Source organism: Melozone crissalis, unplaced genomic scaffold (genome assembly GCF_028551555.1).
Source record: "Melozone crissalis strain CALT ecotype California unplaced genomic scaffold, PUWL_Pcris_2 ptg000081l_1, whole genome shotgun sequence".
NCBI lineage: Eukaryota > Metazoa > Chordata > Aves > Passeriformes > Passerellidae > Melozone > Melozone crissalis.
The window spans coordinates 3,686,944-3,962,500 of NW_026535858.1; the positions used below are offsets into that span (position 1 = coordinate 3,686,944).

At 44.0% G+C, this 275,557-nt stretch overlaps 2 long non-coding RNA genes across 2 annotated transcripts; both read right to left on the reverse strand.

Annotated features, from left to right (window-relative positions):
• Positions 1–105,444: 105,444 nt before the first annotated feature.
• On the reverse strand, positions 105,445–121,718 carry LOC128946604 (uncharacterized). Its single transcript, XR_008483973.1, has 2 exons — positions 121,673–121,718; positions 105,445–105,588 (listed from the first exon to the last, which is right to left on the reverse strand). It is a non-coding gene; the product is annotated as an uncharacterized LOC128946604 (long non-coding RNA).
• Positions 121,719–124,149: 2,431 nt separating this feature from the next.
• On the reverse strand, positions 124,150–242,991 carry LOC128946591 (uncharacterized). Its single transcript, XR_008483971.1, has 3 exons — positions 242,883–242,991; positions 155,171–155,234; positions 124,150–124,343 (listed from the first exon to the last, which is right to left on the reverse strand). It is a non-coding gene; the product is annotated as an uncharacterized LOC128946591 (long non-coding RNA).
• Between the last annotated feature and the right edge of the window lie 32,566 nt (positions 242,992–275,557).

A 275,557-nucleotide genomic window follows, 5' to 3' on the forward strand; every position in this document is an offset into this window, starting at 1 on the left:
ATTTCCCAGAGAAAAAAGGCATTTGAAACACAACTGCCTACAGCCAACTGTCAACAAAAATCAACTGTAATAACACACGGCCTGTCACTGATTTATGTGGTGATGTGGTAATCTTCTCAATTTAGCTGGATATTTCTTCTTCATACCAAATAGCTGAAAGTCTTGCTAGACATTTATGAATATCGGGAGGTGCTATTAGGATGATAATGGGGCAAGATTAAAGAGGTGCTCACTAGTTCAAAGTGCCAGTTAAAGAGACAGGGAATCGAGAGGTGCAGATATATATGGCCCGTTGGTATGAGTGAACTTTATATTTTCAGAGTTGCTTAAGATTTGGGAGACGGCATATTGAAATCCATCTGCCAGGAGAGCGTCTTTCTAAAGGGAGACTGGGGGAAGCAACTCTATGCTTTTTTTTTTTTTCCTCCTAAAAAACATGCTTTTGTTTAGCATGGAGGTTTGGACTGAAAATCTTAGGTATGGAAGCTGGAGCAAGTGAATGTGGATGATGTTTTAGCAAGCAGAATACTGGGAATTCTCCCCCTTTTTTCCAAAGGTCTGAGCCTCAGCCATGGTCATTTTGCAGCAGGCTGTGTCTCAGCCAGGACTGGCGAGTAACATATCACACTCTACATGTTACAGCTAAGAAAAGTAATTGGCCTCTCATAAAGAGCCAGAACTAATGCAGACAAAACGATATTGCAAGACTTGAGCTGCAAATAAAGAGACAAGTTTGTGTTTTACAAAAATGTATAATTTACCAGGCATTTCATTATGCTGTATAAAAAGGCAAAAATGATAATTGAAAATAAATGTGGCTGCCTAGCTACAGTATATGCTGCCAGCGTTACTGGAAATAGAAGTGCTTTCTTGCTGAAGAGAGTTAAAATTTTCATACAACTTCTGTCTGCAGACTTGTGTAATGTATCTTGTTAAATTTGTTTCAGTTTGGGTATTTGTTACAGAGAAGCAGGCAAAATGTGAGGCTCCGTCTGTGTATTTTTATATCTAGGGGGTTGTACAATTATATTAATTATTAACAGCCTCTTCTGCAGATGCACACATCTGTGGAGTCTGAGGCAGGATTCATCTTGCTGAGTTTATTCCAGAGTGGGAAAAGTGCATCAGTTGCCTTCAAGGTTGCCAGAGATATCCCACAGCAAACTCGTGTCTTCCAAGGAACATGGTTACAAATAGAGATAAACCAAAGTAATGCAGCTGGGCTATTTTGCCCTGAAGCAAAGGGAATTCTGAGCTGCTGTTTTTCTTCAATACATGGGGCTACTTGGGGATGCTGAGAATTAGTGGACGGGGAGAACACAGGTCTAGGAATTGTCATTGCTTCTGTCCTAAAAGCTTCTTTCTGGCCCCCTCATTCCTGGCAAGAGGAAGCTGCCACAGACATAAGGTCCCTCTGTGTGCAAATGTCTGAGTCTCCCTGTGCTCTGCACACCCAGTGTGGGAAAACCTTCCCCAAGGGAGCTTTGGGGGGAAAAAACCCTCCTCTGGATTGAGATTTTCCCTCCAAGCTCTTCAATTTCTCAACAGAGAGAACTGTAAAAGGCTCCAGGCTCAGTTCTTCCCAGGGTCTGCTCATGCCCCACAGCAACAAAATGCTGTGCAGGTTATCCAAGCTGAAACTACTGAGTTTCCATTTGCTCTGGAATTAAGCTAAAAAAGACAAGGTGAAAGGTTTTCCCTTGGCTTTAAAGGCCAGGGAGGCAGAGACAGAGAAATGGGATGAGTTCCTTGTTGGCACTCCCATTCCACAGATCCCTCACCAGGGTGGATGGAATGGCAACAGAGTGGACAGGGTACAGGGAAAAGAACTCATCAGCAGGAAGGTTAAACTTTCATGTGTGTGTTTAAAATTATCTTCTTTTTCATTCATTCTTTCCATTTGGGCTCTTCTTTTATCTACATTCTCAGCTGGGCTGCATTGTTCAGAGTCGTGGTTGTGTTTGGATGGGTCAGGCCCTATGAATTCGCTTGGCCTTGAAGCAAAAAAACTCATCATGAATAATGAAAGAAAGGAAAATAATGCCTGAGACAGAATGACTTTAAAAATGATTAATATCTATTCTTTCCCTCATAATTTGCCTCCAGACTTTTCCCTTTTCAAAATAGCTCACCATTAGCAGTTGAACTTTCAATAGTCAGTACTTTGATGGAACTGGTGTTCTGAAGCCAAAGGGAACACAATTATTATTTTTACTATTATTGTTATTATTATTATTATTATTTGGAATCAAGGTTCATTTTGATAAGTTCAAAGCCCTGGGTGAATACAGAAAGGCCCAAGTTCTTCCCTCCAGCACATCTTGCTGGCTCAAGCTGGCCACTTGGAACACAGCAGTGTTTGCCAGGCAGGTACTGAAATTGTTGTGACTGTGGATGTGTAAACAGCAGCAACAGCTCCCATCCAATAACTGCTGACAAGAAAGCTGGTCCTGTGCAGAGCAGCACCGAGGGGATTTGCAATTATGAAGGAATGGGATATATCAGGGATGCAACTGGCTGTCACTAAGTAGCTCAGCAACTCTCAGGGGCCTCCACTCGGGCTCCCCACGCCTCCTCTCAGGCAGGAGATTTTCCTGCTTCAGAGGCTTTTATTAAAAACCAGTTCAGGTAAATGCTGACAATAAGCAAGCAAACCTGTTGAGCCTCGAGTCCACAACGTGCCAGGCAACAGGATGCTTCTCTGTGACATTTAAGAGTGCTAACACCTGAAGAAAATATTGCATGTTTTACCCTTTCTGCTTAAAATAACACCAAAACGTGCTGCTCTTGCAATTGCATTTAGGGGCATTTTCAGCAGGCTGTCCCCACCTCTGTCCCCAGGATCTAAGGGCTCCCAGCTGCCTCTGATTAAAGGAAACCTTCTCCATTAGTGCCCTGGTTGGGACTCTGAAATAACCCAAAGCAGCTTTATGTACCCCAAAAGCAGCTCCACAGCAGAATTTGGGGTGTGCTGAGGCAGGGCTGCTGGCAGGGTGTGGAGCAGAGCACTCACAGCCAATGAGCTCCAGGAGTTAATTAGTGTCTTATCCCAAACACCTGTGGAGCACGCTTATAGCCTCAGCTTGCTCTGGCTGCAGTTTTAGTCTGTGCTGCTCCACGTTCCCTCACAGCCGCTCCCTCCAGCTCCCTGGGCTACCCTGAGCTTTGGGTACGGTAAGTTTGCCTGTTATTCCTAAAGTTGTACAGATTTGTAGCACAACAATGCTCCATGTTTCTTTGAGGTGATGAGCAGAGAAAGCTTGATGGCTGTGGAACCTGAAGTTGCTCCTTGCTATGGCTGTTGTAAGGTGGAGTAGCTGCTTGGGATGTGAAAGGTGATGATTTTCTGTGGTGAAATTCTTTTTTTTTTTCTCTTTTAACCCCTCTGCCCATCTACATTTACTCTTAGTTCTGTGATTCTGCTTTGTTGGCATATTTATGCACCTGTACACGTGTATTGTTTCTCTTGTGAGCCCTCCCTGAGCTGGTCATCTGTGGAGAGGATGAGGATTTAATGGGAATTCAGTGGGATTTTTATGAGAATTAGTACTTTTTAAGTCATAGTTCTTTGATTTTTATGTCAAATTAGCAGATGATTATTTTGTTGTTAATGGTCAGATGTGCCAGCTCTGTGAGCATTGTGGTCCTGGCAGTTTGTGGAGTCAGAATTGTTATGGCCTTTAGGCAATGCTCCCACTGAGTGTGAGGATTTTTACCCCTGGTAAATATAAGGGTTACCCCAAGTTTCCACTTCACCCCTTTCCTGGTGCTGGAGGAGGGTTGGGGGAACAAAAGGTGAATCTTTTTCCTCAGCTGCTGGAGCTTCAGACAGAGGGCCTGGGCAGTGTTAACGAGGCACAGCTGGGCCTCGTTTAAATACTTGAGGCTAAAGGGTGAAGCCACCAGGAGCTTCCAGAACCTTCTGGGCTTTTCCAATCAGGCTGTGGATTAATTAATTATCTCTGCCTTCTGCTGGAGGTGGAAGGAAGGCTTTTAATGTCTGCCAGGGGATAAAGCTTCTTGTGTTTCCCACTGAAAGCATAGCAGGCTCAGCTCAGATGGGTGAGCCTGTGTCATGCACCCATTTTGGGGACTTTAATGGTTTGGGGGGAGGAGATCCTGCATGGAAACCCTCCCTGATTTTAGGGAGTTCACCTGCAGCATGTGCCAGGCTGAGTTTGAAGCCATCCAAATGCACTTGTGTGTTACCTGCAGAGATAATTGAATGTGTGTGCACATCCCCAGCAGAACACCTGTGCTGCCTCCCTGGCATGCATAAGTATTCCCTGCATGCCTGTGTGTTCCCTGCAAGCTGCACTACACATTAATAAGACAATCCATGTATTGCATTAGGACAGACCCTATGCAGACAATTCTCCAGGTACTGATTTTTCTTTCTTTTCTTTTTTTTTTTTTTTTTGAGTGTAAATCCTGAAATATGGCTGATATGGTCCACTGCAAAATGAACCTATATTGGAAATGGCAAAATTGTAATGTAAAATATACTGGGGTCAGTGGGGTGTGATGTTTTTTGCATACATTTTTTCTCCCTTGACCCATGCCATTCTCCTGCATATCGGGGGAAAAAAGCTTCATCTCACACGGAAATGTGATGTCCTTTACTGCCAGAGGCTGTTGCTGTTTTAAATGAGGAAAAAGCACAATGCATGAAGAAGGAAAATTAAAGCATATTCATTTTGGAAATTAGATACGGTGTCAGGAGACTCTCTGGAAATAGCATGGTTTGAATGGAGCACCAGACTACAAGACAGTTCACTGAACTTTTGACCACTATTTATACTATGGGAGCTTTTGAAATGGGAAGACAGCGGAGTATTTTATAGCTGTTTAACAGTGGATTGTGGTTTTTACTAGACATTTATCTTCCCTCTGAGTGTATATAAGATAAGTAAACATTATGGAGTGTAATTGCCTTGTGTTGGAAGCGCTTTAATTTAGGGCTGCTTTATGCTCCCTGTTTGTGGCACATCTCATCCCCAGGCACTGTGAGGGGGTGCAGGTGCCACCCGAGTGCCTGACTCCATCCCAGCATCCAACACCTAGCTGAGCCTGCTCCTGGCATCTCAGTGATGCTTTTGCTGCTTGTGTTGGGCAAAAAACTTAAGCCTAAAGCAGAGGTGCTTGTGGCCCTGGACTCAGGTGACTTCTAGCTCCAGGCCTGACTTAATTCCCTTATCATTGCTATATAGTGAAACTCACTTTAACCTGCTCTGTGGCTTCAGTCCCTCTTTAGCATTCCAAGTGCAGGGAGCAATCCACCCTTCCAGGGCTGGCAGCTCTCTCATTACAATTGTGACGCTGCATCACCAGGCAGACATGCATGAATGAAACTCTGTTTGTAAAACCAAAAATGTGTTTGGGGTATTTTTAGGTCCTATTAACTTGGGCTGTTGTTCAGGGAAATAATACGGAAAGATCAGAATTTTGGCGTAATCTAAAAAACGCGGTCTCGGCGTAGTCAAGACTTTTTTTCCCTTCTCCCTTTACTTCCCAGCTATGTAAATGTTTAGCTTCAGCTGGCATGGGGAGAGTTGCACTGTGGCTGTGGGTCTCGAGGAGCATTGAGAGGGAGGTGCTCTGGAGAAGGAGCTGCCACTGCCAAACCAGCCACCTTCTCCTGGAGCTGAGGGCTCAAATGGAGTCATGCTGCACTGGGATTGGTGCAGGTAGTGCTGTTTTCCTTCTGCTTTTTCCCTCTTGGAGACAATTATAAAACAGATCTCTAACTGCTTAATACTGAGAGGCAAGCCACAAAGCCTTTTTTTCCTTTTTGTTTTTTAGTGTGCTATTAGGGGAAGTTTAGGCTGATGGACATCCATTGTGTGGTCCCTTTGTCTTTTGTCATAGTATAGCTTAGCCTATGGGGGAAGGAAAAAAAAATTTTTTTTTTTTCCTTCTGCCATGGAAGATGCTTTTCTTCCTTGGACCAGAAGCTCCTCTCCTCTCAGTAGCCAGTAACAACCCTTCTGTTCATCCTTATGTCAGAGCCCCAGTGTGGAGCTAATAGAGATGGCTGACAATTAGGGATGGGCTGAGATGCTTTGGCAGGCTCCGGGTGCCGCGGCCCCCGGGGTGCTCTGGGATCCCTGGGAGCAGCGGGTGCAGTGCCAGCCGTGCTTCCCATGTGCCCTGTGCTCCAGCTGGGGCTGGGGGCTGCAGCACAGTGTGAGGGGGAGTCTCTCAGAGTCATCTCTTCCCTCCTGGGAGGTGCAGCTCTTCCCTGCTTCCCTTCCTGGCTGCTCTCTGTCGCTTCTTTTTGCCAAGATGTCCCAGGCACTGTCAGGTCTCTTCTCCTGTGGGAGATGGATGTGACAATATCCCAGGATGACTCTATTTTGTCCTCAGGAGTAGCTTGATGGGTCACAGCTGGAGAGACAGTGTCCCTGGAACACACAACAGACACCATGCGTGGGATAATGTTTTTAAAGGAATGCAAATTCCCCCTCAGTGCGCACCTCCTCAGGTGTTGGGTTTGTTACTTCCTTTTGTAATGATTATGAATTTTACTTTATTTTTCTCTAGACTTGGAGTATTTCTATCCTGTGCTTTCTTGTTGCCCAAGACAATATAATGAAATACCTTGAGATCCTATTTATGCCAAAGCTGTATGGGACAAGTGGTAATTTTGGATGTTTTCCTTACTCTTTATTTAGTGTGGGACTACTCAGACATAACTTGAAACAATACCCCAAGTAACCATTGGTGAAAAAGCAAATACCCCAAACAAATGTCTCAAAATTAGAGTTTTGCCATGGGATGGTTTAGCTGAGCCGTGACCAGCAGCTTGTCATCTCTAGCATGGTTTCCACCCTGAAAGACTGAGTTTACCTTTTCTGCTCATCCTGACTAGCTATTTGTGGGAGTGTGGAGAAAAGCTGCTTCCCCAGCCTCATTAGGGAGCTGTGCTGCAGGAAAATTGCTCAGGGAATTTTTGTACATCATTTGAATCCCGTGAAACTGAAATGAAGAGGTGTGTTTTCATTATTTTATTTCACTTTTCTTAAGGCTCCAGGGTCTCTTTCACCACGGTGTGGAAATTTGTACCTCAGTGTTCCTGTCTGCCAAGTGTGTCTGATATTTGTGGAGGACTTTGGAAGTGTCTCAGCCTCCAGCCCAGTAAAACTTTTAATCTGCACCATGTGTCTATTAAAGAGGAGTGGTAAAGTGCAACAGGTGGCCAAAACCTAGAAATTAGCAAATTTCAATTTGCATTTTGGAGGCGTATGAAATACATCTGTGTCGTCTCTAGAAACACAGAGAGGGACCATGCTGACAGATCTTTATCCTACATGTCTGCACATGCTTTTCTGAGGAAAAAACCCACAAAAACAGACCAGAGTCAAGGCACAGGGGTAGTGAAACAGAAAAACGAGTGGCTTGTCCCCATGGTTCGCACTGTGGTCCGTGTGAGCACATCAGACACGGGTTCTTTGTGTGTGTGAGGAGATAACAGATCCACATTAATTTCAGAGCTGATTGCCGTTCTTTATTAATAGAAATGTGATGTGGTGCCAACGCCAAGCCCTGCCAGCCTTTCCTTTTTATCTCCTCTTTCAAACATAGACAGCGTGGAAAGCCTGATCAGGAGGATCCCCCCATCCCTGTTTATTTCACAGCTTGTTAAGCTGAGGGACAGTAATGGCACCTTCCCATGGCTGAGGTGACGGGGAATTGTCAGCTAATGCTGTAAATATCACCTGGAAATTTTTTTGGAGGCTGGAAATAGTTTCTGTGGAATAATGCTAATTTAATACGGCTTCATAAATGGAACAGAATTGAATGAGTGACAGTAGATTTGTGAATAATTTGCAAATTGAAGCAGTGATAAAATTTGTCAAATAATGTGTTTTCTATTAATAGTTTGCCCTGCTCCATGTAGCTGCTGAGCAGTCTTGGTTCTCTTGGGTTTTTTTGAGGAAAAGCTGGAATAAAAATTCTTTTTATTATTTTTGGTTTTTTTTTTTTTTCCTTCCCTGTTCCAAGAGCCATTGTTTACTTCTGAAGTGGATGAAAGATGAATTCAGGTTACGTTCTGACATTACAATGAAATTGTCAATAGAAATCAATGCCTTGTCAGATGATGAGTTAGGGGCTATAAGGCAGCCTAACAGTGTCCCTATATCTTCAGGCTCCCTCATTGTGCTGCCCTCCTCGGGAGCCAGGCAGCTGTGCTGTTATGGAGAGGTGTTGTCACCGCTAAGGGGACAGAAATGGAGTTTAATAAACCTGGCAGCCAAGGCATGGAGCCCTCATCCCAGTGCCAGGGTTATAAAGCACCGCCTTGTCTGTCGAGCCTGGTGCTCCCATCTGCATTGATTATTGACCCTGCAGAGGTAATACAAGCACAAGAGATGGAGGTCAAAGAGCTCACCTTCAGCTGCTGCCTGTGGCCACCTTGAAATAGCACCGTGTCACCTCTGTCCTTCCGAGGACCTTGGCACACTGAGCCACGGCTGCTTCCTGATGTGCACCCAGGAACGGCCATGGAGCTGACCAGGGATGGGGAATGCTGTGTTGGAAAGGTGCTGTCCCCGCCCAGAGAGGCTCTGGTGTCACCCAGAGCCCTGCTGGAGGGGTTTGAGCTCTGCAGGCTGGGTGCTCTGGGGCATTCCTGCCTGATGGAGCAAGGATGCAGCCAGGCTCCTGCCCTGGGCTATCGCTGCCGTTTGCAGCCCATTCATTTGGGGAGCTGGCTGTGCTCTCCAGGTGTGCCTTTGAGCTTCTGCTGGAATGGCCTGAGAGTCATTCCCCTCTCCCCTCAAATCTGTCCAGATCCTGAATTCCAGATCCTCTCTGCAACAGAAGCTCCTTCAGCCTAAACGGGTTCAGCCCCAGAAAGCAAAACCCCCAAACAGAAGTGATAATTATTATATAAACCTCCCAAAACACACCCAAAGACCCTGATTCAGAACAAGACACAGGAACAATTTATTCTCTCTCTCCGTGGATTAGAGGGGTGGTACTTGGAGCAGCTTGTTAAACAGAAGTGCTTGGCCCCTGGCCTTGCACTGCTGTTTAATGATCCACTCTTCATGTGCCACCTCTCTAATCCACGGAGAGATAGGTACAAATTGTATCTATAATGTTATATTATTTAACAGTATAATGTATTATAAATCATAGAATTGCATCCCTGCCTTGTAATTGGTGAGATGTGTTGCATGAGAAATCCCCTAATTCAATATAAAGTGGTTGCTCTTATGCATAACTACCTCTCTGGATCAAACCAATTCAGCCCAGAAGTGGTGAGGGGAAAGTTAAAGCTTTCTTAATTAAAAAAAAAAAGGCAAAAATATAACTTAGCATGGCTTTTTAGGCCCCTCATTGGGTTTATAGGCTCCTGCCCTCCAAGAGCTGCTCAAGAGAGGAGCAGCAGGAGCTGGTGTGCAGCGTGTCCTGCCACTTCCCAGAGGATCCTGCCTGCACACTGCTCTGCTTGCACCAGGACTGATCCTCACTTCTGGTGCTGCATCTGCCAGAGGCAAGGAAAAATGTCCAGCCCCTTTTGCAGCGCCTGTCTCAGTGATGTGGGAGCACTCCTGCAGCACAGTCCAAACCAAGCCCCCTGTTTTATTTCCCCCCTCCCCTTAAACCCAATGTCTCGTCCTTGAATAGTGACCAGGAACAGCCACAGCTTCAAGGGAGACTTGAAAGTATCAAAAACATGCTCATTATGTAACACATGAGGAAAATAAGTATTTTTTCCTGACCCTGATAGTGATCCACTCATATCCTACAGCAGTTTGAGTGATGGGCTGTCTGGTTCATTCTGTGGAGTTGCAGCTAACAGATGTGTCTTCCCCCTCCCCAATAAATAACTAACCTTTCTTTAATAAATAATAAATAAACCCTGGAGCTGTTCTAGACAAACTATGCTTAATTAAAGCCTCTGACACTAAAACAAGTTGCATTTTCTAATTGAAAAGAGAGGTATTTTTGGCCCGAGAAAAGAAAATTTAGCAGTAAGAATTTGTCTAAATTCATGATAGGAATGGACCTTAATGAAAGCAAGAAAAAAAAGCTTTATTTCAGTCTTAGCTAAGCCTGGCTCTGGGTTTAAGGGTGCTGTGATGGGTCCTAACCAAGTGTGGTGCTGACCTCACTGGACAAGATCCTATTGGTCTTGTGTGGTTTCCAAAAGTAATGGAGACCAGCACTCGGACAGGTACCCAAACTCTTCAGGTTTCTTGAGGGCAAGAACTCTGGAAACCTTTTGTGAGTACTAATTTTTGATTTTTTTTCCTCTCTGCTGAATTTGGGCAAATCTGTAAATATTTAGAAAGCCTTATCTTGCTTTTCCTGTGGTATTTCACCTGTGAGAAGAAATCTGGCAGGCTTAAAACAAAGAGAAGGAAATAAACGTTTTAGACCTTTGTATGACTTGAGCCAGTGCAAATTTGCATTGGGGCTGGGGGGAAGGTGTCTGTCTCATTTGAGGAGGAAGTGATGAGGGGTTTATTTCTGAATCAAAGCACAGATCAGCCATCCCCATCTCCTCCAGCACTCACAGGACACCCTGAATTACTGACTCAGAAGAGTTCCTTCATGTCCTGTGCTGCTTATTTAAGAAGGCAAATATTCCCCTGAAACCAGGGGAGCTGTAGGGTTGTTTCCCCCTGGTTTTACACACACCATATACAAGGTGATAGCCTTTATTAGGTTTTTTGGAAAAGGGAAAGAGCTGAACTGTTTGTGTTCCAAGTTCTGTTTTGCTTGGCAAATAGGAGGTAGTGAGAACCTGGGAGATGATGCTTTTATCTGCAAACAAGGCAAGTGCTTCATTCTGAATCTGAAACTTGCATGAAGTGAGGCCTGTACAGAACCAATGCTCATCCCTGCATGAGGCCTAAAATCTGGATGCGCTGATTCCTTCTGCTCTTGCTTTTTGTCTTTGAATTTATTTTTCTGAGGTGCAAAGATGCTGCCAAAACTGAGAGTGAAGTTTTCCAACTTTTTTTATTTTAAAACTGGTGAAGCCATCAGAATAATGACAGTACTTCTCAGGGCAATTAGACAAGACTGTTTTTCACCCAGGTTGTTATATTTATATTTGTTGTACCTGGGTTTCCTTCCTGCTAGAGTTGTTTTGCTTTTGCTGAGTGCAAATTGTGTACAAAAGGAATGCTTTTATACATTCATCTCCTCTTTCTAGTCAGTTTTACCTGCTCTTACAAGTGAGAGCCTGGGGGTGGGAAACGAGGAAAAAAAAATAATTTCTTAGTGTTTTCCCTCTGAAAGCCCCAAATAATGATGTGGAGTGGGGCAGAGCATTTTTCCCTGCTGTGAGTGGCTGCAGTGCCCCCTCCCCTCCTGATGCCCTGGGGCTCAGGGTTCTGGTCCCCAAGGTGGGCAGGGATTCCTGTCCTCGCCCCTGAACGGATCAGGGTCTGCCTGGCAGGGTGGGCATGGGGAGAGAAGGGTGGGAGGAGCTGAAAAACAGAGGGACAGGAACAAAATGCTTCTCTCTTGGCGAGATTTAATCCATGCTCCCCTCACACATTTGTAAAAATGACTGCCTAAGAGGTGAAAAAATCTATTTCTCCAGCAGCACGCACTTACTCTTAAATCAATCCAATGCAGCAGGGCACTTATTTTTTTTCCTCCCGACTTTTCTATTTATTTGTTTTATATGACAACAAAGTTGCCTTTTTCTGGACTGAAGTAAGCAGTGGAGTGCTGTGCCTCTCTCCTTTCCCCACTCTGTGATATTATTTGGAGTAGGGTGTGAACACCCATTCAATTTGTGGAGTGTTTTTATGTGCCTGTCTGCATAAAAAATAGGATGTGATGATGTTGAGGATTAAAGGTATGGTCAGAAACTTTTTTAGTATGGTATGAAATAGTTGCACTGAGAGCAGCTCTTTCTGACCCTCCAGGACCTCCATACTGAGCATACAATGGCAATAAATCCTGCAGCAGATTAAACAATTTCCCCACAGTAACGTGTCTATTGGAGTTTCAAATAACCCAGAGTAGCTGGAAACATTTGGATATTCCAGTCTGTATCCCATCTGTATGTAGAAAGTTGATGGCAGGGCAGCATCCTGAACTTTGACTCCTTGTAAAAGTTTAAATTGCTGCCCTGCTGGGCTGAGTGAATGCTAATTACTTTGTCTCTTACAATACGTCCAGACTACTTATTTAAAAAAAAAAAAGTAAAAAAAAAAATCCCTGAAGACACAGCTTTTGCATGCCAAATATATTGCACTCAACAAAACACAGGGAGCAGTGGGCCTGTTTGCATACAGGCAGTGCCATTGTGAATTTGCTGGGTTTAGTGGCCTTGAAGAGTAATTTCAGTTTTTCACTGCTCGTGTGAAAATCCTCAAGGCTGAGCAGCTCCTGGTGGCAGCTGGGATGCACAAAATCCATGCAGGTTTCTCTGAGGACCGTGGAGCATGTCCCCAAAACAAAGATTATAGTCTTGAGTGTGAATTTATCGATGAATCAAGCAGGATTTCTTGCAAGCAAAAAAGGTACAGTCAAAATAAGGCCACAGCTGTAACCCAAGGAAGCAGAGTCCAGCAGGCTCTGTCTTCTTGGAGATGCTCAAAATCTTTGATGCTGCATTGCCAGTGTCTAATAATTATTAACAAATCTGTAATAACAATATTAATTGCCAGGGAAGCCGAAGTTCACTGATGAACTTTTAGTTCCTTTTAGCAATTGTTAAGCACAATTAGAAGATCAGCCCTGATGAGCTCCTGGCAGTGATGATGTTTGTGAGGGCCACTCCCTGTGTCACTGCTGTGGGCAGGAGGGGCTGTCTGTGGGGTTCAGGCTGCAGAGGTGGCATCAGGGTACCCTGAAGGGAAAGAAAAAACATCCCAAAAAGAGAAAAACTTAAAGGTAGTGGAGCTTGTGAATAGGGATGGACAAATCCCACTGGAAAGTGAGAACCTAAACAAAGGTGAGACCCTCTGCTGTGCCCATTCCAGAGCTGTCAGTGTGCAAGCTCACACAAAAAGCTGCTTGTTGGCTGCTTGGGCATTGCACAGGACCAAACACAATGCCCTGGAACTTGCCTGAGATGTGGGAGAGAGCACAGGGCTTGTTGTCCAATTTATTCTCTCCCGGATTAGAAAGTGGTGTCATATTGTGGGGTTTCTTTTTTCCTCATATGCAAAGAGAACTCTTTTATTTTCAGCTAAGGATAAGCTTGTCCTGCACAATGACTGAACTGTCACCCAAGAGTGCTGGGGATATTAACATTTGAGGAGGAAGTGTGGGTTTCAGGCTGTGATAAATAATTTTAATACAAGATGGTCTCCCAGACCCTGGGCTGTGAGAGCTGCATGGCTCACACTAATCTGAAATGTTGCACCCCAATGTTGCAGGGACATTCCTGGAAATAAGTGCTGATGTGTACCAGCTGCAGGGAGTTAAGGCACATGTAGGGAACCAACATTGGGATGTCCTGGGCTGGAGGGTCTTTGTGCACTGAGTGATGCTGTGACTCCCCTCAAAGACCCTTGGAATCCTCCTTGCCCTGATTTTGGAGCAACTGAGTCTTTGTGGTGCCCTGTGTCCCTCATGGCCGTGTGAGGGGATGGGGAAATGTGCTGCTACCACTGCACACCCAGGGCTAGGGGAGTATTTTGGAAATAGGTTAAATGAAAGGCATTCCTGATGTGCTGCCCACCAAATGTCCCAGTGAAAAGGAATGTCTTTTGTGGAGGGAAACAGTCTGCAAATAATTAATTGAAAACGGGGGGAAGGGGGCAGAATTAAAGAATTTCATAATATTTCAGACTCAGAAAACGTGTCACCAAATCAACAAACAGAGTATTCATCAGGAGAAATTTGCTTAATTTCAGACCAGGGATGTGGAAGTGCCGTGAGAGTTGTTCTGAGGGAATTTTTAGCCCAATCAGAAATGAGAGAGGACCACAATTATTATGGGAGTCTGTTCTTCTGAGAATGCCAACCCAGTTTTGCAGACCCAGGAGGTCTGAACAATCTCAAATCAGGTCTGGCTGTGGAGCTCTTCCTCTCAATGCTGTCTGTGACGTGAGGCCGCTCGTTTCTGTTTTCACAACCAGTGTCATGTTTAACCTCTGAGGCTCTCCTGAGCTCAGAGTGGAGGAGTTTATTCAGCAGGGCTACCTGTCCAAATCTTCCCTGCAGGCAGAGCCTGACCCAGGGAAGCTGGCTGGGTTTGCTGGGCTGGGTCCCACAGGGCAGGGCTGTGTGGTTTGGGAGTGTCAGACCACGCTGAGAGCCTTGATGAACATCGCCAGACCACAGCCCTGATGGTCCCCTCTCCCCTGGAGGCACCTGTGGAAGGTCACCCTGTAGCTTTTGGTGAGCAGTCCCAAATTTCCCAGCTGGGAAAGGCTTTTTTGGATGCAGCCACGGCAGGAGGATGTGCAGGCCCTGGCTGCTTGTCACCAGGGCTGGTTCACTGAGGTACCCACAGAGCAGGCAGTGGCGTGGTGGTACTGGAATTAACAACTCAGTGCTTTAGATTACTCCCTGGATTTATTACCTTCTGGGAAAAGAAGTTATTTCTAGACCCTCTGCCAACCCTCAATTTCTAGTAAATGAGAATATACTAGTTCTGGGACTTTGGATGTTTTATGAAAGGAGGGGAGGGGGGAAAAAATGAAGAAGGGAAAATGATTTTGATCTGAGACAGAAATTCAGACAAAGGATTACCAGTGTTGTTTGAACAGACAGTGCATAAACATTACCTTATATTAGAAGGAACAGAGACTCGCAACATCCAGGAAACTACTTTATTCACAAAATAAAACTAGGCCCTTTTCTGCTTATTCAAATACCACCCACAACTTTCTGGGGAAAGATCATATGCAGAGCATATTTGGAAACATTATTAGGAATGCATAAAGTACAGTATTAGTCAATTTTATATGCTCAGTTGCATGAAATCTGTGTGTTTAAAAAATATAATAATTTGCATTTCATGGCTTTTGATAACCTCAGGAGTGCACTTGAAATTCAGCACATGCCCACAGCACCTCCCAGCTCACCCCATTTTTAACTGAAGACCAATGGTTTCTATTAAGGGATCAGGCAGGGACTCTGACAAGCCAGTCAATAACTATGTGAGGTTACTTCATTAATGCTATAATGGCTGATAGAGTGAGAGGCAAAAAACAGGTTCCTGACAGCAGCAAATGAAAATGATAGAGATTCCTGAAGCAACGCGCCTTTCCTTTGTCATTGTCTTTTGCTTGGCTTATTCAAAATGTGGCATTTATGTATTCAGCCTTGATGAATGTTGCAGGCTTTAAGTACTTTTTCCATCTCTAATGCAGCGCCGATTGCACATTGTTCTTTCTTTCTCTCCTTCTCTTTTTTATTTTTTTTTCCCCCCTTTTTTCCCCCCCCCCCTCCTATAACCTCTGCTGTCAAGGCACCGTGGGCTGAAGGGTTGCAGGCTCTGGCTAAATGGCTTTTCTGCTTTCCTGCTGTAAACGGGGAGCTGATGGCACCATGGATCATGAGCGCCGCCGAGGTCACGCTGCCGTGGGTGGCAGCGCCTGGAGGTGTCCCAGCCCCGCGGGGAGCAGGGCTTGAGCCGTGGGGAGGCAGCAGCCCACCTCTCCAGGGTCACTGGGGTGCTCTAGGGTGCTGGTTTGGGAGGTTTGTTGCTCACAATTTGCCTTTTGAGGGATGGCTCGTCCCCAGGACAAACAAAAACTCCATCCCCGGCATTCCAAATCTGGGTGTCCCCTCTGCTGGCTGTCCCAGGGTGGTCACATTTCTGCCATTCCCCCAGAGCAGAGTCGTGTGTGGAATTTGAACATCAGGATAATGGGCCTGGATAATTTGGCTTCTTTAAATGTTTGTAAGTATTGCACATAAATGCCCAAATTGCAGTCGGAAACATGGTAGAGATTCTTACAGTTTGCTTTCACTTTTATTTCCTTTCCTTTAACTACTTACAATATTGCACATTTGATTTTTGGTGGCAAGTCCTTCTTGGGAATTGTTTTTCCTCAGGCCACACAGACCAGAGGGTTGAGGCAAGGCTGGCCCCTTGCAGAAGCTGACACCTTCATGTTTGTGCTGTGGAAAAAAGCTTCTAATTTATCATTGACCAGTCTTAAAAAACAGTGCTAAAGGTAAAATAAGTCTCCTCAAACTGCCATTTGATGAGTTACAAAAATAATTATTTTTTAAAATTGTTCCCTTCTCCTAATCGTTGCAGCTATGTCAGCCATGTGTTGAGTATTTTTGTCCAAAACAATCTATTCCTTTCATAGGGTGTTTGTGCACACCTGCTAAATACCTTCCCATCCTCTGGTTTTCTATTCCAAGGCAATTCTTTGCGTGCCTAAACCCCAGTTTGTTTCAAGCCAGCTTCTGAAGATGCTGAGGCTTAATTCAGAGCAGTGTTTAGCCATGTGCTTATCTTTAAATAGTCCCCCAGCAGTCACGTTGCAGAGGCAATATTAGACACATGCCCAACTCTCCGCTGACTCGAGCCTAAAAGGTCTAAATATCCAAATAATTAGATTAATTTGTGGCTTGATAGTGGAAGACTTTTGGCCTAGGAAATGAGAATGCAAAAAGTATGTAAAGCAGTTGCAGATGTGCATTTCCCAGCGAACTTGGAAGAGACCGCGAGGCAAAATGTTGATACTGGGCGTGCAAGAATGCCTGAACATTAAAGGGCTTTAAGCTCCTTTAAGAAGCAGCTTGGGTGCAAACCAAAGCTTGGGTTTAAATTGTTTCCGCAGCAGAAGCAGAGAGGCTCAGAGCTTGCATTATTTATTTTTTTTTAAGGCACTGGTAACTTCAGGGATTTTCCCATGTTTATGGTTTAACAAGAAGGGAGCCAAGTGTGCTGTGGTTAATGACATAAGCATTAAAATAGAAGGATGAGGGAGATCCGGACTCACAAATCTCTTTGGGGGTTTTGGGCCAGCCAAATGGCCCCCTCAGCAAAGAGGGTGGGCTGCTGCTCTCTCCAGCTTCTTCTCCATGAGCTTCTGGCAAGCATTGCTGCCCAGCACAGGAAGGGTCTCCAAGAGACCAATGCCCAGTCTGGGCATGGCTGGGATAACAAGTTAAGATCACCCAGATACAGAGGAAGGGCCCAAGCTGCTCGTTTGCAGTTGCACAGGAAGATCTGTCAGACCTGGGGCGTGGAGAAGGTGTTTGTGGCAGGGGTGGTCATGCCAAGTATCTGCCTGTCTCTCTGTAGGCTGGAATGGGAAGCCTAGTTTGGAAACATAACTTCTTTCAAAGTGTCTGGTTTAGCAAGTCTTGAAACCTCTCTTGAGGTTTTTTGAAAAGCCTGTATTTATTAATATATTGTGAAGTGATCCTAACTGGCCATGCTAGGAGTATTTTCCACTTATTCACAGAAACAAAACTCTGGAAACCAATAGCTTCTTCCAAGGAGGAGCAACTTTCTCTTGGAACTCCTGGAGTTACCTGCAAAGTGTTTGAAGTGGTCCCAGTTTCCAGCCAAATATTCATTCAGCTGCTGAGCACACTCTGTTTTTGTGTAAACTGATGTCATTCTGTGCCCTGTGGGACTTTAGGCCACTTGCCAACAGGGTGATCCCACACCATGTCCTCTGTCTGTGGTTGGTTCAGTACCTCCCTGTTGGTCTGCACACAACTCATTTCGCAGTCTTCCTTCAGCCTTGAATTATTCCAACATCTTCCAAGCACTCGGCACTTTTCCTTCAGGCTGTGATCCCTCTTGGTGCAGCCAGAACAGGCTTGGCACGTCCCCATAACTGCAAACACTGGAGCTGTGGCAATTCCTTCAGAGCCAGGGGTCCGTGCTGTGGCGCTGAGGGTGAGGAGTGTCCCTGGATGGAAGCTGCCTTCCAGGAGAGGGTTTGCTCGAGGGGTGGCTGTGCAGCACAGCTTGCCCTCCCTTAGGATAAACCCTCCTGGAGAGGCGGCTCTGGGAGGTGCAATTTGCACCTCTCTGCACAGGCTGAGGTGTGAATTGAGTGAGGAGGCTGCCAGGCTTTGCTTCCTGCTTGGGAAACCACCAGGAGTGTTTCCCACCGGGCAGCAAGGAGAAAGGGACATTGATTTTGCCAACACAAATTTGCTGTCCTTGCCCAAGTTGTTTTTCTGGGAAGTGGGTTTGTGGGGGATCCAGCACCTCCTGCCCTGCTCCTGCAGGATGGGGCTGCATCCCTGGGCTGGACTCAGGGTGGGAGAAGTGATGGGCCTGGTGACAAACCTCACTCCTCTGCCTTCACTCCTTGAAATTACTGATAGTCCTTCACTGTTTTGGCTGATATTTGTGTGCAAAATCCTGCTTTTTAAAAGGTAGCAGAGATTCACAAGCTAACACAAACCCAGTGTGGTTTTATGTGCAGAGCTGGGTGGTGGCTGAGTCGTCTTTTTTTTTTTCCTTAAGTTGTGCAATTGCTCAGGAGTAACTGGGAAATGCATTTTCTGACAGGAAACATTACACCTGTCTTACCTGTTCACATTCACAGAATGCTCTGAGCACAAAGGAGGGCATTTAATGAACCTAATGAATCCATCAATTAAAGAAAATTCATGTGCTTTCCATGATCAGATTTTATTTCAAGGCCAAACTCTATTCAACCCAGCACAGAATCCCCTAGCAGATACAACTTTAAAATATAAAATCAATTGTTGCATGTGGATATTTTTTAAAAGAGGTATTAGGTAAAAGTATCAATGCCTATATTACACAAAGGTAAAGATGTAATGAATGTTTTCACAGAAATAAGATTTTTTTTAAAGAATCCCCTGCTAATTTGTCTGTGTTCATCATTTGCTCTTTTAAACAAAAGTTAGAGACATTATTGCTAGCAAACAAAAATCTATTTTAGACAAACACAGTATGTCCTCAAAGATCCAGTTTGTCATGCTGGTAGTCTCATTGGCTGTGATTTGTATATTAAAAAGATTTTAATTGCCCAGGTAAGTGCCTGCACCTGCTAAGACATTGAATATTAGAGCACTTTATTCTAATCTCTTATAATATAGGGCACACTTCACCCATAAAATTATTCTCTACACAATTACAGCTCGGTTTTGCTGAGGTAGAAAGTGCAAGTTAACTGTTTGGTTTTGCTCATTATTATTAAAATCATGCAAATGAGGACCATTAGGTACCAGTTGTGCAGTTAACCACTCGATAGCCTGGTGCCTGCTTTTGCTCCCCACTGCAGAAATTACAGGGGTGGGGATGTGCCTGGGCTGGGTGGGCAGCGAGCTCTGGGAGTGTGAGGAGCAGTATCAGATGTGATATTGCCACCAGTTTTGTGCAAACTGCTGGGTTTTCTCATGCATCCTCTCTCCATTTAACTGGGAAATCTGTGGTTTCAGAATGCAGAGATCTGTTCTCAATGAGAACAACCGGCACAAAGTTTGAAATTGCCTGTAAAAAAACCACATTTCTGGGACATGCTCTTTTGAATTAGTCAAAATGTTCTGGTTCAATAAATCAAAAGGTTTCATTCCAATTCAGTATTTCTTTTATAATTAGGGATATAATGCAAAGCAACAGTTCAGAACAGCTTTTTCCTTGGCAATGAATAATTGACTTGCTCTGTTCCAATGAAATTTAATTTTAGGGTTTATTCTCACCAAAACACCATGGTTCAATTTTTGTTCTAAAGAAAATTCTATCAGAATGTGCTGGCTCCTGCAAAAAGTTCCTATCCAACAAAATGGTGTTTCCTGTTGGAGAATGTTTTATCCCAGCTGCTTTGACCAGCTCTTGCCTGGGTCCCCAAATCTCTCAACAAAGCAAGGTTGTTCATTACTCTCCCTATTATACCTTTATGGAAAGAATCCCATGCAGCTGAAAAGGGAAAATCCCTTGCTCTGAAGTCCAGAACTCCATGGCCTTCAGCAGAGTTGCTTCAGGAATAAATCTGACTCCCCAGTTTTCATCCAGGTGGGTTTATTTGGATATCACAAGGTAACTGTGTGGCTGTAAATCCATAAGGGGATTTATGGTTCTTGCAGGCAGCTCCTGCAGGTCCTGAGGTGAGATGCTGGAATCATCAGGGTGATTTGTTTTATTTTGTCACATGTGAAGGAGGAATAAAATAAATAGTCATCATTTTATTTAGGTGTGCAACCCAGAGATGTTGGTGCTGGATGCACACACAAAGGTGTTGGGGAGAGGAACCAGAACCTCCTGGGTTCAGGGTGAGTTTCCACCCAAAGCTGGGCTTAGACTAAAGCTCCTCTGCAATGTGAGAGGCTCACACAGCCATAAATGTAGGATCTGACATTGGAGGTAAATATCTTCAGACAGCTCCTTGCCAAAGTGGTGAAATCCATCCTCAGCACATGTGGCTGCCTGGCTTCTTTAGGAGCAAAAAAATTCAAGGTGTCTCCTGTAAGGAGTTTGGGTAGACAGGAAAGCTGCCGGTGCATGCATAAGGAGAATTATCTGGGATGTTTTAAGTGGAAAGAGTAATGGCATGAAACTGAGCTAAGGAAAACTTCAAGCCATAGAAAAAAATAACACAGGCTAGTGGTCTGTGGACTGGTCTCCTGAGAGAGCTAGGAAAGCCATGCCATCCTGGCCAGTGAAAACCACAGTGGGAATAGACTGAAGAAAAATATTGCAGTTGTCAGCAGGATGGACAAGGTGCCCTGTGGGATTTTCAGAGTGATTCAAGGAGTATTTGTTTTCATGTTGTGTTTCCTAATTAGCCAAAACATATACAGCAGACTCTCACAGGACTGTGCTGAGCCAAAACTCTTGCTGAAGTCAGATGAAGAACTTGTGAGCCTGTCCTGTTGGAAAATGTCCATGGGTGGAATTGTGGGAGGTACAAAGTGTGAGAATTTCCCACCAAAATGCTCATTTTGCTCTACATCCTCCCTCCAGGGGACATGTGTGTAATTAGCAATTGCTTCCAGTAAATGGCTCTCTGATCATAATGAAAATCCAATTTGGAGGAAATTGTTGCAAAAAACACAGTTTCTGGCTGGGCCTTCATGACAACAAGTGCCTGGCTGGTGGAGCACCTCTGCTGTATAAAGGGTTGGCTTTGGGGTTTATCTGCCCCAAACCAGCGTGGGGGGGGCAAGGAAGTGCCCTCTTGAACGTGGCTCATCTTCCACTCTGTGACATTTCACAGCTTTTGTGCACCATGGCCACATGCTGGTTGAAGGATACAGCCCCTGAAGATGCCTTTCTAAAGCAGATCTCATTCTGTTTTTCTTTTTCCTCTGAGTGAATTTTCCTCATGATGCGCTGCTGATGTAAAGTCCTTATTGTGAGGTGTCCCATGGGGATCATCCCTCTTCCCTCTCACCAGCTGGACTGTCTGGGCTTGGCACAATGGAGGATGGAAGTCTTTCCACCATTTACTCCATTCTTTGTGAGACTTTACTGCTGCTTCAGACCAGCACTGTCTCTGCAGTGTCCCTGTGCTGCAGAGGATGAGCCTTGTCTCTTGTCCCATGTGTCACCAAGGGTGCCTTGTCTTGTCCTGCTCTGTCCAGGTGGTTCCACTCACACATAGGAACAACTCAACACTCCTATAGTGCTGGCAAAGAGGGGTTCTGGCCACCTTGGTGTTGAATTTTAGCCCCTCAGGGCTAAAATTGCTGTGTTACTGAGTCTCCCAAAGTGAGGGGAATACAATGAAAGTTCATACTGTTTTACTACTACTTTTATTATTATTATTATTTTCAGCAAGATCGTTATTCTGTGAACACATCCCTACCTGGTGAATCAAGTCTGCAGGCACAATAGCTCCTTGCAGGCCGTTTCCCCCTTGGTTCCTTTTCTAAATCATAAATATTGTAGATTGTGGAGAAATTCTATAAACAAAAAGGTTCATATCTGAGCTCATCAGGACAATGCTATGTTTATATAAAATGCTACTCTGGTGAGGGGGTATATGACAATTTTTTATTAGTGGCAAAGGACATATTATTCAAATATATGAAGGGAAAATAAAATGAGCTCGATAAAACTGGGATGCCCCTAGCAATCAGAGTTTCACTTTAAAATAACAACAATAATTGAAGTGCCATTCTGCTCACCTGCACCACAATCAGTGCTGTACTTCTTTTGGAAGTGCCAAAAGTTTATTTTGTGCAGGTGGTGTGTCTGTGGTGGGTGAGGAGTTATCCCAGCTCGGGGTGAGGTGCTTGGGGATGGGCTGGAGCATCCCACCCTGCTGATGGATGGGAGCCCTGTGCTGGGATCTGGCTCTGTGGGGCTGCTGCTTCCCAGCTCTGCCTGCTGACCTCGCTGCTTTTGCCCAGAGTAACCACATGTGCATTTATCACACAACTTTATGAACAGTGAAGGTTTATTACGTTGCACTTAAACCTCGTTTAACCTTTCCTCAGGAAGCAATGCTCTAAAGTGGGATTGCAGGAGTTTGCAAAATTCTGCGAGCGCTTCCCAGGCAGGGTGTGTACAAGCTCCCCCCCAAAGAGAAAATGCAGGCACAAACCCCACATCTGTTGTCTTCATAGTTCTGCTGTGAGGAGAAATATTGCAGCCTAGGAAAGATTTATGGGAAGACATAACTTTGGATTTTTTCTAATTTTTTTTTTTAAATTTCCAAATGAATCATTGGCTCAAAAATATGCATCTCTCCCTCTTGTATGGTGGCACTTGCAGCCCTGATATCTCTGTGTGCAGGTGGCCTTGGGGCAGTCCTCAGGCCCAAAGACCTCCTGTGAGCTGTCACACTGCTCAAAGAGCTCCAGTCCTGCAGGGAAAAGGGAGAAATAGAAAGCTGGAGCTGAGCAGTACTGAGAGCTCCCTGGCAGGAGCAGTGCCCCAGGGGAGCAAATGCAAATCCTGTCACTTGGGATGGTAAAAACTGGAGTGAATGAAGTTCTGGCCTAAAGATAGGGAAGCATCCTTCACAGGTGAGGAAGGGGCTTGGGAGACTCCCAAGCTGGGTAGTCTTTTTCCAAGTGTACTTCCAGTGATTTACATTTCTATTCTGGATCAGCCCTTAGCTTGTAAAATATTTGTGTCATTCGGAAGTGGAAAAACACAATGGAAAAAATGTGGGGGGTGATCAACGGCATATAGTGAAATTGCAAAAATCCTGGTTCTGGCAGAGAAAAAAACCCGTCACTTCACTTTTGGGTTTCTACAGAGCCAAAAAACTTTATAAAATTAGCTTTGATCACCTCATACCTGATGTCCCCCTCCACCTCCTTGGGCATCTTCTCTCGTAGGAGCTGTAAACACAAAAGTTCCTGACCATTGTCAATGAAGACATTTCTTAGAAAGCCAGAGCCCTTGCAAGAAGCAGCCAAAAATAAACACATCTTCCAAGTGGGTGGCAAATGTTGCCAGGGATTGATAGGAATTTTCTGTAGGTCTGGGAGTGAATAGGAATGGCTCTATGGAAGGCGCTTGAGCCAGAGAGTGCAGGCTGCAAGGCAACCTGACAACGACATCCATAATTTACCTCGTGGTATGACTGAGATGGGTTGAGTCTTCCCAAATCAACCTGGAGGTAAGCAAGAATGTGCCATAACAGTGTGTTTTGAACCACAGGATAGAGGCTTAATTGATTTGCTCTTTATTCTTTGCAAAAGACAGCTGAATGTCAAAGGTCCTTCTTTTGTGAAGTAGTGGAAAACCCGTTGTCAAACAACCTCCACTCATTTAATAATTTATCCCATTTTGTAAAAGAAAGGCAGCTGACACGCACTAAATCTAGTCCATGTTTAAATTACTGCATTGAACAATAATAAGAGGAATGAATAATCTAGTACATCTATTTAAAATTAAACATATATGAAACTGTTTTTCCAAATGATCACCAAGGGCTATAGTTTAAAGGCAGGACAGAAGCCACGAACAGAATGAAAATACTGAGCAGTAGTTTGCAAGTGGCAGCAGAATTATTTATTCTATTTTTTCTATACATAAGGAATAGAGCTAAATGAACAATGTTTAAGCATGTCAGAATTTCATCAATTTTGCATGAGCATTCACAAATATCCTGGTGGGGGTAATTGCTTGCAAATACATTTAAACTAATGATATGTTATGTCCTTACTTGATATAAAACTATTAAAAGATACGTTATTGCATTTGACAATGCCATGAAGCTGGGTCAAAGCTTAATGACAGATTTCTGCATTCGTAAATTAAGATATACTCTGCTGGAAGCAAATATTTTGTAAAAATAAAAGCCATCTACTATGAAAGTTTGATCATTGATCTAAGGTTGCTTTTTGGTTTCTCCAACCACTGGGCTTGCAGAAGGAGAGGAAAGGGAGATTGCATTGCAGGGACAACTCTGGAGGTCCCAGCATGGCTCTTGCACATGCAACAGGAGTAAGGAGGCTTGTCTGAGACACCCAGTGGTTTTAACAGTCCCATTGGAGACTTGGAGTGAAGCTTGTGCACCAAATGGTGAAAGTGCTTGGTTTTCCTGTGGGAAGAGCAAAAGTTTATTCTACCTGAAGTTGAAAGTGCTGGGGAGGCTTTTTAGCCTGAGAAGAAAATCAGAAAACAGGTACTGATGGCTTCTGAGGAAACCTGGTAGGCTGAGGTTGGTGTGATGACTTTAAGGTCTGGCCATTGCTCAGATCTGTCTGGTTCAGTGTGGCAGGAGTGTGCCATGGAGCAACTCTGTGGGCATCAGCTCCTAGTTTGTGACACTGTGCTAGTGAGCAATTTCAGTTATTTTCTGAAGGTTATATTAAATATGAAACATTTAGAAAATTAGGAGTCCCCAGGATGCAGCCAGGCAGCTTTCACCAGGCAATAGAGAGGTCTTGGGGCAGTGCAGATGCCTGGGAAATACGGTGTGTATCCCAGGAGAAGCCACGGGATGTTATGATTGTGAGAGAGGGACACCAATCAACTTTTACTGATGGTTTCTGGGTGGTGTGAGTTTTGTGGTGATGTGAGGCTCTGTATCCATAAAAGCAAAGGAAGCATTCCTTGGGGAGGGCAGTGCATCCCCCAGAGATGCAGCCACCCTCTGCCTGGCAGAAAGTGGAGAGGCACCAGGAGTGATGTGAACCCTCATTTGCCCCATCCAAAGGCCACCTCAGACTGCTGTGATGGCCATGGGATGGAGCCTGGATGGATCCTGGCCCAGGCTGGGCATCTGGAGGGGGTCTGAGCATCTGCTTGGGGATGTTTTATGGCTTCTGCCACAGCCGGCGGTCTCCGCTGTGTGGCAATCTGAAATATCCCTTCCCATCACCTCTGACGCTCCCTTCCACTCTGAATTGCTCTGATTCCCAACGTCATTGAGGATTATTATAACCTCCCCTCACAAGGTACTATAAATTTTATTATAAAGCAGGAATTCTTGGGCTCCCCAGCCCCATCTTGCAGGCAGACAGTGCGCTGTAGTTCTTCCGCTCGCAGTAATGTGAGCAGAGAGCTAATGAAGATCTTTATGTAAATTTTCCAGTTATCAGGTGAGATCTTCACATCGAAATCTGTCACATGTTATAAAAATTCTTTATGTTATCAAATGCTAATGATAACTCAGAACACAGAGCCCACGGAGGAGCTTTGAAATCCTTCATAAAAACTGCATTCGGCCCCAGCAACCGGAGCCTTGGATTTCTACTCTGACTACTCCAGTTTGTAATTAGCATAGTGCAGGCTTCTCTGCCCTCTGAAACCATAATGTTAATTACAAAAATTACACTGTGTTTAAAAGTGCAATTAAGAGACTGTGCTGCACAAAGGGAGCCGTGGAACCTCTTTGCACACTTTGAAGCCAGGTCACAACGCAGCCCATGAAAGGGAGTCCGAGGCTCGCTCCCTGCTAAAGGCTTGGGAAGATCATAGGGAGAGCTCCGCTAAAACGAGCTCCGGTGGGCTCTGCTCAGCCCTTAATGAATAATGCTCTTCCTTGGGAGGGAAAGTGCTGAGAGGCAGAGGGTGGGGGGGGGTGAATATTGAACTAATTAAGGACCTGATCCTGCCATGGTTCTTGCATCTGCTTGGGATGGCTGCTGCAGTGGGGAATAATGCAGGATCAGGCCTTGGGAGGTCACGGTGCAATCACAGCTGCAAGCAGCCCGTGATTGCCTTGGTATTTACGCAGCACCTGAAAGTGGAAAAGGCCTGTTTCCTTGTGTCTTTGCTGTGTTGAGTAACTTGGAAAAAATGTAATTTTTCTGCCCTGGTCTGCAGCTGGAGGATTTGTTCTGCCCTGGGGAGCTGAGGTGTCCCCTGTGCTTTGAGTGGTGCTGGGTCTGAGCATGGTGGGTGCCCTTCTCAGCTCACAAAGGGAGGAGAAGCAGCTCCAAAGTATTTGTGGAGGGGCACAAAAAAGCTGGAAAGCTGAATTGTGCAGTGCCAAATGTTGCATGAAAGACTTGCAAAAAAACAGATTAAAAATTTTTTTGGCCTCTTAAGTCACTTGATAATATGAACTTTGGTAGTCCCCTCCCCCAAAGACCTTCCAAGTGCCTTGCAGAAGGTGTTAATTAATTAATTAAGACCCAGAGCACCCCTCTGTGGTCAGTATCTGCACACCAGCTTGTACGTAGAGAAATCGAGGCATGGCCAGTGGCAGGAGGGGATGTGAGCTGCTGCACCCAGGGCAGGAGAGCACCTGGAGCTTCATCCCTTCCTTCTGCAGCACCAGAGGGTTGTTCTTGTGCGTGTGCCTGGCTGAAAGAAACCAGGCATCCCTGTGGCATCGGCTGCCCTGGGTGCTTGGGAGGAGCATGGTGTGGGGAGCAAACACCCGACCCCACCGTGTCAGCCCTCTGCTCCAGCAGAATTCCAGAGCCACCTGCCAGCTCCATGGGCACAAGGGGAGCTGGCAGTGCCTCTCCTGGGGCAAGATTAGCCCACGCTGCCCTGGGAAGGTTATGGTTATGGGACTGGTTCTGATAAGAACCATGAGCCAGTTCCTTGAATTTTCCAGTAACTCTTCCATACAGCCTCATGTAAAAAAGCTTCAATAACTGTTCAATAAATCATCCAGCTGACCTTTTCCAGTAAAAATGAGCACTGCCATGGGTGATGCCGAGAGTGTGTGTGTGTGGTGGGGGCGTGGGGGGAGGCAAGGGGGAGCCCAACCTTGCCAAGAAACTTCAGTGCAGCCAGCAGCCTTGGGTTTATTTTGCTTTGGTGTTTAAAAAAAAAAAGAAAATCCTCTTTCCTTCTCTTTGCCTTCTACCTGCCCAACTGGTTATAGACCCAGACAGTTTACATATGTGATCCTTCCTATTTAGAAAATTAATGGTGTTTTCTGGCTCCAAATCACAGCTTGTGGTGCTCTGCAGGCGATGAAAAACTTGGCCAGCTTCAGCAGCAAAGCAGCCATTAGAAAATTAACCCTTGGTGGCAAAAGAGCAAAGGTACCCCAGCGAGGTCCACAAGAAGTGGCAGGCTGCAGCTTTCAGGTGTACCTACATATGTTAGCAATGTAAAACCAGCGCAGGCAGTGCCCCTGGAGAGCGCCCATCAAGCGTGTTTGGAGCTGGATACTGTGGAGAGGGCATGGCCATATCACTTGGCAGCGAGAGCGACCAATATGCCACGGTTTTCATTAGAGCACAGGAGCAGTGCTGAGCGGAGATTATGAATCAGAGATTTCTCTCTCAGCTCTACCTGGCTGCACGGCGCTCGGGCGGCCGCTCGCCGGCGTTCCAGCAATTCCCCGGCCTCGGCTCTTCCCCCTTCCTTCTGCTTGTCCTTGGCAGCAGGGCTCAGGAGCACGGGGGTTGCAGAAAAACTTGAAATAATTTTTAAAAAAATGGGTGTGAGGGGCCTTGTGCATTGCTGCATGCTCTGTTTTGGCTTTGAGGGGTGAGCTCTTCTGCGTTGCAAAGCGTGGTTTTAGCCAGTGCTGTCACTGCCCCTGTCCCAAGGAGGGGTCCGGGGATGTGTGAGCAGCTCGTGGGTTTTACAAAGATTTTGGATTACCATGATGTGAAAGCTGTCACTTTGTGCCAGGGGAATCAGTGGTGCTTCCCCAGCTGTCCCAAAGCAGAGATAAAATAATGTGGAGCATCCAGAGGAGTAACAGTGCAAGATTCTGGGTAGGCAGAGCCAGGGCACCATCCACGCCCAGCACCCTTCCCTGTACCAGGGCACCATCCACGCCCAGCACCCTTCCCTGTGCCAGGGCACCATCCATACCCAGCACCCTTCCCTGTGCTGTGGCGATGCCCAGGGTGCCCAGAGCCCTGCAGGGTGGCCATAGCACAGGTCAGGGCTCTGCTGCCACTAATTTACAAGGAAATGGGGCAACGTAATTTTGAGGTGGCCTTGGGGCAAGTGGGGAGATGCTGCAATGACAGTGGTGGCACTTTTCCTCCCATTGAGCTGAGGGATCTCTTCCATGGAGCCTTCCAGTGGCCATTTGGGCTCTGTGTGGCTGGGGGATTGTGCTGGCACCATCCCTTTGGGAGAGGCTTCACAGTGCTTGCTATACCATGTCTGGAGGTGCAAAAGCTGCTCTTTGGGTTTTGCTGTCGCTTGCTGGAGAGTGAAACATCTTTGCTCCCCACGTGCCTTTCCCATGTGCCTGCTTGTCCCTTGTCCTACAACAGTATTTTTGTGATTAAAATTGTTGGTTTGGCCTGGTTTTGGAATGGAAAAGCATCAGGACAGGCAATGCCTGTTACTGGTACCTGAGGTACCAGAGGTCCCTGCCAGGACCAGGGTCCTGTGTTGGCTGCAACAGAAAGGGGGCAAGCATTGCCTCTGTCACCCCCTGGCCCCATGCACACTCATCTAAAGCTGGTTTTATCTCTGGGCTCACAGTGCAGGAAACCACAGCCGTTAATTTCACTGCCTCTGACTCGGGGCTGTGTGGAGCTGAGTGAAGTCAGCCTGTCCTCCTTCCTGCCTCCCCAAAACTAGGGGCAAACAGCAGCAGAGTGTGAATTACTTCTCTACGGTTTACTTTGACAAAAATGCCCTAAACCGAAGGCTGACATGATTACAGATGATGCATTTTCAATTAGCCTTTGTTAACGCTATTAATAAGATTAATAACGTACAGTAAAAATGTCAATAAGCTTATCTCCATGATTTTTGGATCAGGCTTTTGGCTGGCTAGCAGCGAGCCCTTGCCTGCGCAGGCTCTGCGGGCTCGGGAGCGAAGTTGCTGCAGCAGGATTTGATTTCCAGGGAGCAGATAGGGCACGGCTGTGTTCTCCCTTTGGCAGCCGCTGCCTGGAGACCCAGGGCCCGTGCTCGGAGCGCCGGCAAGCTCGGTGCAGCTCGGGACTTTGCAAAGTTGCTGCGCAGCAAAATCTCCTCTAAAAAAAGCTCATTTTGTATTACCTGGGCTGGCGTCGGTGACCCCGTTCTGAACTGGGTGATAAATCGCGCGGGGAGCTCGCGTTCCTCCTCCGGTTTAAAACGTGCGGCACGGCAGCCACCGGTGTTAATGCACAGAATTAATTGCCCCGGTGAGACACTTCTTCCCAAAAAGTAATAATAGTTAGGACTTAGCCTGGCGAATGTGAAAACCCTCTGGTATACTAATAAAATGAAAAGGTTTCGCGAAATAATATCCCAAATAATTGGGTTCCCTCTACCAGAGGACCCCATGTTGTTTCTCTTAAGCAATATATAAAAAAAATCGTGATTATTCCTTTGGACTTAATAAAACGTAATTGGAAAAAATCTTGAAAGAAAGCGTAAGGTAATCGCTTTCACTTTTCCCAATCAAGTTGATGTTGCTTTCCCTCTTCCATCCTCCTTGTAAGGTGAAGAAGTCTTTAATGTATTTGGATCATTCAAGAGGCAAAATAAGAAAGAGGGGGGAAAAAAGAAGCAAAACAGCTTTTTTCTTCTTTTATTTACAAATGGACTCACAGTGTTTATTTGTGGTGGTAGCACACTCGCTGCAGCTCTCTGTGGTTTGAACGACTGGCTGCTTTGGCATTGGGGATTTTTAAAAAACATTTTTGGGGGGTTCATGACCGTTGGAGGGAGATTTGGGTCTTGATAAATTTTAAATTTTTTTTTTTTTTTAAGGCGCATTTGACCGTTCAAACTTTTGAACAGCCCCGGCTTGTAAATCCAGTGCCCGTCGCCCCCTCCTCCCGCTCCCCAGAAACTGCATGCTCCTACTGTGCTGCATTCATAATCAAATTAGTGCGCTGTGAATAGGTTAAAAAAACTGTTATCCAGCCGCTGCCACGAAAGATATTTTAGCCCACTCCCCCCAAACCCTCCCCTCCCCGCTCCCCCTGCCTTTTTTTCCTCCCTCCGTGAGACATAAAGACATCCACGCGGACGGGGAGATCTTTACCTTACTTCTCCTCTGCAATCTTAGCCCTCTTTTATTTATTCCCCCCCCCACACCCACCCAACGTAAGAAAACAAAAGTAAATTCTCCAGAAATGAGCTGCTGGTGAGAGAAAAAGGGGCGCTGGGGGGAGGTGGGAAGGCGGAGGGGCTGCTGCGCCAGAGATGCTATAGGGAGACAGCGCTGGAGATAGTTGTCCCAGCTACGAGATAAAAGCTACATTACATGAAATTAATGGAGGCTGTCTGAGACATACATGAATCACTGTTTCAACACTAAGAAACCAGCACAAAAGAATAAAGAAATCTGAGTACTAACTATATCTTCAAAGGTCTCCTATTTACCCAGCTATACCGGGTACTGACACAAGTGGGGGGAAAATATAAGAAAAAAGCACTGCTGTGATCGAATGAATGAGACCATATGAGCTATATTGGTGCCGTATGCATTCTATTTAGCTGATATCAAACACAGTTTAATGAAAGTTAAATAGTTTCTGAGGAGTGCATGAGCTGGAACAGATTAGATTCCACTGAGGGGTCTGTCAGCATATTGTTGCTCACATGTATTCCCTGCTCAGAGCTGCCACAATTCCAGCACTCCATTAGCAATACACAAAAGACTTATGCAGATAGCGGGCATAAGCACGTACCGCCATGTTGGGAAATAAAAAAAAAAAAAAAAAAAAGGAAAGGAAAAAAAAGAGGGGGAAAAAAAAGAGAGAGGAGAGGGAAAAAAAATACCCAGATGAAGGTTTTGTTCAGTGCGTTCATCTGAAAATAGATCTCTGTAATTCGAAAGTGATAAGAATAGATGGAGAAAAGGAGAAGTGGTGGGGGCTCTCAGAAAAATAAAATAAGAAAAAAAAAGAGGAGAAATATGTAAACTCCTTTAAAAGAACAGATATTCCACCAAGTATATAATGAGGTTTTGATCTTTCAGGGGACAATGACATGGGTGAATGCTGTGGCCTTTTGATTTGCAGGTTACATCTGGTCTTAAAGGCACAGCGGTTCCCGTGGCCTCTCTGCCCAGAAGTTGCAGTGGAAGATGATTTTTTGGAGGGGGGTGGCGGGGGGAATTCTTCTACAAAACAGCATCTCTCAGGCTCCTCTGTCTTATTTTAAGATGCAGAATTCATCCCAGAAATACCACCGGACAGCCTGTGTGCCTGGTACAATCGCTGTCATTGAAACTAACATGAATTGAGATTAATTTTTATCACTTCAGAGGATTTTTATTCCTCTCCCTGGGAAAAAAAAAAAATCCTCCTTCTCTGAGGTGTCTGTTTTAAAATTAATAGTAGGATAAGGCTGGTGGGGGTATTTAGATATCAGATGGCAATTGCTCAGTGATTATTGCATTTTGATTTAATCTGACAGAACTGATCTTGCACCATGAAATCTGTATTTTCACAGGAAAATAGGAGTTGCCATACTGGAACACACCATTTGTCCACCCAGGCCAGTGCCTGGACCCGTCCATGGGGGTAGCAAATCCCTCCTGTACTTGCACCCTCCACAAATACTTCTTGTTTCTCACTGGGTGGGGGTACAGTGTTCTTCCTTGCTCCTGACTGTCAGTCCCTCCACACCCTGCAGGCATTTCTTTGCCCTGAAACTTTTTTTTTTAACCCAGCTAAGTGCAGCCACCAATATTATTTCTGCCCACGGAAACGCTGCAAACTCCTTCAGGAGCGTGCCTGGAGGTGACAGGGATGTTGTCATCTGCTCAGGTGTGGGAGGGCAGGCACTCCCCCCATCCTCTCCCCACCCTCCTCTCCTGTAATTCGGTCAAAGAAAAGGGGGCACAAGTGAAAACAGGATGATTTGTTCAGGTTTCTTTCTCTGCAGCTGGGAGCCTGCCTTATTAATATTATCTGGGCTGGGAGCGTGCAGTGTTTCCTCAGGCATCTCTTCTGAGTCATTTTATCATTATTCATAGGGATAAAAATGGCCCAAACCAAGGATCCATTTAGGGTTGCCTGTCAGATCCACTAAGGTAATTGGCTCCATTTCTTCATTCCCATTCTAAATTAAAATAATTTTATTAAGTGGTACAGTAGGTGTTTCACCTGTGTCACCAGCTGCCTATTAGAGCCAGAAAGGGCTTTTCCACATTATTTCTGTCTGTTCTTATAACATTATGTCATCGTATTCCACGTTACTTCGTGTCAGAGGTGGCGCAGTCTCCCGTACTTAAGTCCAATGGTTACAAAATGTAGGTCCAAGATGCCCTTTTCGGGGCGAGGGCAGAGTCAAACACACTTGACTGTTCCAGCTCTGCTCGCTGCTTCCCAGATAGAATTCACACAGCAGGAAAAAGTACTGTGAGGCTGAGAGCAGGGTCCGTGACGCGACTGAGAGCGTACCACTGATGACAACGATGAGCTGGTGGTGGTGGTGATGCTCCCAGGAGCAGCTTTTGGAGGGGAAGAGCTGGTGTGAGAGCTGTGCTGTGCCTGGGCCTGGGAGGAGAGCACCTGGATGGGTCCCTAAGGAGGGAGAAATGTGTGGCATCGCTGGTCTTGACAGAGAGCAGCCACAGGTGATCCTGCTGGTAGCACTAAGGTGAAGCTAAATAACAGAGCCTGGCCTGGTGTGCTTAGGGTTAGTTTCTTCGACACAACAAGGTGGTTCTTCCTCATCTGCCTGGGGTAACTAATCCCACTTTAAAGAATTGAGATTAGGCTTGAAAGCAGCATGGTAAAGGCATTCTGTGCCAAAATAGTTTGCAGCTCCCAGGTTTGCCTTTGGAGCACCCAGCCATGTCAGTCAGGGAGGGGGGCTGTGCATCCAATGGCAGTGTTTGCATTTAGTGTTCAAATACAGCATGAAGCATGTCCAGAGGATTTTCGGCAGGTGGATAAATGCATTTTTGAGTGTCCATGTGAATTTAGACTTCTTGGGGATGGGTCATTGGCAACTGAGATCCCTACATCCCATTGGGGCAGGGGAGCTGGGAGCAGTAACAGAAGCAACATGAGAGAAAATTGCTGATTTAATTTTAGGCTCCCCACAAACCACCAGCGACCAGCCAGGTGGAAGTTTCCACCAGCAGATAAGACAAGCTGTGTTATCTGAGAGTGAGAAAAGGTCACTTTTCCAACGGACAAAGTCATTTCCTTTCAGAAAAAAGGTGCAGTTGCACAGGAACATTCCTCGTGGTTAGATAGGGAAGGAGGGGGGGACAAAAAGCATGTTTGTTCAGTTTTCAGGGATCTTGCAACTGTTTTTCTTCAACCTGCAGGTGGCATTAGCACTAAAAATGGATTTTTCTTTCTTTCTTGAAAAGTGTTTAGCAATGAAAGGAAGAAAGCTGCGAGGAGATCTGTAGTAGGACTGCGTGCTTGGAGTTAGTCATGCTAACTGCAGATGGCATTTTTGCATGTTTTATAAGGCAGGGATACACAAATGCTTTAGCACCCTGAAATACAATATCTCCAGTTTCCGGAAGCAGGCGGGCTGGGAGGACCAGGGGAGCTGAGCTTGGGCTGAATCTGTGAACTGAGAAGGAGCAGGGCTGGCAGTGCCAGGCTGGCACCTGGCCATCGCCAGCAGCAGGTGACACTGCCCGTGTCACAGGCAGCACCTCGAGCTGCCATCGCAGCCCCAGCCCTCAGGTGTGGCTGTCCCACATTGTGAGGGGCAAAGCTGGAGCTCCCTGGGGGCTGAGTGGGGCAGGGGCAAACCCTCCTGTCAGTGCGGAGTGCTGGGACACAGCTGCTGCCTGCGGCTGTTGGGTGGCTTGGGTGGCTCGGCTGTGTCATGGGGAAAAGGAATCATCCCTGTTTGCCTTCTCTACCTGGCATGGGGAGGTGGAAGTACTAATAATACTAATTAGTGCTGAAACAAGGCTGAGACAAAACCAAACTTTTTTATTCTTTCTTGGGGGTTTGTTTTGTTTGTTGGATTTTGTTTGTTTGTTTGCGCGTATGAGGAATGGGAATGAGCTCCCATTTTAAACTATAAGACCCATCCCAAATGCCATCAGTAATGCCTCCACCCTCCCAACACACCAAAGTGCCCCTCAGGGCAGAGTCCCAGTGCTGTTGTTTCACCTTGTCCTGGTGGACTGAAAATGAGACTTTTATGGCCGTAGTCATTCAGATTTGAATTCCTGTCCAGGGAAAGTCCACTCGGGGTGCACGTGAAGAGGAAACCTGGAAGAATGAAGCCTTGCAAAGGCATTCCCCAAATTAAAAATGTGGAATGATCATCATGAGAAAACACAGTGGCTACTGGCTTCACTGATATTGAAATCCTCAGAAGAAAGCCAGGAGAGCTAAAGAGAAGTGTAGAAGCAAAAGGTTGCCAGAGAAGGAAACCATCAGCTGAGGCCACAGAGCTCTCACCAGAGGCTGTGTGGAGATATTTTTTTCCTTTTTTTATTTTTCTTTTTAGGCAAACCATTTTGTTACTGGAAAGTGCTAATTTGTGAAAGCAAAACAACTCCAGGCAAAGGGTGTGCTTTGACAAATTTCCCATATTGAGGAGGGGCGGGGAGAAGCATAGAAAAGAGGAGAAAATAAATGTAGAACGATTGCAATGTCATGGGGGGTAAGTGGTACGTTTGAGACAGGGGCTAAATCACTGTTAAATCACTGCAGGCAGAATTGATGTGAGACTGGAGCACACTGAGAACTGGGCAGGGGCATAAACCTAATTGATTTGAGGCTGGAGCAGGGAGTTAATTGGGGGCCAGGGTGGAACAGTAACTAACAGAGTGCTGTGATAGCCAAAAGCATATCTCACTTTCTGCCATCCTGCCCGTGCTGGGTGTGAGTGCTGTCAGCTGGGAATCACCCCAGAGCCTAAACCACAACTTCCCCTGGTGGCTGGAGGCTGGCTCCATGCCTTTGGAGAGGGCTTGAGCATCTTTGGGAGCTCAGCATTGCTCCCTGTCGTGCTGGACCTCAGGAGAGAGCAGCACTTGTCACCCACAGCCTTGTTTTGGCTGGGGAAGGGAAGGTGTGATTGCTGCCTGAACAATTACTGTGGAGAAGCGTTCACTCTCTGAGAGAACTTCATTCCTCTTGGAGGAGCACCACACGTCCCCAAGGAAACCACCTAGACCAGGTCCACTGTTACTCCGTACAAATGTTCCCTTTTTTTATTTTTTTCCTCCTAAAGACTGTTGAATTGAGCACTCAAAATTTGAAAATGCAAAGATGAAGGTTGCCTGGGCAACTGCTTTGCACTGAATGAGGAAATGATCTTGTGAAACAAACATTAAGTGATCGTGTAATTAAAGACTGAATCAAAATTCCATTGTACCAGGAAGGAGCCTAAATTAAAGTTGACCAGGCAACTTTCAGTTTGGCATTTCCTAAGTTTTAAAAACTTGATTTGAATTGACTTTTATTATTTCTCCTTTTGCATGCAGTCTTAGGGTATTTTTGTCCTAAAAAAATTATGGCATATTGGCCATGCTCACCTCTAGCCACAATCCAAGTTTCAGCAGAGGAGCTGTAGACTCCCAGATTCCCAAACGCCCACCACTGGGACAGAGGGTGCAGCTTTCATCTGCTGCCCTTTGGGGAGCGACAGCTGAAGGAACAATGTGACTTTTGGGTTTGTTATTGTGTACAGTTTGCCACGCTGCGTCAGATGGGCACTGAATTTAGTCTGCACCAGATGCACCAAAGAGGGATGCAAGAGTAAGTGTGGAGATGTAGAACAGTCTGTCCACAGGAAGAATTCACCCAAGCCATTTGTAGTTAGAGGTTGTTTTAAACCCTCAGGAATAACTTTTATTTCCCTTCCAAACCCTACTTTTTTTTTTTTTTTTTCCTTTGGTGGTGGTTTATTTAGATTCCAGCCTTTCACCATTTCTGTGACCAGAGGAATGTGGTGACTCAGTGCTCCTGAGGTCTGTGTCAAGCTCCGGGGCACAACTGTGGTCCAGAGGAATTGTCACAGCAGGAGAAGCAGAACCTCAGACCTGCAGCATTATTCGTGCACTTGGTGAAGGGAAACTTTAGGGTGATGTCCAGTTCTCTACAATGCATGGATCCTTCCAAATAACACCTTCCCTTTTGCTCCTTTTGCAAACCACTGTGGCACCTTCCAATGCATTACAGGAGTGAATTTGCCATTTCAAACCTGCATTTAAGACTTTGCATCAGCAAACTCTTCAATTTATCAGGAAACACAGTTGCTTTTAGCTCAGGCATTTTTTAGCTTACTTAAGTGATGGCTACACAGAGCTCCACCGTTCCCTTGCTATTTTCAAGGGCAAGAGATGTCCGTGCACGCAGCATGTGCTGGGGCCTGGCTTTTATTATTATAATTGTTATTGTACTTAGCTATCTGTCAATGCAGAGCTTCAATTTGACACAAATTATCTCCGCAGCGCCGCGTTCCTACTGCGAGATGCTCTCGCGCCTCCCAGCTCCGAGCACGGAGGCAAAGAGTGGTTTTAACCTTCTCCCATCTGCACCCAGTCTAATTTTACCTCATGATCTCACCTAATTTTTTTTTTTTTTTTTTTTTGTGAATCCCTGGATATGCAAATAGTTCCTAAGAATTATGTCAGGAAATGTAGCGATAGGGAAGATGTAACTTGTATTTACAGAACTCGCTAGGGGTTTGGGGCGCCTCAGTTCTCATCTTTCCAGGGTCACAGGGAGACTCAAAGGGAGCGCTTGCCCATGGATGCTTGGCTGGCTTGCCTCTGTAGCTCTTTCCTCTCACCACTCAGGTAGTCTTTGTCAGTGGGGTTTTTTTAAATCTTAGTGATCATTTTGTGATTTTTTCCCCTTGTACCCAGTGTTTATGCTGGAAGCAGTGGCAGAAGTTGATGCTGTTTTGGGGTAAGGGGGCTGAAATGCCTCTCTTTGCCCTTGCTGATGAGCACGAGTAGTGCCTGTTCCTAAGCAAAGGAGACTCCGTGTCTGTTGAACTCAGCTTTGTGCTGCTTTCATTTTTCCAGGATAGGTTGGGAAGTTCATTCAAAGTTCTTCCTTTACTGTGGGACATCCCTGACATTTTCCCATTGACACAGACCAACTGGTGTGATTCTGTGACCTTCTGCACCGACCCTTCAGTTGGATTCTGTTCCTGCTTCCTCACCCAGCCTGCCCCACCATCGTGGCCTTGTCCAGCTCCACTGTTTTGCTGCCATCAGCTGACGCCCAGTCTCACTGCTTGCCCAGGCACAGGGTCTATTTAAAAAAAAAATTATTATTTTTATTCCTACCAGTGTTTTTATCTCATGACTTAGCCCAAACAGCCTTACTCTTCCCCTCATCATTTAGCACCAGCTCCTCTCTGCAGAGCCTGTGTCCACCCAAGCAAGGCCAGCTGTAACCCATCTTTCCCATCCCATATTTCAATTTTGCTTGACCTATCATCCCATGGATTTCTTTCCACCCTCACAGTCTTCCTCACATGTCCTCTTCTCCCCCCATTAAATGAAGTTTTTAACTTTTCTGTGTCTCCGAGACTTGGAGATACCCAGGGAAAAATGATTCCTGTTGTTCTCTCCAAGGCCCCTCTTCCAGCAGCTGGAAGCTGCAATTACAGAAAAAGTCTGGTTTGAGTTTGGCAAAAGTTATAAGCAAATGAAACAGTCCCTTATAATGGTAAGTGTCATACAACCTTAGTAACAGACAGTGCCATCAGCCCCACCTAGAATATGTGCGTGTGTGTAAAAATGAAACCTGAAAACTGAATGAACATGAAAAGGCCTCGACCTACTTTCAAACTGATAGGAATGCTCCCCATCCCTAATGGAAGCAGACAGGACAGGCCTTGTACATCTCTGGCTTCATTTTGCAGGAGTGTTTTACAAGTGCAGAATTAGTGTGGAAAGGAGCCTTGCAGACAATAAAAGCAGGGAAGGGTTTTTTGCAGGGCTCATTTGCACAGGGGTGAAAAGCACAGGCCCCTCTGAATCCTGACGCAGCGAGCCAGGCAGATGCTGAAACATGAGGGAACCAAAAGTCAGGTCCAGGCCTGGGCCCTCCAAGTAGACAGATCTGCCTTCTGACAGGCCCAGGGTCTGCTCTCCAGCTGCAACCCAGAGGGAATTCAGAGGGAGACTGGGATTCAGAGCATCCTCTGTGAGCCCACCATTGGCTTATGAGGAAAGGGAGAGCTCTTATTCCTGGAAGCAACGTTTTGTGAACTGTCATACTCATTTCCTTCACACGCTGGCACAGATTGCCTGCTTGACCCCAGGGCTGAAGCCATTTACATTTTTGATCTGCTCATCTCTCAGAAACCTCCACAAATTAGAAATACCACAAGCCATGTTTGTTGTTGCGAGGGCAGAGAAGTCTGAAGCGAGGTCTGGGTGCCGTGTTTGACCTCGGCTGAAATCCTGGTTCAAAATAGACCTTCTTTGAAGAATCTCAGAGCCTCTAAACTTCAAAGCACCGGCTAATGTCTAATTGACTGTAGGTGGGTATTGCTTTACAGGAGAGCTCTTCTGCACCAGAACTCTCAGACCAAGCTTCTCTTGTGCCTTAGATGTGAATGGGAGAATTCAAAACGGTCTCCAAAAAGATTTTGAGTTGAATCTCCATAATTGCAGCACTTTTTCCTTCTGTGTTAAGATTCCTAATGAGCTTTTTACAGAAAGCTCTGGGTCTCCCAGCTGAGGAATGCTGTAGGACAGCAAACACTTTATTTCCTTAATCTTTATTCTTCCTCACAGTGTCTGTTTGCCACGGGTGTGCTCTGGCTTTTGCAAAGAGGACATGTCCATCCTCTCTGCCTCCCTTTGGTCCCAGCACCCTCAGATGGGTGGCAGAGGTGGCTCTCTGGAAGGGACCCTCAGAGCTGGCCCATCCCTTCTGGCCTAGGAGAGGGTTCAGAGTGAAACCCTAGGAGCAAGCTGGTAATGCTGCAAGATTGAGTGTTCAAAACCTCAGTACTTTTCTGTGATGAGGCCATTTATAATTTACCACCATTCCCTCCTGCTGAAAAATTCCTCTGAATTTTCCCATGTGAATGGAGAGCATGAAAGGAGCACCGAAAGTTTCCTCTCTTGTTCCCCCGTTCATTTTCTTATGCTAAAGCCCTGTGGGTGAAACCCATTCCAGGTGCCAGAGAGCTTTTCCTGTAATTTACCCATGGTATTCTTATCAAAAGTGTTACCTCCAAAAATATTTCCTTTTAAAGTTAATTATCCCGTGAGCCAGCTCACTTGCAGCAGACAAAAGGGTACAGAGGCTTGGCAGGATTGGGGTTTTTTCCTTTTTTTTTCTCCTTTTTCATTAAGTACCACGTGTGCCTCTCTTTGCATATATGGAGGGGCTTCCCACTGCCTTGAAGACATCCCATCATGTTCTCTAGGAATAACAGGTATTATGAAATGGGTTGTTATTGTTTAGTGATGTGCTGTGATCCTTCCCATATGAACTAGTGAGGAGGCTTGTGGTGCCAGAGGTGTAAGAATTAAACTGGAAGTCTAAAAAAACAGTAATAATTAAAGGAAAGGACATGAGCTGTTGCTGGGATAACATTTTTGGGGGATGAGTCCTCCCTGGAAGGTTTGGTGTGCCTGGGTGTGCCAGCAAGGGGAGATGAGGATGTGATCAGCCCCATGGGAGTGGAGGTGCCTACCTGAAGGCAGCCCCAGAGGAGCTGGGGGAGAGAGAGGGGTTAATCTCCTGTCCTTATTGCCTAGCAGGGAAGGTCTCCTTTCCTTACATGAGTTAAGTCAGCCTCTGCTTTGTTTGATGCTGCCCATTTGAGGGAAGCTTCTCCCTGACCTTCTGCCAGAGAGACTGATGACAAGGACGGTTTGAACTAACCTTGACATTCACCAGGGTAAATGGCTTTTTCCACAAGTAGTCAGCAAGCCAGGAGAGCCAGTCAAGAGCTAATGAATCTGTACCTGAGGAAAACAGAACAACAGTTGTACTTTTAAAGAAGGAAAGTCTTCCCTGGCTCCATCTGTGCTTAAATGCTGGAGGATTAACTCTTCCAGCTCACACCTGGGCTATGCCATGTCATCTTTTGCTGGTGGCAGGGAGGCCACCAGTGGAGCTGTGGGTAGGGAAAGCCTCTGTGGGAAAGGACAGGTGCTCAGCTTCCTCATCTGTGTGCAGATGGATAAATCACTCCCTCCATGGTGGGTGATAACCCCACCAGAGGCCTGCAGTGCCCTCCTCGGAACAGAGCACCAGCCAGAGGGATGCCAGCAAGGATGGAAGGGTGGTTGGGTCAGTGCTGCCTGCAGGTGCTGTGCCCCCAAGTGCACCTTTAGAGGGGTTCAAGGCTGAGTTTCAGTCCTGGGCTTTAACTCTGGGCTGTGGAGTGACCGCTGTGGCCATCACCAGAGCTGGGTTGGGTCCTGGTGGATGAGGATATCACACCTGGGCTGGTTTGGAACACCACAGAAAAAGGGAAAAGGGCCCATCTGCTGCTCCTCAGCCTGGGGTTTTCACTGGGGTGTCCTCAGATTGCACAAGCAGAGGTATGTGGAGCCTGCTGTGCCCTTTTCCTGCTCAAGGAAGGTGGTTTCCTTGGCTGCTCAGCTGATACTGGAAACAATAGAAAGAGCGTTGGCAATTGCAACATATTTCATTTTTCTCAGTACTGTCCAGATGATGTATTCCTAGTCCTAATTAGGTTGTTCAAAGCCCAGTTTTTGTGAATAAGCCATCATTGTGAGAAGATTGGCCTGACAGTCCTCTGGCCTGTTCATTCACAAATCTTGCCTGTTGCTACGTTTAGCTTTAACTCATAAGGGATCCCTCCTGTGGCTGGAGGGAAGGACTGGAGGTGCTGCACTGGAAAGGGCTTCCTGGAGGGGTGGATGGAAATTAGGCTAGGACTGCTTTCAGCCCACTTTGGTGAACCTGGCTATTTCATGGGGTCTCAGGCTCTTGAAAGAGGTTTGCAAGGGGACTGGCTGGTGGAGTGAGAGTCTCTTTTTCTGGGATGCACGGGAAGTGACTGCAGCCAGCTTTTGTCTGGCAGCACTTGGACTGCAGGCACAGGGACTTCTGAGTCTGCTGCTAATTCGTGTGTGCATAACTCCTACTGGCTGGACTAAATCAGCCTCTGTAAAATGTATTTATTAATACTTACTTCCTAGGGCTGTTTATTTAAATGTTTGCAAAAGGCTTTGGAAGGCTAAGCAAGGGGAAGGCACGAGCTCCAGCGCTGAATCTTAAGCACTGGCAGCGGAGGTGGTTGGCAAAAACACAGCAATACATTTTCCTGGGGATAACAAAGGCAGCGCCGGTGCCATCTCTGGTGCAGGATCATCTTCCAAGGGATGATTTAAAAGAAACCACTCCAGCGTTCTAAGGAGGGAATGAGGCAACTCTGGGGAAACAAAGTGCAGCTGGGATGGGAGCTGGGTGTGTTTGCTTGTGAGATTTCCCCCGTGGGGCTTTGCCCAGGTTTTGCCACTGTGTGCGAGCGGCAGGAGCGGAGGGGAGCGGGGACGAAGCGGGGCTGGAGTGAGGTTCTGCAGGTTTAGTGTCTGCTGATCAGGCAGAGGAGAGTGAGGAGCCCAGGCACACACCAGAGCGGGGTGCTGGCACACGGGGTGCCCTGCAGCCCCCCAGCCCCGGGAGAGGCTGGAGATAAAGGGCTGGCGCTGCTGAGGCTCCCGGGGTAGAAGTTGTATACAGAGCAGGAGATAATATTTCATCCCCCCCGCGGGTCACTTGGTGCTCGGCAGTGTTCTCTGTTTGAGATTTGAGGATTTGCAGACAGACAAACTCCACAACCCAGCAAAGGTCAGTCTAAATATCAGACAGATAAACAGCACCTTCTCTGTAAGCACAACTCCGATTTATGGTGCTCCGTTTTCTCTTTCCTTCGCATGATAAAGTGGAACGTGTGCTTCTTCTGAGGGCGGCAGCTGAAGAATTTAAAGTAACATAACTTCCTGAGGTGTTTTTAAAGAAATATGCTTTCCTGTAGCCACAGCCTGCTTCCTCTTACAGCTTTTTTTCCCTCTCTTTTTTCTCTCTATATGGCTTCAGAGAATTTCTCCTTGCTGTAGTCCCAGTCCTATAGAAAAATGCAACACCTGCTTTGTAGTCGCTTTTCCAAAACAAGACCTGTGTGAAAGCGTGTCTGTAGGAGCATTGCTTTGGCCAAGGGCCACCCAGGAGGCTTTGGGCCCTCTCCTTTGACCAAAGCTGTGCTTTGGTGTTTCAACCTGCCCTGAAAAAGCCAGCAAGGTACAGGGCAGCATTCCAGATCTGATCTCAGCTGATAACACAGCTCCTTTATCCCAGGCTAAATCCTTGTAGTCGGAATGGGCTCGTGTCATCCTCAGCAGAGCCCATGTCTCCCCGTGCCCCATGAAGAATCTTCAAAGTGAATATAAATTATGTTACAATGGAAAAGCACCTCTAACAGTATGGGAGTGGGGATAGGGAGTCACAGTAAATCAGGATCAGACTCCCTTTAGTTTTCTTCTTCCTGACCTTGTGGACAAGACCTTTGTAATTAAACCCTCTCTGTAGGTAGTAAAAGTTCTGAGTGCAGAGCCTGTACCAGATCCTTTTTTTTAAGCTAAACTATTTTTCATTAGTCACATAATTGAGGAAATATTGCACTGCAACATAAAAACATTAGAAAACCCCAATATTTCCACTCTTTAAAAATATTAATATTGGGGTTTAGCGTTTCTTTGGGGGGTATGTATTATTTTTGTTTGCAGAAATCCAATGTGTGCTCTCATCAAGATTGAACTCTAACCAACTTTAGGAATTGTTGCTGTCTGTACTGTGGATTCCTGGATTCTGGGTATAATTTGCTTCTAGGCTGACTTTTAGAGCAGTTATTTAGTAAATGTGTGGAAGGTTATTTTTTTACATCACTGTAAACACAATGTAGTTTATTTTGGTTTGTTTGCTTTGTTTTGGTGGGGTTTTTTGTTTTGTTTTTTTGTATTTTTTTAAATTTGGTTGAATTTTTTTGTTTTGTTTTGTTTAACCTGCTTCTGGATCCCTGCAAGGTGATGTCTTTTCAGGAATGTGAATGGCTGTGGATTGTTTGTCCAGCTGATCCACTGGTGCCCATGCAGCACCATGGCTCAGCCAGCCAGCTCAGCACTTGTAGCTGCAGCCTTGAAATCACACAAATTATCTGCCTAGTCTCTAATAGTAAGGCCAAAAAAAAGCCCTTTTAAATAATTTGTAAGGCTTTATAACACAATACAATCATTGCAACATTATGAAAAATGCTAATATTAGCTCCCAATGCTTTGAAGTTTGTTCCGGGAATTTGGATTTCGCAAGGATGTCCCTACAGGTTTTGCAGTCAGTAGGAGACATTTGGGTGGAGAAAGGGAAGAAAACTGAACTTCCTTCCCTCTTCCAAGCCTTCTGTAGGCTTTGGGGGGCTCAGGGCAGGGAGTGTGAGATGTTATTTTTCAGGCAAAGACAATGTTTGAACTCTTTAAATAGAAAGCAAAGTTTTAGTGCCTTAAATTCAGCATTTTATCCTCTGCTGTGGGGAAACAGCTTTCCTTGAAAGCACATCAGGTTAGGGAAGAGGAGGCAGCTGGGAAGGACTGGGACAGTGCTGGTGGACACCAGGGGTGGGTGTGTGGATGCTGATGATTGAACCCCTCACGGGGCAGGCCCTGGCAGGGGCAGGTCCCCCCAGTGCACCTCTTAGAGCCCATTCACTGCTGCTTCATGAGACACAGCAGTGACACACTATTAAAATTGGTTATTCTAGAGGGTTCACCTGGGGATTTGCAGTAATTGCTGGAATATTCCCCTGCTCCCCATGGTCAGGGCAGTGGAGATGCAATGCCATTCTGTGCTGCTGACACAGCCCAGCTCACAGGCAGCTTCTTGGGGCTGCAGTGCAAGTAGCATTCAGAAATTATTTTCTTTTTGGTAATTTTTGACTCGCTCTTCCATGACCCAAGGGGACACAGGGCTGGTGACTGAGGCTGGGTGCACATCCTATAAAACAGAAAATAAATCCATCAGTGCACAGGCATGTCCATATCCTAACATGAATTCTGGGTCATTCTGGCATGGTAGAAATGAGCACTTTTTCTGTGCAAAACATTGTGGGTGAGAGAAGCAGTGACAGCAATTAAAATTCCATCTCCTTTGGAGAAAGTCAGTTTTTAAGCTTTTTGTTTACCCAGACCTGAGGGCTGCGTTCATCTTGCAAGGCCTGTGCTGGTTGTGAGCTGGAGCCAGCCAGTGCAGCTGGGACAAAGTTCCATAGCACCACCTCACATGTCATGAAAGGCCATACTCTTCTTCTTTTCTCTTCTTGCGGTTTCTTTGGAAATGTTACCAGTCTTGCTGGAAGCCCACGTTGCCCAGGAGGAAGGATGAAGAGCTGTGTGGTGTTTCTGCATCTCTGCTGCCATGCTTTTTTGGGTTTTGTTGGTTTTCCCACAGCTGGCCTTGTGCTCTCACCCCTGTGGGGTCAGCGTGGGACAGTCCCCTTGCCACCTCCCCAGTGCTTGAGCATCACCTGAGCACTGCTGGGTGTTTCCATGGTGACCACAGCAGGGCCAGTCTCCATGGATACGGTGGTACCCTGGCTGTGGGATGGGGAGCTGGTGCCTGGGGTACCTGTCCATGGCCTGGGGGGCAGCAGGGCTGGCAGGCTGGGGACAGCAGGTCACCATCAGCAGCTGGAGGACAGTTTGTCACTGCTGCCAGCCTCAGGGCACAGAGCTCTCCTCCTGGCACTCTCTGAGGCCTGCACTTCCCCTGTGGGAGCAGGGACCAGACCCCTGCCCCATTAATCACCTGGCTCCAGAGATCTCCTGCGGTGTCACCGCGAGGGTGGCGGGAGCAGCGTCCCAGCTCCGTGCAGGTGTCCCTGTCCCCCCTGTCCCCAGGAGAGCAGGGCCCCCCACAGCAGTCACAGCCAGGTGCTTTGTTTAGGCTGGGCTCACACGATGTGCACCTGCACCAGAGCCACGAGCCCTGCGAGGAGAGCAGCTGCTCTGAGGCTGAGCAGAACATGCTTAAGTGAGCAAATCCTGGTGGGCAGGGATGGCTTTCTGTGTCAAGGAAGGCTCAAGTGGCTAAGGTCAGACATGAAAATAATCTATGCACCTGCTGAAGGGTTTTTTTAAAATCTGTGCATTAGGCGCTGAAGGTGAACTTTGTATTTCTTGATCACTGGGCAGTGAAAGGAGCTTTGTTGGCTGCTTTTATCCCTCCATTAGTTTGGTTGAGTGCTGCCTGCATCCCCAGGCCTGATGGTAGCTGTTAAATAACTACCAGTTCTTACAGAAACCATGGGCTGTGAGTGAAGCCACAGACTGGTGTTGTTTCCAAAGTATTGGTGAAGGAATGGCAATTTATTATTTCAAATGATCTAATCCTGGTAACGGCAAAGAGTGACATGAGCACAATAGCAAACAGCGTTAGTGTCACCAAGGGCTCTGGGATGTGTTGCATCCTCTCCATGTGATGTGGCTGGAGGCTTCTTCTTTTTAACTCTTCTTGAAACACTATCAATGATCCAATTATTTATCTCTGTCTCCTGGGAGACACAGAGTCGGGCATGCCTGCTCTGCCATGGAGCAGGGGGAAGGACACAGAGAGGATTAACCTGGGAGTGATTCACTTGTGTAAAAATGACTGTGCCAAGTGAAAGACACAGAGGATGAGGGAAGTGGATTGGAAGGGCCGAGTTCAGCCCAGATGTTCCTGTTGAGAAGAAAACCTGTCCACTTTAAAGCACTTCCAGTTAAACACGTGCAAAAATGAAGCTCTTCCTTTTCTGCCCAAATTAGCCAAGTCACTGTTGAAAACAACTTTCAAAACTGCTTTCCAGACATCATCTGCACATGCTGGTGTGTCCTGGTCCCACCCATGACAAGGTAAAGCTTTGGCCTGGCTGAACACAGCAGGACCAAGCCCTGCCACAGCCTCTGGGCACAAGCACTTTGCTGGGTGCCCATGTACCTGCTGCTCTATGGGTGGCCCCAGGTGTTACTGGCACTGCAGAAGGGGACAGAAAAGGAAAATATTTCTCCCCATGTGCCCAACTCCCTTGCCCTGTGCAGTTTTCACCTGGCAGTCTCTGCAGGCTTTTTCCAGAGCCAGAGGGAGAGAATTGCATAGTGAAAAAAGTAAAAATTTGCCAAAATTAGCAACAAGATTGAAAACCAAAGAAACTCCACTGTAGACCATCCCAAAGTTTCTTTTTCCTATTGCTGCAGTTGAGATGAGCCCTTGTGTTGGTCCCAGAGGCCCTGTGACCTCTGGGCTGCACAGGGTGCAGGAATGAGCCCTGGAGCTGCTGCCCCTCTTGGCCACTATGGCCAGAGAGGGCCTGGAGCTGAACTCGTGAAGTTTATCTGCACTTTAAAATGCATAAAAGAGTTTAAGTGTGTGTTCCATTGGCTTTGCCCAGTGCTTGAGGATCAGAGAGGTGCTTAGCAGCTTTCTGGATCTGGATGGAGTTAAAAACAGAAATCAGGGGTGATCCTCACTGATATCCAAACCACTGCAGGGAGAGTGAGGGGCAGGGATGGCCTTGCCATGCAGCTGCACCCCTTCCCCTTCTCTCAAACCTGTTGTAGAAAATAATTCAGCAATCATCACTGCCCTTATCTCCCGTCATTCCTGTGCAGCAGCAGGGCCAGGGCCTCACCAGAGGCATGGGTGCCCCGTGGCACCTGGCTGGGGGAAGGTCAGAGCCAGGACAGGCCTTGGCTGTCCCTCCTGCTCAGGGTCTGGTTGCTGGAGCACCCAGAGCCCTGGAGATTGGTAAGCACTGGATTTCTTTTCTTCCCTCTTTTATACCAGTGTGTTTCACTGGAGGAGGAGAAGCAGGGCCTGGTTGGTCACCACATGAGCATCCCTTGTGCATCCATTCCAGGCCTGTGCCTCTCAGGAGCTGCTGCTTTAGGGGAAGGAGCCCCAGTGTTTGGGGTTGGGAATGCAGCCAGGGCTCCTCTGCAGGAGTGGGGAAATATCGCCTTGCCTTCACCAGGGATTTTATTTTCCCTCATGAAAAGAGAGTGGCCTCTGAATGTCAGCCCAGCCTGCCTGTCAGTTCTCAGCTGCACCATGGGATAAAGCTGCTGATCCCTTTTATCCCCTTCTGGGAGTAGTATTAATAGTATATTCATTTTTGTTCCATTTATAATTCATTACTGCCCAGTTATTTGGATTTACTTGTGCTAAAAGGCATAACGAGACAAAAACTTAGCTGGTTATGAGCCCGGGGAGAAGGGGAAGGCTCTTCCCCTCCCTCCTTCCCTGCCTCGCCTCCAGGGCAGGGGGAGCAGCCGGCCAGGGCCGAGTTTGCCAGAGAAGGGAGGTAATTTTGTCCCTGGGATGTTGAGCTTTGGAGGTCAGCACTGATTCTGTGGCTCCAAACCCACAGGAAGAGTGTTAGTTCTGTTAGTTCTGTCCAGACCAGCACACTCCCAGATTGATGCACCTAAATCTCACTGAATTTAACAGCAAATCAAGCTCCCATGGGTGTTTAAAATCCCTCCACACAACTAAAATATTTATACTAAACAGATAGGAGCATGCATTTTTAAATAAAAATTTCTCCTTATTGTTTTAACCTCCCACTTCCCCCTGCTCCATTGCTTTTATCTGTCACATAAGCCCTGGCTGTCCTCTGGGCATTGCAGGCTCGGGGCCAGAGGCTCTGCTCTGCCCACAGCACACGCTCCAGGAGAGGCCCAGATGTTCCAGAAGGGGCAACCTCCACAGCCCAACAACAACAACAACAGAAAGCTGTGGTTTTTTAAACCACCTTTATGCTTTCCTGCTCCTGGGATAAAACAGCACAAGATGAAACAGCCTGGAGCCTGCTTTGTGTCACCCCCAGCTGCCCACCCTCCCAGGGGACACTGTGGCACAGGGGCTCAGCTCCTGCCCAGCTGTGGTGGCACCAGCCCCACGGGGACCCTGTGGCCAGGGCTGGCCCCATGGCCACTGCTGGGGGCTTTTCCTGTCTGTTTGCTTTGCCTGACACAGCTGGGGCTGCTGCTGAATTGTTTTTTCCCCTAAGCTGTCAGGCTGCCTTCCCAGCAAACCGTGGCTCTGGGAGCTCTGCTTTCACCAGGACAGAATTTAGTAGGGACAGAATGTAGTCCCTTCTTAGAGCTTGGCCCAAGTAGGACAGACTTGCTCTTGAGGCTGCTCTTGCAGATGGTGCTGGTGCCCCTCACCCTGCTGTGACCACCCACGGGTTTTTTAGCTGGCTTAAATTAGCTGCTGATATAGGTCTGGGCAGGTCAGCCTGGACGTTCACATCCCAAATATGCTGTTGGGAAATGATCTAAAATGTGGGCAGGAAGTTTTATTTTGCACATAGACCCATGCAGAGCTCTGCAGACAGAGAAACATAGATGGACACATCAGTCAGATGGGGCAGCTTTGATCCTGAAAGCTCCCAGTCTTTGAAGGATTTTTTTTTTGTGTTTTACTAAGATTCACAGTCTCAGCCTTGACCCAATTGCTCCTGTCCCAAAGGGCATTTGCAGATGTAGAGCTAGAGTTACTGGTGGGCTCCCAAGAGGAGAAATCCCAAATTCCTGAGGAGTGTACTGTGGGTTTCCCAACTGGAGCTCCCCAGCTTTTGAGTCAACACCCAGAATTGCCTTTATGAGGCTTATGGAGACTCTTGGGAAGAGATTTTCATATGGCACTTGCTGTTTCATATGGCAAAAACCCATAATTTCCTTTTATTTCTTTTTGCAAGACTGTGGACTAGAGGGTAAGGCAGGCTTATTCTGTAGACATAATGGTCACTTGTGATCAGCATTGGTAATAAGTACTAGAAGTAGAAAATATATTTAATTTTAATTCAAATTTTCCAACTTAATTGGAAGTAATCTTAAGTATTTTCAATGAAACTTTGTATGTTCTCAGGGTAAAAATTAAAATATTTAGGTCCAAGTACTTTCCAAACTCCTCCTGTGCTTTGGGCTGCATACTGGCCTTCACCAGTAAAATTTGGATACTCTGTCCTGGTTTTGGAAAGGTTACTCAGGATTTGGTTAAGCATAAGTGAGACGAGTTTAAGTGTATCCTATAAAACCTTTAATGCGTTCTGCTTTTATCTCATGTTCTCTGTGAAGCCATTTTTGCTATAAACTAGATGGGAGAAGAATCACAGTGTGGGTAAATGGTTTCTTTTTTGCTTTGTGTTTATCCAAAACACAAAACTTAAATCAAATTAAAATCAAACCAGGTCTGAACCCCACCCCTCAGTAGTGGTGCCAGAACTGGAGGCCAGTGGCCCATCCCAGAGTGTAACACTGGTGCTTTTGCACTCAAAGGTTTGGGTTTGTCCTTGCCACCAGTTTTAGTGGCGCACGGGGCAGGTGGCACATGGAGAAACAGAGCACCCAGTGACTTTGTGCACCCCTTTGGTGTGTCCTTGGGCGTGATGTGTCACTGAAAGGGGAGCAGAGCAGGAGGAGAGGGGGCAGGGAGGCTGCTGGCAGCCCCTCTAACAGGAGCACGGTTTGCAACCCCATTCACAGACATTGTCTGGCATTGTTGTACCAGACACGCTCCATTCACGGCCCCTCTCTTGTCCCTTTTCAGCGAGTGCCCACTGGTCCTGCTCTGTTTGTCGGCAAGAATGAGCCGGCGGGAGCGGGAATGTTTCCCAGACGGGGTGAGGAGGTCAGTCTGGACCTCTGGACAGCGGCATGTGAAAGCAGGGGACCCTCTGGGGGCCTTGTTTGGGTATGTGCGGCTCAGATCACGAGATTAGCTGCCAGGTCATCTGCTGTGAAATCCATTATGAGAAACGCTCGGACACTGGCGCTGCACTGGAAATCCTTCCTTAGTTAAACTGCAGGAATCACCTTCCGAAGCTTTTGTGGGCTCCGTGTGCACGTGTAAAATATTTGTGCACGTGTGAAATATTTGTGCATGTGTAAAATATTTGTACGCGTGCGGTTATAAACTAATGTTTGCAGTAATGCCTCATGCAAAACGCTCCTAGAGTAAATCTGTCACTGCAGCTTCAATTCCAGATTACTGCACTCCAAGATCTGCTATTATCAGTGAAAACACATCTTTAGAAAGTTCACAACAGTCTGAAGTAGATGAGCTATTGAAATGCAATAGAAAATCTACCCCTCGCGGATTAGTCAAACAATGAATGTAGCCCTGCACGTAAACATTGTCTAACTGTATTGGCAGGGTAAATGGTTCCTGATTTACTGCTGCAGGAATAGGTGGCATTTCCTCACACTGTGAATACAAATATCAATTATCTCGAGGAGAAATACATTTCTAATCCGTAAGCGTGGTCAAGCGATGCAAATAGTGGCAACAAATCAGTCAATTATCAAATTATTAAACATTTCCAATATTGTTATTAATTATCTCTGGTACCAACAGTGTACAATTTGCCAGGAAATAAATTGTTAGTAGATCTTGGAGTACTTGAAAAAGTGGTTTTAATCTGTGGACATCCTGAAAAACCACAACCCCTGAGTCAGGGAGATCAAAGAGGAATGAGGAGTCTGGGGTTTTGGATTTCAGAGATAGCCTTTCATGGTGGTGGTTGTTGCTGCCACGCTCAGTGTTTTCATAGTGTGCATTAGGGATTTCTGCAGTAATAGCCACACTTACCTTTGCAGCCATTTGGATGTAGCAGCAAAGTATGAACTCATGAAGGAGAAAAGATAAAAGAGGGGAGCAGAGTGATGCAGGTATTGCTCTCTCTGTCGGTGGCCAGCAGTTTCTGCTCTGTCTGCAAAACATTTCCACGTCTTCCACATGATTTTCCTAAGGAGCACTCTCAGCCCAGTGTGTTTTGATAGAAATAACTGAGGTACAAGGACATGGAGAAAGGAAGAACTTAGATTTGTGGCAGGTAGAAAGTTTTAGATCATTTTATTCCAACCCATTGGAATCTTTGTCGAGTTGTTTTTTAATACCCTCCCAAAAGACCCTTGGTACCAACTCAAAATTTTTATTGAGGGCTCATGCCCTGGGTGGAAAGGGTTTCATCCGCCCTTCTACAAATGGGTAATTTTGATGAGGGGCATGGATTTGGCAGGTTTTCTTCAATGCTCTTAAGTGGCACACTTGCACTCAAGGCAGATTTTTGCAGTGCCTCATCTCAAAGCAGCTCCAGGCCTGACCAAAGGAAACTGGTATCCAAAAAGACCAACAGACCAGTGACGATGTGGCAGAAAATGCCCTTTCTGGGCAGGTGGTGATGGTCCAGCCCCATGACAGGCAGATTGTGCAAGTCATGGATGAGAGTGTCACCACTGTACTTTTCTATTTGCATAAAACAATTATCCCCTGGACAGTGGCTCTGGAGTTGTCTAGACAACATGCTTCTGATGGTATCACTGACCTCAGACACACTGGGCTGGCTCTAAATTAGCAATGAGCAGGGCTGGAGGGATGTATTATGGCAGTTATAAACCATAAGAAGGTATTTAAATAGATAGATAAGACACATGCAAATCTTTCCATTGCCATGACAACCATCTTGATATAGGTTTTCCATACGTAGCAAGAACGGCAGAGCAAAAGGTACTGGAAAAATAGCAAGAACCTGTAATGATAATGAACCCTGACAGTGTATTAGTCTAGATTTTGGTCACTTATTAACTCTTAATAGAATACAAACTTCTATGGTAATACAGTGTTCAGTGGGTCAGGGAGCAATTACTTCTAAACCTTTGCTATAAGGATCTCTGCTATATGGCTATACCTAATGTACCAATTCTTCACAAATTGATCTGACTGATTAAAAAACACTTTGCTATTAGATGTAAATTGCTTAGCTGCTCAAAAGCGCTTCGCCGGGACGTGTTGCACAAAGCATGAAAATATGTCATTTATGGACATCTCTATATTTCCCTCCCGCTTTTATTGGCTGGGTGAGGAATCTCATAAATCCGGATACGTGGATAATTGTAGTGTAAGAGCTGGGGCCACCAGTTTCAAAAGGGAAACACAGGGCAGCCCTCAACACGAGTGTGACCCCTCCCCACGTTACCTGTCTGAGCAGGGCAGAGCTGTGTGTTTATTCTTTTTTGTTGTTCCTTCTTACACTTCCTCATTTCTTCTGAGTGCAAGCTGGTTTGAAGGCCAGCTCATGGCTCTAATGATGCCTCCTGTGGCCAGCGAGGGTCCCCTCCAGCAGTGCCTTTCTCAGATAGATGCACAGGATGAAAGCAGCTGCCAGAGCATCTTGTCCAGCCTGTCTGAGTGCTCTGAGCTTGTTCTCACACAGTCCAGGGATGCTGGGGTGTGGGTGGCCAGGTGGGAAGGACACGGATATGCTGCCCCACTTCAAACAGCTTCCTCCACAAGGCAGGGGCATCAGCAGTGACTGGGGCCTTGGGAAATGAATTAGGGTTAACCTTGCAGGGCTTTGTTGTTGTTGTTGTTTGTTCCTTGGTGTTACTGAAGAGGCTGAGCCTTAGAGGTGACCTAATTGCTGCCTTCCAGTACCTGAAGGGAAGAGAGGAGGAGAAGGAATTTTTACGAGAGCATGTAGTGACAGGACAAGGGGGAATGGCTTTAAACTGGGAGAGAGTAGATTTAGACTGGATATTAGGAAAAACTTATTTATTGTGAGGGTGCTGAGGCCCTGGCACAGGTTGCCCAGAGAAGCTGTGGATGCCCCAGCTGTGGAAGTGTTTAGGGCCAGGCTGGATGGGGCTCTGAGCAACCTGGGACAGTGGAAGGTGTCCCTGCCCATGGCAGGGGGTGGAATTGGAAGAGCTTTAAGGTCCCCTCCAATCTAAACAATCCTGTGATTCTGTGCAGTTGTAGGGATCCACCCTGTTGCAGTTCCTCGTTACCATTGCCTGCTGTTCCTGGGATGGATGGTTTTGCTGTGGAAGGATGTTGGGAGGGGGATGGCCCACACTCTGCTTCCACACTGCCCTGTTCCCTTCCACCCTGGCAGGCAGTGGGACCCCTGCCTCCCCAGCCTGGCTCTGGATCCAGAGCCACTGAATCTGTCACAGCCTCTGTGCCACCTCCTGTCACCTGCCCCCGCTGCCTCTGTGCTGTCACACCCCACATTAAACCCTCACTGTCCTTGTCAGAGCCTTTCCATCCTTTTATTTATGCTTTCAAGTAATAATTTTGGCCAGCACCATCAGGCTTTGACCGTGCACAGCGCTCACACCAATCTTCCTCCTTTAAACTCCCTTGGGGCTCCTCTGAGCCCTTGAGGAGAGCAGGCAAGGCAGGGTGCTACAGCTGCTCATTGTTTGAGCTGCAGCCATCTCTGCAGCCTTGTGTCACCTCCCTGCCCAGCTTCCAAGGTGGGGAGAAGCAGTTTGGGAGGGCCCCATCCCGTCCCCCTGCAACGTGCAGCCCCAAGCACGGCAGCCCTGACCAGAAGCCAGCGGGTGATACCGTGGTGCAGAGAATAATTAAAAAGCTGCACTCGTTTCCCAGATGAGATGCACTCCTGTAGTGTGTAAATCAGTCACAGTCCTGGAGGAATAATCCAGGCGGGATAATTGTGCAGGGGAAAGGCCCCAGACGTGATAGGGGTTTGCATTAGCAATGCCTTTTCATCCATCTGTCTTTTGACCAGAGCTAGAGAGGGCCAGAATTTTACTTATAAGGATGTTTTGATCAACTGATTATTTCAGTGACAGAGCTCCTGAAGTACAAGCTCCTGAAAATACCTTATTTGTGTACAGGAGCAGCTAGGAGCCAGAGACTGAAAGGTTTCTTTCTTCAAAGATTAATCTGTTTAGGGTCTACCAGTTCCCTTATGATCCTGGACAATTCAACCATCAGCTTGACTGGGGGAAATATTTCACCTTGAGTGTTCATCTGCTGAGCATGGTGGAAGCAGAAGCAGGACAAAGAAGAACCTGGCTCAGGGCAGGTTTATATAATTAAATTATACAGCTTATTGGTAAGATGCTGTTATTTATTAATTAGACTAAAGAGCTGGAGAGCCCTGCTCGTGGTGTGAGCTTGGTTGTGGAGTTCAGGGGTGTTGGGAGCCCTCTCTGCCAGCTGCAAAATGCTTTTAGGTGTCACTGGGGGAAGGTTAAATGTCTTGAAGCTGGCTGGCACCAAAAAGTATCCCAAGGATGAATGTGAAAGCAATGCAAGGGCAAATCTCTTTGTCCTGGAGTCAAATGCTTTTACAAGTCCTACGTAACAAATGTGTTGCTAAAAGCTGTTGAAAAGTGTATCCCACAGTTTAGAAAAGGCACTTTGGTGCCGTGGAGGAGAAAGCATTCCCTGACAGACTCCACCTATGTGTTTTCTATTTAAGATCATCTGCACTTTTTCGAAGACTAACCACAGAACTGAAAATTGTTGGTATTAACACTCTAGGGCATCCTGTGTACTGAAGACTCAATTTCTTATCCTGAATACGTGTTCTGGCTGACAAATTTTGGGGTGTTATTTTGCCTTCTAGTTATTCAGATGTTCTTTGGACATCTGGGAATTTAATTAACAGCTTTTGCATGTATTTAAAGCAAAGTAAACTTTCCTGGAGCCTCCTGATGGTGAGGAGCCATCTTATTTATGAACACTGGCACCTGTCATGTTAATTTGTACAAAGTTTTTGATTTATCCTAAAAGAACACATTACACAGTGGATTTGGAGGAGTTAAAGGGAACCTGCAGGGTGACTTTAATCTTTATGTCTTTATATACTTGAGGGCATTTTACTGCACCTCTGCACTGCTTTCACCACACAATCATTTTCTGCTTTAGAAATGTAGCCATTTGGATCAATAGCTGCAGTGCAATATATGGTACTTCTGATGGGAGCCTCACAGGACACCTAAGAAGCACCGTGGTAATTTTGCAAAACGCTTGGCTGCACTCTGAAATATATCTTAAAAGTAAAAGTTGCCAAAACAGACACTGTGCAAAATTACAAGAGCCCTGGTGAAATTGTGCTTACTGTATTTATGTGTGTTAATAGTAAATTAGGAAAAATGGTGTGTAAAGGGATATTCCTTGCCTGAAACATGGATGTTTTATTAAGAAAATCTTAAGGGCTGGGCTGTCTGCATTTCTTGTAGCAGCAGTTTTAAACTCCTGTGGAACGTGTTGGCTGCTCTGGAGGGATTTTTGAAGGGAAAGATTTCCAGCTAATGTGATATGTGTGTGTTTCCTGGGCTTGATTTAAAAGAAAGCATAAGTAAAAAGGTATGTTTGGTGACATTTACTCAGTGCACAGAACAAGAAATGAAAGAGGATCTAAAAGCATACGTCCCTTAAAGCGTTAACAAACGTATCCTGCGCGTTGCAGATTTTACAGTAAATTCTTTATCTATAAACAAACCGGGTTATCACAGCTGTTTATTGTACTGCTAGCCCTGATCCTAACCTTTATGTCTCTATTGCTTACATACCATTCCCTTGTTTATATGTCTGTACCAGCCTGTGCCCTTGAACTTGGCCCCGGCGAGCCCCGACCCGGCGCTCGCCCGCCCGCTCGCGGGGTCACGGCGGCATCGGAGACGGGACATGGACACCCCAGCCAGGGCACAGACCACGGGGACACGAGGAAAGAGCAGGGAAAAGGATGAAAGGGTGGGCAGGAGTCCCTCTGAGGAGTGTTTGTGGGGCTGCCCTGCTCTCCAGGGCCTGTCAAACCCGCCTGGGAAGCTGCACTGGGAGGGGGCAATGCTGGTACAGCAGAACCATCAGCCCCCTGCCCTTTCCAGCTGCCCAGCTGGGGCCTGGGTGCTGCTTAAGAGAGGCTTTTCCTCTCTTCCCCCCCTCCTCTGATAAGCTGACAGCCAGGCATGCCTTGTTCTGATAAGTCAGCAAAGTTTGGTTTTCCTAGGGACAAACAGCCCGTGCCCTCCAGCATCTTCAGCAGCAAGGCCTGAAGGGCAGGATGGAGCGGGCAGCACGGGGACAAGCAGGGACAGGGATGTGGCTGGGAAGATCTGCCTCCAGATCACTGACAAACTTCATCCATAACCCAAAAAGGGTTTTGCAATCCTCACAATGTCCCACATGGTGGGTTAACCCTCGCAATGTCCCACATGGTGGGTTAACACAATGTCCCACATGGTGGGTTTCAGGGAATAAAGGATTTGGGCTTAGTTCATAGGGCAATGTTAAAGTCTTCCACCACGACCACAGTCAGGGCATGCTATGGGAGAGCCCAAAAGAGCTCTCTGAAAAGTGGGCAGCACCAAACACACCGAGGCAAAACAGTTCCAGTCTGAGCCTTCCTCACTATCCCTGAAACTATTGCCCTGGGTTTGGTTTCAGTTAGTTGAACAGGCTCTTCACTAAAAACAAACCTCCTGGTGCAAACATCTGCAGGTCGGAATCACATCCTTCATTTGCTGCTAAAAATAATGGCAATGAATGGAAGAATTCGCAAATTCTCCCAGGGAAAAGAAATTATGATCCCATTAACCTACATTACAGCCATCGCCATTAAGAGATACCATTAACCTGCAGTTCCCACACTGCCTTGTCAGAGGAACTACAGTCATCCTGTAATTCTGGAGATGCTGCAGCCATCCCATAATTGTGTGGTAGCTCTGGCAAACTCTGACTTTTTAACACTGTTGCAGCCAAGTACTTTGTTGGATTAGAAACCCCAATCCACACAGTCTTTCATGAGGGTTTTGGCTGCTCTGTCTCAAGCCACAGCAGGATTGGGCCCCCCATGCCATCTGAAATTACAGGATTTTTACTGCCTGGCTAGGTCATGAGCAGCTATAATTGATCAATACAGAAGGTGATGTGAGTATCAGGAGTTTTAATGACACAACAGCGTGGGGTAGGAGTTGTTGTTTCACTTTCCAAAGGGACACGTGTGTTTTCAGTGGCTTTTCTTCACACATTTGCTGATATTCAGCCTCCAAAGTGAAAGTGCACATCCTGGTGAATGAGTTTAACAGAGTCCTGCTAGCTGGAGAATTGGAATGTTACTGCTTAATATAAAGTACCTACATATATACATTTATTTATATATACAGGTTCAGTATTCTTAATCTGTTCTACTTACTTGACACATTTAGGCTCTGATTACAAATATTCTGTTAAGTCTAGGAATCAAATTTTCACATATTCAGAAGCTTGAATTTTCCTGTCTACCAGCCTTAAATTTTGTGGTTTTTTGGGGGTTTTTTTGGGTTTTTTTTTGTTTTTTTTTTTTTTTTTGTTTTGTTTTTTTTTGGTTTTTTTTGTTTGGTTTTGGTTTTTTTTTTTCCTTTTTTTTTCTTTTTTTGGTGGGCTTCTGGAGATTTGTTTTTTAACTCAGAGGAAGCAACTGCAAGGAACTCAGTGTGAATTTTCAGTAAAGGAGCTGGAGTGGTCCTCAGGATTCATAACTTGACTTATTTCAGGTTTTTTAGCGCTCAACAACTTCTCAAATCCAAAAATAAGCAAATCTGTACGTTGAAGGCTACAGTAAAGCAGAAACTTTTTCTCATAGGTTAAAAAAACCCCAACAAGCCCATGTAATAAGATGTATATTTATGTAACAAGAAGTCGGATTTATGAAAAATGCTGCTGTGGATTGCAATTCCACATGAAATGGTCCAGTCTGGAATAGAATTCGTTGGATGCTGACACGTAGTGATGTGCACACTCTCCTGTCTGAGCTGAGTATATTTCTAACTTTGCTCTAATTATCAATCACTTGATTCATGTCAGACCACTCGCATTTAAATCAAGTTTTTGTGATATTTAGACAGGTGCTCTGTAAACACAGGCAGAAGAGATGGTTTCTGGAATGAATAGGAAAGGCTGCCTGAGTGGCTGTCGGAGTCCATGTTCTGTATGAACAAATTAAAAGCAGGAGTCTTTCATGCTAAATTTGTATGGCCCTCTGCACAAATTGCCCAATTTATTTAAGTATTTTCTGGTGGCGAGATGTTGTGGGACGTGAGGGCTGATAAGAAGCATTAAATAAAACACTGCAAGTCGAATTTAAGGATAAAATGAAATTCTTTCTGTGTTGGGTTTGATGTTCTTAATTTAATCCCTGGTGGACAGTAGTCTGCATTACAAAACCTTCACACATAATTTGGCAGAGTCGGGGTGATTTGCAGGCTGTGTCTGCAGAGGATGCCCCAGCAGGTCCTGTGTTGAGGCTGGGTGACCTCTCCTCTCTCAGGAGGGTGGTCTCCTCAGGTCACCCTCGGGGTCATTGCTGCAGCGGAGCAAGGCAGCTCTGACTGTTCCTTTGCTCCTGGGGGTAAACAGAGGGCTTCAATTTCCAGCACTACCGGTCCTTAACCTTCAGAAGCTTCGGAGGGGGGCGGGGAGGAGATGCCAAAGGAAAGTGCAGAGCAAAGAATGTGAGGAATTTTGCTTATCTGTGACAAGTTTCTAAGTGTGTTTGATTATGGTAATAAGGATACCTCATCAACAAAGGATTTTAAAGGCATGTATGCCATTGATAATCACTCAAAGTACACCGTACTTTTTAAACTTTTTTTTTCCTCCCCCCCCCCCCCCCAAATGGGATAACGTTTGAAATACAGCAGCACCTTAGTTAAAATGTGGAATTTCACTTGGTGCAGGAGGGTGGGGCTGTGGCAGCTAAGGAAGGAGCTCTATCTCCTTTAGATAAAGTCCCCATCACCAAGAGATGACTGTAAAACATGCACAATTCCCAGTCCTTCAAACTCTCCCTAATTGCAAATCTCCTCTTTGTTTTAACTTATCTCTGCCCGTGCTGTGCTGAATTAGTCCTTTGGAGTCCCTGAATGGGATCAAGGGAAGAGAAGAGGAAAGGAAGGATGGGAATGAGAGCCAATGAGGAACAGAAAGCAAGATAGCCAGAGAAAAGGAAAGGGGATGGGTGTTAAGTGTAATTGCCCTTTGCCTTCCCGTGAAACTGCAAAACCTTTTGAACACCCAGGGATGAACCAGCTCCAGGGATGTTTTCTGCACCCCTGCTGCATGGGAGGCATCTGGCCTGGTGCTGGGTGGGGGTAAAAAGGGAAGAAATGGTACAGCAGTTCTCCTCCTCTGCTCAGATAATTTCCAGTGTGTGTCTTGCTGGAAGGTGGCCCAATGAATGTCCCCCCACCAGCCTCTGTGCTGGTCTCTGTGTCAGGTCCCTCAGCCATCTCCCCTGCCCCAGGTCTCCACTTAAGGGTACAGAGAGAGCCACCCCCCGCGCTCACCCTCTGTCTTGGCCAGCCTGGCCCTGTAGGAGGCAGCTGTTCCTGCCAGCCCTCCATCCGTGGGAATTTACTCCAGCTCCACCTGATACCTGGAGTATTCCTATTTTTGCATCCTTATCTCCTAATGAGTTTATAATCTAGAACAGAGCAGTACCCCTGCAGGTCTCCAGGCTCCTTATCAAATGATTTTGCTATCAGGCACATTCAGATGCCGGAGAGCTGCTTCTGACCCCACACAGGCTCCTCTGTGGGGGCTTTTTTCAGGAGGAATAGACTCAAGCAGAAATTCTGTGTCATGTCAAACAGGAGAAAAATGAAACCCACCTATGCATGGGGCTCTCCCAGCTTCTTCCAGGTAGGATATTTGAGTGCTGTCTGCCCAACCCTAAAAGTGGTGGATATAACCCAGTATTTTTTCTTCTATTGCCTTTGGGTTGAAGAAAGCATTTTAATATCCACACACCTCTAATAAACTAAAGCTGTAACGAGGCTTTCTCTATTTGTATTGCTCTTTTGTTGTCTCCTATGTGCATTTACCATTGATTTTTGCCAAACTCCCCTATACTGTAACTATGCAGTTATAAACTGGTGTTATTGAGGGGAGCTGAGGAGGGAAGGGATAGCCATGAAATTACTGGTTGCAAACAAACACTGCGGCTCTGTTTGGGCATTTCTCAGAAACACCTGGAGATTACTGCATGCAACCTTCCTAATCAGTAAATCAGCCAGCCACCAATTGTTTCCTTAGCCACATCAGGCACAAATGGAACAGCTGTTTAATTTACTTTTTTATGGTAGGAAATTCATATCCTGAATCATCGATATCTTTATTTTGCAACTTGCTGCCATTGATTATTTTATTTTCTTTCCTCTCAGTGTTGCCTGCCATAAAAGATAGGAGTGTCGCTGTGTGTGGACGAGGTGACCTGATGTCATCTTGCAGGATGATTCACGAAAACCAAGTGAAACTCTCTGGAGCTTCACTTGGACACCCTCTGAAATCCAGGGGTTTGGAGGGGGGGAACCTGGGACACTTGCTAACATGAGCAGGAACTGAGGGACCCAAAGCTTTGCAGGCTCTAGAAACTCCAAAGTAAATGGCTTTGGTTGGCTTGAGACTGAGCAACAGCCAGCCACAACTGAATGCTTTATTGCCGTCTGGAAGTGTTTATTTTCTGAACATAAATTCAAGGGACAGATTCAAGGCATGTCTAGAAATAAAGCATATCATCATGTGAGCTAAGCTGACAAGGACAATTTACTGTACCCTGCATTCGTTCTGGGCCAATCGGAAGAGAAGAGGCTATTAACATCCTGAAATTCCCGCTGTTGGGCCCGGCCTGTCCCTTCACTGAACTCGGGAATGGCATGTATTAACCCCTTGGGGGCCTCCCGTGCATCCCAGCGAGGGACGGGACGCTGTGAGTGCCCCGGGCCGCGCCCGGCTGCGCTGACAGCGAGCGGAGCGCTCCGAGAGGCCCAGCACAGGGTTAACATCTCCCTCCTCTCCGGGGCTGCACACCGCCCCGCTAAACCCCGGAGTTCACTGGTCAGCCCGACCTTGGATTCTCCGGCAGAGGCAGGAACAAGCTGACACAGAGCCCGCGTTCCCAGCGCCTGCGGAGCTCAGGGAATACAATGCGGCCGCAGCCCTCGGGCCGAGAGCGTCGCTCACAGAAGGGAAGGGAAAGTTCATTTCCTACTTTTTAAACGCTGCCAGCACGAAAAGTAACAAAACCAGAAGTCGGGAGGTAAAACACAAAGGGCACGGCAGCAGATATTGCGGAGGAAAGGTGCCATTCACAGTCAGGAATGTGTTATAATAAAACCCACTAGCAAAAGTCCACAGAGGACTGTTTGCATAGCAGCACTACAATATCCACATGTGTAAATAGAGGGAACAGCCTTTAAATCTGCGTGGCAGCAGCAACTGTTGGGTCTTTTACCTGCTGCTTGAAGTGTTCCCCCAGCTTGGTGGGTGTCCTTGTGTAGGACAGCTCCAGCAGCCCCATTCCAGCATTGCAGCTGAGGGAAATGTGTTATTGTGGCTTGGAACAGGAATTTTCTGCATGCAGCACTGCAGAAGGCCAGAGCAGTTAACTTAACTGGTGTTCAGCTTCTTCTTTTTCTCTGTTAGGGATATGGATTCAGGAGAGCTGATGCTTTCACAGTAAAAGTCTTGGGTTGGTCCTTCTGATTAATTATTAATGTTTGTCATCTTGTTCCTTTTTTTTTTTTTTTTTTTTTTTTTTGGTGAGTTTAGAGCTGAGGAGCCTGTCTCACTCATTCCCTGGCACTGCACAGGGCTTAAGTATCACAGCCTTCAGTACCAGACCAGAATAATATAAGAACCACAAAGAATCATTTATCTGGCATGACATATTTTATGCTCTTGTGTAAGTTTTCCTAGGGGACTTCTGAATGTCCTAGTGGGTGACTGTAAAGACACCAAGGACTCAAAGTCATGGGCATCATTTTTATTGCACGCCCTAAAACACTCAGCACAAAGACAAAGCTGAGTGATTCTAACTTTTCTGAAATTAAGAGGCTGTATTGTCTCACCAAAGTCCTTCCACAGATCTCTCTAAGAGCAGAGTGGTTTGGGGCTAAAATTGATCCTTATAGGAATGTTTCTGTGTTTCTGTGCTTTAAAAATTCAGTCCCCATTTCTTTCTTGCAGACTACCCTAATCTCAAATTAGCCTCCTGGGCAAAGGTCAGGAGTGCAGGAGTGCAGGTCTTATTGGTTCAATTAAAGGAAATAACACGAAATCAGACAGGCTATTGCAGGAGTCTTTGTCAACAATTTCCTGAATGCTGAGAGGCTGCTCAGGCATGAGCTGTCTACCCAGCCAGATAGTGCTGCTATTAGAAACACGTTAGTGTGAGAAATTAAAAAAAAAATACATACATGGCTAATAGCTACATTCATCTGATGGCTTTCACAGCAAAAGTCTTGGACTCGTGCTTCTGATTAATTAATAATTAATAATTTGTTGCTTTGCTCCTTTTTTTTGGTGTGTTTACAACTTAGCCTTGCCTCTCTTTTTTTTTTTTTTTTTCCCCAAAACACACATAACAAAGCTCAGATAACTATGCTGGTATCTGTTGTACTATTACTTGCCTTAATAATGTCCCTAATAATGATGAAATGTTATGTTTCCAATAATGTACCAATAAATATTTTGGAGTTAGGGAACTGGCAGGTATGTGGGGAGGGCACTTCATGTTAACAGCTGATATACTGTTGTTACACTGCTGAAAACTGGGGCTAATGCACTTGTGTAAAGATCTTCTTTATAAAAGTGATTTTCCTTTATTTCTTTCCTTTTTTTTTTTTGTTTGCGTCCTTGTGCCTGAACATTTGACCCTGGAGGAGTAGGATGGAAAGATTGTTTAAAGAGCAGAGAACTGTTTATTTCAATTTTCTCCTCTTTTTTCCCCCCCCTTTGCAGTTCTTTTTACAGGTAAATCACTCGTGATATGGGAGAATCTCAGAGAGTTCAGAGGTTTGGGGCAGGAAACGCCTCCCCTCCCCCTGAAGTTTGGATTCAGAGCTAAATTTATCTGAATGCTGTCATTTCCCTGCTTTTCCCTCTCTACCTCCTTCATTACATTCCTCTTTCTCCCTCCCCATTCCCAGCCACCCAGATCTTATCCTTTCCTTGACCTGCAGCTCCCCCTCCCTAGCCTGCCACGGCTCTAAAATGTCCGGAGGCCTCGGCTGAAGGTGGCAGCTTCTCCTGCTGGGGTTTTTGGGTTTTATTTTTCATTTCTGAGCTGAAGCATAGCAAGAAGTGCTCTGCAATCCCCTGCCTCAGAGGCTGTGCCCATCAGAGATGCTAAAGGCAAGTTTGGTGGCTGCAAGAGGGGAAGGCAGCAGTGGTCCCAGCAGAGCAGCCCGGGCTGGCTGGTGCCTTGCTGGGCGTGAGCATCTTCCTGTGATGCAGCAAAGGGCCCCTGCAGGTACAAGCAACTCGATTTAGGCAAAAGAATTCATAAATAGGTGTTGAAGTTTAGCCAAATTTCCATGCTGTTCCTGCTTTTCCCTGACACATTCTGCACATTTGCATCACTTATCACAATCTTGAACAGGTCTGTCCTGGTAGGAAATACACAGAGTTCAGCAAGAATCCCTCTCTTTTTGTTTTTCCCTTTTCCTTTTTATTTTTTTTTCCTTAATATTATAGTCTTGCACTGTGGCTATTCTAGTTTTTCACAGAAGTGGCAGGCAGCCAAAGACTGGAGTCATTATTTGCAAACTCTAAAAATAGAGTCAAGATTTATAGGAAGAAAACAGATATGTCTTGTTATAAAACCATGAATAAGGATTGGCACGAACATAACGGTTTATTCTTTTTTGATATTGCTTATTGTAAATTGCACTCTATCTTTGTGGGAGATACACCAGATAGTTACAGTGCAGAAATGCTTCCTTACTTGAAAGTGCTGCAAAACTGCAGTTTATTTGTTGTAAGGACTTGATTATTCAAAGGAAGCGATAAGAGATGAGGTAGCCCCTGGGAATTTTGTGCATTGTTAGGGTGGACAGTTTGTTTTAAAAAAAAAGTATTAGTGATCTTCTTCTGCAGGTCACTGCTGATAAAAATTACATTCTGTGCCCAGCGAAAAGGTGCCTCGCGAGCTGTACTTCTGGTTAATACTGCTTGTTATTGTACACCATGAACATCACATCCCTGATCTGACTGTGGGTAATAACACTCCCTGCTCTATCTCCTGCCTCATAGGCTCTGGCAGGGCAGCCACAAAGGAAAAAAAAAAAGGAGGGAAAAAAAAAAGAAAAAAAAGAGGGAGGAAGTAAGCAGAGAGAAAGAGAAGGAAAGACTTTCACAAAGAGTTAAAAAGGCCTGATGAAATCCTTACAATGTACACCATATGGCTTGACATTTACCAGATTAGTTAAACATTTCTACTGGGGATAAATATTCCTGCACATCGATGTAAAGAAATTGCAGGAGACAAGGGCACATACAGCATATTTATGCCATGGAGTAATCTTTTTTTTTTTCTTTTTTTCCCTCCTCCCTTCCCCTTGGCTAGCAGAATTCAGGTTACAGAGCATGTGAGGGACAAGTGTACTCACCCAAAATAAACCCCAGTTCTGTGCACTCCTGAGCTGCTGGTGGAGTGGCTTCCAGCATTGCCCCAAACACACTTCAAAAGCCTCCCCCCAAAAAAAAGTTTTGAATGAGCAATCTTGCTATAAAAAAATACCAAAACCCCGACTGTGTGGAGAAGCTGAAGCATTAAAGTTTGTCAGAATCTATCTGAGCACTCGGATTGCCCGTGGAAGATGCCTGTGATGGCTGCCAAAGTGATTTGAGCGGGTTGATGCAGAGGAGGTGACTGCTGGTGCCCGTGTCTGGTGCATCCTGCCCCGCTCCTTGGTGAGCAGCCCTAAAGCCATAGATTTCATCTGATCTTTGCAAAGGCTAACATTTGTCTGCTGTCATTGTAGTGAGATTGATGACAGGCTGGATGGGGAGGAGGAGGGGGAGTGCAGCGGGAGGAAGGCTGATCCCCACAGCCCCGATAGTCGGGGCCAAGCCCATCCAGAGTCGCTGTCCTGGACCCTCTGGTGGCTCTGGCAGTGTCAGGGAGTCCTTCCTGCACCACTCCAGCGGGAATTGCATGGAATTGTTACAGGAGATTGCAGGAACTCGGAGACAGGAAGGCAGCACTTCGCACCTTGTGTATCTTAATAGATTATTCACGTCACAAGCAACACAGGGCAAAATGTTATGACAACCATAAGAATGTAGTTTACTGTGGCTTAATGTGGCTGGGCAGTGCAGGGTAAAGCTATCAAAAAATATTTTACATTTTTTAAAGTTTCCAAGAGAAACTAAACAATGTGGACATGCAGCTATTTTTATTCAAACCCCTGAATTTTGGCAAACTCTTTCCAGGCTATAGCAGAAAAGGCTTTCTCTTTTTATTATTAGTAGTACTATCCCAGTGCCAAACTAAAAATCAGACACCTTCCCACTTGGAGGCTTTCTTGCAGGCTGATGTAATAGAGGAATCTTCTGCAAAGGACACATATGTCCCAAGCTGGGCAGCCAGTTGCTGGCTGCAGCATGTAAAGTGCTTTGGAAAAAGAATTTAGCTTTCACACTCATGGAGGATAAAGTCCATGTATCTTTTTCCATGAATGAATGAGTGACTATCAATGCTGACATTTGATCTTACTACAAAATCCCAGAGATTTGCATTTCACCAGGCACATGTATGTATGCATGGAGGGATCTCAGCACTTCTGGGAAAGAAATGCAGAGTGAATGGGTTACTGCCCTTGTGGAGAAACGTACCTGCAAGTCTTAATCCCAATATTAGATAGGAAACCATTGAGGCAAGGGCTGGAAGCAGCCCTAGATCCTCTCTGGGAGCTGAAGGGGAGACGGGTGCACGAGCCAGTAACTCTAACAAGCTGGAATTCAAAATATGCCTGACCTAAAACCTTGGGCTGGGACATGTACAGGCTTGGGGAAAGCTCAGCTCCAGCCCCTCGGGTTGAGATTTACAGTGCTGAGACTGATGTCGTGTGGATTTTAACCACCCAGTGTCCTATCACACCAAAACGACATTGTGTGAGGACAGGGTTCCAGCTATAGACAGGGAGAGAAGTGGTGGAGGATGTGAAAACAAAGTGTCCCTTTATTCTGGCTGGTCAGAGAGGAGCAGAGACTCCCACTCAAGTGGGAGGGTGGCTTGGGCGATCACGGGTGGCTGCGTTGATAAAGAGTGAGCCAGAGAGATAAATACCTGTGCTGAGGAAAATAAGAACAGATAATGGATTGGTGCGAGTCGCAGTATATTTCCTCCTGGTGATGAAGGGCTAAGAGTGAGTTATAGATCTTTCCTCGTGATAAGAACATATTTCTTTCCGAATCATTTATCTATAAGTTACTGAGATATTATTTTGGGCTGTATTGGTATTAATTGAGCTCTTTGCATTCCCACCCTGGTCTTTAGCAGGTGACAACATGGTAGGGACCCCAAAGGTTCCGTCTGCACCTCCCATGGGTGAGGTGTTACTTTCCGTGGCTGGGAACTGGGAAGAAAGCAGGAATGTTTTTCCAGGTGTCTCAGGTGATGGTGATATGGTTATTTATGCATGACCAGGGTTTAAATCTTGCTTTGTTCAGGTCCTTAATGTACAAGAAGCATTGCTGAGAGTGTTTTAAGATCTGTTACTGCTTTGGGACAGAATTAACTTAAACCCGTAAACATTTACACATTCAGGTGATACAACAGGTGTGTGTGTGAGGGCAGGAGACTGTGTGGGGAGAAAAAGCAGCGTGGTTTTGTCAGCTGGGAAAGATCAGAGCACCAGGTTTGATAGTGAGGGGAAACAGCTTAACAGCTTTTAAAATTTCAATTATGTTGTTAATAGTGTTATTATTGGGTAGATATTTTGTATAATTTAGTAAATGGCTGTTTCTCGGCCCCCTTTCCCCAAGGCGGCACGGGCCTGCCCTCACAGAGGGGCCGCCATCTTGAGGCGAGGGCGGAAAACCTCGGGGCAGGGGAGAATGGCTGAAACAAGAGGGAAACACAAATAAACTGGGGCCAGACAGCCTTTGGGGCTGTGGGATGAGGCAGGTGGCATGTCAGGGCTGTGGGATGAGGGGTTTAGGAACGGGCAGGTGCCATGTTCCAGCGTGAGGGCTGTCCGTGGGCAGAGCAGCTCACGGGACAAGGGGCCCCCGATGTGTTTTCACCTGCTGTAACCTCAGCCTTTGCTGTCTTGCTTAAACCTCTGCTTTTGGATCTTCAGAGGAACCTTTGCTGTGGTCAGTAAATCCTAATGTTGCGCTTGCCCTGGTTTATGAGATTTCCAGGAGATTTGTCACTTGGTGGATCAGGCAGCTCTGAGGGCACAGGTTTGGGCTGACGGGGAGGACTCCACTGTCTCCATCTTGTTAAGATGAGCTTCAGGTTCAGAACATTAATGTGTTAATAAGGGAGCCCTGTGTTCCCACACTGCTGTTAAAGGAGTTCTCACACTGCTGACCTGACCCCCTTAATCCTGGCTTTCCTGGAGGAATAGCTGATCTGTCAGGCCTCCTGTACCTAAAATGAGATGAAAGGGAGTGATGGGCCTATTTCAGTGCTGGTGTTTCTCAGGTACCTCAAGCAACCTTGTTCTTTTTGTATTCATCGCTTATTTCCCTGGAAAGGAAAAAAAAAGGAAAAAAACCCCCTCTAGATGTGAGGGCTCAAATCACTGAAGATGAGAAGCAGCAAAAGGAAATAAAGAGGTCAAACACCTAAGTTAGCTTATGATTAAAAAGAAATTAGTGGGGCTATTTTTAATTTGTTTAAATATATTACTTTCTATTAAAGAAGTCTTTATATTTCACTAAGTATGAGATGAAGTGTGTCACCAGAGGAAGATTTTTTTTCAGTTTTAGTACCTTTTTTCTTCAGAACTTAGAAGCCCGATGCCGCTGAAGCCACAAATGCGGAGACAGCAGGGATGGCAGCAATGTGGGACTTTACAGTGCACCTCAGTCGCCTTCCAGTTGGGCTGGTTTGCAGGAAATCAGGAAAGAGAGACATTCACTATGCATAACAGGTATGTTGTGGGGAGGTCTGTGGTACCACAGAGCCCCCAAATACTCAGCCTCAGGGTGTTGTGCAGCCTGGAGAGCCAAAACTCTGTGTCTCTACCCTCAGAGCCACCCCAAGGTGTTGAGTCCCAGCCCAAGTCACTGCTGGGAGCCCCCTCAGAGGCTGGAATGCATCTCATATCTGAGTTTAGCTGCCAGATCTTACGTCTTTTTTTGTTAAATCTGCTAGACTATGGATATTTTCGGGCTGCAGCTGACAGAAATTAGAAAGGATAGTTGTAAATGAAGTTTTGTAATGCCAGAAGTCTATGACGGAGCTTTTATAATCAGTGCACAAGCTGAACGTTGATCTAAGTGTTCCAAGGCTTTCCATGAGCTTGCTGGTTTTTCCATTTCTCTTTTCTTTCTTTTGCTAAATGAAGTTCCTTGCAAACAAACACAGCAACTGGGTGAGACTGCAAACCTGTGAGGAAAACACACCATAAGGTTTGAATAAAAATAATAAAATGTTTGGTTAGGAATTTGTCACAAAGCTCCAAAACAATGCAAACACTCTCAGTCTCTTGTTTTGTTCCCAGCTGGGAAGCCAGGCCAGAGTCACTGAACATTTCACCAAGACTTGCTAACCTTCTGAGCTGAGTTGTGAGAAATTGTTCTTGACATCACATGAGCTGGGCCACAAGGCAGGACTAATGTGATATTTGCTGTCGAAGGTTTCCTAGGAAACATGCTACTTAGAGCACTCAGCCCTCCCTGCCACCCTTCCTGCATCCTCCAGCTTCCCCTGCTCCCACAGGTTTGGCAGGGGGCAGGGATGTCCCCTCTGACCTCCGGACACCCTCAGCACACACCTTCCCTCTTCCCATCTGAGCAGAGAGGAGCTGTGGAGATCCTGAAGCTCGCCCACCTAATTGCCCTTTTTCCTCTGATTCATCTATTTTTTTGTTTTTCCCCAGCACTCTGCAGTGGGAGAAGTGAGAGAAGCTAAGCTGCATCCTGCAAGACTGGAGATGGAGAGGAGGAAGTTGGAGCCTCCTCAGTGAGCTTCAGCTTTTCTGCCACGGGGGAACTGGTGGGAAAAGGTTAGGAAAATCAGCAGGTAACTTACAACTTGACTTGCCACGTAGTTTGCAATACAGTAGCTGCATACATAACCCATAAGTGTTTTTCAGCAGAATGGAGTTCCCCAATTTCTTCCCACAATTTCACCTGGTAGGTGCAGTCCTTGACATCAGCCCCACAGAATGATTCCTGCTGTCCAGGCCCAACTCTTCATTTTGGCCCTTTGGAGCAGCAGGAGAGTTCCCATTGAGGATGGGATGAATGGAGTCGGTTCACACATGTTAACCAAATGCAAATCCTTACATGGAAACTCATGGTCAGCTTTTTCCACTGCTATTTTCAGAGCTCCCACAAAAGACCGTGCTGTGATTATATGTATTCATGATATGTATATCATGTATTCAGCTCAAACAATATTTGAATGATGCATTTAGAATTCTTCCTAAAAAAAGGACCATGCTTCTGTAAACTGCATCATATTTGTAAAAAGAGGGGGGGAAAAATCTAGCTTGCTTTTCCTTTCTTCCTCTCTTTCTTTTTAATATATCATTTTATAAGGGTGTAAGAATTGTTGTTAATGCTGCCTTACACACAGACACACTTCCACATAATGGTCTGCATTTGCCTGTATTCCATACATAAACAACCCTATGGAATCCCGACTCCTCATTGTTAAGTTTGTCTCCATATTTTTCAAAGCAAAGCAGCTCTGGGTGTCAAACAGTTTATTTCTTCACTCTCGTTCACTGGGCTTTGTGGAAGATGCAGCCAAACAAATAAAGCGTTGGGAGTTTTGAGTGTTGGCTGGGTGTTTTGGTTTGTTTTCAATTTTTTTTGTTTGTTTGGCCATTATTGGCGTTTTTTGGTGGTTTTGTCTTTATTTTTTGATTTTGGTAGTGGTTGATTGAATTTTTTGGTACGTTTTTTATAGCTGGCCATTTACAGCTGCCTCTTTTCCCTCTTGTCTTCTCCACTGATAAAACACCATTTTTATGACTCTGTCATCAAGTGTCTTTCACATTGCCAATATTGATTTCCCCAACCCCTGGGAGGCCCAGAATGTCACCTCTGTGACACTCCCTGAAGCCACTGGCTTGGAAAACAGGAGCACTGAGGTTGCTGCTGCAAGACACTGGTTTCCCACGTGGTGGAAAGGAGACAAGTAGCCCCAAGTCACTGGGCTGATTCATCTCTCTCCACGGTGCTGTTCCCTTCACCTCCCTGCCTGTCTGTGTGGCCAACATGCCCCATGTGCATTGTCTGAGTAATCAAAGTGCAGGAGGTGGAAAAGAAATTCCATTTGGAATTGTTTAGCTCGACCTTCAGTTTCTGGTGGCATCTCAAGGATTGAGGTGGCTTTTGGGCTGGCTTTTCAGAGTGCTTGCAGCAAAGCCAGTGGTGCCCCACCTGTAAATCTGGGCAGAATTGGGGTCTTTGTGGCCAGAGAAGGAAAATCAGTAACACACTTCTCTTTCTGTTTCAGTTCAGAAAAGAATCCTCCAGGTGTGAAGTCTGATGTCAGTCAGCCTCAGAAAACCAGCACCAGCTGAGCTGAGGACCTCCAAGCAAGTGTCAGGTCTGTACCAATCTCTCAGATCAGCATTTTTCTCTGCAGAGTCACTTTTCCCTTGCATGGAATCATGATTTGCAACCCCCCTCTGTCTGTGAGATACCATCATGAGACCACATTGCTCACAGAAGGCAGAACCTTTCTATGTTATGCCAGGCTGCCCAACATGTGAGATACTGGTGGGCACCCAGACCATTTATTGTTTTCAGAGCACTCTCAGAATTTCAGTCCTTGTGGCACCACGTGTGATGTGTGTTGGGAGTTGTTGTTAAACTCCCCTGCCAGCTGAGGGAGGCAGGAAAGGAGATACAAAACCACAGCTTGAGTTATTGCTGGAGACAGGACTGGAACTCAGCATTTCCTGGGCAGATTACCACCCTTCACTTCTCCCTCAGCTGGTATAATTAGCTGTGTCCTGGATCTCTCTTATTCCCATGCAAGCACACATCTGAATGCATTTTTCTTTGAAATTGTCTGTCTTGGGGTCATTTGTGTTGTGCACTTCAGGCTGTTGATGATCTGTTGTCTGCAGTGAAGTGCTCACTGGTACACTGTAAATCATGAAGAGATGCAAAGGCATCCATTTGTTACTACTGATTCAATCTCTGTGGAGTTCTGGAATGGGCTACCTGTAAAACTTTGGGAGCCAAGTCTTGAAAAAACCCCAATCCTTTGTGGCTCTTTAATTTTTTTGTTCTTGGCTGCTAGCCATGCAGAGGGATGTCTTACATCCTTGAGATGAACTTAGTGCAGTCCTCATTGACCTAGCAAGCCATTTTTTCCCTGATGACAAGCTGGGATCACATTTTGTAATGACTGCTGCAAGATTGTCTTGTTAGGGAAAGGGCTAAGGTGGGATAGTCTTTAATGACAATGAAAGCACCTCATAAAACCTGATTCTTCAGTTTTACAGGCATGGCTGTAAGAATTTTAGCCAATGCAGACTTAGTAAATCAGTCAGTCAAAAATTATATCGGTTGAAGTATAATGTTCATGGCAGTCCAAAAACCTGAACATGTAGGTGATTTGGAGGGCATTTTGTTAACTCTTTAATTGGTCGTTTGAGTGCTGGAGGCAGTAGCTAATTGCCTGTAGGTCACAGTAGTCCTAGAGCTTAGGTAAATGTGTATTGTCATATGTCACATTTTCATATGGCTCCTTTGCACAGGTTGGTAAAAATGATTGCTGCATAATTAAAATTAAGACAAGGTGGGAAAAGTGATTCAATTAAACCCCTGAAGCCATTGCACAAATTATCTGAAGTACCAAAAACTAATGAATAGTTAAAACTAGTTTTATCTTTTTACTCTTCATTCCTGAATCCTGAGGGTATCAAAATGGCTGAAGTCTCTCTCAAAGTTCTCAGAGGTGAGTTTTTGGGTGGGCAGTGCAAGTATGAGTCAGCACAGAGGAATCCAGGCCTTTTAAAATACCAGCACACAGAAACTTTGTTACCTACTTGTTTGGAATTGAAAATAACCAGACCTTACGCACAAGAGACCCTTTGGTTTCTCCACCAGCCCAGAATTATTTTGAAAACATCTGCAATATTTCACTCTGCATGCAGCAGGTATTATATACCAGGGAGGGTGATGACAGTAAAAATAAATGAGATATGTTGTAACCAAAACATCCCAAGTTTTACATCATACATTTCACAAGCCTAGCAAGCATCCTGTGCTCTGACTTGAAGGCTGTGAGGGCATGTGGTAGTTTTACAAATGTCTATTAGTATTAACAAATATGTTCCATTATTAGACAGTGTGCCACTGCCCCAACCTCCCAGTGCAAGAGGTGAGTTAATATGGCTTATAAAATATAAGAGTGCTGCAGGCACAAATTGTGGAAATCAGAGCCCTGGCTAAGCAGGAGGTCTCATTACATTTTGTGGGACAACTTACTAGAGGCCTGAACATGAGCATTAAAGCTGCCTCCCAGCTCAGGCTTTTTATGGTTCCTGTCCTTTCCCAGAGCCACACAGCTATAGGAGCTTTAGAACAGCAAGGTCTGCACCTTTGGATACTGGCAGTGTGCTAATTCTGACCACATTTAAAATGAGAGGATTGAGATGGGTATGCTTGCACTTTGCTTTTTAACAGAACTGTTGGAGCCTGAAAGTAGCAGGGCACTGAGGGGCTGTGCTCTTGCTGCTTTTGGGGTTTGTCTTCAGGGTTTTTTTTTTTTCTTTTTCTTGCATGGCTCTGTGCTGGTAGCTGTAAACTCCCATTTCTTGGAAACAAGAGTGTTTCTTGGCCAGGTTTGCCAGCGCTGTGTGTGCTGCACAGAGAAGACCCAGTGTGTTGAAGCGGTGTAACACAGTGCATCTTTCAGGGAAGTGAAGAAGTCTGGTTGCTCTTCATTAGAGCAGACACTGCCCTGCAAGGTTCCTAAAACATGCCCTGGTAGGGACTGTCTGCAGCCATCCAAGGGGAGGTGTCTGTAGACATTTCCCCCAGAGGGATGGTGTGGATGCACAGATGAGGAACACGGTGCCTTTTTGTGCTTCCACCTCTTTGGAAGTGATTCTCACCCTGCATTTGAAACAGTTAAAAACCCTCTTCTGATGCTTATCCAAACTTAATCACAAACCTTAAATAGGAACTAATTTACTGTCACAGGGTAGCATGTTCATCTTAGTACTGGCTTCATCAAACCAAAAAATTCCCTGCTGAGGACTAGGGTGATTCAGGGAATAGTAGGTTATGAAAACATGATGATGTCAACTCACTAGATAAGTCTTTCATTAATGGGTAAAGCTTCTTTAGGTAAAAAAATAAACCTTCCTAAAGATCTCTGTGGATCAAACCCCCAAGAGACGAGGAGAGCAAAGAAAAAGGAGAAAACTGAAGCACAAGAGGTGCTCAAATCGTGTGAGCTCTCTGCTTTCCCATGCTTCCTGGTGGAAAAGCAAACAGCCAGACATCGTCAGGACTGTCCTAAAAAGTCAGAATGTGAGTGGAAAAGTTGCAGTCTCCCCCCCAAAACATTTTCTCAGTCCTTTTTGATGTGTGTTCAGCCTAGACTGCTGGTAGTCAGAGATGAAATTTCCACTGCCTGTGATTCAAGAAAAACACTGCTTATGTCATTAAACAGAGTGTTTTTCTGTAGCCTTTTCTGTATGGCCTTGGCTTGAGACCACCCAAACTCCAGGTGAAGTAGTGCTTGGGGCAAGCTGAGCTTTTCCTTCCACTCTAAGGCATAAGCAGCAGGCTGCAGCTGATTTCATAAATGCAGACTGATATTTTTAGGAGGCTACCAACAAAAACCAGGTTATGGGATGGGCTGTTGTGGATTGCACCAAGAGAGTGCTGAAATTCCTGCCCTGCATATAGGAATGTGGAAATGACCCAAGAGTGTTTGGGCTGCCTTTGTGAATTTCATGTGTGTGTACAGTATAGTATTATGTTTGTAGAGATGTATATGGCAATACCATGCAGGACTATATGAGACATAAAAGTTGTTAAAAGACATTATGTGACACATTCACAATTATTCCTCTGGGTACACAGAGAGAGTCAAGGTCATGGCACCAAATTCATCTTTCAAAAGTGTCTCATTTCACTGACTATGGAAGGCTTGGACCACTGCCCTGTATTTACTATAAAAATATATATTTTAAGCTATTAAGAAAATAGTATTTTGATCTGTTAATATGGACCTTTTCAAAGAAAAAATGCAAGCTTTTGCCACCAGCCAGGTCCATTCCCATGTCATACCCTGCAAATAACAAGTGTATTAAAAAAGTTTAAAACTTGAATTGAAGAATACAGCTAGGGTTGCTGGTTCAGGAGCCAGGAGCACAATCCTTGTCTGGAGGATGTGGAGAAGACCTACACTATCAAAGCTGTGGGAGGTAAAGGAATGCATTAGGGCTTTGAAGAAATTCTCTTAAAAGCCTGTGGTATTACAAATACGGTGAGAAAGGATTTCCACAGACTTTCTGGAAATGCCCTGTGACTCACTGGTGGACTCCCCTGGGAACTGAAGGAGGCAGCAGGAAGCTGGTAATGGCCTATTAAATTCAGTAGGTGGTGGGTGGTGGGACCATGGCACTAGTGAGCAGCAGGGTGTGCACATTGTGCTTCCTTTGGGGTGCATTCTTCCATGTTTTTAATACATGAGACAAACTTAAATCTCATTTCCAGTGAGTCTGGGGTCCCACCATCCTTGTGTTATCTCAGGGAGCTCACAATAATTCCATGTGCAAGGACCAAAAGAACTGCTTGAGGCAAGAGCTCTTGGGTCAGCCCAAACAAAGGGCCGGGATATGAGAGACTCCTTTGGCAGTGGGGCTGCCCAGGGATACATCTGGGAGGCAAGGTCTGCTCTGCCATGGGTGCAGCTATTACAGTGATAACATCACTCAGCTCACAGCCTTTCCAAGAGGATAATGGTCTTTGCATGTTCCCACCTTCTCCTGGCTCATACATAAGGTGACAGCAAGGCTGAAAAATCCCTGCTGGGTGCCCAGAAAGGGACATGGTTAATAATGACCAGTGTGCAAAGAAGGACTAGACATGAATAGAATTGGATTGATTGCCTTAGACAACTTTATGGCTTTGTTTTCCTTCCTAAAGTCTTTTTGTGTTTTGGTTTTTTTAATAAAATAAATCACAGCTCACGAGATAGCACTATGCAAATATGTCAGGGTATTTTTGGTGGTTTGCAATTAGCCTTGATAACCCAAAAGATGGAGGCTGGCATATGCCATGGGTGGAGTCAGGGGTATTGTGCATCTTTGTGTCTGTGGACGTGTGACAGATTTCTTCAGTCAGGTGCAGGACAGGCTGAATTTAGCCACCTTGGCCTGGATATTCTCCATGTGGCTAAAATTGCCAGATCATTTACCCTGGAAATTATTGCAGTGGTGCACTGCCAAATGCACGGTTGTATTGTTCCTTTGCTTCGTGCTGTTGGGTGTTAAATGTACCTCTGAGCCTTAAGCAAGTCTTGATTGAGTGTTTTTTGTTTTCAAGAAATTATAGAGGGGGAGAGGAATATTTCAATGCTCTTCCAGGATCTACCAAAACCTTTGTCATTTACTTGTAGCTTAGGTAGTTAGGGCTTAGAGGGTGAGAAGGAAGTAAAAGAGCTTGTGTAAGAGCTCAGATGATGGATCACTTGAATTTATAGTGGGAAATCTGTGTTAGTGAAGGCTGGAGCGGGAGCCAGAAAATTTTAGGATTTTCTACACACGACGAGAGATCAATGACTAACCCAAGTTTGTGAGCCATAAAACAGGCAGGCTGTTTAGGCCTTAGGTAGGTGGTGACAATAAATCTCCTGGTGATGTGGAGATGAAGGCTCTCCTGTCCCTATCTACAACAACAGCTGTTTGCTTGGAAATATGCACAGAGAGACTCTGCTGTGTTAAAAACCCTCTCTTGTGCCATTGGAATGGCAGAGACCGTCCAGGCTGGGAATTGTGGGAGTCCCTTTTTAAGATGTGAACATGTTCAGGTGTCCCTGAAGAGCAGCCATTGGGACACCACATCTTCTGGAGAGGTCTCAGGATCCGCATGCTTGAGAAGTGGCATCCCAAGCTAGGGAGGAGATGTTTGTTTTCCAATCAGCTCTTGTCTAAGGAATAGAACTACAAGAATGAGCCCTCCATTAGGAAAATGACTGTAAATGACAATTTCTCCACTGTTCCCAAAGCAGAGAGATTTATTCTGTTAGGGTCACCCATTCTGCAACAGAACTTCTCTTACAATTTCATGAGGAGATGGTTGTATGTCTCTGTGGGGAAAGGTTCATCTCTCCATGCAGTCCTCCTTTTGGATAGGATGAGGAAAGCAATTGCCAGGGTGGAAGGGCAGCAGCTCTCCTGGAGCTGGCAGCTCTCTCTGGGACCAGCACTGCCTGCCAGGGAGAAGCTCTGTTCTCCTGCAAACCACACATTTCCCTGTGACCTTGCAAGGCAAAGGGGGCCATGATACAAACCTGCATTTCAGTCAATAAAACCTCAACACAGACAAGAAACATTGCGTCCTTTCTTGTTTGTTTTACAGAAGAGAACAGAGGCTTCCTGGCACCAAAAGACACCTTTTTTTTTCTCTTTTTTTGGCTTTCACTTCCATTTTGCTCTGTGGAAAGAGGGAGACATTGTGGCTCTAGTTGCATCTGTTTTCACTATTGCCAAGAAGAAAACTTCCATTTTCCAACTGAACTTAAGGTCCAAGGACCAGCTCAGTTTCCTTCAATAATTTCTGAATCTTTCTCACATGATCCCGTCTTGTCATGATGAGCATCAGGAAGGGCATTCCAGCTCTCCAAAGCAAAATCTTGAGGCTCTTTTCTGAAATTCTCACAAATGTGGGTCAAGGTTTATTGCTAATTTGAATTACATGGCTCTAGTGGCCAGCTCTGTTCTGTGCTGCCTGCTTCTGAACCTTGAATGTCTCTCTGTTAAGAGCTTGCAGCCAGAGTAATCCCACTGTTGTCTTGCATGGATTCAGCCTTGGCTCATGGGAACAGTCAGGGTGCACATCCCAGGTTTGTCTGAAGGTTCCTGAAATGCAGTGTTCCTTTTTACCCCATTTTCTTCCATTTCCCAGCACAACAGCACTTTTTAGCCTCCTTTCCCCCTCCATCTGGCACTTGCCTCCTTCCTCTTTCCCTGCAGCCACAAATGTTTGCTGTTGGATGAGCAGGGGCTAATGTGGGAGGTGAGGGAAGCAGTGGTTTCCCTCAGAGCTCTGTGGTGAGCTCCCCTCTGGCAGCGAGGCCCCACTGCCCACCTTCCCCTTTCTGGCTGCATCCCTGCACCCAGGGCGAGCCCTGGGAGCCACAGATCATCAGGTTCAGAAATGAAAAATGGCATGGATCAGATGTATTAGACAGAAGATGGATTGATGGTTCTTTTTTACTTGAGTAACTTGAATTTTTAATAGCTACTTGAATTTTTAATAATTGTAAGAATTTTAGATTTTCTTTTTATTTCATCTTAACTGACTGTAGGTAAATATCTGCAATTTTAGCAATACTGCTTTATTCTGGCTGGACAGTTGGTGCTCTTTATTTATGGAATGAAATACTGTGCACACCCTTCCAGCCCAAATATGAGTGTTCTTTTAAAAATTTTCTTTCTAGGAATGAACACCCCCACAACAGTCATTGCTGAACTGTTTGCAGCAGACAAACACAAAAGGGCTGTAAATGGAGTCAGAGATCAAAATCAAAAGAAAGATTCTCAAACATGTTTGTCATGGTTTGCTCACCTTTGGAATATACGTCCTGTTCCTCTTCTTAAAATATTTTATTTTATTTTTTTTTAGTATAGCTGGGTGAGCTGGTATTTCTTTTGCTCAAGCTGTCTCTAAACTTATATTTCCAACAGTGGCAGCAGATTATGAGAAGATACTTATAGAAATGACATTATATCATTCTTTAAAATACTCATCCTGAAAGGCAAAATCTGGAGAAATTATAGGACTAAGAGGCCTCCTTTGAGAGGCAGAAACTATTTTAACTTGTTATTTTTAGAGCTCTGCAAATCACATATTTTTCTCTTCACTGGCAATTCAGAAAAAAAAATTGGAAATTGTAATAAGTTTAAAAAAAAGGACTCCTTCACAACTTTTTCCCATAAAATGGAAAGTTGAAATATGTCATTTGTGGGCAAATGAGATGCTTCACTTTAATTTCACCATTTTTATTTTAGTTCCTTTTCTCAGATGATAAAAATTAGACACAGAATGGTCTGACTGCTCATGTGGATGGGATGGGGGTTGGTTCTTGGCCAGGACACCTGTCCTGGAGCGTGAGCAGTGACATGGACACAGGGACACACCGTGTCCTTAGCTGGCTGATCCATGGAAATGTTCCTGGGGCTCTGTGGGCCTTGTGTCCACCTCCACCACACACCACAAAGATTAAACAGAGATTTGACAAGGAATGTTTCAGAGGAAGAATGCTGATACTCCAGTGATTGTGGCCATTATCCTTGAGTCAGCCTTGTACATCGCTTTCCAGAAGTGCTGTGTGGGGAGCCCCACCGTGCCCTGGGAGGTGCTGCATCCCCCAGCCATGGAGCATCCACACCTGTGGAGCACCCTTGCCTATGGAGTGTCCCTAGGCATGAGGGAGGCATGCTGCCCTCCCATCCCTGTTTCCAGTGAGGACATGGGGCTGGAATCAGAGCAAACCTCTCTGAGACCTTCTGGCATGAAGGAAGGTTGAGCGCTGAATTTGTTTAATGGGAGGGCCCTGACTGGGAACAATCAGCCACTAAAATCTGATGAGGTAGGAAGAGGTGGGTGCAAAAAAAGGGGAGTAGGAACAAAATACCATCAGCAACAGCGAGCTTGGGGCAATAAATGAAGATATTTCCATTTGGAAGCAGAGGTTCAGGAGATCTGGGGAGGGTTGGATGGTGGATGTGATATTCTGTGAGATGAATTACGGGGTTTGAGTGTCCTAGGAGCAGCCAGGTGACTGCATCCCCACAGGATCTCACACAGGGAGATCACACTCGTGATCTCACACTCATGGGGCAGTGTCAGAGAGCACCTTCACTTGCCAGACACTCTGCTCACAAGCACACGTCCCAGAATATCCAGTCTGGAGCCCTGTCCAACTTGGGAAGGGACCACTTCAGTATTCATTGTGGATAAAGAATGGTAATGCTTCTGTTTCCTTTCTCAGTTCTTTTTTAATGAGAAAAGATCTTAGTAGACAAAACTTGTTTTTCAGACATCTCACTTCCAAAACTTTTTCCTCAGAGTGATTTAGCCTGCAATTTTAGAGTTTGTTTAATTACATTTTTAAACTTCCCTCCTTTAATTACTCCTTTTTTTTTTTTTATTAGCACCTAAATATGCTACTATTTGGGGCACAAACAGACAGAGATTACAATTAACAGAATAATTACACTCTTTTTGTCAGTGTAACCTCATGGTACAGAAAGTATTACAAATCCATTTTAAAACATATTAAATGTTCATATTAATGAGGATAATAGAGAACAAGTACCAGCAAACTAAATATTGTTAATGATTTTGAGCTATTAAATTCATTACCATTTCCTTTCATAATAAAGTGGTTAGTTGCTAATTAGACCTTTTTTAACTCATCATTATTGAATTCATTACATTGTGTGCAGTTAACCCTTAAAGATCTGCCTGGGTTTACAGATGCAATTAAAAAATAATTTCAGCAGCATGTGAAGCCGAGATGCCATTCTCAAACCCGCTTGTGTTTTTGACAGTAGCTCCATGTACTTTTCTCCTGGTACATTTTCTTGACACATCATGCCTAGCAGCTTCTCAGCTGTCACAGCAGCTCCAGCAACACATTCGATGGAAACATGCTGTATTCATTTCATTTAATAGCGTTTAATGTTAGAGCTAAAGTAGAACCCACTTGTTTGGCCAGGGAAAAAAATACCCATCAGCGCTAAAGGGCTGACGTCAAGGAGCTGCTCTTCTCCAAGAGAAACTGCTGGGAGCTGGGATGAGGTGCCTCTTCCTCCTACAAGGACGGATATGCTTGTGCCTATCTGGGTGTCTGGTCTTTTTCTGCAGCCCTCGATGGAAATCCCATCCCTGCCAGGGTTCATGTCAAAAATTCTCCTTATTGCAAGGCATCCTGAACTCATCTTTCAGCAGCTCTGAGGGTTTGCTCCACTCTTGGGGATGGGATGAGTGCCACCATGCCTGTGTCTCGTCCCACAGATCTGATTCCTGGAGAGGGCACTCCTGGGGACTGAATCAAAGGGCTGCTTTGCTTCTCCTTCTTCCTCCTGTCCTCACTCCTTCAAGCGAGGGAGACAACAGAGCTTCCATCTCTTAACTTCTTTCTTTTCGTAGTTCATGCACACTTTTTTCTTTTCAAAAAACCCAAAACACAAACACCCTCCTTCCCTCCCAATAACTTTAGAGTTCCAGGTATTTAAATAACACTGGGACTAAAGGACAGCACTCCCTGCTCTGTCTGGCTGTGGCACAGCAGTGTGGCAGGAGAGGGGCAGTGGTGCCTGGCTGGAAAATGCCATTTCTGGAGCGGCTCTGCCATGGTAGCAGGGCTGTCGCAGTGCCCGCTCACGCTACTTGCTGCAAGCAGCCCCCACCAAGGAACAATTTTACTTGGGTAGGAAAGGCTTGGTGACACTTATTGCTGCTGTGCTAGATGGCTGGGAGCTGGGCTGATGGATACCCTGCAAGTCCAGGAGATAACAGATGAGCTGTGCACGCCCTGCACGGCTCTGGAGAGGCTCTGGTAGCGCTCCTGTCTAGGTGTGGTGTGATGTGGGGGTGCAGCTGTGGGCCCCACGCCTGCTCCCCCCTAAATACCACAGCAACAGCACGGATCTGTAACCTCTGTTTTATTTAAAGCCTGCTCCCTTTCACCTGTGAACAGCAAAGGTATAAATGTGCCTCACCAATCACATTGGACTATTGTATTATACAGTCTATTGAATGTTTTTGGCAGGCACGAGCCCCTGTGCTACTGTGTCCTTATTTTATTATTGTTTTGAGGGTAGAGCTGTGTGATTATCCATTCTTGCTTCAGGCATAGCAAGCCATCTGGAATGCTTATTAAACCCACAGGCAGATCAGAAGGATATAACTCTGATGATGTACATGTACATGGGCTGTACTACATCATCAGAGCATTGCTTCTCTGATGATGTAGTACACATTAGTGGGCCTAGATAATGGATTAGGACTAGCAGAGTGAAAGTTAGACTTTTTGAAGGATGGATATGGTGAGGTTTTTTTTTCTCCCTCTGGGTAACTGCTGGCATAAGATGTGGAAAGGAAAATTTAAAAGTGAGCCAAGGAGGCTTCAAAACTTGTAAGTGCTTAGCTTGTCAATGGGGAGGGACAAGTGGTGATCAAGAGGCTTAAGGAGACAGCTTTGAAACCCTGAATCATTGCAAAGAGGTCATATGTACTTGTCTGCTCGAGTGAAAAGGGACATGGAATGTGTCCAGGAAAATGCCACTTCCCCGATCCTCCCCTGGTCACCACGGGGTGGGTTTGGGCAGGACTTTGGCTTTTCCTCATCCTCCAGTCCCGCAGCAAAAAACCCAACACCCTGTGTTATGACACACAGAACTAGTTTTTCAGCAGTTTCCAAATTTATGCTCATCACATATTTGCAAGTACTATTTAGAAATAAGCTTTTCAAATGAACGAGGGATCTGATCAGCTTTCAAACTAGCCATGTGTCTTCTTTTCTGAGTATGAAAAGAAAATCAACATCAGTAAAAAAGAAAAACAATCTGGGCACTACGTATGGGCTGTAGGTGAAGGAGGGAATAACTATTTGCATCTCTGTGGAGTTCTAAATATAATTTCTATTTCTCTTTGTTCATAACCCTTTTTTGCAATGCTTTTCCGAGGTAGCTGATATTTGTCTAATCATGGAAAGGTGTTTCGTGTCTAAACAAAACCTTTTCCTGTGAAAGCTGGGAAGGTTTATAAAAGCTAGGTCATTCAGTCGGGAAGCTGAATGTGTGCTATGCAATTTAGATAACAAATTGCACACTTTAAATATCAAACTGTAAATATCAAGTACTCAAAAGAATATTGACATTTTTGAGCAATTCCAAAGAGTAACAGAACTTTCAAAAAGGAGCCGTGCATAGTGAACATATGCTCTAAAAATCATAGCTGTAAAGTAAGGCAAATGCCTGTTTTAACAATGGCAAATAGCAAGTGGGGAAAGGGATGGGTCACGTTTTATTAATGCTCAGTGAGTCTCAGGTTTGTCAACACCCTCACCTGTGGGGCTGAGGAAGGGTGTAGCATGAGCAGGGAGATGCACATTAATTTATGATTTTGGGTGCAGAATAGCAGCACTTGAGTAATTGCTTTGCCAAAATCTTCATTTTAGGTGACTGTGTGGCTTTGCAGTTTGATGGTGACCAGGTTATCATTAAGGTGTAAAGGAGGATTAGTAAAAATTCCCAGTTAGAACTGGAGTTCATAATTTCATGGCTGTCAACTGATTGACAACCATTTGACAGATTTTGAGGTTTTCTTGGTGAGGAACCACAGTGAACTCCAGCTTGTGACCATTATGTGCTTTTCTTTAGTTGGGCTTGATGGACAGAAGGAGAGTTTGTTTTCACTTTCTGAGCAAGATTCCAGAGAAGTTTCTGTTTCGTTCCTGTGAAAAATAGAAGGAAACTTGGAAAACTCTTCCCTCTGACTGCAAATCAAATGGACCCTTTTTGGATAGTCCATGCTAGCACAGCTCTTGGGTAGCAATTTTGGCAGAAGGAGGGTGTGTGGGTGTCCGTGTGTGTGTGTGTTGAGAGAGGTGCAAATCTGGAAATCAAGTGTAGCATCCAGCTTTTGCCCTTTTTCAAGCCTTCCTTCTGTTCTCTCCCTGGGTGCCTTACCCTGTGTTTGCTCACAGGAACACCTTCCTTCTCTCCCCCAGGAGTTGCCCTCTGGATTCTCCATTCCTGCATCCCACTGCAGGGCTGCTGCAAAGCCAGCCATGTCCCCCACTCACCTCCCCGTGCCAGTTTGCTTCTTTCCCTGCCACCACTTTGTCCCCAGCTCCTGCTCGCTGGGGAAGGAGATGACAAACTGTCACTTTCTCAAACACCCTCTCCTCCACCGACTACTCTTAAAGAGGCAGTGGGATAAATGAAATTCAGCATTCGAAAGGCTCAACTCCTCCAGAAAATATTCCACCCACAAGTGGGGAGTTTCAAAATCCATTCCTAGCAGTTAATGCTCCATCCTAAATGACACAGCTTTTCAGTAGTGACATGTGCATTGATCTGCATTACAAAAATAAGAGAAATAGCACTTCTTTTCAGCAGCAGATAATTACCAGCATACATCAGGTTCCCTCCTGCTGATACCCACAGGGTGGAGGGGATGGGAGTGGGCATTAGGTGGAGGGGATGTGGCTGGCTCACAGATCAGCCAGATAAATAATATTGATTGGGATTTGTGTGGAGCCTCGGCACACCCTCCTGGCTGCTGCCACGAGCCACGGGGGCACATTTCACTCCCACTCCAGGGACAGGATTCACCCCAGCCATGTCTGCCTCACAAAGGCGCTGGTTAGGATGAGCAAGGCAAGAGCTGGGAGCTTCTCCAGCCCTTGTCAGGAAAGATCAGAGCCAGGTGGCCCAGTGGAAGAGTGGAAGAGGGGACAGATGTGTAAGAAACCCTCCCAGCTCCATCAGTGGGGCACAGCCACCCCGGCAAAAGCACAGAGCTCCCCTCTCTGCCTCGCTGCCACCCCTCTGCACACAGGCATTCGGAGCTGTGGGAGGTAATTCCCAGAGGCTGACTGCTGATTCCTGCAGGCTACATGATGAAACATTGAGCTCCACTGGGACCAGGCTCTGCCTGAGGTGCTTGAAGTCCCCCTCGCTGGGGTTTGGCTCTGGGCTCCGATGAGCAGCCTCTGCTCTATTCAGGTGAATTCAGCAGTGCAGGGGCTCCTCTGCAATGAGCTGCCCTTGGGCAGGAGACGCCCCAAGTATCTGTGAGGGAAGGGGTGCCACCCACCAGCCACCAAACGCCTGCACTGCCCTCAGGCAGGACAAGGGCCTTTACCTGACTCTCCTCTCTTTGGGGCAGATGCCTGAAAAATCACTGCTGTCATTTTCTGTCTGAACCACCAGTACACAAAAACTCCTTCATTTTCACAGGAGTGCTGGAAAAGCTGCAGCCAGCAGGGAAAGGGGCTGCTGCTGCCTGTGTGGGACTTTCCCATTTCTCACTTCATAGTCTGTGGTACTTTAGAGGCGAATAAAGCCCATTGCCAACAGGACTGAAAGTGCTCTCTGGGTCTAAGCACGCTCCAGTGTTTTAGCTCCACTGAATTTCCTCTCATCAGTGAATGCAATCTGCCGTGAGAAAGTTTTACTGTCTCTGAGTCCTTATGAAAACATTCTTAGATAATTGAGACATTCCCAAACAATTAAGATAACCAGATGTGTCTGTTATTTGTAATTACCTGAACATGAATTCTTTCTTCAAGAACAGTTCCATTTTTTTGTGCTTTTTGAATTACTCCAGATAATGGATAGGAAGATTAACTCCTCTGAAAAGTAATCTGTGGTTTGTACCCAGCATGTCTCATTCTGATGCAAAATCACCTCCTCCCAGAATTAAGTACTGGGGCTGAAACAATATGTGAAATGAACTTTCCAGTTCTGCTGTACTTGTGATCCCCAGCCTGCAGTGCCCTTGCAGGTGACACCATGGGGTGAACCTGGAGGCTTGAAGTCTATGAACAGCCCATGAAGAAGATGCTAAAATGATTTCTTCAAGCAGGGAAATTGCTGAAGGCTCGAAAGTGGTTTCACAAACCACTTTGTTAAGTAGCACAGTTTGAATAAAAGGGCTTTTGCACATGCTGCATTTGCACCTAGAGCTTCTGCAGCATTTTCATTTTACGAAGCACCTGGCTTTCACTGCATTGCAGCGCCCAAGGAGAGGGAAGTTGAGGCAGCCTGGCAAATCCACGGTGTAGGAAAGACACCTCTGCGTTTGGTCACTCCTTCTGGGCTTCAGTATCAAAATTGGTTCTTCCAGTCATGAGTTTCTGTTGCAAAAGGAGTCTTCTGAGTTTTCCCCCTTCCTCATGTCATCAAACAGAGCTTGATTGAGAAGGGGCTGCTCACACCCAGCTCTGGGGTTGACATTTGTCCCTTTTCTGAGGAGCATCTTTCTTTCTGCTGGCTCCTGGTGGGTTTCCCTCCTGCTGTGCCTGCAGCTGTGCTGCTGTTTCACCAGGACATGGGCTCCATTCCTGTGGTAATGCAGGCTTTTTGGAGGCAGCTCCCTAAATTCAGCTTCCCCCCAGGAGCTATGTGTCTGTGCTCCTTTCTGCACCAGGGTCTGTAGCTCTGTGCTGGTTATTCCTGACTTGGAGTCATTACCTTCAAATCCCTTCTTCTGGTCCTTTCCTGGCAGTGCCTCTGCGGAGAGACAGGCAAAGGGCAGCGCTGCTGCTGCAGGATCAGGGCAGTTAAGCTGTTTAATCACAGATTTTATCCTCACATCTCACTGCTCATCTGGTACCTGGGCACTGGAAGGAGGAAGGGACAAGTATCCAAGTCCCAAGGTTCTGGTCTGCTTTTCCTCTCCTGGCTCAATGGCCTCATCTTTGTCTTCTCCCCAGACAACTTCGTCCCATTCTGTATGTGCTTATAATTGACAATGGTGAGTCCAGTGGTGGTGATGTCGCCTTCACTTGTTCCAAGACAAGTTTATTTTTCAGAAAAAAAGGAAGAAAAGGAATTCTTGCATGAGTACTTGGTGACTGGGGAGTTCAATATTAAGTTTATTTTTTCCCTTGAAGCTCTTTCCCTCTTTCTTTTGACAGTTTTGCTCTGGGCGCTGTTATCTTTGTTGTCCCAGAGGAACATCCTTGAGTGTGTTAGTCATGTACATATCAACTGAGACTTGTGTCACCACATTTCAGCCTGCTGAGGACTCACAGATCACAGTATTGTCGGGGTGCTGAACATAGATGGGGCTTGGAGATGGTTGGGAGGCTGGTGAGAAATGCCTGTTTGCACTCCTGCTCATGGTGAGGAGGTTTGTTCAGGATGAGATAAAATCCATCCTCTCTGCTGCACACAGGGAGCTGGGACACCTTTCCCAAGTAGAAGAGCACATGGTGGAGGACCTGGTGGTTTAAATTCCCTCTCCTTCAAAAGTGGAAGGCATCATTGATTTGTTACCTGGGAGAGCCTACTGATGTTTTCAGGCATTTTTCATCCCTGGAAATGCAAGGCAGGATTTCTGGTGCAGGAAGACAGCACTGATTTCTTCACTGGGTTCCTTCAGGGCTGATTCTCCTCAATCAGACCAGTTCTTTTATGTTATTTTATATTTTATATTGTGCATGTTTTTGTGTTGCAAGAAAGGAACATGCACATTTCTTTTGTGGGGTCATTTTGTGTGCAGCAAAACGTGGCAATCTTTGGAGGTGAACTCCCTTCTGGTGGGGAGAAGGAGCCTTATCTGAAGCAAACCATGTGCTGAAGTTTGCCTTCAGGTGAACTAAGACTTTACAAAGACTGGCTTGGGATTTCAGGAATGGCTTGAAGACCTATAATAAAGTAGAGAGTTGCACAAAAGGATTTAATTTTAATAGCATTGTGTGTGAGAGCAAGAGGGAGAAGGCTGGAGTTTAGTCACATGGGAAGGGAGGCAGAGGGAGAAGAAAACTGGGCTAGGTTAAAAAGATTGCAGAAAATTCCAATAAAAGATGAACCGAGGCACAAGGCATGAGGCAGGCTGGTAGAAAAGTGTTTGTTCAGTTTGAGTGTATTTGGTACCGGGACAAGAGCAAGGTGAGAAGGGAAGGGAAATTGAGCCTACAACTACTTCTGTATCTACTACTGAAAAGTGTAACCACTACTGAAATGTGGTTTTTCTTCCCTTGGAGAATGTGTGAATGCTGTTTTTTTCCCCCAGGAGTTTCTAAGTGTCTTTTTGTACTAACAGTAGAGCAGACATCGAGGTCCTACAGTGAGCAACATAGGCGTGGTGTGGCTGGAGGTGCCCAGGAAAACAAATCCATGGAATATGTCTCTGCCAGCACCCAAACATTCTGTCAGATGCAAGTTGGTCTCAGGAGCACTTCTGGTGGAGCACTGGGGGGTTTGGCAAGGCCAGGAAAAGTGCTTGGAGCTTCCCATGTCTCCATTCCTGCAAACTGCTCATGCTGCTCCTTCTCTGTCTCTGTCCCCATGGATATAAGAGGGTGCTTTACAGCCCCTGCCCCATAAATGCCATAAATGTGCCATTCATGCTCCTTTCCAGCATGTGCAGGGACCAGGAGGGGAACCTTTCCCGGGCTGAGCCAAGGACAGCCCTGCCCTTGGGGGTCCCACTGAGCCCCCTGCACAAGCAGCATTCAGACCTGCTTTCCCAGCCTGCCCTCACCACAAATCCTGCATTTCCAAATAAATATTTTAATAAAAGGGAATTGTGTAGATTGTTAGTGTAGCTTATTAGGTTTTAAAAATTCATGTTTCTAAATTCCCAGTATTATTTTCCCCTTGCTTTAAAGGGGAAAAAAAAAAGAAAAGAAGGGGGGATGGCAGAATCTCTTTTCAATAAGGGTTTAATTGTCTGTTTCATCTGGAAAGCTCTCTGAATTGAAACTCCCTTCTCCACAGTGCTACCTGAGCACTTCACAATTTTATTCTCTTGAAGTGTCTATTTTACCATTTGTCTCACTTTCAAGCTTTTAGCTAGAACTGGACATTTGTGGCCAGACAAAGGAATTTAAACTAAGTAGTGTGTTATGGACTACTTCAGGTGACTCTGCTTGGATTATATCACTCTGACACTGCAGCAGCTAAAGCAAAGGGCATTAACACGAGCCCATTGAATGTAGACCTGCAACTGAGATGAGAGAATTTCACTGAATTTCCCATTGCATCTTTCTACTGACCTTACCCCTGTGTTTGGGAGATGCCTGAACTAAGGGAAATATTTTATCTTTGGGGTTTTTTAAGTTCCTAGAGAAAGATGCTTATGGATCAGGAAATGATACGCTTTACCTGCGGTAGTTCAGGATATAGGAATTTGGTTTTCTGTCTCATTTGATTCCCAGCTTGGAGTTTAGGTTTGAAAATGGAGTAGACTTAGTGGCATTAATGGTGTGGCAGATGGGGCTGCTTTGTAATGGGTGGTGAGGCCAGACACCTGAGGCTGGCAGAGTTTTGCAGTAGGGGACAATAATGAATATGAGTGGTAAATCAGTCAAATGACAGATGATTCCTCCTGGAAAACTCAAAGAGCCGCTGGAGTGGAGCTGTTGGAGGTCTGGGAAGCAGTAGGTGCTCAGGAGCACCTTGTGCTGGCAGTCAGAGGTACCAGCACTAGGAGGTGATTTGGGACATAAAACCCCTCTGCTGTTACTGTCTGTACTTGGGTACATTGCAGGAATGCCCCTTCCAGTACTGCTCAGAAAGCATAAAATATGCTAAGCACCTGTTAAAGGGAAAGAAATAATGTGTGGCAGAGAGAGATGAAGGATGTGCATAAAAATATATAGGAGACCCCTCTGATGGAAATGTGAAATGTGACATTTTTGTGCCTGTGATGCTGCAGAGTGTGGTGGCTGTGCTGGTGGCAGGGCTGCAAAAGGGTTGCTTTTATATTAAGGGCAAACAAAATGAGGGCAAAATTTTTTAAGTTGAGGAATTTTGTGGTACTGGGAGGCAAATGACTGCAGGCCCTGGTACAAAGGAGCAGGGGTAAACAGCACAGTGTGCTGGGAGTGCAGCTGCGTGTGCAGCAGTGCCGTGCATACATTAAGTGCCCGCGTTGTCAGGGCGAGTGACAGCGGTGACTGAAAGCCAGGCAGGAGCTCCTGTCAGCACTGGGCAGAGTCACAGCACTCCTAATAACCAAGTCTATTCTGGTTACATCTGACATGGGCATCCAGAGCCTCTGCTTTGGGGAATTTTATTTATTCTGACCCAGGGAAGGCTGCTGAGCTGCTCTGTTGGGTGCAAGCCTCCTGCCCTTGCAATTAGACAAACCCATCCATGCTGGTTCATCAGGAGGATGGAATTTTCTGCACCCTCTTTCCTTTCTGCATCTTTTTTCTCCTCCTGTGGGACTTTACTGTAGGAAGGACAAATAGAAAAGCATGGGGATAACTAAAGAAAGCTTTTCTGGAGATGTGCCTTGGATGCTCTGACCATTTGTGAAGTTATTCCATGAGGGGCAGTGAATCATGGAAGTCTGAGGTCTTGTGCCTACAACTGGGCACCAATTTGTGCAGAAAAGGGACTGCACAGCCCCAGATTTCTCCTTTTTCCCCAGGAAAACCCTCCAAAGGCCAAATCAGGAGATTTAGGCCATGTCCCAGTTTGATTAAGGTAGGTCTGTGTGTGTGACTTACCCTGGGCTGAGCATATCCAAGGCAGGAAGATAAACATCCCATTGTGCTGGATTTGATGAAAGAAAATCCTGGAAAACCTTGCGCTTTTCTAAGAAAACTGCCAGAGGCAGATTATTAGGTCTGAATTAAAATGCAGACGAGATTCATTAAATTGTTGACCCTGCCCCCTCCAAAAAAAAGTCAGGTTGCCATCTTAAATTGACAGCATTAGAGACAAATTATGTGCACTGATTAATAAGTGTGGGCTAAATTACGGCTCGGAGAGCGGCTGGAGCGCGGTGGGAGCACCAGCGAGGGAGGGAGCGCGGGAGGCAAACGCCACCCTGCCCGTGGGCACAGAGCAGGGCCAGGGGCTCCTGTGCCACCGGGCATGGTGGAGGAACCAGCAGCAGGATGAGCTTCCTCCAAGGAACCCATTCCCTCTGAGATGCTGCTGGGACACCCTGGTGCCAGCCTGCTCCCCTGGGACATTGGTGCTGCGGGTCTGTGCTGAGCTCAGGGACTGCATTGCCCCTTTGCTTTGGGGTTTGGGAGCTTTGTATTCAAAAAAGGAAAAAAACCACCCAAACCTTGGATGGGTTGGATTTGAGAAGTTAAATAAGAAAGGCAGGGCAAATTAAAGACTTGGGAAGCTAATTTCTATCGCACTGGGGGAAAAATATACTGACCATTTCAGCATTTCAGATGCAAAAGGGAAAAAAACAGGCATAAAAACACGTGGATTACTCACAAGACAGTTCTCTGCAGATACTATGACCGGTACATAAATAGCAAAATGAATGTTATTAACATGTTAATTTTACTAACCCTTTAACCTATTGATTAGCCAAACAGAAGGAAACAGCATCTTTTCATGCTTCAGCCCCCCCTTGCTTTTTCATGTAATTGGATTCAAATTCACATCTGTAGCTACTAAACCAATGTTTTCAACCTTTCTTCTACACCTCCCCACCCCCAACTGTTTAACCTCCCATCTCCAGCGCTGGCATAAATGGAAGCCTTTATTTGTGAATATTCCGATAAGCACTTTGCCTCCAACTATATTGTTCAAGTACCAGCATCATTGTTACAGCTGTAATTGTTACTATCAAGACACAGTTCTTTGTAATTAGAAAGTCAAGATGGTATTCAGCAGTATGGCAGCACAGATTCTCATTTGTTAGGCTATTAGAAAAAAAATGTTTACAGAGAAAACAGTGTCATTGTTTAGTGCTCTTAATTGACCATCTGCCTGGTAAAGAAATGTCCAAAGAAGGATAAATAAGACTATAGTGCACTTATTTATTTATTTTCTTTGTGCAATGAGTAAATTAGGAAAAGCAACAGCAGATCCAAACTAGACAAGACATTGCTAAATCAGGCTGCAAGTGAAATCATGTCATGAATACATTAACTTTTATTTCTCTCAGTGTCAAGACTCGTGTCTGCATCTTCCTCAAAGTTTGTTGGGAAGAAAAAGGAGGCCAGATCTTGGTGGGCACTGTGGAGTTGACAGCATTCATCTTTTAACAAAGTCAAGCATATGCTGCTTTGAGTGCAGCATCTTTGCATGCTCAATGACGTGTTTAATGTCACCTTTCCCACTGTAAATCATCCCTGAGTAAATCCACAAGGGAGAGTGGTACTAGGAATTAAGCAGGAGAGAAATAAAATTCATGACCATGTGGTTCTATCTCAGGGAATTTGGTACGTATTGACAAGAGAGATTCACACCTGACGGGGCCGAGAGCTAATTTGTAGTAGGGTTGTTTATCTTCTGCCTGAAAGGAATACTTTTTCATATTTAATGTGCATTTTCCTCATCTCCATGTGTGTATGTGTTTGTGATTTAGCGTGGCTAAGGGTGCATCTGCTTTTGCTGCTTGGCAAAAATGTAGTTTCAAATTTCAGGCTGATTCAAAATTCTGAGTTTTCCCCATGAAAAAGTAAAGGAGGCGCAGTTTGGCCTTCAAAAACCAGGTTTGATGTTTCCATTGCACAAGGCACTGTCTTAGGTAGGGACTATTTGATCTGTTCTTGCAGCATTTGTTTACAGTCTTGAAATGAGAAATGAAAAAACCCCAACAGTATTACCATGCTAAACCAATATGGTAAATGACCAAACTGATCTTTTGTACTATTTGTCTTCCAACATTCCAGGTGGAAATAAACCAGTGCATTTATATGTTGATTTATTACAGTGTGGAGTTTAAAAAAAAAAAAAAGAAAAAAGAGAAGCAATAGAAAAAAAATGGAAAAAGGAGAAACGAACTAAAAAAAATTGCATTTATAAATAATAATAATTTCTCAAAACACTACCAGCAAGAGGAGCCCCAGTTCTGCCTCCTCTCTGGTGATTGCAGGGTCCATGCAGAGCTGCCACCACTCAGACAGTCACAGGGGACAGAGCCAGTGACAATAGTCATGGTGCAGATAGGGAAAATTTCCCAATACTTCAAAAGCCAACAGTGTTTTAGCCATGAGTTCTTCAAAGGGGATTTCTCTCCATAAAACCTCTCCTTTGATGCCTTCACCTGATTCCTCAGGTGCATCATCCCCCATCCATCTGTTCCTGTTGAAACTTTCCCTTTTTCCATCTCCCCCTGGTTGCTGTACTAAATACTGACCCTAATGTTTTTTGTTTCTTCTTCTTCCCTGGGTATTCACTCTTGTGCACAGATTTATTTTTTCTTTGAGTTTTGAGGGAGGACCTCAAAATCTTGCTCTCCTGCCTGATGGCTTTTGAGAAGGGGTAGCTTGTGGAACCGACCCATCATTTGTCTTAGAAAACACCAAACAAAACCCAATGCTTCTAAATTTAGAATTTTCTTATTCTCTCATTTTTGTGGATTTTTCACTGGTACCAACTGCATTTTTTCAGAAAGCAGTTACCCACCTTTTCAGTAGGGAATATAACTAATATAATGACCTCCATTCAGCAGGTGCAGGAAGGTGAGAACTGGGCAGAGCTTCCAGGATGCTGAACCTTTTTTCTGTCCTAGAGACACACAAAATTCTGAGTTCCAAGACCTTTCTTTGGTGTCTCCTGACCTGTAACCAATGGAAGTAGTGAGACTGGAAGCCGGCTCAGATATGCTGTGTGGATGAGGTCCCCATTCTCACCACCCCTTTCCTTAGTGCTGGATCAGTTTAGAAGCATTCCATAGTGACTCCTTGCAGTGGCTTCACAGAGTGTCCCTGTGCCTGCCTGCCCAGCACTCGGGCCATGCTGGCACCCTCGTGTCACCTTGTCCCTGTGTCCCCTCCGTGTGTGCTCTGGAGAAGTGAGCAGAGTGAGCAGCTCTGGAAAATCTGATTGACACCGTTAGTTTTAAGCTCATGCATGTCTAGCTACTTGTTCAATTTGTTTAGTCCAGTGGTCTCCTTTATTAGGAGCCTTAGGGTTTTTCTTTTGATTTGGCAGGATGATTATAATGAGAGCTCCTTAGTGCTACTCCACCAGGGTATCTGCCCACTTGCTCTCAGCCTCTGCTGTATAGCTTGTGATTAATGTAAAACAGTCAGATGCCCTTCAGATCAGTCGAATTTGGGGATTCTATTATAAACATGAAAAGCGTGCTGACCGCACAAAGCCCTTGGTGGTACCAATTAAAGACAGCGCCATTCAGTTGGCACTTCTCATGCCGCTGCTTTTTTCCCTTTTTCCCTTTTTCCCTTTTTCCCTTTCACGGCAAATCTTTTCCATGGCAGTGGTGGCCCCGCTGCTGCCACGCACCTGTGCCATGCTCCAGCCCCGGGGCACGGCTGCCTGGGCCGGCGGGGAAGGGAAGCGCCTTGCCCTGGCCTCTGGCTGCCCGGTTCTGTGCCCCTCTGCTCCTGCTCCATCTGGCCAGCCTGAGCAGTGGGAGTTGAGTCCAGTCTCTCTCCGTGTCCCCGTGCAGGGACCGAGCTGCCTGCGCTGCCCCCAGCACAAAGCCCTGTGCTGTCCCCTCCCCGCCGCGGCAGAGCTCCGGGCTGCCACCGCAGATCATTTGATAAATTTCACGGTTAGACCCGAGCTTATCTTCATTATCTTTTTATTTCAGTCAGTATTCCAAGTATTCCTTTAATGTCATGAGTGAAGAGCTGGATTACACACAAAGTGTCCAGTGTTAAATCGCATTTACATGCAAAAGTTGTGCCAGTTTACCCTGAGGTTAAATCAGTGCAAACCCCTTCTGTGAGGACTCTTCTAAACTAATGAGAATGACCTCCCATAATTTCTTTAATTAAAGAACAACAACCACCTAAATCAAGATAAAACATGCTTCATATTAAATAAGGTTGGCCAAGCAAATGGGTTTGCATTGCTTGAAGTGCTGACTCCTCGTTTTACAGGGACTGAATCCCACAAATGCCTTGGACAGAGGCAGTGCCAGCCCTGCTTCCTGACTCTGACAGGATGTCACACCTGCCCCTCTGCAGGCAGCACAGGCTCTGCCTCTGCCCGTGGGGTGGCCGAGGTCTCTCTCCAACATTCACCCTTTGTGCTTAACCCCATGCATCACTTCTGGTGTTCCACAAATCCACACAAACTGTCTAGATCAAGGCAAAAAAAGTGTTTTTTCATGCAAGTTACTCCCCCCACCACCATTCTGTGTTTGTCAGAAAGGAATAAAACTGCACCACATAAAGGCAGAGAGAAAAATCCTTTATTTCTGAAATTTTATCTTCCAGAGGCAGGTTTTTCCTTGCATAAGACTCTCCATAAATCCAGGTCTTGTAACTTTGATCTATTCACCCCCTGCCTACAACATAGACTCCAATCCCACCTCTTCCTTAATGGACTGTAAGGAATTGAGGAACACTTGTGTAAGAAAAAAACTCTCAGTAGTGGTTCCTTATTTCTCTGCTCATTTCTTAAATTAAACAATGACTTTTAGAAGCTACTCTGAGGACACTTTCAGTTGTGAAGGCAAGAGCCACCCTCCTTGCTTTCACTGCAGAGTCCTGTTTTTGCAGGGACTATGCCACTGTCCCCATCAGTGCTCGGGGGCTGCTGGAAGGGGCTCAGAGCCCAGCAAAGCCAACCAGCAAAGTGACCCCGTCAGGGTGTGCCTGAGTCTGTATCTTGCTGCAGCAAAACCTTGGAAACAAAATCACTGTGATTAATCCCAGCAGAAAATGTGGGCAAAACCAGAATGTGATTTTCTTCTCAATCAATATTATGGAGCTCCCACTGATCTTTTAATATTGTTTTGCTTATGGATGAAAAGATACTGAGGTGCCAATATATTACAGTCATTCATGTTTAGACCTGTAAATGAACCCCAAAATAATCGTAATATTTTGTTGCCTGCTCCACATACACACTCAGCTCACTTGTATATAAATTAAAGATAAACTGCATTTAATCCTGTTAAGCATTAAAATGTGAGTAAACAAATTGACTAACAAAATACAGGGGGATGGCAGAAAAAGAAAATAAGCTCAGAAAATAATTGGTTCTAAGGAAGTTAATGAAAGTTTGTAGCATGCTTTTTATATGAATAGAGTTCAGAAGAGATTATTTTTTTGAAGTGTTACTCACAAATCTCCCATATCCACAATAGATCTTTTGTTAACTGTACCTGCACATTTATTGTGTACGACAGCCTAATAAAATGAAGTCATTTTAATAAACATTGTATCAGAATATCCTATCTTCTATGTGGCACTGTGAATTTCCACTACTGAAGGAAACATTTAACATTCTCACCATTTTAATACTTTTAATAAATATTTGCAATTCCTGTGATAATGCATAATGGCAGAAAAATGCATTGCCTCCAAAATTTATGTGACTGCTGGCAGGTGGCCATTTTCCAATTTTCTGTCTCGCTAATATACATTTATTATGTATTTCTAAGGGCTTTTCTTTTCAGTATTTGGCTTGCCATAAAATTGCTATTTCTTTTACAAGAGAAAGTGCTCGTGACAAAGAAATCTCAATTGAACCCAAACCTGACAAATGGACATCTGCTGGCCAAGCCAGAGAAGAAAAACATTTGCCCAACACAGCTCTCAGTTTGATGCCTTCCCATCAGCCACAGCCACAATATGTTTGGATCAGAGGCTCGCATTCTGAACTGCTAACAAGAATCAGCCCTTGCTCAGTCATATTTCCTGAAGTGTGACATTGTGTTGCATCATGTTACCCATGACACGACACGGAATAACATCACATTACATGATGGGTTATGACATAGGCAAGAAGAAGATGCAAGTTAATACCATGCATTACATTTTATTTTGTCTAAATTGCAGGAGCAGAGTGTAGGATGAGCTGTGAGTGGTCTCTTCTGTGCTGGCTTTGTGCAATTTATACAACAGCCATCGTTGTAGTACCTGAGCATCCACCAGCACATAATTAAACCTCTATTGATGGCTGAAATCCTTGAATCTCTCACTAAGCACATATCGCTCTCTGTGTTTAAGCAGCAGCATTCATTTGAAGAGCCAGGGAGCAGGGACTAAGCATGAAGCCTAAACAGGCAATAAGAAGTGGTAAAACTACTGAGATGATGCATTTTACCCTCTCAATGCAAGGAGGCTGATTTTGTGAAACTCTTTATGGCATTCACAGCAAAGCAGGGAATATCCTGTGTCACGGAGCATGTGCTTCTTGAGGATCCTTTCTGGCAGCAAATGATGCTCAGAGAGTGTGATTTGTTATCAGAGAGCTATTTGTGATGGCCAAGATAGAAGGGCACTGAATAAATATCTACAGCTCTCAGGAACTGAAACATGATGGTGCAGGAGATGGAAAGAAATATCTCAAACAGGCAGAGAACAGAACCTTGCTACCAAAGGTGACTGCAAATTCAGGAGTCTCTGTTTTGTTTTTTTCAAAGCTGTGAAGCAACAGCATAATCCAAATTAATAACATACTGTATATTAAGTTTTGCAGTAATAAGCCTTGGTTAGACTAATTCCTGGAATGATGAATGCAGTCCCCCTAGAAGAGGCTACTGTACAAGAAGTTTAATCTCTGATTTGATGGAAATTATGGGCAGGTTGCTTCACAGCCTGCATTTTTGGTTTTCCCTTTACTTGCCCTATTTTGGCCCCAGCTCAGGAAAGAATCACTATTTGGGAAAGTGCTTACTGGACTTACTGTGAATGTTTCAGAGCTTTCCTGAGTCACCCCTGGAGATCCTGCAGCACTGGATTATGGAGAAGATGAAGGCACATTTTTCACTGATGATCATGGGCTTATGCCAGGACTAAAACTGCAGTTTAGAACTGGCCAGATAGAAAATCGTATTTTTTTAACTGAAAATTTAATATGTCTAATTCTTCTTTATCAAATCATCTATTTCTCTATTTTGAAGCTAATTCAACTGAATTAGGTGCAAACTTTGCAAATTCTCACCAGAATTTCCCAGCTGTCCAAAAAATTACAGCTAACCTTGAATATCTGCCCAAAAATAAAATAATTGGTAAAATTATTTCAAACACATAGTAGTATATGGCTGTTTAAGCTAACTAACTATATTCTTATACATGTTTATATTATTAATAATTTAATATATAGTTATAAAATATTTATCATAGTGTGATTTATTATAGGGATTATACATTATATTATATGGTATAATACAAATAGTATTATATTGAAATATATAATTAGTATTAGGGATTCAAGAGGAAAAAACCCCATGATTTTTTACAAAGGATGATATTTAGATATTGGGGGGAACAGATCAAGGGCCCCTTTTACCCTCCTGATACTTAGGTCAGTGGCAAAGTGTAGATTTTTCTGCATAACTTGTTTCTTGGTCTAATTGATTTCTTCTTCCTGAATGTGCAGCCAGAGCTGCCTTTTCAGGAGTGCTCTGCAGGCTTGCTGCCATGCAATACTTTGTTGTGCTCAATCCTTCTCACACTGGAGACGTGTCTGTGCTTTGTTTGCATTTGTTTTATGGAGTGCAGGACATGAGGGTTTTGTGTCACTCATGTTTGATGCGGGTTGATAACCAGATATCTGAAGAAATAGAGAAAAGCAGATTAAAGATTTCCTGTCCCCTCATGGCCAGTTTTCTCTTAGATGAAATGAAGGATTTGTGAGTGGGCACAAGTGAGTGATACAATCATGTTTCTACCAGAAAGTTTAACTGTATCAGTGGGCTGCATCTTAGCATTTTTGATAAAGATTGCCTTCTGAGAAGAATTAGTGCATTTCTTACTCTTGCTACTGATTTCATCCACATCAGTGAGTTTAATTTGCTTGCAAAATATTTCTCAGAAGTAACTTTTCCTTACAAAGGGTGGCCTTTAAAGGAAAAGAAACAAACCCTCACAAAAACAAGCAAAGAAAAACACCTGACAACAGGGAAAACTGTGGCAGTTCTCCATGAATCTTCTTGAGCTCATACATTTTATAAGTATTTAATGTGATACCTTGTAGGAATAGACAGCAGCAGGTGACTGCAGTAACTTTGAAGAACAGCTTTTTTCTGTCACTTCTTTTCCAGCGTGGCCCAACAGCATTCCTAACAGAAACTACTTGCACAGCATCCCCGTTTCTCTCAGGAAAATCAGTATAGACTGGTAATAATGCAGAGCAACATACAATTAAAAATTAATAGCAAAATGATTACATTATTCTCATCTAGCAGAAACACCCCTGTACCCTACAACAAAGGCCTCTAAAGCACTTTGGCTGTTTTCCAGAAGAGCTGATGAATGCTGCACCTCGCCCTGCTGCCTGCTGTGCCAGGCAGGAGCCGCTGAGTGTCCACGCAGGAACAACGGGGCAGGGGTTGGGCAGGCTCTGCTGCAGCGCCCGCCAGGAGAGGCGGCTCCATGGCAGCAGCAGGGCAGGGTTTGGGTTATTTTGGATTATTCCACTAATCTGTGACAGTCCAACTGACAGACAATGAGTGGGGAAGCTGGGAGAGAGAGGAGTTGCTTTGCCTGACTCCAAAACAAAGGCTTTGCAGTGTTACACAGATCATTCCGATCACAGAAGTAGCCTGCATTAGGGCTTTCAGCCTGAGATAATTGACCTTGACTTTACTCTCAGCTGTGGGCACAGAACTCTTGGTGCAGTGACTTACCTTGAAGAACAGCGTGCAACTGCACAGAATATTTACTTTCTTTTTTTTAATTCTTGAAAACTGTGCACTGCAAGGACAAGTAGGCAGAAGTGTAGTGAGGGATGGAAGGTATTTTATGTGGATGAACACATGAAGAGGTGATTATGTATTGCTAAAAGTCTAATCCCTGGATAAACTACAGTTTGCTATTAATTCTTTGGACTTGCTTAGCTGCTACTTAACATTTCCACGACTTAACAATTATATTCTTGAGCTAAGAGTAACTTTTCAACAAAATGTGTAGGGATTAGAAACATTGATAATTATATTAATTAATATTAATGGGAGTGACAATATTTGTAGTCATATGACAAACATAAGGAAAGCAGGGCTTTAATTTTATCAATTAATTCTGTTTCTAATTGTTTTCACTCTTCAGTTGTCAGAACGTGTTCTCCTTGCAACAAGGAATGTGTTAAGCAGGAAAAGCACAGACCAGAATTAAGGGGAGGGAGGGCTCTGTGTTTGTGTATGGTGCTGTCTGTTACCCAGAAGCATATTGAGCCTTCTCTGTGGGCTCTGGATTTTCCCTCTGTTTATTCTAAGTGCCCATCATCTGGAGTAATGGGTTCAGTCTCAGTGAGCTGGGTTAGCAGGCAGAGAGGCCGGTCAGGAGCAGGGAATGCCACTGAGTGAAGAGCTTTCCAAATTATCAACTCTTCCTTCTTCCCACACCTTCCCAGAGGTGCCACATGAGCTCTGGACAGCAAGGCAAGCAGGCCTTGGAAAAGAGAGTTCAGCTTGTGTGTCTACAGTGGCTCCTCAGATTTAATACCTTTGATGGGCTCCAAGCTGTCTCTGGAGGCAGGCAGGGAGCTGCAGTCCATTGGCCTTAATCCTTCCCTGTGCTCCCGTATCTTTATACTGCTCCACCAGCTCCACGCCGCCGTAAACCAACACAATCCACCCTGGGCTCCCTGGTGGGAGGGAAATCCCTGCCCAGGCCCCTTGCTGAGCGCTGCAGCTGCCACAGAGGCTTCCTGGCACCGGGAACAGGATAAATACCCCCTGCAGATGGGCCCAGAGCCCTGAGAGGCTGCTCCTGCTCAGTGTCCCCACAGGCTGGGGCTGTGCAAACCCTGGCCCCAGGGTGGAGGCCTGAGAGTCCCCATGTCCTGAGACTGCTCTTAAGGCAGTGAAGTTCCCCTGCACAGAGCCCTCACCCACAGCCATCCGAGAGGCTGATAAAACAAATAATGATGATCTCCTGGGGCAGCTGCAATAAACAATGCTGCCAGCCAAGAATGGTGCCTTTGATGGCTCTGCAGGCGAGAGCTCAGCCATCTCTCAGCTGCTGAACCCCAGCTCGCTGCCCTCACAGGCTGTGCCAGCTGCTCCTGCAACGCTTCAGGGGCTGCTCTTCCTCTCAGCTCATCCCTCCTCGCTCCTCCTCAGCACTGCAGCCCTGCAAGGCTGGGAGGATCTCAGCAAGCCCTGTGCAGGTAAGGGATGCTGTCACCCAGCACATGCTGCTCTAGTGCCTCTGGCTTCTCCCAGATTACCTGGGGAAGGTGCTGCTGCCTGCTCAGCTGGGCAGATGTCGGTATCTACTGGCCTGGGGAGTTCCTCCCCAACAGCCCAGTAAATCTGGGGGACTTGCTGATGAGCATGAGGGAATATCCCCAGTTCATTTGCTTCTTGTGGGCTGGAGACCTTGCCCCTGCCATTCCCCTCCTCGTGGACATGTGACGCCGATCCCCAGCATATCTGCATCTATGCATGTTTTTAGAACAATATCAGGAAGCAAAATCCATCTTGTTGTGCAAGCCACATCATTGTCAGAAGGCACTGTCAGGGCAGAGTCACATCTTCTGTGCTGGTACAAACATCACTTCTTCCCTATCTCCTCTTCAGGGCACAGAGTTCAGAATGAGGCCTTTTGTGTTTGTTTCCAGTGCTCTGGGGTGGACCGGGGAGCCTTTGCTTTTCCCTGTCAGGAAGCACAGGTTTAATGGATGGAACACACCAGAATTGCTTAATGAGTGCTCAGTGAATATTAATAAAAGTTTGGACGTGACTCAGGCTACAATGGCTGAGAAGTTTGAAAGCTTTGGTTCAAGATTACAGGAGGCTGTGAGAAAATATGGTATCCAGCAGCTAGCATATAGTGTGGATATTTCACTATCCAGGGATCTGTAATTACTAATAATGTACAGGAACAGTATGATATGTCCTTACAATTGCAGAATCCTTTTCAAAGATAATCTTTAATAGTTTATTTGACAACCTGTAAAATTATAGAAAATTATTAGTCTTGGGAATTACAAAATTCCCCATAGTACAGTCAAACAATAAAATTATAATTACCTGTGGGTAATTGAAATTTAACTGTTTTTTTATTGTATATTACACATCAATAGCAACATAAGTTCAAGAGTGTCCCCCTCCCCTCCTTTTTCTTTTCCCTACAGAAGTGGGGAAAATGGACAACCCTGCTGGTATCTTGTGAGCCCTTGTCACAGAACAGAACTTGAACAATTTCGATTAAAGCAGCATGTTCGAGACTGTCATTAGACCTGCGTTAAATTACATATCTGGAATGTTAAAAATAAAGAGTACTGAAGCTTATTCACAGCTGCCTGTGGTAAAGTATGTAGTCAAGGTTTTTATTATCTTTGAAGTTCTTATTTTTCTCTTTTCTAAAACTTATTGTTTCATCAAACAAATACCTAGCACATTTAAGAACAGTGTGAGCACAGGAGCAGAATTGCTGGAGCTGGATAAAGCATTAGCGTGTTTCCATTCTGTGCTCAGTTGTATTGTTTAGTGCTAACAATGGTAATTTATCAATTATACAGGAGGGAACAAAGCCCCTCACTGTCTCACAGCTCCAGAAGTACCTGGTACAGGGCCCAAAGCTGGAGACCCTCTCAGACCTCAGAAGGCACCATTTACCATGAGCATTTGCCTTGTCCCCTTGCAGTGACCCCATGGAGGCTGCTCACTACTCAGCTCCAAGACTTCCATGGCTTTTCTCCTAAACCTGGAAAATTATAACTTTTTTTCTTTTTCCTTTTAGACCCAAGGACCTTGATAATGAGACACCACAGCTTGTCCTTGTCTAGTTGGTGAGACCATACATTCCCTCTTGTTGTGCAATTTGTGGTGGCTTTACAGACTTTGATGCCAACCTGAAGGACAAACCCCGAGCTTTTGGTGCTGCTCAGCCAGGACAAACCCCAAAACATGGTATGTTTGACAGTTACTTGTCTCTACAGCAGCTTTGTTACACACTGCTGAGATGCACAAAATTCTCTATATAAGGATCAGACTGGCTACTTCCATTTGATTCTGTAAAGTGCTTTGTGATCACAATGTGAATATAACAGCACAAGTAAAAATATCTCTGTTTTATTAAGAGTTTCAGTTAAAGTGTTTAATACCCAGATTTTATCATGAGAGAGCATCACAAAGGCTGAGTACAACGTAATGGCAAGCCAGGTATTGTTATGATTATCATTACTATTATTTATATATGATCACTGAAGTACTAAGTGAAAACTGGGAAATGGAGTTCCTGAGTCCCACAGAGCTCATAGTAACAGCTGTTTTTGGAGGATGCAACAATAGCAGACCAGCTCTGCTTCATGGAACAATTAATGGTGCATACAGCCCAGTCTGGAAATCCCTGATCCCGAATGGGTTTTCCCATTTTCAAAAATCAAAGAGGGTAAAATTTCAGTTGGAACTCCTGCCTTTTTTTATTGTGGTGCCTCTTACTCTTCCCATTACCTCTTTTCTCTGCCTGTTGGTATGAAGGGCACCCCTGCACATTAGAACTGTGCTGTGTCTGTTTATCCAGCAAAGCAGCTGGAAACTCCTCATCCAAGTGGTGTCTGAATGCCTTTGCAAGGGAGAGACATTCTGCCTTCCTCACTTGCCCTTCCCATCGGAGATTTTTAAGTGTCTTGGCCTCCTAAAAGCTAAAGTGGAGCTTTTGATTGAGATTTAAAGTGAGTGTAAACCTTTGAAAAGCAGAAACCCCAGGAGGGGCTGTATCACCAGAGCAGTAAATAGGCTGAGCTGAGCAGGGCAGGGGCAGGACTGGCCCAAACCCCAAACTAAAGAGCTGTGACCTTGTGTGACACACAGAGCTCTGTTTGGCTTTGGCTGTTCCCTAATCCTGACCCTTGACCAACACCTGAAGGCCACAGAAAGTTTTTCTCCATCCTTATCTTGGCTATCATTCCCTGGCAGATTCCAGCTGCTAAGCTCAACACCCTAAAAAAAAGAAGCTGGGGAGTTGTTTTCCACTAGGATTTATATAGATGGGATGCTTGGAAGTTAAATCTTCCAACCACCACAGTGCACCATAGAGTAAGACAAAGAGCAGGAGATAAATTTTCCTGCCTTTGAAATTCCTGCTCATGTCACTCTCTGAGCAAATTTTTACCATTTTGACACTGGTGAGAAGAGCTATTCCAATGTGAGCCTCTTTCTCTGCACTGCAGTGCAGGGATGAAGCTAAGGATGAGCAATTGGAGCACTGTCAGGATTACACCCAGGTCAGATTTTTCATTCTGCTAAAAGATGCTTTTTTTGACATGGGAATCAGGAAAATACATTGATGCAATGTGTTGAAAAGGACCAAAAGGTTGTTATTTGCTCCCACCAATACACAGAGACACAACCCTCCTGTAAAGTGAAAATATTTTCTAGTGAAAACACAAAATTTGACACTGAGTGCAACATAATGGGAGGGCCCAATGGGGGCTTTGGGGAGCTCCTCAGGGAGAGGGGGCTTTCCAAGGGCTCTTTTTGCTCCTGTCTGTAGGGTGAGCTCACAAATGTTTGGGTAGAGAAAGCAGCATGCATCCAGATTTTAAAAGAAATAAAATAAAAGGGATTGGCTGTTTTTTTTTCTCATGGATGAGGTTATAAGGTTAATAAAAGAGTTAATCCCAGCCTGCTCTGCAAAAGGGAACAGCTCACATTTGTGAGACTTCAAAAGGCTTCAGAGTGTCTGTGTATGGATGTTGTTATTTCCTGTCAGGGCCATCCCAAGAAGATGGGGGCTGGGAGCTGATTTTTGGAAGAAGAGTTTGGCCTTTAACTAAATCAGTTGGAGTGAAAATAAAAAGGTTAGTATAAAATTCTTTTGAGAGTAAACTCCAATTCAATAAAATTCTGGGTATTTTTTTCTTTCTTTTTTTTTTTTTCCCTGTAAAAATCTAAAATTAAAACTTAGTACAGAGCAGTGGAGGCTGACCAGAGCATTTCAACCAGATGGCCCAGAGAATCTGGTTGGGTTTTTCTTGTTTTTTTAAAAATCATCACATGATTTTAATTTTTAAATATGTTAATGGTTAAAAAAAAAAGCCAATTTAGGAAACATTCAGAAAATTAAAACAAAAACAAAAAAAAGGGAAGTATAGTAGGGAGAAGAATATTATCATTTTACTGAATGGTTTGGTGGAAACATAGAAGACCTGGAGAGCATTCTGCCTGACAAACAATCTTGTATTCAGACAGGGGAAATGTAGCCCAAGCTCTCTTGCTGAGTCTTTACTCAGTAGACAAACACGTTACCAGGGGTGCTGCTGCCCTTTTTTAGAAGTGCAGTTTTGGCACTCACAGTTTTCAGGGATTCACTCCCCTGCTCCGTGGTGCAGCAGGGGTGGCAGCAGGCCAGGCCAGGGCCATGGCACAGAGTGCTGAGTTACAGAGCTCAGCTCTTCTCCTTGTGGGGTGTTGTCAGAGGTGCAGGACACACCTGAGCTCCAGCCCTGTGCCTCCAGCTCCTCTCCTGCTCCCCAGGCAGCTCTGCCTCTGCCCAGCCAGTACAGCACCAGGCAGTGATTTACAAGGAGAGCTGGGTGTCCATTTGCTCCCCAGCATTGAGGGAATGATTATTGCACAGCACAGAAAATTACCTCAGGCCTTGTCAGGCTTTTCTGCAGAAATAAATAAGCCTGAGTTCCTTATACCCTTCCCTGGCTTGGTGTCCCCCTGCACAGCTGAGAGTCCGTGCTCAGACACAGAGTAAATGTTACAGTCGATATCCCTCAGCAGAGAAACTGCACTGCAATTTCTTTTTTCTACCTTTTTTTCCTCTTGCACGAGGCTCCTGCGCTACCAGCTAACCGTTTCCTATAAGAAAATGGCATTGTGTTAAAGTTATATAGTGTATCATATTAAATTTTATAACAGTGCTTTGTGTTTTGAAAAGACTTTGGGGGGAAACAGCATCAATCAGGGAACCACATTTGATAGACTTGGAAGGGGCCTCCTGAGTCATTTTGTCCAAGACCTCTATGAAGCAGGAAAGCTTCTGCAAAATACCTTTCCCATAAATGTATCTAACCTTTCCTTAAAGACACTGAGTGATGGTGCCATAAATACCTCAAGCAGCTAAACCAGTCTGATTGACCTTACGATCAGAAAGTGTCTTCTAATACTGTAGAGAAGGTACAATTTTCCATTCTTCCAGCTGCAGCTAAGCAAGAAAAAAGGGCAAATACACAGTAATGGCCAACAATACAGACTGTGCAAACAGTTTCACTTTACTGCCATCACCTACCATAAATCTGGATGTAGCCACTGATACTTGGTTTCCCAGTGTAGTGTCTGTGATCCTTGTAGTATCCATCTCACTTTGACTTTGGAGAGCCACCATTACAGAGTGTGGAAATAAGGAAGATGGACTAGCAGCACTTTCTGATTCAGGAAGCCATTTGAAACCCGATGCTGTGTAGTTAAAGTATTTATTTCTATTCTCTATTTATTAGAATTTGTGAGGTGTTTCTTGCCACGACCATGGGAGTAGGGGAAGCACAGGGCTTTTTATGGCTCTCTCAGAGTGTCAAAGAATAATTTTTATTCTCCCCCAATAATTGTGTACATTGAAAAATAAATACCTGGTAGTTTGGCTGCTTGTTGCTGCAACAGCAGTGCCTTGTGTGCAGCTCTGCCTTCTTTTTCTCAGTGAGTAGTAGAGGAGGTGTCATTTTGGGTAGGTGTGTTATTAAATCACAGACACACTCATTGCTGAGAGCTTCCTGAGCTGTACATAAACTATCTTTGGCTTGGATTTTTTTGTCTTTTTTTGTGTGTGTGGTTGGTTTTGCTTTGTTTTGTTTTGGTTTTTTTTGCAACCACCAAAAAAGGTGACAGAGCTGAAGGCCAGTTGTTCAAGCACCTCTGTTCATCAGGCGTCCCACAGCTGTATTTCTCCCACACACACGACTGCTGCAAAATGGGACAGGAAGACAAGGCCTAGGAACAAAAGACACAGAGAAGATAATTTAGAAAGAATGTGGTTGTGATGCTGGGTTAAAAAAAAAGCCAGTGGCTCTGCAAGTCCCTGTCCACACGGTTTTGCTGTGTCTCCTTCATGCCTTGTACCCTTGTGCCAGCTCAGACTGGCACTCACCTGTGGGTTGCAGCTCAGTGCTCATCATTTCATCAATGCCTTAAATAAGCCTCAAAAAATACAGATTTTTTTTAAGGCCTTTTCTATAGAGTTAACTAAATGACATCCTTTCCGTGATGTGCAAAGTTATAAAATATTTGTCTAGTATTTAGTCACGTAGAAATATGTGAAAATACACTAGAAATACTTCTCATCCAATTGTTAAGGCTGCTGAGATTGTGACCATTCAATGTGATAGTATAAAACTGTAAAATACCAATGCCAAGAAAAATACAAATACTGACAGAGCTTTTGTTTATTGTTTATATTCTTTCAGACACTTCTTCCCGTGGCATCACCAAATCAGGCTTCCCTGATCCCTACAGAGTCGAGGCAGTCCCAGCTCACCTCTCCCTCTGCTCCTGTTTGAAATTCCAGCTGGAAGAGCAGCCCTTCCCTGCTTGAGTGAGTTGAACCCCCTTAGCATTTATTTATTTTTGTGGGATCCTGGTACTCCAACCCACATGACAAAATCAGATCCTCCTGCTCCTGCTCCTGCTGACCTGCTCCAGCCCCTCGTATTCCCCATTTTCCTCTCAGTGCCCTCCGTTCCCTACATTGTAAATACTTGTTGGAGGGAAAGAGAAGCATAATTTATTCTTTTATGTTGGAAAGGAAATGAAGGCAAAGAGGGCTTTTTTTTTTTGTTTTTTTATCGTTGTTGTTATTATTAAGAGAGGGCTTGTTTAGGGTTTTTTTTTCAGGACAGACAAGTTCTAACCTGTACATGTGTGTGCTCTTAGGTACTCCTGAAAATAAAAACCACATTTGCATCACATATGCTTAAAATAAAAAGAAATTACATATCATAGAGGTTTTCTGCTCCTATTCAGTGCACAAATGCCAATATGGGGTTCTATCTTGCAATCCATTTCGATATTTACAACAGAACATGGCATATCATTTAATTTAAATTTGCAGCATGCTCAGTGTAATTAATGCTGTGCAGTGCCTAGAAAATCCTGATTTCTTAATGTGATACAATGCCTGCATGCTGAGAGCTTTTTTTTTTCAAACTACTGTATCATTTTGGAGCATTAATGGGGAGGCACTGCCATTAAACAGGTAAAAAAGAGTCAAGGCCACTTGGTCTTTATGAAACTTCCATGCAGCTCCCCAAAATATGATGCAAAGTACAGGTTTGTTTTAGAAGAGGGGGAGAGTCAGAGATTTAATTTTCCCTTGACACAGCATGATGCCTGAATAGCCAGACAGCTATTCCTAAATTATGTGCATTTCATTCCTAGGAGCTGTGAGGATTTTGAATGGGCTGTTGTTAAATACAGTACACAAGCATAAATACTCCAGGGAACAGCTAGCTGAAATTTTGGCATGAGCAGAAATCTGATGTAGTATCTGAGCATGTAATAATAATGCATATTGATTTGTTGGGAATGCTAGGAGAGGGGTTTGGTATTCTGGGATGAGAACTGTTAAACTTGGGAACATCTTGTGTGATTATAATGTACTGTGATATTTGTATGCTGTGGGCTTGGCAGGGACAGAGAGGTTCACATAAGATTTAGACTTGGAGACTGGCAGGGTTCTCAGTTTTGGAACCAAACACAAAAAACTGAGTGCATGGCAAAGATATTTATATATTATATATAAATGAAGCCTGGAGAGATGAGGACCAGAAAGGGGATGTGTTCAGCAAGAAGGGTTGTGACCAAATGCCCTTCAAGGTCAGGAACTTTACTGCCATGGCTGCCTTGAGATGGGGTGCTTTGGGGGGCAGTTCTGTGTTTGACTGGTACCAAAAGAAGAGAAAAGGGGGAAAAAAAAGACCCAAACAACATCCCCTTAGCATTTTGCAAGGTTATCAGTTTCTATTAGACTCTACTATACAAGCACTTCTTATAGACCTGTTGATAGCAAAACAAATTCTTCAAGTCCTCTAAATAAATCTGTTTCTATACATAATGCTTCAACTTCTCTGTTCTCATCTGACACCTGACAAGTCCACCTTAAGAGTAATTGGTGCTGCTTTGAACCTCTGCAAGCACAGTGGGAGGAGGGTGGGCACTTTATTGACTTGGATTGATTTTGGTAGGAAGCACATGAGACGGACTCGGTAGGCGATGTCGCACCTGGGACACATCACACTCCTCAGGAACATCTGCAGGCCACCAGCAGGGCTCAAGAGGATGTGGAGGAGGCCCTCAAACAACCCCATCCCACCAAGTGGGACCTCTCTGCGTGGTCACCCTGGAGAGAGGCACCAACCAGGACTAAGTTCATCAGCCAGGTGGGAATTTCAGGGGGTGGTGCCGTGGCTCTTGTGGTGGAAGCCATGGGCTGTCTCCACAGGCAGGAACCAAAGGGTTATCCCAATGCAGGTTGGCCAGCATGTTGATCTCTTCCCACTGTGGTGTCAGGCCTCAAGAAGGGCTGTTGGGATGAGGGGTTGGACATTTCCATGCCTGGAACTCTGTTTTCCAGTGCTCTGGTTATTTGAGAGCATTATGGGGCAGTGAAAGGATTTGTGAACCGGCTGCTTGGTTTGTGACAAAAAAAGTGTCATTGATATTAATAGCTCTGAGCTCCAGTACAGACCTAAAAAACCCAGGGAAATGGCAGAACAAAAGGAGTCAGAGACAAGATGGCACTGAAGGTCTCCTCAGCAGGGATGCTGATTAGGATGTGAGGTGGGGGCTGTCCCGCCCGCGTACGGGTCGGGCTGGGGAAATCTCCCTCCTCCCCCTGTCTCGCCTCCCTCATCCATAATGAGGGAAGGAATAACTTTGCAGCACACTTTGCATTGGCATTGCATGCTAACTTCATTACTGTTTGCAACAGCCTGTGCAATCCTCAGAGGAAAGGAATAATAACAAAGAAAAAAAATGATAATTACCAAGCACATAGTTTTCATCTATAATCTTCATTTCAGGATTCACTCTTCCTGATGTCAATATTTTATAATGGAAGAATGAGATATGCTAAGTTTCTGTTTGATGGAAGTAAATTCAGATTTAATATTGCCGAGGAGCTGAATTTTTAATAGAGCAGAGCAGTTTGCAGCCATTGCAGCCCCTGTTTGCAGCTCCTGCCGCTCCTTTGTACCGGCTCAGCGACATTCCCATGACCAGGCAGAAAAATGGGAAGAAGCTGCTCTGGATCTGCAGTGGGGTGACAGTACTTTGTCACTGAGCTCTGTCACGATAATTGGGAGTGTCACACAATGAGGCAATATGACACACCCCCAGTAAATGAAGAGTTTTCAAAGTGATGTACAGCCCCTGTCAGCTGCCAAAGCTTTTGTTTGCTCACGGAGCTGGGCGGCATTTGCAGGAGGAAAACTGCACTGGAAAGGCACCCTTGGAAAGTTTGTTGGGAACTGATTTCCTCTGTGGTTTTGTAAAATGGAATAGATCCCATGAACAGGAGAATATCCCCTTTTATCACACACTCCCAGCTTCCAACCTGCTGAGGACTTTCCACAAACTCTTTAGGAATTTACCTCTTTTTGTTAAATTGGGTTGGATCTCATTAATAAAAGAATGGTATAATGGAAAAGAGTTTCTAAAATTATACTGTAACCTAGAATTGCAGGATTCAGCTTTCTCTGCCTGAAGAAAAAAATTCTGAAGCATTAAACTTACTTTATCAAGCATTGCACCTGACATGCTCTCATAAATTTTACATACATTTTAACTTATTTTAATATTATGCAGGCTTGGTTTAAAATATTCCCATGAAGTACCTAAAATGAAGCTGCTCAGCCATAAATTACAGCTAAAAAAATACTTGTCCATCCCCCCCCCCAATCAATATTTCTTTTCTTAAAATCATGTGTTGTATGTAAGTTAAATTTTCCCTTGCTGAGATACTTTGTATATCTTAATAGGAACTACCACAGGCCCTGGGAGCTGTATTTCCGTAGGGTTACATTTACCATTTTTTTTGCTTTTTTAGAGGTGTCTTACCTGAAAGCAGCCAGCAGTAACCCTTTGCATGCCACACTGCAGTTAGGGCCAAGGCCCACAATTAAACATGAGGCCAAATATATATAATATATGTGTGTGTGCATGTGTGTGTATATATTTGTATGTATATCTCTCTGTGTGTGCATATGTAGATATAAATATACATTTATATCACAGAATCAGAGAATGGTTTGTGTTGGAAGGGACCTTAAAGCTCATCTCAAGCCTGGGCAGGGACACCTTCCACTGTCCCAGGCTGCTCCAAGCCCTGTCCAACCTGGCCGTGGACACTTCAGGGATGGGGCAGCCACAGCTTCTAAACTGTGCCAGGCCCTGCTCACCCTCACAGAGATTTTTTTTCTTAATAGTCAGTTTAAACCTCCTCTCCATTTGGAGCCATTCCCCCTTGTCCTGTCACACCAGGCCCTTGGAAATTGTCTCTGTCCATGTTCCATTGCAGGCGCCCTTCAGGTGCTGGAAGGCCACAATTAGGTGACTCCAGAGCCTTCTCTTTTCCAGGGTGGACAACCCCAGTTCTCTCAGCCTTTCCTCATAGGGGTGCTCCACCCCTCTAACCATCTTGCTGGCCTTCACATGTGTATATAAATATATATATATAAAGTTTTTCTCCAGGAGCAGCCCTGTAGCAGCCCCGCTGGTTGTATGGAGACCGACGGAAGCTTCCCAGTGTGCCAGCCTCAGGCTGCAGCAGGTACATCCCTGACAGCTCCTCACAAAGCTCCATTTGTGCCCCAATTTCTGAGGCTATTTCAAAGCCCAGGCTAAATTACACAAACATTTGGCTATAGACATAACAGGCCTGCTCTGCAGCGCTGTCAGCTCCCTGCCTCCCAGCCCCAGCACTCCCTGTGTGTGTCTGTCAGGCCATACTTGGGCAGCGCCGCAGCGTGCGGCGTGTCCCAGACACTGGAGTGATTATGTCTGGATGCTCCTTATCTGATGGAAAAGCCGGCAGTGCTGCACATCTGTGCTCCGAGGCTCCGCTGCTGCAGTGCCACGCCAGTATTTATTTTGCTTCTGCAAGTTAGTTTTCCTTGAGAAGCAGCAGGGGCCTTCTTCAATGAACTGAAAAATGTGTATTGTATGAAGGTCTGTGGAGGGTGTGCACCATAGTTCAGTGGGCAAATGTGAACCCAGGGGATGACATTTCATTTAAACATTTGGTTTACATCTTTACATGCCAAAAATATTAATGTCTTGACTTTAGCAAACCGAATCCGGCACTTTTTTCTTTTTCCCCTTAAATGAAGTAATTATAGCCAAAACACTCTGTGGGCGTTTGTTCTTCCTTCTCAAAGGTGGAGTTTCACACAGGAACATTTGGTTTCGGGGCTGGAATTGTCAGTAGCGGCTCGCTTGACACTTCCCTGTTAGTTTGTGTTGGAAAGCACCAGGAGTTTCTTTCCTTGTGTTTATTGTGTTACCCTCAGCCCTTTGATGGAACATCTTGGATAGCAGCAAAGTCTAGCTCAGCGCCTGTTTGCTATTTAAAAAAAGTGAAGAATATGGTTTCTATCAAAGGATCTACAAAGACAGTTAATGTAATTGAGAAGCAGAAGGGCATTTATGGAAGTGCATCTGAATGTCCTCTTCACATGTAATTGCATCAGGAATTCTACATTAACATGCAAGTGATGTCCAAAGGGAGGAAAAAAAAAAAGCTTATTTTTAGGTAGAAGCCCTCAGTGGGCAGTAAATTACCCATAATCTCCCCCAAACTAGCAATTAGCCCTGTTTGCTGACTACCTGAATTGTTTCACAGTAGTTCAGCACAGTCTTACCAGTTATCACCATACTTATAATCAGAGATTCCGTGAATGATTCCCGCAGCTCCACATACTGCCTGCCTAAGGTCAGCCATAATAACAAATACATTTTATTTGCTTCTTTTGGCCCTTTGGAGCTGTTTTCTCAGGCTGCAATATGTGAGGAGAGCTGGTGCTGCCCTGCTGCTCAAATGGCAAGAATGTGAACAGAGAAAGCAATTCAGAGGGGTAGGTGTGCTTTGGTATTAGTTAATATTCATCTGCTTGTGTTATTTGTTATTTATTCCCTTACAGCAGCCAGTGCTGCTCAGGGAGGGTGAACTTGCTCCCCACCACTGGGCTTTGCTCTTCAGAAGTTCTGACACTGAAACACATTTTTCAACACGAGCCTGCAACTGATGAGTGGAAAACTGGAAAGTATGGAAACAAAAACCTATGGAATTTTTTTCCTTAAGGCGGCTGAGCAGTTTTCATATCCCCAAATACCCATGGTTTGCCAAAATAGTAACTGAGCTTGGAAAACAGTAGCTACGTTGCCAGCTTTAGCAGTAGAAACAATCATGGGCCTACACATGCACACAAATACAAGCACACATGTCCTAGGAGCAGCATCAGGCTTAAAGAAAGAAAACCAAGGGGAAATGGAGATGATGAAGTATTTGAAACACAAAACAGGAATGTTTGGACCCTGAGCACTAAAGGTATATTTTTTAAGTATGGTGCACACCTTTGTAAGTAATGCTTTAACTTGCATATTATTTCTCAGGCAAAATCCAATTAAATCAACATAGTGGCACCATTTAAAGCCCATTTTCAGTGCTGGTTCTGTGTCACATTACAGAGACACGGAGCTGTATTCCTGCCTCTGATCTGAGGACTAGATCTGAGGAATGAAGGAGATGGAACAGGAATTCATGCTGAAGAGGAACAACTAAGGAGTGATTCTCCTTCGTAAGTGAACTCTAGGAAGCAGAAAATGGAAAGATTGCCTTTGCCTGGCTCTATTTAAAATGTTTCAGCTTCTTGTTTCACAATCAGGAACATCAGCTCTGTGAGCAAACTGCCTACAAAGCTACCACTTCAAACTTCAGACCAGTTCTTCAAAAGAACAACTTGTTTTCCAGAAAAAAACCCAAAACCTTGGGGTTGAACACTTTCCACCCTTACCACTCAGGCCATGACTAAGGAAAGTACAAATAAACTGATCCTGAATTAAAGTCATCCTCGTTGTGAGCACATACCTGGCCAAGGCAGGCAAAAGCAGATTGATGACCCAACAAAGTTCACCTTGTTTTCTGAGTTGAAAGCTCACGCTGTTCCCTGGCAGAGCAGGCATGTCAGGCCTGCAATAACCACTGGCTACCTTGCTTCAGCCAGCATTAAACCCAGCACAATATTAACATCTTGGGGAAAATCCAGCTGGAAATGGCTTTCTGGGGGGAAAAGAAGGAAAGGGAGGTGACTGAATAGCACAACCTGTCTTGGTTTACTTGCTGATTTCACTGTAATTTTAAAGAACTTGAAATTTCTCCCCTCACCTGAAAATGTTTTATTTCTAATGTTTTCTTTTAGAATGCAGAGCTGAATTCCTGTCCAGAAAGAAGTGGCAAAGAGCAGGTGGGCTTCACCTGAAGGTAAATAAATCACCTGGTCTGGCAGAGGTTGGTCTTTCTGCTTGGTTTTACTTTGCAGGAGCTGTTTGTGGGCACATCTTCCTGTGCCCAGCGCAGTGAGTGGCACTGCTGGGACAGAGCCCTCACTCCTGTGGCACATAAATGGTCAGAGCATCCCCAAACTGGGACTCAGAGCAGCCCCACTGACTTGGATGTCGGGCAGTTGTGTGTGTGCCTCAGGGGGGTGAGGTTGGTGCACAAGAGCTGAACTTCAAAAATTTGCTTTAAAAATTTATAATTTGCTCTGATCCTTTTTCTTATTTTTCCTTTCTGAAGCACTGGTAAAGTTTGAAGATGATCCCCAATGATGCACTGCACAAGTGCTCTGAAATGCATCTCCTCTGGATGAGGGTGCCTTTACTGATGATTCATTCTGGAAGCTCACTGGGCACTGAGCACCTCAGAGTATTCCTGGAAAGAAAGCAAACGATCCAGCGTCTGGACACTGGGCTCTTAAATTACCAAAATATTTATAACTTAATCTGAAAAGCACTTTGCCAAAATCCTGGGCTATGGTGAGGGCATTTGGCACTGGATTAATTTCTGATGAAGTTCTAGGAGCAGGCTGTAGGCTTGTGTTCAGTGATGCTTCAATGTATTGCCCTGGCCAGTTCCCTCCTGGCCTGCAGCTGCTGGGATCGGGCTCTGCCAAATTCCCGTCACCTTGGGCTTCATTAGCATGTGAAAACAGAGCCCTCTTGGCTTTGTGTCTCCCTGAAAAACCAACCACCCAGCCTCCCTTCGGCCAGGGGACTGGGGGCACTCCACTTTAAAAGTACAGCGGTTCTTTATGTTCATTTTTTTTACTGCGGCTCTTAAAAAGTTACCAGAGTGAAGGTTCCTGTTTACAGTGCTGGGGAGGAGCTCAGGAACTGCTCATAAAGGGCCCACGAGCAGAGGCAGATGAGGGACTCAGCAGAGTGAGTAAATATTTTATGGTTGAGCCCTTAACGAAGGATTCTGCATTTTGGGAGAATGAACTCCTGCACTGCCATATGAAATATATCCTGTGCATTTCAGTGAGCCAGGGGCTGCATTTGCTACTTCCAGCATTCTAACAGTGAGTGAACCAGAACACTTAAAATATTTGCAGAGAGAAGTTCTGAACAAACAACACAACTTAAATGGAGAAACTTCCCTAAGTCACATCCATGCAACCAGGGCAAAGAACCAGCCCCATGTAAACAGTCTGTGAGCACAGCCCCTCTTGTCTGCCTCACAAGTACCATGTCCCAGAGGCAGGAAAAGTTATCCTCCCTCCACAAAACACTTTGGGAATAATTATGTCTAATGAAAAAAAAAAAAAGAAAAATCACAGTCTGTTCATGGACAACATGAATGGAAGGGGATGGGAAATTTGTGAAGGTCCTAATTAGTTAGAAATTATTCCACTTTTGGAAACACTTTTTGGTTGGCAACAGTCATTGAACAACTGCCATTTGATAAGGCTAAAAGCACCTTGGATGTTCTTCAAGCCACACACCATGATTATTACATGTAATTTTTAAATTTCTGACTCACCCATCAATGAAAATCCATGTCAATCCACATTAAACTCCAAATACAGTGGAGTAACACCAGGAGCAGAGTGGCTTCAGCCAGGATCAGACACTGCATTTAAAGTTGAGGCTCCATGATGGATTTTGAGACTCACCCCAGTTTTATTTACCCCAAGCAGCTTCCCTCTTTGGAGAGCATGAGGAAGATTTCACCTCCTTTGGAATTCTGGGGTAAACTGTCCTTGTAGAAAATTTGTTCAGGGTCAGGTTTTAGGCAATATTTTGTATTGCAATAACCACATCATGACAGACAACCTTTTCATCAGATAAGAAAAAAAAAATTCTCTTCTCCAGGTCAGTACAAGGAAGAAACATGACAGAGCTATAAATACAGAGCCCAGAGGTGCCAAAGCTCCTGAATTAAATGCAGTCATTGGCCATGTTTAAGTTTTTTCCCAAACATTTCAGGTGTTAAGACAGAGAAGCAAATACATATATGGGGGAATGGCAGCAGTGAAGGCAGCTGGTAATGATCCTCACAATTTCTGTCCATTTTTTCAGACAATTATTTAAAAATATGTAACTGATTAGAGGGATTGAGTTGGGAAATGAGGTACATGAGTGACCTCAGGTTTAGAGTTGGGAGAAGCTGGGAAATGAGGGAAAAGCTTGTCTGACCATGTTGCCTTTTCCCAAGATGGGCTGAGGAAGATTTTCATGTGACAACTGGAACATTTTAATCCATGGTACTAAAACAAAAGCTCTGGCCATCAAGTAACTGAAGTCAGAGATGTAAATTATACAGCTGATTTCCAGAGGTGGGCAGAGACCCCACAGTGCAGAGCAAAGTCCCAGAGAGATGAGTGGTGAGAGGAGGAAAGGATAAACCCCCACATGGTGGTCTCAGCAGTGTAAGGTAAGTTGAATCACTTAAGCAGTGATATTTTAAATCCTGTCTCCAGTGGACAAGCCTTGCTGGGAGGATGCTGAGGTCTATGTGCACATGATGGTTGGGTGAAAAAACTCTAAATGGCTGTCAGAAATTGCCATCTGCATTTTTAGAAAAAAATCTGTACCCACACTTGGAAATTATATGGATTTGCCAAAGGTTACCATTGGTTAGAAAGATTTTTTAAAACTCTGTCTTTAAAGCTGGGCTTAAACTCAGAGATTTTCATGGGATGGAGCTGGATGTTTGTGTTAATGTAAGTGGCAAGAACCTGGAGGCTCATCCAACTGGCATGGATGAAGTCATGGCCAGGTCAGTGCAGCCCAAGGATGGTCCTGATAAGGCAAGAAAGGAGAGGAGATGAAATAAGAAATGCTAATCTGAGGAGTTTTGCTTACTCACCTTGTCAGAAAACAACACCGAGTATATGCAGCACAAAATTTTATCCAAAAGAATAACTAAAAGATACTTTTCTCCTAAATAAAATGAACTCATTAAAATTAACTCAGTGGTTCTACTTTTCAACCCAAGAAACAAAATTCCTTAGATTTTTTTCTCCTGAGTTGTGCCTTTTTTGGAATTGGACAATTGTCAAGGTTTCCATCTATCCCAAAGCATTCTGTGATTGTATGAAAACAAGTTTTCAGCTTGTTGGTTCCCCTTCGCTCTGAGGGCTCTGGAGGTGCCAGGGATCCTCCTGAGCTCTGAGCAGTTTTACAAACACTCCACAATGGTCACTCACTCCAAATCCCACACTTAAGGAGCTTCCAGGTTGGCCTGTTCCAGTGAAATAATGGCACCACCCCAATTTTATGACTTCAACACTACAGCAAAGCTTGAGTTACCAGCCCAAGTGGTAAATTTAAAGTATTATGAAAATATATATGCCTTTTGAAGTGCTGTGTATTATACCAAATAATCCTGACTATGTCTTTTGCTCTGCTAATGAATCAAAGCAGAGCTTTCCACATTATCTGCAATCACCATGGAGAAAATGGGTCTGGGTGTGCATGGTTTCTGTATAAAGAGTGCATCTCCAGCACCTTCTGAAGGTAAGTAGTGTCTGATTGCATAATAATAACAATAATAAAGAGAGAGCTGTCCAGCCTGCACACGGGCCAATTGAAGGATCAACTGCACGAGGCTGCAGCACTCCTGGCAGGGGAGGAGTTGCCAGGGAGGTGCCAAGCCCACCAGTGCAAAGCTTCCACCACACCAACCTGTGGCATTCAGAGAGCTTTGTCCCTGAATCCCTGCATGGAAGCAGGGGGGTAGCACAGTACCCACTATTTTAACAAAATAAGGGAAGTTGTGACTGCAGCAGAGGCAAAACTCACCAGTGAAGCTCCAGTGCCTGTTTCACACTGTGCCTTAGAGCTGTGCTGGGCAGGATTGCTCCAGCTGCAGGGACCAGACTCAAACCCTGCTGCATGCCACAGCTATGCCTGAGAATTCATGGAGAGCTGGAGGAATGTACTTTATGGGGTGGCTGGATCATATGTTTATGGCCTGAAAGAGGAGATCCCAACCCAAACCACTTTGTTGGTCTCTGATGGTGAGAGGCTGAATATGAACATGATATAATTCATGCTGGAGCATGGGTATGAAAAGAGAACATGCAGGCTTTGCCTGGGACAGCCCCAGCCTCAGTAGCTGCCTTGCCATTAATTATGGGTAATGGGCTAATAAACACCTTCACATGCAGAGCACTGCACCTTCAGCCTGTAGGAGCCCCCCTGGAGAGATGAGCCAGAAGGACTAAATGTGAAACCCTGGATGCTGGAATTCTGCATTGCTGACAGCATTAGCATTAGAGTTGTAGGGGACCAAGTGTTCTGGATGCCTGCAGACAATAATTCACCCCAAATGGAACTTCTGAGAGTTGACAGCAATTGATGGGATATTTTCTGCACCTTCTGCACAGATGTGAGTAGTTGTAGCCCTACTGGTGTGGTGGGAAGGGTTTTTCTGCTGGAGCCAGGTGGCTGGAAACAACACCTGCCCTGGGGTTCCATGGGCACATCCCAGCCTGGCCACAGGCATCACTAATGCACTGTCCAGTGGCCTTTCCTGGGGCATAATGGCACTGGCACTTCAGGAACTGAAGCTGCTCCTCAAGGAACAGAAACTTCCTCTCCTCTCAGCTCTGCAGAAGAGCAAAAGTTCCTGGTTCAGGCCTTGGAAATAATGAGGTGAAAGGGACCCCATTAAAACTTCCCCAAAACAGGATGAGATATTCTCATATGTGACTGGAAAATGGGCAAACACAGCCTGCCTGGACAGGCCCCTCCTCTCAAAGAGCCATGGAAAGGCTCCTGGGTCACAGGAGAGCTGGGAATTCAACATGAACTAGGCCTGCTGGAGTGCTAGGAAAAACCCTAATCAGCCAAAATGCAGCTAAAGACACTGAGCACACTGGAAAGGCTTTCTGCAGGTGCTTCTGCAGGGTTTTCCTTGTCCCCCCAACAGAACCAGGCCCACAGCAGGACAAGCTGCTTCAGAGAGCAGGAGGAGAGCAGCAGCTCCAGGCTCAGGGGCAGTGTGGGCTGCCTTAGGCTCAAACCCAAACTGTTTGTGCTGGAAGGAGCTCAGGTTCAGTCCATCAGTGCCTCACCTTGCTGGGCACACAGCTCTTTATTTAGAAACCTAAACACAGAACCAGGGCCCAGCTTCAGATAATCAGATTTTTACCCTCTCTACAAATACCTTCCAAAACACAAGTTGCCACCCTGGAACCAATAGTTGGTTTTTGTTTGTTTGGTTTTGGTTTTGGTTTTGTTTTGTTTTGTTTTGTGGTTTTTTGTTGTTTTTTGTTTAACCCCAACTTTAATGAATTGACTGAAAAGTTTCTCAGTACCTTTGCCATTAATTAAAAAATAAACATCTTGTGACCCTCTCCTAAGGAAAAATGCAGCGGATGTAGCTCCCCTGCCCTGGACACACTTAGATTTAGCTTGGTTGACTCCCAAAGGCCATGATCCAACCGGATATTCAGGCACCTGTATAACTTCAACACACTTCTAAGGACCGCTCTGAACTCTGGCAAAAGGAGGGAAAATAAATTTTGCTAAAGCACAACTTTATTTCTTTCAAATCTAATTTTTCTAGAGTCTTGACTGCAATGCATCACTTCAAATATTTCCTATTTACTTCCTCATGCAGAATATTTGAATATTAAGCCAGATATTTTTATATTTCCACAAATTAAATGCACCATGGCTGAAGGTTTGACAGAAGCTCTAATTTGCACATAAAAAGGTGGAACGATTTCAGTTTTGACAGCACAAGCTTTTGATTTGTTAATAAAGGCAATTCTTTCTCAATTGTGAACATACTCCCCAAATAAGACAATGCAGTTTGTAGCAAATAAAAAAAAAAAAAAACAAAACATCTTCCTAGTGTAGAGAATAAACTTTTGATCCAAAGTAAGTGTAGGAATTCAGATTTTATAAAAATAAAAGAATGAAACTCACATTCAGGCTTTAGCTCTACCAGAGCAGGGATCAGAGGAAGATCCATGTTCCTGCCACTTTCTCTGTGCCTGTTGTTGGAAATATAACCTACCTCCAGTATCTTTGGATGAATTCCTTTACTAGAAAGTACCTGTGAACAGGGGAAGTACTTTTGGGGTTGGGGAGGTGAGACAGAAAATGGTTTGGGTGAAAATCACCACAGATTTTCCTGGCGGTGTTCTAATTAAATGCAGCTAAAGAACACCAGGATTTCAGACTCTGGTGACAAAACCCAAGCATCACCAAGTTTGTAAACCAAGATACAACCAAGGCTAAGAGACAAGAGGCCACACCTTGAGAGTGGCCCCTCTGTGCCCATGTCAAAGCCTCCTCTTCCCTTGAGACACCACAGAGCAGGAGAGAGGGTAGAACTCCAAAGCAGTCTGGGCAGAGCCAGCCATGCTTAAGCATGGAAAAAAAATAAATTTTGGATTTGTGATCTGAGATCTAAACTTTTCCCTGTGTGACAGCCAAAAGTGTCAGCATGGAAGCAAAGTTGAAAGTGCCCAGGCTCTGTTTCAGGATATAAAAGGGTAACAAAGCCCCTGCCCACGGGCCTGCCAAGGGCTCGGCTTTTACAAGCTTGGCACGGACCTTGGCCTGGCAGCAGAGGTTGAGTGAAGCTCCTGCAGGAGGTGGGGAACGAGTCCAAACAGCCGGAGGCACAGAGCAGCCCGTGCTGGTGTCACAAGCGCCCACTGTGGGGTGCACATAACCCAGAGCCCTGCCCCGAGGGCTCCCGGGTGCCACCCGGGCACGGGTGGGCACGGGCAGAGGGAGGAGCCAGCACAGCCCCACATCCCTGGGAAACCCTTCCCGGGCTCTGGGCAGCGCTGCAGCCCCCGGGCACGGCGGGCACTGGGCAGCAGCACCTCCTGCTCCAGTGCACCCTGGGCCTGACACACCCTGGTGCCATCCCTGCTTCACTCTGCCACGGGTGGCACTGGGCACACTGCTCCGAGGCACTGGCCCATTTAATGCAAAACCTCCTGATTTCTGCTAATTCAAAGCTTTTGTGAAAGACATTTTTGTTTTCCAAACAGTGTCCCCTTCTGCTTTTCTTTGCTTGCATCTCACCACAGTTGCCTCCTAATCCAGTGTTGGTGAAACAAGGCTGAAGGTATTTTGGTCATGTTTTCACACTCCTGATGTACACTTGCCTTGTCTCCTTCCACTTTCCTTCTGACTACACTCTGCTTCACAAATGCAGCCATCTGGCACAACATCGCAGTTTTTTTCTGTCGACACCTGAGTAATCAGAGCCCTTTTTTCTTCCTTTTTGTTTTCATTTTTAAATAAAGCAAGTGCTTCCAACTCCAGTGCCCAGGCTTATAACAGGAAGCCACATCCCATTAATAAAAAGCAGCAGAAGTGGGAGGTCACTGGTATTAATGCTAGAAAACATTTAGGGTGAGATGTGAGAAAAAATCTGCACTCGGTATTTCCAGCTTTAAGATCACTCCTTAGGAAACAGACTGCTTCTATACATTGTCTGTGTGAAACACCTATAAAACATTGATGGCAAAGTTGTGGCCCCAAAAATTCAGAAGAGTCTCACCACACATTGCTGCAGGGCCAAAGCTGCATCCCAAGAGGTTCTTTTCTCAAAGGACCCCTCTCAGACTCACCCTCTCATGCCACACTCATCTTTCCCATGGCAGAAATAAATTTGATAACATTAACTTGATCCACCTAGCTGCCATCTCCTCCACACATCTGATCCTACCCCTGAGCTCTGTCCCCGCTGGAGCAAAGGATGGCCACCACCCCACAAGCCCCAGTGATCTGGACACCCTGCACAGACGGGCAATGGAACAGCTGTGCACAGGGAGCTCCCAAATCTCACCCTTGGGCACTGGGACAAAGCACAGGGGCCTCTGCACCTTCCCCAGACTGACAGCTCTGGCTGCAGCTCCTCTCACTGCCCTCCTTCCATGCAGCAGAAATTGGGTCCTGCCAGCTCCACAGGGGAGGATGGGGACAAGGGGCAGGGCTGCAGTGGCTGCCCTGTGTCACCACCTGGCCAGTCCAGCACAAAGCAGCCATGGCAGCACCTGGAACACAGACACAGCTCCATAGACCCCATCATCCCCCTTGTCCCAAAGCACAGGCATCAACAGTGGCATTTCTGCTGTCAATACCCATTGGGAAGTGCCATTGATAATGTGCCAGTACAAGTCAGTAATGTGTGACTCTATAGACTGAGCCTGCTGTGAAATCCCTGCTTTTCTTCCCGTTTGTTCAAACAGAGTTTCCCAACAGACTCTCAGCAGGCACAGCCACACTGGGCATTAGTGCCACAGCAGCCCAGGACTCTGCTTTGCTGGGTGAGCAAAGAAGATTTGCTGATGGTAGGAGCAGCCTCTTCCCTCCACGAGCAGCCAGCAGGGGCCACAGCATCCTTCTGGGATGGATTCACACCATACGGAGATGCCAAATGGGAGGGAAGAAGTTTGACATAAAAAGCTCAATCTAGACCCCATCAGGATCTGAATGCAGGCTCAGAACCAGGCTAGGACAATCTGGATTTTGTGAGAAATACCTGTTTTTCAAGATGCAGCCACCTGGTAGATCCTTTCTTCTCTTTCAACCTGGAAAGAGAGATGGAGCAGTTGATGGGGGAACAGAAAGGCTGTGCAAATTACAAGCTCTGTGGAAAGTTTCTGTGCAAATAACAGTTTAACACTGAGAAGTTAGGTTAAAATGGTTTCAAAGTCTAAAATTAGTTACATTTAAAACTAACAGCATATGCTTTTATTGTCTCTGATCTAAAATATAATCCCAGGAGGCTGTGAAAAGCATGCAAATTACAGAAAGCTAATTTGCTCCAACAGCGACACCTCCCATGTAGTTGGGAGGTCTATTAGACCCAGTGTACTCTCCATTATTTGCATATTAATAGCACCTGCTGAAATACTTTGGGATTTACTTTTCCTGCCAGCAGAGGGACGAAACAAACAAAAAATTTATATAAAATTCCTTTCATACAGATTTGATTAACAATAAACTATTCAGACAGTGCAAAGAATGCCAAATTATTGAGAGGCAATGGGGTAGGATTGCAATGCCATCTGTGATTTTCAGAGAAACTGGACTGCAAGTCTGCTTCAGAAAAAAAAAGAAATATCCCAAACCAAAAAAACCCCAAACAACAACCAAAAAAAACATCTCTAGAAAGTGCTGGGTAATTTGAAATCGCTCACTTGGCTCAAGTCTGAAGAATGGAAAAGTTGAACTAAAGAAATCCAGACACTGCAGCAAGAAAAAATGAAAAATATGACAAAAAAAATCCTACACGTCCGCAAGCCCCGAAAGCAGAACCCCCCAAAGTGGACCTTGATTAAAAGTCTACAAAACCTCAGGCTTTGATATTAGCCAGGCCTGCAAGGCCCAGTCTCCTGCACATAAAACAAAAAATAAATTAAAACCAGCTACAGCCTGAGATTTACTTAACAAGCCAAGTTCCAGCCTCTGCTCATGACCACTGCTTCCCCTCCTGGGCCCCGAGCTATAAAAAAAGCCCCTTGCATATTCCTAGAGCTCATCTTCCTCAGGGTGAGGGTGAGAGCAGCTTCCTCTGCACAGTAGCACATGGAAAAATCTCCTTTTGCAGCTCCTTTTGCAGCCAGGCCGGGCGGGATGTGCCGCGCGTGCCTCTCCCTGCAGAGTGTGTTGGGGAAAGGGACCAGGGACACAGCGACATTCCCCCAACCTCTGCTTCCAAACAGGCAGTGGGTGTTCCTAAAGAAGCACCAGCCACGTGCTCATGCACCCCACAAGGGTTACAAGGGGCCTGTATTTCTCTGTGTTCCCTGTGCTTTAATTCTGATTATGCACCCTCTTTTAAATAGGCATGGAAGGGCCCACCAGAGTTACTCACTGCTGGTTGTAGTGGTGTGTCAAGTTCCTGAAGCATTTTAACTACCATCATATTCCCAAACCAAGGAGGCAATTGACTTAAAGTTAAAATGGTTAAATTGTTCTCTACACATTAAAAAAGTTGTGAGAGAGCATTTCATGCAGGACAACAAAGCAGGGAAAAGTGCAGTAGCACAGCCACTGACTCCATCCCTTGGCGCTCTGTTACCTGTGCCAGGGGAGGGGAGAGAAGCAGGGAAATACATTATTATTGGGGAATACATTATTATTGGGGATACATCATTATTGGGGATTACATTATTATTGGGGATACATCATTATTGGGGAATGCATTATTATTGGCCTCTGCTCACCAGAGACAGAGCCCAGTGTGTCTTTGATCTCTGCACAGCCAAGTGAGACCTCTGAAAAACTTGCTCAGTGTCAGTGCTAATTACTGGAGGAGGCAATCAAACATTCCAGCAACAGGGACCCCTGAAATGCTGCAGACAGGCAGCTCCCACCACGGCCCTCAACAAATGCTAATTCTTGTTAATGCCCATGGACTCCAGAGCGCTGCAGCACTGGCAGGGATCACCATTAGCTGGGAGCTAATTAGCAGTAAGTTGTAGCACTGGTTAAAGTTGCAGGATGGCAACCAGATGCAAACCAGAGATGCACTGCTGGTGGTAATTTCCAGCACATTTTTGTGTAGAAGGAACCTCTAAATAGCTGGAAGGGAAAGGAGTGACCAAAAGGTTCCTGGGAATCCTCAGCGGTTCAGGGCACAGAGAACCAGCTCAAAACTGTTACAAACTGAGCCCACAAACAGCACTTGGGAACCCCCTGCAGATTCCTGTGTTTGGAGAGGTGAAGCATTGAGAGGGATCTGTCCCCTCATAGCCAGGAACAGATCCTGCCCTGGGACACAGCAGGGCCTGGAGATCTGTGCTGGTACTGCCTGGCATGTGCACAGCTAAAAATGCCCTGTGCTGCCCCACAGCCCCTCTGTGAACTGTGCTCCCAGCCAGAGAGAGCTGGGCACTTGTAATGATAGCAATAAAAATAAAAATAATAATGATGGAAAAAAGCCACCCTGGAAAGCAAAACCCAGGCCACTCCCTATTATAACAAATCATATTGGATGTTCCTTACCTGAAATTCCATGAGCAATTAGCAAACAGAATGCTCCACAAATGCCTCCATGCCCCACACTCCTTGTGGTGGTTTGGGCAGCCACATTCCTAGCCTGCAGTTTGCCATCCAGCTGCTTCCAAACCACAGCTTTTTCCTCTTTTTTTTTTTTTTGTTCTCCTGATGAAGTTCATGGCAGTCAGTGTTTTACCACCTGCACGCTGGGAAAGAAAAAAAGCAAGAGGGAGAGGATCAATATATACAGTGTGTTTATATTCAGTGAGAGCATGTTGCAGAGTGGGGAGCTGTGATGTGTGTGTTTGCATTGTCTGGGAAAGGATCCTTAGTGGCACTGCAGCTGGAAAAATTAATGTAAGAGCAGGAGACTGTCTTCAGTGACAAACTTTCACTTGGTGAGTTACAGTTCTGTTGTAAGGAAATGATACCTTGAACTGCAACTAATTTGTGAATCCCAGGAAAGGCAGAGCACTGATTCTTCATCAGGACTGCATGACCTGATCTATAAAAATTTGGGCCTCAGCAGGATGTTGTGGGAAAGTGTGATTTGCATTTCAATTTTTAGTCCACCACAACCTTTAAATCTTCTGGCAGCACTATCACAATGCAAGTTTTTGGTCTCAGTGTGCTCAAAACACATACCAAAAATAAAAAAATCCTGGTACAATGGCAGTCATTTGCTAATGGGACAGAAAGTAGCATTTATGTTCAAATTGTTTCACAGAGCACCATTACATCAGAGTCTTTCATCATTTTATGAGGATCGAGTCCCCCGACAGCATCCTTGGGGACCCCATGTGGTGCTTGTCACTATCATTCCACTCGCACAAACACCCTGGCCCTTTCAATTTTTATCTGCCCAGAGCCCAGAATATGTTACATTATTTAGGTTTTGTTCTCTATGAAGAACTCACAACAAATAAAAGACGCTTCCCTGGCAAAATGAGCCTGTGAGTGCCAGTGAAGGGAATTTCAGGGAATTTTCCCTTTGCAGGAGGGGCAGCAGCTCTGCCATCCCTCCTGCTGACTGATGGCACCGCTCCAGCCCATCCTCCATGGAGCAGCCACTAGCACTGGCACTGATGGCAGGATGCTCACTTATTTCCCTAAAAAACTGTCTGGGTCAGGCTCTGAACCCCTGCACACGCTGGAGATGAATTATTCATGGACCAGGAGGGCTTCCCTGTGCCACTGCTGAATCAGGGAGGAGGCTTTGCAGAGAGGGGGAAATCCACTCCAGAGTCCTTTAGCCAAGGAAATGCTCCCTGAAACACTCACAGCCTTTCCCCCAGTGCCAGAGGTGGGGTCTCCATGGCCATCCTGGGGGCTTGGGAAGCCAGCTCAGCTGAGTGCCCAGAGCCATGGAACAGGGTTGCCAATGTCCTGGCACAGCTCAGCTGCCTTTCCTTGCTCCACACCGAGCCAGGGTTTGTCCTGAAGAGCTGCACATGGCCACAAATTGAGATTTACATTTATTTTGGTGACTGGATACCTGCTTTCCTTTTTATAGAATATTACTGCCACTTCCTCAGGCGTGGTGAGACTAAGCAACCCTTTCTGGGAACATATTGTCCAGCTAACTGAATTTCCAGGCTCCAGAGCTCAAAGGCCAAGGCAAAGGTGCAGGAGTGTGGGCATCATATCAACATCCCAGGTTTTTCCAAGTTTTCTTCTGCTTTTGCTGTTTCTGGGGTTGGTAGCTTTCCAGTGGCTTGAGCAGAGAGAGGCTTAATGAGGGCCATTTTTTGTACCTGTTTCTTAAAGGCACTTCCAATCCCTCTCCTCGTTGGGGCCCAGTGATTTGTTTCCTTGCGTTGGCAAGATTGTAGCCCTTGGGTTGAACTTCCACCCCAGCTGCTCCCCTGTAATGAATGGAAACCAGATCTCCACTGAAGGTTACAGCCCTTCCTGAAATGCAGGGTGAGGGTGCTGCTCCAGAAGGAAAAGTCACTCCTGTACCTGAGCACCTCTCTGCAGAGACATTTCCAGGGGTGATTCTACAGGACACTGAGACACTGAGCCAGGACATCCCCAACAGTCACTTTTTCAAAAGCTGCTTTTGCTCCACTGAGTGTCTGAGAGCCCAAGTTGGAATATGTAGGACTGAAAAAGCAGTCTGGTCCTGAACTTCCTGCTAAAAATAAATGAATAACAACCTTCACACAAAAGCAGGATAAATAATTTTTCTTTTCTTTCAGGACACGTGTTGAGAGCACAGAAAGCAGTCAGAAGTACAGCTTTTACCAACTGCTCTGCTGCTTAACATCTCTGGCATTCAAAACATACAACTTCTGTGTTTGTACTACATTTCCCTAACAGCTTACATCGAGGCCAAACACACAGTGTTCTGCAGAGGTCTTCTAAAATAAGCTTATTTAAAAGAGCAAGGTCAATGCCCAACACATGTCAGATTCTGTGAGCAGAAATCAAAGAGTTTGGGGCAAATGGGATATGTCAGGACTCGGTGGATTCCCATGCCAGGCTCTTTTACCAAGCTCACATTGCTGCTGCCAAAACCAGTAACAATCTCATCCTGTGGACTTCAGCTCTGGAAAAATGTCTGCAAAAACCCCAGTCTCTGCACACGGGCTACTCAGCTCAATAAAGAAAACTAACACACAGATATAAGTGTTTATCTGGACATGCTATTTATTGTAACTGTGTTTTTCTTTTAATATGCTGATTCCATACTTCAGCCCTAGGCTCTATTAAAATAAAATTTAAAGCATTAGTAATGTAGTTAATTCCATTTATAATATGACCATCAAGTCAAGAGAAAAGAGAACGTTAGAAATATATATATGTGTATAGATGGCTTTAAGAACTTTTTGGAAAAAAAAAAAAACATAGTTCCATTTTGATCTTTGCTTTGTGTTTTTTTTTTTTTTTTTTAATTAAAAAAGGAAAAGTTTTTCCTGTGTTCAGACAGAGTAACTCTGCCTGGTCTTTTAAGCCAGAATGATATTTGTGATTTCAATTAAAATATGCTATTGTCACTTTAGCCTCCCTCTTTGGTATTTTAAATTGATCCTAATGGCTTTGCCTTAAGTGATTTGCGTCCCGTAGTGAATCCCTGTCACTTAGAGCACCTCCCACTATTGCCCTCCCGAACAATCACTCCCGATAATCGCTGCTTCCCCTTCTCCCGGCGCTCCTGCTCTGCCCGCGGCTCCTGCCGCTGCTTTAGGCTGCGAACTGTTGGCTCTTCACCATCCCTAACTCCGGGCTCGGCCAGGCACGGAAAAGAGGGACCGGAGCTCCTTGGAGAAGGCCAAGCTGGTGGCTCCGGAGCGGGGGCTGTGTCTGTCCCGAGGGCAGGAAGGGAAGGGTGGGTTGGGGTTGTGACCTCCCCGTCCTCAGTGTGGGGCCGGAGAGGGGCTCACCCTGCCCCAGAGCTCTGGGAGAGGGAGAGCATTCCAGGGAAAGCTGCCCAGGAATGCCCAACTTCCCCTGGAGGCTCCCCCGGACAGATGCCACCAGCAGAGCCCCTCCACGTCTGTCTGGGAGCTGCCCCTGCCCCTCTCCTGTCCCTCCACGCCGTGAGAAGGAGCTTTCTCCTTCTCACAGGAGCATCCTGTCTCCTTTGCCTTTCATGGATCTCATTATTAATTGAAGAATCATTTAGTTTGCATAATTGTCCTCTGCCATACGTAATTCCAACCTTTCTCTTTAAATTGGCTTATTAAACTAAATACAGTCTTCTGGTTTTGTGGCTCCTGCTATCAAAACTTCCTAGATGGACAGCCAGGGTGATGGGAAGAAAAAAACCAAACTAATAATATTAGGGAGCATCCTTTTATGTACATTTATGAGATCTACCAGCAGGTGACTCCATTCTAAAATATCTGTATTTTCATAAAACAAAATGCTTTCTTTCCTACACCCTGAACATCGTCACGATGCCCCCCTCCATAAGATTTAGCACTCTGAAAAAAACAGTGTTAAATAAATAGCACTTTTGCTTAAGCTATGAACTATTTCTTTTTGAATAACACATGAAATTGAATTAGAGAGATTCAGGGATTTCCAGAACAGCCTGATGTGTTCCTGTCTAATCAGACCTGATTAATTCAAATCAAACTGCAAACCTCAGTTTTATTTTGCTTTTAAAACTCCAGCTCAACAACAAATCAGCAGTATGTAGATATCACAGACGCAGTTAACAGGAAAGCCTACATATACCGAGCCTCGTGGAGTCAAACGGATATGATTAAACATTTGGCATCATTTATTAATATTTTATATTCAAATATATACAGAGGGGCTGGGACCAGTCAGGGAGATGCTCTTCACCAGGGACAATTATATTTATGCCTAAGAAAAGCAGATCCAGCTCAGGTGTCAAAGGATGTTTCTTCAAAATAGAAAAATTACGAACAAATAGCAGGGTTATGTGGGAGGGTTTGTAACACAGAACTGCACTAAACCATGCAATGATCTACACAGATAATCAAAGTGCTCCCGCCACACCGAGCGCAGCAGAATAAATTAAGATAAAACAAAATAAAACAATCCCACAAATGCAAGATTGCAAATGCAAAAGAGGCAGCCGTGCAAGAGGTACTCAGAGATTTACTGAGCCATTATTGCAGCACAAGGCACGCTCAGAGAGGCTCCCAGACCTGACCAGTTTAATCCACATCAGAGCAGGGCACGCGGGGTCGGGAGGCTGACTGGGTTTGGGCACTGGGCACAGCTGTTGTCCTTAGGTGCAATCCACTTGTCACTGGTGGTGGCACTTTGCATTTGCTGTGTGGCAGCATATGTGCTTGCCACATTGGGGACCCATTACATCCCTTCAGCCTCCAGCCACTTCCCTTCCCTTCTCGTTAGCTGGGTGTCCATATATCCTTCCACACTCCTGCTGCATGGCAGGGCCTGCTCTGTGCCCCCTCTGCCTGCTCCCAGATTAAAGCCATCTGTAAGTGGGGCAGAATTATTCTATGCATTGCCAAATTTACATACATATATCCACATCTGTAAATATATATATAAATATATTTATATACACACACACATACACAGACATGCTCTGCATGGAGTCATGTCTATTCCATCACTGACCTGCTTAGAAATATTTTTGCTACCAGGGAGAGTTGACAGAGATGAAGTAAACCTGAAGAATATCCAAAGAAATCTTTCAAACTAAAAGTGAAGGTGTAAAAAGGGGAGGGGTTTGACTCTATGTGCACATGTCAGGCTCTGCAATGAAACCCATAGTTCTGCAAAGCACAGACTCATCAATCCATGTGGAATTGTTGGCTTGCAGGTGAATCAGTACCTGCCCAGGCTTTGTACTCACAGTGGCACAGCCAGGACCGACTGCAGGCCCAGCCTGGCTCAGTGTGGGGTCACTGCACATGACAACAGTTCAGAAGAAATTTGGCTGATGTCTCATTTCGTGTGGCACTGCCACACTCCTAACTCCAGACACACAGGCATGTGTCATGTGACACAGCAGGATGCTGGGACAGAGGGAAACCTCTGCAGCCTGGGCAGATGAGCTTGCCCAGCAAAGTTCCCAGCTGAGCAGTGCCCAAGCCTGGTGGAGGCTCTTCCTTGGGCTTCCTGCAGCCAGGACAGGAACAGTTCCAGACAAAAGAGCTCTGCACTCCTGAAGAACATTACAAATGTGAGAACCTCTGATGCACATTTTCATAGCTATCACAATGTCCTCGATGACCATGATTCAGGTAAAGGCAGCTCTACTCCTCGTCCCCCTCCAAGCAGAGCATCCCATGCTTTGGGAGCTTCTCACCTGGATTCATGGATATGAGCCAGTCTGGCAGAGAGGCCCCTGGGACATGCAGATCCACATTCAGCTTTTTATTTCCACATCTATGAGCAAGTTTGAAATCAAAATTTCCACTCATAATAAACCTCCAAACTCTAATTAAACTGGTTCTTTCAAACAAACAAACACCGAACAACAAAAGAGGAAAAACTATTCGGCTTTGATCTGCTTCCTTTTCATTAAATACATCTTTTAGCATTTTCTAAAAGTCTCCTCCCAAGGAAGCAATCACAAAAACCCATTAAGGCTATTTTTGTACCATGGTGAGAACACTGAATTACCTTCCTGATGTAGCTCCTGTGTGGGTAAGTGACACAGCCAAGCCTAGGTCTGCATGTCCCAAACACCTGCTGGGTTTTGCTGCTTCTCCAAGGCAGCAGTTGGGAAAATGCTGTTCAGCCATGGCTGGGGTGGGTTTCATCCCAGGGAACACCGTTCCTCTCAGCAGCCCAATCCCTCAGCAGAGGATTGCCTTGTTCAGCAACAGGTCAGGCCAGAAAAATCCCTCACTTCCAGGCTCCCTGAGTACCAGTGATGGGGGACAAACCACCCCTGGCTTTCTCTGCACCCCATTACATTAATGAACGGCACTGCATAAAAAAATACTGTGACAACTAAATTCTTTCATAAGTCAGAATGCTTTTAGACATGTCCCTCCAGTCTCCCACCCTCTGTTACACACAAACAGGAAAAAGACTAAGGAAGACCCAAAATTCAGGGTAAATTTGGTCTTTTCTCTGAGTTAACTTTGTGAATCAGCACAGAACAGTCTGCTCACTTTTGGACAGAGACACAGAACATCTGCAGGTCAGCCAGAGGCAGGTTTTCCACTGGTACCTGTTGCTGCAGGAAAATTCCCAGCTGGGTCAGGAGAGGTGAAAGGATGGAAAATGCCTGTCCAGTTAATGTAAATAGTTACACTATGCACATACATTACGTGCCATCCCACTGCCCTCGGCACTGCCAGGAATGTTAAGGAGGCGGGAGGCCCCTCTGAGCAGGGCGGTGTCCACAGCTCATGGCAACGCCTCCAAGGAACAGCCTGGGGGAAGATTTTGACTTTTTAACCGTCCCTGGCAGAGTGGCTGATCCTGAGCGCTGCAGTGGTGACAGCATCTGGAGGATGCGAGAGTCCTGCTCGGGGGGATGAGCTGAGGATGCTGAGCTCTCCTCTCTATGAAACATTCTGTGCTCCTTCCTACCAACAGAAAGGTTCTGCCTCTTGAGTGAGGCAGCCCCCAGCCACGCCAAGCAACAAAAACTTTGCAAACTCCTTGGTACTGAAGCCACAACCTGTAACCCGGGCCGAGGTTTTATCAGCGTGAGATCAGAAGGGGGGCAGCACTTGTAGTACACGAATGGCCAGCTCAACTGCTCGGAGAAAGGAGCTGATTCACGCTGCCAACGCCAGCTCTTACACAGATAATAAACTAGACTGGCCTTTCTCCTGACATCACACTTCAATCAAAAACTTTCTCGCAAAATGTCACTTTCAAAGTTGCAGCTTTAAAAAAAAAAAGAAAAAAAAAGGAAAAAAAAAAGTCTTTATAAAAAATTCATGGCCACAATGATCTGATAATGCAGCTTTCTGATACCAGCAGATGTTTTGTCTAACATGTTCCCTGAAGCTGTACTCTGTGCCTTCATATCTTTCATTTCCAGTTGCTATCTGCTGACTGTGGGATGTCATGTACGTACCCTATAGCGATGCGCAGCCATCGCAGCTCACACCGCCGCACGTAATGAGCTGCACAAGATGCTTGTCGCAATAACTCCGCACTTCCCCGACCATATGGAACACAACACTCCAAAGCCCACAGACACTTTTTTTTATTACAGTTCAGATCCTTAAAACATAATCTGTGTGATGTCTAGTGAATGTACGTGAAGAGCTGCTGAAAACAAAGTTAACACTTGTTCACATCATCTGTTACAAATGTCCAATTTGGGACAATAAATTTCTTCGGAACCTGTTCTTTTGCTGACTCGTTGCTTTATCTTTTTTCTCTTTCTCTCACGTCGTTTTTTTTATGAACTATGCATATGTATTAAATGGGATTTGTTGTCCCTAGATACCAATTTGCATAAAGTGCAAGCCATCATTGGTTGGAGAGAAGCAAATTACTTCTCCAGCAAGATCACACTTCTTTTTTTTCTTCTTTTTCTTTTTTTTTTTTTTAATTTTAACAAACCGCAGGCAGAGGCTGTTAACAGCACTTAGCCAGATATGCAAAGTATCACTTTTCTCAAAAGCAGCTTGATCAATGAGCCAAAAAAAAAAAAAATAGAAAGGAATTATTCAGTTAAGTACAATGCAGAAATGTCCCAAGACTGAAGCCGCTCACCTGTATCTGGAGCTGTCTGATTCTCAGTAAAGCACAACCCTGGCATAGCTTAGCACACAGGACACAAAGCAGAACAGCCTGACTGACCAGAGCCTCTCAGGATCACTGTTCCATCTTGCCAGTGTCCCAGTGTGCTCCTACAAGTCCCAAGAGTGCTGGGTCTTTACATGTTGCAGAAGCCCCTCCTGCTCCTCCACATCCACACATTTACCCATGTTGGGCTCTCCTGCAGGGCTGTGCAAACACAGGCTTGAAATGCCTGTCCAATGCCCTCCCCTCATTGCAGTGCCTCCCTGGCCCAGGGATGTCAGCTGCCATCCCAGCAGGCCCTGGACAAGGACAATCTCCTTGTTTCCCTTCTGCTCTTCCTTGCACACACCTGGGACACACTGGCAGGAGCCTGGGCTTGTAGAGTGTGACAGATTCCCAGGTTGAGAGCAGCCCTGCAGAAGCCCTCTGCTCCTGGAGAGGAGGAGGGACAGAGGAGGGGATTTCACAAATTCTTCAGGAATCAGATTACCTGAGCAAAGCTGTGGTGCACAGGATGATGCACAAGAGCACCAGCCCACCACTAAAAGGATTTGCAAGCCAGGAGCCAGGCTCAGTTAAAAAGTGTGAGAGAGTAAAATCACCAAAGGGAACAAATCAGCAAAGGATGCTGAGCTGCAAAGTTTCCAGCTAGGTCTGAACTTCTCAAGAATTTAGTGCTGGGAAATTGCTGGGAGTGCTGGGGAGGAGGAGTCCTCTCTAAAGAGAAAAATTCTTCTACTGAGCTCTCTAAAAATGACTGCAGGGTCTCTCTCCCTAAACATTCACTCAGAATTCAATCCCAAATCCATCAATGGGATGTGTTTGGATTATGTTACTTCTGCATTTAATGGACAGATGATACTCTCTCAAGAGTGGTTCCTGGGATCACACAGAACATTGGTAATTAATTACAGACACAGGACAGGTGATCTGGGCACTGGTGGTGACTTGAGGTGTCTCTGAGGGAGCTGTGGGTGCCAAAAGAACAAATGAGGACCCAGGGTGTGGAAATTCTCAAGAGAGAGTCTGTATTTCCTCACTACCTTTAGTATCTATTCAAAGACACACAAATATCCACAGATTTTATGCTGTGTGATGATTTGAAGGTGAAAAGAATAGTTTCTGTCTGCAAAAAATATTGGCAACTTCCTGCAGCTCTTGCAAAAAGGCTAAAATGCCGTGATTTCACACATCTCTGCTATTAACGTGAGCTGCTTTGCTTCCATGTTTATATTTGTCACATTTAAAAGGAATAAAACAGAGTTTAAAAGAAGATCCTGACTCCCAAACGAGCACAAAAGCACAAAGAAGTCATGCAAAGATTATTGAGAAAAACTCACAAGAGGGAATTAAGTGGAGGCTTTGAAAATGGGGCTTTTTTTCACAACCAAGGGCACTGTTAACCACTGCAATCGCCGTGGGACCAGGAGAAATCCTGCTTGGGCCACTCCCTCAGATGGAGAGAAGCACACGGACCTTGTCTCTCTAAAGCTGCAGCAGGACAGGCAGGAAGCTTTCCCAGGCTTTCCCCACTGGAAAGCCCCAGAACACTCACCTGGCAGCACAAAGGCTGCTGTGGTGCCTCAGTGCAGGAGCATCCACAGCCCAGCCCAGCCCATCCCACCCCTCTGGATTCAGATGCAGCCAAAGGAATCCATTGCTAAGCTGAGCTGAGCCCTGCCCGTGAGACCAGAGCTTGGTAACAAGATCATGGGCTCCTGCTGCAGCAATTCCACATAAATCCAGCCTTGGAAAGAGCAGTAGCAAAAAAAAAAGTGTTTTTTTCCTTCCTTATCTGTACCCACTCCATTTTACCTAAGGCTCCCTGTTAGCTCAGCTGGTGATGTCACTTACTCCACTGGAACCTGTTATCATGGCAGATTCCTCACAGGATTTTCTGTTTTGCCAGTGTTGCTCTTTGTGCAATGCTGTATTTCATTCCATTAGATAAAGGGTTAAGGAATTCACATTTTACCCATATAGACTAAGTTATACTCCCTGTGGGTTGCTGGCTTCCCATTGGCTGGAACAATGACCTTGGAAACAGACAAAAATGATGCATTGTTGCAATAAATATTATAGCTTGCACCTGTTTCTAATTAAGTCTGCCAAACAATTTCAGAGATACCGAAAAGAGAAATGTGTTGGCTTCTAATCGGGTGTTCTTTGCTGTTTGATCTGGATTTTTCAGCCCCCCATATGACCTCACCTTCTTGGTTCTTGTTTTTCTTTTTCTTTTCAGACTTGTAGAAAAGCATGAGATTGAAAGAAATCTTCTGAAAGAAGAATGTCTCTGCCTAAAATCAATTGAAACTAAAAACCTGAAAATTGATGGATTTGCACCAGGGCTGAAAACAGTTTATGGCAGGATACCTCAGAAATCTCTAGTATGGATTCTTGGTTTCATAGGTCTATTCTGGCCTTCTCCTTTTCCTTCACCTCCTCCTTCTCCTCTCAACCTCTTTTAAACTTCAAAACTCAAAACAATCCTACTAGCAATTGGGATCAGGATCACTGGGAAGCTGGAGGTTTTTGCAGCTGGACTTGAAGATGTTGGAGAAAAAGATGAGGAAGAATTTTCCTGCTAACACTCCCCAAGGAAACGCAAAGGGAGCAGTGGTGCCTTTGCCTTCCAGAGTGAAGGACACCTCAGGAAAACCTTAAGGACACCTCTGGCAGTCATTGCTGTTTGATGCCTGCTCTAAGATTCAGCTCCATGGTCAAATGCAAACATGTGGCAAATGCTTAACAGAAGAAGTAAGAAATAAGGAATTACTATTATCTCCCTTTGGCAAAGGGGGACTGGAAGGCAGAGCTCAGCCAACACTTCTGGCTGTCAGTGACAGAAGCTGCCCAGTCCCTTTGGTCCCTGTGGGGTCCCTTTCCTCACGCTGGGATAAGCATTTGTGCATCTGTATTTTGGAACTGACTGAGGAACTTATCCATCTGAAAACTAATCCAGGAAGAAAAAAAATCCCAAACAGCAGAGTTTTTATTTCAGCCACATCAAGTTCCTGATTTTGGTTTGCAAGCAGCCTGGAGGGGTGGGACTGAGCAGCCAGGGCAGAGGGATTCCAGTGCAGGAATTTTGGATGGAATTACACATTGTGACCTCCAAAAGACAATGTAGGTCTCCAGAACCCACAGATGCCTCTGTCTGATGTAAATGCCACCAACCTCCCAACCCAGCAGAGGTTTGCTGCCCCGGCACCCTGGCTGTGAGCCACGCAAGGGCTCTTGTGCGTGGGCAATGGATCTCAGAGGTCTGGTGGAATTAAATGAGCCTCTGCCCAGCCAAAAATGAATTATTTGGGGGTGGAGGCTGTAAGGGGATTATTTCAGCAACCATACTAATGAAGGTGGGATCAGAAAAGTTTAAAATGGGAAGGGAAGGGAAGGGAAGGGAAGGGAAGGGAAGGGAAGGGAAGGGAAGGGAAGGGCTCAGCCTGTGTGGTGGGATGACGCACTGCATCAGGATTATGGCAAGAGTTTTTTTTCAGGAGGAGAGACGGATCTACAGAGATACTTTGCAGGGTTAGCACGTCTTCCTCTGTCTGATACACTCTCTCTTCTCCACTTTTCCCTCGGTGGCAGGTAATAAATGCCTGCTGGTACCCCCCATGACTGGAGGTACCCAGAGTGGTTCAGCCCATCGTGAGTGCTGTGCCAATCATTTAACAATTCCCACAGCTGCCTTTGTGAGAAGCCTCTCTCTTAAGCCTCTGGTTTAAGAATTTAGAGTAATCATGTAAAAATGATACCCCTGTGCTCTATGATCCGCTGAATCTCACTAATGCCGGATCCCAGAAGAGGGCTTATTAATGAAAAGATGCAATGCCTCTCTCTCTGCTCATGTTTCACATGAATATCTCTCATGGATTCGGCAGTAAAGCGCACTGCTGATAAAGTGAGTATAATGAACCTCGGTGCTCCACGAGAATGGAATCTCAGACTGATGAAGTGGTTACCTGCTCCACTTCCCAGCACAATGGCAGGCTCCAGAGGCACAGGGAGAAGCACCCGTGCTGCGGGAACAACGGCGCAGCACCGGCAGCTCCCAAATCCGGGGTCTGTTCCACCACCGATGCCTTCGGCTGTGTCAAGAGATCAGGAGTTTGGAAAGGAGGAGTTTGTAATTAGCTGAGAGAAATGAAATTATGTTTTACTGCAAATCACTGAGTCAACAGACAAAAGGAGGGTTTTAAAGGGACAGCAGCACCTTGAGGCTACTCTGTGTCCTTCCAGCATCACACAGGAGTCAAAAACCCCGCCGGCTCTCGCCACTCCAACAGCTTCCCAGCAAGGACGAGCACCAAGTGTTCTGCAAACAGCAGGATCCTGTTTCCAGCCCCTGACATCCCCTGACATAATTTTCAAGAAGTCACTGAAAATACTTTCAAGTAGTGCATCTGTCCTGAAGCTCCTCCGCTAACAGCAGTGGATTCTGCCATTGAGAATTTGCAATTGTTATAAATCCTTTTGCTGTAGCTGCCTGAAAACAAACAAACAAAGCAACCCCCCACACTAACAAGAAGAAAGGTGGATTCCATGTCTATCATGGGAAAAGAAAGTATGTGACTATCCTGAAAGCACTGTGAAGCAAAGAAAAGGACCAGGTAAAACATAACAGGGCAATCAGGCTCTATATTTCTCTAAAGGCCCTCTGTGATTTATGATTTCCATTAAAGGGAACACATGCCTTACAAATTACCCCTAATCCTAGCATCAGTAGGAGGGTATAGGACAAGCAGCAAGAGTCTGGAAGGTGTCACTGGAGTATCCCAAAACAACCACAGAGAACAGAGCCAAGCCCAACAACCAGACTGTAGCTGCTCAGTGCATCTCTGGTACCCAGCTCACCTTTGCAAAGCCAGCCCCATGCAGTAAATCCAAACTTCCCAAACCTTCTGAACATGGAAAACTATCACAGAGATTGCAGCACTGAAGAGTGAACACAATCCCATCTCAAACCCTAGCTGTCATCCTCTGCATGTCACCAATCCATGGAAAAGGGAGCAGTGTCCCTGCTTTGAGGGGATTCTCTGGTTACAGAGAGCTCAAACACCCTAAAACTCGGCAGAGCCTTAAAGCAGGAGCTGCATTTTGCTCGAGTACCTTGGGCACAACACGCTGTATTATTCATTCCTAAATACCCCATGTGTTGTCTTTACAGAGGGAGGCAGCCACACCACCTTTCTGTGTGTGCTTTCCTCCCTTGGCTTTTACATTTCTTCCACACACAGAATGTACTTAGCTCGCTGCTTATTGAATGAAGGATTAGTATTATTTTCCTTCCTCCAGTGAACTTTGTTTCACTTCATCCTGCATACATTTGGCTGGGCTGTGTTTTCCTGCCAGCACACCACTGTTCAGCAAACTACCGTGCTTAAGGCCAGCCAGCTAACACAGTGATTCCTTTTTACTCCCGAGGAGTGTTTCCGTAATCACGGCTGTGCTGGGGGATGAATGACAGCTTACACCAAGAAGCACAAAATGCACTTCCAGGAGCTTTGCTGGGCTGGGACAGAGCTAAAGCAGCTTCAAGCTGCCAAGATATTTGAGACATCCAGAGGAAGACACATTTGGAAATAGAGCCTGCTCCTTAGCTCCTCTGCGAGCACAGCCGCTGACCAAGGACTGGGAAAGGAGCAACTTCCCCATCCTCTCTTTTCTGTGCTGTCACATTTCACCTTGGGCCAGACTGTGAGAAAAAATTAGCATAAAACTAATAGTAACAAATAGCTATATTTACACTATTAGTATAAAACTAATAGTAATAAATTGCAATGGTTCTATATTTACAGTCTCTATTTGTCGTTGTTGTTGTTATGGTTAAAACTGGTTATGTTGCAAGGAGGAAAGGGTTTCTTTCCAACTCTTGGAAAACCAAGTTGGAAGTTCCTGTTCACATCACTGCAGCAATGCAGACTTCTCTGGTGGAAGTGTATTCTTTTTCTTGTGGAATTATACCTCAAGTCCTGCTAGGTAGTTCCTGTCTTTGTTCCTGTGAGCCAAGATCATGCTATGCCATGCTTATAATATAACCTCGCACTAGAAAGAAGATTACAAAGGGGGCAAAATGCCCTCGAGGGTTCCCCTTTATCAGAACCTTCCCTGTCAGTTTGCCTTCTCATTTCCTGAGCTCTTGTCTGATTATTAGTGTACTGACAGAATAAAAATAACCTCATATTCCTACATGAATCATAAATAAAACCCTTTTATTTCATCAAAGAGGCTGGCAGGTTTATAGTCCTTTGCAATGCATGCACGATGTGAATGACATACCTTTAATTTTGCTGACAAGCTTGTCGGGGTCCTAATGAAAAAGAGTGAAAAGTGGGTGACTTCTCTAAAGGTTTAGCAGTTGCTTTTTGGTGAGGATATATATTTCACCTTGCCACTGTAATCAAGGAGCCAACTGATCTTGGTAATGAACTCTTCAATTACAGTCCACTCCTAACTCTTCAGGAATGCCTCGGCAACAATACCACAGTGATTATTGCTGATATTACACATTAAAGCAACCTGGGGGGAATACAGAGGGGTAAAAGGGGAAAGAAAACCTGAGCAGCATCTGTGGCAGAGCTACAGGTATCAGGGTGTCTCAGCAATGATCACATTCCAGTTTTATATCCCTGCTGTACACCAGCCAAGAATAAAATCACCATTCCCACCTGGATGTTGACAGTACATATTCCTCCCCATTTGTTCAAGCAGACACTTTGCTTTTAGAAACCAATATCAAGAATGGTAGAGGATACCTTGGGACAGCCCTACTAAAAAGGAGGGAATAGTGCAGAGTATTCCTTTTGGTGTCTCTGACAAACAGGTTTCCTGATAAAGGTGCACAAAGAAAGGCCCAGGCACACAAAAAACAAGCACAGCACAAACAATCAGAAAATCTTTCCTATTCGGATTCTTGCACAGGGTTAAAAGGTTAATTGCTCTCAAAAGAGGGAAGCAAACAGTTAAAAATATATGTTTTTAGTAGTATTGAGAGTTCTTTCCCCTTCTTTAACGCATCCTTTCTTATTTCTCCTTTCTTTTTTCTGTCTCTTATTTTGCTCATGTAAAAGTCAGGAGGAACACAGAGCCCCACATTTGCTTTCTGACCACAGACAAACCGTCAAAGCCACAAGCATTTTTCCCTTCATAAAAAGATTCCTGCTTTTTTTGGAAAAAGGTCTTCACTCAATAATTCTGAAAGAAATTAAGGGAATATGACAGCTTTATTTGATCTCTTGGAGCTTATCCTTCTTTTTTGGTGGCGATTCCTGTCTTTAGCAACACCTCATGAGAGAAAGTTTGGGACTTGGTGAGTTATACTGGCCTGATGGATTCTCTTTTTTGATTCTTTTTTTTTTTTTGGTTTTGGTGGGGATTCAGAGGTGGGGATGCTGAGAGAGAAAATGAGGGGCACATAACAAAGGTCATCTGAGCAGAGAGACAGGATTGTGCATACACAGGGGGGTGGGACAGAAAAGGGGAAAATAATATGGACACTGATTTCCAGATTGCTGTCTTGACAGTATTTTACAAGATTCCAGAGATGCACTTTTAATTTTCATTACTTTCCATCTTCCTTTGATAAGCTCAGGAGCAGTATCTAATTTTATTAGGAGCTTTTCATCAAACGTGGATATCTTCCTTCCTCCCGGGATTCCCTAGCCACAAAAATATCAGGTTCTGTGAAACATTAGTTAATCCCAGTTAGAGTTACTTGACCCTATCAAGCTAAGAAATAAATTTTACTCTTCATGAGAGTCCTACTGTTTACACTCGAGACAAAATTCTTAGATCTCAAAGTTTTCAGAGGAAAAACATATTTCATAATGCCAGAAAACTGGCCTTAAAGACCTGGGCCATAGAGGCCTGAAACTGTTTCTTGTTTCAAATTAAATACACTGACAGACTTCCTCCTGCCTGTGCCTGACACCAGGGCCTGGTTTTCTTGGCATAAAACCCAAAAGGGTGAGGGCAGGAGCCACATCCAGTCCCACATTGCTACCTCTGGCCCTCAGCCTTCCCCATGCAGCTGCTCACAGATGGAACTGGTGAGAATCAAAGCCCTTCTCCCTGCCCAGGGCAGAGCAAACTCCTCAGCAGGAGCTCAGGGTTTGGTGAACCTTTCAGAGGATTTTGGTTGGGAGGGTGCAGGAAGGTGCTGCTGGCAACCAGCACGACCCCAAAACTTTGGAGAACAGGACCAGCCACTCTGTCTGCAGTGCTGTCATTTGTTCAGCTGTTTGCAGTGTAAGGTCTTGCTAGAAAAGATTATGAAAAGACTCATATACTCCAAAATTATCAGTTTGCTATCACTATTAATAATACTTTATAGTACTTAACATGCTACTTTTCATCTTCAAAGCACTTTGCAAATATTAATTAATCCTCACAGTCTGCCTGTGGGGTAGGCAAGTGCTGCTGCTCCCAGAGCTGAGGCACAGGGTTTGCTGATGTTCTCAAGTCCAGAGGGTCAGGATCAGCCTCTGCACACCCTGCTCTGATGCCCAAAATATTTAAAGATGGTGTTTCCCCTGCTCTTACATGGGGTGGTGAATGTGCACCACTTTTGCTGTACAGGAGATACTTTCTTAAAGTGCTGGTTTGACCTGACAACTGCAACTCCAGCAGCTTGGATGAGGCTGCAGCTGCAGCTTTCTCCCTTCCCACGTATTTCTGCATTGATGGGAGAGGTGGGCAATTACTGCCAGCTGATTAAAGGATAGGATCATGAAGGAGTTCTAAAACTACTCCTCAAGCCCTGCTTTGTAGCAGAGAATTGTGTGTATGTACACAAAAGTGATCAGAGTCACAGCTTAAAGAAGAAGCAGATTCCTTTTAAGATTTACCAGGCCACCATCACTGACACATAAGCAAAGGAAGAGTTTCACTGAAAACAGCCCGTGTTTGTGAGGACTATTAGCATAATGTTTGAGTTTTCTTCACTTGTGGGTTTGGGTTTGTTTGTTTCATTTCTAAACAACTTCCAACACTTTCAGTGCTAACAGCCAAAGGAAGGTTTAGAGGGAAGGACAGGGCCATGATGTGCTTTTATTTGTCCATGCTTCTTTGAGTTGGTAAATCACACTGCATTGCTTTATTGAGTATCCCTTTAGGAGTATATTGGAAAAAATTCTATCTGCCACAATTAATAGAGTGCCTAGTGCATCACAGGCACAGCCCCGGCGTCGGGACTCGGCATTCTCCCGGAGCCCTTTGGTCCCACACTGGATGCCAGAAAGGATAGTGGCTGTGACATGTGATACAACTGCTGATAAATGATGGTGATAATGCAGAACAAAAAGGCTAATGAGTTCTCCCCAACACCACGCTATTTTCATGAAATGAATGTGATGATGGCCCTATTTGCTACTTTTTTCCCTTTTTTTTTTTTTTGGCTAGTGAGTTACTTATCCCTCTACCTGCATGTTGGTTTTTATCTTGTCCATACAATGCTATGGAGAGACAGCCAAAATTAATGTCAGCATCTGCCTTCACTTTTAAACTATAAAAGAGCCTTTGAAGGTAGAGTAAACCAAAGAGGCCAGTAACTAATTATAACCCATTGTACTGGACTTTGGGAATAATGAATAGAAGCTATTCCCCGAGCGCTCAGCAGAGACAGTGGTGCCTTTGTGGTGAGGGAGATCCCTTCACTGGACCAGAGAGAGGAGAAATGGGATTGTTAATGTATGTAAGAGGCAGGAGGATTTCTATGGTGCTATTTCACTGCAGAGGCAGAAGGGAGCAGAGCCAATCATGGGAAGCGTAAAGGTGTGAAGGCACAAAGATGGAGAGTTGATTAAAAGCACCGTGGGGAGCGCGGGCGAACAAATCAATGGTAATGATGGAATTATGCCCGAGCGGAACCCAACAGTCTGTGGTGTCCTGGTGACTCGGAGCTGGGGATTAAATGCTGCAGGAACAGAGCCGGCCCTTGTCCTGCCTGTCAGCACTCAGAGATGGGCTGATCGATGGCATGGGCTCTGCTGCACAGCGGGGTGAGCCCAGCACAGGCACCTCTGCGAGGTGTGAGGGTGGGATCCTGCCCAGGGGGCAGCAGCAGTGGGGGCGGGATGCCCACATGGTTGTCACACCTGGAGTGGGACAGGGCTCAGTTGGGGGAGCAGAAGGATGAAGAAAGAAAAGGTAAAAGATGAGGGAAGGGGCCCTGAGGGTGCTCAGTGAAGTCGGGAAGCAGGGCAGCAAAGCCACAGAGGATCCCGTGGAGCAGAGACACGAGCGGCAGTGGGGACACAAGGAGCACTGGGCGGGCACATGAATGGCACTGGGCACATGAGCGGCACTGGGCATGCAAGCGGTGTAGCCAGGCAGGGCTCGGAGGCACTGGCAGAAGCTGAGGGAGCAGAGATCAGAGCTGGCTGCAAAGGCACCAAGAGAAAGGCCTGGAGCAGCCTGCAGGGAGGGAAGAGAGGACTGGAGAATTGCCAAGATAAATGCAGGCCTGGCTTAGCTGGGGCAGCACAGGCTGAGGGCTGCCTGCCCTCCCTGAGCTTGTCCTGCTGGCTCTGACACCTCTACAAGCAGAATTACAAAAACACAGCCTTGGTTCCCTTCTCCTTTACTCCTTTAAGGATTCCTCTGCTGGTTTGAGGCACACATCTTTATGCACATAAATATCCCAGAAGCCCCTACTCCTATGGCAGAGTCACCATTCCCACCTGGCTCTGTGGTTGGTGACCTCAGGAGAGAGGATATGGGGACCATCTCTGGTCACACAGCATTGCCAGAGCAGAATTAAATGGGTGAAGAACAAGCCCAGGAACAGAACCTGTCAGGATAGAGCTCTGTCCATAAAGGACTGTGCCAGAAAAAAGCAAACCAGAAATTTTCCCTCTGATGGCATCAGTGCACCAGCCCGTGTGAGGGAGAGCAAGAGGACAGTCTGACCTCAGGTTCTGCATGACAGGAGATCCTCCCACACCACACAGCCAAAGCCAGACCTTTAGCAAATGTAAGAGCCATCATGCCTGGCCCTTTGGCACAAACTCACCATGAAATAAGTGAAAGCTAAACATTTTCAAAGTCAAATATTTGCCCAGTGGTGAAAAAGGCCACTGCAGCCAGAGAGAAGCTGTTCCTAGGTGGCCTCAGCCTGAGCAGATCCTGCAGGACTGCTCTGGTGGTCTCAGTTAAGAGACCTTCAGATTGCTGGAGTCTACTTGTGCTCAGGCCAGCTGGGGAGGAGAGAGCCAATTTTAGTCATCCAGAGTCTCCAGAAATAAAATTCTCCAAAGGAAAAGACAAAGACTTGCAAGTAGAAAATGCACAGATTCTTTCCAAATGGTCTTAATGAAGATTATTTAAATATGGAGAGTTAAAATATCCCACATGTTAGCTCCCTTATGGATCTCTTACACAGACTCAAGCCTGAGCAGAAACTAATAAACCCCTTATCGAGAGAGGAGCTCAATACCAAAAAGCAGCAATCTGGTGTTTAGCTGCTTCTTTGCTTTTTCCTAATAATAGTGTGTGAAAAGTCTAAAAGGAAAGTATAAGGCTCAGAGCTGGGCTTGGGCATGTGCAGAGGTTTCCTCCACTCCTGAAAGCAGCAAGCACCAGAAAGTGGAGATGGAGACCTAGACACGGCACAAATATGAAATGTAAACGCAACACATTCCAGCACAGACCCTCACTGAAACAAGCCCTAGAGCAAAGCTCTCTCTTCCTGTTGGTGACAACTGCAAAGGACTCCAGCATAATGGTATTTACTCAGTTAAATGAGAGCTGTGATGCACTTCAGCCTTAGTAACAAAACTTGAGTTATTTAAGTGTCCTGGTTTCAGACCTGAGGCTTTATTTGCACGTGGCTGCTGACTTCAGCAGGAGTCACCACCGCCACCAAAGGCTCTGCTCTGGGAGCCCCCTCTGCAGGAGATATGGAATGGAAAAAGCCCTTTTGCTTCAGCTTAGCAGAACCCAGAGCAAGGAAGCAAAGGCTTAGTTTAGATACAAACAGAAGTCACTTCACCATCCTTTACTTCCCTTTCCCTCAGTAAATTGGGAAAAACCACATTCATCCTCTTGAAGATCTCTGACTGAGAATTAAACATTATTATTGTTAAAGGGTGATGCTAACATAGTCAGTAACATGTCTAGTACAGAGCATTTTTTTGCACATGAGGGTGCTGGGAAGTTTTAATAAGCACCTTTTCTTTTGCCTATGTATCAGTCAGAGTCACCTACTTGTTTAGAATGGATTTTGCTATTTATTTTTTAAAAAATTTCTTCTTAAGCTTTCAACCCAGAGTACAGAGTTTTAGTTAAGCTCTCGTGGTTGTGTTCATTCTAAACTCAACTCCAAACCTGACCTCTCTCGGGATGAAATTTTCTTTAAAAATATGATGGTAATTTCATTTCTAATAAAGACTACACAACTGTCTTCATATATGGAAGGCACTTGGAAAAAAACCCCACTTTGTTTTTGTAGATCCAGCAACCTGAGAAGGCAGGAGTGGGTGAAGAGCAGCCTAATCATTTTGTCGCCACTGACAAGCAGGGAAGGAGTTAATTATCTGCTTCTTTTCACTAATTCTCTTGCACAGCTCGGTTGTGCATATTAAATGTCTAAGTTACCAGATTTAAAGAAAAACTTGATCTCAATTTGGCTACATATTAGAAGTGCCATTCCCTGTTGTCCTACCTAGCACTGTTAATTGCATACATTTAGCCCTCTATTGGAGAATAATTTAGCTTCAGATTGAAAAGAAACAGCCCTGGCCTTGGTTATTTTGGCATACAAGACTCCAGTATGACTCTGTTTTCTAAGCAGACATTAATGATTCTAAAACTAATATTCATTGTTTGAAGAGGCATAGCAGCCTTGGCATTTACTTAACCTTTTGTCTCATGTATGAGACTGAGTCAGCCTAAATCCTTTTCTTAATTAATATCTATTCTTTTTTTTTTCCTGTCCAACATTATTTATTAAACAATTTGCATGCAACAATTAAGAGTTGAGAGATTAGAAAAAATCCCTCAGTGTAGGAGCAAGCTCACTTGGTACAACAACAACCATCAAACTGGTTCTCCAGCTCAGACAAAGCTCTGAGCAGGGATGAGAGGGGAATAGGGAGGAAGGAAGATCAGGTAAAAAAAAAAAAAAAAATCTGAAACCAAAAGTCCTACCATTCACCTCTTAGCCCTAACATTAAGCTATTCCCTACTAAAAAAGTAATAATTCTAGAGGGAAAGAGATAAAATACTACTGCAAAAGCATAAAACCCTGGGATTTGACACCTCCAGTGAATGTCAGTGATGACAGTTATGGTTGTGAATAAAGTGCAATCACTGAAACTGTTTGCTTATTGCTGTGGTAGAAAGAAATTATCATTTCAGCTTCTTGTCGTGCCTCACAGGACAGCAGTGCCTGCTCCACAGGAGCTGCCCCAACTGAGCTCTCTGCTCCTCCAGCCTCTTTGTTTCTGTGTGCTTCCTTGCACTCCTGTGGTCATAACTTCAGCGAGTAACTTGGTGAGTGTGCCACAAAAGACTCTTAGGAATGCTGGGATCTATGAGGAAGTTGGCAAGGACACCTTTGGCAATGGCAATGAACAATTCTGGGGTGGCATTATGAGCTGTATGACATTAACACAGAGCAGGATGGCAGCTGCAAACACAAAGAATTCACCTGGAATAGAGGCTGCAGCATCTCTGCTCACCTTTTCTCCCAGGCAGTAGCTCTGTGGAGTCACAGACACTTTGCCCAGGGGACTGTCTGTCTGCAAGGCCAGAGCTGAATCACCTTTCATATCCTACCAGTGCTGGAGGACAAACCAGACCTACAGGAAAAACTCAACACTATCCCAAAAAGCACAAGTGAGATAATATAAGCTGTGTTCTGCACCCATCAGGATACCCATCCTGATAGCAGGAAACTGATACAGTTCAGTTTCATACTTCATTGGTATCAAAGTCATCCTACATCCTCTATCAGCCAACCCCTAATGCTCTTGGGATCTCCTTTCTAAAAGGCTTTAGGAGATCCCTGGGCACCACACCAGGCCCTTGACCCACACCTTTCACATGAGCCAACAGAGAGTGAAACCTCCTACCCTGTGATGAGGTCAACACTTGCTTGGAGGGAAGACACAGTGAAGGGAAAAAATGGGACCAACGCTCAGAAACTGTTCTGAGAGCTGAACTGGACCCCTGCCACTGTCTTGGTGCTCCCATGAGAAACACTCCAGGGATCCAGATGTGTCATTTTCTCCACAATTACCTCACCAATGTGACACTACTTTAAATATTATTTCAGACATGGAGTGCAGCAGGTAATTTCAGGGCATGAACTACGGCAGCAGGTTTGAAAATCCAAATGCAAGTCTATAAACCCAACATATTAATAACTTAACAGTTTTCAATAAGACATCAACATTTGCATGCATCTTCCTACTTGTTATGTGCAGTACTACATTTTTTAATGTTTCTTGGATGCTGGCCAGAGAGTCTGAGTCCCTAGTTAGTTCAGCTATTACTTTCTTGCCACAATAGATCTGGGTCTTGGCCAAGTACTGGACTCATACTGCATACAAAAACACAAAATTCTCTCCCTTATCTGTTGATAGTCTTCACTTCCCAGGGAAGGGAGAAAAAAATGGCATAAATTAAGATAAATAAGTAAATACATAAAAATTCAACACTAGCTGTAGTAGAAGTATTTTTAGCATTTTTTAACACTACATGTAATCAAAAGATTTCCTTATGTATTTATACTGCTTTAGTCTCCCAAGAGTCTAATTCATGACTATTCACCTGAACAGGAGAGGAAGATCTCTTCTTTAAATCCCTCCTGGAGCTCCTCAGGCTTTCTACAAGAGTGAGCAAGGTTACCTGACCTGAAATAAAACAGGGGAGGAAGAGGCTTCAGTACCATCCTTCCTTTTTCAGTGTTTCTCAGCCTATGGACTATGGAGGGGTTTAAAGAGGCCATGAAGGGTTAGAGACGGCCTCTGTTTTACATTTGACCTTTTTATCCCTTACTCAGAGCCTCTGGTGCCTTCAGAGGAAGACGGATGAACACAGAGGAGATGCCCTTTGAATGAGGTTTGAAAACATTGTCCAGCACAGCTCTGGTGGCAAGACAGAGAATGTTGCCTTTTATTGTGGGTTTAAGGTGGCAAACTCAGATTAACAAAGAACAAGGAGAAAGGAGCAGGAGATGCAACAATCGCACCTGTGGCTTCCCAGCCACGTTAATCCCCAGCAGCCTGAGCTGCCCCTGAAAGGGCTGGGCCTGCCCACCCGCCCGGCCCTGCTGGGAAGGTTTTTGCCCATGTGAAGATCTGCATTTTATCAGAGAATGTGGAGGCTACAACGTTCCCCGAGCCTAAAATCGCCCCCGGGTGCTGCTGAGCACACGGGATCACTGCGCTCCTCAGAGCGGGACAACGGCAACGGGGTTCCTGCCCTTGGTGACCATGGAACCACCATGGAACCCGAGCCAAGGACATGGGGGCAAGGCCAGGAGCAGCTGGGAAGGCATCTCACCTTCCCCATCGCTGCTGCCAAAATCCCATCCCAGTCCACTTCACTGTCAGTGTAACACTGATCCCAGCAGCCCACCGGGCTTACTTGGAAAATATTCCTAATAATATCAAGGTAGCTGACAAGGTAATAGAACACATGGTTTCTGTACCTTCTGCTAGAGCTGTGTGAGTGTTTTTTTCTGTTCATTTGCCCAAATAAAGCATCAGTGCCTTAATTTCCGTTGTTTCAGAAATGAGATCCTCTTGAAGAATAAAAGGATGCTGTGTTCGAGAGGGGTAGCGTTTTTATGAAGACACGTAATTAAAGGAAGCCATTAAAGATACTTGTAAAAATGATTCAGATTTTTATATATGATGACTAACTAACTTATTATTGCTCTTCTTGGTCACAGATTAATGGGAATTTCTAAAGGATAGAGAATTATTTAACAAGCTTCAGGATATACAGGGCTTGGAATACACTATATAATGTGAATAATAGGAAATATGGCTGCTTATTCCCTAAACTAATGAACCAATGCTAAATCCAGAGATAGCAAGATGTCAAAAAACCCAAACCCCAAACTAAAAATAATCTAACCAATACCTTACAAGCAAGTGGAAGTTTTTTACATGAATCTAAACATAAACTTTAGTAAGAAATTCCTCCCTTTAAGAGAATCAGGTTCCCATGTGCTCTAACTCAAAGTGGTAGAGGAACACACCAGCATGATCTCAGAAATGACTGAGAAGCACCAAAGACTATAAAGAGAGAGTTTAAAATCAGGGAATGCTGAATATTCAACCACTCCTTGTGAGGGGAAGGAGACAGCAAGGCAGAGAGAACAAACCTCTATTGCCTGAAACAGCTTCCCATGAAGAAATTGTCTTTACAGGGGGATGACAACAATGTGCGTGGGCAAAGATTTCTGTGCAAGCAAACCTGACTTCTAAGGTCACAAGTAGCAGAGTCACTTGATGGTTCCCTTGATGATGGCCTACATGGACAGCTTTCATTTTTCCAACTGTTCCAGGTTTTAAGTGACCTCAGCATTAGTGAATATCACATCCCCTCTGGGCTGAAAGCCCATGCCAAGAGGGAGTGGTGCATCTCTAGGCTGACATTGGCACTAAGGGAGGGGAGCAGGTAACACTTCACGAGAGAAGGGAGTGGAAGGCAAACCAGTTTCTCAGGCAGCTCAAAAGAGTGTTTGGCTTTTTTCACAACAGATTTGACAAGTGTTTTCTGCAGTAACTGCTCAGAGCAACAAACTCCAGTGATTCCTGTGCCCAGGTGAAGCAGCAATAGTTCCCTCTCTCTGGCTGAAACAAATAAACACCAACCAGCTATTTTCCAAAGCAGATCCCAACCAAGCCAGGTAGTAGCAGTGAGACTTCTGCAGCCTGACACCCAATTATTTTAATATCCACTACATCTTCCCCCCCTCAGGGCTCATTGGGTTTTTTCCCTTTAACTTTCTGAAGGCACACAAAGAATTGAATAACCTTTTCTCTGCGTACCTGGCTACAGCCACAGCACTGAGGGGGGTCCTTTCGACATTTTAAAGGACCTGAAGTGTGTGACAACATGGCACTGCAGTCAAGAATCTTGCCGGGAAACAGAATAAGAAGATTTATTTTATTTTTAATATTTGAAAGATTTCAAAAAGCATTCAACTGGATTTCTCACTAAGAGGATGAGTGAAGAGAATCCTTTGTAACTAAGCTGGGAGGCCCAAGTCTTTTATCCATTGTTACACAGTTTTTCCCCAGGGCAGAGTTAGGAAGGCCTGCAAGCCCCAGCAGCTTAACAAGGCGAGTACACTGGGTGGGCTTTTCTGCCATTGCCTAAGCTTCTCCTGAGGAAGGAGCCGAGCGGGTCCTGCGCTCATCCCAGGCCCCGCCAGGCGCTATTTGGGAAGATCCCGGTGGCAGCGGTGATCTGCCAGCGGTGACTGTGCCCGGCCTGCCTGAGATGCACACACACACCCTTAGTGCCCAGACACCTCTGCCTCCTCAATAAAACAGGAGTAAAACCATTCCACACAAGATTAGCAGTGAGCTGGCACTTGAAACAGTCGTGCATTGGACTTGGCAAGCCACCTCTTCCTGTTGGCCTTTTAAACCCTCACACACAAATGGTTGGTCAGAGACACCTTATCTTTTCTAAGATAGGCTGTGCAACAGGAGGAAACCAGTGTAACTGTGCTGCTGACACCTTTCTTCTCTTCCCTTTTGTACTTTTAACATCTATATGTGAAAATCCTTCAGGCCTGATGCAAATAGGCTGGTGGGTTTTGATCACATGGACCAGGATATTCCCTGAGCTTGGTTTACAGCAGGGATGAACCCACCCACCTTTCCCAGGGATGTTTGGGTTTGGCTGAAAGTGAGAACTTCCCTGAGAGCTTCCCAACAATGTCAAAAGGAGCTCAGGGCCTGAAGCAGGACACCCAGGACACGTTCTTACCCCCAACCCCACAAACTCTTGTTCTGAGACTTGTCCAGCTGATTACAAAGCCCTAAATATGCAAGATCCATGTCGGCTGTATTTTGCTTGGCAGTGTTTCACAGCCCTGCCAGTCTCTGAGAGAGGCACAGGAATGAGGAACAGCAGAAGGCTGAGGATTGCCCTTTCCATTTGTGCCTCAATTGAAGCCTCAGAGTTCACCATTCAAAGGTGCTCTCAAATTAAAGGTGAAATAAAAGATGATTTCTAAGTAATGAAGCCCCTCTTTTCCTGACTTGCTATGGAATTTGTGGGACACTAACATGGCAGAAATTTTGAGGGCAAATGTCTTATGTACAAGTCCAGAAGCAGAAAAATACGGAGTTTGTAAATAATGGCAATATTTGCTTCCTTGATCCCACTGAAATTAATGGTCTGTGGTTTTGGTATGTCAGTGCCATAAAGTAGATTTCTGGGAACTGGGTGCTCCATATGTCAGTGATGGAGTTATGGAGTGGCAGTGGCCATTGCATGGTCAAAGTTACAGAAGGGGTTTTTCTTTACGTTCAACTCTCCTGTTTATACTCCAAAAAAAAGCTGAAGAAATTCCTAAGTCAGAGCTGGTGCCATGGTTGAAATTTTTCTATAAAATTGGAAAGGGATTCAGCCAGAGACTTTCAAATGATGACACCCCTGAAAAAACACAACTCACAAGCACTGAGCCCTGTCTGATTTTCTCACACAGGGTTGAATCTGGGTATGAGCAAAACCTGACACAATTATTGCCCCTCCCAAGTCCCTTCTGCACTAAAGTCCAGCTCTCCTTCTCCAGCCCCACCATTCCCACGGAGATGCTGGAACAACCCAGGAAAAAAGCATCTTACTTATGTGCTATATTTTAATGTTTATGGTATGGCTTTTTGTATAATAGGAATAATCGCTATTGCTTTGTAGTACACTTACAACAAATAGCTTCTGAGATTGCTCAAACACTTTAGCTCCACTTCAGCTCTTAATCAAACTCAGCAGCTGTTTATTGCAATTACACCATAAAGCAACAGACATTATCCCTTAACTAACTGTCTTATTAATATAGGTAGTTACACAGCTACTTCATAGTTAGTCTTAAATAACTGCTTTTAATTATTTTATTAACATAAATAACCATCTCAATAAATTTAAATTAAATGCATATGTGAGAAAACGCAATTTAAAGCATTGCACAGAATTGCATCTGTTTACTAATGTTTAGATTGATGTCATTGTGTAATTCAATTAAAGTGGAACTTTAATTTATTTCAATTTTTGATGGCCATGAAACACCTAAGATACCAGAACTTCCTAACATTGAAATGGGCACTCTCTCCTCTTCTTATGCTGCTGTATTTTCTTGGCAATATTAGTTTGCTGCCAGGCAAATGAGATTTCTCTTTAACCACAAAACTTACAATTTAATATCCCCATTTAATTTTGTTTTCTTCCCATTCCCAAAGCAACAGATGACTGGACTGCATTTTGCCTTTTGGTTCAGTTGTGCAACTCTGCTTTCAGTGGAGAACAGGATTTCACTTTCCTGTGCAATGCTGGATCCTCCATGTCTTATGCCATTTGTTCTGCTGGGATCAAGCTCTTTGCCTTCAGCTAAAGGGAAGGCAGACATTGCCTGACCTGGCCTGAAATCCCCTTTTTCTTCCTCAGGGGGCCTGGTTTATTGTTCAGGGGGCTCATCCTACCCCAAAATCCTGCACTGCAGAGGAGGCAGCACTTGCACAGCAGCTTTCATCCCCCAGTGCCACCATGGAATGTATCTCTGGAAAGGGACCCCAGCCCAGATGGGTGCATTCCTTCCCTCATTCCCCAGAAGGCTCTGCCCAGCACACTGGCCTATTCAAATTCTCTTTGGGGGATGAGACAAAAATCTCCTCTCCTTACTCTGGTTTAGATGCCTCCTCTGAAGGATAAAGAGGAAAATGCTTGCTGGGGAGCAAGGAGAAAAGGAAAGGGACTCCCTCCACCCCTCAGAGAGAACAGATGATGTTAGGGAGCACTGGGAGAAACTAAAAGTGGAAAGTGTAAGGCAAGAACGGGGTGAAAATGAGGCTGAAAAACATAAAGATGCAAAAGGAGGGGAGGAGGTCTCACATACTTTACTGCCAGCTCAAAATTTTTAATTCTGTAGCTGGTGTAGGGACCTGCCAATGTGAACTGCTACCTCTCAAATCACAGCAAAACCCTCAAAAGTAACTAGGATGTATTGAGAAAAAGTGTTGAAGTCAGGAAAATGTAAAGCAAAATCTCTCAGAGGGTCTTGATTGGGATCTCAGCAGCTTTATAACCTTCTAAACTGTGGAAATCAAGGCATATTTGGCCCTTGGATGTCAGTCAATGCCAAAGATTTTACAGGAGAGCAATGAAAGGAAGAATTTGGTGCAATAATGGTGACTATTGCTAAGTAGCAAAGTCCATGCCCTGCTCATCAGAGGATACAATCTCCCTTCAGGGAATCATTAAAGAATTTCAAATCAGGTTTCAATGCATTTCCATGCAGGTACACTCTATGTCAGGAGGAAGGTGCCTCAGTGACACCCAGCCTATGGAAAAGGGGAATGTGGCTGGGACAGCAAAGCTGAAAACAGTAATTTATTGATTTTAATACTTCTATCCAAATGCACCAGGTGACATGAAGGAATAATTACAGGCTCCATCAGAGAGGGGTTGTGATCTGGCAGACACACCAAGCTCCCCAGGAGATGAGCTCTTAAAACTTTACAGACTCCACTGGGCAAAGACAGGTGACTCAGTACAAAGGGTTTTTACAGAAAAATGTAGAAACTAGAGTGAAAGCAGACATGTTTAAACTTCAGGTAACTGAGAGTGATCAGGGGTTGGATAATTGAAGTTCCAATGTATATTTGCCTACATTGTCGCTCACCTTTGAGCCCTACCTAGGCATCTTGACATTTATGTAGTCTGAAATCCTGAAAGCTCTGAGTTTAGACAACTAAATTGTTGCTTGTCAATTTAGCCTTGACTGAAAGACAGGTGTTTTGTTTCAGAGTAACACTCCTTTCAGACTCCTCTATTCCCAAGCTCACATTACTGAGCTAAGGAACTATCAAAAATGAAATAACTTACAAGCAGGCAAAGACATTTACATACCTTGAACAAAGGAATTCTTTGGGCAAAATAGGGATTTTTAATTATTGCTTGTTTTTTGTCATATGGGATTCTCATCTCTGGCTCTCTGGTGGGAGCCAGAGGAGCTTGGAGACTTTGAAGGTTCCTACATTTTTGGTACTGCTATGCAGTTTTACAAGCCGAATGCAAAATACTGTCTGAACACAAATCCAGGTGAGAATCTGAACCAGAATTCTCCAAAAATGCAATTCTGGAAGCAGGCAGAATAATATACAACACACACAGCAGTTCAAGGGCAACAGGGTGAGCAAGGGGTACTTCTTAGGCTCATCCTAACTTTAACTCAAAGTGGGTCATTATAGCCAGGCCTTCATTGTCATCTCTGATACTTCAGGCTTCTTGGCATTGTGGAAGGGCTTGGACCTCAATCCCTTTATTTATGCCATTAAGTGTGCTGAAGGCAACAGAAGACAGGCTTAATCACAGTGACCTGCCAATAACCTCAGCTGTGACCTGGAGGGATCCCCAGTTTTGGCATAGGTTAAGGGTCTCATCTCATTTAGAACTTAAGCTGGATTTGAACTGTAGCCCCAGAAGTAAAAAAGCCAGCATTTTATCTGGGAAGCCACATGGCTCTGGCTTGGGACTTGTGACATTCCAGTATTGGCAAACCAGGGACATATTAACCGTGTGCTCTGTTTTCTGCCCTTAATTATGGCCAGCCAGTCTGAGTTTTCTTTCCTTTCCTTTTTTTTTTTTTTTTTTTAAGGATTTGAGTGACAAAGTGACTATGCATATCATTCCACATTTGAACTGTAAGACTTCAGTATTTCTACCTCTAGTGTGTAATTGGATCAGCTGCCAGTTACAGAAAGGAGCTGGGTGAGTATTAAGTGTGTGGAAAATGAAGAAGAGTCCAAGTGTGAAGGGGAGGAATAATTTGACAAAGCCTGCAGCGAGCTGTACGTGGTTTTCCCATTCCAAAATGGAGTAGGTTGTGAAGCGCATGAGGAAAAACTGGCTTCGATTTATTAGCTCTGGTTCACAGAATGCCAGCCACAATCTTGGGGCAACTCAAGACATATGGAAAACCACAGTCCCTGCCCCAAGGAACTCACAACACCCACATTATCATAGTGAGGATGGACCAGTGCCAGCCTGAAAAACACTCTGCTTTTCTCTGGGTCTTGAACAACCTTGTCAGGCAGGGCACAAAGCTGCTGCTGCCAGGGCTGGGCTTGGTGTGCCCATGGTGTGGTGGCCCTCAAACCATCACACCCAGTGCTCTTTTGTAGGTCCCCACTGTAACCCTACCTCACTTGAATCTGGAGTCTCTTAAAGGAATTAGGATGATGTAAATATGAAACAGACTAGAACCAACCACAGAAATCCATGGTAAATCTCAGCTCTTTAAAAAGGTGGCAAATAGGTGAAAACTGTGCAGTCAGAAAGCGACAGTTTTTCTGTCAGGACAAGAAAGGTAAGTTCCAACACTAAGCACAGGTATAGGCAGGATCACATAGACAGAAACACTTCTTTATCCAGCAAATATTCAATCATTTGTATCTCTAGGAAGTGCAAGCAAAATCGATTCCTGGTCAAACTCTCCTGGCTGGACCCAGAACATCCTTCACTTTGCATTCAAAGATGCAACTCAGGACAACAATCTAATAATGAGGTTGCCAGTTGGGAGGATTAGGAGAGAGACCTGCAGCCTGAGATCAAGGAGAAGGTCACAACATCCAGAGCAGCTCATGAAAGAAGCAGAAGAAATGGCAATTACCTGGAAATTCCCAGACAGTTGTCCCTCAGCTCCAGAAATGCTCCATAAAATCCAGCATGCTGATCTGTAAGGAATAAAGAAGAATAATTTATTAGTGATGGAAACAAGAATTATAGACATGCCAGGTGACTGCCCTCTCCAGGTGACTGATCTCTCCAGAAGGTGGAGAGATCAAAAACCAATTGAGATTTGCTACTTCCCAACTCTAGGGGGCTGCACCTGGTGGTTTGCTGCCCATAGGGCCAAATTGATATCCTGGGATTTGGAAATTCCTTTGCTCTGCCTTCAGCAGCAGTCTCTGATTGAGAGGAGCAGGGTCCTAAAGGGCCCCAGGGTTATGGCCATAGAGTCCTGTCCTTTCTGGTATAAAAGCCCTGCAGACAACTTGATCAGGCAAAAACACAACAAAAAACCATCTCAAAATCATTTCTCTCTGACTCTCCAAGGGGGTTAGGGCATTAAGACAGAATGCCCTACCTCAAAGGAAGTCAAGATTGGATCAGAACATCTCAGAGAGATAGAGAAGGAGAGATGGCAAGAGGCAGCAGTGTAAAGGTTTTATCAGCATGAGTTGGGGATGACCACATTACTCATAGGTCACTGTGCTTTCCAGCTGACTAGCAACAGATGAAATAAGGAAAACAACGGCCTCAGGATCTCCAGGTAGCAGCTGCAGCCAAGGCTGCCTTTTCAGCTGCCCTTTTAGCATGGAATATGCAGGCACTGCTCAGAAACTGCCTGCCTTCCCGTGCAAAAGGGAACCTGAGGGCCCACAGTCCAGGAGAACACCAAGGTAACACTTGTGTTATTAGAGGGAGGAAGCCTTCAGATGCAAGGCACCTGGTTTTCCCTACAGGTTGCACACTTCCAGGATTTCCTAAGACTGAACTAGAAGTACAGCAGAGGTCCTTGTGGATCTCCAGCAGGAGGGCACCAGGGAAGGGTGCATTTATTATCCTGATGTCAATTCACAACTGCTAGACCAGAAAACAGGTGCAGTTCTTCAGGTCCCACAGCAGCAGCCATAACACAGACTTTGTTCCCTAACAAAGATGTTAGGTATCAAGTAAATCAAATAAAGATCCTTTATTTCTAGCAAAGTGATGCCATTCTGCCAGGCTCTGCACAGAGACTGTCACAGACCGCTTGTGCTCCTGGAAGGTGCCATCTAATCAGATACACACCCGAGATCCCGACAGCTGAGGGGAAAATCCCACTGCCATTCCTGACACTTCTCAAATTAGCAGGAGCTTATAACCACAAGGATCTGTGGGATCCCTCTCCTGCCAGGGCTGGATACACACAGGGTAAGGTAATGCCCTCCTGCTCTCTGCTGAATTCTCACCCTGGACTGTGTTGTTGTTTCCTGTGCTCAGAGATCTCCTGCTTGTGTTTAAACTCTGAATACTCTCTTCAGGTCCACACAAGGAGCCAGAGGCCTTGGTAACCTTCTACCCCAGCAGTTCTTTTCCTGCAGTCAAGAAATTACCTCTCTTTTTTTTTATTTGCCTTTTTTTTTTTCTTTTAATTGAAAAGAACTAGGGTAATTCCCCCTTCCTGTGCCTGGTTTCATGCAGGGCTCTGATGGCAGTGGTTGGTGACTGCAGCAGAAAAACCCAAGCCACACCACTCACAAATAACAGTGCCACACTTTGGGTTTTATGTCAATATTTTGATAATTTCAGCTATTCCACATTCTCACTGGTATTGAGATATCTAGAAAACAATGTGTGCTTCAAGTAATTCAGAAAGCATCACGATAGGCCTGTGTGAACTCTTCTTCCCATAAAAACTCAAATCAGGTTAAATTCTGAGACTTGATTTTCAGCTGATATAAACCCTTGAAGACAATGTAATTACTGGTATGACAGTTTTCACTCTGAAATATCCTGGCCCCTCTGTTTCCTCCATGTGAGCAGAGGGAACAGGTACCAGCAGGGAAGGTTTCACATCTCTGCCTCCCTGGTGTTCGCACCAGGAGCTGATTTTACCCCAGCAGGATTTCTTTTTCCTTCATTCAAGAAATTGTCTTTTTTTTTTTTTAAATGTAATCAACAAGAGAACTTCCCTTTCTGTTGTCCAGCTTTGGAAAAGGAGACTGATTTATATTTTCAGTTAAAAATCCTCCCAAAGTCATAAGAGAATGTGGTGGGAAAGGGATTAGAGAGAAAAGTAAGTGGCACCTCTAATATGTTTTACCAGGATATAGGAAGAAGATAAATATGAGACAGACAAACAAGAAAATTTAGGAAAGAAGGGGGAAAACACATGAAAGGTGTAGTAATAAAGGAATCCCATCAGTAGCAACAACTCGAGGCAAAAAGAGGCCTGATGGATAGCTGGACTAGCATGAGTGAGGAAGGGTAAAACAAACCTTTCCAAAGCATGGAAAAAGAAAACCAAATTGTATTTATAAAAAACTAGTGAGAGAGAAAAAAAAGTCAGAAGACAAATAAAACAGACAGGGAGGACTTCTAAGAGCACAAAAGCAGAGGTCAGTGCCCCATGGTCATTTCCTAAGAAAGGAGGAAGCAGAAGTGAAGCAAAATACCTAAATATAAGAGACTCCCTATAAACAAAGGGCACATTGACTGCTAGCCCATGATTTTTTTGAAGGTTTGCTATCAGCATATCTCCAATGATAAATGCCTTCACATGATGCCAGCTCTCTGCAGGCACAACTGCAGCAAATCAGTTCTGCCAGGCCACAGCTGAAGTGACAAGGAATCACTTCCCCCATTCCATGTGGCACAGCCCTGGTCCATGCACAGGCTGAGGATAAATCCTCAGGAAAGGAGCACAGGGCAGCAGTGTCCAGTAGCACAGAGGAGGAGAACACAAGTGGGGAACTAAACTGGCAGCCTGGTGCTTCATTCCAACAATGATTACACAGGTCCATCTCTGACCAAGGCTCCTCATTCCATGTCCGGCTCCCATTGCTCCATTTTGTGTCTTGGGCACTGGTTTGTCTAGGCAGAAAAAATACTTCTAGATTGTTCTTGCCACACCCACCAAAACTGAAAATTGCCACCATCATCCTCTGAATGGCAACGGCATCCACAAAAAGACTGGAATGACACAAACATGTTCAGGAGCTGTTTGGTGACTGCTGAGCCCAGGCTGGTGCTCTGTCACAACAGTAACTTAGTGTCATTCATTAAACCCCCTAAGCTCAAACTAGTGTCCCAAACTGCCTTCTGAGTGCCCTGGAGCACAGCCCCAAGCTCAGTTTTCCATGGAGAGAGGAGCACCTGAGCCATCCCACTGACCTGAAGCGCCGTGGTAGGGATGTGCTGGCCCAGTGCTGGGCAGGGATGGGGCTCCATGGAAGAATGGTGGATGGAAAGGCTCCATTTTAAAAGTAAAGAAGTATGGGTGACCCTCAGAATTTGTGCAGAAGCTTGATGGGGTTAAAAGCTGTGCCCACTGACGTGTTTCCAAGCCACCCCCAGGCATTATCCTGCACATGGGCAAATGCTGCTCTCCCTCCCATCTCATCTGTGGGGTTCTGTGATTAACACCAATAATTTCAAAGGCAATATTCTGCCTATTGATCAGAGCCCCATTCTGGGAGGGAGAGATTCAGACTGACACTGAAAGCTGAATCTGCAATGTGTATGTGCACATTGACTTGCAACAAAAGAACCACAGATAGCCCTCTGTTTATCACCAAAATCCAGTTAGATCCTGTGGTATCACCAAAAGACAACAGTCTGGCCCCAAAGCCTCCATCCCACAAACTCCCACTTTGTGCTGCCACAAAGAGGAGGATGAGCTGATCTTGTCCAGATCCTGCAGCCTTTACTCAGACCTCAACTGCCATGGAAGCATTGACTTAACTCACCACAGCATCTTCACTATGAGCACTTCTGCCCTTAGCACCTTTGCCAAAATAAACACTGCTTTGGTTTGGAGGTGTTTGGTTCATTTGTTTTGTGGCTGGGATGGGGAAAAAAAATGCAGGTTAATTTTTCTAATAGCAAAAATGTGTATAGAAATCCACTTTTTTTTTTTTCTGGAACAGACAGCTGAGAAACACAGAACAGCCTTTTTCTGTCCCCCCACACCCTTGTCTGTACACCACCCCTGCTTTAAGATTAACTGTCAGTCTGTGCTACCCTTGAGGCCAGACATTCTTTGAATTTGGTTATTATATCAAGGTGCATTTGTGCTTCTAAATGGGCAACTGTACTGTAAATGGAGCACAAAAGAGCAAAATTCAGCCTGCTCCAGCGTGGGTCCAAAGCCCAGCGTGTCTGTGATGCTGTAGCCTTTTGTTTCAAATGCAGATAGATAAATACAGCCTTTTTTCCATGACGGTTATAATGCAGAATATGAAAAACTCTTGGGATGGTTTAAGCTGCAGGGTATTCTCCCAGAGTTCTGTCCAAAAATAATCTAGTAAAAATGTGGACAGAGAACCATCGACCTCTGCTTTCCCCCGAACATATGCAGCTCTGATCAGTCTGGTATTTCAAGAAAAACAAGGTCCTGAACCCTAATCCTCAGACACATAACAAAGCGCACTTCACAGCTGTGATGCACAGCTACTATCAGCTCCGAGGCCTGAGTGGGTCCCAAGACAATGCCTCCTTTATCACCCAGAGGACAAATATCTAGACAGCAATATTTTCTGCTTGAATGCTTCAAGCATCTCTCGCAACTCCTGACTGAAAGAGAAAACTGAGCTGAGAGTGTTTGCTGAGTGATTATTTTAATTTACTACTTGATGTAAATCTAAATGAACTGACATCCAGCTTGAGATGGACAGAAAACAATCATTGTGAAAAAAGAAAGAAGGCTAATATTACAATATCATTTGAGTAGCACAGGTTTAGGCAACTTTAGCAGTGGCAATGTAATAGATAGCGAGGCACGGTTTGCATTTCCTTTTCTTCACTCAATTACCATAATAAGTTCTGTAATTTTAGGGCTGTTTATTTATCAGGCGACGATAACAAAGACGCTCAGAACACGGTGTCTGAATGCAATAGTACAAAGCAGCCCAGTGATGGCCCCTGCATGCAGAGGGATTGCTGATTCCCACACACCTGATCTTCCCTCCGTACCTGTGCTCAGAACCAGCAATATCCCCCTTTTTGCTAATTGCCAAAACGGCACACGCTCAGCCCCTGCCTTCTGGCAAAGCGAGGGAAAGGCACAGGAAAGGAAGAAAACTTCCTGGTGAAGTTCTCCAGTGCTTTAAAAACCTGTCAAGTCACTCTGCTGAGCTTTCTGGTATGAACAATAGATTTGGGACCCGGCCTGCCTGCACCAGGGAATCTGTCACTGCTGCTCTCTGATCCGGGCTTCCAGCGTTTGATGGCTGCGCGGTGTCACAGAACAGCTGGAGGAGAGGCGCCCCGGCTGCGCCGGAGACGGAGGGAAAAAACAACAAACAAAAAGCAAAAGCAGAGGCTTCTTTGTGAGGCAGACACGGCTCTGGGCTCTGCCAGAGCCAGACGTGGCACCTGAGGCGTGGGTTGTGATGCCCTGCGCTGAGAGGAACAAGCACCTCTGCCCAAAGGAGTGCCAGGGAGAAGCCCCACAGGGAAGTCCAGCAACAGCTCCCTCCCAGGGGGTTCACCATCTCCTGCAGCTCCTCACATCATTTTCCAAGCGGAGACTACCTTCACGGGCCCCTCCAGTGGCACCACCAGTGTGGATGAGTGGGTGAGAGGCACCACAAGCCCATCACTCTGTGCCTCTCTCAGCACATCAAAGCCCGTGTTGCATCCCCAAGAATGACTGAATGGCAACTCTTCATTACACTCTGAGATGCTTGTGTCAGTTTTTGGAGGATTTGTGGTTGGAAAGACAGATCTACATGCTTAGTTTCTTGCCCATTGCTTTAGAAATATGAACCTAATTTGCAACAAAACTCACAGAGTAATGTCCATTTTGCATATACCAAGGAGTGATGGAAAATCCCATGATTGAATAAGAATAAAGGGAGTTGAATGAAAATGGAACTCAGTGGGTTTCTGTTGAGAATGCCACTCAACAGCCTGGAGGTTTTGGAAGAATACCAGGCCTTCCTATTCAAGGCCTTGAACCACTACCTTAAAGAAATCTCTGCAGTTCCTTCTTAAATTCTACAGGAGGCTCAAAAGCACGTCGGAAATATTTTTACTCCGTACCATAAGATGTTTTTCATCAGAGTAACATGCCTCTTAACCCATAGCCATATATTCAATTAAATTGCATGGGCATATGTGTGTTTATTTACATAATGTGTAAATGTATAGCTGGGTATATATAAACAAAAGGCTTTGCTAACAGGGAGGAACACACATGGCAGTGTAATTTGTGTATACGCACACTGTGCGACTGCAGCCGCTCACGTCAACACCATCCATCACCTGTATTCACCAAAACCCCGGCAGCTCTGCTCCACACGCTGCCTACAAGTCCACCACCATGATAATCTCCTTCCTCAATTAATTAAGGACAATTTAAATATTTTAAGTGAATTACATTAACATGACAAAACAGTAACATTTAAATTGTGGAGCTGTGAGGAGGAGAAAACCTGTGACAAAGTCCCTCTTTCAGCACAGTTGTGGAGAAGGATCTCACAAATTGACAGTGTACATTATGCACAGCCTAACTGTGGACATTTTCTGTCAAGCACTTAAACAGAAAGACACAACAGCAGCTCCAGTGTGAAAAAGGAATTATCTGTGGGGGACTGGTCCTCACTAAGGGCAAGCCTGACAAGTCCAAGCAGGCACCTGGAGCAGCATTTAAAATAACCCTGCCACACCAAAGAGGTCCATCAGGAAGCCCTGTCTAAATTACTGTGGGTTTGCACAGAACCTCCATTAACTGCCCTTATGGAAAAACACAGCCTACTGGAAAGAGTCTTTTTTAAGTGCCCCTGTCAAATATTCTTCAGTAACAGGGCTGCAAATACATGGTATGAAACGTCACAGATGGAAATTAATTTTTTTTTTTGTTAGCTCTGTGGGGCTTCTTACAATGGATCTGAAATTTTACATTCAGGACTCAGCAGCAAAATAACGTTTTCCCTTCTAGGGACAAAATTCTGCAAGGAAAGTTTTTGAGAAACGCAGCTTGTATTTATATCCTCCCCGTGCAGCCACTACGGATCTCGCACTCCTTCCACCGATGGAGTGACTGATTAACACATCCCGTTCCTGGGATCTGCAAAGTGAAGGCTGGATCCTGCCACACGTCCCTGAGTCAGCCTCAGTCACATGAGCAGCCCCCAGCAGGAGCAGCAATCGGGCCCTTCCAAAGGAGCAGAGCTGCATGAGCCTCTCCATGTGCCATGGAGAGCGATGATGCAGGGACATCCAAACTCAGGTTACTCATGCCACGCATCTCGGAGGGATCTGGGACTTCCAGGAATACAAGCAGGTTATGGTGAGGGCCAAGCTCCTGCTGCTCTTTATCCACCAACCTCAATCATGCCCAGCGTGTGATGTCATGTTGCAGAAATTATGGTGACGTCACAAAGCACGAGCTGAAATTTCCTGAAAGCCCAAATTCTGGCTGAAACCCCCCAAGGCAGTTTTCCTGCCAATGAGAAGTGGAGGACCAAGCGCCCCACCCCTGAGAGAAGAGGGATTGCTTACCCAGGAGAAAAACATCCAGGGTGCCAACATTTCACTGTGAAGACCACACTGCATTTCCTGTTGGCAATTCTTAGCTGTAATTATGGAAACTATTGCAATTAGGTTATTCTAATTATGAAAATCTATTTCCTTTTAAAGATTTCAGAGCAACCTTTTTTTTAAATGAAAAAGAACACATAAAAAACACTGAAATCCTTTGAATTCCTTCTTATGCCACACAATCTGAGCACAATTTATCTAGATAAGTTTTAATTATAGCCTTTCCAGAAAGACAGTACTCTGTATAAATAAAAAGAAATATAATTGATAAATGTAGTCAGATGGTACCAGGTTGTTTAAATAGACCATTAAGCTCAAAATGTCTAAAGTTAAATTAGATTGTATTCTCTTTCACCTAGGGCTTTTGTAAGGCACAACTGGCATGTATAGTCTTGTCCACATTAATTTTTACTGCCACGGTCAAAAAGCAGCATAAGTCTGCAGCTTGTGTAGAATTTTCTGTCTTTATTTGACGTGATCATAGTGGATGAATTAGCTCCCTTGGTGCAGAGAGTGAAAGAAGGTTAGTTGAGGGAAATAAGGAATTTTCAGAGGAAAGAAAAAGTTTGAGGGAAACATATGGTTTAAAGGCTCTAGCCTATTTCAGATCAAGCTGAGAGAGTTGAGATCTGTTGGTTCAGAGATCCAGTTCACTGCACATTCCTACTGTGCCTGCCTACTAATTGCATCCCATGTTTGTCAATCAAATATTTGCAATTAACAAAAATATTCCCTTAAGAGACATATAACAGAGGCTGCTAAGGATCCATTGCTTTGCTATTAGACTTGGCTCCAAAAAAATGAAAAAAAAGGTCTTTAAAAATATTCTGCTGATGATGACACTGCCAGACACTTCCAGTCAAAACATTAACAAGCAGAATAGGTGGCATGGGGGCTTTTCAAAGAGATTTTTTTCAAAGAAGAAAAACTTTGATCTTAGTGTTTCTGACCCATCCTCCACCTCTGATTCTTCAATCTACAAGTACATATAGTGGTTTAATTTCACTCAGTGCATAACTTGCCTAAGGAGAAACGTTGATCTAGATTTTTTTTTATTTAACTCCAATTTAACTGATGCTCTAAAGCTGCCCTATCAGTGCATAATGCACACTCACACGAGGTTTCTAAGCAGAAACTGAAGAAAGCAGACTGGAATAATAAGAAATGCACAAGGTTCAGAGGAAACATTAATTTGTAAATAGGTAGAAACGCCGGTAATTTGTTGGGAATTGAAGACCTTCTGTATGAAACAGTGAAGCTTAGCAGCTGTGCACTGCTGTTTTATAAATCAATACTACATCTGAAGGAGGTGTTTGAATGCTTGTATCATTGTGGTTTGAGTCAAACGAAGTTCTGTGATAAGAAATGATCAAACAAAACAAACAAAATCCCTTCCCCTGTCTCGCCGGATAAATTCCAAACATAATTCCACAAGAGGGATAGAACATTGAAATCATCCACTTTTTTATAATTGCCTAAACCCCTCAGTCACAGAAAGATGATTGGATTGGTGATGGACTATTGTATTCTCAAAGACATGGCTGATGCCAACGGAGAGCTCCTGCGGAACGATAACGGCGCCAGCATTCTCCCTGTGACCTGTGCTGGGCTTCAAAGCCCATCCCAGCCAAAATGCCGTGCTCCAGAGTGAGCATCCCTGGGACTGGGGGCTCCAGCCTCCCCTTCCACCTCCACAACTAATTCCTCCAGTGCCATGAGCAACCTCTTATCCTCACTGCTGCTAAATACAGGCTATAATGCACAGCCAGTGAATGAGAGGAGCTCACGCTTCGGCCAAGCCTAGCCAAGGAAAAATGTGCCAATGCAGCCCTGCAGGTACAGCTTGATTTGCAGATTTGCCTCGTGTCAACACAGCCTGCACCTGCAAACAGAACCTTCTTCTTGCCATTTTCCAATTCTCCCACAGAAAATGAAGCAGAATCCCAGCAATGTTAATGATTTTCCCAATCAGACGTGATCTAAAATGCTGTGTGCCCCCATGACTGACATTGCTTCCTTTCCTCAAAGGCTGTAAGTAATCATGAAATGTTCTGAAGGCACAAAGGAGCTGCCTTCCCTTGCCTTTTTTTATCTTTATAAACCATTTCCTTAATTTAGGCTGTGGCTTAAAAAAACCCCTCAGCATCACAAAGCTATGTCTTTGGGGCTGTAATACTTGCAGAGAATGGGCAAAGAGACAGCATTTCTCAAAACCCACCAAGCCCAGTTTCGGGAGCCTCGGGAAAGAGAGGGAGTTGGGAGAGCGGTGTCTGCAAAGCAATATCCTGGGAGACATCTGCTGGCCACGCCGAGCTCCGGTCCCCACTGCAGGCACCGAGACTGGGGCTCGGGACTTGGGGAGTCAAGGGGCAACTTGGGGGCCACACAAATCATAAGTGCACAGGAAACAAGGATCAACCAACAGCCCTGCCTTTGGGCTCCACAAAGGATTTAGCAACATCCTTATTGTCTGACTGATTGCGAAAGGAAGCAAATCCATCCCTGGGACTGCAGGGAAGCGGCGAGCAGGGACAGCTGAGCCGCAGCCCACTCCAAGCCCGCGGGCACCACTCCAGCCCAGGGACCAGGGACACTTCCCTGCCACTGCTGGATAAACACACTCCAAAGCTGGCACTGGCATCCCCCAGCTGCCTCTGTGCCCCTCGGGAGGCTCCAGGCAGATAAAGCAGGACACAGGGAGCAATGGGGACAAGGCAGAGCCTGGCCAGCCTGCTGCTGGGGGATTTTAAATCACGGGCTTGCATGGAAGAGCCCCGTTTGTAAACACCCAGCCATCATTTTGCAGGGGGTTGTCAGATTACAGAATCTTATCATCAAGTCTGAGGTGGGAAAAGAAGAGGAGGAGATGGAGGAGGAGGGTATTTTTGTTCCTGTCCTTCATTTCCTGATAAGGAGACACTTTTGATCCAAGAGATTTTTTTTTCTCTTCCTTTTTTTTTTTTTTTTGTTCAGGTTTTTGTTGTTGTTGTTTTGTTTTTAATTTGGTAGCATAAATTCATTTCACAAGATGCAGGTGTTTGAAAAATTTCAGAAGTTCTGTGGTTTTGTATTCCTGGGCTCATTGATGAGAAAGCTTACTCGTGATGACATGGTGAGCTGAAGCAATGATTAAAGGGCTATTGCATATGCTCTTCCCAGCTGAGTTGTTCTCCTTGTTGTTTTTAGAGCACACAGAAAGTGTCTGCACCAGCTGCTAATAAGCTCTTTTGCGACTCTAACATCATGATCTGATCACCCCAGAAGTGCAGAGTGGGAGCTGAAGAACTTGGTCTCAGCAATTTGCCAAAAACATCCCTGACATATTTCAGCTACCACGGAAAGTTTGTGACACTGCAAGGAAATGAAAATGCCTCCGGAAGGTTGAACAGGAATGTGGGACTGGTGTTTGTGTGCACATGAGATTTAAAGGCATGGGCAGAGCAGGGCCATGTGTGCTTTCAAAGGCACAAATGGGAATTAGGCACACAACTTCCGTCGGCTTCCAGTGACAGAACTATCCCTCGTGCCTTTGAAATTCTCCCCCTTTATTTACTGTTCCTTGGTAAAACCAGGGCTGAAAACCCAGTTTAAAAAGGATTGGAGCTGGAGTGAGGCTGCTTTGGGATTCTAATTGAGAGGCACAAGACGAAACCACCCCAAGACACGTTTCATAACGTCCCAAAAATCAGCTTTTAACACCAAGTGCTCAGAAATTCAAATACAGGGTGCACTAAAAGAATCACTTGACCTGACAGGGGGCCAGTTGAGGAATTCCCACTGGAGGGCAGAACTCACTGTTATCCCTTGCTGGGCAGGAAGAGCAGGGCAGTCACACCTGCAGGTCTAACCTGTGGAATTCTCCCAGCTAAAGCCAGGCTGTGCTGTGTCAGAGGAGGAGAGGGCTCTGTGCATTGAGGGCAGGTGTTCTGAGGTGGATTTGGCTCTGGTTTCGGTGGAGGTGGCAGGAGCTGCTCAGTTCGTGTGCTCACAGCGTCGTGCTGTCTCTGCAGGACGGCTGTGAGCAAACAGTCTGAGGATGTTTTAGCAGTGCATAGAGCTGCATATATTTGCCATAAATAGGAGTTTATTCTTTGGCAGACAAGCCAGCATTAGAGCTGCAAAAACACACAGAATATAGTAAGTGCCGGGGAAAAGAAAACCAAGCAGAGAGACAATCTGTGAAGCAAAGGAAATAAATAGAGACTGAACAGAAAGAAAACTAGAAGGATGAGGGGAAAAACTAAAAAGTTAAGGAAAGAAAAGGAAAGAAAAAGGAAAAAAGGAAGTCAGGAAAGTTTGGGATTTCTCACTTGTGGGAATGGCACAAATTCATCAGTGATGCTTTGTGTAGCTCTGGACACCCCAATTGCTTCTTTACCCAACTTCTTAAAAAAGCAACTGATTCCCAAGGCAATGGGACTGAGTACATTAATTTTTATTAATCCTCAGCCATAATAACCACCAGATTTAGGGTTTTTTGCTCTTTTTTCAATGAAGAAGAAACAAAGAAAAAATGCAAACCAAAAGTTTTAAGATGACAGCCAAGTCATGATGAGCAGCACCCATGAAGTGCAAATGTCCACCTATGCTTAATCAAGAAGGAAACTTGACCAGTACAACATGTGGGCATCAGTTGTCCCTACCCATTCCAACAGATATAACAATAAATTTAAAAAACAATTTAAAAAAATAAAAATAAATAGGTCATATAATTCCTAATTTTTCCTGGTGTTTTTTCTGATTTTCACAATCCTGTTTACATGAGCAAAGATGACAACAGCAATTTCTGCTTGAAGACAAAAATCGGAGCTCAACAACCAAAGGCCAGCAAAGCCCCATTCTTTTCCTAGGCAGAGCTGAACTCAGCATTAATTAATTTAGGACACAACTTTCTGGAGCTCAGTTATTCCCTTGGGCAACAACTTTACCTCACATTAATTTACAGTTCAATGGCAATTTTATGGATACTTGAACTTTTATTACTGTCTAACCTATACAACCAGAGTTGAACAGATTTTGCTAGTAGGATAAATGATCACTTGGTTGTAAAATGAGTTATTGGAATTGCCTTTTCCATACATTACAGACAGTCAGAGGTGGCTTTCTCTGTCCCTGAGACCAGGGAGGGGACACTGCCCCACTGCCCCAACACCAGCAGGACAAAGCTCCCTGTGACCCTGACAGAGCCTCAGTGCCCAAACACAACACTCCCTCACTCCAGAACTATATAAAAGTTACATAAAAGACCGAAACAACCTCCCTGTTTTATAAACCAGGCAGCTTTGGGAAGCAGGTGGCCCCAGAGCCACACCTGAGGGCACTGGCCTGTGCTGGGTGGTGCAGATGAAGAGCTGGGGTAGAAAAGCCTCTCCCAGAGCTCCTGTGACTGTCAAAAACAATGACTATGGGTAAAATTACCACTAGCTTACTATTCTTAGCTCAGAGTATTTATCCTATGATATTGATTTTATTACAGAAAACTCCTTTAGTATGTAATAAATACAATTAAAGCTGCTTTGTGTTGCTGGCTTAAAAATAGCCCTAGAATATGTAAAATAAATGCTGGGCAAATTATTTTAAGATTTTGGAAAGGACAAAATCCAGTGCAGGGAAAAACACCACCAGTACAAAATATTAATATCACCTCAGTCAATATTTCAGTTTTAGACAAATTCACCTTGAAATCTAGCCATCAATTTCTTATAACACCAGAATTGATTTTTTTTTTAATCTAGTATTAACTTCATTTAAATCCAGTCTTTCTAAGTCTGTTGCACTTCAGAACATGTAGCTGAATGGAAGAAGGAATTTTTTCAGCTTTAAATCTCATTTGGTGAGTAACAAAAATAATGGAATCTGCATCTCAGCTGAAAGAATCCGTGGTGCACATGATCTCCTTGTGGGATCCTCCAAAGGCTCCAAGCATCCCCTTGGTGCAGGATCTCTCCTGGATGGAAGGGACTGAGATCTTCAGTTTTAAGAACTTGGGAGATCCAGATGCAACAGAGAAAAGTGGGAGGGAGTTTGCACTTGAGGAGAATGGCTTTATGAAACCCTTCAAGTATTTAAGAATTAGAGCTATTAAATGCATGATCTATGACTTTTAAAGCTCTGATCTGCCTAATCTTTCTTGCATCCCTCTCCCCCAAAGGCATTAATAAAGCCCAAATTAAGCCATGCCAAATCCTCATTTTCCATCTGAGTTTGATGTTTCAAAGGCTCTGCTGTTCTACCTTTGTTTTAACATACAAAAATGTCACCTCTGCTAGGAAATGTGCATATTTGGCAAGAAAAGAGGAAATAAAGGCTGCCCCTGCATTGTAAGCTGTGTGTTACAGTCTGTCAGCAATCAACAGGGGCAGATGTTAAACTCACCATCCTCTCCTAGAAACTGGTGTTTAATTAATCAAATGCCTTTCTCTCCCCTAAGGTGTCTCTAAACCAGGAGGTCCTGCATATCCATTAGCCACTTTTATCAGAGGTCTGATAAAAAATTATCCCAGACTTAGATAGACCCAAAAATCACAAAAATGAGTCCATGTCTAATCTAGACTTCACCTGAGCTGTGCAGACACATCAGCACATCATCAAAGGCATCCTGGGCTTTCTCTGACTTGGGAACTAAGTGGAACCAAGTCCCACTTTTGCTTCCTTTCAGACCCAAAAAACAACTTCTTCTTTCCCAAAGGGGAAAGAAGATTTCCCCTTCCACAATTGTTATTGGTCTGATAAAACATTTTATTTCCCTTCACAGCATGATTATAGTCGAGGAGTATAAAGGCCAGTGCAGCATTTGACTAATCCAAATAAGATTAGCAGAGAAGCACCTTAATATTTTGCAAACCCAAGTTTTTTACCTTCCACACACAGGTAATGCCACTTCCCCACCATCACTTTTAACTATTTCAGTGGAAATAAAAGAACATGAAATGGAGAATAGAAAGAGTTATTTCCACCTGTGCCACCTCTGGACAGGAACCATTCAGCAGCAGGCTCTGGATTCCAGGAGTTGGTCCTTCCAAAGGCCTCCCAGCTGCAGCTGGACACCTGCACCCTTTATTTCCTCCTTTCCAAGCACGTTGTGTTCCCCACCCACCCCATCAGGTCCAGGACTAGCCCTAAAGCCCCACCTGAGCTCTGAGGAGCTGCACTGGGGAATGCTCACCTGCCTCTGTCCAGTCCCTAAATCATCAATTTCTCCTCTCCCCATCAATTTATCCACTGGAGGAAGGCATTTCATACACTGAGCTGTAGTGTCTGTTATTTGATGGTAATCGATTAATTTTAAACTATCTTTCACCCTTTGATGTTCTATAAATAGCCTAAGCTAATAGAGACTTCCTCATACTCAGAATGCAGATCCACTGTGAGGTTATTTGAAAGAAAAGAAGGAGTCTGGTGTAGTATGTTTGTTCAATGTGTTATTAACTCAGAAAGGAAATTGAGCTATAGTGAACTATGTAGATCTGATTCTGACAGCTGCAAACAATTCATAGTGAAAATGACTCAGCCTAATTCACATTTTTTAATTATTTTCTCCCCCACTTTCTTCTGCAGACAGATAAAGGGTTCAAAATGACCTTGAATTGAAAACCCTGGATTTATCTTAGTGTTTTCTTATTTCTTAGTGCTGTATCCAAAACTTCCTCACTGGGAAGTCAGCAAAATAGGGAAAAAAACCCAAACGACAAAACGCCTCCTGTCTGATGCACCTCCTCATTTTGCTTCCCATACTTCCCAGACAGTGCTGTGGGCAATGTAAGTTGCTCTTCAGAAATTCAGTTTGGAGGGCTGGGATAGACACAAACCCTCAGTTGTGGTGGGGAACTCAGAAACATTAGTGGCCTTTTTTTTTTCTTAATTTACATTTTCCCTGTTAGTTCACCCTGAGATCCCAACGGCACAATTTACTAATTAATTACTATTATTAGCTAATGGCAGTGAAAACTGAAATTACTGCCTGCCTTAAGCATAACAAAACTGACAATAAATCTGTGGTGTGTGAATCACTTCCTTAACCAAGTGCCAGCAACGGTGGCTTGGTGCTTTCCACAAAAACACCTGGCACACATGGAGGCACAGCCTTCATGTTCCAGAGCATTCCTGGGCACTGCCAATACAGGGCACCACCAGCTTTGAGAGGGTTTCATCCTCTTTTTCTGACAAAAAAACCTGGGTGCTGCTTCTTCAGAAACATGGGCCGGACTTGGCCTTGTGAGCAACAATAATTTACCTCCTGTTTGTCACAGCAAGTGACAATCACTGAGGTGGCTGCAGCTACTGCCACAAGCTACTTGCTAAATGTATGCAAACATTTTAGGGTTTACATTTTGGGCAGTTTTAAATGTCCAGATCCTTAAATCCCCTCCAGATGCCCAAATGAGCGCCCTGGTTCACAGAAGCCCCTCTGTGACAGGCTCCAGGAGCATTGCTGTGCAGGAGGAGGTGTCTACTCTGAGAGCAGGTGTGTGGCTTTGTGCCTGCACGCTTGGGGATGTCTGTGGAACAATTATTTTCCCTCCCAATCCCGAACAGTGGGTGGTCACTGATGTTAGACCGAAATCAATAGGTAGAAAAGAGATTGTTTACAGAAGCATGACAATGACTGGGTCACTCCAGAAGGAAGTTTGCATCGTTCTGAGAAGAAAACACTCAGAAATGGCTGTAATTTAGTGCCTGGATACCAGAGTGACTGGGAAGTGCATAGACAGATTAGGCAAAAATTAAATTTGTTTAGACAGATAAGATGCGAGAGTCAGATCAAAGAAATCAGCTTCAATGTAGTGCAGGGAATACTTTCCCACCCTCAAAAAGTGTACAAAAGAAAGCAAAACCAAGAAGCTGCCAGCCAAAATTACCAATGCAGTTCCATTTAACAAAAAATCAATATTACAATAAGATGCCAGTAATGAAAGAAAAACCGCAGCAGTATCTCAATAAAGATTACAAATTACAAGATTATAAATGGAGAGCCACAGTCATTTTGGACAGACAAATATGACCACAGGACAACTGGAGGCCAAATGATGGTTTAGGAAAAACGCCTGCAGCTTTCAAGAAGGCCAATGGGAGAAGCAAACATGCATCTCAGGGCAGGATTTGGCTCTAGGACTCACTCATGAGTAATTGTGGCAGGGAGATACAGAATAGCACAGAAATAAAAGACCTGCTCATTAGAAACCCATCCAGCCAAACCCACAGGGACATCCTGATGTAAAATCTCCATCATTTGTCATTTTCAAGAACCCGGTGCCAGTCTTGAGATATTTGTAAGGTACCAAAACAGGGGGGTTTTAATTGTAATTTCCCTTTCATCCGTAGAGCTCTTAAGTAATTGACAGGTCTTTGACAAATGCTCCAAAACCTGCCCCTACAAAGCCAGGGGTGAGGATGGATCCATTTCTCCAAAGAGAATAAAACAGGTAAGAGCACACAGCTTGTTCTGGAAACCAGAGGTACCACAGCTAAGGAACATTCCAGTTCACAGTCTTGCAATGAGGCAGAAATAAAGGATGGACCATAGGACTCTTGGCTTGCAATCAACTCCCTTTGCCCTGAGCCCATCTCAGCTCTTGTGCAAAAGCTGATTTAAGCAAGACAAATGATGGAAACAATAAAAATCCCCACCTCACTTTGATTCTGGCACATCCCTTTCATCCAATCACTGTGTAAATAAAAGGCAAAATCTGCCTTGTAGAACTACGACTCCTTTCTGTTCCTGCAGTGTCACCCAAGCCCACACTTAAGAGATGTTTGTTCATTCTTGTCCTCTTTATTCTATTTAACACACTGCAATAGTTTCACAGCACAGAATATTGTCAACACGTTTATTTCTCAACAGGCAAGTTGAAGAAAACCCAAACCAAACCAGATTAGAGGGTCAGGACAGACACAGAATGGAATCATGAGAGGGAATGGTGGAAATAACTGAATTAAATATGTAGATAACAGCTCCAGAGCGAGGCAGAAAGTGCAGGTGGTGCCATCAGGGCAGCACACACTACAATGGAGTGGGAGATACGTACTAGAGCTGGGAAGAGAACAGATCACAAAGAAAATACGGATTGAAGCCAATAAACTGCAGGAAAACTAAAATCAAAATGATAGGTGAAAGAAATGCATGTATCTGCATTGTGAGGAGTCCATTGAATTGAGCAAATGATACTCCTCCTGGGGGAATGATTCATTACCATATGGAAAAGACCTAGCCCATGATAAAGGATGGGGGGAAACCACTGAATAGCAGAATCTACCTACAGAAATTGAAAAAGAACGTTCTTGTTGAATTGTGGCAGAAGTACTTCAAAATTCCGACGGGCCTGACTAACGCAGATAGGGAGGGGAGGGGAAAAAAGCATGTTAAAATATGGAATATCATGCCTACAAGCAAGGGTGAAGGTCGAATCAGAGAAAATTTAAAATGCGCCGAGAAACAAGCAGCATCAGCAAGAGCGGTGCCAGAATGAACAGATTTTATTCATCCCTACTTCAGGACCTAAAAAGGGGGGTGGGGGGGAGAAATATTGGAAGTCCTCCTTACTTGGGGGGCTGTGTCTCCATGCCACTGACCTACTTCTACTTGAAGCACTCTGCTTGGAGAGACTCGCTAAGGCTCGGGAAAAAGGTCTTATACCACAACAATATTGTGCTACAACAGTGCCCACAGTCTGGCTGCTCGGGGATTTATAAGCCAAGCTCACAAATAGACAGTAATGAGTTACTCACCAGAGGCTGTCAGCAAAGTTGCTAATTAGTACAAATGGTAGTAGATCTTGTAATGCTGTCCCCTGCTTTAGTGGGAACAGTTCCAAGACCACCTAACCTGTATCTCACCGGATTAAAGACAGATTGGCTCCCTTTAGTCCAGCCTGCCATTTCTGGGGGTTTTAAAGCGCGAGACAGAATTGGAGTTAGAAGGAAAACTCAGGAGCAAACTTAACCACACAAACAAAGTGAGTCAGTTCCTGGGAAGACACCCCACGTGCAGAAAATAATTACTCCTCCCTCTCCTCACGGAAGAGCCGATGCACCCATGTCAACAGAAGCCCTTCAATTGAATTTTGCAAGAACTGGGCCAAGTCCCAGGGCTGTGAGTGCCAGCGCTGCCATGGGGAGCAGCACACCTTGAGCTCCCCAGCCTGCACAGCTGACAAAAACCTTCTGCTAACCAGCAGCCCTCAGGCTTCCAGTACAGATAAAACCACCAGAAAAGGCAATTAAATGGGGCACAGTTTTAACGTGCAGCCTTCAAACAGGGAAACACTTCATCTCCTCAGAATTTCACAGGACCACGGTAACAAACTGTTGACATGTTAAAGCCACTATTAAGAAATATGATGCTAAAAGGGAAATAAGAAGAATTATTGACTGGTTATTGCAGTTTAAATATCTTTATTATTTAAGAAATGCACAAAAGTTGCATTCCTGTTCCCTCTGCCAATGAATGTACAGAAAAACCAGCACACCAAATTATAGAGTTTTTGTGGTACTACTTCCTACAAAAAGAACCCAGTTTTAAAAACCACTGACCTGTCTGGCCATTGAAAATGTAAAACATTTTCTATTAAAATACGTCATTCTATCAGCAGAAATATTTTCTCTAATATTTTCTGCTGTAAAAAATCCTAGGAAATTAAAGCGGATCAAAACCATTTAATATGTATTAAAATAACAATTTAGACAAGAGGGGTCAGTAATAGAAAGGTGAGATATCTACAACTGGAGCCAAGTTACAGAAAGGGTGAGCCATTTGTAGCCAAGTTAAACAAGACACAATTAAGGTTAGCTTGGCTCTGCTGGTTTGTGTAAACCCACACATGAGGGCTGTGGGGGGCTGTGACAGTTTCAGTGTGACTTATTCACCTTGGCCTTTTCCTGGGCTGTGTTGTAGGCCGGGTTCTGCTTGGAGACATCACACCTTCCCACCCATTCCTCACACCTGGCCTCTTATCACACCCTAAATGCTTGCCCCAAATGGTGCATTTTGTTGACAAAAACAAAGGCTGATGAGGATGGCAATCAAATGTCTACCAAAATATTTTTCAGCGGCGCAGACGTTTCACTAGATGAAAAAAAAATCCCCAAAATGGTTTATTTCTACTAGAAATCTATCTATATTGTAAAAAATTAATATATTTCAGTTCCATTCCCCTCCCAAAGCAAACAGGTGTATTTTGTACAGTTATTTTGTACAGTTATTTTATACAGTTCTGTCCCGTGCTATCTACGGACACATCCCGTGGCAATTCCCTTTTACAGCTTTGCAGCCCTGGCACAGCACACATGGAACCACAGAATGTCATCTTGGAAGGTCCATGATCCAAGGACCTGCAAGAACCTCATTTCAGGAGTGCTGGGCAGCTGCCTCCCCTCAGCAGCCTGGAGACACAAAGCCTGGCTGGGGACTCAGAGCCTGTGGTGTGCCCAGAGAAAAGAGCAATGTGCTACAGTTCCTTGTAGTAACCAGGAATAACACACTTTTTTTTCCCCCCTCTGTTCAGTGATTTCATTGCAACTCAGGCTCCTAAACGCTTTTATGGATCCAGGCCAAGACATAGTCAGTAATAGATACTGAAACAGATTATTTCATGAGCCAGTTCTGTAGGTTAATTCACATAAGTGAGAAAACAGTTCTGATTGAAGGGCGGAGTGATTTTTAAAAATTTGATTCATACAGAAGTGTTAACAGCCTTTTGCTTATACCCACAATTGCTGAACAGAATAGAATCAGTGGAAATGTTATTTCCAAGTACTGTGGTGTAAATAAAACCTCCTCTCTCTGACTCACATCGTGAGTCATTTTTGTCTGTACGTTTTTATGCCGAGGAGGGACATAACTCCGAGCATTCTCCTCATGGAGAGCTTCTCGTGTCTCAGATTCTCTGTTGCTCTTGGGCTTTGTGGACTCTTAAAACCTCTAGCTCTAGTAATTTCCCTTTTGTTTACTGTAACCTCATCCCACTTGTTCAGCTCACTGGCACAAGTGAAAAAAAGACCTGAAGTTATATCAGTTACAGAGCTGGCACTTGTTAGGGAATGATACAGAAAATGATAAAATAAGCAGGAAAGGCTGCATTAGAGCAACAACACCTAGGCAAATTTACACCTTGTGTGTGCAATAACTGTAGGGCATTGCCAATTACTTCAGCTGAAACTGTCTCAGCATCTCTTTTCTAAGGACGTTGCTGCTCACGCTTTTCACCAAACCATCCTCATTTGTGCTCCAAAGGCTGGCCCAGCCCGTGTGTGAAGGCGAAAGAGGAAGAGGAAGGAATGGGAACTAAATCCAGTCACGTGCCCAGCACACATCTGTGAGTGCTGTCTCTATTTCTAGCTATGAGAGCCCTGTGGGACAGAGTGAGAAGTGACACACCTCACAGCAAGGATGGAGAGTAGGTGAGGCTGTCCCTGTCCCCGTTGCTGTGGCTTTGTGCTGGCCACCCCTCACAACCAGCCAGGCTCAGAGCTGGGCTCAGGATGTACCTGCCCAACACAGGTACCACAGGTGAACAGGTTTGGGACAATTGTTCATCCCTCAAATACCCAGAATGCCAAATGAGACAAGAACCTAATGGGGGGAAATTCGTTGTTGTCAGGTGCATAGGAACAAACATGTTACAGAGCTACATTCAGGAGAGGGTCTCGATTAACAGGTTTAAAATACAATATTATATATATGTATATATCCAAAACCCTCTACCCAAATACACACCAGAGACTTGGTTTGTGGAGAGGGTGCTTCCAAATCCTGTTACCCAACACAAGGAAGAGTGATGCTAATTTCTTAATTCTGGCAGATTATGATGACCTAATTTTTTTGCCTTCTGTAAAATAAATGGGAGCCAGGGCAGGTTTTGAACAAGTCAACCTTGTTTGCCAAACAAATCAGTTGTTCAAAAAGATTATGGACATTAGCAGGAGATTACTTTCTTGGTTACTGATTCCTGGTGAGAAATAAAGTTAAATAGTGGGTATTAGAGGAATACCACGTGTAGCAACTCACACATAACATGAGAATACTTTTAGTTTACTCCCCTGAGTAGATCCAGCTTTCCCCATGGCTTCCATGACCAAAGCAGTGTGTTCCAGTGGGCACAGCTCTCCACAATTCCAGCCAGTGGATCGGCTAACAGTCGAATACGTGAGATATGCACCAATAAAGCAGCTAGCAGGTGTCGTCTTGGAATTCCTTACGTGTTCTTAGCAAGCCAGGTGCCCACAGGAAAGAGGCAATTTAGGTATCAGTTATATCTTTACACCTGTTTGCAAATGCTGATCCAGGCCCTCACACCGAGCACTTAGCCAATAGGAAGCTAATGTACAGCAGTGACTAATTGATAATTAAAGAAACCTTTAGGAATACCATAAAATATCTGGCACAGGATTCTCTCATCCACTTAGCAGAGGCTGCTCTGCCATGCACTTATCATCCCGCTCTGCTAGTTTTCATAACAATTAAGATGGTGAATCTGTGTGAATCAGGGGTTCAGTTGCAATTTACAGAGCACTGCCTGTGTTTTATTGTTGTCTGATGGCTCCTTCTTTAGTCTGCGGAGGGGATCACTCTATTACTGTGCTTTCGACGGCTCACAGGTTGGCCCTTGCCCCTCTCTTTCATAAAGTAAGTATAATTAGATGATAATGCCCTTCTTGTCAAAACTTACTGCTTATTTAAGCCTGCAGTAATAATTTCGATTTATTAAAGATTTATTCAGATAACATTATTATCACTGTTTATTCAAACAGACATTCTTTTTTCTTTTTCCTTCCATTTTTTTTTATTCTTCCAGGGGAACAAAAGAGATAATTCCCACAAACAGATGTAACAAACCTGTCAAGTTCTCAAATGGTTAAGTTGAGCATTTTACTTGGAAAGGCTGACAAATTTTCTTCACTTCAAAATATCATTAACACCAATAACACATTTGCCCAAGCCTATTTCTAAGTTGTAAAAAAAGATTGCTACAGATTAAGACCCTTGATATAATGCTATAAGCTCCTAACAATGGTATCTTTTATAGTGAAGAGCAACTGCAGACACAAATTGCCCCCTTTCCTGCACCTTTTTCACAAAAATCAATATTAAAGTAGTAGCTGCCTTAACTCTCCCATAGACTATATGAGAAAAAACCACAGCCACGCTTAGGACAGTTTAGGTCAATAAAGAATCAATACTGTGGTTGAATCTGTAGAAAGATAAAAGACTTGGAACTCACTACACTGTGCCCTATTGTTTCTCTCTATTTTGAAAAGAAACTCAAGTGCTCACTTTTTTCCCCCTTAAACCAGCAATGAATTTTGTGTTTGTGGGAAGCGAGGGAGGTCACTGGAGGCTGCATGTGGCTTCAGTGCCTGCAGACGAGGGGTCTGATCTTGTTCACCCACACCTCCCAGCCAGTTCCAGGGGAGCCCAGGGGGCGGCAAGAATGCGGCGCTGGGCCCCTGGAAACCAAAACACTGCTCCAGCTCCCATCAAGCCCAACTCATTTATTAACCATGGAGAGACTGCCCAGAGAAACTGTGCACTGCAAGGGTTCTTATCATGATTTCCAGCTCCCTGGCTATTAGGAAGAGGAGAGCTGATTTTGAGCAGAGAAAGCTCTCAGATGTACGGGGCAATTGCCAGGCACGTAGATCCTGCTCTAGGGCTGAAGGCAAGCTCACCCTCCACATCTCTCCTGGTGATTAGACCAAATTTCAATTCCCCTATGAAAAAAACACAGCTTCAGAGGCAAATAAATATCTCACCAGGCACACAGGCACACACACATCTCCCTACACGTGGTTTGGATTTGTTTCCCTCTGCTTTATCCCTTTCAGTGCACTGAGCCTCCTTTATAAGCCTGAGAACTGCAACCATATACCTGTCTGGAGAGTAACTGAACATGAAAAAATATTGGTTTGTGTGGACTGGAGAGTTCAGATAAAAACAATTTATGAGCCCAAATCTTCCAAATTCTTTACTTGAAGATGCACTTTGTTATCCTACAAGGGGCAGCTTCCAGCACTTCTCAGCTTACAGCCATAGCTCCTACTTGCAAAAGCTCAGGGAAAACCTAGATAAAGCTGGAACTGCAGCTCCTCACAAAGATTGGTGAGGATGTGGGTAGCAACAGAAAGGACAGGCACAGTTTTAAATGCACTTGGCTGTTGAAAGAAATGGCAGCACTCTTGGAATGCTGGGGCTCTCAAATTCACAGGGAACACTCCCACCCTGATCCATAGTTTAGTTAGGATTAGAAAAAGCAAACGGGTGTTTCTAACATTACAGACTGAAATGTTCCTGCCTCAAAGAGGCACTGAAGAACAGTTAACAACAGTGTCTTGAGACTTTACATGAAGAGCAAATGCAATTCTTCTATTCAGCATTAACAGGATTTTTTTGCTAAATAATTAGTTGTTATTAATAATAATTAATGCTAGTATTAATATCATCAGGATAAAATTCTCTTTCATTATATTGTCTGGCTCTTTTTCTACAGCACAAGATTATCCTGACCTCCTCCTTTCCCACTGCAAACACTGGAGACATGGAAAAGGGTGGCAGTAAATGCATAAGCACAGCCAGCTAATAAAGGAGCGTCTGAGGTGCTCCCAGTACATCACACCATGGGGAAGTCTGAGCACATCCACTCTCCTCTAGCCCTGGCATTATGGGAAAGAGACAGGTGAATACACAAATAAGCAGAGTTTTAGGGTTAGAACCTCCATGGTTTTAGCAGGACATTGTGGAGATCCTGTGGAGCCTTCAGCTAAAGTTGCCTTGAACATCCACCACCAGAGAACAAAAGAGCAACATTTATAAATCCAACCATTTTACCTCCAAGCCTTTTTTTCTATCCAAATACACTCTTCCTAAGCCTTTGTGCCTAAACAACGTTTTCTTTCATTATTTTGCATTCTCCTTCCCACCAGTTGTGGCTCATCTCTCTCCCTAGTCCTGGCTATGGTTTTCATCCTCACTGACCATTTTCTCAGCTCCTTCTTCAGGGTCTACACTAATCTTAGACCTCTTCCAAACCTGAGGGGAGACTCTGCCACATCATTCCCTTTGGATGGCTCTGGTGACATCTGTCTGCCTGCTGGTGTCCCACAAAGGGCTGGAAAGGGAGATGAACCAGGAGGTTTAACACAGCTTGTCAGATGGATTGGGCTCCAAAGAAATCAGACTTTGTGATGGGAGCTGGGGAAGAGCAGCAGAGTGCAGTGACCTCTTTCAGTGTAATGACACAGAGATGCAGTTGCTCTGCAAAGAGCTGATGTGAATTCAGATTTTAGGGCTCTCCAGTTGATTGTTACCCCTGCTCTGCTGGTACCTTAAACAGCCAGGGAAAGCAGCTCGTTCCTTTTGTGCTGAGGCAGCTCAGGGAGTTCTCAGACACCCACCCAGCTGGTGACTGCTCCAGTTTGCTCCCAACAAGGCATGAGCCCCAATTATGGCTGAGATTTTTTTGGGTCAGACCATGGCTTTGGTCCCAAAAAAGGTCTTCCTTTCCTCAACTTGCTACTAGCCCATTTCATCAAATCCATACCAGCCAAATTCAGTATTTCAGCCTTGCAGCAAGGATCAAACTGCAGGCTCAACGAGAGAGTAGGCTCTGAGCAATTCCCCCTCAGTTACTCTGTCCCCAGCTGAACAATGCCAGGACTAATCCTGCTCTCCTGACTTCAGCAGCACAAGGTCAAGTGCAATATCATTATCTCCTGGTTTGACTTACACTAAATTATAAAATCAGGGCTTTGAATTAAATAGTGTGCAAACATCAAGAACTTAACAGTTAATTTTCCCCATATCTCCAACAAGATCTCTTACACTTCCCCTTTTCAATTAACACCACCTTTCTGAGTCAGTTCCTGAGATGCATCTCTGTGCTTGTGTGCTGGTGTACAGGGCATGCTAAAAGTCTGATCCCTATTATAGCCTGGAAGACAAAAATAATTGTAGCCTTCCTTGATTTTTGTTAAAGGCAGAAACAACAAAAATTAATCTTTACACAAACAACCCAAGGGAGTATTCAGTGGGACTTTTCAATCTATTCATGATCTGCAATTCCCAGCCCCCAAAGTTTCCATGTTACAGCTTAATATCTAGGGACTCCATATGTTGAGGGAACACAGCAGAACCAAAATGAGCTGAAAAAAGAATGCATTAGATTCAAACATGGGATAAAACAGTACCCAAGGAGCCCTTGTTTCATTTTCTCTACCTGGAACCATGGGACAGTGTAGCCATCTCAGTCTCATTCAAGTGTAACATTTCCTTTGAATATGACAGTGGTGGTGACCTTGTCATTAACTGATGCTGGTAGCAACACTTCAGCTTTCATAATTCAGTTAATTTTCCAGCCAGTGGTTACTGAACCCCCAATATAACTTCAGTATAATTAAACTGTATTAAAAATAATAATAATAAAAAATCAGCCCACTCTCTACTCAATGCTTGACTTGAACTCACTAAAACAAGGAAGTTTTTGCAGTTATGGTGTAAGGAGAATTTGTCCAGAATTTTTATGGACACTGAGATGGTAGACAGTGCTGCCCTAGTGTGGCCAACATTCCCCATGCTTTGAGCAGAGAAGTGAGGCAGGGAAGGCATTTCCTACACCTTTGAAAACCTGACCCTAATCTCTTTTTTCATACAAATCCTGTGCTAAGCATACTTAAGATCCTTTATTTCTTTTTCTCTCCCTCCACGGTTTGCAATGACCACCAGAAGCCTGAGAATGTTGCTTATTTCCTGGTGGATTTGTGCTCTCTTGCTTGGCCAGACAAGTCATTCTTCCCTTCCATTTTGCCACTCTGCTCCCCAAACCACCACTTGTGTACATGTGCACTCAGTGAACTTTGCAAGGCAGAGGCTGATCTTGCTGCCTTTCCTTCGTGGCCTCCTCCAGCCCCATCCCATCCCTGTGCTCATCTCCCTGTTTCCCTGCACCCTGGGAACATTGTGGGTTCTGTAGGGGTCCTTCACAGGTGCTCAGCAGCAGCACAGTGACATGAGAATTAATCCCAGAGAGGAAGGAGGGACAAACAGCTGTTTTAGAGGTGCCAACAAAGCTCTGCCCCGTCCTTCTCCTCTCAGCTTAAAGTCATTCAATCAAAACCAGGTTTCAGTCATTCTACCTCTTCCTCTTTCTTGAGAAAAAAACAAACAAACAAACAAAACCAAAAAAGAAGCTTGCCTGAGGAAAATCCAAGGGCCTACAAATTCAGCCCTCTGAAAGCTTCAGAGTAATATAAATATTAACCCATCCCCTTCCCATCCACTGCCTGTAGTCCTGAAGCAGTCACAGGGACACCTCCTGAGGTATATTCAACTGGTACAACCAAAATCTTATTTTTGCAGCAGCTCTGCACACCATGTTCCAGCTCAAAGACAGCATTTTGGGGCCAGGCTGACCCCTGTAACAAAGATGTGAAAGGTGACAGAGCCGTGCCTTTAATTACACTGCTGGCAGCAGATGCACTTCAGCAACACAGACAGAAACTGGAGAACATGGAGCTGGGCTCAAACTAGAAGATGTGAGACTTTCAATTAACATGATCCTGCATGATTTAAGAAAAATATTCAGGAGCAGTATTTATTTAGCCTGCAGCCAAAGTCCATTACTGAGAATTACTCTTAATTAGAGTTGTGCGAGGTGGGGAATATCCACTCCTATCATGATTCTTTCACCCACCACATGAGCTACCAAGTTTTCTGAGCCTCTGGCAATTCTAGTCTGGTTAGAAAAACAGCCAGATGATAAAAGGATTACTTTAAACATGATAATCTAACCAGTAACACACAGAAAAAAATATTTGCTTTCCTTGTCCTTATAATCTGACAGCCAGTATCATCAAAGAGTCTCTGTCTAAAATATTGCCCCAAAACCACATGTGAGAACAAGGTTTGCCAAACACTGAAAAACTCCTAAAGAAACACTTTGTCTCAGGTTTTCCTGTCATTAATTGATAATTTCTCTTCCTTGGATAAACACAACCCAGAATGTTCCTTTCTTAGTGGCTGCCCTAAATCGGGACTGGATTCAACACCCAGTGAAATTTTGGGCAGGGTAACAGGGATATGTCCTCACCAGCAATTTGAAACAGGTATGGAGTGTGGAACTATGGAGGAATATCCAGTTGGGAAGAACAACAATGTAGGAGAAGTCAGCTTTCATCACTGACAAAATCCAAGAGGCTCCAGAGAGGGTGGAAGGACTGCCCAAAGAAACTGTTCCACAGACAGCAAGGATGGAGTCACCAAGGAATTGACATTCTTCCATTTTCTGCATAAGCAAGGGAACATAATTAGCAAAGAACTGGACCAAAAGGGTTTGAGTTTGGTTCAGATGAGCTCAGAAAATACCAGTATTGATTTGGGACTCTCAGACACACAAAACATGGCTTGTCTGTTTCTTACAGGTTTAAATATCCCTGCTCCAGTGGCAGAACCTCATAAGAGAGAGCTAGACAGAAAGGAAAAAACCATGGACAGGGAAGAAAGGAAAAGATTGAGTTTCCACAAACTTAAACTCCTTAGAACAGGCTGGGTTTAAGCCTAAGGGGAGCTTGTGTCATTTCATCTACTCCTAATTGCTTTGCTCACTCCTGGTGAGAGCTGAGAGCCATTGTCATGTTAAAGGATGGAAAGAGGCCAAAAATTCAGAGCTGGTGACTCCATCATTACCAAGAGAGGAGGAAGCAGTTGAAAGCCAAACCACAATTTACCCTTTTGCACCTCCCCACCCAAATCAAACCCACAGAGGCACAGTCACAGTCCAGATCTATCACTGCTGGTATTGATGCAAACTTTCTTTTCATTTCCCAGGCCTTTGGACAAGTGATCTATGAAGAGGGCATTTCAGTCACCTGAGGTATCACCACAAAACCCTGCAGAGTTTCACATCCAAAAGGTACAAGCACCCTGCAGCATGAGGCAAAATGATCTTCATGTGAATGATTGTTTCAAACCATAGACTCAAAACCCTGGAGAAAATTTAAGGGGCAATAAGACTTTAAAGTCAGGTAGAGCCAGGAGTCTTGAGTCTTATTAAACAAAAACAATCAGAGTATCCACATTTTTGTAGTCCTACTGTGAAGTTCCAATAAACTACCCAAAAAAACTCCATAACACTCCTTACCCAGCTTCATGGAAAATGAGAAGTGATTCCAGAGGTTGGCTGACTCTTTAATACCTCTTGTAGTAGTTAAAAAGGCCACTTTCTTCTTCTCTCTCACACTCTTTTTTTCACTTTTACTGCAAAACCATTAAAGAAAGAACTAGTTCTAGTAATAAAAGGTAGCTATATTCGCACTGGGAGAAGGGGAATGGTGGTTCCTGTGTACCCTTAGCACTCTTGGCAGGGGTACTTATAAAGAAGGTGAAGGTCGCAGGAAAGAGAACAGAGTATTTTCTGTTCAATGGAAACTTCCAAATGTGAAAAGGAATTTTAGCAAGTTTTTATTTCCTTCTTTTACAGCCCTGACATCATATGTCCCCACAGTGACATCATGGCTTTGAAGTAACAGTTTCCAATGCTACCAGTGCATCAGAAGCTTTACAAAGCAAATGCATTTGGTGTTCCTGATTTTCCAAGACATTGATGAGGTCTAGGCCTGAGCAGGTTTTCCTGCTCAGCCCATTTCTTGTGTGTTTACACACTCCTATTCAAATCTTGTGAATAACACCTTGCTCAAGTGCCCAGGACCAGGAGAGAACCTTTTAAAAATGCACAGTTGGGTTCACCCAGCAAGACTTTATTTTTCCTCTACTCGCTGCTTCCTCAATCAGTGATACCTAGAAGGAATTCCTGCTGGGACTGCTCCCCCAGGGAAGTTCCATCCAAACCTTCTCTTTCAGAAGGAGGTTTGGATGGAACTGCACTTTCAGAAGAGCATAGCTTCTGAACTGTGTTGTCAAACTGCAAGGCAGCTATTTGGTGTGGGCCCTGACTTTGAGTAGATTTCCCCTGCTGAAATGGAGATCAGGATTTGGTGGCCTCCTGTTCTGAAAAGATCTTAGAGCTGGGAGTTTGCTGGTCTCTGATGCTTGCTGATAAACAGATGCAATTGCCGTTCCCAGTTTAACAGGGAAGGAGTCAGAGCCAGGCAAGAGCTCCAAAGAGGCTGAGTGCCTCTCTCACCTGTGGGGATGTGATTTTGTGTGGCAGAGAGCTCTGGGGGAGCAGCTCTCACCACAGTGCAGAGCCACGAGCCATCTTTGCCCTAAACTGCTGTGCCCTTCCTGAGCTGGGGCAGTCACTGGACAGCAAGAGGCAAAGCTGAGCATTTTCCAGCATGGACAGCACAAACCTTCCAGAGGCTGAACTGCTTTCTGCAGCCACACACCCCAAAAGTGCATGGAATGAAAATAATGCACTGTAATTAGCCTGCATCAAGCTAATGAGGACTGGTGGTCTTAGTGGCAGTTGGCATCACCATTTTCTGGAGAGTTCTTTTGTCATTGGGATTCACAGAGAAAGGGAAAATACAGAGCTTCCCTTCAAAAAGTCTCTGTGTCTCCAGCAGGTAACAGCTGTTGCTGTTTTAATGTGATCTCAGGGCTCATATAGATGTGACATCACACAGAACTGAGCCTTGGCCATCGATTTTACTGCCAATATACCTTAAACTGTGGGGATTTTGTTACAAATTTGTATGTTGCATGTGTGACAGAACAAAATCCACAATTGGAAACCTCCATGCAGTTTCATCTCTTTGTAGTAACTGTAAGCTATAAATTGGTTTCATTTCAGAATTAAAACCTGCATTAATTTAAAGATGAATAGAAGTGAGCAAGTCTATCACTGTCAGAATTTATTATACATCCAAAGAAAAAAAGTTTCGAAATTTGACTGGTAAGCTGGCCAAGCAAGAGGAGGTGGGGATGGTTTGTATTCTAATTTCAAGCTGCAGGGCTCCCAGGTGTATTGTATAGGATTTCCTGTAATTTACAGGCAAAATAAGCAGTCTACAGGAAAATGTTTGCCACACCGTACATGTGTATTAATTACACAGCAGGACACAATGATTTCTTTGTGATAGAAGGGATGGGATCTACAGGCAAACTATTAAAGGGAGGTGGAAATGCAGACATTCTTCTGCCTTTAAAAAGGGCTGTTGGATTCAGGGAAATAAAATTACCAAGTGTCTTGTCACACTTTGTATTCCCAGATCACTGCCAGGCTCCATGGGCGCCGGGGAAGGGAAATGTCTCCTTCCAAAGAGGTTCTGGGAATCTCTGTCTTGGCCACCCTACTTCTGCACCATGAGAAAAGCTTCCCCCCCTTCAGACAGAAAGGAGATTTTAAGACTTCAGGTGCTCATTGTTCAGCATTTTACAATGACTGAATCTCCTCAGGTTCATGGGATGGCTACAACCCTTCACCCGCCACTGAGCTCTGGGAAAGCAGTGCTTTCATCACCTCAGGTTAGTGCAAGGTGAAACTTGGAGAGAGAGCACAAGGCACATCACTACCCCCTTAAAAAAGATGGGAACTTCCTTTTAGATATGTAATCAAGACTTGAGACATAAAGAGATATGAGAAGAATAAGTAAAATATTCAGGCTGCTTTTCTCAAGACCAAATCTGGGGTAAGTGCACGGGCGTGTTCTCACTGTGAGATGAGCAATTCTCGTTACACTTGTGTTCAGATGTAATTTCAGAAGCAGAACTTGACTTTTTTTGTTGGTTTTTTTTTTCTTTTTGCCTGGTATGAAGCAGAAATCTCACCCTCCACACGCCTTTCCCCAGAGAGCTGTGTTTGCCTACATATGGTTGGCATTCAGGAGGGAGAAGCTCAGAAACAGCACGGTTTTGTTTGACTGAGGCATTCCTTAAAACCTTCCTGGGATGGGGCAGGAGAATGAGATTACACCAAGGCTCACCTGCAGATGCATGTGGACATTTAACAATGCCCATTATCACTCACAGGCCAAATATTGCCCAGAGAATCTGCATTTTAAAAAGCTGTGAAGTCATCAGCCACGGGAGAAACCTGTTACAGAAAACTATCAGGATAAAACCTACCCAACTCCAGAAGAAATCGTGTTCCTGACAAGCACAAGGTTCTGAGTTCAATACTGCAGCCACTGGCTGGAATTTTATAACCTGCCCTGGTCCCTGTGGCAGGAGGGTCTTGTGAAGACCCTGCAGCCCAGGGGTCCCTGGGTGGCACTGGAGAGGCCATGAGGGGAGCAGCACCCACAAGGGCCCCTGGATCCCCCTTCCTCTTCAAGACAGGAGGGGGTGGGGAAATATTGCTGAGAATTTCTAGACAAAATAGAGTTTAATTTGTTGGAGGTGTTTTGTTGACAAGAAAATAGAAAGCATGTGTCTGTGCTTCTCTTATTGTAGTTCCAAGTAATGAAAGTATTTAAGGAGGTACAATTATGGACTTGGCAAGCACCTGGGGCTCTTGGAACTGCTTTTTCACACTGAATAAACACTGCAGTTAATCTGTTTATGTTACACTGCACTGGGAAACTATCTCCAAGAAAAGGTTGCAAGTCTGTATTTTCCACTCCTTTCCTCTGTTTTTAATGTTAAATTAATAACTTGTTTAAAGGAGCTGATTTTCTCTCAGAACATGACAGAGGTGTAGTCCAAAACCACTGTGAGTGTGAACAATGTAATTCATCAGAACAGACTAAAATTAAAACATTTTGTACATTCTACAGCAGAGCGGAGCCATAACTGCCCCCAAGTGCAATGTGGCCTTAATATTCATGTTAAAAAATATGCAAACATGTCCTTTATTCCTGACCTGAACTACAACCACAAGCAAATCTGGAGAACATTACACAAACAGTGCAAGTTAGCCAGGGGATGATGAGCCTGAAAGAGAATCACTGTGTCCTGCCCTGCTGCTCTTAGACCCGAGAAAAGAATGGCCAAGATTTGAAACCACAACTAGAAGATTTTCTTTTGAACTCCATAAAGTTGTACACTTCATCTTTTTCTCCCATTTTAGGCTCCAATCCTAGAGTTTAATTTGAGTATAAAGTACCAAAGCAGAAGTCAGCAAGAGCCCTTTTATTGACTTCAGTTGGCTCTGCATTTGGGACTGGTGTTTTTAAAATCAGAGCAGCACAAGGAGGTAAAACCTGCGCGTCCATAAGGTTAAAGAAAAGTGTGTGTGTTTAAAACATTGAAGAAATTCTTCTGAGAACAATTCATCTTTCTGAAAATATGAACCCTATGATGCTGCCAAGGTCAGGGAGAGCTGTGATAATTTAGTGTGTAAGTGCTAGTCATCCAGCACAATGCCACATTATTTAATTTGGGAACACATTCATACAGCTGCCTGACAATAGCCATGGACGGGAACACTACCTGTGGGCTGGGGTCAAGGCAACGCGGTTTAACGTTAAAACAAAGGAGCTAATGGGATTCCTGTTCAACTTCCAGCTTATTATGGGATCCCAGTATCTTCTTTCTGCCTCAGTCAGCTCCTCTAGAAAGGACCACACTCTGATTCATAGCTGAAAGGAAAAGGCAGTGCATATGCCAGGCTTATTTGGCCATACTTCCTAATTTTTCTGTCCCTTTTAAATTTATTTTTTTTTAATTCAACTCTGGTTTATGAATTCCAGGCCATTTTCCTCAGGGAGCAGGAATGCAGCTCACCTTGTGAAAAGGGAAGGACTAATATTAAAAAGGAGAAGCCATCTTCAGCTGTAAAAATTAGATGCCATGCTAATGCCAAAATTAATAATATAGAGATATTTGGGGCTTACACTTCATTCTTACAGCTGGCAGTGCACAGAATATTTTATAAATAAGACTACATCCCATACCCAAACCCTTGTAGAGACAAATAAATGCCATACCCTTTCCTGAGAAGTATAAACACAGAGCAGGGAAAAGAGCAGTATAAGGAAAATAAACAAATTCAAGACTGAAAAAAATCAAAACTTCTGAATTTTCGCCTCCTTGTTACTAAACGCATGAAACAGACTTTTCCCTCAAAAAAAAAAGAGATTAAATAATTTAATTAAAGACATAACCTTGTTTTATATTAAATCAGGTGCAAAGCTCTGCTCTGTTTGCAGAAGAGCTGAGAGTCACCCTCTGCAATGGCTGTTGTAGAGAGTGACTTTGAAAATAATATCCTTTCAGTGCACAAAAGGAGAGAGCAGAAGACGGATGTCCTGGGCTCCATGTGGATGGCTGTCTCCAAGGAGCTCACAGATCACCACACTGTCAGATGCTCAGCAGTGGGCACGGCAGGAGGGAGAGCAGGCCTGGCTCAGAACCCGGACAGGCTCCATCAGCACAGAACTTCCAGAGGAAGGCACAGGGAGCCCCTCACCTCACACCCCTTCCCTTTGGAAGTCCTGCCCTCCTTCATCCCCTCACACATGGAGCTGCCCACAATTCCCAGAGCAGCAAATGGCAGTGGTTTATTTTGGGGCAGGACCACTGCCGGGTTCATCCCTGTATGCACAAACTAGTAAACAGGCGGCTCCAGTCCCCACAGGCTCGGCTGCAGTTCCCTCTGCAGATGGATTTTTGTTATAAGCTGTGGCGTGCTGCTGTGGCGTGTAAAAAATGGAGTTATTCAAAGAAGTGGTTTTAAATTCAAAGATAACGTCATGTTCATTTGGAATATAAGCATGAGCAACGCACTCCCAGATACACTCTCTGTCTCCCTACATCCCTATCTCAGCTGTAGGCAGGGTGGTAATATATAAAGAGAGAGCAGGTGGGATTTTTTTTAGGTGGGGAAGAAAAAAAGCTTATAGCTCCAAAGCCGAGTTCCCTTCCTATCCCACATTTTGGAAATGAAACAAAAATGTCTTATGAATTGAGCAGGCATGCTGCAAAATAAAAAGAAACAATAGCATGCAGAGAAATGCAGGAAATTCACTGATTAAAGCGTAGGATTTTATTTCAAAAGATTTTGGGCAGTCTCCATTTTTTCCACCTGTTTCTGTCACCTGTGTGAAGAGGCCACTGGACTTACATATGCAAAAGCCATTTATCTGCTTATATTTGGTATCCTGCAAGGTCTGAGTCCTGAAGGGGCTCAGAAATAAGGAGCTTTCAGGTTGGCACCTGCCTAAAGAGCCTCGCTCACTCGATGTAAATGGTCTCCGTGCCACAGAGATTTTGCTGAAGGCTTTCGCTCTGTGCACGAAACTGACACCATTCCAAGGAGCAGGGCTTGGACTCTGATCTCCCTGTGCAGCCAGAGGAGAGGGATAAGCCCCCTAAGTGGGATGAGAGAGGACTAAAGCAGTGATTTAACACACTTTCTGTGAGCAGGCAGCCCCAGCTCGGAACTCCAGCCTCAGAGCCCGCTCCCTGCCTGCCGCGTTCCAGAAAATGCTTGGGGAAAACACTTTGCACGTCATCTGCTGCACATCCGCAGTGCAAGACAATTAATCAGGGATTCCAGGGCCACGTCATAAATTATGGCACCTTCTGTCACTGACACTTGAAAGACAAGATGTGAGAATGTGTCTGTACCGACATCCTTCAGCTCAGGCAGAAGCACTTCGGTGTGCTTGGGGCTGGCTCCCCGCTCCGGGACTGATCCCGATCCCAATCCCACTGCTTTGGCCGAGCACACTACTGGGATATTTGTCACCTCTGTCACATCACAATGGAGCCTTCAGCACACTTTGTACAATAACACAGGAAAATCATCTCCCCACTATTTTTTCCATTATCACTGACTAATGGGAAGACCTGGACAAGAGGTCTCTTGTCCCCCAGACCAGAGAGCTGCAGCACACCAAATCCTCAGCACAACAGCAGGACCTGCAGTCCAGGCTGCACCTTCCCCATTCCACTGCCCGAGAGATGCACAGCGGGGAAACATCCCCAAATTAAGCAATTTTGTTTAGACACACAAACACACAGAGACCTCCCACTAACTCAGCAGATTCTTTTGAAAGTTGGCACTGTCAAAACAAACACAGTCGCCTGTAGCACCCTTCCCCGGCTCCTGCTGACAGCGCTAGTGAGGAGGAGGAGGTGCTGAGTACTTTGTTATAATGAGGAGGAGGATAGTGTTGGGAAAGGTGTTGAGTTTGACACAGAAGTATCAAGAGCAGGAAAGCGAAAGTCAAGGAAATCAGCCTTGTGCCACCTAAAATTGCTCTGGCACTAAACCTACAAAAATCAATGACTCTGCTTTCACAGGAGGTTTCACATAAACCTGAGGGAGCGTACAGCACGAGCTGCACCAGATGGAAAGTCTCTGGAAGTGGGGAGTGAGACAGGAGCAGTGCTGCTATCTCTGAGCTACATCAAACACAGAATTCACAAACAGCAATTAGGGCTACTCACAGCTATCCCTGCCTTCACTTGTGCTGTACCAGGGAGGAGGGAGAGACAGCACCAAGAGAAAACCAAAGTGTTATAAATGTTTCTGCAGGTAGTAAAAGCATTGTTTGTACTTACGTATTTGTGTCTGTTACCTGAGTAAAAATCTGGTAATACAGCAGTCTGAATTTTAGGTCTAAGTTATTTTTCCTTGGTTGCACCTTTTCAAACTCATTTAATCACAGCAGCTTGTCTTGCTTTGCCCTTCCTCACAAAACCACCCCTCCTCATGCCACATTTTAAACCTTCTCACAAAGAAAACTGAGGGAAAATAATTTTTTGTGCAACTTATCCATCTTTCAAAGCAGCTTCTGGCAGAAGGGAGCTGAGAGTGATGAGTCCATAGAATAATAAATAATAACAATATTGAGCAGTTTTGCAGAGCAAATGTACATTGAAAAACTTTTCCTCTTGAGTGCCTGACATTATTAATTTGTTCTCCAAACACACTGGTGAGGGGAGTCAGCCCATTTTTACACACAGGGAAAGTAAGCATATAGATTTCAATAATTGCTTAAGACACAGAGGAGTCAGTTCCAGAAACTGGGCAGAACAACTCCTGGAGATCACAGCCCATATCCATGGCAACATTTGGACAGAGCCTTGTCACCACAATAATTGCTATCGGCAAGTGACACATCTTGGGGTTTGTGACACCTGGGAATAATATCCTCCCAGAGCTGCCCTTCCCTGTGCTCCAGAAGGAGCACATCCCAGGCCTCAAGGAGCAGCAAAGGCTGGACAGAAGTTCCTGTAATTATTGATGACAGAAGTATCTCTAACCCCTTCCCAGCTTCTGCTTTAAAGGGTTCAAACTGATAGTAATCTACAGCTTAAGTAAAATGTGACACCCAAAGATCCCATTTTGAGTTGCACAGATGCTCATCTGGGACATCCTTTCCTGTGGAACAGCAGCATTTTGATTTTGTGCCACAGGACTGTGTTCTCAGCCCATTACCACAGAGATTTCAGATGAATTGAGGGGAGGGGGAGAAGACCTGAACTGATCCTTGCTGTCTCCACATGAAATGGCTTGTGAGTGACCTTGTGTCCAACCTTCTAACATCTAAGACAAAAGCATGGAGAAGCTGAACAAAGGAAAGCAGGAAAACTCCCTGAACAGGGTGTGTGTGGTTTTTGCTTGTTTGCATAGAGATTCATTTTGAGGCTGAGAAACAGATACCACATTTTTAAGTCTTTTCATGTTTCATAATACTCATAGCAGAATCACAAAAATATTAAAAATTTCTAGGACCAGCACAACACCAAAGCCACGTGAAAATCTTGCCTGTCACACCCACACTAACGAGCTCTCAGAATTCAATGGATTTAGGGATTCCTGTGTGGACAAACATAACTTGCCCCAGTTTCCCCTGATCCCCTTGGTGACAAACCCAGCCTTCATGTTCCCTTTTCCTTACAGGATTCCTTATGAGCCAGGTTACAATGCAGAAGTGAGGCAGGCAGGGGACAGCTCTTGTGTCACCCCCTGGTCACCCTGGGCAGTGGCTGGTGCTGGCACACCAGTGTGATCTGCACAAGCTGATGCACTGGGGCTGCTGCTTTGCTTTTTAGAGCTATTGATTTCCTGCCCTTTCTTGTAAAGCATTCTGTGAACTGGAAGCAGTTAAAGGTTAACGGCAAAGATTTTGTAAAAAGAATATTTTAGAGCTGTTTAAGATCCTAAATCATTAGTAGTTAAATGCCCACACATAAAAACTGTTCTGACTTTGTGTCTTCAGGCAATGAAGCTCTAAGAGTTACCTGCCAATATAAGCACCCTGACTCTGCTCCAGCTTGGCACAGGCAATTCCCAGCTCCCTGCCAGGATCCCAGCAGTAGTGAGGCAAAAAAAGAAAAGTTAAAGAGACAACAGGCACTGGACACTCCTGTCAGAGGGTAGGAGAAGTGAGGTAAAGTGTGTCTCTGGTGAGACCCCACCTCGAGTCTGCATCCAGCTCTGGGGTTCTCAAAACATGATGGACCTGTTGGAGCAAGTCCAGAGGAGACCACCAGGATGATCAGAGGGATGGAGCAGCTCTGCTGTGAGGAAAGGCTGAGAGCATTGGGATTCTAGAAAAGAGAAGCTTCAGGGTGACCTAATTATGGCCTTCCAGTACCTTACAGAAAAGATGGGGCAAGGGCCTGGAGTGACAGGATGGGGGAGTGGGCTTAATTGAGAGAGTAGGTTTTGATAAGCTATTAGATAAGGACTCTCCTCTGTGAGGGTGGTGAGGTTCTGGCACAGGTTACCCAGGGAAGCTGTGGCTGCCCCATCCCTGGAAGTGTCTGAGGCTGGGTTGGATGGAGCTTTGAGCAACTTCTAGTGGAAGGTGACCCTGTCTACAGCAGGGGGTGGAGCTGGATGATCTTCAAGGTCCCTCCCAACCCAAGTCATTCCTATGATTCTTTGAAAGGAACTGCTGCCTAAAAAACACTGCACACCCACGTGTGTGCGCATTGAGGGGGATTTCACACACATCTTGTTTACAAGCTGTACACAACAAATCTTTCTGTTACTGTGCCTGTGTTTCCCCATTTTATGCTCCTTTTTAAATGCACAAACCTAGGAAAAAGAGGGAAGCTTGCTGTCACCTGGGGACCTGCACAATCAGTGTGTGTTAATTTTAGGAGGAACATCCTGAGCAGCATCCACTGCTGCTGACAGCACCTGGCAGAAGGGCTACATCCTGCACATCCTTTGGCAGGTTTTCTGGGAAGCAGCTCCAGCAGAGCTGCAGTACAGATGGTCCTGCATTTGGGGGTGTTTGGATCCAGACCCTTCAGCTGGGTCTGTCTGAAGGGAAACTGCATTCAATACACCCAAATATTTTGGGTTTAAAGCTACATGGACGTGGCTCAACTTATTTCCCTTCCAGTTCCACCTCTCATTTGGGCAGTGTAAAATCTTCCAAAGCCAAAAATCCTCTGCTTTCAGCTGTACACCTCCACCCAAACCCTAATGCTGGCACATCCAGGCTCCAAAGGTAGGACACCCCAGCAGCCTTGGGGGGGATGAATCTCCCTTGGGAACACTCAGATGAAATGTGCTCTACACTGGGCTCATCCACTGGAGGGGGAGCAGAAAAGAGGGGGAGGGTTATTTAAAATATCCTGGTAGGATCCATCCCCAGCAAAGGATTCAGCCACAATAGGTTCATTCAGACTTCTAAGTCATTAGACTATTTCCAGCATTATTTTTTAAAGATTTGTTCTGTCTCCTAAAGAATTGCTTCTCAATGCAAAAGCAGAATGATGAATACATCTCCCCTTTCCCTGCTGAATACAACTTAGGAAAACATAATGCTTCTCATCTGATTTCCTCCTCAAGTCAAAATAAGCCAACCAAATCCTGCTGTATACACCTATCAATACAAACAAAAGATGCAGAGATGGGGTTGTTTTGTAGCAGAAATAAACACAGTTTAAGGAATGATTTTCCTTTCATGACAGCTTAAGGTCCTTCAAACTTGACAGAATTGATTACCGAGTCAAAGCAAAGGAGGGCAGGAATGGAGTTTTTGTTGCATACACACCTGTAATGTTACACGCTCTGTGGGCTACGGGGAAGGAAGTGGAAGGCTCGAGCTGTTAGAAGGAAAACCCAGAGAGGAAAAAGAACAAGGGATATCTTGGGATTAGCTTTAGCATAACATCCCACAGTATGTTTACTTTGCTTCTCCATCTCATATTTCTTCCTGGGATCAGTCCCCAGCCCTGCAGACCCTCCCAGGAGTACAATGCCCCTTTCGTGTATTGTACGAGTGGCACTGAGAGTACAGCAGCTTCAAAACATAAAAGGAAAAAAAGAGTCTCCCTCAACGCCATCATCATTTTTAAAAAAGGCAATTGATGTCGCCTGAAGCAGCAGCTATGAAGCCCAATTATACCACATTTCATTCAAGTGTCAAAAATTGGAATAATAATAACCAACAACGAGGAGCACATATAGGAAATGATGCTGCCATCTTCTTTTGTTTTGGCCACGCGTTTTCATAAATTCAGGCTTTGAGCAGACCCAGTGCCACATTCCTTCAAGGACTTTCTTGTTCGCTATTGTTTTCAGTTCTTAACAATTGGCTTCCCTGACTACTTTCCTCGTGTTGACAGTCGCTCACAGAGCCTCCATATGCTCTCACTACTTGGGTAGTCAATCATTTGTGAATTAGCTACCCAATCAAAGATCTACAAGAGGCTGGTAGTGTTTATTCCTTGCTGGTGTTTTGAGTGAGTGTATTGCTCGCTAAAGGTGTCAGATTAAACACGCAGAATTGAATTTATTCACAGGATGTGGATGGCGCAGTCGGAAGCAGAGACACAAGCACTGGCCAGAGCTCACACGGAGTTCTTTGGGGCTTTTTTCCCCTTTGTTTTGTTGTGGTTCAAACCACACCTGAGGTAAGATGGCACTGGACTCAGAAGACAGCAGCCACCTGCTTACTTACAATGGAATTTTTGGGAAGAGGCTGCAATCCTGGCTGGAAGCAAAGGCTCCAGAGGCTGCCTGGGTGTGGAGGACAGAAAGATTAAAGCAACCAAAGGCACCCTGATGGAATGTTTGCCTCATCTTACATCATGGAGGTGCACTCTGCAGCCATGCCACACACGTTCCTCTCTGCACCAGCAATATTCCTGCATTTCCAGCTGCATGGATGGGGCCCTCAGGAGCCCCTGGAAGCACTTGTGCCTGATGCTGGGAATGATCTCGGACAAAAGCTGTCCTCCTTTTAAGATCTGCCTCAAAACACCAACACAATACTCCCCTTAGCTGTCATTTTGGGGGAATTTAGAGGCATTTTAACACTGGCCAACACAGCCTAAACCAAGCAATGCCAACTTGCAGAACAGCCAGCTTTCATCCAGCAGAGTTGTTCCAAATCAGGATTATCACTTGCCATCAGAGACACTGCCTAATTCAGAGCTGGATGCAAACCTTGACAGGATTTAAACATACAGCTCACATGAACTTGCCTCCTCTATAGGAAAAGGGGAAAAAAGTTGACATAACAAGGTTGTGTTTGGAGATCTCTCTTTACAGTCCAAGTTTATGCTAAAAGATGAGTAGCACACATATCTATGTATCCACAGGGGCTCCACATTGTCACCTTTACCTGACTTAAGAGATCTATTTATAAGCAAAAAAAAAAAAGTTTAACAGCCAGTCCAAAGAAAATGTCACTGGTGATGAGAGAATCAAGCTGATTTCTTTTCTTCTCATGAATCAGTGTCACAATAAAGGGTCTGCGTGACAACCCTGCCCTTAGCAATCACTGAAAATCCCAGTTCCTTTGAAATTATGAGCAGGCTGGTCCTTATATTGCCAGCACTTGGTGACGACGACAATGATGCACAGGGAGAGATGTAACTTAGCTGCTTGTCATAGTTTTCACTTCAGCTGACTTCCAGCAGCATTTACTATTCTGTATTAATAGAAATTAAAATATTAAACACTTACTCATTAAGGTATGCAGATATGATTCACAGGGAACTGGTAAGAAAATGCCATTTTTAAGTGGAGATATTACAGAAGAATACTTCAAGTTAGAGCTTCCCAAAATAAATATAAAGCACTTGTTTATTCAATGTCAGTTGGAATAACAAAAATTCGTTCTACTGGTAATAGTGCATCAATACATATTAAGCCAATGGCAATTTTCCTGAAGCTTTCCCTTCTTCAGAATTCATGAAAGAAATTTAAAACACTCAAGGCAAATGTCAGTGTGAGGGACAGTAATGTAAAGAATCAAAGTGGAACTACCTGGAATGTACATTAAACAAGAGGCAGAGAATGAGCACTGAGTGAATTTTTATATGTTCACATTACAACAAACTAGTCAAAGATTTTGACCCCTGGCACTGGAGAAGTCTTCCCAGTAAGATCATTCCCAAGAGGGCTGGGAAAAAACCCTTTTCCTCTCCCTCTCTTTCAATAAAATGAGACCTCATCTGTATTATGAGGAAGAATACGAATAATTTGGTAGTGTTCTGAAGTAGCGTTTATAAAGCTTTTGCTTGGGGTTTAATATTGCCTGGGAAGTCCGGCAGATTTTCCTGGCTTTGCTGGAGGGAGAAGCCCTGGATGGAGCAGTCAGCTCCCAACCTCTGCCAGGAGAACACAGAGGGGATGTGCTCACCCCTTGTGCAGCCAGCCCAGGGGGAAGAATCCAGAGATTCCCATAATGGGGCATGGGTGGGTCACATCTGCCACAGGAAATCTCCTGCTAAGCCCAAAATGTGCTCCCTACACCAGAACAACTCCAGAGCCTCTCTGCCTTTATGGCAGCTCCTCACTGACTACCTCTGGGCTGATCCCACACAAACATTTGGGTGAAGTGCAAGAATATCACTCTAAGAAAGGAAAAAAAAACCAAAACAAAACAAGGCAAGAGAGTTGGCAGCGGTGTGTAATAACAAATAGGTGCACACCGTCAAAACAATTAATGTCACTTTGCAAGGTCTTTTGGAAATATATCAACAGAGGGAACCCACAGATGGCTCCTTTCCAGTGCATTTTGGAAGGGGGTAGGATGGGCCATGCTACTGCAAATCCCAAGCTGAAAGATGAGAAGGACAAAGAAAAAAAAAGGAAAAAGAGGAAAAAATGTGTCTATTTTTTTTTTCCCCTCCTGAAATTCCTCTTCAGAAATAAAAGGAAATAAATTGTGCGTATATAGCCAGGGCAAAGATTGACTCAGAGGTTGGATGGTCTAATGCAACAGATACACCAAGCTGACCCATAATGCCATAAATGCTGGAGAGAGGACCAGAATTTTCCAGTGCTCAGCACCAATTAAGGCCAGGTTTGCAGAAAACGTCCTTCCCAGGAGGGCCAGCGTAGCAGAAAGCATTTGGCTCCCTCTTGATGTTTGCAGAAATGTTTTCAGAAGACCTTCTTTTCCTGGCACGCTGCCCTCTTTCTATACCCAGGTATTTAAACAGGCCTTTAAAAGGCCGAATTATCACCTCCCTGAGTCTCAGTTTCCTACCATTAAATGGGGAATAAAAATAAACTTCTTTCACAGCCAAGGAGCAAAGAGGATAAAAGCAGAGATGCTTGGTGCTCACACATCTCAGTGCTGGGGGTCAGATAAGGATATGATTTTTGCACCAGCAGCTCTTACTTTGCTCGTGTGGTGGTGTTGCCCTCCTTCATTAAGTACCCAAACTTAATTCAGAATAAAATCAGATCCTAAAGCAACAATGCTTTCTGCTCCCAGAAATCGTCCATTTCCAAAGAAACTGTGGAAGCCAAGCCAAGAGGAGGAAAGATTGTCCTTTTGCTCTGATATTTCCAAGCACAGTCTTGCATTTCCTTATTTATCACTAGTTAGGCACGGAAGGGACAGAAGAGGTGAATTTACCAGGTACAGCTTTAGCTCCCTCCTTGCCTTTTCTGATAAACATCCACAAAGCTCCTTTAAAAAGGGGCCAGTTCCCAGTCCCAGAGGGGACAGGAGGCTGTCAGCGAAGTTCTGAGGTAACTCCCAGCTCTGCAAGGCGCCACTTGAGCTCTGAGTAAACCCCACACATAAAAAAACCAAACTGCACGTGGATTCAGCCACCAGTCAATGTGTGGTGGCCCTCAGAGAGCCCAGGGAGGACAGCAAAGGTGACAAGTTCTGGGGAAGATCTGAAGAGCTGAGGAGACACCCCACAGGGGTCTCCAGTAGGTTTGGGCTTCAACACCCTCAATGCTACCCTGGGCAAAAGCTGCTAAGGAAGAGTGGAGATAAACAGTATCATTTCCATCATTTAGGCCTGAGAATAATTGGAATTATTTCATCACGTAAGTCATAACCACAAAGAGCTTTCCACCATACTGATTCCCTATAAAAATATTTGAAGACCTGTGCACATCTGAAGGACTTAGAACTAAAGAGGGATCCTCCTCTCTGTTTTAGCAATGACTTCTGAAGAGCATTTAACATGTTTTACTTCACAAGTACATTTCTGAACATGTACTGGTGTAAGAAGTTTCATCAAGTTTGGAGAGAAAAAAAGGTAAAAGCTTTTAACATTAGTCAAGGACACAGAGTGGTTAAAGTGATATTTTCTTCCCCATTTTTTAACCAATTACTCCTGCACTCCTGTACATGATTTCAGACTACTCTGTTTCGGGAAAACCCTGGGAAGAACCCTTTGTTGAGAAAGAAATAAATATTTTCAGCATTTGTGAATCTATTTCCTTGTAGTTTATTAAGTAAACTGCGCTCCTTAACTCGATCCTGGTAAATGCAATGCAAAAGAAGTTTTCTGCTCCCACACTGACCATCATGGTCTATGGTGCAACCTTTGGGATGAGCAGCGATCTCTCCAGGAAGTTTTGCTTTCTTTAGGACACCTCATCCAGCATCCTCTTGCCAGGGTAAACTTTTAGCATTTTCCAGCACCTGAGAGTGCTGCCTGGATGTGTGTTTAGAACAAGCAAATAACCCCGTGGCTTTTATGGTGTCCAGCACACAGCAGTCCCCAGCTGCTGCTCTGGCCTTAGACAAGCGCCACAATCCTCTTCCCTTCTCCCACCTGGTTTATGTGAGGTTTTGGAGGAGGTTTGTGTCCCTATCCAGTGAACTGTGAGCTCCTTCAGCTGCTCCTGTTCCCCTTCAATCCTCTCCATACCCATCCTAGAGCAGCCCACATGCCCACCCAGGACAGTTTGCTCCATGCCTGTACTCTGGCTCCACAGCCCTTGGGAGGTTTTCCTTCAGGATGTCAGGGCACCACAAAGTGCTCCTCTCTCCTGGACTGAATTCTCAGTGGTTTCCTTAACTAACACCAGTTTTACAGAGAACTTAATGAGCAGCTAACCCAGATAACAGAGTGGGGGCAGAGGGTCACGGGGAAGAGAAAAGATGGTCAGGAAGCAACAAACATGGAGAGAGGGAGGGCAGGCACAGAATGAAGGGAAATGCTCAGCAGCCTTACAGACAGAATGGTGACAGGGAATGCAGTGGGAGCTGGAAGTGCTCCTGTGTTACCTCATCTGGGTCAAGTGAGCCAATATCTCCCTCAACTGACATATTTTCTCAAGACTAAGGAAAGGAAGGTTTTGGTGTTTCTTTTTCATTCTGTGATGCCTTTTTTTCTATTCAGGAGCTTCAGTGGCTTAATATTTGTTTTTATTTTCTTTTTTTTTTTCTTTAATTACCTTGATCCTGCTTTCCCATTCCCCATTTGGTCACTGCCTGAACAGGAATGAATTCCCAGTCTCCAAAGCCCATATTTGATTTCTATGGAGTGATCCCAAATTACCTAATCTCAGCTCATATGCCAGTGCACATTCACAGTTTAACATCTTTTTTTTCCTTGGAATTGGGCACAGGAACTGCTAGTTGGCTCAGATGTAAAAATAATACTCAAAACACCGAGGCCAAACCCTGCACAATAAGTCTACATATGTGATTGGGCACTAACAAGCAAGTAAGAAAATGATCTATTTAAAGACTCACTTCTGATTTAGACATTGCTTTGAAGCAGTGAGAGTAGCCAGCAGAGTCTGGTCTCCATCACAATTTTTCAAATATAAAAATTAAAAAATGATTATAATTATGTATTCTGAAAGCTGGATGGGGCCATGCTACACTGAAGCATATTTTCCAATGTAATTAAGGCTTTCAGCTGATTCCTTCTGACTGCAATTGTTATTTCAAATGTGAATTAATAAATCATGTCCATCTAGTTAAGAATTAAAATCAGTCTCAAGTATTCCTGCTTAGACCAGCAAACTTAAAGAGAGGGAGGGATGAACACTCCCAAGAAATTCTCAGTGGAAAAAAAAAAAGAAAAAATAGGGAAAGTAAAAGAAAGGGCCTCATCTTATTTAGGGTTTTCCAGGCATCTAAGAAACACACAGGATGAAGTTACATGACTCACACATATGGAAGCATTTTTCTAGCTTTATACCAAGACAATATGCAAATAGTCTACCCCTACTTTCACTCATGACTGGCTGCAAATACAAAATTCAAGCTGAATAATGTTAACTGCCCACATGCTCTGCTCTAAAGGATCCTCAAGGGCTTCTGGTCTCCTGTGGTATCCACAGAGCACTTTAGCTATCACTGTGAATTAGTGTAAGGCCTGGTAATGCACCTTTAAGTATGTGAGCCCTTTTAAGGCACTTAGAGGTCAAGTCTGTGGCTATATAAAGTACAACCTTTGGAACATTTATTTTCACTTGCCCATCCAGAGGCTCGGATGGCACGCAAAGGCGGTGTTTAATTTCATAAGAGCCCTTCAGATTCTAAATTGTCAGAGGCATCAACTGGCTCTGATAGCCAACCAAAGTTTACAGTAATGTAATAAAGCAAGGTAAATATTGGCAATCAGGCAGTGGCTGTGCAGGGCAGGAGGAATCGCCATTGTGAGACAAAGTTGTCATTTTGCAAAGGGACCTCTAAAGAGCAAGGCACAAGGCAGAGCAAGTCCAGATGGGCTTCTTGCCTGGAACATAAACACAGACACTCTGCTCAGCCTCTTCCACATTTCTCAGCTATCCCAGACCATGAACAGTAGCTCCCGATGTGCCATCGATCAAAAATTCCCTGTGACTAAAGAATTCCCATGCAAACATTGAGTGTTTCTACAGACATTATGACCAAGAGATGCCCAAGCAGAAGTTACTGAAAATAAAAAGGGCCCATAAGAAAGGAACTGTAGATATCAAAGCTAAAGTTATTTTACACTATTCCCTCAATGAGATGGTGCAGCACATAAACAAAGCATTATTTGATCACAGACTCACTTTATAAGAGAGCAGAGTTTCACTCTGAATATTGAAGCAGGGTTTTTCTTCTGAGAGTTAAAATGAAGTGTGAAAGGCACAGGATGTCCCTGCTATGAGATAACAGGAGCTGCCATGTGTGCCTGGAGACACCTGAGCTTCCAGAGCTGGACAGCTCTGAGCACTGCCAGGCCAGCCCCACTCCTGGCAGTGGAACTCTGTCTTTTCCTGTTCTGCTGGGAGGGCCCTGGGCCCTTTGGAGAACAATCCAGCTTTGCTCCAAACCCAGCCACTCCCCTCTAGCACTGGCTTCCTGTGCAGTTTATTCCGTACCTGATTTTGGTGAGTCCTAGTGGGCCAATGTATAAAATAAAAACATATATAAAAAGCAAATGAAAGGAGGGGCTCTCTGTACTTGTGGCTGTGTGGGACATCAGCAGAAACACTCAGATAAGCCCCTGTCAAACAGAGGGCAGTGCCCTGTGTCAGCTGTTTCATTACCTTTTGAGGAGCAATTCACTGGGCAGTGAGAGTTTACTGAGAAGATCAGTGGGCATGTGCCAGAGGTACCAGAGCAAAGCTGCCTTCTTGTGTATTTTTTAGTGCATCTCAGTCTCTTCTCTTTATTTAGTTCACGTTATTTATTTATTTACAAATATGAAACAGGACTTTATCTGTTGATACTCGAAAGGAAGATGAAGAGTTTGGAATCTGGTGTTATTGATCAGGATATCTGTAATGCAAATGAACAAATAACACCCAGAGAGGATGTTTGTTGGTTAATGCCATGTACTCAGTTATTGTGTGCTGATCCCAATCAATGCACTACAGAGTTTGTACCGACTCCTCAGCTGCTCCATCACACAGGAGGTGGCTGGCTGGGAGATGGTGCCATTTTGAAGTTTTGTTCATTACTGAGTGCTTGTCCTTGCCCTGAAAGCTCCCTGTGTCAGGCATGATTTCTGTGACTTGCTGATTCTCAGGATGAGGCTTGCTGTGAAAGCCACACACTGTTCTTTCACCACTTCAGAAGAGAAGCTTGGAAGCTTTTCTACCTACCTACAAACAAAACCATTCTCCCAAAGTTACTCCAAAGGCTGATGTGAGGATGCTCAGTACCCTTGCATAGTCAAACTGTTATTCAGTTTGCTGAGTGCCACTGCTGTCAAGGACAAGAAATACATTCATGACTCCATTCACTGGCTTTAACACTATGAAATGACATGAAACAAACTGTTTTGTGTCAAGAAGCCCTAAAAAAAAAAAAAAGGTTGAAAGGAAAGGAAGGACAGTGGAAGAAAGGCATTTAAATCAAGAGGGGAGAAAAACTGCTGCACCCTCACCCTTCTTGTTCAAGATAATGCCCAGTGGAAATTGGAAATTGTCACACCACCACATGGAACAACAGTGGCCAAATCAGTCCCTGGTTAGCACAGAGCCCAGGGGCCACTGCAAGACAGCGCTGCAAACACACAAAAGCTCTCACTACTACACATGTGCAAAATTCATGAGGACAAATACCCCCATCAGCTGTGGGCAGTGCCTGTGCCTTGCAGCAGAGCCAGGATATTCACTTCCCACCGCGGCTCCCTCTCCGAGGCAGGGAAACAGCCGTGCCAAGCCTCGAGCGACAGCGTAATGACATTAATTTTCCAGGCACACTGATGACAGCTCTGTGAAGGCTGGAATTTGAGTAATGCAGGTTGCACTGCCATTGTCCTGTCTCAGTGCAGAGGGGTCAGACTCTGGAGGCTGCTTTATGTGCAAGGAGCAGAGCTCAGCCCAAAGCACTCCCTGGAAAAACCTGGCGGAAAGGAACGAGACGCTGCAGAAAACACAGCGGCTTTGTGGGACTGATGAAAGGTGTCACAGCTGACTAGTAGTGACATGTCCCTAACACAGGGACAGGATAGTCCTTGTCCCTGCTGCAGCTCACAGCTGATAGTTGTGAGATTGTCCAGCTTACACAGGAATGAATGTTTTGGTTCAGCCCAGGCATGTTTTGCAGCATTGCTCACTGAGCTCCTGACCTTTCCAGGCAACCCCTGCAACAAACTGACCAATAGGTATCTGGCTGATGGACAAAAATAGTCACATATTCTTGCCTATCTCCACTTTTCCCTTATCCCATTCCAAGCTCCATGGAAGCTTTCTCCCTAATATAGCCTCCTGGTAACTCCCTGTAGTCTGTCATCGCTCACAAAAAGCACACGAGACACTTTGTTGATCTTTCCCACTCTGAGTTCAAACCCCCCTGGTAACAGCAACACTGTCCAGAGCAATTGTTAATCCTCCCAGTTAAACCTGCAAAGCTCAAGGATGGCCAGTTAAGCTGCCTGCCCAGCAGGAATGAGAGATTCAGTTCAAAAGTCACCCATGATGCAGAACCAGTGAGCCAGGACAACTCTAAAAAACTGCAACTTTATTCCTCTTTTTGCTTTAAGAACCCACCACTGCACAATATTAGCAACACCTTCAGCTTCCTCCCACAGCCATAAGTATCAGAGGGGTTAAACCCCACAGCATCTCCCCTAAACAGCACCAGAGCAGGACAGGTTCAGCTGGTAGAGAACAGCATAAGTTCCCTCAGCTCAGGACTACCTGGAGTGACCTGGAAATCAGGGTTGCAGCAGGACAGAGATGCCTTGACCATGGCAACATGGAATTTGCTTGGTCATTACAGCTCCTATGGATTCTGGCAGCACAGAGCTACAGCCCAGGAGAGAGATGTGCAAGGGTTTGCCGATTGCCATCTGCTGCAGAGGGAGACACTAAAGACTGCTCAGCTACTGCTTCAGATCCTGAGCAGATGCTCTACAAAAGAGAAAATGTCTCCAGCTTGCAGAGAAATGTGCCTGACACTCTCTCCAAACCTGGCCCACAGTAGTTACTGACCACATGGCACAGGATTGGAAGGTTTGAAGTTTAGCCAAATGAGGACATTCTTGGCTTTACACTGAGCCTTTAAGAGCTACCAGGTGAATCTTCCTGGGCAAGGTAAGGAGTGATCCAGGAGCTGTATTTACAGCAAGTGAAAGCAAGTTCCACAGGAAAGATTTTCACAGTTCTCAATGTATGTTACAAATTATCCTGCATTGCTGGTAGGTACATATGTTATATTTGATCATTCAATTGGTTCTTCCTTGCCTATCTCTTCCACTGCTGTATAAGCCAGCAAGGTGAGACATGTCCCAGTGTCCCTTTCAAAGTGACAATTACCTTCAATTAACATAAAAGCTATGAAACAAGCTTCAAGTGTAGCAGTACACTGGTTGTCTCCACAGTCCTTTCACAGGGATCAGAATCAAAGATTAAGCAGTTTCTCAGGGTCTCTCTGGTGATGTTTTAAGGAGGTGAGAATGAATATGGGACCTGAGATCCATCCAGGAAGCAGCTGTGGAAGACAAGCAATGCTAGGCTGGAGAAGAACAAGGAGATGAAAGACTATGTTTTTGAAAAGGAAATATATCTCATGAAACCCAGCATTTGTTGGGAGAGCCAGTGAAGCCAAAAGCATTTTCTCCTTTCTGTGCTCCCATTCACCACAATCCCCCCTCAGATCTGCCTGCCTTATCTCAGGAAGGTTAGCTCAGGGAAAATGCAAGTGAGCAAGTGCAGATGAAGCTCCTATCCCCACATCACACAAACTCCCTCAAACAAATCTATGAGGTTTGGGCAGTTTCCAGCCCCTGCAAATCAAGAAACATGGATTAGTTTGCAAACCTTGTCATGAATGGAACCCCACAGGGCTCACACAGCTCTAATTTTAACCTGCGCCCCCATACTCTGCACAAGCACGCATCCATGAGACAGAGCACCATCCATATCCCACACTGCCTGTTTGTTCATTGCCAACAAGTGGATTAGAGTTCAATTCACTCTGATTAAAGGATTGCACTGATCAGCGAGCCAACCTTGATTTTTGCCCAACACCACTCAATCATTGTTCACTCACTGGCCCAAGCTGATCCTGGCTTTTGTGTGGGCACAAAAACACTCTCTCCTGTTTTCAGTGCTTGTTGGGATGGGAACATCCACAGCACTCAGCCATCAGCACAGACACATCCTTTATGGCATGGACCACAGGGAAAAGGGCCCTGCAAAGGGAACTGGGAACACAGCAGCACACTTTGTATCTGGGGAGAAAGGAACCTGCTGTGTGAGGGCGCTCCCTACACACCCACTGCCCATCCCAGCAATCCCCACAGCTGATCCTGCTGGAGCAACTGGCTCTCCCCACCCTTCCTGCCTCCACACAGGCCCCAACACTCGCAGCACCCAGGGGAAACTCACAGAAAACAAAGCTGTCACAGCCATACCCCATCTGCTTCCATGCCAAAATAACAGAGTCCTCCTCTGCCATCCGTGTTAGAGGAAAGGATGTGAACCTGTGAGCTCCTTTCACTCGCAGTGCCAACCAAAATACTCCAGAGGTAATTTAAAAATATCTCCTCAGTGTGTGCAACAGGAGCAGGCTGTGCCTGAGCTGCTGTGTTTCTCTCCTCTCTGCAGTGGCCACCTGGGATGCAACCAGCATGCACTTCCTAAGCTCCAGGGGTGGCATTTGCAGCCTGCCACAAAGATGCCTGTGACAGCTCACATCTGAGGAGCTCCCTCCTGCGTTTGTTCAATGGGACAGGCAGGACACAGCCCCACAGCCCCAGCCCTCTCCTGCTGCCCAGGCACACTGCGTGGGCAGGGCGGGGAGGTGAAACAAATTCAGCTGGATGGGAGAAAATGGCAGCTCAGGATTGACAGAAAGGCCATTGCTTGGAGCTGTGGGAAATCCTGAGCCCCCAAGGAGAGCAGAAAATGGGAAACTCAGGCTCGGTTTCCAGAAATTCATATCCATAGAAATAAACCACAGAGTGACTCAGAAGAGCGTGTTTTCATACACAGGAACACTGTGCATTACCCTGCTGCCAGTAATGGCAGTGACAGAAAGGCACGAACACCAGGTCTGTATTCCAGGGACAATTGTGCAATCCTACCTGGCACAGCCCTGGCCACGTCCCTCCTACCCTGAAGGAGCAGGTACCCCCTTGAAAGTGCATTAAATTCCATGTTTATTGTCAGTAATCACCCTTATTTAATACTCCCATATCGCTATTTTATCCACTTGTTCTCTTGTCTTTGTTCACATAATTATATTTTGCTTTTCTTTTTCCCCACTAACTCTTAAACCCCCTCACATGTCCCCCCAAGGAACAAGGTGCTAACATGATGTTGCCAAGCGTGTTCTTAATCAGAACAGCCAGATTTCAAAGGTGTGGGTGCCACATCTCCCTCTCTCTACAGCACCAGAAGCCAGCTGGGAACACCACAGCCTTTACTTTGAACAGACCCATTGATACTTCTTGCAATGTATAAAAATCACTCAATGTGAGATAGATGTTTTAGTCTAGAGATGATACAGACATGCACACCTGTGCCCAGGCCACATTTGGAAAAGAAAACTGTTTCACCATGCTGAGCACTGCATCCCATGGCCTTTAGAGCAGCTTTCTAAAGCCAAATCATTCCTCAACTAATGTTTGTTCTAAGTCCAAGGAAGCAGGAAACAGCCTGTGAAGTTTGCCACAGGTCCCTAACATTTATGTGCACTGCTGCTCTTTCTCCCTGTGTGTGTTGTTAGTTTTGGAGAGCAGAAATTGGGGGCGGGGGGGGGGGGGGGGGGGGGTTGGCTGAATCTGTTTAGGATTCCTTGGACAGTATTAGCACAGAGTTTCTGGGAACAATGGCAGAAGAAGGGAAGTTTCATCAGGGTGGGTAAAACAATCAGCCTGTAACAGCGCTACCCTCAAGCATTTCCAACAATGGGCTCGAAGGTCTGAGGAGAGAGGGATGTTTCCAGAAGCTGTCATTTTGGCTTTTGTTCCTTTTCCCTGACCCCGTGAATCCTCTGCAATACCTGTTCTCACACAGCCATGTCCAGTGAGTGCTGCATTAGCACATCCTTCTCGGAGAGGACAGAGAGGGTAGAGATGAAAAGGCCGTTTTGGACCCATTCGTTATAACTGTGTTTTCTAAGGCAGTACATGAAACCTGTCACTGTCTCTCCTGTCATTTCCCTCCCCCTTTCCTGGTGGGTTTTTTTTTCCTTTTTATTTTTTCTGGTTGCATATCATGGCCAAGAGGCTGGATCATGATGCACTAAGGAAATATTAATTCCTTTGCTGTTGCATCTAAAAGCTAAGATGACGAATTTCTGTGCCATGCTACATTATACGGGGATAAAGGAACAAAAGGGTGAAGGACAGTGGCTGCATGGTGTCTTAATCAGATGCAGATCAGCCTAAGAGCATCAGACCATCAAATCCCTGCTCTGCAGCAATCGTGCACCTTTAGTCAGGCTCTGAATGGGCTGAGATAGATTCGGGGCTTTATTGAAAGATCATACAGGATGACTGCAAAATCCCATTACTTGTTGATTAAGTATTGATTGCCTCGGTATTAACAAGCCAGCTAATATGAAGTGACCTCTGAGGCCACTGGTTGGAGGAAAAAAAAGACAATTTACTAAAACAGGCAGGCAGATGAATAAGAGGGCTAGATCTGCTCTTGGCTTTTAGCTTCGGTTAAAATGTCACACTCGATAGTGCAGATCAATGCCCACTTTATTTCCTTGCAGCCGTCTTATTACCATCATGAGGCTGCCTCCTTTGATGCTTTTTAATGACCCTCTGAACCGCGTGCTCTGCTTACCCACTGCCTTTGACTAAAAGGAAAGGAAAAGCTTTTTTTTTCCCCTTGCTGGTGATGGAGTGGCTGAGAACATGACATTGTGCCAGTATAAGTGGAGCAATGAGGTTTCTCGGGTCACCGGTGCTGCGACTCTGCTCTTTCACTCGGTTTCTAGCTTTTCTTTCTTTCTTTTCTAGATTTCAAAAAGTCTTGCTCCTTTTCATAACTTCAAAACTGGTGAGATATTAAGAGACCACCTACTGGCAACTTCTGTCCAACACTCTTATTTGTGTTTTTAAGTGCAATAAGTTTAGCAGCTCTCGTTACATTAATTCTCCTGAAAAGCACCTCACCCAATTATTTTGAACCTAATTTTTTTTTTCTTGTTGCCACTTGCAAATCGAAGAATTAATTTTTATGGTGAATAAAGAGCACTGAGGGGATACAGTTTGAGTCTCCTGAATCAAAATTGGACCACATTAAGAATTGTGGAAGATCCGAGACTTTCCTCTTCAGCACATGCACAGTCTTTAAATCTAAGCTTATGTATTGAGTCAAACACAAGCTATACATTAAAGAGAAGACAACAATTCTATATTCAAGATGCTCAAGTTCTGTAAAGCATTCACATAAGCATATTTAGTTCTCATTTAAGAGATGAACCTGCAAATAATTTGATGTTTTGAAGAAGTAGACAAATGATATGGAGAATAGGGATGATTCAATACCTAATGAAAGGCATAAAGGCTGTTTGAAACTCCTGGATAAATTAAGGACATGAGGAAGAGAAGGCAAATTAGGGAAACAGCAATTCCAACAGCAAAGATTTTCTTCTCCTTGTGGAAGCCTGTAAAGCTAATGAGCCAAAGTTGAACGGATGTTAATGGAGAAATCTCAGGCAGACATTTGAAGGCTGGAGACTTGGGGAGGGGAAGAGCTGAAAAATGCAAAAAAAAAAAAACCAAAAAGGATGACTGCAAATACCACCAGGGTGGGCCTCAGTTTTAGACCAATAACAACAACAACAGGGGCAACTTCTGCTTTGGAAGTAGCCGGAGGGAAGCAACGTAGTCGTGGCGTGGCATTGCCTGACGACATCCCCTGACCCAAAATCACTGAGGAGCTGCCCACCGGTCCCAGCAGAGCAGCCTGGGGTACTGAGAACACAAAAACATCTCTTGGTTTTTTGCAGTAACAAAATAACTCAATTCCTTTTGTGTCCTTTGCTTTAATTTCTCTCTCTCCTCCCTGCCACTCTTCCTTTCCTGTGGTTTTGTGGTAGAAACATGTACAAGAAAAATAATAAGCACCATCAGGAGGCTCTCTGGGGAGCCTGCAGAAGTTTTGGTGCTCTGAAAAGCCACGCTCACCCTCAGCTGCTGAATCAGCCACAAATACAGGATCTGGCTTCTTATTCCCTCCTCTCCTCTTCAATGTGACAGTCTTAAAAATCAGAATAATGCAGGTAATCCTTGGAGTGTGAGACACCTTGATGGGATGACGTTGATTATTGCTGTGTGATTATTATTTATCTAGTGCCATAAACGTGCACGATGCTTAGCAGAACACAAGACATCCCTCCTGCACCAAACTGTGCAGAGCCCTGCATAATGCAGATGGATCATTTCAAACACACACACACACAGGCACACTCCTCTCCTGGCTCCTGTGCCAAGGGCTCCAGAGCTTTGGGAGATTGCTCTTTTTGGTTGGTTTTTGTTTTTTCAAATTACTCACAAAAAGTTCCTCTTTAAACTGCAAGCCCAGCTTGAAGGCTGTTGGCCAAATGGAGGCGTGTAGGGGCTCAGATCTGGAGCAGAGCCTAACAGGCTTGTCCATAAACGTATGCCTCTCCAGCATCCTGCCTGCTGCAGCTCTAATTATAAATTACCTCTGTAGACACACAGGGGTTCTAGTGAATTAAGCAAAAAATTTAGACTGGCTGATAGGAAAACAAGTTTTTGCACAGCATTCCCAATAAGAAATTATACACTTGTTATGCATTACAGTCTGTGCTCAAAATGCTATTTCAGCATTCTGGGTATTAAAAAAGGAAGCTTATGTGGTCTTGTGGTGAAAGACTGTGAAGGATTATTTAAAGTAAACTGTAGGGAAATATAAAACAAACCCAGTTAATTTATCACAACAGCGAAGATGCATAAATAAGATGTTTATGAACAACAAGGACAGTGTACCTATTATTCCAAAGAATTCATGTTTTCAGGAGCAAAATATTTTCTTTAAAGGAAAACGATGCCAGTTTTTCTCAGGTCAACAATATAAAAGTCTGTATGGAAAGCAGCCTGGAAATCTTAGTTCAGTGTACTTTTCACTATTTCTAATTATAATCAAGATCTCTTGGGCCGAGTGACAGGAGAGCACAGCTTTGAAAACACTTGCCTTAGATCAAAGACAGAACCTGGTGCCCAGAGAGCTTTGGGAAGATGCAGTGGAAACACATCAGGACAGGAACCTCAGCAACAAGAATCAGCAACATTCACTGTCTCTAACAGAGTTTGTGCAGCTCAGGGCAGATGAAGTCCTGGCTAATTGCACACAATCTGTACGGATCTTTAAAACAATTTTAACAAGTGACAAACTAATACACCCTGTGCTCTAGGCTAAACTTCCTCAATGCCAAAATCACAAATTATGTCAAACCCAATAATCAGGGCCTCAATACCACCCTGATAATACATCACTTGGCTGAATCATGGTCAGCCAGAAGTACAAATCCTGAGAGCCCTTAAAGAAGTTTGAACCAATAGCCAACTGTGGACACTGACCCACATTGTTATGAGCACAATTTATATCAGAAGCGCTCAATTCCACCTCTGGCTTATTTGGATTTATGCCAGATTGGTGCTGTTCCTGGTTTCCCAATGGTGTCTACAGCCTGGTATTTTTCTTTCGACATCAGCTGCCCCAGAGTTCGCCCCTCTGTCCAGCAGGTGTGGCCCTGGTCAAGGTGAGCTGTGCACTCACCCCTTGTGAGAGCATTTGCCAAACCCAGGACAAGAGATGAGCTTCAATAAACTCCTGAGGGTCAGTGGGCAGCACCCTGGCCTTCTCCAGGCAAAGAGCATGAGCAGCACATCAAGGTTGTTCTTTTACCTGCCTGCCATTCACCTCCCTGCCTTTAAACCAGCTATTGCCCATTTAATAACACAAGATGTGCTCCTGCCTTGAGAACTTAAACTTGTTCACAATCTGTGAGTTCTGCAGGGTCAGACTTTTATATTGCATTTGTGATATTGAACAGCACAGCATCCTGAGCTGTTTAGAGTCCACACATATTTTTCTCCATCCCTGGAAGTGTCCAAAGCCAGGTCCCTGCCCAGGCAGAAGGTGGAACTGGGTGAGTTTTAAAGTCCCTTCCAACCAAGACTGTTCTATGATGATACCACAACACAAGTAAAAAAGCAGGAGCTAGGAAGCAGAAGATTTGTCTTTAAAGCTTTATGGCTCCAAGTCAGCAGGCCATTGAGACAAATTGGGACACCTGATTGTCCCCAAGTTGCCATCTCAGGCCATATTCACAGTCACACAAAATACCACTGTGTTGGTTTGCCATCTCTTTCCAACTGAAAATCTGCATTCTTACCCACACAGCCTGGGGAGCCACTGGATTTAACTGAAGGGGACATTCAGAAACAGGAAAGCCCAGTCAGGAGAAATGCCCTGCACACCAAACTGCTCCTCAGCCAGCCCAAATCCACACTAGAACAGCTGTGGTCCCTCCTAGTGGAAACCTGGGCTTCCATCCATGTTCTGTGCCACCCTCCATGGAGTGGGAACATCCTCTTTGGGTGGTGACAGTTTTTGTAACTCAGGTGGCACTTCCTGACTGGGTGTGTGCAGACATCCCCACCCACAGCAGCTGGCCAGCAAAGAGACAGAGAGAATAGACAGATCACATTTCAGTACAATGGCTGCTTCCTCAGGAATGCCAATTGCAATTTAAAAAACGGTGACAAGTGCTTCTTAGCCTGTGAACTTTCCTATTGCTGGGCTGAGTGAAATGGGGACAGTTTTCCTTTAAATTTTGCCAGTAATGATATGGTACACAAAGTGACAGACTACAGGGTTTGGGTAGAATGCTAACATTGTTCTTTTTCCCTTTTAAAGGTCATGTGCAAGAAAACCTCTCTAGTTAAATATATCCATTTAAAATCACCATTAGGTCACAGAAAGCAGCCTCAAAATGCTAAGACTCTTCAGTGGAAAACACATGCCAGGGCCCAGCTCGTACAGAGCTGCTGCAGGAGGTGATGCTTGGCAAGGTGTGCTCCAGTTCTGCTACAAAATCCTGCATTTGCTTCTCATACCTGTTTTTAGCCTCTCAGATGTGACCAGATTTCAGTGCATATCCATTTTTAATAAGAAAGGAAACGAGCAGGTGTTGATGTGTGGAACAGAACTGCAACAATTCCAACTGCATTTGTCTAACGGGGATGGTAACACGTTTCAACGAGACATGCACTGAGGTATGATGAAAACAGGGCTGAAATCCCCTCCTGAATTGGGATCTTTGGAAGTATAAATTTAAGTTGCACTTTAATTTGTTACAGCACGCTGTTGAAAAGTAACAGCATTTAGAGATTACTGAGCAGACGCTAATGTGGTTCCAACAGACAATATTAATAATCTTGATATTCCTTAATAACACGTGTTTTCCCTTCAAAGGCTGACTGCAGAGCAAGAAGCACACAGAAATACTGACAGGGAATTCCCTTGCAATGCAGATGGCACATCCACCCGGAGTGCAGAGGGCAGGGAGCTCTCCCAGGGAATATCTGCTCCATGAGTCACACTGGATGCACGGCTGTTGTGTCTGAGTGAAACACAGAGCTCTGACACTGCCGCTGATTAGGAAATCATTTGGTTTTTACTTTCCTGTGCAAAACATTTTAGCAACAGTAGCTGTTTCACAGAAGAAATGCTGGAAAACCCCCATTACTTCCAAGGAGGTTGCAAGTGTTCTGTCACCAGTGGAAACCAGATCACATTTGATCAATCACTGTGTTCTCAGTCTCAGCTTACTTCAACCTCGGTACAATATGCAAGAACTCATGAGAGAAGAGTTGGGTTAAAAGCAGATCCTCTAATCTAAGGAGTTAAAAAACCCCATAGCATTCATTGGATTCTTGGGAACAGAAATTCCAAGCTGGAACAACTGCTTTGCATTTTCAAATGAAATAACATTAAATACTGTGGTGTGGCATTGTTGGGTTAGCTGGTACTGATTTTATTTATGCTCAGCAGTCATTTACTTTGGAAGTAGCCAAATTTTTTCCAAGAGCTCTGCTGATGTGTGGATGTCCCATAATAAAAAGCACATTTTTTAGAAAGGATCAAAATTCACAACACTTTATACTTAATAGTTTTTAATTAAGTGCCACATTAATGCTGCTTGCATTGCTTTTTCATCACAGACTCAACTTCCAAATGAGCTCACAGACACATTTTCAAGTATTCTCTAGGTTTTAGAAAATGCTCAGCTCCATCTCAGCGCCCAAAAAAAGTGTGAGTGTTTCAGAGTTGAGATCTGCTAATAAACCTGTCCCATGCATCTGAAATAACAACAAGCACACACATCACTCTATAGATTGCAAACATCTTTTAACACAGCCTCCTGGGAGTAGTGTGCTGGGATGACTGTGCTTTTCACCACTACAATATTCAAAAAGCTCAACTATCTCCTTGGACTTGCAGGCTTGCAAAAACAATCCTGTCAAAAAAAAGCTCTTCGGCTTCAATTGCTGATTATTACAACTTTAAAAGAAACACATCCCACAGAAAACAATTAACAACATCTGAAGATTCCTCTGCCTGCCTAGATGTCTTAATCTGGAAATTAATTATAAATTAAATTTATCACATACATGCAAAAAATACACATGTAGCTTCCTACCAATTTGAGATAATGCAAACATGAAGGGAAAGACTTCTGTAAAGACAACTGTGTGAAAAGCAAAAGGATTAGCTTCAAATGATTATCCCTGGAATCTGACAAACCCTACACACACCTCACTTTAGCTCAAATTTGCCCTGCCAATCAGGCTGTTAAATTATGTAACAATTTGATGCCTCTCAACAAAAGATGGCATCCTGGGTGTTAGCTTCCATTGTGGCAGTCACAAGAAATTGATGTCTATTTCCTGCCTACAGCTATTTTTTATTTTTTCCTTAATTTTACATTTTTTTTCTCAGAGATATATTACTTCTCTTTCTCTTCTTTTTTTTTTTTTTTTTTTTTTTGGTTTGGTTTGGTTTTTGGTTTTTTGGGGTTTTTTTGTGAGACACTCCATATTCCTCATGCGGTGTTACTCATTTTGTTGTGACCACACATGCAGGGAAAAAAAAATAAATAATTCTTTTCAGGGATCCAGACAAACATAATCTGTGTTGTGTTCACTTTGTTATACTTTATGTAAGAGGTGACACAAAAGCAGCAGAGCCAATGCAGGATCTCAAGATACATATGCTGCCTTTCTGCCTTACACACACACCCAAATTTGTGACACTTTATAAGCGGCAGCCATGTACCATGAGCATCTCATACATTTCATCTTTGTGCATTTATGCTGATTATTAAATACAAGATGTTAAAGAGTTTTGTGAGCAAGGCAGAGGGGAATGGCTTTACTTTGGTTTGCGTGGTGAAAACACAGATGAGCCAACACTCCATGAAGAGCAGCATTCCCGTGGCAGGAACAAAGGGAGCTGCCAGGCTGGAGAGAGGGACAGCAGCACCGTGTGCTCCTGCCTGCCAGGTCCTGTGGGGGCAGAGCACAGACCCCAGTGCAGCACTGCTGTGCTTTCCTTCCTTGCGTCACCCAGAGACCACAATAATCAGAGGGGTTGTGGCTATCAGTTTATGTGTTAAAAATGATGATTGCACTTATCTATTTTCCTTGGTGGCTTTTGGCAATTATGAATATATCTGCTTTTTCTCCTGCCTGCTCCAAGAGACCGTGAGTAGGAAGAGAACTCACTGCAGTGTGCCTGGAGGCTGTTGGGCATCGATTTGAGTGACTACATGTGAGGGGTAGCCAGCCTGAGTGCCAGATAGGCAGACTGCTCATGGACAGTGCACCCACAGGCAGGGAACATGGTCAGTGCATGGCTCAGGATGCCAGACCCCCCTCCCCCATGGCAGGCTACTCAAAGGGAAGACATTCCTCACTGGCTTCTGCCTCTGCACGTGACTCAATTTTGGTTCCTAGCACCACTAAATATATTGGAGAGTGGAAAAAGGCATTCCAGCCTTCATCCTCACATGGTCAGAGCGGAGCAGCCTCAACCTCCACCAAACCATCCACAAAAATAAGTTTGCACTTGCCTAGACTATTCCTGTGTGTGTGTGTGGTTCTGATTCTCCTCCTTTCTTCATGTTAAGGACCTTCCAATGAGAAAACAACCTTCCACTTTGACCTCTGCCAGGTTCCCCTTCCCAACCCTGCTGCTGCCCTAGGAACAGCCCCCACATGGCACATTTGTGTGGGGAAGGGCTGCCCCCTTGAGTATGCTCTCCAGTGCACCCAGTGGGGCACCAGCATGAACGTGGAGGGTCTGCAGACACCTCAGAGAGTCACAGAGTATCCTGAGCTGGGAGGGACCCACAAGGATCATCAAAGTCCAGCTCTCAATTAAATAGCCCAGACTGGGACTAAACGTGCAACCTTGGCATTACGAGAACCTGCTCTAACCAACTGAGCTAATCAGAAAAAAGAAACATCAAAGCCAGAGATTCCCTCCCTCTGATTCGCAATAGGAGGAGTGGATTTCATTGCCTGGTCAAATCCCTGGAGGTCCAGTACCACCAGGTGTACAGGGAATATGCCCCAGAGGACAATAGGCCCACACTGCCTTTGGTGATTTTTCTCCCTATTAAGAGTAGGAAATAAGAGTTGTGTTGATTTTTTACAGATCCTCATTCTGCATTGAGCTTGTGGCTGACTCTAAGGCCAGATCTCTCTGGTTTATGTGCTTGGCAGTCAAAATTCTCAGGATTGAGGCCACTGAATGCATGTTTAACAGCAACACACCTAAACCAAATTCACTTCACTTACAGACTTCCAAACAAATTGCACACCAGGGAAAACACTCTCGTCATAAGGGACACTGAGAGATTAATATCTCTCACTGCTCAACCTAACTTTACTCCACAACTGTGCAGAAAACAATAAGATGATCTTGTTTTGTTATCCTTGAAGCTGGAGGGATTGTTCAATTCATTCTGAGGGACACCTGCACCAGCAGGAGCCTTACAGGATTGGGTCTGAGATTTTGCCATTAGCAAAGCACTTGTGCAATAGCAGGTGAGCTACTGAGTGATCCAAACTGTGTATTAAGTCCAAGCAAAGCCACTAAATCCTCACTATCAACACTGCCTTCCTCACACTTGGAGACTCCAGTGCCCAGGAGTTTGATGTTGAAGGGGAAATGTCCAAACATGAGCCACCTGCAGGCTCTGAGAGGTTCAGATTTAGAAGGAGGAAGGGAGTTTTCTGTATGGGTGATTCCTCAATTTCTGCTGCTTTACAATAAGCAGGCCCATCCCTTTAGTTTAGTCATCAATCTAAATGCATAATCTTGGAAAAATGAAGGATCTCATGTTTCCCTGCCTGAGCTGTCTCTCCCAGAGCGAGGTTCAGCCAGACTTGACTCTGTCAGCCAACAACAACCTGGTTACTGCTCCAGTCCTCAGCCTCCCTCCAGGTGCTCTGGCCATTTCTCTTCACTTGTACAACTTCATATTGGCAGAAGACAGCAAGGGTTGGAGGAGACTGTTTTGGGAAGGAGAAGATAAATAGCCTAAAAAGAAGATGAGATTTTCCATTCGCCCTGAGGTAGAAGGAGGGCAGGGGAGGGTTGAAATAAGAGGAAAAAGACAGGTAGAGCTGGAGGAGAAAAATGAGATTCTGCCTGGTGTTTCATTAAACAAAACAAAAAAAAAGCAATTGGTTTGGAAAAAAAGAGAACAATTTAATTTTGTAGGCAAAAGGCTCCTGGCTTCACTTCCTAGTGGAACAATTTGGTTTTACGAGAGGAGACTTTCCAAGCCAACCGTGACTGTACATATGGCACAGCTTGATACCTGCTCTCTGTATCCTGATGGCTCAGCTACTGAATTTGTCACATTCTTTTGCTACTCTGACTTTTTCAAGAACTGCTGTAGTGCTTTCTGCTCTTAGGAGTTATTTACAGCAAATTTATGAGTCTGCAGAACTGTCTGCCAAAAAGTAAAAGAGGAAAAAAATAAAGTAAGCTATTACTTCAAATTATTTGTCAAGCTCCTCTTTCCAACTCTTCCAGACACAGATCAACATTTTACCACACCAAAACATATTGTCCAGGAGTGCCCTTTCAAATGCCTGTGAATGCTGCAAGATCAATCTGAGGTGCAGGAGTATGGAAAAAAACCATGGGAAAACAGGACAGCAGCAGTTGCACCGAGGACAGAGCTTCACCAGTAACATCCCAATGAAGCAACTCCTCAGAACCTCCAGCTGCCACCAGTTTCCCACTGGGATGCTGTGCTTTAGCACTAGAAAATCAACCAGAGTGGAGAGTACCTCCAGATACACTCTCAGCACTCATTTCATCCCTCCACAGGTCTTTTCCTCGGGTTCTTCCTTCCACAGGCCCTGTCCCTGCACGTTGTGGCACACAGAGCTGTGTTTATCTGCAGTTCTTCCCACCCCAGCAGACCCTGGAGAGCCATCGTCCTGCCAGGGGCTCACAGGGCACCAATATTTGTGCCTTTGTGCACTTGCCCTACAAAAACATCCCAGACAATATATTTTTCTTGCCTTTCTGCATGATGAACAGCCACACCAGAAAGGACTTTTCCTGGGATGAGCCAAAGAAACCTTTTTTTTATTATTAATTTACATTTCCAGTGTCCATGTGATTGGAATAAACTGTAAATTAGGTGTTAGAGCACTGTAGTTTGGGTAGATGTGATGTTTTAGAAATGTAGCTTTAGTTTGTTATAATAGCAGCATTGCTTTGTTGTGACAATGGCAATAAATAAAGTTCCCGCAATGTATAATGCTGTAACCAACCCAAACTAGTCTAACAAACAACAAATCAAGGGGAGCAATACCCACCCAGAACTTTACGTACAGAAATATTGATGATCTGTGCCTAAACTTCCCAGGTTAGAAAGTATCCATTTTTCAAGAGACCAGATGATGGTGATCTGCTCCCTCTGCTCCCTGAGGTGAATGCCAAAACAGGACTCTTGCCATTTTCATGCACTGATAATAATTGCAAACTAGAGATATTTTCTTTTTCTCACTCTAAGTAAGTAAAGATTTCTGGCAGCTCCAGCAGCCTCGTTACTATTGCACGTTAGTCACAGTTTATTCACATCAGAAGACCAGTGGAAGGTTGAGACAGGCAGGGGACTAAAGATGGATCTCTTCTACAGTTATAAAAGGATTTCCATTTGTTAACAGCTCTGCCTATGAAGTATGCAATGACATTTTCCTACTGTGCTATTTTCATGCCTCCTGAGATGCCAGGTTATAATGCAAAACATCTGAATCATTAAATTTATACAGTTATTTAATAACCCATGTAAAATACATGGCAATGTTGCTTCTTTTAAAACATATGCACCTCATAAGAAAACAATTTCCTGCACTATGTGGTGTAGTCAGATTTCAGTATTTTCTGTCGGACAGAAAGGGTTCAAACTTGCATCTTGTGTGCACCCAGTAGCCATGACACCCAATATCACCAAGCTGCTGCTGGCAGACCCTTTTGGAGGAAATCTACTCCCCTTTAGAGATGATTAGCCCAAAATAGAATATGCATTATATATAAACATGTAGTGGTACAGATGTATAGCCAAAATAATCATAGCTAGCAGGTAGTAATAGTGCAAAAGTGAAACACAAGCCTTGTCTAACAAAACATCAAACACATCCTTCACCTCAACCAGGAGTGATTTTTCATAGCCATAGCAGAACACGTTCCCATGAACTTCTTAAGACTCACTTGGGGTCTAAAATGGAATTTGGCTGAAATTCTGGTTTTGATAGTTCCTTCCTAGCTCCCATACTTGGAGATCAGTTCATTCAGTTTCAGGAGAGATGTTTCTTTAATAAGAGTGTTCAAAAGACCCCATGACAGACAACTGCTAATATGGAACATAATGAGAGGAAAATATTGCTGGCACAGCCAGGATTCAGCAGAGAGAGGGTCAATCCTGTTTATAGACTTGCTGGAGTTTTTTGGTTGGTTAAAAAGCTGACAGACTGCATTACAGCTAACATTCCCATATTGATTATACCATTTCTGAGCCTGCCCTCATTGTGACAGGAGCCACATAATTAGTTCTTTCCTTGTTAAATATTTGTAAATCATTCGTACTTTTATGGGTTACGTAACCTGGCTGAGAGCTTCCAATAATCTCCCTGTAACTTGTTTAAAAGTGGGAAAAGCTGTAAGGCCTGGTTTGTGCCCTCCCCTGAGAGAGGGACAGCAGGAGGGAGGAACCCCTCCAGGTTCTGCAGGAGGCAGAGAGTGAGTGACAAAGTTGGTGAGAGCTGCCAGTGCTCAGCCCCAGTGAGGGCGATGGATTTATGGTGTTAATCAGGGCCCCAGTTCAGCAGGCACTTATGCACATGTTTGAGTCTCATTGACTTTGTGGAATCAAGTGAGTGTTTAAATGCTTTCTGAACACTGATAACTGTCCAAGGGAACAAAGAGGGGAAGGGGAAAAGGATAACATAATGAAATTATAGCTTTTAGGATGGAATGGTGGAAGCTGGTTTAGAGTTATTCTAGTGAAGATAAATTGTAGAGAAGCTAAATACAAAAAAATGAGAGCTTCCCAGTACAGCTAAAGAGATTGGGTTATATGAAAGTATTGTTTGAGAAAGCTTTTCATCTCTTTTGAGTAAACAAATTGAATTAGAATCACAGCAAATAAAGGCAGAAGAGCTACACGTGATCTTTCCTTGCTTTTTAAGATTCCTGCTCCTTTTGCATTGTATAGATACAACGATAAGCGCTTAGTTTCTTCTATGCACCATTATTAGCATTAATCAGATTGAAATGATGATGCAAGTTGGATGAAGCCCAAAAAAGGCTGAGTTCCTTTCAGGTAACCTTTCAGCAGTGAGTTCTTCAGGACTTTCTTACTGTGGCAGGGTCACAAATACCACATTACTTGAGTGGTCCTCTCCCTAAAGCAGGAGGTGCTGAGGCATGTGAAGATACAGTGAGGAAAACCCTCCCAAACTACAAAAAGAATGAGTTTAGCAGAGGTTTTCCTGATGGGAAATTCTCACTATTCCCAGAATAACTTCTCCCTCTCAAGTATCAATGGGGAAACAAATCTTCCAGTCCACAAAGAACACCCAGATGTTGTTATTCCATACTTCCTTTTCCCTTTGTTTTTCCTTTCACATACTTTTATTTCTCATCTTTTTTTTCCCCCCTATGAAAGACAATATAAACAAACCTATAGCATCAAGAGCAATTTCCTGATGAATCTGAAGCAGATATAAGAACCTGTGGAATTCTACAGTGGCCAGGATCCAAAATTAATTCTGGATCCATTTTACTGTGGCAATTATTTCTGTGATTGGCAACATCAGTGTTTTAAATCAGAGCTTGAATTTGGGGTTAAAAATCCAATTTTAGGAAAATCCCAAATGCAAACAGGCAATGGCTCCTGCCTTGGGGGAAAAAAAAAATCAAAGCAAAATCTCACATCCAAACACCCTCAAAGCTCCAGAATAACAGACTAACACCAAAAAACAGACCAGGCTGCTGCTAAGGTCTTTATTGCTGTCATCCATGCCCAATCCCTCCAGCTCTAGCACCTTTAAGCACCACTTGCTCCAGCAGTCTCCAGGAGTGGCTTTCCAAACATTGTCTCCTGCTCCACACAGGAGGGTATTTAGATACTTGTTTCCATCAGGAAACAAAGGATACCCGTGCAGTTTTCACAATTGAAAAGATCATCACGTTGCCAATGGTATAGATTTGCGCATGGTTTTCCTCCAATATTGACCTGATGTTCAGTGCAGGAAGTGATTGATACAGTTTGGAAGAACCAAAATAATTTTTTCCTATGTCTGCCATTCATTCTATAGGAGATACTGGAGCCTGTTCAATAAGTGTAATAAGCATAAACTCTGGCACTTACAATATTATTCACTAGATTAATATAGAGCTATAGTTATTTTAAATGCCACTTAGAAATAAATGGCTGAATCTCTTTCAAACTCAATGTATTTAGACTGAATCAATCCAAACCTTGAAATCAAATTCAGAGACTAAAATCGATATTCCTCCCGCTAATTTTGTTTGCATACACCCCCCTTGGAAAGCGCTTCAGAAGAACAAGAAAGCAAAACCACATCTCTGGGATGCCCAATCCCTTCTTGAAGGGATTTTTCTTTTCCTTTCTCTTTCCTTTTTAAACCATTTCTCCAGACTTGTGGCACAGGCAATTCTCTCAGACAGTATTTTTCAGGTTTATTCTCTTCAGGTGATTTGACATCTGTACTGTTTGGTACTGACTAATTTCCAAGTCCTGGGAGACAATTTCTTAGCAGTTGCAATTCATCAAAACCCTAATGAATCCTGATGGAATTCTTGGGGACTGGTTTTCTGTCCTCTCTGTGGAAGGACCTGCACAACACACCCTATGTATTTAAGCCACATTAAGAGACTAAATGTATTTAATCAATATTGCTCAAAAGAAACCTGAAGAGCCACATGCTAAGCCCCAACAAAACCACCCTCAGTGCTGTCACCAAAGCAGTGATCCTACAACAGAACTGAGGGAGGCTGACTCCACGTGCCAAGGGATAACCAAAAGGGATGGAGAGCTGAGTGTGAACAAGGAGTCAGGAAAAAGTCCAAGAGAACGATGATCTACAAACACAGAAGGGCTCAGTGTGGAATGAGATGTGAAGGATGGAGGCAGAGAAGGCTTTAGTGAGTGTTCCAGGAAAAGTACTGGTTCAGGTACCTTGTCACGTTCAAAATAACTTGAATATCTTTAGATATTTTGGAAGGAAAATGGAAAAACTAGGCACTGTACCAGCTGCTTCTTGGTTCAAAAACAACGATCAGGTTTTATTTAGATTCTCAGTCTACTTAAGCTGGTTCTCGGGGGAGTTGGGGACTTGAGCTCCGTGATTTGGGAAAACTTATGGGGAAAGAAGGAATAAAAAGGTAGTTCATAGAAGCCAGATGGGGAGGCCAAGAATCTGGCAAATATCCCTTTCCCACATTTCTCCTAGAACTCAAAATAAATCTGAATCTCTCTGACATTTGAAAAGAAGTCTGGCTATTTCTTCCCACATTATGTTTTCTTTTTGCTCGCTTTTGCACAAGGTCTTACGGGAAGCAGAGCCTGGTGCCAAAGCAATGTAAGGAAGCAAGCTGTGCTGATAATCTCAGACTGGCCCCCTTTCCTCAGGAGACATCCAGCCCAATTCCATGTACACAGGCAAGGCTCGCTGGTGTGCTCTGGCAATGTGAGGCACCACAAGCCTGGCTGAGCCGGGCAGCACAAGGGGATTTGCAGCTGCTTTGTATCACCAGAGCAAGGAAAAGCTGCCAGAGCAAACCAGGGAATCTGGCTCCTGCAGTTTGGAGAGACTCAGCATCAGTTTGTGAACTTTCCAAATCAGGCCTCCAAATCTTCTGAGATTCACTTATCGCTGTGAAACAACCCAAATCTCTGTAGAAGAGATTTGCCATAGGACACAGGACTGTGCCCAGCTTCAGAAGCCATAGGAAATTTGATCCCATGGTGGTTTCACTCTACCAAAGCACCTTGCCTTAAAAGAAGTAGTTGGTCAAAGTGCCAATGTATTTTGGACCACACAAGTGTGACAAAATAAACATAAGTAGTAACTTCTGGTACTGAACAGACAGATTTATCCTGTGTCTGGGAGAACTAACAAAATTCAGGGCATTTCACTATGAGTGAATCTCTAATGAGGGGGTAGTAGAAATGCGTGCCTCACTGACTGTCAGGGGATATCAAATTTGCTCACTTCTGACTCAGTAATTACCCACCAAAAATGTAGATCAAGTGGTCATCACCCAAATTAGTACCTGCCAAAGATTACTTTTGGAATGGCTGTCAGCTAAGAAACAGGAAATGAGCTGCAAAATGTTATTAAAACTGGAAAATAACAGCTTTAAGGTATGAGCCTCCACTCAAGCACACAATGGAGCCAGGGTAGAAAGCAGAGCCCACATGGGGAAGGGAGCAGGGAGAGGGGCTGATGGCCAGGGGCTCGGGAACAACTACAGCGATAAAAACTGACACGTGCTGGCCCAGCATGGCAATCTTGGAATTCCTGCTGAGAAAACCAAAGCTAAAGAGCAGGTCCTACCTAGGACTTGGGAGTGAGGGATTCCAGCCACTGCTCTGCCTGCCACAAGTATTTTCAGAGAGCAGCCAAAGCCTCTCCCTGCCCCAGTATCCCATCCACAAACTGAAAATGTCTCTGTTTGGCAGAGGAGCTGTAAGAGAATTAATTTCAATAACTGGAACAAACTACAGCCCATTACAGTTATGGTAAGTGCTGTATAATGACAAAACCAAACCCAGGCCATTACCACGCTGTGAGAAGAACAAAGCAGGGCCTGGACCATTTTCCATGTTCCAGCAACACTCAGATCTGAGCCCGAGGTGGTGGTGATGATGATGATGATGACAGCAATCACCCTGTGATGCACCTTGCAGCACCAAACACTTTGCAATTAGCTGCAGGCAGCACCATGGGCTTGTCACCTGCCTCTTGTGACGGGTGGGGACCAAGTGGCTGAAAGAGGGAACTCCAATAACACTTCTGTGAGCAGGATTGGCTTTTCCTTTTGCTCCTGGAACCTCAGTGCAAATCATCAGTCTTACTGCAAGGAGCCTCATGCAATATATCCACTCACCCAGACTGGCTGGCAGCTCTGCTTTGAAGGCTTTAAATTGGGGAAGGCAAGGGAAAAAGTCTCTTTTCAGTGAGCTGCATAAATCCACCTCTCTCTCTTCTCTTTTTATTTTGGAGGGGAATATGAATAAGGTTGCCAAACCTACCAGTACCTGCACCTCTAGCTCCTAATCCAGTCCACTCCCCTGCACCACAACTGACATGTGTGCAGCCTTAACAGACTGTGAACTGTGTTAGAACTCCAGTGCTGGGTATCACTGGACAGCCGAGGTCAGAATTAGGCATTTGTTCCCACACCCTGTGGGAGGGCTCTCAGCAGAACACTTGGAAATAGCAAGGCTTTGAAAATAAATCTGTATGTTAAACAAAGAGAGCCAAAGACGGAAACAAAAGGGTAGAAATAAATTGTTGATTGCTAGCTTGCTAAAAGGCTCACCATGAAGTGCTTCAGCAGTCAGTATTAGGACTGGGGATGTTTAATATATTCATTAGCGTTCTGGAAAAGAGAGGGGAAGGTGACAAAATTTGCACAGGGCGCAAAAATATTTAGGTTACTTGTGATTACAAAAGATTAGAAAAGCTAGACAGATGCGCAGCATGAAGACAGATAAAATCCACTGTTCATAAATGCAAGGTAATACATATTTGAATGAATAATTTTCAAAACTCATGGACAAGGATAGGTTGTAAATTAACCAACCACTTGGGAAAAAGAGAGGAAGGAGAAAACACGTGCCACTCTGGACAACTCAACAAGAAAGCTGAAGAATTGGGAGCAGCTGTCAAAAAAAGTAAATATGTTGTTGGGCTGCATAAAGAACAGGATAGGAATTAATACTAAATTACCACATCACTGAGTAACTGGACAGCGTATCTGAAATGCTGTACCAAGCTGCAATCACCTCACCCAGAAAAACCATAAACCTGAAATAGGAAGGAGCAACAAAAATGATTAGTGGCAGAAGAAAGGACTGTGAAGATTGGGGCTGCTTAGTTTATTGAAGACAAATAAAAAGGGGACATGAGAGAGTTAATGAAAGTTACAGAGAAGATCAATTGCCTGGTCCTAGAGGCCTCTCCTCCTAATGCAACAATGCTGAAAAACAACATCTTTAAAAACCAATAAGGGAAATATTATTTTACACAGTTCATAATTAACCTATGGAACTGATTGCCACAAGATATCCTTCTGGCTAAGGACTTAATATGATATAAAATAGTTTAATTTAGATGCTTATGTGAATAATGAGGACATCCCAGCCAGGATTAAGATAAATATCTTAGAAAGGCTGAAACCCCTAATGCTTTGTGACAGAAATGAACCATGGGCTGATGGAGGTTGGAGAGAAGCATCCTCTTTGGGCGATAAAAAATGTCTGTGTCTTCCCTTGAGCAATCTGGTGCTGAGCATTCCCAAAAGCTGCAGTTGGAGCTGGACAGACTGACAGTCCAGTCTCATCAGGCACATCTAAAGCAACAGCCCTTTGTGCTGATCACAAGTTGGCACCTCCACTGTCCTCACTGGGCCAGGATTTCAGACTTGGATTTTGGAAATCAGTGCTGTTTGCCGGAGTGGCAAGGGGAGGAAGATTTTGGATACAACACTGAGACATTTCAACAGTTTATTAAAACAACACTGAGAGCAAAATAGTTCCAAATGTAGTGCACACTTGAGAGTGGGGAAAATGGTGTTTTCTATTTCATGCCACCAAACCTGTCCAGGTTTTCTAATTTGTTTACCACGCTCATTTTTTTTCGTACATGAGAGCATCCTGTTAACAGAAAAGTACAAGTAAAGCTCCATAATCAGCTACTGTGTCAGAATCCTGGCAGATTTCAGTGCATTTATCCCAACATCCGTGAGCAAAAGGGGAGGGGGAAAAAGTTTAAAAATTGTAGAGGAGAAAAGCTATTGCCACCTAAATCCCTCTGAATGGAACCTGATCTCTTAGGTACATTTGCAAAATGAGATGTGGAGCTTTGTAGCAGCCTTCTGTAGAAATTACTTTGTTCAAAATATGGCCCACCCAAGTATAAACAGGTTTTTTCCCCCCTTACAGCTACCAGTTAAGGCAATGTCTGCAGTACAGACCTAAATCTGAATCAATGATTAATATGTAAACAGAATTTGACTTGCTCTTCTTTTGTGCTTATCGCCAAGATACAATCTGGCACAACAGTTTTGTTTGACAGACAGCCCTGGCCTATGCTTGTCAACTAGCCAATATAAAATAACATTATTACTGTATAATCTCGAATTAGGCTGTAAAATATTTCAATTGTGTGACACACATGATGAGAAGATTTTAGAGTTCTCGCATGTTTACATAATTAGCACTGCATATTTGTTAAATTAAGGTATCACTATCACCTTTATTACCATATCCCTCCTCCTCCACTGCAGTGTCTGTGTCTTGTGTAACCTCACATGTCCTAACTTTTCAAAGGCAACAGAAAAAGGAGTCTGTGTCTCTGTGAGGATTCTCCTGCTTCTGTGCAATTCTAATAAAAGGTATCAGAATACCCACCCTTTTTCACAGCGCTTCAAAAAAATAGCTGCTGAGGTGCAACTCAAGTAAGGAAAAGAAAGCACAAGAGGGAAATGGCCTCAAAGACCTGACTTCAGGTGTATTTAATCCTTCCACTACTGGTTTAAAAGTATTAAGTAGCCATAGGCTATCCCTGGGTAGAAAGACGGTTCAGTGACATCCCTTTTGTAAATATGTAGCTGCTCAGCCTCCTCCTAAACTCCACATTGAAGTCTGCTGCTTTTTCAGATTAATTCATTTTGAATACTGCTGACTGACTGTCACTACAGTCATATGTCACTGGTAGCAGCTCAGAAAGCCTAACCCCCTTCTCTAATGTCATTGCACACAATTCATTTTTAAATGTGGTGTAATAGTTTAGGAATACCAGTAAAACAGTGGGGGGAAAGGCATTTTCAATTTAAGGGGTGTGTAAGGCAGTTTACAACACTGTAGTAGATGAGCCAAGCATGTTTCCTTGAGAGGGGCACATATGGTACAGGTGAGACTTGCAAAAATATTGTTCCAATAATTACCAAGATTGTTAATAAGAGTGTGGTAGTTTCAAACCATGTGGCACAGAATTACCAATAATGCTATTCAATTGGAGGGGGGTCTTTCTTAAGGAGCTAGGTACTACCTAGAACAAAAACATCTAAATCCACCCCAGAATAACCAGAGCCACAAAACCAGGCTTGGATTCTGTTTATCCCACCAGCTTTGGCTCAGGATACTCCGACTCTGGCTGCAGAGAAGGTGACAAAGGTTTGGCTCTGGGGCTCTGACCAGGACCTGCTTCTACAGAGACACCCTTGGCTCTCAATTTGCACTCTAAAAGTATCTGAGACATGGACACAAAATGAAATCTGGATGTGTTCTGCCCCCAGCTGTGCCGACCATCTCCCCCCTTCAGCTTCACTCATGTCAAGGAGATGGAGAAATAAATGGGGCCCTCACAAAACAGGCTAGCTCCGTTCAGAACAAACACGCAGCACGAGCAGTAACCCCACCAAAGAGCTTCCTAAATGTGGCCTGAGCTTTCCCAAAACTTCAGCTTTCTGATTTAATTCCAAGTGCAATAATAAACACACTCCTCTTTTTACAGCTCCATAAATAGTGCCTTGTGTTTTCTGAAACAATGCAGCTCTGGGCTGTCTCTGTGATCGTTTATTTTATATCATCCTTAAGTTGCCATTTATTTACATTTCTGGAAACAGCTACCCCATGAAACAAATGGCCTGTTTTGTTAAGTCATGGTCAAGGATGTTTCCTTCAACTTATCACATCTAGAAATGCCACAGACAGAAATGCTTTCAGGCTATTTGCTAAGAAAACTAGCATAAGCTCCTTATCAGAAAATATTACATTTCCCCGAAAGGTGAACTGTTCTGTCAGTTTTTCAGGCCATGTGAAATTCCTTCTCTGCTCTGACAGGTCACTGAACAGAAGTTGATGGCACAGTGGTCGCCCAGGAGGCCAGGCAGAGCCTTCAGCCACACATGGCTGCAGGTAGTGGCACAGATGCAGGAAGCCTCTCCCTGACACATCCAGCCTGGGGGGCATATTCTGGGCTGGGGGATTCTGTGATTTGCTTGGGGTTGGCTCAGGACTTCCTCCCTCCCTTTCGCTCTTAGGATGCCTCCAGAAGCCAGGCACATGCAGTGCTGTGTGTGCCAGCCTCTTCTGTTCACATCCCAGAAATGGCAGCCAGAACTGGCTCCTTCGAGGCCTCACGAATCCCCATCTCTTCAAACTCACAAGAAACCAGAAGAGAGTCACATCTCTGTTTCTGGGTTTTAGAGGGTCCTCTGGTTTTTCATCCTACTAAACCCAAAATATTGGCAGCTGCAGACTGGCAAGTCTAAGTTAAAGGGGCAACACAAAGTTCAGGCAGTGTAGTTGCTTTCCTCAACTAAAGCAGCTGATTTCCAGGTTGCTCATGTCCCTAAGAGCTGAGGAACCAAGATCAGCACTGTATGTGCTTTGCTTTATACAAATTTACATTAAACTTATAAACCTTCAGTGTCCACAATGAAGGTGAAAGCTGCAGCTGGCAAACTCCTCTGATTTTGAGGTGTTTTACAAAGAGCAGCTGAGGAAGCTGCCCCACCAAATCCCGCTGCACTGGCACACGCAGCTGTGGGACAACACACAACATACAGGCACAGCTGAGTCAAGCAGGTTTCCCTCAAGTGCTGGCAGGGATCTGCCAGATGCAAAGTTCAACATACAGACACACCATGGACATTACTAGACAAGGAGAAATCCAAAGGAACAACAGGGGAGACTCACTTTTTTCCACCCAGAGAAACTCCTGGTTTCAACCTTTTCAATTTGATTTTTTTTTCCTTTCTGTCTGTTCAAGTTCAAAACTCATTCATTCTCTTTTCAGGAGAGTATTTTCACTGTGTGCTGATGAGGGGCAGTAGCAGATAAAGTTTGAAATAAAACTTTACTAGCTGCCATCCTTTGGTTCATGTGATTCTTCCCACCCTGCACTTTCTGTCAGGTGTTATCCACACACTGCTCAGGATTTTTGCTGGAGAGAAGCAGCACGACTGGGCATAGGTACATTCCCTCCTCTCTGCATTATCACCAGCTGATCCTATCTACTTATTACAATTTATAAAGACATAGATGGCCTCGTGCTCCAGCCCCACTCCAGAAGGAGTGCCCATTAAAACACCCATCATTCTCCCAGCAGCCTCCTCCTCCTCTGCAGACTGAGGAAAGGCAGCCCTGTGACAGGAACTGTCATGGAGCTGGTGGATTCCAGGCTGACAACTTCCAAAATCACAGACAATGCATGTTTAAATAGGGCCCTCATTTGCCTTGCTGGGGCTCAGCAGTATCAGAGAGACCTTGTCTAGGTCACAGACAACAGGAGCGAGGCAATTTTGCAGTTTTGTTAAAATTTGCCTTCTTTCATCTCCCATCCCTATTTCAGGAGAGCAACAAACACTCTCTGTATAAGTGTTCACTACAAAATGGGAATTAAAGAGCCTAGTGTTTACAGCAGCACTACTATTTGATGCCAAAAATAAGTCTGATGTTTCTATTCAGGAATAGGAAATAACACTCTGAACAGGCAAGTCACTCCCCAATGGACTTTCTTTGAATTTTCTCCAAAGGCTATTTCCTTTTCCTAAATGTGGGAAATACTTCCTGTCTGTGAAGCAGCCCAACTCAAATGCTGAGCTGAAAATTAATAAAACAAACAAAAAGAAAACAAACAAAAGGACCTTTGTTCTGGAAAGAAATGGCACCGGCTCTGCTCAGGAAGCATAAAGAAACCCAACGGATGAGAGAATAGACAAATCCTAAATAGGTTTCATGTAAGATGATTAAAAGTGCTTCCTTTGCTGTATATTTGGCAACACATGAAATCTGAGTCAGAGATATATCCCTTTCCTTCCAGTGCTGCTGCTTGCACTTCATGAATAAGTAAATGATTAAGAACACTTCAGATTTGGCATTATCAGACACATTACCTGGCTCGTGTTGTTTCAATCACAGCCCCAGCTCTGACCAGTGCAGGGGCTCTTTGCGTCTCTGAGCTTGGCTCAGCTCCAGTGAGGAGCAGGAGGCATTTCAGAGTCCCCCAAATTCCAGGCTGCACCTGATCTGTACGGATTTATAGCCCCCCACCTTCAACCAAGACATTCCTCACTCAATTCCAAGCTGGATCCATCCACACTCAGCACCCCAGGGCTTGTTTGTGCTTGTTGTCTGCACATACAGCACAGCACCAGTGATCCCAGTTTTCCAATCTAAGAAACCTGGACATTTCCAAAAAGGCTCACAGAAGTTGCCATACACGGATGTATATCATGGATGAAAAAAATACCTTTTTACAACATCTATAAAACTGTGATTATAATAAATGTCTGCTTAATTAATACATCAGGACATAAAGCCATTTATTCTCCTCTCATTTGCTATCATTCTCCCTGTTCAGATTTAATAATGCAAAAAGGTTGCTCAGATGCCAAACGGTAAAAATAATAAAAATACATTTATCATTGATCTGAAAAGCAGAAATGCCTGGCAGTACTTCTGGCACAGAGAACACTGCCAAATTTTCTTAACTGAAATCCAAATAACATTTCACCAAAAAATCCTCAAAACATACCAGGAAATATATATGATGTGCTAGATAAAGCAGTCTGAGAAATGCACAGAGCACAGCGAAACAGGTGCCCAGAATAACCATTATTACAATATGCACATTAAGGAGGGGGGAAAAGGGGTAGAGGGAGAAAAAGAGAGAGAGGAAAAAAAGCTTTCAAAATGGTTAAATTCATGAGGGCTACAGAGCCTCAAATTGAAATTATCTCACTCTGCACTGATAAATAAAGTGGCTCTGGTACCTAAATCATGACACTAACTATACGTTTCGATTTTTTTAAGTAGTGATTAGGTGGATACTCAGGGGAACCTACTAGCCTTCACAGAGATAACAGACTCAACTTAATATCAACTTAAAAAGAGACTTGAATTCTAACCAATCTCATGTAATGAATTGAAATTCTATAGCTTTCGAAGGGGGGAAAAAAAAAAGATAAAAAAGCGATGTGGCTCCATTCTCTAACTTGCTGTCAGGAAATATAATTTGTGCTCTCGGTGATTCACCTAGCTCATATGCAGCATGCAAATTTATTTCCCTAATAATCAGACCTGGAGATTGCCCAAGAGGATTAATAGCATCATTCCTTATGACCGCCAGGATATTATGCACCTCTGACATGGAAAAATTGTGTTAGTTCTACAGAGAAAACGCAAGGATATTTGTCCTGCTAGACAATATAATAGGCTGGTGCATCATCAGATTACAATGTCATTTCAAAAACCTTGAATACAAATAATGTACAGTGGGGGAAATGTTGGTACAACCTCCCTTAATTCAGTAGCCTTGAATTCACATGTATTTTTTTGCCTCTGCTTTTTTATTCCTCTCCCCATTATAGTCTGTAGAACACTGCTAGGAAAAGGCAAAGGTATTTTATATTAAACCCATCTCTTTTTGTTTGTTCTTATGTTATTCTTTGAGAATAGCCTATATGGACACTGCAGGATAAAATAACATAAAATCCACGGCTTCCAATTTTTCAAAGAGCTGAATACACCCACAGCCCCAGTACACTGTATTCCATATGTGAATACAGAGCAATTTATTTGCACAATTGCTTAATTTTGATTCGCAAGTCAAAGCAACGCGTTCTGCGGGCTCCGGCATTCACACAGGAAGAATTTTAATTTTTCAAATCTTTTTTAAACGAGTTGGTCAGGAAATTTTCTTAAAAAAAAAAGGAAAAAAAAGAAAGGGGAATGTTTCCCGCTGTACTTTAGACCAAAGAACACCGCCTCAGAGACAAGACAAAATTTCATTATTATGCGCATGGGAGCAATAAGATTAGCTCCTATTGCTGCCCCTAAGGTGGAGCAGCAGGAGGAACCAATGGGACGATGCTAATGTGTATGTTAATAGTATTCTCCTCCAAGAAGTTGGGATAATTAAACATGTACCATCTCTTTAAGACAGAACTGCACACATTTTCTTTGGATGGGTGTTTACAAGATTTCCAATTTCAGGTCACAGCCATTTCTGAGATTGCTTAAGAAAGAGATGGGAATAACTTATCTTATTCATGTATTCAAAGAACCTTATAAAATGTGCAAAACATAACAGTTTTAAGGGGCAAAACATGCATCTTGCCTTGACAGACCTGCTTTGTTATGTGTAGTGTTGTACACTGACCTAATATATTGAACATTTTAAGCTAATATACCTTGTAGGAACCAGCCTTTAATGTGATGGATTTTATAGTATCTCATTAGGGTGTGTTTATATAACCTGATACTAAACACATTTTCAGATTCATGTTCCTTATTAAAATTGTGAGCTGTATTGATTTTTAGCTGAACAGCAACAGAGACATTTTAATATTAGGAAAGGCTGCTCTGAAGTTATTTTCACAGATCACAACTACTGTGACACAAACAGTGCACATATCTCTCATCTTTCTTTACAGCCTCAATTAGAAGAATCAGGATGTGTTACCCCACCTGCTTTTCTATTGGTTGAGCAATTCTCTGCCTCCATTTACAACGCCAAAAAGCATTTTTATTCATTGCTTTGGGGGGGTGTTATTTTTAAATATACATTCGTGACAAGCTCCCAAACAGTATTTATATTTTTCCTTCTAAAGAACCGTGTGTTTTTAAAAACAAAATACCTTAATGCATCTGCTTTTCAAGTTTCCATAACAAACTGAGCAGCTACAGCAGTGTTTACTCTGATACAGCGCACACAGAAACTTACCATTCCTGGCAATGTACAAAAAATAATGACTTTCCCATCCTAATGTCTCCATTTTGTAAACCAGTCTTCAAAGGTAAATCTAATGTCAGCAATAAATAGAGTGGCTCCAATATTTCTCCGAGGAGTCACAGGGAAATAATGATCTTTGAGGCACTGTAAATAGTTTAAATTATTGGAAGGTCCTTGTAAGAAATGAAATACGAGGATTAAAAAAAAAAAAAAACAAACTCGATTTCTCTATTGTGAAGTTAGGGCATTTGGAGGGAGCCCAAATTTTAAATGCAAATATTTAGAGAGAGAAATTATCGCTTCTGAGACAAGCAAATCATACACTTATTCCTGACTCTTATTGATTTAATGAACTGCTTGTTAATAGAACGCCGCTTGGAGAAACAAAGAACAGCCGTGGAAGAGTGAGTGTTCCTTACATTCCTGCAGTTTTAAAACCAACCTCTAAGTCTTCAGCAGGGAAAAGGCTGGAAATTAAATTGCAGCACATAGGAACCACCAGATTTAATAGAGCCACTTGTGCCATTTAACCACACCTGTTACTTGTGCTACAGCACTGCAGAAGCAGTTCAGGAATCTCCAGTAAGTTGGTATATTTGGCCTAAGAAGTTTTAGGTCTGAACTGGGTCTCAGAAAGTAGATTTCCTTTAATTTTGCCCCTGGCATGCTATTCATTATTAAACATTAAAGTTGTGTCAATTACTTACTTCCATAGTTGATTATTATCCTGGTTATTCTACCAGCTAATCAACGCTTCTCTAACACATGTCTAGCGGTGACTTTGAATTGATGTACAGAATATAATTATTTGTGCAAATTTCTTTTGTTTCTTGTTAACCACTGAAATTGGTTAATTACTTTAATCCCCACAACCCCTCAAAAAGAAAGTATCTTGATTTACCAATTTATTTTTAATCAATATTAGGTTGAGCTTTGAAAGCTGACTATTCAGCTAACGTAAGACACTGCAATGAGAGAAAAAAAAAATTATATTTTCTACATGTCCTTTAAAGCAGAATGAAAACACCTTCATCTGAAAGACTTTGGTAGCTTTATCAGATCCAAGGCTCTTCCTTTGAGGTGTAATTATTTTACCATTATTACAAGCGAGGCTTTTAACAGAACAGTCATTCCCTCTATTTAAGCAGTAAGTTTTATAATTTATTACAGCTCTTTGGTCATCAACTCGCTATACAAACAGTCGGTCACCAGTGACCAATTACATTAAGGTTAAGCAACATAACTTTAAATTAGAAATAAGCTAATGTATCTTCATCAAGGGCCTGCTGTGTTTTCAGTGCTGTTTATGAGATGATACTAAATGTGGATATGGAGCACGCTCACTGGGACCAATTCCTATCGGCCTGAAAATGGAAAAGTCTTGAGCCTGCTCAGGTCCAGAGCTAATTAATGGGATAACATCTGCTTTACGCATTCTGCTGGAGTAATTTCTATCAACTTCACTGGGAAGATGCATGGGAAACTATCAGAGAAATAAGTATCTATGCTGAACCATATTAATCTGTAGTGAGTCTGGAAATAGGAATTTCAATTCTCCTATTATCCTAGGGATGGGCAGAGGGGGAGGACGAGGGCACAGGGCTTGTTTCTCGGCTGATCCAATTTCTGTGTTTGTAACAGATTGAGTTCTGTTTGCATGCATACACTTGCACACACAGCAACTGCACGGGGCTGGCTTTGTCTCTGGGCTGGGGGGTTTTAAAGGACAATGCAGCAGCTGAAGATGACCACGCTTCTCATGCAACAACCAGCTTTATACAGGAAGGTGCTTAAGTGGTTTTATTGCATTACTTAAAACCACAGCAGGAATGGCTAAAGAAAAAAATACAGTACTGTAAAGCAGGCTGCAGAAGTGATAAGACACTTATTTCATTTTATCAGCCTGTGGACAAGGTACAGGGGCAAAGAGCCAGGCGCCAAATAAGTAAGACATGAAGGGAACCCTGGTCACCACAAAAAACCCCAAAACTAAACAAAAACCCCAACAAACAAATAAACACAAACAAAAAAATCCACAAAAAATGCCACCAAAAAACAAACAACCAACCACCCAAACCTCCTACTGAAACCCCCTCGACTTCCAAATTCAGGCTCACTTTCACCTGAATTTCATCACTTCTTCCAAAAATCACTGGGCAATTTTAACTATAGTAAGGTGCTTCAAACTGCATTTTGCTTGTGAGTTTTCCTGGTGAAGTCCTGTAGGGCAGAGAATCTGACTGCTGAGGAGAGACATTACATTTTTATGCATGTATGCTTTTGTCTGCCTGTGCCCACAGATATGTAAAATGTATGAAATTAATGCCCTTTTAAAAATGTCTATACTGGAAACACATGTATATGCTCCTACAAAACATATTTATACCTAAAAAATATCTACAAATATTCATGACTCTGTGTGTATGCTCAGAGAGAAAAAGCTAAAACAGAAACAGGTAAATGTCTGAGTGGCAAAACCAGAAAGAATCATAATGTTTTCTTTATATTATTATTATTGTCTAAGCTATGATTTACAGGTTTAATTCTTTCAAGCTAATGCATACAAATGAATTCCACAGAACAACAAAAAAGGAGGGAGGTCCTTACAATAAAAAAATTCCATCAATAGTGATTCACCTTTACCTAAGAGGTTATGAGTTCATATGTCAATTCTATGGAATATTTCTGTAATTTGTTTGCCATTGTGTACATTCTATGTATTTGTTTGCTACAAGGTATTGAAACATTCAGGCTATTGGGAATTAAATGCTTATTTGACTAGCAATCCTTATTTGTAAATTAATGGTATAAAACAGTTTTCTAACAGGCTGTCACTCACTTTTCTTTAAGGAGATACTACTGAGACAGGGTTCAAGGTATTCCAAAGAACTCTGACTTCCTGGGCTTCAGGGGTAAATACTACTGTTTACCTGACATTTTTAACTCTCTTACATAATTGTGCAAATTACTGACATGAAGCAGCACCTGCTTTTGTCACATGCAAATGACAACTCCCCAGCTCTTCAGGAAGGAGCAGTGCAAAGCCAGAGTGGCTTTATTCTGAACTTGTGTGCAGGTGTCTGTGGGGAGGAGGGAGCTTTGTGAGCAAAGGAATTGGATTTAAAGACTCGCATATTGCAAAATTCCTCTGCGATCTATCACATTTGAGAGCAGAAAACGCATTTGATTTTTAATTTGCTTAAGCATGCAAGATGGCCCACTTCAGCAGCATTGCAATTTTCTGATTTGTGGGCAGGATTCACAGACAGCACACGGCTACTGTTCTTTTCCTTTCTCCTGGAACTGTGCCATGAGGCACCACGGTTGTAACAGGGGTGAATCCTCAATTCTGTTCATCTCTCCCCCCTCTCAAAGTTATTTGAACCCTTATTTTCCTTGAGGGGCTCATTCAGCTGTCCTAATATGTATACAGTGATAATATAGTCATACGCATAATAAAAAAAGCTTCAAAATTATAGTCGGCTTAGTAATAATGCAGTGCTGTGCTGGAGTGATTGGCAACTGTTGATCCAATTATATAACTGGTTGCTTCTTAAAATTCAGGGATATGAGACCGATATATAATGTGCTGTAAAGTGTAAAAGAACTGGACAGGAAATAAGGCGGGTTGAATTTTTTCGTGCTTTGATCAAATTAGAACCAGGTTGATGAAAGGAAATGCCTTGGGTTCTCTGCTTGAAGTTTTGTGTTATACAAAAGGCTCTTGAAATGATCAATTTTGCACATGTCACTCAGTGAGTTTAGAGAGAACCAGTGCCTGTGTCTGCCAGGGAGTCTCTGCCACAGCTCCCTCCAAAGCCATCCCGTGCTGGACACGAGGTTTAACTGAGATACTCTGAAACAGAACCCAGGAGCCGAAGGAGGCATGATCACAAATCACAGCAATACCCCAAGTTTGCAGGTTTGTTTTTCAGGTTTCTGCTCAGCCCTTTGACTCAAGAAACACAGATCAGGAAAGACAGAAAAGGGTCATCTGGTGAATCCCTCAGAAATAAATGCAGGATTATCTTTGCTGCTGTTCTTTTAAGCATTTATCTGGCTAACTCACTAACTAGCTTTCATCCATTGTAACCCTCTGCCTGTCCCCTGCTTTTAAAACAGCCACTATTATTTATGAAGTGCTGTAGATGTGCAGTGAGAAGCACAGGGACTTTTTGCTCTTATTTTTCCTTGAGGACAACTTAAAAGGAGAGAAAAAAGCACCTATGAAAAGGCACCTTGCAGGTAAGGCTGTGGTTCTTCTGTCACTTGGTCTGTCTCTGAAGAATGACTCCATAGTGGTTAGGCCTGTATGAGACACAACCTCTCTGGTACTTTTCTGGGATCAATCCCTCTGTACTATGTGCAGCTCAATGTAGCGATTTAAATCCCACCGTTTCAGTCTTAATGCATTAACATTTCAGCACTCCTCAAACACATCCTGGAAATCTGCCTCCTCCTCGTAATTCTTATCCCCAAATCAGGAATTGTGGAAGATTTGAAGTGAGGCACCTGAGTCCAGTACACATCCACACCTCTGACAAAACTACAGTATTGTGATTTATTAATAAATTCACTTGTGGGGGGGAAAGAGGAAAGTAGGGGAAAAAAATATTACATTCCCAAGCCAGAGTGCAACAAAGTCCCTTGTGATACTCACTGCAGCAGGGAAGAGGAGAGCTACTGAAGGAGCCACCAACATCAAAACCTGCTGAATTCCTGTTACCCCCAGGATAATACCTGCACTGAAACTCTTTTGTTTTGGCATAATTCCCTGTCCAAGGCACGCCTCCAGAAAGCAGGGCTTCCAGAAATAATATCCCAGGACGGGGAGCACCGAGGAGCCAGGGCAGTAACCTTCACCCAGGCCTTTCAATTCAGTTTTGTGTGAATTACAGCAAATTGCTGCGTGTGCTTGTGCTGGACGCAGAGCAGTTGAAAAGCTGCTCATTTCCCCACCAAAGCAGCTCTTTGGGAGTCGATTGGTGTTCCCCAGGAACTGAAACACGGCACAGCATTGGAAATGACAGAATAGCACAGTGCAATTTCACTAAGGATGCACAGGATGTTATAGGAATAATATTTTTCTGAGTTTCAAGACTGAAGTTAGAGAAGCTCTTTACAATTTGCATGTGAGGTGCTGCTCCACTCTAGTGGCAGACACTCCCCAGAGCCCAGGCTAATAAGCAATAATTGGTAATGGAGAATGGGATAGAATGGGACCTCCTCCAGCTCCCTGCCCAGGGCCCCCCTGACCCACTGCATCACTGGCTGTGGCTGCTCATCCCAGAGCTGTGGATGGAGCAGCACAGGACATTCCAGGGAATGGCACCAACCTGGCTTTGGAGTTTCACTCCTGGAAAACCACTACATCACAACAACTTACACTATGAAAACATCCAAACAGGGAAATTCACATACTTTAAATAATAGCTGATTTCAGTTATTTTCCATAATTTTTTCCCCCTTTTTGTTTTTGTTAGATCACACTTAATATGATTCCATGACACCGATGCTGGGGATGAAATTGAAAGCTATATTCTTCTAAATCTGTTCCCAACATTCCATTTTTTACAGAGCTGCCAGGGGCTATTCTGCATTCCCACAACGGCTACAAATGTAACATATTGTTTTGCAATAAAAATTAGCTATAAAAGTGTGAAAAACGCCAGAGATCCAAATGTGAGAAACAAGAGAAGGGGGTACGGCTTTCGCACACTTTTAGTGGACATTTTATTTATTTTTCAAATGGAGTAGACATATTTATAGCTACTGTATTTCAATTATCTCTAATTTCACACATTTTATGCAGATTCTAGGCATTTTAATTGCAAATGAGGAGGGAACTTATTTTTAAAAGTGGAGCAACACAACATTTCAGATCTCAATTTTAATTCCAAATTTATCCACATCACTGTTAAAAACTTTTAAAATCTCATTTACACTGTGACTTAAAATTAGGTGCGATTTCAAACAAAAACAAAAGACCTCCATACCTATGAGTTAGAGCGCCAAAACCTCTCTCACACATTTTCACATCTTTTCTTTCTGAATTAAAATTTTTAGGTAGGAAAGTTTGGGAAGCTGAAATGACATTATTAATCGGTGACACATTATTTCAACAAGAGTCAGTAATTTAATAGTATTGTCCATAACTGATGAAAATTAATACATTACCCACCCTATTTTCTCTTTCTGTCTCTGTGCCTCCAATAACCCAGGGCATGGGTTATTAGCTCAATCCCTGCTCAGCCGTCACTCAATGGGAAATTCTTCCAAGGGGATAAAACACAGCTCAGCCTTTGGCTGGATAAAAATTCCCAGTGTACACTAAAAGCATTAGTGACAAATGCTGCTCTTTTCCAAGTGGTATTCCCGGTAGCTTACTCCTATGGAACGCTAATAAGCTAAATAAAATGTTTGTGACAAATTCCAAGCCACCTGAACCCGTGCTGGTCTGAGGCAGGGACAGTTTTCCAAAGGAACCTAGAGCTCCAAATTAACCTAACAGGTTTAAAATCACACATGTGCCTATGGAGCCTTCTAGGATGGGAATCCACTGCTTGACTTCATACTAGCCAATGGAATAGATCTTTAGAAGTTCCAACTACTTACTGAAAGGCACAAAATAATTTTATTATAAATGGAAATTTACTGTCTGGAGCATGCGGAGTTTTTCTCTGCTTTCTTTCTGTTTGGTAATTTATTTAAATGCATTCCAAAATGCATTCAGAAAATGAGACATAGCACTTTGGTTAAGACATCTGTATTTCAAACCAACATCTTCAGAACTGTGAGCAGCTCTGTTAATAGTCTTTTTATTTGATTAGGGTAATCTGCTGCTGTGCTGTGTTAATCTTTATCCACTACCTTTTAACCAATCAATATTTTAGGTTTATAGATTTGGAAGGTAGGCGATAATTTTGTAGATAAACTCTCTAGGCACTGCTGACATGGTATGGTTGCATATTTAATGTCTTTACTGAGGATTCACAACTCCAGCAGTGTAAGAATCTGCCCAGGGTTAAAAAAAAAAAAAAAAAGTTAAACCTTAAATTTTCAAAGCTGTACGCGGGGACTTGGCCACCTGCCTCCTATTAATGTCAATGAAAATTTAGAGGTAAGAAAAGCAATGTCTTTTCCCTCAGATCATTCCTGCTTTGAAAGGAACCAGAGAACAAGAGAGAGGAAATTAAAAGCAACTTCGTACCACAGGCCAACACCAGCCAGGCCTGGTGGTGAGGCAGGAACAGTACAGAGGCAAAACATTTGTTCATTAAATAAGTGAGCATCTCCACACATATCAAAAGAGCCAGGTATGAAAAGTTCAGAAGGAAAAAAATTCGATTTTCTGGTTTTAAAATGTCATTAATATATATCTTTTTTAATTTTGCTCAGCTGAAATTATCTGTTGCTTATGATATTAATTTTGCTGCAGATAAAATTAGTTGTCAGACCTCTGTTTATGGCCTAATTACCTTTTCTAAGGAAAAAAAAAGGGCAGGAGAAATAAAAGAAAGAACAATAAAATGCAGTAATCTACTTTCCAGCAAGAGGGGTTCCTAGTGATGTGTTACCTGCGTGGACTTTACCAGAGCCATGTACATGTTTCACACACATAAAAGCAGATTTACTTGGGCTGCTTTGCCCATCTGGGCAGTGCCAGCTTCTGCCTGCCCTCATTTCTGTGCCTGGGGACAGGCAGGACAGGCCAAATCACACTCTATTATTTCTAGAGAACTGGGAATCTTGCAGTGATTTGAGTTCCTTCTAATAAGAAGACAAGTCAGGAAATTTGTGGGCAACATCTTGAAAAAAAGGCACTGTAAATTACTAATTTCTTCTCAAAATGTTTCTCCACTTTGCTTACAGCTTTGGAAAAGGTAAATGGATTGTTCATTGGTTAGAAGGGGGTGCCAGGAATGCCAAAGCATTGTAAAGAAGACTTGTACAGACTAAACCTTGTGTTACAGATGTCAGAACCAGCACATTTTGTCATGTCTCAGCCTAATTCTTCACCAAGGAGCAGAATGACGAATACTGAATACTTCTTAATAGCTCTTCTCATTATATGAAGCTCAAAATTGAAATTAATTTATACAGTATTCCTGTTAATCAAGCTGGAGCCTCAATGCCACCTCAATTGCAGCTCAACCTGGCACAGCTTGGGCAGAGCACAGACAGAAGGTGAGCGATCCTGACCTCAGACAGAGGCTGCCCTTTGAAGTGTTCTGAGCAGCATTGCCATGAGATCTGCCCAGCTGCATTTTGGAATATATTTGACAAACAAAAAAATTTGTATCTGTGTTCATTTCACAAGATATAAACGTCTCTTTCGTGGTAGGAGAAATCCTGCTCCCAGGAAGTGATCCTAATCTAATCTGACACACGGTATTTGTAACCCTACTTCAGTGTCCCAGCCTATTTACAGTGTTTACATAAAACCCCCCGAAATCTCCACATTCCCTGAAAAGTTAATCCAGTACAAATATTGACTGGCTGTCAATTGAGCATTATTGACTTGCTCCAGGACTGTGCTTTATTGCCTTAACTGATGAAACTTGTTTTCTTTGCTAAACTTAATTTCTTTTGGGCCCCCTTTGGATGAAATGTCATTTATGAGCCTGCTCCTCCTCCTCCCACAGCCATGGGGCCAACTCTTCCACCGAGCCGGAGAGGTGGGACAGCCTCAAAGCTTTGCAGAAGGAAGGCAACAAACCCACTCTGTATTCTACAAAGAAGACCTGGCCCAACACCAGTCCTATCTCCTATAAATATTTTGTCCACACCAGCTCCAACACATTTTCCTCCTTTGCTTATACAGAGAAGTGTCTCCAGCAAGGCTGGAAAGGGGCTGTGAACCCTTCAGCGAGGTCTGTGAAAAGCAAACTGATTACCAGGAGCTGAAATTCTCACTCTGGCAGTCTATAACCTTCGCTGGGAGCAGGTGGCAACTTTTTTTTAAGGAATTCTGAAATTCTAAAAGCTAAAAACCTTGGATGTCTTGCATCTCTTTATCAGGAATAGTACAAATCAGTTTGTCCAGAAGGCAAAGTTCATGAAACACACACACTCATCATGTTTTGAACACCCAAGAAAACATTATTTATCATTTCATTTTTTTTAAATCTGTGGTCTCCAGATACAGCAAAACAGAAACCAAAAATAGCAACTTTCACAACATTCCCTGATTCTGCAACAAATTCCATCAACCATTCTAAGTTCTGATCCCCAGGTCAAGTGAGACTGACAATAAATCTTAAGAAGGATTTGATATCGTTAAGCTGCAAAACCCAAAAATCCATTACAAAAGATTTATCTGAACATATAAAGAACTAACCCAAAACGTTTCAGTCAGCGTGGGGAGGGACAAAAGGGTGCCATGGCAGCCAGGGAAGGAAGGGGAGATCCCAAATGACCAAAGCCAGTTACAAAGCAAGTATTTTTCTCTGATCTCACAACAACATTTAGTAAGGAATCTGCCCAAAAATGCAATTACCACAGACATGGGGGTTTGCTGGTGAAGGAATGCACCAGAGCAGGCACTTACAGTTTGCAGAGCTCCATCTGCTTCTCCACACGGGGCCACTCCTTGAGCCCTGCTCAGCTCCAGGGCAGGATTTGGTGCCATGATCTGCTCTTTCCTCTGTTGTCACGAGCTGCCTGGAGAGAGGGGCAAGGAGAGGGAAAAACAGGAATGTGTCACATTGCTACAGCTTCATTTGATATTCTTTATAACTTTTCATGTCTGGCTCAGGTGGGGATACAGTCCAGTTCTTCAATCAAACATTTTCAGACCATCCCTTTAGCAGCAGAACAAAGCCATGACAGTTTTGCTCTCAGTTTGCCAGCCACACGAGCAAGTTTGCTCCTGCCTAGTTTATTTTTTAATTTTATTTTAGCCCATTTTTTTCTACAGGGCTTCCCTTCTTTTTAAATGAAAGGCTTCTTCTGAACACTTGACAAATGAAAGAATCCACCCTATAACACCAGCTATGCCAAGAATGCACCTGCTCTCTGTGAAAATACTTTGGCTGTCTTGAATGAAGTTAAATATTAACATTTTCATTAGTCTGTAAGTTTTGGGGGTGGGTTGGCATAAAAATAAAAAACAAACAAACAAGAAACCCTGGCTATGACAAATTTTACTTTTTTGAATTAAATGTGGCTGATAGGATTTTTAACAATTTTTTCTTTTATCTTTCAAATCCTGCAAATGAATTCAAGGTGTCTAAGCCAGTTTAGTAAAGAACCCCCATGCACAGAATTATAGCAGAGTCAGGAAACCCCTGCAATCGAGGCTCCAGGGGACCCCAGATGTATTTAAACCAACCACAGTCACACCATTAGCATGAGGTGCAAAAAGTGCCAAAACAAGACAAAAACACTGACAGCCCATATGTTTAAAAGCTTGGGTTTTGCTGTTGCTCAAAATCCTTCCCTCCCCACATACCTGTACATAATAATAATCATAATCACCATCATCATAAAAAATAAGCCCTCAAGATCAAATAGTCAGTGGTATCTTAAGAGAAAAGAAGACGACAGGCTTAGGAAACCAAATCCTTGTAATAAATAATATATGATGAGTTAAGGAGATGAACTGACAAAGTGGTGCACCTCTAATCTCTCCCCTGCAAGAGAGGGAAGAGCTGAATCACTTGCACAACATTTTTCTTTGAGCATGGTCAGGGGTTGCTCCTCCACTCCAGTTTCTCAGCAAATATGCTCTACTCATTTCCCAGCCTAAGCTACATGGCAGCAGCAGAGCCAGTTTTCACCTGCAATTCTACAGTATCAGAATAAAATTTTGGAATATTCTCTTATTAATATGCAATTATTTCAGAGGAGGTTTGACTTGGAGATGAGAGAGTCAAGCTAGTGAAGTCCTGCTGGACACCAAGGGCCCCCTCACTCAGGACTCCCAGCTATCCTTTATTCCAAACTTGAAATGACACCTCCACCTAAACAGCAATTTTAAATAACAAACTACACTAGGCAAAAAAAAAAATCCCGCAGCATGGCCAAGATGCCAGGCACATAAAGAAAATTAACTGGCCCATATTTCTGAGCAATAAAATCAATGTCACCTTTTTATACCTTCAGCCCCCTTGTCTAATGTCCCTCAGCAGATTCCTGCCAGTGCTGTGCAGCTCTTCCAGGCAAGGCAGGGGTAAAAGCCTGTGAGCAAGGACTTCCCACCTTCCACCAGTCCCATCCTTCTCTACTGAACACATCCCTTCAGTTTTTCCTCTCTCAGCTTTGCAAACTGGGAAAAAAGCATCACTAAAACATTCGGGACCTAAAAACACAGGAGTTTTTCTAAAAAATATACACCTTCCAAGCAATAATTGTGTGTGACATATCACACAAGAATTTGTTCCAATAGTCTAAGAAAGAATTTCAATGTTAAAGACAAGGAGGAAAAAAAGAAATAAAGGAAGACCAAAATACTGCTTTAATCAGTGATAAAGAAGTATATTTCAAATTGCAAATTATTTATTTTTGACTTTATTATTATTTTTGACTCTTTTTAGTATTGCAGATTTTACAACTCCACAACAATCCCCAGAAGCAACTGTGCCCACAATTATGTCTAAATGGAGCTGTTACTGGTCAGCAGCTCAGAGGACCACAGTGACACAGCTGAGACTCATAATCCAAGTCAAACACACACAAGTAGGAGCACTAAGAAAGTGTAAGAAGAGTATTAAGGGATTAAGAAAATTCTAGAAAAAAGCCATGTCAGTGGCAAATACAAGTAATTGGTTTTCCAAGTTTGACTCTTCTTCAGTAGTGTTAGGGACAACCCCAAAGAGAATTGAGAAACGAGAATATATTTTGCAAAACATTTGTTCACAGCCCAGTACTTTTGCATTAAAATCAGCTCACCTCCCAAATCCCTTTTCTCCTTCACCACATCCCACACTCATGTTTACCTTTTCTCACTGCTGCTACATATTTTTTCCCTGCTGAAGTCTTTTATTTTCTCACCACAATGCGAGTGGTTGCCAAAACTGTGGCTGGTTTGGCCTTCCCAGTGCAGAGCAGTGGGAAAAGGAATCATCAGTGCACTGACTGACAGCTATTGCTGCTGGCAAAGGCAGGAACTGCAGTTGGATTTTAAAATGATAAAAAAAAAAAAAAAAGGAAAAAAAAGGCAGGAGAGGAAAAGGGGGGAAGACACCATTTTTTCAGCCCAGCTATTTGAAAGATAATTGCTGTAATTTTGTCTCTCCTCAATCTTCCCACTAGGCAAGCTTACCGAGGAAGGCAAATTTCTGGTTCTTAAAAGTGCTATCATTCACACTTTTCTAGAAGAAGTTTGATTAGTTTGAAATCTACACTTGACCATTACAAAATTCTAGGACAAAAACTAAAAAAATGGGGAAAAAAAAAAAAGTCAAAGAAAGTGAAACAGAAAGACCAAAAAACCCCCAAAGAAAATAATTCAAACCCTATCCCCACTGCTGGAGAAAAGAAAAAAAATATTTTCACTTTGTCTGGCACAGTGTTTTCATGTTTTTTAAATTGCTCTGTATTTTCACAGCTTCAGATATTTCTGGAATACGGAATTTGCATTTTCTAGGTGGGGAACACTGCCAAAGTTGTTAATCCCAGGCAGATGTAAAGTTGCACCACTATATTGTGATGTGGCTCCTTAAAAACAACCTAAAAACATTAAAAAACATAAAAAACCCACAAAAAACCAACCACCCAACAACCACCACAAATATCCACTAACCCATATGGTCAATAATTGCTGTTTAATAGTCCTCCTATTACAAACCTAAAAAGCAGCAGCCAGAATTACCAGTAGAGTATTAATAAACAGGAATGAGTTAATAGCGCATAAAGACCTTCTAGTGGAACAGTGGGGGAGTTGAATATTCTTTTCTTAAGTCAGCTGTAAGTAATTACTACATGGTGTGCTTCTGACTATTACCATAACAGAGCAATTGGACGTGAAGAATGGATAATAGTATGGACATGGAGGTATTTTTAGAATATCAGCAGTGAGGTAGGTAAATGCCCTACCCGGGCACAAACCTTTCAATAAGTTGAAATAACTTTTCCTAATGACACCTAGCCTGGGCAGATTTCTGTAAAGATCAATCTAATAAATTATTAAAGTAACTTTATAAAGACATGGCTGTGATATGTAAATAAGGGAAACAGCAAAAAAATTCCCAGCCGTTGAGCAGGCAGGCAGGCAGCACTGCAGTAAGTGCATAATCACAGGTTTCTGTGTTTCCTTTAGAGCAGTGCCTTCCTCTGTCTGAACAGGGACTGTGCTCCGCTCGCCTCCATTGGCTGCTCCGGTGCAAACTCCTACATTCCATCAGGAGGGGAGCTGTGAGTGCAGGACTTGTGGGGTTTGGACAGCTGAGGTCATCCTCAGTGATTTAATTTGTTTTAAGATACCATTGTGGGAGCATTCAGGGAGACACAGCTCTGTGTTCCTGGGACTATCCAGCAGCTAAGAGCAAGTGCAGGAGGAGATTTTGTCCATCCACACAACCATATAAAACCAGCCTGAGCCTTAATTCAGAGAATAGTAATTTTATAAATGCGCTGAAACATAATTTAAAGAGTATTTTGAATTTTTCAGGTCTTTCTCCTGCTATGTTGCTACACAGGGCAGATGTTGATTTTTCAATTTGCAGGTTTGTTAAGCATCATGGAATGTTTTGGTTCTCAATCAAGAATATTCTTCCCAAGTGGTTGCAAAGTCCTATGCCTGAAAATAAATGCATGTCCTTTTTGTTTCTTAGCAGCACGTGTTCTGCATTCAATAGACGCAGAAAAATAAAACTGATAATGTGATGCTATTTGTTGGACCAATATATGCATTTTTAGACTTCAGCTCTCAGAATGCAATGTGTTCGCAGGTTATTGTCTACAAACACAGCCTATAGAAGGCAAGAAGCAGTTTCATTCACAGGGTGTCATCCCAACAGCTCTACTCAGAGAATTCTGCACTGTGTTGTCCTTGGTGTTAGGTCCATCCACTGAGTGCCCCATCACAGTCAGCTCCTGATCACCTTATCAAAGCAACAGCCCCTTCCCTGGTAACGTTAATGGTGAACACTGTGCACACACAAGGAATTTTAGAAAGAGGGAATGTTTCTCATTTGCATGCACACCAACAGATGGGGTGAAATAATTTTCTCTTCCCTAAAGACAGCAGAGATTGAGCTGCTGAGTTCCCCATAGTATTTCCTATGTTCAACAGCAGTTTCTGACTAATCTGCTGCAGTAGCCTTGGTATCAGTCCTGGATTTCTGTGCAGCAATCAGACAGAGCCACAGAAATCACACTGTGCCACATCCACCTCTGCATAAAGTTGCTGACTTGAGGGCATTTCATCAGGACGGGTTTGGCCCTTTGCAGTCTTCTGCCCCATTAAATCTGAAGATTATGTGTTGTTCTTAGTCACTCCAATGTTATCATAATGGAGAGATGATGTTATAATGCAGGTCAAACAAACAGCTAATTGTTCTTGGGCATGGCTCGAGCAGAAACAGAATGGAGAGGCTGGAGACATTAATAACAGTACTTGGTGCAATTATAATAGATAGCTTCTATCAGAGGATTTCAAATGGCTTTGTGAGCCTTGCTAGCACATTGCTAAGTGTTTTTGATACTCCCATTTGAAAGTGAGACCATCATCTTAAGACCACGCTGATACATTTAGATGCTGGAGCAGGAAGAATGTAAACACTCAAGAACATACAGGACAGAAAGCAAGCCTTGGAGAGTCAACTCAGAATCAAAGTTTGTGAGTGTGTTTTTAAACAAACAATCTCAATAAAAAGCAAACAAATGGGCAACTCTGAAAGAATAAAAAAACCCCACACATGGACTAAAGTTTGGAGGTTTGGATTTTGTTTTGTTAGGGCCTGGTGTTTTCTTTCCCCAAAATTAAAACAACACATTTGCTGCATTGGCACAGAGAAACTCATGTGAATGGTTGGAGCTCTCCAGTTCAGACCAAAACTCAGACATTGCAAGAGCAAACTTGAGTAAGAGTAAGGAGTTTCAAGCAAAGGACTGACATCTCACAAGCCCAGAAAGATTTTGGGGTATTTCTGGTGCTGCAGACACACTCATACTTAGGCACACATTTATTAGAATATTAAACAACAATACCTCAGGCTATATCCTGTATGGAAAAATTCTATGGAGAGGTAGAGACTTACAGCCTGAAACAGGCAGAGCTGAGAGAAGATTAGAACAGAAAAGACAGAAGTCACAAAAATACAGCCAGAGTCAAGGTCACCCAAACTGACTCAGAAACTGATTATGGGCAGAATAAATCTGCAGCTCAGGAGCTGACGTGGGAAGGAAAAGAACAGGGGAGGAAAAGGCAAAATATGAAAAATAAGGTGACTTAACACTGCTAAAAGAGTTTCACCACACGAGAAAACAACACAAAAACTGATCTAAGAAACTGTCATCCAGGAGTGAAGGCAGGGTAGTTGCAAAGACAAACATTATTCTCTTTCAGTGGACAGCACTGCAAAAATATTATTGCCCAAGCTCCCTGCACCTTTCCATTCCCCAGCCACATTGTTCCTGGTCTTTCTTGCTGTAAAGACCAGGAGGGATGCAGTCAGCAAAAAGAAGACAACAGAGGCATTAGCACTTGTCTAGGATATTTAAGGTATTTATGGAGAATAGAATTCAATTGTCTAAATTATCAGCCCTAGGGAAATTGTTTTGGAGTTCTCATTCAAGCAGCTACTCAGGATGTGTTTTGCCCTTCAGAACAACCCGAAGCCTGCCCTGCCATGTGAATTCTTTGAAAATAAAATAATGGATTATTTAAAATGATTCTTCAGGAAGACTGGGTATATTTTAAAGTTTTCCAGTGAGGCACTCTGGCCTTACATATTCCAGTTTAAAACAAAGTGGAATCACTGAATCAGTAATTATATGCAAAAATATTTGGGTTAATAAAACACAGACACATTATACGTTTTCATAACTTCCAGAACAATCCACAAGTCATCTGACACCAACTTGGATATCTCTTGAGAAAGTACTGAGCACATTCCAACCTCCCTCAGGTATGAGCTCAGTGCTAAGGTGTTTAAGGTCCATGATTATGCATCATTTGCTCAAAATGGCCTATTTTTGCTTTCATGCTCTTGAATGAGATAGTAAAATGGAACACTTTTTCAGAAAATCAGAACTGAATCACTCATGCATGGCTGCAATCATTATTTGTATTTCACTGGCATCTCAAGAACTCAGGCAAAAGTGGGACACTCATCTTGGAACATGGATTAAGAGACATCACCTCCCCCAAAGACCTTTTACTTAGATAAGAGACACATGCATGGGAGGAACTCCAGGGCATCCCCACCTGATATCATAGAGAGACATCAGTTTATCTGAGCCTTTTTAAAGTATGCAACAAAACCTTGTAAAGGGTGGTGAGGGAAGAACTCCAGAGACTGAAACAGTTTTTAACTGTTAACTGGACAACTGGAGGTTAGACAGGCAGCAAGGGCTATCAATCATACACTGCATATCATCCACTGCAACAGCTCCCAGCTGTCAAATGGGAACACCCAAGCCAAAATAACCTTTACAAGGCATGGCTCTCCTGTTTCAGATGCGTTTGCCACATTTTTATTACTGCTCTTGGCTGGAATTGCCACACACAAGTGCTGTTCATCTCTCACACTGCACTGTAGTGTGTGTGCTGGGACCTGACTCCAGCTCCTGATTTCACACAGGGGCTGGTACCCATCACTCATTAACTGAGCAAAGCTGACACCAGCCTGATCCTTGGAACAGCCAGGCCTCCTTTCACTCCCCTGCACTGACAGGATGACCTGGAAATATTCCCACCTTTTCCTTCCCTTCTCCTTCTGGTTTTCCTTCAGCTGCGGCACACACACACTGCATTTTCCTCTTCTGTTGTGCTATCGCTCCTTACCCTCCAAGCACACTTTTTTCCTTCTCCCATCTCATACATCCTCCATAATTCCATATTTTCTTAAGATCCTTTCCTCTTTACCAGGTTTCTTAGTTACCCCTAAACAGGCCATTCACTTGCCCACCTGATCACATTTCTCTGGGTATGGCAGAGTTGGATGGGGAATTTTCATTTTCTCCTAACTCTCTACTATTTTTGTTAGGCTGTCCCCAGGCCTCTTGAAATAAGGGGGGAAATCATGCTCCCCTGCCCCATCCTCACATGGGCTGTTAAAAAAGTTCAAAATTTATGGGAACTGAGCACGCAAAATCAGCCCTGAAGGCCAGAACTGACCATACTCTGAATGAGGAGACTTCTTAGAGGAAAATTAAGATTTAATCCACTTAAAGCACGCCACTCAATTGATAGTCTGTGTGCCACTGCATTCACTTATCCAACGGCACCAAAATAACACAGCAATTACACTCATAAATGAAATACTATATACAAAGGATTAGCTCAAGCTTTCTGAGAAGAATTGGACACTCTAATAATCACACAGCCTGTCTAAAAAAACTAAATAAAGAGAAAGTCTCCCCGACATGCATGACTTACTGACATTTACATAGTGCCAGTACATAAGCAAATATTTTAACCTTTATCTGCATTTCAGTATTTGTCTTAGTTTCTAATAATCACTTTATTAAATTAATATTAAGTTCCTAAATTAAATGCTGCTACATTACTCCTCGAAACAGCAAAACCAAAACAAAATATAAGAGCATTACTTTAAAGATGCAACAATCAGCAAAAACAATGCAAAACAAAATGCAAGAACATTTTTTAAAATATATAACAATCAGCAAAAACATTGCATAAAGCCATTATTTTTCACTGGGCTTTGTTGTGACAGTTACCATGGCCAACCCATTAACATATTTGCTGTACAAGTATGGTCATTCCACGGCCTTAATTAACTTTCAAGTGGAGAGTGCTGCGGCTTTACCACTTATTAAATATCCACTACAATAAGTTACAGTTTTACCCTTCCAACCTCACTTAGCCAAGACACCCAGAAGAACCAGCTTTCCATCTGACTGTAATTTTGTAATTGCTTTTTACTGAAATTATGTTGAAACTGGACCCCCTATGTAAATGTATTTTGCCTGGTTCATCTAAAATTGGCCACCCCTAATCAGATCTGGTTGATATTTGATTGAATAAGTGGAAAATTAAGTTTCTCTCTGATAATGCTGTGCTTTTGCCTCCCTTTCATTATATATAATGTAGGCATTTTGGGTCTGGAATCTGAAAGCGTGCCCCCTAGAGAACAGCAGCGAAGCTCGGGAATGCTGCTGGGAAAGCCGAGCCGCTCCGAGTGCAGCACACAAACAGCGCGGGTACGCGGGCACAGCTAATTCCAGCTTTATGCGGGAAGGAAGCGCCGCGATTGCAGATAAAATCGAGGCAGAATTAGGGTTTGTGATGAGCTGGGCTGAGCTGCTGAGGTGTATTCATCATGATATCATTATTTCCACGTGTGAGCACCAAAATGCCCTGTGTGTTTAAACTTGTACACTGCCGGCTAAAAGCAACCGGATCCACCTCCACCAGGCGCTCGCAGGGTGGGAAACACGGCTCGGGTTCGGGGAAAAAATAATTCCACAAAGGGAACACATGAAAAGGCCACAGGAGTGCACCACTGAAAAATACATAAAAATGCTAATTTCCCTAAACTTCATCTTTGGATGGACTGAAGCATAAGTGAGAACTTCAACAAAGCTATAGAAAAAGATGACAGGTCTGAGTTTCAGAAATTTAAGACAGCAGTAGGATTAGACACTTTGGGTTGTCTTCGCATACATTTCTTATGGGAGTTAATTCCATTTGACATGCAAGACCAAAGCAAGATTACAGAGGCATAGCCCCATGGCGAGGTGTATGCTGTAGCTAAAAGCTGGGATTTGAATAATTGTGCAGGCTTACTCCAAGAATCAGGCGAGAACAGAATGAATGGATTATTACAAGGAACTTTGTACATTTTTAACTGCTGGACTTAATAAAATACCCTGTGTGTAAGACTGGTATTATGGTCCTTTGCACTCACTCTAGTTGAAGTTTGTGGTAGGATCTATCAAACAGGAGAAAACACAGAAGCTGTTAAAAAAGAACGTGCGATGAAAAACTGGGCAGGGCCATGCCCCACGCCATCTTCTGAAGGAAGCAAATTTGGAGAGCTTTAGTTCAAAATATTCAGGCCCTAAAAAGTTAAAGGGAATTCATTTCCTGCATGAGAGAAGGCTGAAGGTACACAAGAGACTGGATCGAAAAAATGAGGGAACAGAAGAGAGAGAAAAAAAAAAGAAAAAAAAAGGCAAGTTTTTATTTCACTGTTTCAGCTTGTTAGCCAGATCATTTATTACGGAGAAAGATTACTAATCCACACATCATTTTTTTTTAAATTGACCTCTTCCCTTTGTGTCTGTGGAAGCACTTGTCTGTAAAAGGAGGTAATAGCTGACTGCTCCTTAGAGTCAGTGATGCTTAATTAACTGTCCAGTGAGAATTATTGAAATACTTATATAATTCTTATTTAGCACTCATTAAAGTGAGGGATACAAATGCTGGACAATGAGAGGTTCAGGAAGGCTTTGAAAAGAGGGAGTTAGTACTCTAATAGCAAAGAATTATGAAAGCCTGCCCATTAACAGTAATAGAGCAGACCTTTCATTTTAAAAGTCACTGACTCAGATCTGGACTTAGTTGATATTTTTTTAAAAGCTCCTTCATCCAACCCCCAGCAATAGACCATCTCCTGCCATTGCTACCCAGAGGTGAGCCAAGGAGGGAACAGGAGCTCCTCTCCTTCCCTGTGCCACGGCTGTGGCTGCTCAGGCCACGCTCCCTCAGCTGGTTTGGCACAGCTCCTGCCCCCACCAGCCCCCCAAAATTCACCCTCTCAGCAACTGAGAGGCCCCAACAGGTGCAACAGAACCCGTGCAATGATTTGTACCACATCAGTATCAGCAAAATATGTGGTCTGTCTTACAACAGGACTTTCCTTGCATAAAACACATTCACAATTATCACTGCACAGAAAGAGCTTCTCAGGTGATTCCCATTTTGCCCTAAAAAATAATCTCCATTTCATTTCAATGGGTGCTTTGGGAGAATGTGATGAATAGCCTGAATAATTTGGCAGCTTCTAAAATGGAGATGAAGAGGCTGCTGGGTACCCAGCAATGGCAAGATTCAATCCTACCTGTAACTTACTCTGTAACAGGTTACTGTACAGAAAATGAACTAAATTCATCAGTACCCTCTGTGAGACAAAAAGAAAATGCATGTGCATCTGATATGCCCAAATCTTGTCAGAAACAGATTACTTACAAGAATTAATTGGCCCAACTTCAGAGGGCTTCTTGTTGCCCAGCTGGGTTTACAGAGGTCCCATGGATCAACAGTTTGTCCTGAGAAAATCCACCAACAATAACGAGCAAGTTCACCATCGCTGTTTGGAGGCTTTGCAGGTTCATTCCCCCACAGAAAGTGTGCTGCATTCCTCTCTCCAATATGGATATTGTCAAAAGTTCTTGAATCTACAGGAATTCACTTAGAAATGAAGCTCAGGTCTCCTTTCTATTCATATAATGATTGATGAAACACGAGGGAAAATAAATTGAATTATGTTAAATCTCCCAGGGAAACATAATTAAGCTGTAAAGCATTCCCTTGAAATCCTCGTAGCACTCAGGCTGTGTCTCCTACTACATGATCAATAATAATATTAAAGGCAATTATTTTGAAGGACTGGCATGAACTTTCAGCTTTTACTATGTTTTATACTATTAAAAGCTAAGGATTTGCTTGGCTCCTATATCTGTGAAATCCTTCTATAATTCCAGCACAAGGCTTCTAATGCATCATGGATGGGACTTTTTCCTTCTTGCTTGGTACCTAATGCAGCTCTTAATTCTAAAATCTGTGTGTCTGTGTATAGTTCAGTATATGACACTACAGAAACCACAATGAACATAGCAAACATTGCTCCCTCACCCTAATCCAGAAGCTGGCCAATTGCAGGGATTATGCTGCTTTCAATCTCACTTTAACTGGAGTTCTAAGGATTAAATATCTGAACATGTTAATTTGATTAAATGACCACCAACACGTGCCTACATCACCCAATCAAAACATGACAAACACTTCCAGTTTGCCAAGCAGAAGATGAAGCAAAAATCCTGGGAGAAAAATCACAATTAACATCTCAAAAAAATTGGGGATCAGGAAACAGTAGGAAGAAACAAAATTTGATGCTAGAAGGAAATAGTACCAGCAATTTTCCAAAGGAATTTTGTCATAGATGGAATTTGTGGACAAAAAGGCCTGGCAAAAAAAACTTGGTTGGTGACACATGACTCTTATTATTGCAACAAAATTAAGTAGACAATGATTGTGTGCTATTAATACCTACAGATAAATAATTAGTGTGTCTTAAACATGTATTTTTAGTATATATATTTATGAATGCATATGAAAGGCTATAAATATATCCTGGTTTTAACACATCTTGACCAGAAACAGTAATTCAAATGCAATTGTGAAAATGACATAAAAAGCAAGACAGTTCTGAGCAGCTCTAAATTCAATCCCAGGCACCATCCCTAAAGAGTGACCAAGACTTTCATCAAATGTCATAAGCTCTGAGCTGGGGATTTTTTCAAAGAGAACTCTCACTGGGCAAACAGCTTCCAGTTCCAGGAACGCTTGTCAAGCTCACAGGTAAGGAAGGGAGATGGACTTCTCAAATGAATTTGAAAGTATATATTACAAAGAACACAAAAGGCTTCCTCAGAAAGCAGACATTGGATTTGGAACACTAAATACTATTATGAAAGCATCAAATAGAGCAACAATAATTAGAATACCTTGGTGTTCTGGAAACTGCAACAATAGGTGTAAGTACCAGGATCCAAGATGTAAATAAGTTGGGCATTTTCTTGTTCTTTTAATAACAGAGGCATTGAGAAGGCAAATTTCAGACCCTGCAGAAGAAGGCACATAATTTCTCCACAGAAAGATTCATAAATGAGTTTCATCCTAAGAAAGATCAGAGTAAAATATACGAAGCAAGATGACATAATGGGCTGTAGCTTAAATGCAGCCCCCAATGGCCCCCTGTTCTGCAAACCAGGCTGTGGGTAATTGAATGTAAGACGAAGCAAAAATACAGAAAAGGCCAAGCTGGAGAATAAAAATGCAGTGTGTGTAACAGCACTGAGAGGAGTACAGCTCTGTAGAACTGATTAATAAGAAGAGCAGTGAACAGTACAGAGTGGATTTGCAGAGATTAGAATGTTGCAGGCTTTGTCCAAAAGATTGTATGAAGTTCTTATTGGTTTTGAATTTAAATAGGGTAAAATTTATCTAACACTATTAATGCTTCCCTTTGACCTTTAAATATCTCTTGCCTCCACCCCCAAAAAAAGGACACTTTAAAGCACAGTGTGTTTACCCTGCACTGTTTTATACCTCCTGCACACACGTGTGTCCATGTGCACACACGTGCACGGCCTCTTCCATTCCTCTGCACTGCCACAGCCATGTGGACAAACTAATTGACACTGGCAGCCAAAATCATGAGGACACACTCTGATAAACCTCAGGAGTGATGTTCCTGCATTAACAAGGGCAGAAATTCCAAACAGGAGACAGCAAGGCAGGGACTTATGATTTTTTCTTCCAAAGCTCTCACAAACAGCCCAGTGGGTTGGGTGTTGTAGCACGTGGCAGCTCCACCTCGGAGAAGTTTAAGTCAGCAGGAAGACATTTTTATAAAAATAGGAAACATAAAAATGGACTGGGCAGTAAAACTGAGAATAATATTCAGAACAACTACAGGCAGCAACAGGACCCTGAGCGACAATGGCAGCATCATAAAAACACAACATTCATGACAAGTTAATGACAGAGTCCGTCATTACGAACAGAATTAAACATTTAATGGATAGATTGCAGGAAAGGCATGAGAATGGAGATTTAATTCTCTGGTTTTAATGCTACTTTCAAGATGTCTCTGAGGCAGGACTATCACAGATCAGCTACTGGGTTTTGGAGAACATACAGCTCTTCCTCACGGGAGATGAGGAGTTCTGTTCAGTCTGGAAACACTCACAGGAGCTGCATAAGAGGAAAACAGGTGGGGTTTCTCTTCATCAAGGTGAAATATTTTCCATAGACTTAAAGCCAGGAGAGAAAGCCACAAGGACAAAGAGTGTCCCTAAGGCCAAAGCACATTGGGACTAGCTAAGAGAAGATACGAACATATTAAAACGAACCACTTTCAACATAAACATGTTACCAACAACAGAAATTCTGTATTCAGTCCCCAACCTCCTGCCATTGTGGAGGGGTCAGGCAGGATTTTTAAACTGCAGCCATAGCAAACTGGGTTTTCTCATCTGACTTCCCCTGTCTAAAAAATGGAAATGAGACACCCCTCTCCCTGTGCAGCCTGTGGAGGGGGACAGGCAGAGAACAAAGGGAATCAGCCTGAGGAGTGGCTGTGCAGAGCCATGAGGATTCATCTAGAACAGGGCATTTGGGAGGAGAATTTCACATTACACACACATCCAGAAAGCTGGAGAGTTGGCTTAGGCACATCTCCCCTTCAGCCAGCCTGAGCTGGTGCTCCTCTGGGCAATTTGGATACCTCTGTGGATTCCCCTCTGGAGTTTGAGTAAATTCCAGGCTTTGGAAAAAATATACATAATCTGTTTAACAGGTAAATTAATAAAGAAAACAATAGTAATTTGAAATGTAGGTTTTCCTGCCTCCACACATGCTCACCAATGGCTCTTCCTATATACAAAGCTGACTGAAGGGAGGGGTGGGATTGAATAACAAATTGGTGTGATACAATCACATCACTCACAATCACATAATGGACTATATCCCAATTTTCAAAAGGCATAAAGTATCCTCATTAATACGATAAGTGCAGCAGTCAAATCAGTACTATGATTTTATCAGGGTTTTTGACTGTACATGAATTAGAATATAAAATGCATACAGAATTTTTAATGGGAAGGCTTTAACATTCTATGAATGTATTTCTCACTGTCATTTACATCGCATTAAAGTGAAATTCCACATAAAAGCAGAAAGAGAATACTCCACATCCTAAATTACAGTTTTTCATAGTTGTCATGTCCATATACTGGGAATCTTATTCACAAGCTGTAATAATATCTTAAACCTGAAAAGGGTGCAGTGTTGCTCTGTTTGTTTGCTGTGGCTGGCAAGTGGAGTTGTCACACAACAGGGCCACATGGTCAGGATGGAGCCTACAGAGATTTTTTGGGGGATGCAATTGTATTCCCTGCCTGTGCTACAACAGGTTGCTAAACCTACTTCTTCTTAGCAGGGCAACAAAACTATTACCATGTTTAGAGAGAAATTACCATCTTCTTTTAGCCCTTTTCCACCTGCCTTTCAGAACATTAGTTTAAAACAAAGTTTGCCAACAATTATTTTTCTTTAAACCCAGAGGTGCAATTTAGTCTTCTCTAAGAGTGCACTATTTCTGTATGCATTAAATTTTACCATGAAAACCAGCAATATCAGTTTTTACAATCTGTTTTCTCAGATCCAGTAGTTTCATGCTGCCTCAGATTTGATTAATCTCAAAGAAGAAGAGGCTGTAAACTCAGATTTGTTTCATACTCAAACCACCTGGCACAGACCAAGCCATGTTTCTGACCAATATATTCTAGCTGGTCTGAATTCTCCTCCCCTCGTTAGTTCCTCCCACAGGAACAGCAGCCACCGGGTGCTTCCCTGGGTGCTGAACACACAGGAACCCCAGAAACTCTTAGGGGAACACAGATATTCAAACCTGGACTTCTTTCCTTGATTAATGCAGGTGTTTAGGTGGTTATTTACTTCTTTTTGTAATGTTCTGAGGTTGACAAAGGCACCACTAATGTGGGATAAGCTGCACAATTCTAGGCTGTACCCAAAAAAAAAAAAAACCTGGACTTTAAATGGTGGAAAATCATAAAGGTCTTCTTTTCTGTTCTCTACTCATTTTCCAAATATTGAATTTTAAATCTGCTTCTGCTGCCTCCCCTCTCCACCCCTGAGATGCACTGGCATCCAAAAACACTTTTTTCAGCATATTAGGATACAAATATTTGGGGGAGGAAAGATATGCAGCATCTAAGCACCTGGGGAAAAAGCCCAGGAAATAATTTTGCATTCATGATAGAAGCAGCCACAGCCTCAGCTGCATCCCCTGCCTGTGAATTTACAGGTACTTTCAGGCTGCAGAGCAGCAAATATCAGCACTGCTATATTCAGGTTCTAGGAACCATTTATCCATGCCAGGGCAGGAATGTTGCTCCTTGAAAGAGCCACACAGGCTGTTGCATATGATCAGTGCTGGTTTTAGTGCTGCATAAATCACTACAAGACTGGGGCTTGTTATTTAGTCAATGCAAAATAAAAAATTTCTAGGAAGCGATCCCTCCTGCAAGTGCCTTTTTGCAGAACAAACACTCTGCAGAGAAGGAGATAGGGAAGTGAGAGTGGTGCCTCTGCCTGAATGTGCCAGGAGCAGATGAGGAAGGAAGGAAAAACTCCCTCCCTCTCTCCTTTTGGTCTCTGTCCTCAGTACACACAACCACACGTCCCCAAGTCACTGCAAGGCTGTGTTTTAAATAATCATCATTTCAGCTGCCTTCTGTACTCTGTCATATTGGGCAGTTTTCACCAGGAATAAGTCCAAGAACTCCTAGCAGGCATGTCCCACTATTGGGAATGAGGACTTGGAAAAACCTACCACTGGCTAAAGAGCTGCAGAGGAAAAGCAAATCTCACTCATCACAGCTTTCTTAATCTGCCTGAATTCCTGTGTGAAGGTCTGCAAGTCAAGGTGTGACTCTGCTTCTTCAAGTCTTTCTCCTCCTTGCCAAAATCCAAGTTGAAACCTCATTTCTATTACCCCACTTGTGCCTTTTTTTTTTTTTTCTTTTTGACATCTACTTGCTATCCCTCCTAATTCCAGACACTACAGAATGAGAAAAGACTGAGAGTAACTTGGGGCAAATATTTTCAAAATTCATTCTTCTGCTGTTTTCTGCCAGTCCTGTAGCTCCTTGTTATTTCCGGGTTATCAGCCCTGATCAGGGCATGGCATTACTGAGCATCCCGCAGACAACGCTTTTACCTTGCTACAGCCAGAAATTAGGAATATTCTGATTCTTGGGCTATGAGAAATCCATGCAAAAGCCCATGTATTTCCAGAGCTGATATGGCTATTTAATAACTGAACATGAATCCCACAGGTGTCCCCCTTTCCCAAGGCAGGCAGGGACCCTGCGTTGCTGGGGCGTTAAGTGGTGTGGTATCAGTTTGCAGCATCATCTCTGAGGTGAGATATGCAACACAGGGCTGATCTCTAATCCTATTCATGAATCTCAGGTATATTCTAATAAGTGTTAAGGCTGGCAGGCTGCGCTGGATTTAACGTTGACTAAATCAGTTGCAACCCCAAAAGCTACTTTGCAGTTTTCCTTGTATGTAGAAATGATCACATCCAGTTGTAAAAATGCTGGAATGTTGCAGCCTATGGAGGACTCTGGCAAGGTGGAAGTGCTGCATTTCTCTCCAGATGAGTTTAAGCCCCTACACAGAGCCAGGAGGGACAGGACCATTTTCAAACCTGACCTTCTAAGGCAAGCAGCGAGACCAACCCTCTCAAGCCTAGGTCTGAAAATTATGTTTGTGCTACTAAAAGGGTTATTTTACAGCTTTTTAGTGTGGAAGATACATAAATATTAAACATTTCACGAGGCAAAGGTACAGAAGCAGTATTTTGTAATTTTAAATATAATCTTTTTTGTCTTTCAGCATCTTTCACTTCTTCCTGTGAATGCCTTCAGTTCTAACGAGATATAACAAATGAAATAAACATGAAGAAAAAAGAAAATCACAAACAAATGGGTAAAAATCGTTTTTACACATAAAAAAATATACAGTAAGTTGATGACTTAGTTGGTTTCTATCAGAAATTCAATGGGTGCATATGAAAAATCTGATCAGCTGTTTGCATGTAAGAGATATGTCAATCTTGCCTTTACTTGACATTTTCTGATTAGGATTTTAGGTATTATTTCTGATGTTTTCTCAGATTGACATCCATGGTCTGCTTTGATAATGAATACCCCAAGAGAGCACAGAGACAAGGCTGGGTCTCAGAAGCTTGGAGCATTTCAATCAAAGATGGTTTGTTAATAATAAAGTAAGAAAAAAAGCCATTTGCTTCTTTTGCAGTGACTGCAGCGCTGACCCTCTCTTGGTCCTGCTAGGCCTGTCTGAGCAACAGCAGAGTTCAGTGGTAATTAAAGCAACAGTGTTGTGAAAAAAGTGTGAATTACTTTTACAAGAAGACTTGGATGTTGCTACCGACTGACAAAGCACAGCAGGAGAACTCTGCTGGATATTAAAGAGCCATGGTAGTCACTATATTGTAAGGTGGCTTTGCAGCACAATGCAAAATTGTGACTTTTCACAAGTTTATACCACAGGAACCATTTGAGTTATCGGCTTAAAATTTTGTATGTTTTATATGGAATATAGCAGACACCATAAAGGTGTCATGCCTGGTAAAATCTGGTCCTGTTTAAATTATGTAGACCCTAAATTCAATTTTTACCTTTCAATTATGACTTCACTAAGTAATTATTGCAATATTACAGCCTGAAGTGTTGTGCAAAATTACAAAAAGGGCTACGTATTCTGACATCTTTCAGCAAATTAGTGCACTGTCAAACAGCCTGAATTTTCATTTTGACATTTTTAAAACTCAAAAGCACAGCACCCCACCTTTTTGGCATCTCACAGAGAATTATACCAGGTATTATATAGCAGCCCTGTACTGTATAAATATCCTTTTAAGACAACATGGTTGTGTGAGGCAACACAAAGGACCAGTTCTGACAAATGCTTCACTATCTCAATGTTTCTTTATAGTCACTGGGAAAAAAATGCACGTACCAGCAGTTTATTTTCCTGTTAGAATGCAGTGAGAGCAGGGGACAGATCCTGAAGTTAGTTTTGTGCATATTCAGAGCCAGTAAAGAGAGCATGCACAAATACAGCCATTGCCAACATTCGAAGAAAATAAAGGTTAGAACTCAGCCTGTTAATCCACAGAATAAAGGGAGGGAATCTTCACCACAATGGGATGGTGCTGTCCCTCAGGGTGTGACAGGATTGGATTCAACACTAAGGACAAGGAGCCCCAAATTAGCTTCCAGTACAGTGTCAGGAATTTACATAACCAGCAATATAAAATTCTCATGGTAAGATTCACTTAAGAGCTTGAAACAGCAAATAAGGATTTTTCTATATATTCACTGGTACTTATTTTGAACACTCTTGGCCTTACTCTGAGCAGTCCAGCTAATTTGCAATTTACACAAAAATCACAAAGAGGGGATATTTACTTGCCTGAACTTTCCAAGTGAGGCTTGGTACTTTTTGTCCCAGTAGACAAAAGTCCAATGGAATGATGATAATCCACAGCCCCATAAAGAAACACAGTTTTGTATCTGGTGTTATCCCAGGAGTAGAAGCCTCATTGCCCCACAAAAAATTCTTCCTTCCCAAATTTTTGGAAGACAGTTGGTGTGTGCTCTTCACTATTCTAAGGTAAAGGCAGAGCCTGAGTGATCCATAGGGAAAATGCTGCACACACATTCAGCTCTGCAGTCCTGGGAATACCCCAAGAAAAAACAAGAAAATGCAGGAAATAGAGTTGGAGGAAGAGGGACACAAAAAATAAAATTGAACATTCTCAAGGAATTTGAGGCTCCTTCTCCTGTGTACATTCAAATGACATCTAGACAATGAAAAGCAAAAATATTTCTTAATGTCATTCTACCTGATTTTTCTGGATTTTTAGGTAGGCAACATATCCCCTTTGTTTAACCCTGTCCATCTCTCTCAAATCTTAGGTAGCTCTTAAGACCTGATGCAAGTCCTCTGTGCTAGGAAAAACAGGAAAAGCTTGGTAGAATTCAGAAGAACAGTTAAAGACAATAAGCCTCCATCTAAAAACTCAAATGCCTTGTACAGAAAAATAATCAGATCTCCAGCATCAGCAATGTAAACACAAAAACACCAAAACAAATGTTCATTAAACGAATCCCTTTAACCACCACTGACTCCTAGGCTGCCCTGTTCTTACCCCTAAATAATTCTGTCCTTAAAATGAAGATTTAGAGCAACACTTTTTGACAAATTCACAGTTAGCAAACCCTTGATGTCTGTAAAAATAATGCTAAATATTAAAACCCCCTTACTCCCAGTAGCATATCATCTTTTCCTTTACTTTTCATTCAAGGCAAGCTTGATTTTTGCAATGACCCAGCAAAAGATTTGATGATGTGCTTAATAATAAGAATATAGTTGCTCATTTGCTTAAGTGCTTTGCTGGGTGAAGGTCAGAGTGCATTGAGCCTTAAAGGATAAAACCTTCCCCCCCAAACACAATTAAACTTGTAGGAGAAATGGATTAAGTTGGAGCACAGCTTAGAACACCAAGTCAGTTAAACCTCTTTTGTTACCACAACAGTGTGAAAGCCACAGAACCTGCACCTGGAAATAACATCCAAGACACAACTGCTGCCATTCTACCCTGACTGATGGGCAGTCTCCCAGTTACACTGGAGCCATCACTCCTTGATCATGTTTTTGAGAAGGAAGGGGTTGGTGGGGTGGTTTATTCCCAGCCACAGTCACATGGATGGGTTAGGGCAGGGGCTTAAAATCCTCGTGCTGTCAAAGAAATCTGTGTGTTTACTGATTTTGAGGGAAATTGCTCAATACCTGCTAGAAACAGCCCGTGGAGGAAAGGTTCGCTGGATACAGGAATGGCCCATGGAGGAAAGGTTCTTTGTGAGACACCCTATGTGTGAGCAAGAGCTGCCCACCAAAGTCACACTGTCAGCCACTTGGAAGCCCAGGACACTGCAGAACCCAACCAGGGAGCAAAGGTAGTGACAAAGACTTGGCCGCTTTTGATCACTTTTTAGATCCTTCCCTCACAAAGTGAGACAAAATACAACACAAAGGCATGTGACCTGTCACTCTTCAGCCCTTTTGTCGAAGGGAAACAATGCCAACACAATTAAGTGACAGCCCTGTGCTAAATACACTGGAACAAACCCAGGCTGTTGCAGCCTCATTCCAGTCACATTCTCCAGCAGTGGGTTTATCACTCTGCTGTGCTGCTCGGCTGAGCCGTTATTCTTTGCCTGCTTTTTGATCAATTTTACGGTTAACCTGAGCTTCTCTGATCAATCAGATCTTTAGATATTCATAAGCCCAACCTTAGGAGGAGTCAGAAACCTTAATTTAATTATTATCCAACAGGCCCATATGAAAGTGGGCATATAAAAGCCAGCATTCATAGTAGTCAACAGTTTTCTACAGAGAAGGGTATTGATACTGTGTGACCTTTAGAGAACAGAGAAGCAGCAGAAATTCCTCTGACTGCTGTTTATGTGCAGACACATGGATCTGAGGTGTTACCAGGCAGTTCATATACCTCTTAAAGAACTTTCTCTACACTTAACAATTCTGATTCCTACTCAAGTAGTGAACATTCTTTTGTAATCTCTTTTTTCCCCCTATTTCAAAAAGAGTTTATGATAGTGTCCCCTTGTCTCTGAGCACCACAACACTGATGCTGAAAACATCAGGTCCCTATACATAAAGAGCTCTGGCAGAGCTTAATCGTGAACTCAAACAATGGCACACTTAGATTCAAAGCACAGCACTGAAACCTGTTTCTACACAGGCACAAGATTACCCATACAAAAGGAATTTTTTTTCCTAAGAAGCATGTGGAAATGGGCACTCCTAACATTGAAATCAACTCAAAAAATCAGGCAGAAAAGGCATTCCAAGATAAAATTAATTTACCTTGTATTTCCTTTCAAGGGCAGGGGTGTACAGAACCAATCCTGACAAGTTCTGAATATCTCTCAAGCAGTACTGTCTCATGCTACTTTTAAGATCAGTTGCCTTTCCCAATACATCAGCATCAGCCCCAGAAGCAGAAGATGGGAGGCAGGAAAGATGAAACAACAGAGAAGGAAAAAGTCAAACCAATGCCTTTTGGGTTCAACGCCCATGGAGTGAGCAAAGAAGGCTGAGAGCCACAGCTGTTCCACAGCCTGGATTCCCTTCTCACAGGGAGCTGTCAATGACACAGGGACAAACTGCCATGGAGAATATGAAACCTTTTCCTTTCTTCCTCAAAACAGTGAATACCCCACAAAGCTGAAGTATGATCACAGACTGAGAAAGCAATTTGTTAAAATGACACAGCAGGTTAGGAATACATGACCACCGAGCTCTCCCCCCACCCAACAACATGTACAAAAGTATGTTCCTACCACACAATTTTTAAATAGACATGCTGAGAACACGGGGGCTCTGGGTGGCATTCCATCACTGCTGCTGCACCTTTTAATTAGTGTGTAATGAACACACTTATCACCGACACCACATCTTTTATCATGTTAAACTGTTGAGATGTTCTGCTCTAACCATCAACGACACAAAATAGCTGCAGCAAACTGATCCCTCAGCAAAGTCAGCGAAGTAAAACCTGTGGCCATTTTATGTGCAATGTTCCCCTCTGATGGCTTCTCAGCTTGGGGGGCTAACACAAAAAAAACCCAAAGACGAACACCTAAAAAAGAAAAAATAAATAAGTAGATGTCCCTTTCAGCATCAGATAATCCTGGGATTTTTTCTAAAATGAGCTTAATCTTAACTTTATGAGCTAACAGTAGGACTCAGAGAAAACCTCTATTTCCCCAAGAGGAGATCATGCCTTTCTATCACATTACAGATAAACCAGTTCAATTCTCACCATATTCAACTCAAAATATTACACTATAAAAAGTACACTTTATTTTAAAAAGTACCTATGGATTCTTATAAAATAAAGGTACAAGCATTTAAGTAAATTACAGTCTTCTGGTTCACAAATTGCAAGATGTGCAAGCAGATAGAGGTGAGTTTAAAAGTGCACACCTAACTTATTTTTATCATGTCATGTGTCACCCTAACAGGATGATTTTAACAATTAGACCCCGGTGTAAATTAACACCTATAATAGTTGTGTTTCCAAACTGATTTTGAAGTGGGATTAAGGGAGGACAGGCCTTGTGTGTGCAGGACCTCGCCTTTCTGCCAGCAGACAAGAGAGAGTGTTCACTGGCAAGGGGACACAGAGGCACAAATGGGAGTTTCTGTCAGAGGCAGAGTGCCTGGGCCTGCAAGAGAGCAGCAGAATCCCCAGTGACCACAACCACAGGAGTTCTGTCATTTCCTGCAGACACTGCTGTTGCTCTCACCACTTGGCTGCCCTCAGCTTTATCACCTCGTTTGCCTGCTTTGGCCATTTGGTGAGATAAAGAACGAGGCACAAAGGGGTGGCAAAATATGGGGGCACCAAGGGAATAAAAATTCAGTGAAGTTAAGTGAGGTTAAGCTAACAGAAGTGAATGTATGGCATTGTCTACGCTGCTGTCCTGCTTGGTGTGCAACACTCTGCTTCTGACAGAGTATCCCAGAGCACTTGGATGTGCAGAGTTGTGCTTTCCCCCAGAGGGAACACAACCTCTGTGTCCTGGCACAGCTCAGAACAGAGATCCTGAGCAACATCAGTGGGTGAAACTTCCGAGTGTGGATATGCACGCAGAGTGAGAACGGAGAACACACACAAATTAATATTAATATTATCTATTAGGATAGCCATCAAATTATAATGCAAAATGAAGACTACTCCTCTACCACTTCAGACAGACAGTTCATTTACTCAGGGAGGTTCTCAGCATGAAAAGAAGAGCAGAGAACAGCAGCTCCCCTCCTGAGGGACATGAGCAAGGGTGATTGGGCTTTACCCCAGCTCCTGGAAGGAATCCTCTGTCCGGGCCAATGGGGCTGCTCAGCCCCCAGGGCAGGGCACATTACTGAGCAAGCAGCACAAGCGTTCAGAGAGAGCTGTGCTTTAAAGTGGTTCTTTTGTCCTGTCTGCAAGATGAATGCAGCTTGCAGAAACTAAGTTTCTATAGCCTGGTTTGTACGGGTATGAAGGCTGGCAATATCTGCAGCCAGGCTGTGCAAGGTACAGTTCTTGAAGGTACCTCATATACTGGTGTAAGTGGTAAGTAAAAGCAGAAGAAAATGATGACATTCTTCAAGAAACAGCTTTAGGTCCTTGAAAATGATTATTTCGGTTTGCCTGCAACTGTAAAAATGAGTTTCAGATAATAGCTTTTCTTTTATATAGTAAATGATAAATGAGCATTTAAACATTGACTCATCCACCAACGAAGATATAAAGAACATAAAAAGTCACTGTGCTAACAGGGAGTTTGAGAACTAAAGTCACCTGATTTTTCAACCTGGTGATTACACCATAAGGATGTTCATTTGTCTTGACTTCCACACCAGTGTTCCAAAAAGTATATATATATATTTCCACAAAAGACAATCAACCCTTTTAGCTTTGGCCATTTATATTTCTGAGCTAACCCCCACAAGAGCCTTCTGTTCCAAGTTCATGGGTCTTTTATGACCATAAAGACAATCACTGCAATATTCTGACCTCAGGACATCTAGAGAGAGCAAAAATACTTAAAAAAACCCTCCACCAGTGTTCCCCCTCACTCAGTACAAGATTAAACACCCTGAAAAAAAATATCCAGTGAAAGTCTTACCCACTTTGATTACCAATAGCAGTTCACAGAATCGATCCTGCCTTTGGTCTACATGTGACAGGAATGAGAGGGAAAATCATTACATGGGACCCAATATTTGCAAAAGGGAGGAGGGGACTCCAAGCCAAAATATTAAGAATATGAGAAGGGAGCTTTATGTATATCAACATGCAAGTTTTTATTTTTTCTAGAAAATACCTCTCCAAAGCTTTATAAAACATACTAAGGTGAGAAAAGTCCAACCACAGAGAGTTCACTATTTCATAACTATCATTTAACACATAGGCTGAATTTTAACATTTCAGGAGACAATCTGTGATCACAGTGAGTCACAGGTATAACTCCTTGTCAAGGTTTTATTTCCATTGTCTCCTGCATCATGAAAGGAAACCACAAGCAGTAACTTTTATTGTGCTCCATGCACACGCATCTTACACAAGGTTTTTGGAGGCTTTGGGCTGGGTTAGTTTGTCTGCAATCAAAAGGAAAATTACTGAGTGCAACAGTACAGCCTGTACTTTACACCCTCTGTTCCCAACCTTTCCCACTACCCTACTGCAGATGTGCTAGCCGAAAGTATATGCAGCTCTGGAAAACAAGTCAAGATCTCTGCTAATTCTAGCAAATACATATTTTCAAGTAAATGCACAATTTTATGTTCTGTTCATTAACTCTTTGTCTGTTTTCTCCAGTGAGTTCCTCCTACTCAGATGCTTGGCAGACAGACAATATTGCTGTAAGTTCTGGAAGTGCCCTGCACATCCCAAACACTATTATAACAAAAATAAACAAACAAGTTGAACTATGCAGACATTTAAAAGTAGAAATTGGTTTATAAAAATGCTTATGGATCTCCTCACTGGAATCTTTCAAAGGAATCTGTCAGTAAGGAAGTAATGAAGTTATCTGGTTCAGGAGTGTGATTTTCCCCCTCTCTATTGACTGATGGATGAAGGATATTGAACTCATGATTTTGGTGAGACTTGCCTTCCAGCATTCAAAACTTTTGGAAAACAGTTGGCTGCAGCTCTGTGTGAAAGCCACCATGTGCTATAAAAGGCTTTCTGTGATCTGAATGCTGAAATAAAAACTGACCAAAGATGCTGGAGAGAGTGAAAACTAACTGGGGTTTCCAATCTCTGGCATCCCAGAGAGCAATTCCTTTATCACAGTAAGACTATAAATGACAGATAGAGTGAGGATGAGAGAGGGCAAACCCACAGTTCAAAGTGGAATGTGCTCTTTAACATCCACACAGACTTTGTCCCTGCAGCTGAAGAAGTGAGATGTGTTTGACAGCAATGCAAAATTCCAGCTCAGCTTGTCAAACACCTTCTGTTGCAGGACCTGACTTTAAAGGTGCTTATAACTTTAATTTGGGGCAAAACATCCTCAGAACTATGTTTGGTACAGTTTAAATAAAACCAGCAGGCTTGTTTCTCAGGTGTTGTTTAAGAGAAAACACTGATAATAAATAAAATAAAAGAACCTCCCCAAATCCCATCTGCCTTTCACTCCCCAAAAGAGCTACAGCTGGGACTGAGGACTGGCAAAGAGCCATGGAATTCCTGTCAGCTGCATCCCTGCCTCACCAACCTTAAGGATGGCTTTTCTTGCCTTCAGAACACTTAACTTTGCACCCTCAGTGCTCCTCCAACATGAGGTTTAAGTGTAATATCCCATCTGCACGTGGGAAGGAACAGCCACCATCCCACCAGGTTTCCAGCCCCAGTCACTCCCACTTTAAAAGCTACACCCCAAGGACTGCCACACATAATTCAGGCTTTGGATCACAGTAACCCCTCTGAAACCTCCTGTCTTGGCTGTCAAAGAAATTGACCTTTCTCAGTTTAAAGGTGCTTTCTCGTAGGAATCCTCTCAAAACTTAAAGGCTTTTAACATCCATCCAAGAAAAACAATATCTAAAAGTATTTTGGACTTCACTTCTGGACTTCGGAATATATTCATTTGGGCTTAGTAATCCTGGGACTGCCCAAGGTCTTCAACCACTATGTCCAAAAATAAATATGTACCACATCTTCTCCACAAAAATTCAATAAAATACATACAGTTAATAAACAATTCAATAAGTAATAGCCTTCAAGAATTCCTTGACACATAACCCTGCGCTTCAAGCCCTTTAAGTGAGACAGCCTCCACACACAATCTGAGCCACCAGACCATTTCACTGAGGTTCAGTGTTGGATGTAATTATACCTGAAACCTCCACTCCCAAAATGCTGAGCTTTGGAAACCTCTGCTGACTTTGAAAATAAGGCCTAACTGTACAGATAAATGCACCCAAGGCTCTGATTGCCCCCTTTCCACAGCATAACAGCTGTATGGCTGTGTTATACATCTCACCCCAGGCATTACTGAGGAACCACTATTAACAACAATAAATCGCTATCAACAATTATAAATAAATAAATTTCAGTAATGCTATGTGTAAGACACCTAAATCTTACAAAACCTAACCTGTTTTTTGTTTGGGGAAGCATGGGGAGAGCAAGTGTCTCCATTGAAAGGAGGTTGGAGATACACTGCAGGCACAACTGTATGCCTGAGTGACCTCAGCTTTCCTTCTCTAGACAAAAAGAGCAACTTCAGATTGATCCCACAAATTCCATTTTACACAACTAAAAAGACTGCATTTTTAAAATTTCCTCTTTATTTTAACAAATGGATTTCTACCAAGCTATAAGTTCAGAGAGACTTGGACAGATCTTGCTTCATTTGCCACTTAGGAAACTTAAAAAAGCCCAGCAAGAAAAAGCCCAGCAGATAAACAGAGCATTATCACACAATAGAACAGAAGTGCTTTGGATCTGGTGTTCTTGTGTCTCTGCTGAAGCATGAGAAGGTTTCCTGGCACTCCTCTGAGTTCAGCAAATATCTGCAGGTGTATCTTGTGATATAACATTGTGGTCTGGCTGTACCAAAACTGCTCCTCAGCAAACCCTTGCTGCTCATGTCACTTTTCAAATAAATATTTGTAACACTTATTTTGGATATTCTCAGGTTCACCAAGCAAACATAGGATTCTTTCTCCTTTATTTATCACAGATCCTTTCCTAGTCCCTAACTTAAAAACAACTGCAGGATGAAGCCAGGAGACTGTGAGAGCTTTCAGCTGAAGGTCTCAAACACAGACTACCTTTTTAAAGCTTTCTTCCTGAATAAATTTGATATAGCCAAGCCACTTAAACTGCTGGGTCAGGTCCATTCCTGGAAGAAGCATGTTTCTATAAAAAGGAAGTATGATGTGGTCACAGAACATCAATACTAAAACCCTGAAAAGCTGGATGAACAAAGTCAATGGCACCAGTTTGATTAGCTTCTGAGGGAAGCCACCCCTGGTTCCCTCAGGTGCCACTGAGCTTTGGGCACTCCGAGGGGTGAGGAAATGGCAAAGACTTTGTCTTTCCCTGCACAACACTGAGGGGCAAAACAGACTATTCCTCTAAAAAAATATACACCTACTGTATTGACATAGCAGCTACAGGCACAAAGCTGAGTTTCCACTGAAAATAAAAAAATTGTCTGGTCAGGGTTTGTTTTTAATGGTTTTCCACTTTAACACAATTTAAGCCAATCATAATGGCTAAAACTTTCAGCAGCCCCAGGCGTGGGTACCAGCCATGCTTAATTCCTATACAGTGGCCACCAGTGCAACTCAAGTGCAAATTTTCAAGGAAGTTTCTTAGAACTGGGTCTTTGCTTCAAAGGCATCTTCGTGCAGAACATTGCCCACAAATTTCACAGGCTGAATTCAACTTGAAAGACCATGATGTGCAAAAATGCTCTGTATTTTCAGGAGAAACTTGCAAAACATGAAACATCCATTACCTACAGCACAGACACTAAAGTGAGGTCTAGCAGCATTCAGCTCCTTCCTCTGCTGGGATGCAGGATGGAATCCTTGTGTTGTGAGTGGAGATGTACAGAGGAAGTTTTCCCTTCCAAACTCACAAGGAGAATGCAGTCCTGGAGAGTGACTGCAACAGGAGCAGTTTCTAAGATACAGAGAGGTTTAAACATCTCCTGTACCGTGCTTTAGGACATTTGCCTGCCATCTCAAACTAGAAACAAAAAATAGGTCCTGCACTCTTACACTTTTGTTAGAGAGAGCTGATTCTTGTATGAGGAAACAAGCCAGGTTTAACCACTGAACTCAACGAGTGTAAAACCCAATTAAGTTACTAAATTCAACTATAAATTTCAGTGAGGTAATTGGGTTTGAATTGCAGCATTGTAGTGACCAAACAGTATTTTAACAACTTTTTAGCAACTCCTGTAACATCATAAGTGTTGTTAAAATGACGTCCTTACACAGGTGTGGACAGAATCACTCTCAAGGATGGAGTAATTCATACAAAAATTATGGATAAAATAATGGAAAAAGTTCCCCTGAAAGCCTCTGTTCATCTCCAAGAAGGGAAGAGGACCAAAAGCAAAGGTACAAGGAAAAATTCTGCAGAATGTGCAGAAGGAGGAAAGATACAACAACAAAGGTTTGAAAACTCACTTGAACTGCTTTTGGATTACCAAAACAACCATGGAAAATACACAAACATTTGTCACTTTCCTTACACTTCCATGTCAATTTCTTCTGTCCCAGACCTGTCTCCTTGCATGTGTTCATTCATCTGCTTTGTCTTTCCTATTCTCCTGCTGTCCTTCTCACACAAACTTCACTTAAAGTAAGTCTTAGTAACACTCAGACAGACAAAGTCTGAATATGCAAGAATTTATAAGATTTTATCTTTTTTTTTTGCTTTGTTTCAGTTCTTTTATTCCCATTTCACAAAAATTTACATAGGTTTCCATTCATGTAACTCTGAAAACTCAGGTTTTCTCTTCTGATTTTAAATGAAAAGATCATATATTTTAGTGGTTTATTCTCCTATGTGATTGCTGCCCATTCCTGAAACTGCAGCTATTTGCAGCTGTAAATTTTCCTTCCCTACAGTTGCTTAACTTCAATGACAATTTTAGATCAAAATGAATTTACATGACTAAATAAATTGGAATATTAAAAATAGAACTATAGAGTGATAAAAGCAATGTAGATACTTTAGATATAATGCAAAGTTTTTTAATTAAAACACAGAATCTTCAATTTGCTCCTAAATAAAACAGTAACCTTCACTTGATTGATTCTATGAGTGTTGCTGATATATCTTGTTATAGCAGCATGAATCACATATTAATTAACAATTTGAGTAATTAAAATGTTTTTATTCTTTAAAGATATTAGAGACGGAGCCAAATATCTATCACACACGTGCAAAATTTATGGTAGCCAGCAATGAAAGATATTTAAAACAGGAAATTTAGTCTGGCTGGCAACTATAAACTAGGTGTGAGTGTTTTAGCTTACTTGTTCTATAATGGTATGTACAAACTGAGTTGATCTAAGAAAAATCTGCTGTTCATGAGGATATTTCTGATATAATACTTACAACTAAAGGTAAATGAAGCTCTTACATGTTTACAGGGAATTGACCAGTGTTTACAGCTTCTGTCAAGCACCAAAAGCAATTATCTGTGTGCAGAACTTACCTGTCCAGCTCTGCTTTCCTGTCTCAGAGCAATTAAGAGAATTAGAATACAGCAATCCACACATGAGTTTTCCTCATAAACATCGTGGTAAAACCCCACTTGCTCATGCCAGCAACACCAGTAGCACACACAGTCACTAACTATAGCCACTAAAACCAAACTAATTTTATAATTTATACAGAATGAGTGCCCTTAGTGCGTGCCTTCCCCTGGGACACTGTTCCCGGCCTGAGCTCCCCTCAGGAGCTGCCGCCATCTTCCGCAGTCCCCCCTGCCTTCCTCACTGGGGTTCTCCTCCTCCCCTGGGGACCCTGGCTCCTTCCAGCCTCATCCCCCAAACCCTTTTTCCTCACCTCTGCAGTTCAGCCCATCTGCCCAGGACAGAATTCCATGTTTTCCCACACACTGGCTTCCAGAAATCCCGGCTTCCAACCTGCGCCAACAACTTGGTGCCATGCGCTGCCTCCTCGCCTTGACCCTCATCGCTTATTTAACTTGTTGCTCCCTCTAGTTTTCCTTAAATTTCTTTCTTTCTTTTTTATTCACTTTTTGTAATTTTTATTTTTACCCTCCTTTTCCGAGGCTGCCTTGTACCTGTGAGGGGCTACAAGGGTCAGTGAGGGGCTGTGAGGGGCTGCTCCTGCTGGTTCCGGCCGGTTCCGGCCTGGGCTCTCCCTCACCTGAGGGCTGGGGAACAGACAAAATGTCGCCCAGCAGCCAAGCGTGAGGGGAAACATGTGAGGAGACGGAGAGGAGAAGATGGGGTATGTATCCTCAGATTTCTTCAAGCTTCTTGTCAAAAAACCCTCCCGAACACCTTGACAACTTGCACATTAAGCTGCCAGTGCTAAACTTCTGGTGAAAAATACATATGTACATAAATTTATGTCACGCCAAGGAGTATAAAAAAATACATGTGCTGTATATTTCGGTAGACTGGTTCTTTAAGTGCTGGCCACTACAACAGGGATTTCCTTGAGTACCCCCATGTATGCTGGCTTATATGAATTCAGTGAAAACTGCTCTTATTCCACTTTATTCACCAAATCACACAAAAACCCAGCAACCCTTTCCTCCTAATCAGGAACTTTAGTATTAAATTGGGATCTTTAACATTGAACCAGGATCTTTAATATGAGCATATTTCAGACATTCCCTAGCAGTGTCAAACCACAGTGCATAATACAATATCAGTATTTAAAACCACCATCCCAATCTGGGCTGAAAACAAGGTATTTCTCCGTCTGTGTAACACCTTTCATTCCCCCTCAATGGGAAGAGAATGGCTCAACTGCAGATCACAGATCTTAAACAACCGGAGTCAAGTCGCAAAAGCCAGTGTTAGCAGGTCAACAGTTTGAACTCCTCTCTCTACACATCTCCACTTGCCACCAGGTCAACACAAATATTTAAGGGCTGAGCGCAGCTGTGAACAAAGCGAGCCCAGCACTGCTGAAGTGGCACAGATCCTTCCCCCTCACACACCACAGCAAAGTCCCCAAATGCTGGGGCCACTGTCCCCTTTCCCTCTCAGACAAAATCCACCTGCTGGTGGATCCAGCCTGCAGGTCTGACAACTCCTATGTGTAATTTTAAATTCTTTCAAAATTCCTCTACAAGGTTGACTCCATCTCTCCATATTTTTCATAATACTTCTCAGCAGCAATTTAAGTTTTATTCCTACCAAATCTCGTTTCCCACAGCTTGATGCTTACAGAATACTGGTCTTTAGTCTCTGTTTCCACAAAAGTCAGATACTGGAGGACCAGCTGACACAGAGATGTGGGACTTTGTCCCTAAAGCACTGTTTGAGAGAAAGTCTTATCCACCACATTTCCAGCCTGGCTTCAGCTACTTGTCCTAACTCAGCAACACACAACCAAATAACTCAGGGATTCCCAAGGTGTGCCTAGATGAATATTCCAGAGTGACTCAGGAGTGGTGTGGAAGTTAACCTGGAGAATGCTCTCAGGACCATACTCCAATCACTCTGCTTCTTGTGAGACCTGACTAAACATTCAAGTAAATAGTTACTGAAGCAACAGTTTTAATTCTTTTTACCTGACTTCTGATCAGCCAAAGGTAAGTAAGAAACAGAAAAACTGTCATGTATCCTGTTCTGCTTTAACAAAAAATCTGGACTTTGGGCTCCTGGAGGCAAGGAGAAATTCCTTAACTTCCACCAGATGTAGAACACATATTTTCCTTTCAGGGCAGCTGCTGGAACAAATGCCTGACACTAAACAGTGAAGGCTACCGCAGACCTGACTTCATCCAGTCCCAACATCCTCCAAAAAAGGAAATCAAACACTGAGTATGTAGAGGATTAATGATCACCAATTGAGGTTTCCATACAGGATCTGGGCACACTCATATTACAACATTCAGCAATAACAGGAGGAGGTCACACTGGATCAAGTAGATCCTTACTGACCATGGCACAGAAAGTTAATTTAGGAGCACCCTCCACCAGGGAAAGAACTACACATGTAAATACCACAGATCAGGAGCCATAAGGTTAAAAACATAAATTATTACCAAAAAAATTATATCCTGTGTTCCCATTTCCCCACAGCATTTTGAAAGCCATTCTCAAGTATGTAAATCTTGCAGTTTTACTGACATTAGTAAAGGGAGCACAAAATAGATCTTCAAATTGTTAAAATATAAAAAATCTAAGGTAGATCATTAAAGCACAGAATTTTATACCTGTCCATTATTCCCTGCACCTATATACTTGGGTGGGGAAAAGCATACACACACACTCACAATGGTGCCAACCCTTTTCATCTGATAATTTCAGCCAATAAAGCTGTGAAAATTACCAAGTCCCACCTTCAAAGCTATCATTGTTATTACAGATGAGTTCCTCTCTTCCCCTCTTTCTCACTCATACACATACATGCACACAGATGAGCTGCCAGT